The 288,358-nt window shown below is 35.5% G+C and overlaps 20 protein-coding genes, 7 long non-coding RNA genes, 2 other non-coding genes and 1 pseudogene across 95 annotated transcripts in view; 15 read left to right on the forward strand and 15 right to left on the reverse strand.

Moving 5' to 3' along the window:
- The first annotated feature begins 4,001 nt into the window (after positions 1-4,001).
- LOC147514026 (pentatricopeptide repeat-containing protein At3g49170, chloroplastic-like) lies at positions 4,002-7,036 on the forward strand. Its single transcript, XM_086597426.1, is given in 2 exon segments — positions 4,002-5,359; positions 5,362-7,036. Coding segments are annotated over 2 exon segments (2,505 nt in total). The 5' UTR covers positions 4,002-4,293; the 3' UTR covers positions 6,801-7,036.
- Positions 7,037-15,952: 8,916 nt separating this feature from the next.
- Positions 15,953-19,432, forward strand: LOC147514027 (protein phosphatase 2C 51-like). The gene is made up of 3 exons (XM_086597427.1): positions 15,953-16,835; positions 18,767-18,872; positions 18,975-19,432. Exons 1-3 carry the CDS (start codon positions 16,434-16,436, stop codon positions 19,271-19,273), a joined length of 807 nt encoding a protein of 268 aa, XP_086453553.1. The 5' UTR covers positions 15,953-16,433; the 3' UTR covers positions 19,274-19,432.
- Positions 19,433-28,441: 9,009 nt separating this feature from the next.
- On the forward strand, positions 28,442-37,300 carry SPDS3 (spermidine synthase 3). Of its 7 annotated transcripts, none has more exons than XM_086597430.1 (12): positions 28,537-28,676; positions 30,277-30,500; positions 30,616-30,657; positions 31,847-31,923; positions 32,037-32,159; positions 33,582-33,686; positions 33,785-33,857; positions 33,959-34,030; positions 34,579-34,772; positions 34,874-35,005; positions 35,117-35,161; positions 35,539-35,814. In XM_086597430.1, the coding sequence occupies exons 2-12, from the start codon at positions 30,308-30,310 to the stop codon at positions 35,662-35,664; spliced, it is 1,182 nt and encodes a 393-aa protein (XP_086453556.1). In that variant the 5' UTR covers positions 28,537-28,676; positions 30,277-30,307; the 3' UTR covers positions 35,665-35,814. The 7 variants fall into 7 exon arrangements, 4 of the variants coding, with proteins under 4 accessions (XP_086453556.1, XP_086453555.1, XP_086453557.1 ...); XR_015215814.1 differs by lacking the exon at positions 28,537-28,676 and adding an exon at positions 29,636-29,775 and having other exon boundaries at positions 34,579-34,775; positions 34,876-35,005; positions 35,539-37,300; XM_086597429.1 differs by lacking the exon at positions 28,537-28,676 and adding an exon at positions 29,636-29,775.
- Positions 36,740-39,034, reverse strand: LOC147514029 (endoglucanase 6-like; annotated as a pseudogene). The gene is made up of 4 exons (XR_015216122.1): positions 38,878-39,034; positions 38,565-38,729; positions 37,352-37,639; positions 36,740-37,183 (listed from the first exon to the last, which is right to left on the reverse strand). The product of XR_015216122.1 is annotated as an endoglucanase 6-like (transcript).
- A 1,725-nt stretch (positions 39,035-40,759) lies between these two features.
- On the forward strand, positions 40,760-42,880 carry LOC147514030 (uncharacterized). Its single transcript, XR_015217444.1, has 2 exons — positions 40,760-41,892; positions 42,350-42,880. It is a non-coding gene; the product is annotated as an uncharacterized LOC147514030 (long non-coding RNA).
- Positions 42,881-43,778: 898 nt separating this feature from the next.
- LOC147514031 (cyclic nucleotide-gated ion channel 1-like) lies at positions 43,779-49,570 on the reverse strand. Its single transcript, XM_086597428.1, has 8 exons — positions 49,388-49,570; positions 49,249-49,313; positions 48,278-48,854; positions 47,168-47,380; positions 46,482-46,765; positions 45,950-46,061; positions 45,011-45,247; positions 43,779-44,668 (listed from the first exon to the last, which is right to left on the reverse strand). Exons 2-8 carry the CDS (start codon positions 49,275-49,277, stop codon positions 43,970-43,972), a joined length of 2,151 nt encoding a protein of 716 aa, XP_086453554.1. The 5' UTR covers positions 49,278-49,313; positions 49,388-49,570; the 3' UTR covers positions 43,779-43,969.
- Positions 49,571-51,243: 1,673 nt separating this feature from the next.
- On the reverse strand, positions 51,244-58,823 carry LOC147514032 (uncharacterized). 7 transcript variants are annotated; one of them, XR_015215821.1, is made up of 6 exons: positions 58,705-58,823; positions 57,300-57,491; positions 56,983-57,192; positions 52,792-53,111; positions 52,565-52,696; positions 51,244-51,642 (listed from the first exon to the last, which is right to left on the reverse strand). It is a non-coding gene; the product is annotated as an uncharacterized LOC147514032 (long non-coding RNA). The 7 variants fall into 7 exon arrangements; XR_015215820.1 differs by lacking the exon at positions 58,705-58,823 and adding an exon at positions 57,772-57,991; XR_015215816.1 differs by lacking the exon at positions 58,705-58,823 and adding an exon at positions 57,610-57,991.
- Positions 58,824-59,814: 991 nt separating this feature from the next.
- LOC147514033 (transcription factor IIIA-like) lies at positions 59,815-62,817 on the reverse strand. Its single transcript, XM_086597434.1, has 6 exons — positions 62,576-62,817; positions 62,361-62,498; positions 61,259-61,550; positions 60,871-61,106; positions 60,364-60,507; positions 59,815-60,258 (listed from the first exon to the last, which is right to left on the reverse strand). The coding sequence occupies exons 1-6, from the start codon at positions 62,708-62,710 to the stop codon at positions 60,079-60,081; spliced, it is 1,125 nt and encodes a 374-aa protein (XP_086453560.1). The 5' UTR covers positions 62,711-62,817; the 3' UTR covers positions 59,815-60,078.
- Positions 62,818-72,195: 9,378 nt separating this feature from the next.
- Positions 72,196-73,071, forward strand: LOC147514034 (heavy metal-associated isoprenylated plant protein 47-like). Its single transcript, XM_086597435.1, has 2 exons — positions 72,196-72,450; positions 72,550-73,071. Exons 1-2 carry the CDS (start codon positions 72,445-72,447, stop codon positions 72,901-72,903), a joined length of 360 nt encoding a protein of 119 aa, XP_086453561.1. The 5' UTR covers positions 72,196-72,444; the 3' UTR covers positions 72,904-73,071.
- Positions 73,072-75,405: 2,334 nt separating this feature from the next.
- Positions 75,406-110,829, reverse strand: LOC147514035 (uncharacterized). Of its 34 annotated transcripts, none has more exons than XR_015215830.1 (13): positions 110,633-110,829; positions 110,470-110,523; positions 110,270-110,391; positions 109,222-109,693; positions 108,443-108,836; positions 105,535-108,357; positions 81,800-81,917; positions 81,497-81,627; positions 81,268-81,420; positions 80,299-80,443; positions 76,504-76,647; positions 75,844-75,901; positions 75,406-75,711 (listed from the first exon to the last, which is right to left on the reverse strand). It is a non-coding gene; the product is annotated as an uncharacterized LOC147514035 (long non-coding RNA). The 34 variants fall into 34 exon arrangements; XR_015215832.1 differs by having other exon boundaries at positions 110,470-110,545; XR_015215847.1 differs by lacking the exons at positions 80,299-80,443; positions 81,268-81,420; positions 81,497-81,627; positions 81,800-81,917; positions 110,633-110,829 and adding exons at positions 77,493-77,610; positions 78,921-80,043; positions 103,568-103,965; ... (1 more) ...; positions 105,042-105,154; positions 105,327-105,440 and having other exon boundaries at positions 110,270-110,626.
- LOC147514036 (uncharacterized) lies at positions 84,656-91,901 on the reverse strand. Of its 3 annotated transcripts, XR_015215865.1 has the most exons (5): positions 91,730-91,901; positions 91,131-91,367; positions 90,762-91,019; positions 85,441-85,535; positions 85,199-85,320 (listed from the first exon to the last, which is right to left on the reverse strand). It is a non-coding gene; the product is annotated as an uncharacterized LOC147514036 (long non-coding RNA). The 3 variants fall into 3 exon arrangements; XR_015215862.1 differs by lacking the exons at positions 85,199-85,320; positions 85,441-85,535 and adding an exon at positions 84,656-85,192; XR_015215864.1 differs by lacking the exon at positions 85,199-85,320 and having other exon boundaries at positions 85,342-85,535.
- On the forward strand, positions 94,727-99,269 carry LOC147514037 (uncharacterized). The gene is made up of 3 exons (XM_086597437.1): positions 94,727-95,061; positions 96,282-97,258; positions 97,906-99,269. The coding sequence occupies exons 2-3, from the start codon at positions 96,314-96,316 to the stop codon at positions 99,061-99,063; spliced, it is 2,103 nt and encodes a 700-aa protein (XP_086453563.1). The 5' UTR covers positions 94,727-95,061; positions 96,282-96,313; the 3' UTR covers positions 99,064-99,269.
- An 11,674-nt stretch (positions 110,830-122,503) lies between the features above and the next one.
- On the reverse strand, positions 122,504-128,819 carry LOC147514038 (2-isopropylmalate synthase A-like). Its single transcript, XM_086597439.1, is given in 13 exon segments — positions 122,504-122,914; positions 123,007-123,152; positions 123,935-124,069; positions 124,167-124,250; positions 124,537-124,611; positions 124,691-124,724; positions 125,935-126,035; positions 126,170-126,193; positions 126,195-126,249; positions 126,322-126,419; positions 127,438-127,518; positions 127,600-127,813; positions 127,897-128,819. Coding segments are annotated over 13 exon segments (1,821 nt in total). The 5' UTR covers positions 128,544-128,819; the 3' UTR covers positions 122,504-122,787.
- Positions 128,820-128,948: 129 nt separating this feature from the next.
- Positions 128,949-135,208, forward strand: LOC147514039 (membrin-11-like). 6 transcript variants are annotated; one of them, XR_015215870.1, is made up of 7 exons: positions 128,949-129,080; positions 129,155-129,275; positions 129,477-129,626; positions 130,389-130,568; positions 131,905-132,037; positions 133,819-134,267; positions 134,913-135,208. XR_015215870.1 is itself a non-coding variant. In XM_086597438.1 (5 exons), exons 2-4 carry the CDS (start codon positions 129,234-129,236, stop codon positions 130,548-130,550), a joined length of 354 nt encoding a protein of 117 aa, XP_086453564.1. In that variant the 5' UTR covers positions 128,949-129,080; positions 129,155-129,233; the 3' UTR covers positions 130,551-130,568; positions 134,913-135,208. The 6 variants fall into 6 exon arrangements, 1 of the variants encoding a protein (XP_086453564.1); XR_015215869.1 differs by lacking the exon at positions 133,819-134,267 and having other exon boundaries at positions 131,812-132,037; XR_015215868.1 differs by lacking the exon at positions 133,819-134,267.
- A 769-nt stretch (positions 135,209-135,977) lies between these two features.
- LOC147514040 (small nucleolar RNA U3) lies at positions 135,978-136,191 on the reverse strand. The gene has a single exon (XR_015219729.1). It is a non-coding gene; the product is annotated as a small nucleolar RNA U3 (small nucleolar RNA).
- A 9,508-nt stretch (positions 136,192-145,699) lies between these two features.
- Positions 145,700-149,483, reverse strand: LOC147514041 (patatin-like protein 2). Its single transcript, XM_086597441.1, has 6 exons — positions 149,322-149,483; positions 149,037-149,218; positions 147,926-148,082; positions 147,636-147,797; positions 146,574-146,876; positions 145,700-146,150 (listed from the first exon to the last, which is right to left on the reverse strand). Exons 1-6 carry the CDS (start codon positions 149,481-149,483, stop codon positions 145,914-145,916), a joined length of 1,203 nt encoding a protein of 400 aa, XP_086453567.1. The 3' UTR covers positions 145,700-145,913.
- LOC147514042 (uncharacterized) lies at positions 146,883-149,539 on the forward strand. The gene is made up of 2 exons (XR_015215873.1): positions 146,883-147,317; positions 148,251-149,539. It is a non-coding gene; the product is annotated as an uncharacterized LOC147514042 (long non-coding RNA).
- Positions 149,540-152,192: 2,653 nt separating this feature from the next.
- Positions 152,193-152,775, reverse strand: LOC147514043 (uncharacterized). The gene has a single exon (XM_086597442.1). The coding sequence runs from the start codon at positions 152,620-152,622 to the stop codon at positions 152,401-152,403; it is 222 nt and encodes a 73-aa protein (XP_086453568.1). The 5' UTR covers positions 152,623-152,775; the 3' UTR covers positions 152,193-152,400.
- A 10,146-nt stretch (positions 152,776-162,921) lies between these two features.
- Positions 162,922-163,446, reverse strand: LOC147514044 (uncharacterized). The gene has a single exon (XM_086599590.1). The coding sequence runs from the start codon at positions 163,339-163,341 to the stop codon at positions 163,069-163,071; it is 273 nt and encodes a 90-aa protein (XP_086455716.1). The 5' UTR covers positions 163,342-163,446; the 3' UTR covers positions 162,922-163,068.
- Positions 163,447-168,618: 5,172 nt separating this feature from the next.
- Positions 168,619-173,882, forward strand: LOC147514045 (SPFH/Band 7/PHB domain-containing membrane-associated protein family). The gene is made up of 5 exons (XM_086597446.1): positions 168,619-168,902; positions 168,988-169,108; positions 169,191-169,282; positions 169,947-170,043; positions 173,251-173,882. Exons 1-5 carry the CDS (start codon positions 168,711-168,713, stop codon positions 173,619-173,621), a joined length of 873 nt encoding a protein of 290 aa, XP_086453572.1. The 5' UTR covers positions 168,619-168,710; the 3' UTR covers positions 173,622-173,882.
- A 655-nt stretch (positions 173,883-174,537) lies between these two features.
- On the reverse strand, positions 174,538-178,383 carry PHR1 (photolyase 1). Its single transcript, XM_086597445.1, has 9 exons — positions 178,010-178,383; positions 177,407-177,747; positions 177,081-177,321; positions 176,729-176,886; positions 176,587-176,623; positions 176,242-176,300; positions 175,356-175,437; positions 175,187-175,258; positions 174,538-175,075 (listed from the first exon to the last, which is right to left on the reverse strand). Exons 1-9 carry the CDS (start codon positions 178,316-178,318, stop codon positions 174,902-174,904), a joined length of 1,473 nt encoding a protein of 490 aa, XP_086453571.1. The 5' UTR covers positions 178,319-178,383; the 3' UTR covers positions 174,538-174,901.
- A 2,477-nt stretch (positions 178,384-180,860) lies between these two features.
- LOC147514047 (very-long-chain aldehyde decarbonylase GL1-4-like) lies at positions 180,861-185,492 on the forward strand. Its single transcript, XM_086597448.1, has 10 exons — positions 180,861-181,262; positions 181,563-181,786; positions 181,867-182,099; positions 182,311-182,530; positions 182,672-183,047; positions 183,756-183,863; positions 183,969-184,169; positions 184,366-184,464; positions 184,788-184,964; positions 185,201-185,492. The coding sequence occupies exons 1-10, from the start codon at positions 181,203-181,205 to the stop codon at positions 185,360-185,362; spliced, it is 1,860 nt and encodes a 619-aa protein (XP_086453574.1). The 5' UTR covers positions 180,861-181,202; the 3' UTR covers positions 185,363-185,492.
- An 865-nt stretch (positions 185,493-186,357) lies between these two features.
- On the reverse strand, positions 186,358-191,260 carry LOC147514048 (uncharacterized). The gene is made up of 11 exons (XM_086597449.1): positions 190,946-191,260; positions 190,494-190,853; positions 190,241-190,330; positions 189,855-190,091; positions 188,957-189,178; positions 187,922-188,285; positions 187,627-187,811; positions 187,464-187,537; positions 187,292-187,377; positions 187,039-187,094; positions 186,358-186,942 (listed from the first exon to the last, which is right to left on the reverse strand). Exons 2-11 carry the CDS (start codon positions 190,830-190,832, stop codon positions 186,874-186,876), a joined length of 1,722 nt encoding a protein of 573 aa, XP_086453575.1. The 5' UTR covers positions 190,833-190,853; positions 190,946-191,260; the 3' UTR covers positions 186,358-186,873.
- Positions 191,261-191,990: 730 nt separating this feature from the next.
- On the forward strand, positions 191,991-201,255 carry LOC147514049 (Transducin/WD40 repeat-like superfamily protein). Its single transcript, XM_086597451.1, has 10 exons — positions 191,991-192,322; positions 192,420-192,525; positions 193,429-193,489; positions 193,587-193,882; positions 195,516-195,655; positions 196,444-196,518; positions 197,256-197,346; positions 199,126-199,329; positions 200,045-200,089; positions 200,734-201,255. Exons 1-10 carry the CDS (start codon positions 192,095-192,097, stop codon positions 200,817-200,819), a joined length of 1,332 nt encoding a protein of 443 aa, XP_086453577.1. The 5' UTR covers positions 191,991-192,094; the 3' UTR covers positions 200,820-201,255.
- A 10,967-nt stretch (positions 201,256-212,222) lies between these two features.
- On the reverse strand, positions 212,223-216,817 carry LOC147514050 (uncharacterized). 3 transcript variants are annotated; one of them, XM_086597456.1, is made up of 2 exons: positions 214,194-216,817; positions 212,223-213,034 (listed from the first exon to the last, which is right to left on the reverse strand). In XM_086597456.1, the coding sequence occupies exons 1-2, from the start codon at positions 216,471-216,473 to the stop codon at positions 213,020-213,022; spliced, it is 2,295 nt and encodes a 764-aa protein (XP_086453582.1). In that variant the 5' UTR covers positions 216,474-216,817; the 3' UTR covers positions 212,223-213,019. The 3 variants fall into 3 exon arrangements, with proteins under 3 accessions (XP_086453582.1, XP_086453580.1, XP_086453581.1); XM_086597454.1 differs by having other exon boundaries at positions 214,171-216,817; XM_086597455.1 differs by lacking the exon at positions 212,223-213,034 and having other exon boundaries at positions 213,795-216,816.
- A 35,169-nt stretch (positions 216,818-251,986) lies between these two features.
- On the reverse strand, positions 251,987-256,128 carry LOC147514051 (methylsterol monooxygenase 1-2-like). Of its 2 annotated transcripts, XR_015215878.1 has the most exons (6): positions 255,501-256,010; positions 255,092-255,414; positions 253,767-253,914; positions 253,623-253,655; positions 252,481-252,694; positions 251,987-252,390 (listed from the first exon to the last, which is right to left on the reverse strand). XR_015215878.1 is itself a non-coding variant. In XM_086597457.1 (5 exons), the coding sequence occupies exons 1-5, from the start codon at positions 255,828-255,830 to the stop codon at positions 252,316-252,318; spliced, it is 909 nt and encodes a 302-aa protein (XP_086453583.1). In that variant the 5' UTR covers positions 255,831-256,128; the 3' UTR covers positions 251,987-252,315. The 2 variants fall into 2 exon arrangements, 1 of the variants encoding a protein (XP_086453583.1); XM_086597457.1 differs by lacking the exon at positions 252,481-252,694 and having other exon boundaries at positions 255,501-256,128.
- A 16,617-nt stretch (positions 256,129-272,745) lies between these two features.
- On the forward strand, positions 272,746-273,920 carry LOC147514052 (uncharacterized). The gene is made up of 4 exons (XR_015215880.1): positions 272,746-272,878; positions 272,976-273,034; positions 273,165-273,385; positions 273,486-273,920. It is a non-coding gene; the product is annotated as an uncharacterized LOC147514052 (long non-coding RNA).
- A 3,846-nt stretch (positions 273,921-277,766) lies between these two features.
- On the forward strand, positions 277,767-279,736 carry LOC147514053 (uncharacterized). The gene is made up of 2 exons (XR_015217445.1): positions 277,767-278,057; positions 279,014-279,736. It is a non-coding gene; the product is annotated as an uncharacterized LOC147514053 (long non-coding RNA).
- Positions 279,737-285,871: 6,135 nt separating this feature from the next.
- Positions 285,872-285,945, forward strand: TRNAI-AAU (transfer RNA isoleucine (anticodon AAU)). Its single transcript has one exon. It is a non-coding gene; the product is annotated as a tRNA-Ile (tRNA).
- LOC147514055 (uncharacterized) overlaps positions 285,886-288,358 on the forward strand; it is a 6,016-nt gene continuing 3,543 nt past the window's right edge. For 10 of the 11 annotated variants that reach the window (XM_086597462.1, XM_086597465.1, XM_086597466.1 and 7 more), the window contains exons 1-4: positions 285,901-286,071; positions 286,160-286,540; positions 287,115-288,237; positions 288,325-288,358. The exon at positions 288,325-288,358 is cut by the window's right edge. In XM_086597462.1, coding sequence (XP_086453588.1) covers positions 286,160-286,540; positions 287,115-288,237; positions 288,325-288,358 — 1,538 coding nt within the window. In that variant the 5' untranslated portion in view covers positions 285,901-286,071. Of the gene's footprint in view, positions 286,072-286,159; positions 286,541-287,114; positions 288,238-288,324 lie in introns of all 11 variants that reach the window. The other variant, XM_086597463.1, reaches the window with a different exon arrangement.

The following is a 288,358-nucleotide window of genomic DNA, read 5'->3' on the forward strand; positions in this document are numbered from 1 at the left end:
AATGAACCCTTGAACCATGTTAATTTAATTTGATCCATTTTGTGTATATATTTTCATAGTTCATACACAAAGGTCACAGATTTCAATGAACGGGTGAGTCTACATTGAAAAAACTAACCTTTCTCACCCAAGCAAAGAGTCTACAATTCATTCTTCGATAAGCATTAATAATCCAAATTGAGATTCATGAGGCAACAAAAGCACAAAGACAATAAAAAGTACACAATATATAGACAAACAATAAAAAAAAAAAAGGCGTAATCGGTGAAATTTTAAAATTTAGGTATAAAGCCAAAATGTGAACATCATCATGAAGATTATATGTATTAGGCCCACAATATGGTTAGCGTTGAAGCCCAACTAGAACCCAAATTATATCACTGATTTTGGATAATGTCTATTTCACCATGCAGCCAAATAATGTCTATTTCACCATGCAGCCAAACCAACTTAATATAGAGCGAAGATAATGCATGATTTATCCAGAAAAGTGAAGGAAAACACAATGCCTATTGTTCATAATTTTCATGTGTGTGCTCATACTAATGTTGGTTCTCATCTTCATCTTCTTTGAAAGAAAGAAAGAAAGAGAAGGCAAAGATAATCGAGATGAGATGGTAACTTATTTACACCTAAATATAAAATAGGGGCATCTATTAGAATTCGAATTGGGTTTCAAATTCGAATTAGCAATCCTTAAGTAAATCCCAGACAGAAATTGAACCATCTGATATTACTGCCAAATTGCCTATAAAAATTGCGATCAACTCAATAGTTCACCCTCCTAACATGAATTTAATATAAAATTGAGAATTCGGTATGAAAATGTCTTCTTCCGAACACAAACGAAAAAGCTTACCTGCTATGTAGTTCTCTGAGTTGGTTTTCGATTGGGTGAATCTGATCAATGAAACTTAGTTTTCGTGTAATGGCGCGGTTTTCATCTAAGGCAAGGTATGGGTGGTAAGTGAAAGTCTTGTATCATTTGATTTGAGGTGTGGTCTGTAGCTTGATTTGAATAGAAGTTGCAATACAAATACCCGCTTAAAACATATCTTATAAAATTTGATGGGCCCTAGGCCCAATAGTACATGTAGAAGTTTCAAAACACAATAACTTCTAGATAATTGAAAAAAAAAATCTAATTTAAGATATCCGATAAGATATATACAAAACTAAACTAAAATCCAACGAAAAGTAGTAAAACCTAATCTATTAACCTAAAAAAACCTATATATGTACAAAAAAAAAACAATTGCACTACACATATCGAAAAACCAGGTAGCCTACTTTCTTCCTCTTCTCCATTATTTACAATTATTTTCTGACTTCATTTCATATTGATTAAGTCTTTTTTTTTTTGTTATATTAAAGAGTATTGGATAAAGAACTAGGTAGCCTACTTTCTTCCTCTTCTCCATTATTTACAATTATTTTCTGACTTCATTTCATATTGATTGAGTATTTATTTTTTTTTTGTTATATTAAAGAGTATTGGATAAAGAATTTATAAATTTTATTATGTATATTGCAGATAATGGCGTATGAAAATTACAGCTTATGTAAAAAAAAAATTGCTAAAGGAAATTCTAGAAGCAGAACTTAACGTTCAACAAGATCAGTCTACAACACAGAATTAGAGAACGGACGATTCAAAAGCACTGTAACATTAAAGGTACCAAAAGACTTATTCTTTAACAATGAAGGCGTCGTAGTTAAAGAAATTGATGGAAGCACTACATATTCTGTTGCAAAAGCAGAGGATTCAACAGCTTTTCACGCAATACAGTTTATAAATGATGGACGTGATATAGAAATTGAAGACTTCAATTTCAAAGAACTTATGAAGAAAATAAAAGAGGTTGAAGAGAAACAGAATCAACTCGACGTACTCAGAAATATTATGTTAGATTGGTTGGTTGATGATAAACACAACAAAGATAAGATATATTGTCTCGAATAAAAAATTAAAGAAATGAAGGACATGGAGAAAAACCAAAACAAGGACAAAAGCAACAAATAGGAAAAGAACGGTTTCATAATAAAGAAAAGAAAACCATGAGAATTAGTACTTGAATACCAAAATTTTATTATGTTGATCAAATAGTATTTTTTTATGTCGAACCCTTATTTTAAACTTTATATATGCATTAATTTCATTTATTTACTTCATTTGTAGCAAAATAATGCTGTTTTGAAAGAAGAATGTAGTCTGAACTTTTGAAAGAAGAATGTATAGCATTGCCAAATATGTAGACAATCGTTAAAGTGATTCTACATTCTCTATAAAACTGTGTTTCTCCTGTCCTGCCGTGTAATAAAATGATATATCTCTAGCTATGAATCCCTTTGCGGATACAGCTGTAAGCAAATATTTAGTTACTTTCTTTTAAATTCTTTTCAAAATTGCTTTGGAAGTCTCTCATTTCATGTCATAAGCAATTTGACTATAATACCTATATTACATAATTACTACTTAATTGCTAGAAAACAGGGGAAAAGAAGTCATTCCTAACTTACCAAAGGTAGCAGACCTAACTGTGGTCCAACCGTCCAACCATCAACAAAATTCTGGTTCGTCCATTCCATCTCCAATCATCATCGATTCCATTTCTTCTTCTTATCGGTGGAACCAATGAAAAGTAACTCTTCAACAGGATCAACATCATATGTGTTGTCATCGAAGTTCAACCCCGATGAGGTATGCAATTGGGAATCAACAACTACTACAATTATCGCTGAAAAACGAACCAACAATCTAACGAACCGGCAAAGGGTCAACGTCAACACCCAAGCTCATTACATACCTTACAATCAAATATGATATATTGTACTAGCTAGCTAGAGCTAATGTATTTGAATATGGTAATGCAGTAGTTGTTAATCTGGAAACATATAGACAATTCTTTGTTCAACTGACAAAAGAAACACATGCAATCCTAAAGACTTGCAACAAAAGTTTCTAAAGTGATATTCCATTTTCAACATAAAAAAAAACTGCTCCTGACATATTCACAGTTCTTTGCTAAGAGAGAAAAAGGACAGGAAACATTACATTGTGATCACCATAAGCTATAAAACAATTTAACTACCCGAAACACACAAACTTGCAAAGTATCAAGACATATTATAATTCAAAACATAAAAAAATGCCCTCCAAAAACACAAAAACTAACAAAACAGTAGTTGGTATTTCTTAACAATATCCACAGCTAGTGATAATGAAATTTAGCAAACACCATCATTATTAATTGATTGCGAGCCACTTAGCCTATCCGGAATATTGGAGCATTCCCAATGCAATTCGTTATTTTTCTCCTCTTTTCCACCGTTTTGGTGAAAAACAAAGTGAAGCTGTCCAATGCAAATGTGAATATTAATTTCAGATTCTGTCTAGACATAAAAATCGAAAAAACGATCCGAACAGAATGAAATATCCCGTTTTAAATTAAAAAATGAAAAACACAAAAAAAAAAAAAAAAAAAGAAAAATCATGCGAGACGGACTCCGTCTGAAAAAAAAACTCATTTTTAAAAAAAAAACACACACACACAAGACGAAATCTAACATTCCGTCCGAAGTTCACAACTCAGCTACTATCTCGGTTGAAGGTTTCACCTTCGTTTTGACTTGGAAAAATAGTCACCTTAGTATTCACCTTTAGCCAAAGGTTTTGAACCATTTAGAGGTGAATAAAGTCACAAACCCACTATAAGAGAATCCAATACAAGTTAATATTTTCCCCCTCCTCTTATCACCTCAAAGTACGCAGTATTTTCCCCTCTTATTACCATTTTGGTGAAAAACAAGGTGAAACTGCCCAATACAAAGGTGAATATTAATCTCAGACGGAATGTTAGATTCTGTCTAGACGTAAAAATCGAAAAAACGCTCCAAACGGAATTAAACATCCCGTCAAAAACCGAAAAATAATCATGAGACAGAATGAAACATTCAGTCCGAAAAAAAAAAAACCCATTTTTTAAAAAAAAAAACACACAAATTCAATATCCGGTCCGAAGTTCACAATCGGTTGAAGATTTCATTCTGAGAATGACTTGGAAAAATAGCCACCATCCTTTTCACCTCTGCACTGGGCACTGGTTTTGCACCAAAAAGAAGTGAAAATTTTCACACCCCCCTCCTTTTGGGATTGCTATAATGACTTGCATTTGCATCGGGAGTGCTCTTCCATGTACGTTGTTTTTCCTTGTACTGTTTCTTCATTAAACTGGTTTTTTATACAGTGCTCTCGCCCAAGTTGTTGCTCGTTACCAATTAACTGACGTCATCATGTTAAGTTCCTGCATTTCCATTCCAGCATCACCACCTCATTTCAAAACCCACCAAAAATTCTCACCCTTGAAACACCGTTTAATCAATGAATTAAAAATAGGCCATCTCGATTCAGCATTTTCAACTCTCAATTTAATGACCCAACCAGATTTAGTTTCATATTCACTTGTCCTCAAATCTTGTATCCGGTCGTTTAATTTCGACCGTGGCAAACTTGTTCATTCTCTTTTAATTGAATCAGGACTTAAATTGGATAATGTTGTTAAAAACTCTCTAATTAGTTTATACTCAAAATGTGGTGATTGGGAAACTGCTAATTTAATATTTGAGGCAATGGAAAAAGATAGAGACTTGGTTTCTTGGAGTGCTATGATATCTTGTTTTGCTAATAATCATCGTAAATTTGAGGCTATAACTCTTTTTTATGATATGCTTGAATCGGGGCATTACCCGAATGAGTTTTGTTTCACGGCAGTGATTCGAGCGTGTAGGGATTATGATAATGCTTGGATAGGAAGAGTGGTTTTTGGGTCTGTGTTAAAGAGTGGGTATTTTGAGTCTAATTTATGTGTTGGGTGTGAGTTGATTGAGTTGTTTACAAAAGGTATGGGTGATTTGGATTCTGCCAGAAAGGTGTTTGATCGTATGCCTGAAAGGAATGCTGTTTCTTGGACATTGATGATAACTAGATATGCCCAATGTGGGTTGGCGAAAGATGCAGTTGATTTGTTTCTTGAGATGGAATTGAGTGAGTTTGTTCCAGATAGCTTCACTCTTAGTTCGGTTATTTCGGCTTGTGCTGAACTGGAATCTTTTCAGCTTGGTCAGCAATTGCATTCTCGAGTAATTCGATCTGGATTAGCTTTGGATGTCTGTGTTGGATGTAGTATGGTGGACATGTATGCCAAGTGTGCAACAGGTGGATCGTTTGATGAGTCGAGGAAAGTTTTCGATCGGATGCCTAACCACAATGTTATGTCTTGGACTGCAATTATAACAGGATATGTGCAGTGCGGTGGGCATGACTATGAAGCAATTTATCTCTTCTGTGAGATGATACATGGTCCGTTCGGCCAAATCATTTCACTTTTTCTAGTGTACTAAAAGCATGTGCAAACCTCTCGGATTCCAAAAGGGGAGAACAGGTTTATGCTCATGTTGTTAAATCGGGTTTTGCATCAGTTAATTGTGTTGGCAATTCTCTGATCAGCATGTTTGCTCAATCGGGTAAAATGGAAGATGCCAGGAAAGCTTTTGATGTTCTGTTTGAGAAAAATCTTATTTCCTTTAATACCATTGTTGATGGGTATTCCAAGAACTTGAATTCAGATGAAGCATTTGAAATTTTTCACCGAATTGAGAGCACAGGTGTTGGAGTCAGCGCTTTCACATTTGCAAGTCTCCTGAGCGGAGCTGCAAGTATTGGCGCATTGAGCAAGGGTGAGCAGCTTCATGCTCGATTGTTGAAAGAAGGACTAGATTCGGACCAATGCGTTGGCAATGCTCTAATATCCATGTACTCTCGGTGTGGCAATATAGAAGCTGCTTACCAAGTTTTTATTGAGATGGATGATAGGAATGTAATCTCGTGGACGTCAATGATAACGGGATTTGCTAAGCATGGATATGCAGGGAGAGCTTTGGAAACGTTTCATGAAATGAGAAAGGCAGGAATAAAGCCAAATGAGGTCACTTTTGTGGCAATCATATCAGCTTGTAGCCATGTTGGCTTGGTTTCAGAAGGTTGGGAGCACTTCAATTCCATGCAGAAGGTACACAACATTGTCCCTAGAATGGAGCACTATGCATGCATGGTTGATTTGCTTGGCCGATCGGGCCTTCTCAAGGAAGCACTTGAATTCATCAATTCAATGCCTTTCAAGGCTGCTGCTCTGGTATGGCGAACACTCCTTGGTGCTTGTCGAGTTCAAGGAAATATGGAGCTTGGGAAACTGGTAGCTAAACATATTTTAGACCTTGACCCACATGATCCTGCGGCTTACATCCTACTGTCAAACTTGTATGCTTCTACGGGCCAATGGGATGATGGGTTGAAAATCAGGAAGACCATGAAAGAGAGGAAATTGAGAAAAGAAGCCGGTTGTAGTTGGATAGAAATGGAAAGCATTGTGCACAAGTTCTACGTAGGAGACACTTCACACCCACGATCACATGAGATCTTCAACAAACTTAATCAGTTGGCTGGTGAAATAAAGAACTTGGGCTATGTTCCAAATACAGATTTTGTCCTTCATGATGTGGCAGATGAACAGAAAGAGCAATATCTGTTTCAACACAGCGAGAAGATTGCCTTGGCTTTTGGACTTATAAGCTCCTCTGACTCGAAACCTATTCGGATATTTAAGAACCTCCGTATTTGTGGGGACTGTCACAGTGCGATGAAGTTCATTTCAGTCTCGTCGAAAAGAGAAATAGTAGTGAGGGACACAAATCGCTTCCATCATATTAAAGATGGTCTGTGTTCCTGCAATGATTACTGGTGAGTTGCAAGGATCCCTGCCTTCATTGCACGCGAAGCCTTTGAAGTAGTTTCTGTTTTCCACGAACACCTTAATCTGATTATGCTGTGTTATTCTGGTCCCATGGGTCCGCATAGCGACCCTGTTATTTTGTTGTACTATAAAATATAGATTGGCTATTCAAGTCAAAAGGAAAACTGCACTGTATTTTTTCTGTTGTGTAAGCGAACCTCAAAGAATATGGTTTCTTGTTAGTTTCATCGATCACATCTTTCCTGCAGTTAGTTTGATTATTTAACAATGTTGAATTGGTGATTTTCCAAAGGAGAAAAGAAATTTGAAATGACGAAAGAGAATTCACATTGTGATAATAGGTGTCTGATGCTCTGATCATTATCGGATTTAGAACATGAGGATCTCCACAATCAAAACAACTTCGTCTTCTCAGTCATAGCTTTCTATAAAATCATAAAATGTTACACAGTCCACATATAAAACGTTGGGAAATCTATTATTTGTGTGAGAGTGTATTCTCCAGCCAAACACCGAAGCCCAAATTTAGCCGATACCCCCGCCCTTTTCCTGGTAAACACTCCAAATACACTGAAGGTTCTGCTCTTCTTAAGTTTCAAATGATAACAATTTGACATAATGTAGCATTGTAGCATGCCTTTAAGTCGGAGCCACTCGAAACTAGCTAGGATCAGAGATCTTATTTGATCAGTCGTCGATGGTTGGATATGATGTGCTATGCGATAAGTACCTACGAATAATGCCGTGACCACGTATGTTGGTACAGTGATATGAGAATATTCTAAAGGTCACATGAAAAAATGAATCTCCACCACCAATCAGCTTTGCGCATTTGCTACTGTTCCCCATACTATCATCTCGTGTCTGCAACTCCTTAGTGTTGCAGTTAAGTCATAAGTTGGCAATTACGAAGGCAGATATTTTACATTGATCAGAATAAGTTCGGGGACAGTTAACTTGGGAATATGATATGCACATTACCTTCAAACTTTAGATATTTTTCTTCCCCAGAAACAAAGATCTTATTCAATGAAGTGAATGTGAGTACTGACCATAACAGAAGTCACATGCAGCGCAGCTAATCTTAAAAAAAGAGTTTGATTGGACATCGAAATCATAACAATTTGGTGATACTTGTAGCTTTAGTTTAATTCCACGTGTCACATTTTCTTCCCTTGATCCAAAGTCATTTTGACCCACTCTTGTCAGTGACGATACATACTGATAATCAAAAGAAAAATAATAAGCAAGAAGAACCTAGCTAGAAAAAGGCAAAAATCATCAGTTTTGAGCATTGAATTCTAACCGTTTCAAGTCACGAAGTTTGGCCTGTTCTAAGCCCTAGGTTGAAAACATTTGTAATGGCAACTTGCTGAGTAGATTAATAGTGTTTAGTTATGAATTCTAGCTAGGTATAAACAATGAATGTTTATATGAAGTGATTGTTCATATTTATGTTCAGATATAAATAATAATTGTTCATATTCTAATTGTTCATACTCTAAATAGATATGAACAATGATTGTTTATAATTCACGTTAAAGTATATTGTACTCCCAAATAAATTGATTCCATTTTACCTATCCGGCCCATTTCAGACACCAGATTGTTGATGTTATATATCATCATGATATATGACATGTATCACTTTTTTATACGATGATACAAGACATGTATCATCTGCTACATCACTATGTCGGATAAATGGAATAGGCCAGATAGGTAAAATGGAATTTCATTACAAATTTAAAATGGTTTGTGCTCTAAAAAAAGTAGGGTAAAAAAGTATACAGAGTGAAGTGGAATATTCTAACAAGTTCATAGGCTTAAGTGGTATTATTGCCTTTATTTTTCCAATATTGGGGATTTGTATATGATGATTATTTATGAAGAGGAAATGAAACCTATCATTTTAAGACATTGTATTTGGTATGTAATTTGGCATGCTCTGTTCATTGCATACATCAAGTTCCAACCACACTTGGTTGTTGAATTTTGTTTACGTTTAGGATCTGCTGATCAGTAATTTTTTGTTCACAAATTCTCTTTCAAATTTATATCTTTTGAAAGGTTTATAAATTTCTAGGTGTCTCCAAAATTCTGAAAACTGATAAAAGATTTCAACAAAATTTTATACTGGATACGTGGTACATATCATTAGCCTACTATCAGAAGCTCGAAGGTGGTGTCACACGCCGATTCATGCGTGCCGGAGGGTACGGGCAAGCCCTAGTATTCTAACAAGTTAATAGGGTTAAGTGGTATTATTGCCTTTATTTTTCTAATATTTTGGATAATTCACTTATATTATATTTTATAAAAAGCATTGGTGGGTTAGAAATTAGAATGTTAGACTAGATTTTGGACCCGGGCATACGCCCGGGATCTATTAAATATTTTGTGTCCAGAAACGGCTTTACAAAATGTCTCACACAAATTTTTGAATCAGAATATATTTTTATTAAAAATAAACCGAAATACGTTAATGAGCAGCGATTATAATGCATAAGTACTTGGAAACTAAGGGATCAAATTAAGATAGCCTCTTCACTTTGTGGTTTAGGATATTAATCCATAAATTTCAAATATAATTATCTTAAACTCGATTTAGCTTGTATAATAGTTTTCTTAGATTTATAGTGATTTAGCAGGAAATTTTTGAACCAAAATATATTTTTATTATAAATAAATTGAAATACGTTAATGAGCAAAATTATGGTGGATAAGTACTTGGAAACTAAGGGATCAAATTGAGATAGCATTTTCACTTTTTGGTTTAGGATATTAATCTGTAATTTTCAAATGGAATTATCTTAAACTCGATCTAGTTTGTATAATAGTTTTATTAGATTTATGGTGATAAAGCTGTAAATCATCACCGCTCAGCTTATGTACTAATGTGTACAAATCACTAAAACAGATTGATTGTTTCTATATCCTCAAAGAATATACTACTCCCACTTGAAAATATTTATCACATGAATGTGTTCTACGAACGGGAGCCGTTATATTAAATTATTCTAAAAAATATTAGCAACTATGCATAGGTATGAGATATGAAAATTATATTAATTACTCATTTAAATTTCTTGCACCACTCTCTATAAAAAGAAAGCATCAAACTTTGATAAAACTCATCAACTTCTTTTTTTTGTTAGGTTTAACAATAGAAGTTTGATTGAAATTTTGTGAAAATGCCCATGTGGCAAAAATAATATTGAAGCTACTTAAATAGCAAAACATTTTCAATCACAAGAAAAGAATTATGATAAACACTACTTAAAATGCAAAACTATATTTGTCGAGACATTTATTCCCCCTACATATAATACAAATATGTTTTAGGGTTATTAGTTCAATGCATTTGCATCAAGTTTATGATTTTCTATTAATTATTTTTTGAGGTTAGTTTAATATAGTATGTTGCATCCAGTTTCCAAATTCTCATAAATTATTGTTTGAGGTTAGTTCAATGCAGTTGCATCAAGTTTCCGATTTTCTGTTAATTATCATTTGAGGTTAGTTCAGTGCAATTGCATTCACTTTATGATTTCCCGTTAATTATTCATTAAAATGTTAATTCAGTATAGTTGCATCTAGTTTTCGATGTTTCGTTAATTAGTGTTTGAGATTAGTTCATTGCATTTGCATCTAGGTTCCAATCTCCCATTAATTACTCTTTGAGGTTAGTTCAATACATCTGCATCCAATTTCTGATTTCCCGTTAATTATTTTTCTAGGTTAGTTCGATAGTTTACAATTTCTATACAGTTTGCATATATGTAAGAGCTTGTTTTTATAAACTCACTCTTGTTTTGGGTTCCTAATTACTCATGTGAGGAGGCTAAAAAAGTGAACATTTATGCTTTGAGGTCAGTGCAATGCAGTTACATCCGACTTTCGATTTCTAGTTAACTATTTTTTTAGGTTATTTCAATGCATTTGCATCCAATTTTGGATTTCTTGCTAGTTAATCTCTAATTTTAGTTTAATGCAGTTGCATCCAATTTTTAGTTTTCCGTTAATTATTCTTTGAGATTAGTTCAATGCAGTTGCATCCAATTTTCGATTTTATGTTAATTGTTCTTTGAGGTTAGTTCAATGCATTTGCATCAAGTTTCTGATTTTCCATTAATTATTTTTTGAGGTTAGTTCAATGCATTTACATCAAATTTATAATTTCCCGTTAATTATTCATTTAGGTTAGTTCAGTACAGTTTCATCCATTTTTTAATGTTTCGTTAATTAGTCTATGAGATTAGTTTATTGCATTTGGATCCAGTTTCCAATTTTCTATTAATAACTCTTTAAGGTTAGTTCAATACATCTGCATCTAGTTTTTTATTATTTATGCTTTTAGGTTAGTTCGATACAATTATATCCAGTTTCTGATGTCCCGTTAACTATTCTTTGAGGTTATTTCAATGCATTTGCACTTAGTTTCCAATTTCCCACCAATTATTCTATGAGGTTAGTTTAATGCAGTTGCATTCAATTTTTGATTTTCTGTTAATTATTTTTTGAGTTAAGTTCAATGCATTTGCATCCAGTTTCCGGTTTTCCATTAATTATTATTTGAGGTTTCTTTGATGTTTTTGCATATCGTTTCCGATTTTCCATTAGATATTTTTCAAGGATTTGCATCCAATTTCTAATTTCCCGTTAGTTACTCTCTGTCGTTAGTTTAATGCAATTTGCATAAAGTTTCTAATTTCCCATTGATTACTCTTTGAGCTCGATTATGTATTTGAATCCAGTTTGATTTCCTTATAATTATCTAATGTGGTGTATAATACCAACTTCTATTGATCCATATGTAGTGTCCTTACAAACATGATATAAAAAGTAAATTATGCTTAATTTACTATGTGCATGGGATCATCGAAGATTATTCAGTTCCCGATTTCTCGTTAATTATTTTTTAAATTATGCATGACTCACTACGTGGAATCTTCAAATATTATCTACGAATGGGTGTTGTTATATTAATTATTCTGAAAAATATTTGCAAATATGCATAACTATTATATATTAATATTATATTAATTACTCAACCAAATTTCTTATAACGTGAAAATCTCACTCTCCATTAAAAAAAAAACTCACCTTTGATAAAATCCTTCAACTTCATTTTGTTGTTTAATAATAGAAATTTGATTGAAGTTTTGTGAGATTGCCTAATAAGGCGAAGTTCATATATATTGAAACTACTTGAATAGCAAGGAGTTCACAATCATACGAAAAGAGATAAGATAAATACCATTTTAAATGCAAAACTATACTTATCGAGACATTCCCACAACATATAACCCAACTATGTTTTGAGGTTAGTTCAATGCATTTGCATTCAGTTTGATTTTCTCATTATTTATATTTTTGAGGTTAGTTCAATGCGGTTGCATCCAATTTCCAATTCCCGTTATTTATTTTTTGAGATCAGTTCAATGCAGTTGCATCTAGTTTCTGATTTCTTGTTAATTATTCTTTTTCGGTTAGTTCAATACATTTGCATCCAATTTCCAATTTTTTGTTGTTAATTGTTATATTATTTGAGGTCAATTCAATACATTTGCATCTAGTTTCTGATTTCCCATTAATTATTTTGTAAGATTAGTTTAATGCATTTGCATCCATTTTTCGATTTCTCATTTATTATTTAATAAAGTTGCATTTTCATCTAGTTTTCGATTTTCCGTTAATTATTGTTTGAAGTTAGTTCAATGAGTTTGCATTCAGTTTCTGATTTTCCGTTAATTATTTCTGGAGGTTTTGCGTCCAATTTATTTTTTTAGATTAGTTCAGTGCAGTTGCATCCGGTTTTCGATTTCCCGTTAATTATTTTTTAAGATTAGTTCCACGCATTTGCATTATGTTTCCAATTTATAATTAATTTTTTTTTGAAGTTAGTTCAATGCAGCTGCGTCTAGTTTCTGATTCTCTGTTAATTTAATCTTTGAGGGTTAGCTCAATGCATTTGCATCCAATTTCCGATTTTCTGACAATTATTTTTTGATGTTAGTTTGATATATTTGCATCCAAGTTTTAATTTTCCGTTAATTATTCTTTGAGGTTAGTTTAATGCGGTTCTATCCATATTCCGATTTTCTATTATTTACTTTTTTTAGATTAGTTTAATGCTTGCATTTGCATCCGATTTCGATTTCTGTTAAATATTAGTTCACGTTGAGGTTAGTTCGATGCATTTGCATCCAGGTTTTCATTCCCCATTAATTGTTTTTTTTTTTTTTTTACATTAGTTTCAATCAATATTATATATATTTTAAAATATTTGTCATTATTGTTTTGTCGTTATTTTTTTTTTCATTTTCTATTATATATTTTGTGATGTTATTTTTTGTATAATTGTTTTTAACTATGTTTTGAGCCATGTTAAGGATATATTTGAAATAAGTTAGGTGTTTTATCATAGACACTAAAATTGTATGATTTGTAATAGGAATTAGTTTTATAAATCACTTATTTTTGCAATTTTTTTATTTGATCAAATATATAATAATTGGAACACTAAAAGTGTTTGATTAAGTAATAGGAAATTACTTTCTACACATCACCTATTTTTTAGCAATTTTTTTTTTTTTTTTGATCAAATATATAAGAATTGGAAATACACTAAAACTTTCTAAATACAAGAATTAGAAATACACTCAAACTGTATAAAGAGGTTCAATATACGTGGGATTATAGGCTATTAGAAAATATTATATTTCATACTAAAGTGCCACATAGGATAGAGAAAAAGCTAACTCTCATATTAGAGTGCCACATAGGAGAGAGAAAATTATCCTTTAAAGGTCTCTGCTTTAGTATATAGATAGTAGATTTCTATTTCCAAACCTCATATTGGACTAGTATAGAAAAAGCCAGAAAATCATCAACACAACTAAAAACTTTGTAATGCCACGTGGCTTCTTCTCCCAGTTAGAATTGGTAGGCCTGATCCCACCCTCACCGTACCGATACGAACGATCTTGTTTCTAGACCTATAAAATCTGTGAGATGCTGAGATCTTCTCTACTTCTTTAATATGCGACCCAAAACCTAATGAATATGCATGAGATAAATATCCTTTTCGTTCATTCTCTCTCTCTTTTTAAATTCAACTAGAATTTGCGATTTATAAAATTTGAGATGTCATCCATGAAAACCTTGTTTTTAAAAGGAGTTACACCGCGATTCTTCTTGAAGTAGCACCTGCACCTCAACACGTTCTCTATGCGGCTATGGCACCTATGCATGAAGTTAAGCATGCTACTACATCACCAAGCCTCATTCGGTGTGTCAATTATTTTACATTGCCAATTTTTTTTTACCGTTAGTTATAATTAAAGAGAAACAAGTAATGCTGGGGTAGGTCCAAAATCCGATTGAATCCGAACTAATAATATTATTTTGATTTCTATAAAAATATTTTTAGGTGGTGGTAGTATATTTTCAAATTTAAAAAAAAAATTTGGAAAATCTGATCACAAATTTCGACTAATTCTAAGTGGTCACAAATTCTATTAACAAAAAACAATTCACGCGACAGTTAAAGTGTCGTATGTACAATTCTAAAACAACCCACACGACATTACCAATATCAATCCGCATCCGCATCCAAATTACTAAATTTATGAACAAAAATGCAAACAAACAAGTAATGCAATCGAATTTGAAACTACCTAAAAATGAAATTAAGATAAATTTTGTAGTTTTTTTTCAAATTTGAAGAATTTAACCGGTTATACTACCAAGATGCTCTGACTGTTTTTCTTTTTAATCTTTGTATACGTATTACGTACCTATGCAAACTCTTGGATGAGCGGCTTACAAGCATTTTTCGTTTAAATTACGTATCTTCAATGATTACCATAAGGAGAGCCATGCTTCAACCTGTAACACGAGACACGTGTGGGACAGCGTACCGGAGAATCAAATGAGTCAAACATTCTTTGTCAAAGAAAAAGGCTCCTGTAATCCTGTTTTTCTCCACGCGCTAACGCTACAACAACCTAGTCAGCCACGTATCACTTTCTAGAGATCTAATTTTATGGACATTGGACCCTACACCCCAGAATATCTAACAACAAAAACACCAGTTATATATATCATGATTTATTAGTAGAGTAGCTTATCTAGCTCCCACCTTTTTATTGTAAAAAGTATATTAATTTCTACCCTAATACATTTTTATTTCTAACCATATTATTAAGAGGAGCTAACAATAGATTAGGTGTAAATTTTATTGTATCTTAACAACTTCTGACATCATTTGTAACGCCTTTTGTAGTTTCGGAGTTTTTTTTTTTTTTAGAGATGTGAAAGACACTCGTCTTAGGCTCTTAGAGCATTTTTAAGAGTGATACTTTTCTAGCATTAAACACTAAATTTATAACAATTTGGTGTTTTTTTTAATTTTCATGAGAGTTATATGTTAATGAAAACACCAAACTAAATACCAAATCGGTCAAAATTTGGTTCTAGTTTTGATGCTGTATCAAATCTCTCATGCGGTTTTTTAAAAATTGCACGGTTTTTCTAACAGTGCGTGGGCTTTGGCTTCTAAGTGAGCTTCTATGGCACGTTTTTGCCAAAATCGCGTGAGAGATTTGGAAAGAAAATAAATAAAAAAATTAATCTGCGACACATCGGGTTTTTCCAAAATTGCGTGTGCTTGGACTTTTAAGATGGGTTTCAGTGCGCAGTGTTGAGAAAACCACGTAGGTTATATGACGCAATTTATCTAAAATCGCATCATTTAATGTCAAAAATTTGATATTACTCCTAAAATTGGTTGGTATTTTTTTAGTTTGGTTAAAAATTAGATGTTTTTTTTGTTTCTCTTCTAAAAATGCTTTTAATTAGCTGATTTGCCTTCTTTCATCTTTAATTAACAGATCTTATTAAAATAAAACATTTACTGATCACCTAAAGCAGAAGAATATTCAAAATATTCAGTCAATCCGAAAGGACGGCAATTATGAATTTTGCTAATCGAAGTGCAGAGAATAATTACATCTCCCGCCAAAGAAACGAGCGGCAACAAAGAAAACGTGGCGTTCGAGTAATCTAACGGGTCCACGTCTCTCTTTTAGTATAATGGTCATCAGTGAAAAACTTCCTTACAGAAACACAGGTGGCGAGATCCAATTAACTCGACAATCTAACGATCCACACAGCCATCACTTCAACCTTAAGTATTTGAATGAATCCAACACATTTTGTTACGTGCAATATGAAAAACTGAAGCGAGAAAGAGAAAGAAATCAAAAAAGCAATAGTAACAGCAGCAGCAATGGACGGTGTTCTAATGAATGATCCACCAGGTCAGAAAATGGACGGAGTTCGTATAATGAAAGGTAATAGAAATGATCAAAGAAATAGACAACTTGAAATCAATAAACGTTTGAAATCAAGAGAATGTCTTTTATCAGATGGTAATATTAATACTGATGATTTCAAGAAGAAAAAAAGAACAACAATTTTTTGTGATGACGATTCCACACCGTCTGATTCAGTAGGTAAACCAGTAGGTATATTAGTTTCAACAAGTACTGCTGAAGATAATAAAAATTTCCAAGTTTATCACATGGGTCAGTTTCTTTATGTGGAAGAAGAAGAACAATGGAAGACACAGTAACTATAGCGCCGGGGTTATTAACATCAAAAAATGAAGTGGTTTTCGATTTTTTTGCCGTGTATGATGGACATGGAGGTTCAGGAGTATCCCATGTGTGTAGAGATCGTTTACATCGGGTTTTAGCTAGGGGGTTCGAGGAAGAAATGGATGAGATAGAAGTGAGCTGGAGTGAGATTGATTGGAAGAAAAAAATGGAAGATTGTTTCTTGAAAATGGATGATGAAGTTGATGAAAAAGGGATTGAAGTGCAAAATATTAAGTCGGTTGGATCCACGGCATTGGTAGCTTTGGTTAGTACTAATAAGCTCGTTGTTGCGAATTGTGGCGATTCGAGAGGTGTGTTATCGCGTGGTGGTGTTGCAGTGCCGCTCTCCCATGATCATAAGGTATTCAAAAATATAATTTTACTTGTCCATCTCATTTTATTTATTCATTACAAAAAATAATAAATTCTCTAGCGATAGCAAGCTTATTTCTTATTGTTCCAATTCTTCAATGTTCAGTAGTTCTTGCTCCTTGTAAATTATTTTGCCTCTGAGATGAGAATACATTACTTTTTAAGCAGAGTTCAAAGGATTAGCAACTTTTGTCGAAAAAAGAGAGGATTACCAACCTTTTTCTTTGCTAACCGGGTGTCCTGGCCCAGCTTAAGCTGCAGCTCGACTAAGCCCGGGACCTGGTTAGAAATTTGATCGGTAGCCTTGCCAATGGCCTTGAGGGGAATCAAACTAGTGGCCAGGGGAGCAAACCCAAGGCTATGCTACCCTCAAAAAAAAAAAGATTAGCAACCACTTTAACTTGGGTAGGAAAAATACGGTGACATTACATGGAAGCAAGGAAGGATAATTAAGTTAATTTTTTTGATATTTCGAAGAAATTTTTAGTTAAGATCTAGGAATGTTTGGAGGAAATGGTTTTAGTGAGGAATCAGGATTCATTCTTAAGTATTGTTTTATAAACAATAAATTCTTTTGGATGTTTAGATGCTTTTGTAGTTAGTTTTGTTTTAACTTTCTAATTCCTAATCTTATATTTGTTTTATGTTTTTTGTTCATCTCTTCTTTGATCAATCTATCTTTGGTGTTCACTGTTCCGCCAAATCTTTATTAGTAGGACATGCATGCATCTAGTGTTTTGTGATCTTTGCTAAATAAGAGATGAGTGTATTTAATTGTAAAGTAAATAATGTGGGACCATTTGATTTTGATCCGCGCACCTAAACAATAGCCTCTAAACATTATCACCACGTACAATGAGCTACGAATGAATCTCATTCACTTGTTAGTGCGTGGATTAGGGCGACTGATTTTTGCTCCCAGCAATATTTTCTTGAAGAGCTCCAAACCCAATCAAAAAACAACACAGCAACACGTGTTTATAATATTTTGAAATCCAACCATTAATAATTGTTTTTTTTAGACTTACTAATTTATCCTCATTAAAATTAAATATACAATCTAAAATATTTGCTGAAAAAAAAAGAAATAATATTTCACATGTTTTTTTTTTTTTCTATCGACTCGACTCATGAATAAAGTGATTCTCTACAAATCTCTTTTTTATTGGGGCTCAGATAATAATTATTGAATTTTTTGATTAGATAAAAAAACTAAATAAGAAATTGTTTACCGTTCTAAAGATAAAATCGAAAGTGCAAATCTAAAAAATATGTTGCTAACTGGAGCTCTAATATAGTTGACACGTGTTGTTTCTTGATTGGGTGGAGTCTTTGGAGGGAATATCGCTGGGAACCAAAAAATCACTGGCTGAAGGCAACATCAGCAGGTTTTGGCTGAGGGTTGCTCTCAGACAAACCAGCAATCCATCATTCCAACATCTGGAGATATACTTTTGGGTGAAATGTTTGAGGTGCACAATCCAAAACTGGTCCACACTTGGCACGAATGACTTTCAATCTCAGATTGCGAGCTCTGTTGCACAAACAAATATCGTACAACTGTACATCACTTGTTGCATTGGGACCATCGGGCCCTAAGTATCTGTGGCACAAATATTGTATTACGAGTGCGGGGTTTTATATGAGCCTTTATACTATTAGAAGGAATAAATGCATGCTAGCTTCTCACGATCGATGCATCCAATGCTCTAATTATAACCATCCCAGTAAATCAGATTCTATCTCCTTCACGATCGATGCATCTGATGCTAGCTTCTGATAATGCATCGTGATTCTATTGTGGACCATTAGATTTTGATGCATCATGTAAAAAATTTCACTTTGAAAATAAAATGTGTGTTTATTTTGTAAACTATTTACAAGTTTTTAACTCCAAACATGGGAAATACCTTTCTGCAGCCTGATAGACCAGATGAAATGGAAAGAGTAGAAGCCGCTGGTGGAAGAGTCATAAATTGGAATGGCTATAGAGTACTAGGAGTGCTTGCTACTTCTCGATCCATAGGTATGCTCAATGATTTATCCTGTAAGAAATGGAATTAGTCTTACTTCCTGCTGTTTTTGCTATCTTATGAACGTAATTAAGATCTAAATATGATGAATGTAGGTGATCAATACCTTAAACCGTATGTGATTTCTGTACCGGAGGTCAGCATAACAGAGCGAACGGAGAAAGACGAGTTTGTCATATTAGCAAGCGACGGTTTATGGGATGTTATGTCAAATGAGATGGCTTGCCAGGTTGTAAGGCGTTGTCTAAATGGTCAAATTGGGAGAACATTTGCAAATTCCACCAAAGGAAGTGATGCTGCTGAAGCAGCAGCAATTCTAGCTGAGTTGGCAATGGCTCGGGGTAGTAAGGACAACATTAGTGTAGTAGTAATTGAGTTGAGCAAATCAAGTTGAAGATATGTAAGCATTTTTGTTCTGTTCTGTCCATATAGAGGTTGAAGTTTTAGTTTTCCATTGTAGTTTTATAATTTTATTATGCTTGAGTTTTGAAGTTTCAATTTTAAAAAACAAATTGTACATTGATACTTTCCATATGTATTTGATTGGCGACTAGCTTTCTTTGGAGGTAGATCCAAAGGAAATGTGGAATATTTAATTTGCTGAATATAGCGGCGGAAACTCCATATTTAGTAAATTAAAGATTCCAAATTTCCTGAATATGGTGAATATTTTGCAATTTGCTGAATATGTTGAGTATGGAATGTTCCAAAATGTATATAAGGTGTATTTTTCGGAAAGAAAAATGTCATAAGGTGCGCTTGAGGTAAAAATCATTGGTTGGTAAGGGGTCCGTGACTCCACTCCATGGGCAGATGAGTGGTCAAGGCTGTCATGGGTTTTGATAACCCAATAATTGATCCGAATCAAACCGATAAAAACGGTTTGGGTTTTGGAAATTTAGTTTGTTTTCTACCCAATTAAACCGATAAAATATTGATTTGGTTTCGGATTTGTTTTCCACCAAACCGATATAAACCCGAACTAATAAGATGCCATTTTAGTAATATTTATAATTAATTTTGTGTAGATTTTATTAATTGTGTGTCTAAAATTAATTGATTTGATTTAGTATTTAATTGATTTTATAGTTTTCGATTTGGGTCGGTTTAGTTCGGTTTGTAATATATTTTTTCGGTTTGATTTCAGATAAAATATAATATTTTCAATTTTGTTCAGTTTCGGGTATCCAATTATATTATCTTATCGGTTTTGGATTTTCTATAATCCGACCCAAACCGATCAATTGACAAACCTAATCACTAGTTGGTGCCTAGATAGAAAGCGAAATTGATGGATATGTTTTATTTGAGGCCCAACACAACATGAGGTTTGGATTTCTAATTGATATTGGCCCATCAACATCTTTCCTTATTGAAGCTTTGGCAATGAGACTAGGTCTCTATCTAGCTATCTACTATAGCATCACATATATACACATCCAAAGTGACTCGAAGGCCTTGATAAGTTGCATTAAGAGAGATGACAATAAGAGTCTATTATGGGAGGCAGCTGGAATAATAGAGGATATTTGATAACTCTTATCCTTGTTCGAAAATATATCCCTCAATCACATCTACAGAGAAGGCAACTCCACAGCAGACACTGGCACCTAGGGCTATCAATAGATCGGTTTGGGTTGGATTTTGAAAAATCCCAATCCGAACCGATAAGAAAATTGGAAATCCGAAACCAAATCGAACCGATAATATTATGTTTAATCCGAAATCGAACTAAACCGAACCGATAAGATATATTGCAAACCAAACCCGAACCGACTCGAACTGAAAACTATAAAATCAATTAAATTTTAAAATTAAATTAATTAATTTTAACCACACAATTGATAAACATATACAAAATTAATAATAAATATTACTAAAATGCTATCTTATCGGTTCGGTGGAGTGCAAACCCAAATCAAACCAATATCTTATCGGTTTGGTTCGATTTCGAGTCGATAGAGAGCAAACTAAATTATCAAAACCCAAACCGTTTTTTATTGATTTGGTTCGGATCGGTTATCGGGTTATCGAAACCTATTGACAGCCCTACTGGCATTACACAACATGACATTACTTTAGCTATATACATGTGTTGGTATGGTAGACCACCTAATATCATATGTAAAAAACTATGTATGGGTGTTTCGACTCCCATATTAGTATAAATAATATGCAAATATTTTAGGAACAAAAAAAATCAACAAAGCATGGGCTTCTCCCAATGTAGATCGACAAAACACACTATAATATTATAGATTAGTTGATGTTAGCCTATGATGGATAATTATTTTATTTTATTTAAGGGTAACGGTTTTGGACACGACCTGCTAACTCGACACAACAATCACGGGTTTGGGTTGGCCATAATTTGTTAAGGGTTGTTGACCCGCAAGATGTTCGGGTTCAAGAAGTTAACCTGACTAACCCGACAACTATACCCAGTCATGTGGGTTGTGTCATCAACCTGACTACCTGCATGTATAGCATGTTTAGTTGCATATCATAAGTATTTTGAACTTCAATTTATTTTTCTTTGCCTCAAGAGGTTCCAATTCTTTTGTATGTTGGAATTATCTTGCTTTAGAGTTTGAAAAACAATTACTATTATTTTTTTTTTCTATTGGTGAATATAATTATATTACAAAATATAAAATTATAGGTAGTTTAGGTAAAAATCAAATAGCTCAAAAGTACATGCCTTAGAGCTTCATAAACAATTATATATCATGATTCAATTTTTATTGAAGTGTAATTGAGTAATTGAATTATGGATGGTTTTTAAGACTCGATAAATGTTTTTTGTTAAACCTATTTTAAAGAAAATTGTAAGAGCATCTTTAGCAGTGCAAAAAAAATAAACACCAAAATTTTGAACAAAAAAAATACAAAACCAAAAAAACACCAAGCAACTTCAGGAGTAACATCAAAAAAACACCAAGCAACTACGCGGTTTTGCTAAAACCATATAGGTTTTGGCAAATCTATGAAAACCGACAGGGCCCCATTGGTTTTGCCAAAACCGCCATTATCGTCACATAAAAAATTTCTTTTTTTTCCAATCCTAAAGCAGTTTTGTGAAAACCGTGCCATATAAGCCTAATTAGAAGCCCAAGTCCACGCGGTGTTTGAAAACCGCGTTTGATTTTGATACAAAGATCAAACCTAGAACCAAATATTGGTCGATTTGGTATTTGGTTTGGTGTTTTTTTGTTTTCATCAATATGTAGCATCTTTGACCAAATTCTTGATCTTAAAGTTGATATCACTGCTAAAGATGCTCTAATATAGTATAAATTTTGCATACATATGGGTTATATGTGAGCCCAATCCAAAATTGACATGTTGGTTTAGCGGGTCACCTAACCCATTATGTGGGTGGGTCGGGTTTGGTTTGCTCTTATGATACGTGTAGGGCAGGGAATTGGGTTGGGTTTGACCCGAATCCGACCGACTCGAATCCGAATAGTTCAGGTTCGGGTCAATTTTCATATCCGTTTATTTATTCAGGTCGGGTTCGGATTCGGATATATTTTTTGGGGTTTTTTTGTATTTTTAGTATTATCTGATCGGGTTGGTTCGATTCGGATATAAGATTTCGGTTTTATTCGGATTCGGGTTCAGATATTGTCAAACAGTCAAACTATTCATATTCGAATATAGTCATATCCAACCCGAACCTGACCCATTCCCTGCCCTAGATACGTGACTTGAATTAACACGACACGAACCCGACCCTAAGTGGTATGTGGTTCATTTTATTTTTTAGGAGGTGACGAGATGGTAAAGAAATATAAATGACTAAATGAGTCTAAATTAAATGAGTAAGGCCCTTAAATTAGAATTGTCCCTAAAGCGGTCTTGTACTACATGTATACAGCAGTACAACTATACGCCTATACTGCTATAAACATGATTCTAGGTTTTGATCCGTTGAGCATTTTTTTCACCAAAAAGGTCGATTGAACATTTCTCCATGATGGCGAGTTTCCATCGCAGGTGTTATCATTAAGGAATTGGCTTCCCATGATTACACGTAAATCAAATAAATGGAGGGGATGAAGACGGTTGGAATCTCTAGTTTTGCGTAGGGGATGTGTTTGCTCTACATAAATTAAGAACTTTGTGGACTGCCTTCTTTAATCTCCGCTTTATTCACAAATCACAACAGAGTGAACAAACACATTGAGTAACAATGCAACCACATCAAAGGTGTTGTAACTTGGAAGTGTATTAATTCGGGATCGAGGATAATACCACTAACCACAATCGTGTATTAATTGGTCTGTTGATTGTAGTTGAAACTTGAAAGTCTAAAGATAGAGAGCTTTGAAATATAAATATGTTATGAGATAAGCCATAATAAAAGTGAGTTATATGAAATTTCAAGCACAAAGTTTACCAATGCATGTGGTTTGTTGGTTTTTTGATTGGCAAGCCTGAGATCAGTAACTCTTTTAGAGGGTTAAAGTAGACCCACACCGGTTACATTAAAATACCTGTCACAACCCGAATTTCTAAACAATAACAAAGTGAATATTTAAAATATAAAAAAAATCTCAAACATCACTAAGTTCATTTGTTTAAAAACCCAGACTATGACAGGGGATACTACACATACAAAACCCTAACAGCCATATCATAAAAGAATCAACTTAAATTACAATAATCCCAATAATTATCCGCCATTGATTTATTAAGATAACATCCTTCCAAATAAAACATCAAACAAACTCTCAGAATAAAATTCATCACTACCATGTTCTCATGCCATGAAAAAGGTAAACTACGTTATTACATCCTTCCAATAGAAATCCGACCTAAAAGAAAACTAACGGATCGCTCCAGTACGAAATCCCAATCACACCCGGCGGTTTCACGCCTTCCACCTATGTTCCCAAGAACACACCCACGTTGCCAAAACAAAGCAAACATGGGTCAACAAAATGGAATTTGCTGGTATGAGTAGACTAACCACATATAAACATTTCCAAACTTTACTTATCCAACTAACACTTTAAATCTATCATAACCTAATCATTCTCAGCTTGGAAGACAGGTAGTTCCGTCATCTCAACCGGCATAGTTTCTTCCCAAGCAAAACTTCCATTTTATTAACTCATTCGAATAACTCGTTTTAATATCTAAATAATTGAAGTACAACTTACCGATATCCGTTGCTGTATAAGGGTAGGGCCGCGTCCCTGCACAAAATATTATTAAGTCCTACCCTCCTGCAAAAGAAAGTTAGAACTTGTATATAACATATGTAGATATCCTCTATGTATTCAAAAGTAAGCCCAAACACACTCGCATAATCAAATCAATTTCTCTTATCACTTAATCAATTACTTTTCTTATACACCCACCCTTTAGTACCTACTCCACGATTTGCACTCCACACATTTGCCAAATCACACATTCTGTATGCCTCTCTCCCAATCGAATACCACAATATCATAGCCATCTCGGGCTTTCATACACATATTTCACGCCTCTTTGGGCACAAAAAACTCGTGTCATTCATGGCACATTCAATGAATACCTTAGGTCATTCCCCGCCACATTCAGGAATACCTATCATATCACTAACGGGCCATTCATGGCACATTCAATGAATGCCCCGGTCATTCCCGACACATTCAAGGAATACCCAATCCTACATTCCCGCATTACACTCAAGGAATACAACTAACCCGAAGGTGAATACCTTAGTTCATCTTTAGAGGCGATCAAACCATCCGGTCATTCATGGCACATTCAATGAATACCGGTCATTCATGACACATTCAATGAATACCCTTATATAACGCTTAACGGGCCATTTATGGCACATTCAATAAATGCCCACCTAACATATGACATCATCGGTCATAACTCAATTCCAAAACTTGAGGTGGAGTTCTAAAAAATAAAGTTTTCTTTACGCATTATTGAAATTTATTGTATATATTATTTCAGAGAACGAAGGAATATCTTGATTCAAGTATTTTTTTGGTTTACGCGTTATTAATTTCATGGATGTATAAGTGTCATAACGTTGTGTATCGTAAAAGACTGAAAAATCACAAAGCAGTAAATACACGTACACAAGTATATTTAGAAAGGTCCTAGCCTAAGTCAAATACGTTAATAGTCCTAGACTTATCCTATTAGACCGAATCATAATTTTAGATAAAAGTCAAATTTTGGGTCAACTGGTCAAAGTCAACCCTTGTCAAAGTCAAAGTCATAGTCCACTCTGGTCAACAGTCAAAGTCAGAGTCCACTCTTCTAACCCAAAGCCCAAAGCCTAAAGCCCATAGTCTAACTTAAGCCAAAAAAAATAAAACCCAAACAAAACATATAAGCCCATCACGATTTGGCCCAAGCCCAAATCATGATTCACTGTTCATCTCCTTCCTCATCCAACTTCCGGACCACCACACAACCTGACCATCACCGCCACCTTTAAACAAAAGAACCCAAATGTTTTCATCCCCACAAAACCCCTACCGACCTATACCATCAAATCATGATTCTATTATCTTCAGTAAAAATTGAATCGACGCCATTAGTGCTCTATCTGACTCAATCGTCCCTCTCCAAAGACCCACTCCACCATAACAAAACCTCACAACAAAACAATCAAACCCGACAACGGTTAAACAACAACAAACACTAATCCAAACAAAACCTAACGCGATGACGATTGGATTTTGGTGTTTGAGTAAATCCATTGAAGCTCCTCGAGATCAAAGAACCCACCCTCGGGCACCCATCTATCACCAACACATCCTAACAGTTCCCCTCACAACCACAATAGTCTAGCTCACAAAAACATATAATCATAACGATTTCTTGATTTAACTTAAGCGCCATTGATGCTATGTTAGAAGTTCCTAAGTAGATTCAATTTAGAGTTCAGTTATTAACCAATTCCCTATGCTAACATATAACCAAATTCCATAGCTAAACAAGAGGAGAGAAAGATAGAATAACGGCAGAAAAACGAAACTGTATCAAAACACAGTATGAACACAGCCCATTTATTTTTTTGTATCTAACAAATAACGAGAAATTTATATAAAAAAAACATAAAGTATCTACTCACTGTTATAAACCGAACAGCTCCCCGAGAGCGAAACTCCGAAAGCCCAACGTCTATTGTCGCGCGAAACTGGACGATCTTTCTTGTTCAAACCCTTTTTTTTTCTCTCAGTAAAACTCATTTTTTTTTTCTAAAACTCCCGTTTTGTTTTTCCCTAAAAACTCTACGTGAGAAACCCCTATTTTCTAGTTTTTAAAACCTCCCCGTAAAACAAGGGTTTTAAACCTATCTACTTACTTACGGGCTTTTATCCGAACTACTGGATATCCTATTTCTGTTTTATCTATTTACATTATTATTATTATTAATATTAATATTATTATAGGAAAAGCAAATAAAAGTCGGGGTGTTATAATACCCTAGCCCGAAGGTTTACATTGTCCGAAGGCTTATAAATCCCGAAGGGTTTCGCCGATGCGCTATTTTGAGTAGACCCAACCGCCTCCACCTCGTTCATGAAGACTTGTTTTTGCTTCTCGGTGCACCTATCGTAGCAGCACTTTGTCTCTAGTTCGAAGGCTCGCTTGGCCCAAAAACCCATCACATAATTACACAAAAAATAAATCTCAACCAATACGTGTGAGATTCGAACTTGCAACCTCTCCCATGAGAAAAGGAGTACACAATAGGGGTGGGCAATGGGCCGGGTCGGGCAAGCCTGACCCTAAACATTTAAAGCCCTTCAAAATTATTAGGGAAGATTCCTAACCCTAAAGTCGACATAGGGTCGGGTCGGCCTGGGATCACAAGTCTAAACCTCAAGCCACTTACCCTACCCTAAGCCCTCTTTTTAAAGGCTTTGGGCGGCCTATATATTTTCTTTTTTTTTTTACTACATCGGTTTTAAAACTCATTTATATTACAAAATGTACAATAATCTACAAACTCAAAGTCCAACCAATCTAGTAATAATTCTCAGATAAGTCAAAAATTTAAAATACACATCCACAATCTAATGGATCAAGTACACCGAGAGTTCAAATTTGTTCTTCCTCAGACTCAAACCTCACTAAAATTACATTTTAAATTGAAATACATAGACAAATAATTATATTATCATTTTAAAGGAATAAGTAATAGATATAAAGAAAAAACATAATAGTTTTGGTTAAAGGGTCATGGAAGTTGTTAAACTATTTGTAATATCATAAATTATTTCTATAATAGATTCAAACAAATATAATATTATCTTTCTTCTAATTTAAAAAAGTGATTCAAGCTTTGTATATGGAAATGAAAATATTGGCTTTTGAACAAGTGATGGAAAAAGGTTTGAGATTACAAATGTCATTTTTCCTGACAAAGGTTGTTTTTGGTTTCTATGTTTCAAATGTCCTGCTCAGTATTTTTTTTTTAATGGTGTGGAAAAGAAATATTTAGTTTTAGACTTGGCTTGGATGTGAATAAAAATATAATTTATAAGAATAAAGTGAGAAAAGAAATTGAGAATAATAAGTTATGGACTTTGACTTAATGATTAAAGGAATAAAGTCTTATTTTTTATTAAATTTAGTGCTTTCGTTGTTCACATATAAGTTAATGAGTTTTGTTATATAAGACAAGTTATTGGAAGCATTTGGGTGTAAGTGATAAATTACAAAAGACAATGTTATTTTAATTGAAAATATTTAACAAAGAGTTTGACAATTATGGTATGTGTATTTATAGTGAAAGTGTGAAACATGGCCGGTTAGGGCTTGGTTAGAGTCGGCCTATGTTTTAGAATCTTAGCCACATACCTACTAGAAGGCATTAGGGCGGCCTTAAAATCTAAACTCGATAGTTGTGAGGGCTTTATAAAGCTTAGGGTTGGGTCGGTCAGGGCCGGGTTAAAGTCGTTAGGGCCAAATTCCCACCCCTAGTACACAACCAATTGAACTAAAAGTTCTTGTGTTTTATTGAGATTGTACCTCGCTCTTTCCGTGAGGACGTTAAGAAAATTGTGTACGAAAATGCTATAGTCAAAATATATGCAAAAGAGTTCGTCTACCCCAAGGATATCCTCATAGGACAGCCGAGACCGTTGGATCTCGGATCCAACGGTCCGAAAATAAAAAACAAACCCATATTCTCTCTCTTTCTTTTTGTTTTTTATTTTCGCACCGTTGAATCCGAGATCCAACGGTCTCGGAACACTCATCCTTATAGGGATATCCTCGTGGTAGCCCAGATCATATGCAAAAATGTAATTGTTTCTTTTTAATGCATGAGTGTAACAACCCAAAAAAACGAAAAATGCATTAAAACCTGGCATTTAAATTTGGTTTCCAAAAAATAAGCTTTGAAACCAGCAAGTTGTGAAAGTAAAGAACGTTGTCGGACACTTGTCATCTTAGATATGGTGTGATAGGAATAGTTGCAAATCACATCATTGGTCGGTCTCTATCTTGCAAGAATGTAAAACGTGGAAAGAGACGAGAACATATTTTTCTTTGAAGATTTCACATGGATCATGGGCCCAAATTAATTTTTATGGTTGAAAACTTTCGTTCATGTCACGTTATCTTTATAGTCTCATTCCGATTTGACAAGAAAACGGACGTTAGGTGACAATCAATCAAAAGTAAGTCATTCCGAAGAAGCCAACCCCTGTCACCGACTGTTGCTAGCTAGTTTCAGCAGCCTTGTTTTTTTTGCGCCATGAAAGCAACCTTGTGTACACAATCAGTTTCACAGACGTGCAGTGGTGTTGACAAGATTTGATTCGGTAAGTAGTCCAGCCCGAAATTTAAATTTTCTAGCATATGTTGGCTGTACCGGTACGTAGGCTTAAAATATCGATATCAATGAATATATTGGTGTACTAAAAAATCGAGATATATCGGATATATCAAATTTTTTTGGTGATCAATCCAAACTATTTAAAATATCAGAAATATATTGAAAATATCAGATTTATATTAAAAAATGGTCAAAAAGTAAACTGATATATATATATATCGATGATATAAAGTTTTATATCGAAAATTTTGATATATATCGGAAAAAAAGGTTCTATATTCAGTGGATATATGTCGGAAATATCAATGGTGTACTAAAATACTAATATATATCAGCGATATATCGGATATATCGGTGATATTTTGGTCAATGTGTAGGGCTAGGAGAATTTAGATCCAGTACCTTGCCATGCAATACACTCTCACATTTTGCTAGTGGAGGGCCCAGATGGCCAGGGCGTACGCATAACTACTCTAGATTTTGTCTAAACTAGCAGCATGTGTCCTGTACTACGCATCAGTTCGTCAAGTTGTAAAAAACTAAAATGAAAATTGTTAAAAAAACTAAAGAGAAACAATTTTTTGTGAATCTTTTACTAAGAAAAGATAAACAATTTTCTAAAAATGGGGAAGATATACAATTCCTATACATAAATTTTAGCTTTTAAATTAATAAGACTATCCTAAAATTATTGAAGAAGGAGGTAGTTCAATTTTAATAGAGATTAGGGAGCCAATTGTAATTAATAAATAGAAGAGATGTAATTTAAATAAACCTAGAGAGGTGGCTCTAAAATCTTAAAATTGAGATATTAGAAATACACTGTTCGGTTGAGAAGTGTGGTTCCTACAAACCCGGCTATCATATAGTGTAGAGATTATAAATCAAACAGGCCACTGAAACTTTTCTATGGTGCATGGGTCCAAGCCCAACAACTTGTACAAAGACATAATCAGTAAATTTTAACAGCTTACCAATTATATAACTCAACTGAACGAGAATAAAATAGGATTAGTTGGAAGAAGAGTTTACCAAACGCTTGCACTCTCTTAATCTTTCCCGCTGCGACCCGTCGTTAAAACCAGGTAACAAAGTAACAAACACCTTCTAAGTGTCATCTTTTTTGTCCATGTCTTTGTTTTGTTGGGAGTTTATGTTGTTTTAGTGTGTTGTTTCGTGTTTACAGTCCTTGTTTGTTAAACTCTACTAGTTTTGGTTACTTGAAAACACAAAGGAGAGAATTTGAGTAGTATTGTTGCTTTATTAAAGTTATGTTTCTTTATTTTAGTTAAAGCAAGTGAACTTGTTTTAGAAAGATTATGCTTATAATAACTTTAGAGCCATAGAGTATAGTAGAGTATATGTATCAGTATGTGATGTTCTGTTTGGCCCAAAAAGATTATTTCTTTATTTCTATTTTTTTTTTTACTAGTACTGGTATGTTTTTATTTTCTTTCTAATATTCCCAAATTATGAAGAGGGAAAGATTTTGCAGTTAAAGTTGAGTCAAGCTATACTTACTTGAATAAAACAAGGGTGGTAATTGAAGTGTGTGTGTGTGAGTGTATTTGTTTTTTGTTGATTAGAGACTGGAGACTGCGAAGAGAAAGAGAATTTATGGAGGGCGATGCAGGAAAAGGTTTGGGATGCCAGAAGATTACGGATGGGAAGGTGATTAGTGAGAATAATGATTCAGTGAGGGCTATTCCTCCTTGTTGCATCAAGGCAATGGCTTCGGCTCCTGAGCTCGACGCAAAGTGCCATTCGACGGTTGTTTCCGGATGGTTCTCGGAATCTCGGTCGTCCTCTGGTCGTTATCTACGTTTAAGTTTTCTTCCTAAGAAGTTCTTTCTGCTTAGTTGTATTGGTTTATTTGTATTATGTGAAATACTGACTATTTTCTTTTTGATCTTGGGTATCAACAGATGGCAGTCGCAGAAGTTACTATAACAACCCTATGTGGCCTGGTAAGTGCTATTAGAAACTTTGTTTTCGATTAATTTCCTCTATAGTGAATCTCAATGATACTTTGCAAAGTTATGATAGATTGTAGTATGTCGACGTATAAATGCTTAAGCAAATAATAACAATGTTGTGCCAGTAGTTCTCAGTTCTAGAAAAAGTACAGGTTTGTGATACCTACATGTGTCTTTCTCCTACCGTAGTTGCACATTGACAACATACATTGTTAAAAAGGAAAGAAAAGCCTTCAGAGCCTATTGTGCACTCCCACTCTCTAATGTTATGCATGTAAAGCTTACTTCTGATTTTCTATTCAAAGCAGCCATTTGTGAGACTGTGAAATTCTATTACTCGCATCAAATTTGGCATTGCAAATAGTATTTTCAGGAGTTCCTCTGCTTCGATACCCTATGGAAAATTTATGAAGTTATAATAAGGCCCTTCCAGAATAGAATTAGCGCATAGTTAACTTCGTCATATGCATGGATTTCTTGACCCCATATGAAGAAAGAACAGAAATTTTGATGGCTAAAGTCATAGGAATGTAGTACTTGAAAACATTGTGAGGATTGAGGACGCATTCGTTTTGGTTGGTGTATTTCTTTTTTTTGAAAAATTAAGCTGGGGTTAAGGCAGACCCCCACTTGTTATTATTGCAAATAGTTAAACTTTACAAAGCCTCCCTAAGAGTAGATCATTAAAAAGAGGTACACAAAGACGCAACAATCACGATAGACTTCAAACCTAACATACTTAAGATAGCACACTGACCATGCTACATTTGAACCTAAGAAAGTAGAGATAGTAATCCTACTTCCTAGTCATGATGTCCTTAACAATCTTAGGATGGTCCTTCCTAAGATGAGTCTGTGCTTTCTCATAGTTACAAAATAATCCTTTGCAAGCACAATACACATAAGTGAGTCCCAAAGTATCATCCCAATACTCTTTAGTGTAGTCCTTAAGACATCTCATCTTAATGTTTTTTGTTAGCAACTTTATCTATTTCTTCTAACAGAACTGAATGATGTAATTGGGTTTATTTTCCTATTTTGCATTTCTAGAATGCATAGTAATGGTGTCTTTTATTTTATTTATTATTATTTTTTTATGTGAACATAATGGTGGAATGGAAATGATAACAATGCATTATTTTGTGTATGCTAATTTTATCATTGAGCTTTACTTGCTTAGGGGAAGCACATTCACTACAAGCAGAGAAGATTTTATTCAAGGAAAAGTCGGAATACCAAGAAATATTGGTTTTTGAGGTCTGACATTCTCTATTTCAGTACTGTTGAGCTATTTCTGATCTCATTTGCAGCCTCCTGTTTGTAGTTTTTTTTCCTCATCAGATTTGCTAATACCAATTCTCTAATTGCAGTCAGTGACGTATGGAAAAGTGCTTGTCCTTGATGGCATTGTTCAATTGACAGAGAAAGATGAATGTGCATATCAGGAGATGATAGTCCACCTCCCTCTTTGTTCAATTTCTTCTCCGAAAAATGTATGTTCCCAGTTATAGCATCTTTCATTTGATCTACTGTCCTTATTTCTCTTCCAATAGGTTTAATTATGGCTAGCTAATTTATCATCCGTAACTACTCGAGTCTACATTTGAGAGAGGGTTTTAAGCCTCTGTTTAGACTTTAGAACTACTGGTATACAACTATACATTCTTCTCAAATGAAAACCTTATTACATGGAGTAGAGCTAAGACTGATTCATGTTTTTCAGAGACAAAGGAAGCCTGTTCACATAACAATCGTTAGTTTGGTCTTTCTAGGGTTATAGATCATAACAAGCATAGGCAATCCTTCACGGATTTAATAATCATTATTCGACTTATCTACTGATTATTGAACCACCTGTGACATCAAAATTAAGGCCCCTTTGTATCTTCTTTACTTTCACTCCCCCATAAAGATCTGGAATGTGGGATTTAGATGTCCTCAGTCCCCCTACACAACCAATTGTAATAACATATGTTTTGTGCTCAAAAGATGAACGCATGGCCTGAAGATTTGTAGAATCTGGTATGTCATCAAGTGTTCTGCTTATTCGTGCCATGGAATGTCAGAGTAAATATGTTAGGTCAGAAGTGAACAAGTCTACACAGAATTCACACTAATTTTTGGTAGATTTAATATATGTATACAGTAGAACCTCGATAATTTAGTACGCAGTAAATTAATTATCGCGCTTAAATAATAAAATTTGCTTGTCCTGACTTGGGCCAGTGGACTAAATTAATAATTTTGCTAAATTTATAAGATAATAGATTTCAAAACAACCCCTGTGGAGTTTAGTGGAGCCCATTTATTACATAAATTAATAAAAAATACAAATGAGGCGAAATATTATGCTTTCTTAAAATATGAGTCCAGTGTTGCTTGTCTTGTGGTGAAATTTAAGTCAAGTTGGATCTTATCTCTAATCTTGTGGTCATATATAATAGCACCTTAATAAGTATTTCCTTGTACATATTAGAAAAAATAATATAAATGACAAGGGTCATGTAAGATCACTTTGATACATAGCTATTTCCTAAAACATTAAAACATAAGAGAACGAGTTCTTAAAGTATAATAAAATATACATGAAGATAATATAATATGATCTTTAACACCATAGGAAATATTTCTAGAATAAACTTTGAAAATTCATAAATATTTGGATAAATTAATAACTACCGATTAATTAATATTACTATTAATTTACCGATTAATGAAAACCCACTTAATTAATAGATTTTACCTAGTCCCAAGGGTATTAAATTTTCGAGGTTCTACTGTATATATGTATATAACTATTTGTAATCTAAAAAGGAAATTATCTTGAGCAGTCATAGCCATCTTTAACAAACATTATAAATTATCAATGCAAGGTGATGAGGGAATTATTAATACATAGCCTGATTTTAATGCAGGTTCTAGTTGTAGGCGGTGGAGATGGTGGGGTTCTGAGGGAAATATCGCGTCATCGCTCTGTAGAGTGTATCGATATTTGTGAGATAGATAAGATGGTTATAGATGTAAGTTCGGTGTGATAGGGAAATTTATAGTTTGCAGTTTGTTATGCAATATTTATTTTTCGACGGCATATTAACCACTAGTGTGATTTCTCTATTAGGTGTCTAAGAAGTTCTTTCCTAATTTATCTGTTGGCTTTGAGGATCCCCGTGTGCGACTTCATGTTGGTGATGGTATACTGGGATAGTCCATATTCATTTTATTTTCATTTACTCTCTGCCCACTCCCTTCAAAATATTGTTTTCCTCTGCTCATGTGCTAATGACTTTGGCAGCTGTTGAGTTTCTAAGAAATGCTCCTGAAGGGATGTATGATGCAATCATTGTGGACTCTTCAGATCCTGTTGGTAAGCTTCACCGTCTTCTGACCTGTTATAATATTTGTTGGGACTTGATGATGATTGTTGACTTTAATGTAAAGATGTATATGCAACAACTTTTTTTTTCCTCTCATCTAGAAAACAATAAATATATAAAAATTCTGCTCCTTCTATTGAAGGGTTATATATAATGAACACTCATGGCAACAATTGGTGTTATATTTGTTTGCACAACGTAAAAATATTACTCAATGAGTTGGGATGAAGAGTCTTGCTTGATATGGATAAACTTGGAAGTATTGTACTTGACCAATAGGCAGTCATTGTATACAGCATTTATTATCTTTCTGAGATTTAACTTGCCACTTTATTGCTTGTCTCTCTGACTCTCTGTTCACAGTTTTTAGCATGTCTGCTCCTAAACATTTATGCTGTTGGTGTCAATAATTATATCATGCTTTGTCATTTAAAGTAAGATGAATAGATTAGAAAACAGAGTTACCAATATATATATATATATATATTAGAAAACAGATAGAACACTGGACATAATATTAATATCTTCCCCGGTGCAGGTCCTGCACAAGAACTTGTTGAAAGGCCATTTTTTGAGATGATTGCAAGGGCATTAAGGCCAGGTGGTGTTCTTTGTAACATGGCGGAAAGTATGTGGCTCCATACGCATCTTATCCAGGACATGATCTTGATTTGTCGTCAAACTTTTAAAGGTTCTGTCCATTATGCTTGGACGAACGTTCCCACATATCCGAAGGTAATGTTGCAGTATTTCCCTAAATAGTCATATTCTTTCTTGTGTTCAGTTTCAGTGATCCGTTTTTTCATATACACTAACTCATTTCCTGGGCTTGCAGTGGTGTGATAGGTTTTTTGATATGTTCAACTGCTGGACCGCCTGTTGATTTCTTGAATCCTATCAATCCTATTGAGAAGATAGAAGGAGCACTCAAGTTCAATAGGGAACTCAGGTTCTACAATTCCGAGGTAGTTCTCGTTCTGTAGTTATGTACTTGCGGAGTGCTATTTGATGTTTACAACTGTACATGTAATTTGTTTGTTCAGTAAGTTGATTGGCTGTTATTTTCTGACTAACAGATGCATGCAGCAGCCTTTGCACTGCCATCATTCTTGCGGAGGGAGGTTAGCATTCTTCGTGATTCTCCAACTCAGTAGGGAGGATATTCATATAATCATTAAAATGTTAGCATTATTCCCCATTTGTTTTGATATAAATGGAAGTATTGCCGCTCTGATATCAGAAATTAGAGTAGTGTAATCACTGTTTGGCATTTAGCTATTTGTAGTAGGAAAAGGATGTCGATTAAATTATGTGATTGGGAATTTTAAAGTACTATGACATTTAACTCGTAATATATCTTAATGATCTGTTTTCTCTCTAGATTTATAATCTTGTTTTGGGATGTTCAGAACTCAAATATTTTGAATCCATATTCTAGGTTTGAAAAATCAAAGAATCTTGTATAAATGTGAGTTTTCATCCATTGGTACTTTTGTAGGTTTGGACCCATGGTTCTGGCATTGTTTGTTTAGTGCGACGAGAAAACTACTTTAATCATGCTCATTCGGAAAGTGTCTTCTCCTTCATCCAAAGTTCTCATCCAAATATGTGTAGGGGCTTTTAATCAAGTTGTGTCATAGCTGCTCTGAGTAAACAACAAACTTGTTTCAAAGTTCCGTTAAGAGTAAACACAAAACTTGAACAATTATTTAAATACAATTTGAAAAAATAAAAATCCTGGGAAGTCAAAGCTCATTCCCTACTCGTCTGTTTCTCCTTGTCTCTCAATCTGACTCTGTATAAATAAATGAAGTGAAAGAAGAAAGAGGATGAGCACTCTGAATCTGTCTCTTCTCTGCTTTCTCCTTTGTACAGTGTTCACTCTTGCACAATTTCATCTAAACTAGAATAATCTCCCTGAACTGCACACTGCAACTGCTCAATGCTATCGAGTCTCCCCCATTCGTCATACTACCTTCATCCTTTCGTCAAACTAAATTGTAGCTAGAGACTGAGATATCAGCTGGAGAGGCCGAATGAACATAAACAAACTCTAGACTCTTCCCAGCAGCTAAAGAATCAAGCCAGGCAGGAAATCCGTAGGACCCAGCTGACTTTGTGAGTCCCCCAGAGCGGGTCATAGAGATTATGGAGCATGAGCGAAATTATGAGCCTCTTCAATGTTTTAGAGGACTTACTAGTTACCATTGGAGTATTTGTAGTAAGTGCTGCCTTTGTAAATCCACTTTTTGCTCGACAGTGATTGGAACAAAAGATTCAGCTGTAAAATACAAAAGCCGCCATAAGATGCCCTAGAACTGAACTGAAATCTTAATTTGGGGAACTACCATATATTCAGCACTATCCTAATCTTAAATGCTTGGCCAGTCACTGAACTTATTATTTACCATCACGCTACTGAGTGTATTCAATAGTTAGTACTTACTAGATACGATTGAGATATACCTGGAGCTGAAGCGGGAGTTGGTTTGAGCTGTGGCATGGGATTGTGCTGGAGTGCTCCTTCTGTACAGACACATAATCATGTCAAAATTATAAAAAGACTGCTGTTTATGTAGTACTAAAGGCCACGGAGCAAGGACCTTGACGAGACATGAGCAAAATTCACTGATCCAGTGAAGCGTGTATTACAAAATTTACAATACAGTTGAAATGTTTATTGCAATATTGAAATACAATTAGCAGTGTACTGAATGGGGATTCTGGTCCACACAACAGAAGGAGATCAAGAAGTGAAAATTCAGAATACTGAAACAACTTACTGTACCTGGAAGTGAAAGGAACTGATCATAAGCAGTATGGGGACTGTTAAGACTTGCCAATAAACCAAGAAGTGGGGCATTGTTGTAGGTTGCAGGCTCAGTCTGCTCATAATTGTCTCCGTGGTCGCCAAAGTTATTGTAAGCATCAGGTCCACAGACAATGGCAGCAGTGAGGAGATTTGGATCACTTGCTTTACGACTAAACCAAGTAGCATATCCTCCTCGACAACTCACAAATGATGAATCAACCTTGATGGAGACTATGGAGGATCCACGGTGATGGACTTGTTGGGGATAGATTTTTCCGTAATCCACCATGTAACTCGTCACTCTAGGATTGTCTCCAAGAATGTAATCGACCTGCAAAGGTTCAGGTATGGCATTGGATTCTCAAAAACAAGAACTGTGTTACGAATACTACATATGACTCGAACATTTTCCTTTAACAAGTTCGTAAAAACGTTGAATCTTCAGGTATATGTTGTACTTCATTGGAGATATTTTGCATTCATTGTATATATACTTTACCTGCGACTTAGCAAACGTACATTAGAAGGTCATTAGCTGAGGTTGTTCCAGCAGCAGAGTTTAAACTTTCGCAAGTGGAGGATAGATATTCAGCGTAGACAGTCAGTAGAAAAGACGAGCTTGTAACAAATTGCAAGTTGTTCCATCTCTGACGGTCCGCGATCCTCCTGGTGTCCTCTGTACATTACGACTGCCTTTGCCAATGCATGAGCACATGAAGTAACCTGCCTTCTCCTTGTATCTTTCAAACACTTCCGGGTTATGCGCTGCCTTTCCTTGCATCAGAAACTACATGCACAAGAACACCCCCACAAACAGAGTATGAGATGATTGTAGCTTAAATTGTCGATGAACTTCATTTGAGTGGGATGCTAAGTAGAAGTCAAATTCCTGTTTAGGAACTATTATTTCTTAAGAATAAATTGCGCAAAAAACTGTTGTGTGTTTTAAAGCGTGAAAGTGCGCCGACGTGACGCGGAGGTAAGCCTGAATGCGTAAGGCGTAAGCCACAAGTGCATGTCAATTTTTCCAATTCCACATGATTCCTATTATATAAATATGAAGTTCTAAGCGATTCAAATTCATAGTAACCCAAAAACCATCAATAAAGTGAAGTGAACGATGTCATACAACATTATACACAATAACTCATTGATAATAAAGTTGACATTTGTTCATAGTTTCGTATTAATAGTTACACACGACAAGAAAGAATTATAAATAAGAAATGTTAAAAAGTTGAAGCACTTACAAAATTTTACGAAATGATAAAAGATGGGTTAGATTGGATTCGACTTTCCAGTAACCGGTTCGTTACAACTCACCGTTGATTTAGATCCGAGATCTGTATGTGTGCCGAGATCCGTAACCAAGACAATCCAACGACAACTTGTAATGGTTGCTGGATTTGATCCCAGTAATCGGTTACTGGTTTGTGTAGCCGGACTCGGTTAGATTACTTATTGTTGATGTCTACTTGAAAAAAATTCAGAAGAAAATATGTATGGCCTAAAGTCTGCGATGGAGGCGTACGCAGCCTGACAACTGAGGGGTACCCCTCAACGCCTCGGGAATGCCTCACACACTGAAGCGTACGCTTCCTATGCATATACGCCTTACTCAACTCAACGCTTTTAGGGCGGCGTTTTAGGTATGCCTCCCCTCGAGGAACGCCTCAGCCCTCAAGACGTATGCCTTAACGCTCTGTATATACCTTGGCAGCAAGAACTTGCGCCCCGGCATACTTTACATCCCATCCAAACTCAGTCATAGCCCAACCAGTTCCACCCATGGAATCGCCATTACTTCCTAGATAATCCAGATAATATTGCTCCTTTGTTGCCTGATGCATCCATGCTGAATCCCACAACATTTCGTCCTGCAAAACACACAGCAGAACTCAATGACCATAGCATGTTATCTTCAACGTCTCCTGGAAATGACTCTAGAATGTTAGCATTTCAATGATTAGAAATGGGAAATTTTTTCTGCTCTTAGATGCAATAAAAACTAAGGATGTCAATCACTATTTCTTGCACCGCTATACGACAAGTGGCGTAGTGAGTGGGGCGGACCATAATGGATTATTGTATTTCAATGAAGTACCGACTACCGAGTACAATGAGATATATCTCATCCAGAATTGCAATGTGAGAAACAAACTCGAGGGTAACGATAGTCTAGAGACATAGAGATTCCAAACCGTATTTTTTTTTGTGTGTATTTGGAGTGATACTCTAATTTCCCGTTAGTGGGGGGAAATACTAATTGGCTCATCTTAATGGGGGTAATACTTTGTTAACCCATGAAATAATCAGTTAATTGCAACAAGTAACCGCCACCAGATTGGCTATATACTAATTAGGGGTGGGCAATGGGCCGGGTCGGGCTAGCCCGGCCCTAAACATTTAAAAGCCCTTTAGATATTAAGGCCAGGTCGGCCCGACTCTAAAGTTAGTATAGGGTTGGGTCGGGCCGGGTCACAAGTCTAAATCTCAAGCCCTGACCCTACCCTAAGCCCTCTTTAAAGGCTTTAGAATTTTGGGTTTTAAGTCGGGTTTAGGCCGGGCCTATATATTTTCTTCGTTTTACAAATACCATTTTTTCGACAAAAGTTGTTTTTTTCGGTTTTGTGTTACAAATGTCCGCTCAGTATTTCGCTTTAATGGTGTGAATGAAATCTTTAGTTTGACTTTGACTCGGATGTGAATAAAAATATAATTTATAAGAAGTAAGTAGGAAAATAAATTGAGAATAATAAGTTCTGTGACTTTGATTTGATGATCAAAGGAATAAAGTCTTATTTTTTATTTAGTGCTTCATTGTTCTTCATGGTTTAGATAGGTTGACAAGTTTTTGTTATATAAGACAAGTTATTGGACCTCTTGGGTGTAAGTGATAAATTACAAAAGGACAATGTTATTTTAATTAAAATATTTAACAAAGAGTTGGACAATTATAGACGTGTATTTATAGTAAAAATGTAAAACTATAACTAGGGCTTGGTTAAGGCTGAATTAGGGTCGGCCTATGTTTCAGAACCTTAGCCCTAGCCTTGCCCTAGAAGGCCTTAGGGTCGGGTCGGCCCTACCCTAAACTCTGTGAGGGCTTTAGTTGTGAGGGCTTTATAGGGCTTAGGGTCGGGTCGATCAGGACCGGGTTAAGGTCGTTAGGGCCAAATTCCCACCCCTATTACTAATGATAAACAAGAATCTTTAAAAACACAGAAGTTGACAAACTAATATCCAATTTTTTTACCTACCACGCGAAACGTTCTTAACGTTACTTTCTGGTATGTTAAGACCAACATTTTTATGAAATTTCAAATTTTCTGACCAAATATGTCTAACAAAGTAGCCCATGATTTGGAACAACACAAGAGCACACTTAACTATATATGCACACTGAACTATTTCTGTTACAAGATTATCTCTAAGTTGCTCGCTAATAGATTAAAGGCTTTATATAAATAAAATTGTTTCTCCTTTTCAATGAGGTTTTTTTCAATGAGTTTTCGTTAAAGGTAGAAGTATAGGTGATAACATTGGACTAGCTAGTGAGATTTTTTATAATATGAAATACATAAGAACTAAACATGGTTTATGGCTCTTAAGATGGATATGGCTAAAACATATGATAGAGTAGAATGATTTTTATAGATAATATTTTTATTAGACTTGGTTTAGCGAGAAGTGGAGAAACCTCATCTCACAATGCTTATCTACTGTTTATTTGTAAAGTTCTTCTTAATGGGTCCCTTTGGAACAAATCATTTCTAAAAGGGGACTCAGGCAGGGACACCCCTTCACCTCCTATCTTTTTATTCTTGTCTCCAAAGCTCTTTTTAGAATGATTGCCAAAGCTGAGAGCAATGGTGGCATACATGGTATTAAGATTAGCAAGAATGCTCCTCCTATAACCCATTTTTTATATGAAAATGATCTTATCCTCTTTACTAAGGCTAACCTGGAAGAGAATGGTAATTTAAAGATTATTCTAAGTGACTATTGTGCTATTTCAGGACAAAAAATTAATTTTGACAAATCTAGTATTTTTTGTAATAAAAATGTTCATAATAGACACAAAAGAATTTTAAAAAGATTTTGGAAGATGAAACTTTTTGATAAAAGAGACAAGTACTTAGGGGTTCCTATTGTGTTGTCCAGAAAAAAAGTGAAGATTTTGACTTTTTGGTTGACAAGATACATGGCAAGATCAAAGGATGGAGAGCAAAACTTTTGTCCTAAACTAGTAGAACTACTCTCATCAAGTTGGTAGAACTATTCTCATCCAATCTGTGGCCCAAGCCACACCTCTTTTTGCTGTGGCTATTTATCTACTTCATATGTAAGCCAAAAGCCTTGGGTGGCCTAGGTTTAGGAAGGCTGGTAATATGAATAAAGCCACATTCGCTAAACTTCCTTGGAAAGCTATGACTGATAAGGAGTCTATATGGTCAAAAACCTTTAGAGCTGTGTATGGAAGGTACTGGTTTGATGTAAATGAAAATCCTCCACCACATGTTTCTTGGTTCTGGAAAAGAGTACATAAGGTGGCAAAGTGTATATCCACAGGTCTTGTATGGAGTATTGGTAAGGGCAAGGATGTCAGAGCTATGCATCAGCCATGGCTTATTCTCAATGAGAAACCTGTGATTCTGAAGGACCTAGTTCCAATGAATATGGAACTGGAAAATCTGATAGTTGAGGATCTCATGTTAGCTAATGAAAGTGGGTGGGATTCAAATAGGCTTGATCAACTATTCCCACCTGCTATCAGCTTGATCGTTAAACAAGTGGTTGTCAGACCACAAAATGGAGAGGGTGATAGGCTAAGATGGGTGGGAACCAGAAATGGTAGCCTATCTGTCAAGTCTGCCTATTAGATGATGAATGAAGAGGGATGGATTGGGCAACCTTCATCCTTCAATTGCAAATCTATCAAAGCAATTTGGAGGACAAACACATCTGCTGCAAATCAGTTTTTTCTCTGGAAATTGTATATGACCAGTCTTCCGACTGGAGATTTGATTGCTAGGAGGGGTATGGAGGGAGATTTCTTATGTCCTTTCTGTTGGACTGAACAGGAGGATCCCTTACATATTTTTTTCAAATGCGACTGGATTAAAAATGTTTGGTTTACATCAAATCTAAAAATCAAAATTGATGATGAGCCAAATAATACTGTAAGAGATTGGTTGGACACTTTGCTTTCTTGGAGTAGAAACAAAGATCTTGGGCTGGCTGAGAAAGGTGTTCTAGCTTATATCTTGATGCAGGAAATATGGGTTGTGAGGAATAAGGCCAAGTTTGAAGGAATTGTTGCAAATAGAGAAAGTTTGCTTAGGAGAGTCAGAGCCATATGGATTAGATGCCTTATGGGTTTTTACCCGGAACAAGAAGATAGAAATCCAACTCAACAAATGATGAATATATTTTCAGTTTCCCTATTATTGAGAATGATACTATAGTCATACGTTTTGATGTTGCTTTTTTTTAGGGAAACAAAGTATGGTGCAGCTGCTGCTCTAGCATGGAATAGTGAAGGTCTGTTGGTAGGAGATGTATACCGAAGATTCATGGCAAGTGACCCAGAGGAAACTAAAATGAAAGCTGTAGAGGTTGCAGTTCTGCTGGCTAGAAGTTTAAGAGATACCTCCTTGTTGTTTGAAGGGCAGTAGGCTAGTAGGCTGGTTATCCAATCTTTAGGGAGTCCTAAGGAGATGAACTCTTTTAACTCGAAATTAGAACCGATTAGGCTGTCTATTTCAGCTCTATGTAATGTGTTTTCTTTTTGTAAGTTTCACTGGATCTGCAAATCTTCAAATGAGGCTAATGAATTGGCGAAATGGGCAATCCATAACCAAGACATGACCCATCTACATGAGAATTTGTGGATATGCAACTATGTTTCTGTTATTTCTACACTATATGATAACCGGATCTTTAGGAGGAAAATTTATCAACCGAACTGTGTATTTGTAATCTCTCTATTTTATGATTTTAGAACCACCTCCCTTAATTATTCTAATCAGCTCTCCCTTTTTTAAACAATTTATCAAAAACTCTCTCACTTTATTGAAATTAGAATTAGCTTCATATTATTTAAAATAATTTAGAAAACCTCATTCACGTCACTCAAATTATATTCAGCCCCTCCTAATGTTTTTATATTATTTTTTAGATTATAACTAGAATTCAAAAATCATACTATCGAGAGATGTTAGAGCTTAAGTTTTAAAGATTTGAAAAAACACCGATGCGTAGCACGGTTCGCATACTCGTGATTTAATTAATATATAAGACATGTTATTAGCGGGGGGAAAAATAATAAATAAATGCACCAAAAATGTAATATTTAATTAGGTTGATCACAATCATCCATCTAAACTTGGTTTAATAATTCAATCTATCCACCAAATTTGATCTGTCGCATAGAATTTGAAATTCTGAACTTACTAAATTTTCAGTCAAGATAGCCGGCAAGCTTGAAACTGCATACCAAAATATACATATGCTGGACAATGGACATTGATATCTCCAGTAGACACATGTCTAAAGATGGAGTTTGATTAATTGGGTATATTACCCACCCGCAGATGGAAAACACACCTGAGTTAACCATGATGATGGTTCTAACCTCGAAAATCCTTGGTCTTGAATTTAAATTTTTTGGTCCAGATGGAGTTCTGTTTGAGTGCTCAAGTATCATTTTATTCTCATTTCTCTCTTCTCCAAGATTGCAACTCTAAAACTCCCTACGAACTAGCCTTGCAAATGTTAACACGAAAATGTACATGAGGGTCTCACCTTGCTCACAGAATCGTAGTTCGTTTTGGAGTCCGTGTATAAAATACACTAGCAAAGAAGAAAAACAGGTTCAGGAAAAGGGCAATAAGTTCCCCCAAAAGAAGGCATTTAAAACCGAATAAAAAATAAAAAATAATAGGTGAATATAAATCAAACGGAAAAAGGAGAGTTCCTTGATCACACAGTATAATACTATACACAGATAGGATACATTTTCGAACAACATGAGCATTTTGGACAGCTCGTCCAATCTCTCACTCAGTATGTATCAGAACCAAAACACGAGCCACTGGAGATTAAGTTTACCTCACTAATGACTTTCACTGGTAAAATCAGGCTCTGCTGGCTTCTGAAGCAACATTTGAGGTAGTCTCTCCTGAAACCTAGCTTTTCGTGTGCCATTCCGCCGTAAAGCTCTCAGAGCATTAGCAGCAAACCTTGAGGCATAAATGGTTGCACCAAGGCTTGGAGAGCTCCCACCTCCCTTGGCCAATGCATCCTGCAACCTATCTTCCTCCTCACGCAGAGACTCTTCCAGCTTCTTCTTACAGTACCGGCGCCACGCTGCTTGAATGAAACAAGCTGCCCATGTCCTCCATTGCTGCGAGTAGAACCTAAAAGTATGCCGCAGCTGCTTGCTGTGAAGTCTTCGAAACTGAGAGGCCACGAACTTCAAGTCGTCGGCCATGAGAGCAAAACCTTCAACCTCTGTTATAGCCCGCACTGTTCTGGTCGAAATTGGAAGGTTGGAGGAAGAGTGGGGGTCAAGGGCCCAAGTGAGCAGCTCTTCTCCACAGAAGTCGCCAGCTTTGAGATATTCAGAATTTAAAAAGCCAGTTCTACCACCATTTGTGGTCACAGTCAGTAGCTTGCCACGCATGATGAAGAGCATCTCATCAACTGGGTCTCCTTCACGGACAATATAGCTTTCTTTAGTGTAGAGCGCAGGCTTGAGACGATCACACATTGCATCCAATAACTGCTCATCCATTTTTTCAAACATTGGCACCTAAAAGAAAGGAAAAACCAGTGAGTATTTAACGAATTCCTCATCTTTAATGGATGAAGGTGTTTCATAGCACACACGACACAGAACCGAAACTGACATCAAGCAAACGCACTAAACAGACTACTCTGTTTAAGATTAAGAATTGTACTCAATTTGGTCAAAACACAAGTTCTCCCTACAATACTAGATGCCGTATGAGTTGCCTTAGTCTTGAAATACCAACTGTCTTTTTTGGAATTACATAGCTCATCCAAAGCCAGAGAATAGTTGAGTTAACACCCCAATTCAGGTTTGTTGTCAAATAAGAAAGGAAGAACAAGAAAAAATTACGAAAGTACTCACTCTCATGAGTAGATCTAGGCACAGATGGCGTTTGATGTCCCTCCTTAGGTCCTTGGGAAGGTTACGAACCAGAAACTCTTCGTCCACCCCCCTTGTTTCTTGCCATTTGTATTGTTCATACCGCCTGATCCGCTCTCTCAGGTTCTCAGGGAGTAGACGGTGTGACATCCACTGTTCTGCATCTCGCCGTTTCACTCTCATCTCTTCTAGTCTAACAGTGTTGGATTGCAGATACGTCTATAACAAAAGGACAACATTCAGATCACTATACAATATGGACCAAAAATGGCAGTACTATAATTATTAAAAGGTCGTGTGCCTTTTTTTTGTTAATTTAGCTAAATCTCTATCAGCAACCCCATTTGTTACAACTATGACTTTTATAATGGTAATATTAAGTCTAGTAAGGCCGTGAGACCTACAGATAGATACATTTACATAAATAACATTGAAAAAAGAAAGGGGAATTCAGATATATAAATTCTATATTAATAAACAAAAGAGAAAAAAAGCAAATTTTTTAAAAATATTAAAATGATTGAGCCAACCAAACCATATAATGAACATCAATCTTTATTATATCAATTATCAAAGAATAGTTCTTAAATACATTTATGACAAACACTGTCAAGGTTTTTTTTTTCTTGTTCTTTTCTTTTTCCAAGTAATCTCAGGTTTGTCTTATTTTGCAGTTCAAATCTTAAAATGGCCCCAGTAATTATTCTAATCTACTCGTAACAAGGTTAAAGACCATCAATTAAACCATCATGGTAGGTCCACCATTTATACCAACTACAAGAAATATCCAAGAAACAAAATCCATTCTTTGAAGAGGAGTAAATTTTGGTAAAGGGTGTAAACATGAATATTGATACATGGTATAAACACCAAAACTTGCAAAACATGGTAAGGAGCCAGAGTATATGGGCTTAGAATAACCTGCATATTGCCGATAAGAAGTGCAAATAAAACCAAGCCAGAAATGGAGATAGAGACTGCGAAGGCGATTTCCCCAACATAAGTACTTGTCGCCAGGTTTTGACCAAGAGAGCTGCAAACCATACATGTAGCCATAATTTATTTCCAACAGTTCAAAGTCATCATAATTGACAGCCTACAGCATCTTGATTCTACATCATCTGTAGCGTATACATTAAATGTAGTAATCCTAGGCCCATGCATAACACTTTCGCTTCTGTGGTCCCCTAAATGAATTTAAAGAGCAGAGATACACCCCATGCTTGTGTAATATGCATGAATGCAAAAGATGGTCTACGAATGGCATGGAAGTGCATCTCATATATGTAGTGTACAAATCTCACAATCCAATTACTTTCACGCTTTCAGTAATCTGATAATGAAACACTTAACTGGAAAGAAAAAAAAAAATGCAAACATCTTTGTACTTGCATAGAGGAAATTAATCCATAATAGATCATTTAAAAAATGGGAAGTACATCATTGCACAAACCTCAAACTTCGCAGGCCCCACCAAAAGCAGTAAAACAATTTCTGTGGAAAATCTCTGGATTCCACCACACCAGACTGAAGAGCATCAAGGTACACTCCAAAATTAAAAGGTGGATCATCCGGGACCAAAGGGCAAGAAATATTAAGAAATGAATTGCCTCCTATAGTATTGCTTTCCCCACAATACAAAGTGCTAGTATTGCAGTCACCCTTATTCAAACAAGCACGTCGCCAGCACGTATCTTTTCTTTCGATTGAAAAGAGGTACCATAGCGCTCCAAATATCTAGAAAGGTAGACAGTCAGACAATCAGTCATAGAAGCTACGAGCATATAAAGAAAGAAAATAAGGAATCTTTTATCTTGTTGTAATCTTATTCTAATGGACACACGCAAACAGGGTTGTCTAGCAAAGCACAAGGTACAACAAACAATGTTCAAATATTTTCCCTTTCAACTGACGAATAATCGAACTTTAAAGAATATAAAAGTTTCTATATATAACTTTAATGGCCTGGAGTTTATGTTCAAATGGGGTCTTTGATGGGGATTTCTTAGCGAGTTTTAGTATACTTGTTTTGTCCTTAAGTTGCTTTTGTATTTTCTCTGGTAGAATATATCATCCCACTACTTTATATCCATTATGATTATGGTAGAAAAAAGGAGAACGTGTACTATCAAAACTCACATGACTTGCAAGCATGTACAGAAAGAGATTAAATGCAGCTCCTGCCCATGCCGTTTCGGTGAGTATGCCAGAAGTTTTTGTGACTTCCTTATACAGTGGCTGTATCCTAAGAAACCTTGGAATATATTGGAAAAGAACAATGAACCGCAACCAATTTTTTGTATTCAATGCCGTCGAGCCTCTCAACTTGGGGATGACAACCAAAATTACCACCTGAAATGTTTATATGAAGCATTTCACTTAGTAAGAAATATAGAGATATTCAAAATTTATTTTGGCATGATTACTAATAACCAAAAAAGATCCATGGCTATTTTTCAACTTTCTTAATGCATCATTAAAGTAGTACATAATGGCTCTTGAGAGTTGAGGCATCACTTCTGCGGATAAGTAATTACATAAGAGTTCTTGCCAGTGTGCTATAAAACAAACACATCTGTGACGTATCATAAATTGCAGATTTCAATTCGTAAGAGACACCTAGTCTTACAAAAAAAGCTTCTACGGCTTTTTTTTAAAAAAAATACATCACATAAAAACACACAGCATTTAAAGATTCCAACTACAATTTGAACAAAGCAGTTTTGCTTTCTGCAATAAGATTTAGTTCACCATAAAATGTAGAAGCTGTCCTCCTAGCAAGAAATCACCTTGCCCACAAGCATGGCACATGTGAGGATGCATAGACTAAAACATTCTGATTTACTTAATGATCCAGAGTTCCCATCAAGTCAGGAACCAGTTCAGCAGACAAACCAACCAGATCACTAGAAGAACCAAAGGAATATGAATTGTCTATAAATGACACTACGGACCAACACATGTTTATCAGAAAAATAACCTACATGGCCCTACCTTTATAAATCCCTTTCTTTTTAGGTTGTGCACAGGGTGGATCCTAGAGCTTAACAACGCACATTACAAAGCAACAGTTCTTTCTAAAGAGGATATGAATTAAGCATAATCACGTATCAATCTGGTGGTAATGCTAAATGTACTCTTACAAATGGATGGAATACTCAAGCAAGGAAGACATCAAATCAGGTCATCAAAGAATATAAATAAGGAAAAAATTAAGACATTATATTAACTGGAGAAAGGGCCCTGTACCTGTGGAAGGGGAAGAACTGCAAGAATATCAATAAGGAAATAAGAAGACAAGTATCGTTTTGCTATTGCCACAGAATCTTCAACCAAAACACCCCTTCCAAATACTCTAGAAGATGGAGCTATAAAACCAGTCCTGAATTGAAAAATTATATGAAGTATATAAAAGATATCGGTGAAGAAACGCAGAACGCAAGCTGTAGTCTCTAACTTCTTATCCAGACTAAGGCAATTCTTATCTTTATCTAACACTGGGATGTAAAAGAACAAAGGGTCCATGGAAACTGCAACCACACATGATATTACAAATATTTTATTCCATTTTTGAAGAAACGGACCCTGCGGGTCAAGTACTTTCCTACTAGGCTTCTTCGAGTCTGACACTTCCGACTCACTCAAAGAACGCAAATGAAATGATTTTCTAATGCTTCTAATCCCTTCAGAACCCCATGCAAAGCCTCTCCTGATCCTTTCAGAAACAGAGCTTATTGTCGATCTAAACCTCCCCGACTCTGATTCATCCCCTGTGGAAAATTGCCTCTCAGAAATCAAAGATTTATCCGAACTCCAATCCTGAAACCTGACCAAAAGATTAAAAAAAAAAAAAAAATTTCAACAATCTAAGTTACTGAGTCCAATTCCAGTTAATTTTCACTTTTAAAAGATATCCAAGACTGGGCAAGAGCGCAAGCAAATATATCTAATCACTATTGATGCAAAACCGTCACACGAACAGGCCTCACTGTCAAAAAATGGTCAAACAAACATGTAGTCATTCTAGTACATTCCATTTCCACAATGGTGATAAATAACCCATTAAACAGTCAGAGACTCAAACATCAGATAAGAAATTTAAAGGATCAAATATCTTGTTTGCTTGAAAAATTTAATGGATCAAATTAAAAGTAAATGCTTCTGAATATTATGAATGGGCAGAACACTTGGTGTTAACATACATAGTCAACAATACTAACCTCACAAACTTCTCATCCTTGCAACTCATGATTTTCAATAAATATACATAAATTCAATCCAGCACCTGAAAAAGATTGAAACTTTCAATCATCACTATAAACAGAAACAAGAATGAATATTCAAAACCATAAAACTTACCCAATCTATTGACTTTATAAAAAAAAAAAAGAAAAAAGAGTTGGGATTTGATGAGAATCTCGTGAAGTAGTAGAAGTAGTAGTAGACTAGAAAGAAAGAAAGAGAGAGGCAAGGAGTTTTTATTGGAGAGACAAGGAAACTTCAAGGAAACGTTCCTTCTTGGTAGGGTCACTGACTATGTCTAATGTCTTAGTAATAAGTGAAACTTGTTTTTTTTGCAAGTAGAATGAAACTAAAACAGTTAATTAGTTTTTTGTTTTTTTTAACGCAAATCTAGGACAGTTACTCCCTAGTGCCGTTTCTGATTTTCTTTTACACTATAGCATTCCCAATTAATTGAAAATAATTCCTCTCTTATCACCTCCACCTTTTTTTTTTTTGGTTGGCAAGCCTGTTTTAAATGAGATCAGTAACTCTTTGATGCTGGGTTCGAGCCCCAGACCTCTAAGTATCATCACCTCCACCTCAACACTTATTCACTCTTTTTTCATCGTTTTGGTGAAAAATAAGGTGAAGCTGTGCAATGCAAAAGTGAATAAAATATATCGGATGGGATGTTAGATTTTCGGCTTTGAGTTTTTTATCCGCATCGAATGTAATATCCCGTCCGTCATTTTGTCCGGGTTAAAAAAAAAACCGAAAAAACATAAAAAAAAAACGGAAAAAACATGAAAAATAATCCAACATCCCGTCCCGAAATTAACAAGTCGGTAGCAATTATCTCCGGTGAAAGATTTCACCTTTGAAATCAACTGGGGACTAAAGTTACCAGTTTTTCACCTCTGGATTGCACAACCATTTTCCAACAAAACTGGTGACAAACCCCCTTATTCATCTGCATTATAAATGCTCTAAATAGTAAAGTTGAATTTTACTCGAAAATTTTACACTTACAGTGATGAAAAAAGGTTAAATGTGTACATTTACTAGTATACTGCTATACAGTGGGGCGTGAGCGTGGAGAGGAGAGAGATGAAAAGAAGAGACGAAGAATACATAAACCAACCAAATGAATTTTTTACAATATACCCTCCATTTGGCCAGAATGTTCACTCCACTCACACGAATATTTTGTATTTGTGAGTAGGGTTTAAGTTAACAATAAGAAGCAAAAAAAAAAATTCAAAGTAAAGAAACTGTTCAAAACTTAGTAACGTCGAGTAAATGAAATGACTGTATTGAGTGTATTCCAATGTTTTTTACCTTGAAAATAGCATATTCTATTTTCTGTTTTTCCACCAATATGAGACTTTAGCTTAAGTATTCCCCGTCTATGGTTCATTGGAAAGGGGTGATGGGTTAGACTTGGACCCACTACAGATTCACGGAAACTGCTGTAGTATGGACTCTTGTTCAACAAGTCAAACATTAGGAATTTAGGAGACAGTTGCGAATACATCAAAAAAAGGTATACTATGCCGTCCTTGGAATAAATAATACTCCCTTTTCAAGTAAATCAACTCACAGGGTCCTTTTAATATCACCACCCTAAGTCACTAGAGGGACAACTTCAACAATCAACCACATATTTACACCAAAACATCACTGGTAACTTGATTATTGGAAGAAAAAGAAGAATAAGCATAGGTGACTTGAGTGATCGGTTCCAAACAGATTAGATTCAATTGCATTTGTACCATTGATGCAAACATTAATATGCATGCAAATTGGTGAATTGCAACCTTAATATAACTTTTATTACAATACAAACAGTGGAATTTGATAGGAATAACTTTATCCTATTTTACTCCATAAACAGCATCTGCCAGCTATAAACTGCCAAAACTCTCTAGAACCCCAAGGAAGATCTGCTGGAACTTTTGACGCTATACAAACAAATGGCAAAACTCACTATGAAAGAAAATAATGGTCATTAGCAAACAGCTCAATCATCTAAGTCACTCTAGGAAGTACAAACAGTACAAGACCAAACATAAAATAAATGCTCATACTTCACAATGTATAACCAAAATTCAGAATATAATATAAACTATTACAAAAGCAAAGGGTTTAGAAAGACAAAGACAATGTACTCCATCCTATAAACATGTCTTAGGAAGCCAAACTTCACGTTGCATGGAGGATTTTGTTTCGGTCTGCATAAACAACGAATCATCACATCTCTAAGCAATTACTTGAGAACATTCTGGAGAGACCTTGGATGTTCTTGAGAAATCAAACATCTTCTTAAGCGCACTAACATAAGCTCGGATGCTGGAGACAGCAATATCCATTCCTTCCCCAGTCCAGTCCCACTGTCGAGAACAAAAAATTATATAAATAGGGGGAAGGCTATTAACATACACGACAAAAAACATAGAAATACATCAACTTTCCACATAGAAATACAGTAACAACAATGGTAACAACGTGTATTTGATTGCTAAATTCCGACAAGAAGGCTGAGCAAACCTACAAAAACTGAAAAGTTTTCCAACATCCCTAACTTAACCCCATGAAAATGCTCCATCAAATTGGTTGCATATTTTTTAAATATGACCCTTAATTAAGTATCTTCACAGAAGTGATAGGAATTTCATCAAAACAGCCTCTAGCAAACCTAACCGGCCTAACCCTAAATATATTCGAGTAGGCTTTAGATCAACTATTTGGGATCTTTTTCTGTAATGTAATAGCCTTCTAGTAAAGTGCACTGACAATTATACGCGGGCATTCATGGTAGGGGAAGGATATGATAGAACAACATCCTTTTTGCACACCAAATGTAAAACTCGGTCTTTTTATGTTAGTATATTATTAGTATTTAGTAACGAAGTTTGTTAAGCATAATAGATTTAGGTAACTCAGAAACACAAAACAAGAGAAATAGAATAGCAGGTCCAACAAAGCAAACACCCCGAAAATCTTACCCACACAATACAATCCACCATTTAGCAACAAAGTGCAAAAAATTGAATTTTCAAAAGCTTTAGCTAAATACACTCATCTTGAAACAAGTATCAAGGGGTTTTCAGTTTCCTTTTTCTCTTTTGTGTGTGTGCATGTGCATGTGCATATACATGTATTTCTTCAATCATCATCGATATGGTTTTCATATGTATGCACAGTTGCACTTATCCTGCCTGTATTTATTACAAGTGACTACTTTGAGTCACTACTCTGGACTAATATTAGTGGATTAGAAGAAACTTTTTACTTTTTGAAAATTACACATACCTTAACAATCTAAAATATGGCTTTGTAAGCTGCATCGACAGGACCTGTCCCAATTGAACAAGCAATATGCTTCACTCCATCTATACCAATAAGTTTCACAGTTTCTGCAGAAAGACCAAAGTTTCACAGGACCTGGTGCTGTGACTCATTACTATTACATGTAAAAATGTTTAAAAGGCTATCCAGCAAGAAGCAGGAACTAGAAAGACAGGAACAATGTGGAATACCTGCAGATCATCAAGAGACCATATTGCTTGTGGCTGGAAAATTTCATCTGATATCAGTGCTTCTATGTTGCCATCAGAAACATTTCTTCTCTTATGCACCAGGCCCACGATACAATATCTGAGCAAATGGCCAGTCACAAGGTCTCAAGTAGAGGCCATTATACAACTGAACATCTGAGGATCACAAAAACTAGTCAGTGATACCATTCCTCTTTCGGTTGTTCTAATCCTCCCTCTGACGCCTTCCCCTTCTTAAAATAAGGTTCCAAATCACACCGCTACCACGTGTGGGCCCTTTGTGCAAATCCTTATCCAACATTCTGAAATAGGGCATTTATCGCGTTATATTAGTAACACAAAGTCAGCATAAAACCCAAAACAAAAATATATATATATTTATGTATATATATGAATTTATCTAGAGAGAGAGAGAGAGAACTCATTAAAACTCCGTCAAATTAGTAAAACTTAGACAAAAAGATAGGAAATAAATCACAACAAAAGAAATGTTACAAACAAACGAACATATAGATTCTACTAACATGAAACACACAGAACACAATAAAAACAGCCAATTGTGTTAATGAGAGGCTGACAACACAGGGATAATGCTAGATCAGGTTGTATAGAGTTTCAAACGATGCCGAAGTAAAGTGGTAACCTTACTTCTCAAGGCACCAGGCACAACTGAAGCCATATCAACAAGATTTGTGGAAATCGCAACAATCACCAGACAAGTTGTAAAGAAGTAGTGGCACCACAGTGCACAACATTAGATGAATTCACATACGTTGATTTCCTTCTCTTTTGGGTACTTATCCTCTTCTTGGCACCTTTATTCATATTCAAGTTAGGTACTTGATCTTCCCCCAACCATGTACAGGCCTTTTGTACAAGTCTTTAACCAGCGATCCAGAAAGGACATTTATCACCTTATATAAGCAATTAATACAAAGGAAGCATGACTACTAAGAGTCTCCATCTAAAAAATGTAGGTTTATATACAAAAGAAATAAAACAAACAAAAAATATTAAGAACAACGAGTCTAAGATCAAAAAGTTTCCAAAAAATTTGCAAAACACAAAGAAAATGACAATAATAAGTCAAAAAGGGAAAATACGTCGCAAGATGGGATAGCACACACATTAAGCGGGTAATACTAGATCATATTGCGTAGACTAAGTTGACGCGGAAGAACAGTCACCATGCTTCCCAAGCACCAGGCCCATGGCTAAAATACCAGAACCAAGGAAAGGGGCACGATTATAAGGCCTGAAGAAGTGGCCATTATGAAAAGACAATGCACTAATTCCATTCCTTTCAAGTTATTATCCTCTCTTCGGCACCTTTCTTCTTCAGGTCTAATTCTTAACATACCCCCACCTGTGTTGGCCTTTTGTACAAGTCTTATCCAGCGTTCTCAGAAGAATTTTAGCACCTTAAAGACGTAATCAATACAAAAAAAAGTATGAAAACCAATACCAAAAATAACAAAAATAATAATTAAATAAAAAATGTACGTCTTAATTATGAACAGGGTCCAGGAAAAAACTTAAAACCACAAATAAATCAAAGTTGCAAAAACTTTAAGAAGACTATAGAAGCTTGTGAAAACTCAAAAGAAAAGATGGGAAATAAATTGAAACAAGAAAGTTGCAAATAGCATAATAGGTATAGAAGAGATACATATCAATCTCATAAAGAAAAAACTAAATAAAAAAGACATTAGATTGGTGAGAGGCTTAAGAACACATAAGAGGTGTCATGCTAGATTCCAATACAGCCAATGGTAGTAACTTTGCTTCTTTCTGCACCTGGCCCAAGCCATAGGGTAAATATCTAAGAAATGGCCACAATCACAAGGTCTGAAGATGTGCTCATAGTACTGAGGAGTCACATAGATAATTCATTGATTTCCTTCTTTTTAAGGTCTTTATTCTCTTTAGCACCCATCCCTTCTTCAAGAAGTGCTCTAAATCTTCCCACACAACCTAAAGGCCTTCATACTAGACTACTAGTCCTTATTCCCAAAAGGAAACTTAATCCTGTTTACTAATGAGAAATTAAAAGCATTACAGAAAAGAAGGAAAAACAAAGGAATGAAACTACTTTAGAATTGAGGTTTAAACACAAAAACAAGAAAAGCAAAAAAAAACAAAAACAAAAGATAAAGTGATGAACTTATGGAAACTCCAAAAGATAAAGAAGTAAGGGTACCCAAGAAGTAATTAGTTTATAAAACAAAATGTGGTGTTTAGCTTAAAGTCGAACTAATTTGACTATATAGAAGTAGATGAAGTGAAAAGAATTTGTGGAATAAAACATAACCAAAGTGTGAGAGTACTGGGAAATGTTTGCATGATAGAATCTGAACCTGAAGGTACTAGAATTCATGCTTGTAGTGATTGATACAATAAGCATCAAATGATATCGAAGTTTTGCATTCACCAAACTCAGGAAGGCTAAATCAGTTGGTAATCAGAGAAGTGAAGTTAGACAAGTTCTTTGTGACACCATTTAGAATGGTGTGATAGGAAGTAAATACAAGCACAAACTAAGAGGAAACAAAGAACTCGCTGCCCTATGGAAATCCACCAAAGGGATAAGAGTTGTGTTACTAGAACTCGCCACTCTATGGAATCCACCAAAGAGATGAGAGTTGTTTCACCAAGAAGAACCACTTCTTCTCAATAAAAGTACTATATCTTCATTCAAATAATGCTCTACTTCCTACAAGTCTTAGAGAATTTATAGCTAAAAACAAACTTCGGATATGAAGAGACAAGCATTAAAACTATTCCTGATTTTCTTCTTCAAAGTCAAACTTGAATCTGAACAGGACGTTTCTCATACATAACACACACCACTAGAAAGCTCATGAAGTCTAGTTTCCAACCAAATTTACGGTTCGCAAAACAAAGGTTTCTAGAGAAAGTTATGATCATTTTGTCGTATGTTGTCAAACTGGACTGCCAATCCAAATTAGACTTATTTGGGCTATATCTTGGACTTTCGATTGAATGTTTTGTCATCACTTTGGCTTATCGTGAGGAGTCAATCCTGCTGCTTGGGCATACTTCCTTCTCAGGAACGGTGAATAAGGCTAGGTACTACGAGTACAACAAACCCTTATGTGAACTAATGACCATTCATTGTCCTGAATCAAGCCAAAGCGTCTGTGCTTTATATACAACCAATATACTTAGATGCTTATTGTGTTTCAATTAACCGATCGGCACCAATACATAGTAAATCGAACACTTCAACGTTAGATAAACTCTCAAAGGTAACTAACCAGAAGTTACTACTCTTCAAATTCTCATCAGATTACTAGTTTATGGGACCGATCTCAGTCAACTAAATTAAATCTTTAAGTTGTACAAAGTCACAAACCTTATTCCGAAATATTTCTCAAAAAGCTAACCGAATCCAAAGTCTAAATCTTCCAACAAAGATGTGATCAAGAGAAATGTAGAAACGATACCAAATTCAACAAAGAGTTCATACAGATCGATCAAAGGTGAAAAGATGACAAGACACCACTTGAGCACTAATTCGACATCACATATATTATTTATTTGGGATATTTTCAGTAATGTAGGGTAGCATTCTAGCAAAGCGCACTGACAGTTATAGGCTGACATTCATGGCAGAGGAAGGATATCATAGAACAACATCCTTTTCACACACCAAATGTAAACACTCATTCTTTTATGTTAGTACATTATTAGTAAAGAAAACGTTTGTTAAGCAAAGTAAATTTAGGTAACTCACACATAGAGAACAAGAGAAATCCAATAGCAGATCCAACTAAGCAAACACCCCAAAAATCTTATCCACACAATACAATCTTGATACATAATATCCCACTATTTAGCAACAAAGTGCAGAAAATTGAGTTTTCCAAAGCTGTAGCTAAATACACTAATTAATAGAACAGTTATTCAGTTTCCTTTTTCTCTTTTGTGTGTGTATGTGTCAGTCCATGTATTTCTTCTATCATCTTCGATATAGTTTTCATATGTATGCATAGTTGCACTTGTCCTGCTTGTATTTACTAAAAATAACTACTTGAGTCACTACTCTGGACTAATATATTGATGGATTGAAATCAACTTTTTACTTTTTGTATTAGATTTAAAATGCTTAAAAGGCCATCCAGCAAGAAAGACAGTAACAATGTGGAATACCTGCAGATCACCAAGAGACCAGATAACTTGTGTCTGGAAAATTTCATCTGAGATCACTGCTTCTATGTCGCCATCAGAAAGATGCTGCAGAAACAAATTACTCTTATGATAATGATGTCCAGAAAAGGATGTTCCCAGCCGACAAGTGCCAGGAAGCGATGATGCCTGTGGTTTGCTTTAGGTGACAATTATGAGAAAGGTCCAGATTACCTGGGAAATAAGGCATGTTAAAGAAGAAATATCTTGAATTGGTGAACTACCTCCTAATCGCACAAGTGTCAAATAAGCTTAAACTCGTGAAGGTGTCAACCACTTACCTCCAATGGGCTACAGTTGTTCTAACATTTGTGTTTCTCCTGGCCTTATGCATAGACAATTTTTGAATAGGGTGTAATATGACATTTTAGTTGGGGGTTGCCACCAACTCAAAGTCCACTTTTCATTCAGGTTCTTTGATGCTCAAGTAGGTCATCAAATGTGCAGCAACCAAGATCCAAAATGACAGCAGTCTGAACAAACAATAACTCATGACTACTCTTCAAACTACTCAGATTGCCAAACACAAGAAAAACATCAACAGATAGCATGATACACGTATAGAGACACAGAGTCAGAAACTCAGATTACCATCATCAACATAATTACATAAGACCTCAAAGTTTTGGGAGATGTAGATGACATTGAAAACACCATAATAGGGTCTGGGATAATTAACATTCATATTACCATAATCATCATAACCATAAAGAAATGACAGACAGGAAGGATTTTAACTACAACAACATTTACATTAAGGGGCAAATGCTAGATCAAGGTACCGAAAGGCGTTTAATGATGTATCGAGGCAACAAAAGATTTTCTAGTTTCTTACAGATTTCTTATCCAGGAGATTTCTGTTTTCTAGATGGATTAACATGTATAATTTAGAAGAGTCTATCAGTTTCAATTTGAGTTTGTATTTCATCTAAAGAGTCTAAATATTTCTTTTCCATATTCTATTTTGTCAAGTTATTTCCATTTTTTTTTAGGTAATCCTGTTTTAAATGAGATCAGTAACTCTTTGATACTGGCGGGACCTCTAGTATCATCACCCAAAAATTTTACCGACTTTACTAGTCGGCACCATCAACCCTTCCACTTCATCATTCAAACACTACTCAAGTAGTAATGTGGGAGGCTTACATCTTAGGCAGCAGGCTCAGGCCGAAATACAACATCCAAGAGAGTGAGGATCATGGTTTTTCTGGGCCATAGAGTAAAAGTTTGAGATAACCTTACTTCTCTTATGCACCAGATCCATGATACTATTGGAGAAAATGGCCACAGTCGCAAGGTCTCAAGAAGAGGCCATTATACAACATCTGAGGATCACAAAGACAATTCATGGATACAATTTCTCTTTATCCCACCAACTATTAACAGCCCATTCTAGGCCCAAATTATGCAAACTATTAAGTCGTTATTGATCTCAAGCCCACCATAATCGCCCCAAGGGCCAATATATTCTTTGCTCGTGAATAGACAAAATTTGTTTTGAATGTCGCTCTCCGTTGCTTATTTCAAATTTAAACCATATAAGCAGCGGCCTAAACAGATGTACACATTTACTGAATTCGTTTCCAACTTTAGAGTTTCTATGACAGTGAGAACAAAGGGATCTAAACCACATTCAGATCTAATTAAGTGATAATCAGAATTCAGAAAGGACGAAATAGTAAGTACCTAAGAATACATCTAGTAGAACGATACATTAGTCATAGCAGCGAGGCAGTATATCTCAAGAAAATCAGACCCCGCCTGTTATGAATTATGATTGGGCTGTGCCTTATGAAACGCGGAGTAGTCTTTCTTAACAAGTATTACGGTCTGCAAATTAGATCGTTTGTCAATAACAAACTAACCAAAAAATGGAAATAGAAGTACAGAGATTCGGTATGGGAAACAGGCGAGTTGGGGCTTAACAAACATTGCTAGCTATTGAAGATTTTTTTCTCTCCCTCAAAATACAGTAGCCACAGATTTTTCTTATTGTAGGGCTTGGCAATGCTACTATCATGGGCTTCTGAGGAAATTCGAAGAATCACTGGCGATGATATTGTACAGACGATTTTAGAACACATAATATGCACTTTAAAAAAGTACCTGCAACTCTCTGCATATTACATTTACAGACTTCAATAACATAATTACAATTTTCTGAAGAACGTAGACGAATAAAACATACTTTTTACATGGCATCACAAGGAAGTCCTTGCAACTTTTTGCATACTGCATTCACAAAATTCGACAACATAATTACTATCTCCTGATCCCTAGTGTCAAGCTCAGGCACATTGTTTCTACCAGTCATTCTCACTGATTAAAATTGGAGAATCAGTAAGGGTAAGAACACTACTAGGAGAAATCATCCTATTCTGAAGTTTATAGGTTGGAAAAACTTTCCAGATAACTAACGGGTATTACCAAGAATAATGTATGGATATATCCTCGATCCTACATGCAAATGATAACGCCTCCATACATCGCCAAGCCAATATCCTGTCTTCCAGCTCACTGTAACAATATCGACCTAACACTAACAGTTAAACGCATACCAATATGCACCGCCATGACTACAATATAAGGAGATCTAATTTAAAGACTTCAAATCCATGAGTACAATATGAACCGTCATCTACGTAATTGATTAACTTACTAATTTGCAACAAATCACCAGCCGGAACCATGAGATACTTCTTTATACTTATAAAATTCTCATTCGGTGGTTTTGCTATTTCCAAAAGCTTGGGATGAGCATGATTTACATCACAGGCAAAAACTGCTCCAAAGAAGTTGACAGCATAAAACTGCTCTTTATAGTATATCATGTCTTCCATAACCGAGTAATTAGGTTCTAGGGGAGTCCAGATCATATCGCATCTCATCATATACTTCATTATACAGTTTCTTACTAATTTCAAGACCTTGAGACTTGCTTCTTACAACATTTTGTAGAGCTGTTGCCTATATATGTGGAGCCAAACAAGCTCTTTTCTGCAGCTAATATACATTGAAAAGTTTGTTTTACATCATGACTACAACGAGCATACCTTACTATTACTCATCAGCTGCAGAAAGCAGCCAAGCAAGATACTCGGATCCGTGACTCCAAGCAGAATCTTCCTGACCAGGTGGTTTGACCCTCTTCCTGAGTAATGTTTCTACTGTCGGGCATTTTCTTTTCCGTCCACCCCTTGGCCTTGACCGGAATTGCTCATCAGCTTCCTCGAAATCACCCTGACGAGCCAAGAGATCAGTTTTGTTTCCAGAAGTAGAAGCAGGTCGAGCGTCTTTTTATACATTGGATGTTATTGACATTATTATGATCATGTAATAACTTACTTGGGTATAAACATGCTCCCTAGTTTTCTCATGATTGTCCCTGACGTGCTTAAATGGGAATTTCTTTCCACACCCAGTAAAACGACAGGTATATGGGCACAGCTCGAGGTGCACAGCCTTGATGTGCTGATTGAGATTTGATTTCTGCAAGAGTAAACAATACACAGTTAGATGCAACCCATAACAAAAGACACATGCTATGTTGACCTATGGGATCAGATAATATTACTATACCTAATTACAATAAACTATGCCATCAAACTTAACAAAACCAAACATATCAAATAAAGGAAAAGCTACCATTGCAACTGCATTGCTTGGAATTTCAATATTACCAAATAACAAGACTGCCTTGCTTGGAATTAAGTTTATCATGCCACCTCCAATTAAGAATATAAAATACATTCAATTTGATTTTCCTAGTGATCTACTCAAGTAGTTGGAATTTCAGAAAGTGAGACCAAGTTCCATCAAAAGTAAACACAAGTTGAACAAAGTGATCCTTACACTAGTAAATGTGTGACAACAATCATCAATATGGCACTTGAATTGCTCCAATGTACGTCCAGCTTCATGTGTCCTCATATGCCGCTTGATATTTTTCCTAAGCTGCTGGGTCCCACAAACCTCACATTGAAAATGCCGATGGCAAGATTGGAGGTGGGCCTTAAGGCAATCAACATTTGAGAACGATTTCATACAACCAAGCTCGGAACAGATTGCTTCAACCGAATCCAGTTTATCTACAAATAATGAACTCCACTTAAAAAATTGTCATATTCTAACCAAGCCCTGAAGTACACACACACTTATGTGTATTTCTTGCACTCTTCATAACTTTCAGTTTGCGAGATGGTAGAAAAACTAGATCACATAAAGGAATATAAAATTTTACCATGGGTCTCTTCATGTTTCTTCAACCTCGATGGATGTCTAAACGCCTTTCCACAGCCAACTTCCTGGCAAACATACTGTTTTGGACAGCCAATGTCACAAGAGGTAGATTCTGCTTCATCATGGAGTTCTTCCACATGCCTCTTAATATTACCCTGGTAAGCAAATCTATGGTTGCATCCTTCAACAGGACAAGAGAAAAGTTTCCCTTCGTGCTTTAACAAGTGTCTCGTGAGGTGATCTTTCCGTCTATAGCTTGACTTGCAATCGTCAACAGGGCATGCAAATGATCTCTGAAAGATTTTGCATAATAAGACACAGAGCCTAAAGATATGAAAACCCTTAAACAAACAGAAACCGAACCGCAAAACTCACAATGATGGAAAGCGCGTGAAAGAGGCTGCCTTGAAGGAGCTTCACAGGAGGTCCCCCAACCTGTTACTAGTCCAATCAAGGATAATCATACCACCTCTTCGCATTTTGGAGTTCTTTTGATGGGATCCAATGCTTCACGCCATAAAAAAACAGTTTTCAAATTTTGAAAACCCATATATCTGCAATATCATTCTCATTCAAAACATACATACCCATGGACAAATATACATAGCTAGTACCAAAAAATTAGTCTTTAATGTGCATTTAGCTCATACTACATAAATACATAGTACAAAATATCCCGATATATCACGATATTTGGGGATATCTATCCAAATTTCAAAAAAAGATATATAAATATCACCATATGTTCTTCAAGATATATCACGACTTTGTTCCTTCTTTATATTTTTGATATTTCACAAGATATTTTGGGATATTTTGCGATATTTGGAGATATTTTGTATATATAACAATTTTATTTAATATTTACCAACTTATATTTCAAATAAATATAAATAATGTTCATGATATATCATGAAATATCCACACATATCTACAATATTTGTTTATTTTGGATATATTCACAGTATATTTGCACAAAAAACCGTCTTAATGTCAAATATCCTCGTTGACCGGGAGATATATCTTCACGATACATATCCGCTAGGGTTTTGAATATCGATAAATACCCATATCCTGATATTTTGTACTATGCATAAATATACCTCATTCGAGTGGGTTCTGATATGTTCCTTCAAATAAGCAGGTTTACGAAAACTAGCACCACACTCTTCACATGTATTCGACTTTGTTCCTTCTTTATCCACTTCCTCAAATTCCAATTTTTCCCTCTCCATCTCTTCCTGAATTATTATTATAATAAAAAACAAAATCAGCCAACTAATAAGTTAAAGAGAAAGAGAGAGAAATGAGGGTTGACCTTGTGATTGGAGAGAAGGTGAGAAGTTAGGAGACACTTTTTAGATCGGGAAATGCCACAGTAGTCACAGTAATACCGTCTTATGTCTCTGAATATTACTGGCGTTGGCCGGGTTTTATTTTCTTCTATTTCCATTGCTGCTGCTGCTGCTGCTAGGGTTTTTGAGCTCTTAGCTTCAACGATTTCACTTTTCCAGGTTTTTATTATGTGTGGATTTTGTCGTCGATAGGACCCATGGATTTAGATGTGTAATATTGAACAAGCAATTGGCTCACAAGCCCTCAATACAGGCCCATTATTTGAATGCCAATTTTTTTTTTTTTTTTTTTTGTAATCTTATTCGAATGCCATAACTGCACCAGTTATGCACCACGTAGAAACCATTTAGAGCATCTCTAGGTGGTAGTATCATCTGTCAAAAATTTTAAATTTGAAGAAAAAATTTGGAATTTTTCGGAATTCTAACTCTAGGTGGTAGTATATTCGGTCGCATTACCTGTCCGTTTGCATTTTTGTTCGCAAATTTGGCAATTTGGATGCAGATGTGGAGCGACATTGCAAATGTCGATTTTTTTTATTTTTTTTTTTTTTTTTTTTTTTTTTTTTATCACCCACGCGCCAAAATAAAAATAAATAAATACCACTACTAATGTCGCAATTGAGTTATTTTTTTTTATTCCTTCAATTTTTGTGCAAATTTTTATAATGTCGAGTGAGTTTTTTTTTCAACTTCGGGGCTGGCGAGTGGTAATGTCGCGAACTCAATAATCTTGGCCAATTGCTACCATTGGCTTGTGATAGAACTACAACCTTTTTTTATCGATATTTACGACCAGTTAGAATTGGTCAAAATTTGCTACAACTTTCTCCAAATTTCTTATTCAAATTTAAAGAATATACTACCACCACCTAAAGATACTCTTATTATTTTAAAAATTCTGACCTCCCACCTACTAGTAATTTAATATTAAAAAATATTTAATTCTTGGTCACCTTTTTTTTACTGTTTTACTTTTATAATTAAAAATATCTATAAATTTATCCCTACACCCAAAGCAAAATAAAAATAAATAAATACTACCTACAAAAAAAAAAAAAAAATTGACTTATTTAATTTGTTTCAATTTTTATAGATTATTTTATAGAATGGGCGCTCAGCTGCATCAGACTAGTATTAATAACTTCGAACTCCAATGCCTACCAATTGCTAGTTGGAGACTTGAGTCAACCTTTGATATCTTCAACATTCACCGTGACAGTTGCCAGTTCAAATTAATGGAATAACTTTTGAGCTTCCCAACATGCACGCGTACCATTCCATGCATCCTATAAGAGGAAGTGAAAGTAGTGAAACTTTTTCATCATCCAAATTAAAATATTACACTCGAGTTTGGGAGAAACCAGCAATGGCTTCTACTGATAATACAAATGGTTTCTTTCAGTATCCGATGAAGTTAATTGTTTTCTCAAACTTGGCATCAGGTAAAAAAAAGTATGGGAGAACGTTATTCAACCATGTATTTCTCGCTTGCATAATCAAATTGAAATGTTCTTGAATTGAAAGACTTGTTGAAGAAAACCGCCCCAAGGGCCAATATATTCTTTGCTCGTGAATAGCGCCAAAATTTGTTTTGAATGTCGCTCTCCGTTGCTTATTTCAAAGTTAAATCATATAAGCAGCGGTCTAAACAGATGTACACATTTCCGATAAGGGTAAGACGGTACTGAATTCGTTTCCAACTTTAGATCTATTCCTCACAGTGAGAACAAAGGGTTCTACAGCTGAACTGATAAAGACTCCCTAAACAAGCTAGACCTGAAGCAATTTAACTAATTAAGTGATACAAGAAAATAGTCCAGAAGACCAATTTGGGGAAAAAGTAATTCTAGAAGACACTGTCTTTTGTAAGTAATTCACAAGAACAAATTTTGGAGAAAAGTAATTCACGAATCCACTATTTCAAAATTAGGAACCCTTAAAGACAAAATAAGTTGGCTAGACACTTCTACTTTTTTTAAATGTCAGTTATACTTTTCCGTGAAAATAACCCTCAACGACAAATGACCCGGATTTAAAATAAATATTTTCCAATTTTACCATTTCTGTCATTTTACTATGAATAATGAGTGTTCATACATTTTGCTGGTGTATGATCAATGATTGTTCATATCCAAATAGGTGAATGTACCTTATACAATGTTCATACCCAAAAGACTATGAACATTAAATGTTCATACCCAATCAATGTTCATAGCCAAAGAACTATGAGCATTCAATGTTCATACCAAAAGACTATCACACCAACTTGTATGTTCTCTAATCTTCTGGTTTCTGAAATGTCAAGTGATATGAGGTTAACCAATCTTTCCATACCCTGAGGCAGTACAGTTCTTTAATAGACGTTCCACGTAGGTTAAAAACTCGTAGTTTGTTGAACTTTTCTACGGACGGTTTTTTTCCAACGTTAGACAATATTGTAGAAACATAAAATTGAGGTTGGCCAGTTCAGAAATGATGGTGGCAACTCTTTAATCTCAATATAAGAGATGTCAAGAATTTGAAGAGCAGGCACAGGGTAAATAGAGAACCCGCTGGTTGTGTATGAGATAGGATTGTTCTGCAATAACATCGTTTTGAGATTGTAACAGTTTGAGTTAATGGGAACTAGAGTTTTTATTTCATTTCTTACCAAAGAAACTATTTTTCCGTCCCATTCTAAATTGTGTGGTATGGACGTTAAGCACAATCCATCTTTAACCATGAAGCCAGGGTCCGGTCTAAGAATTGAGATAGCTAATTCTCTGAACAGATTATGCATTTTTAACCTCTCCTCTCCACTTTCCACTAGCACCTCAACATTCTAGCACCAGTCAGTTCTCTTATTATATTAAATCCTTTGTCTATTTCTTTTAACAAGTCCCCCTCATCCTGTATTAAACTCTCGGCCATCCAAAATCCAATAATTTCAGGTTTAAAAAGATAATTTTGAGGGAAAAATGCACAGTACACGAAGCAACTTTTTACTGTACAATTTTTTAAATGATGATATTACTAAATCCTAGTGTCATACCTCAAATTTTTAGAAAATTTAAAATAGGGAATTATCCAAGATATAATTATCTCAATCCTCACCCTATTCAATAATATGAAAACCCAAGATGAAACGAAACCCTAATAACCCATTATCAAACACGACATGAAAATCTAAGATCAAATTAAAACAAAAAATAAACAATCCTTCAATCTTGCTTTCAAGAATTACTAACCAACTCTATTACATCTATTTCAAATCAAAACTTTACACTTCAGAAAACTTAAACCAATAAGGCTTCAAAAGCGAATCCAAATCAAACATCTTCATCCAATGCATTCTACTATCTATGTTTACAAGAATACACCCACGTTGCAAAATAAAACAAACATGGGTCAACAAATTGAATTTGCTGATATGATCGAGTAAGACTAAAATAAATTAATATAGCAGTAAGTTCAATTTTTCAAGTCAAGAAATATACTATTATAATAATTTCAACTTGGAAAACAATTTAGTTCCGTTTTCTCAAAATGACATGTAGTTTATTCCCAAGTAAGATTTAAATCCTAATATATACATTTCCAATAAATCTCATATAACAGTACTTGTAAGGGGGATTTTCCGTCATTGGATAGATGACACGTGTATGAGAAATAACCTAAGACTATAAATGTCCATAATGAAACGAGGACAATCGGATCAATTTTATGAATAAGTGATATCGCGCTTAGCATGAGTGTTTAGTGGACATGTGCTAGGCACGTGGCTAACCGCCTCTAAGTATAACAGTTCTCCAAGTCGTTAGAAACTGATATAGACAGTTCCTGAACAGAAAGAAACTGACGATGGGGATCTCTGATGATAAGAAAGGAATCGTGATGACATATCTTAGGAGTTACCTTTTAGATATAATCTTCTCATACACGATGAGACATTATGATCAACAAGGAAACTTACCTCTCATAAGATATGGTTTAGATTCAGACTTCTATAAAGAGATAAATCCTAATAGGAAGGCAGAATTCCAAAGATGGAAGGGAACTCACAAGCAGTGAGGACAGTCATCCTATGACTCTCGCATCTCTTCCTATATAAACCATAGGAATTCGCTCTTAGGAACTACGCAAAATAGAATTTGATTCTTCTAAATAAACAAGAAGATACGTAGGCAGCCGCCAGGAGGTTCAACCCTGAACTCACAATCATCTCATCTCTTCTCTACTCAATCAAAGCTTCTAGATCATAAGGCACAGAGGAAGATCAGGGGATACTCGAAAACTCCCCTACATCTTGTGGCGCCGTCTGTGAGGATGAAAGCAGGTAAACATTCGTTCAAACGACTGATTTAGTTTAAAAACTCTTACCATTGTGATGATTGGAGCAAAGAAAACAAAGGGTGGTGCTACCACGCGCAGCGTCGCCGTGAGAGAAGAAGAGCACGAGATACCTGAAGGGGGGAGAACGCGGGTCACCATGACGCGAATAACCCCCTCCAAAGACCTATGACCAGCACCTACGGACCAGCTGTTCCCGGTGTAGGCCCCAAGAATAACGCTCAAGAGGAGCGTCAAGATGGTGAGAATGATGTCCTCACCAACCCAGAGTCTGTTCAGGCCAGTCAGGCAGTATAGGCTCTGGAACAACAAAGAAGCAATCTTGAACGAGAAGTACAGCTGCTGAGGTATTTGTATCAATCTAACACAGGAAATGAGCCACTCATTGATCTTGATGATGAAGACCTTCTAGAAGGTGGTCGTGTAAGGAACCCAAGGCATGGGGGTCCAGTTCGGCATGTGACATCTGAGTCGGAATACAGTAACTCAGATGAGGACTCGGATACAGCATCTGAACCAGTGTCAACTGACTAGGATCGTGATGTCGACCCTCGACACCGAAAAAGAGCTCAGATCAATAAGCATTCTACCAAAGAAACGGCATGAGAGTCTGAGAAGAATGACCTGATCCGTCAGACGCATCGAATGAAAGACAAGGAGAGAAAAATACAAGACTCCCTTGTTCAATCAACCAATTACGTCAAGAGTCTCATCAGCTGGAATTCAACTAAATTCAGATTTTATCGATAATTGGAAGTCCTAAAGTGTGCTATATGGCTTGTAATTAAACATAAAAGCGCAGAAACGTGTAGAACTCCAATGACGAAACCCATCCCAAGTACATGCAAAAGAAATCTGCAATAGAAAGATAACAGAGAGCACAATATATTGCTTATTTATGCTTAATTCCATTGCACAAGCCACTCGGAAGAATTTCTAAAACCGTGTACAACAATTACCATACAATAATCAAGTCAGGACCTCATGAATCAGGATACGTACAAGATTCACATACATGCCTAGAAAAGCAGCACAAGACACAGCACAACTGATCATCCGAACGAGTGAGTAGCTTTTGCCCCTAAACATCTCAACTAACCACACGGTCAAGTATTATAAACAAGTGAACAACGTTCCTTCTACGCGTATTGACTGGACTTCAGTCTAGACAAAAATCTTGAATACAACTAGTCACCAAAGACTTGGAAAATAACTTAATCAATGTCTACGAATTCTTCTAATCTTTCTACTACCAACTATGAGAGGGGAACCTCCTTTACGACGCCTGAAAAAAAGAGGACTAGAGATTGTGACTCCTTGTATCCTTGTAAATCCGGCCATTTTATTTTTTTAAATGTCAATTATACCCTTCCGTGAAAATAACTCTGAAAGACAAATGACCCGGATTTAAAATAAATATTTTCCAATTTTACCATTTTTGTCATTTTTACTATGAACAATGAGTGTTCATACATTCTGTTGGTGTATGAACAATGATTGTTCATATCAAAATAGGTGAATGTACCTTATACAATATATTGATGTATGAACATTGAATGTTCATACCCAAAGACTATGAACATCGAATATTCATACCCAAGAACATCGAATGTTCATACCCAAGGATTATAAACAAAAGACTATGAACATTGAATGTTCATACATCTTAACTTCTCCCCATTATAAAGTTCTATGCAAAAATCTGGTTCCACTGGAAATAAACTTTCCAATATATGATCCACTGAACAAAAACAAACAAGACAAAAGAACATTTTAATATTATTTGATTGAAAACCTAAAAATATAATTGATTAACTATTCTAATATACCCCACATTAACAAATAACAAACTAAAACGTACACTTTAATATTATTTTACTGATAACCTACATAACTAATTGATTGACTATTGTAATAGACTTCACATTATTATTCAAATGAGCATTGAAAACAAATAAGCTAATTTTCTATTATTATAGAGTGGGAATCGAGAAGCTTTACGATAAATAACACAAAATCAACTATTATTCTACTGAAACCCTAGAAAATTGCACAAACCACAAAAAAAAATTACTCGATAGAAGTAACACATTTGATTCTCCAACGAAATCACATTCCAATTGAATATTAATTGTCCTTCTCTTCGAATCGTCCCCCAACGTGCACTAGGGGTGGGAATTTGGCCCTAACGACCTGAACCCGGCCCTGACCGACCCGACCCTAAGCCCTATAAAGCCCTCACAACTAAAGCCCTCACGGAGTTTAGGGCAGGGCCAACCCGACCCTAAGGCCTTCTAGGGTAGGGCTAGGGTTAAGGTTCTGAAACATAGGCCCGACCCTAATTCAGCCCTAACCAAGCCCTAGTTATAGTTTCACATTTTCACTATAAATACACGTACCATAATTGTCCAACCCTTTGTTAAATATTTTAAATTAAAATAACATTGTCCTTTGTAATTTATCACTTACACCCAAGAGTACTTTCAATAACTTGTTTTATATAACAAAAACTTGTCAACCTATCTAGCAGCCATGAAGAACAATGAGCATTAGCCTAATAAAAAAATAAGACTTTATTCCTTTGATCATCAAATCAAAGTCTATAACTTATTATTCTCAATTTATTTTCCCACTTACTTCTTATAAATTATATTTTTATTCACATCCAAGCCAAGTCTAGAACTAAAGGTTTTCGTCCACACCATTAAAGCGAAATACAGAGCAGAAATTTGTAACACAGAAACCAAAAAAACAACCTTTGTCTGAAAAATGGCATTTGTAAAACGAATAAAATATATAGGCCCGGCCCTAAAACCTTTAAAGAGGGCTTAGAGTAGGGTCAGGGCTTAAGATTTAGACTTGTGACCCGGCCCGACCCGACCCTATGCTGACTTTAGGGCCGGGCCAACCCGACCTTAATATCTAAAGGGCTTTTAAATGTTTAGTGCCGGGCTAGCCCGACCTGACCCATTGCCCACCCCTAACTTACACCAAAGGGTACTTTCAATAACTTGTCTTATATAACAAAAACTTGTCAACCTATCTAGCAGCCATGAAGAACAATGAGCACTAGCCTAATAAAAAAAATAAGATTTTATTCCTTTGATCATCAAATCAAAGTCTAGAACTTATTATTCTCAATTTATTTTCCCACTTACTTCTTATAAATTATATTTTTATTCACATCCAAGCCAAGTCTAGAACTAAAGGTTTCCATCCACACCATTAAAACGAAATACAGAGCAGAAATTTGTAACACAGAAACAAAAAAAACAACCTTTGTCTGAAAAATGGCATTTGTAAAACGAAGAAAATATATAGGCCCGGCCCTAAAACCTTTAAAGAGGGCTTAGGGTAGGGTCAGGGCTTGAGATTTAGACTTGTGACCCGGCCCGACCCGACCCTATTTGACTTTTTAGGGCGGGCCGACCTTTAATAATATCTAAAAGGCATTTAAATGTTTAGGGCCGGGCCAGCCCGACCCGGCCCATTGCCCACCCCTAACGTGCACAATTTGATTTTTATTTGGAAATCTCTCAAACTAGGGTTTTGTTTCACACTCAGACAGAAATTGAGATTTTTTTTCATGCTTAGATAGAAGTAGTCAAGTTGTGTTTCGGGTTTTGTTTCGTGTTGGCGTACCACATATCAAGTTAACATAGCCACATTGGAAAATAAGGCCATGTAATTAGAGACAAATAAGAAAAGTGTGACACGTATGAAATAAATAGACAGGAGTATAACAGAACCAAACGTTGCAAAACGTGGTAGACATAGATACCCAAACTTGCTAAAAAAAAAGTTTAAACCCCAATATTTGATTAAGGGTATAGTTCATTACTCATCTATGCATTTTTTTCTATTTTGAAATCAAACTACCAATAACCGCCCTTTTCTTAGACTTACCAATTTTCCCTCCTCAAAATTTAAAGAAAAATTTAAAAATACAGGAAATGATCTTTCAAATGTGTTTTTTTCATCTTCTGTGTCAACTCATGAATAGTGTGATTTCCCATAAAACTCTTTTTTATTGGGGCTCAAATAATAATTATTGAATTTTTTGATTAAATAAAAAAATTAAAAAATGAATTGTTGACCAATATTCTAAGGGTTAAATCGGAAATGCAAATCTAAAGAAATATGTTGCTAGCTGAATTTCAAGGGTAACGTTGTAAGAGAGAAAGTAAATATTTGGATAGCAGAGAGAAAAAAGATTAAAATGCTGACGTGACAGTAGAGATTCGTTATTCTCTACTTCAAATTTGACCGATTACATTCAGAACAAAAAATTATCAAATATATATATCCAAACCCAACTCTAGTTAGTTGGATACCGATCTGAATAAAGGCAGTGGAAAGTTCTAAAAGTTCTAATCATTTTCTTAGTTGGTCAAGAGCAAACAGAGTTGGTTACTTCTGCCGTTTACCTCGTCAAGTTATAATTCTTGCACCACGAGTTTAGCATGCCCATGGAATGGAATATGGTACTAAATATTTGATGACCGGTAACACCTAATTAAAGCGCGGCATAGTTGATCTTCACCATCATAAGAACGTGTTTCAAATAAAAGGACAAAGACTTTGAGATGACTTAATTAGAGCATTTTTAATTGTAGGTCAAATAAAAGGACAAAGACTTTGAGATGACTTAATTTTTTAATGGTAGGTCAAATAAAAGGACAAAGACTTTAGAGCATTTTTAATAGGGGTAAACCGTATAAAGTGGAAAGTTTACATCCCAAGTATAAAAAAATTCTATCCAATGGTGGTGCTAAACCGTAGGTAAGACTATTAGTTGATAGACGGGGTGGAAAATTTCTCATCTCGCTATCAGTTGATAAATAGCCCAGGCGACACTTGAACACACGTTTGAACAAAGACGGAGTGGAAAATTTCTCATCTCGCTATCAGTTGATAAATAGCCCGGGCGACACTTGAACACACGTTTGAACAAAAGAATCGTTAAAACGCTACTTTGAGTGACGACCCTATCTATTTCTAAAGTCACAATTTAAAAAATTTAAACTCGGATGACATTTGAAGTGACGTCCCTGTTTAATTTGTAAGAGGGACGTCACTTTAAGTGTTATCTGAGTTTAAAATCAAATTTTTTTACATTTTTCGGTTGGAAACAATAGATAATGGATATTTATTGGCTATACAATAATTTGCAATTGGAGTTGTAAAATCCTAATGACAACTAGGTAGAGCCTACTACACCTCCATTGGAAATGCCCTTGTTAGCTTAACTAGTTAAAGATGTTAATTAACTAAAGTCATTGCCTTGGTCTTTCCTTTAAATCATCTCATGTCCAAGAATGACGTAACCTACCGTTCATGACACCTATAAATATGTGGATCAGAGACTATCCGATTCATCAACTAAAATTACTCGAACTCATTTCGAGAGGTGTTTGCTTGTGTGGTATATAGAAGACTCAAAACCCTCTAGTGCAATCACGCCCAAATTCAAGCTATCTTTTATTTGATCAACTCAACGATGGCGGTAAGTTTTTCGAAAACCTAACATGTATGCAAATATGATTTGAAAGTTAATTTTTTGGTGAGTTATTGCAACTTCTAATTGATTTGTAAACGTTTACAGCAAAAGGTAGTGATCAAAATTATTTCAATGAACGGTGCCAAGTCCAGGACTAAAGCCATGAAGATTGCTGTCTGTGCAGCAGGAGTTGTCTCAGTAGAACTACAAGGTGATCAAATCGTGGTTACTGGCGAAGGAATCGATTCACCTGAACTTACATGTTTACTGAGGAAGAAATTTGGTTACGCTGACCTTGTTAGTGTTGCCGAAATTAAAAAAGAGGAGAAGATCCCAGAGAAGAAGGAACCAACTAGTGCACCACCATTTATATGGACGCCTCATTATCAATATGGCACACCACCATTTTATGTGTCGGAGATTCGAGAAAACAATCAAGACCCTTGCAGTATCATGTAACCGTCTCTTACTTGTATCTCTGTATGCTCATTTTCTTCAACCTGAGGTGATGGATCCTGAGATTGTACAACAAATTATAATTGACTATAATATAATCTTTTCAATGCTGGTCAGAAACGTCTAATGTACATGTACAAACTACAACTACAACCAATAATTTTCCTTAAACTTTGTTTGTAGCTTTTAGAATATTCAAATTTTGTTGATGTAACAGCAATTACATAATCAACCAGTTACGTCAAGAGTCTCATCAGCTGGAATTCAACTAAATTCAGATTTTATCGATAAGGCTTGACGAACCCCATTATCCCAAGTACATGCAAAAGAAATCTGCAATAGATAGATAACAGAGGGCACAATATATTGCTTATTTATGCTTAATTCCATTGCACAAGCCACTCGGAAGAATTTCTGAAACCGTGCACAACAATTACCATACAAGAATCAAGTCAGGACCTCAGGAATCAGGATACGTACAAGATCCACATACATGACTAGAAAAGCAGCACAAGACGCAGCACAACTGATCATCCGAACGAGTGAGTAGCTTTTGCCCCTAAACATCTCAACTAACCACACGGTCAAGTAGTATGAACAAGTAAACAACAGTCCTTCTACGCGTATTGACTGGACTTCAGTCTAGACAAAAATCTTAAATACAACTAGTCAACAAAGACTTGGAAAATAACTTAATCAATGTCTACGAATTCTTCTAATCTTTCTACTACTCGAGTCCAACTATGAGAGGGGACCTCTACGACGTCTGAAAAAAAGAGGACTAGAGATTGTGACTCCTTGTATTCTTCAAAATCGTTTTGGAGAGTTCTTGTTGACCTTTTACTACAGAACAATTCAACGACCTAGTGCAACTACCCCAATTCGCGTACCATGAATGAACTGTCTCAATTTTGCCTTGGATCCATTAGACAATGAAGACACATATAGAAGTACAGGTTCAAGTAGTCTTACAGAAGTATAATGATTACTCAAATTACACTCATCTGACAATAGATAATTGGTAATTTGTACACCAAAGTGTTGGGATCGAAATATTAACAAATGGTGCCAGTTTACCTGATACATCACTTATTTATTTTTTTAGTTGTTTCTTGACTATTATTAGTAAGTAAATCAACTTGTCATAAGAAAGCCAAAACTAGCCTAGCCTAGCCTAGCCAATAGTTCACTCCTACTTGTATGAGGGGCTCTGTAGGTGTTGTATCGGTAGAACTACAAGTCAATAATAAGAACCAAATTGTGGTTACCAGCTAGGGATTTGATTCGAGATACCTTTCAGTGTTGATATGGAAGTGACTTCACCAAACTAGTTGGTGTCACCCCAGTTATTTAGAGAGCAAACGAAGGACAAAAAGGAACAAGAAAATAGTCCAGATGACCAGTTTGGAGAAAAAGTAACTCTAGAGGACACTGTTTTTTGTGAATAACTCACAAGCACAAATTTTGGAGAAAAATAACTCATGACCCATTATTTCAAAATTAGTAACCCTCAAAGACAAAATAAGTTGGCCCGGCCCTCTTCCGTGAAAATAACCCTCAAGTACAAATAACCCGAATTTAAAATAAATATTTTCCAATTTTACCATTTTTGTCATTTTACTATGAACAATGAGTGTTCATACTTTCTGCTGGTATATGAATAATGATTGTTCATATCCAAATAGGTGAATGTACCTTATACAATATATTGATGTATGAACATTGAATGTTCATACCCAAAGGACTATGAACATCAAATGTTCATACCAATCAATGTTCATACCCAAGAACTATGAACATTGAATGTTCATACCCAATTAATGTTCATAATGTTCATACCCAATTGATATTCATACCCAAAGACTGAACACTGAATGTTAATGTATAGATATTGAATGTTCATACCCAAAAGACTGAATATTGAATATTTATACACAATCAATGTTCATACTCAAAGACTATAAATATTCAATGTTCATATTAAATACACTGGGTCGTTTCGTCTGGGCTGGACTGTTAATTATTTCGCGTCAGAGATATACTTGACATTTCATCTACCCGATCCGTTTTTTATTTCGCGTCAAGAGTATACTTGACCTTTCATCTACCCATCATTATGAGTTACGAAAAAAAAATGTCTTTGAAAGTCACTCCCTGTAAGTGATAATCAGAATTAAGAAAGGACGAAATAGTAAGTACCTAAGAATACATCTAGTAGAACGATTAATCCATGTCAGAACAATATGAGAGAACAATACATTAGTCATAGCAGCCAGGCAGTATATCTCAAGAAAATCAGACAGCCTGTTATGAATTATGATTGGGTTGTGCCTTAAGAAACGCCGGCCAAAGGAGTCGTCTTTCTTACCAAGTATTACGGTCTGCTAATTAGATCGTTTGTCAATAACAACTAACCAAAAAATGGAAATAGAAGTAAAGAGATTCCGTATGGGAGCAAGTACTTATATCTGACAGGCGAGTTGGGGCTTAACAAACATTGCTACCTATTGAAGAATTTTTTCTCTCCCTCAAAATCCAGTAGCCACAGAGATTTTTCTTATTGTAGGGCTTGGCAATGCTACTATCATGGCCTTCAGAGGAAATTCGAAGAATCACAAGGAGCACTGGCGATGATTTTGTACAGACGACTTCAGAACACATAATATACACTTCAAAAAAGTACTTGCAACTCTTTGCATATTACATTTACAGACTTCAATAACATAATTACAATTTTCTGAAGAACGTAGACAAATAAAACATACTTTTTACATGGCATCACTAAGAAGAAAAGCACCAAACCCTCAGCACCTGGAATCGAATACATCACAACATTGTGATGGTTAATGATATGTATAAAACATAGAACATTACCAAGTGCAGCCCATAGCAATGCACGTTGGTTAGTGATATGTATAAAACACAGTAGCGATAGAACATTACCAAGTGCAGCCCATAGCAATGCATATGGTGCAACTAATAGAACCGGCTGCTCCTAGACCTATCATGATTCACGACATGAATGTACCTTATTAGCATCATCATACTTAATTTTAAATTTTCTTCATTAGATCTACATCTTATTTGCCACCAAAAACATACACTAAGTTGAACCAAATAGTCGCTATGTGATTTATTCAAAATAAAAAGCAGGAAATCCCAACATCATACTTAAAAACTTAGAATTCTCCTAGACACTATCATGACATGAATGTATCTTATTGGCAACAATCATACTTAAAATTTCAAATTTTCTTCATTTAAACCGATTATAAACATCTTGGAAATTGCTGCTCCTAGAACTTCTACCATGACCTGAATGTACCCTATTAGCTTGTTTTGGAATGTAACCTATTAGCAACATCATACTTCAAATTTCAAATCCTCTCCGAGTCTTCATTTAAACCTTTTAGAGACATCTGATTTTTTATACAAAGCATACATTAAGTTTAGCCAGATAGACGCTCTGTGATTAGTTCAACAATAAAAGCAGGATATAGCAGACCTTGTCCTCAACCTTTGAAGGGATCTTTAGTAGCATTCAAAGAAGCATTTTCGCAAGATCAATGTATTAAGCAGAAAACGAGGGGAACATACGTGTACCTGCCTAGCAACCTAGAGCTCTGCCCCCATTGGTGCAAGAATGGCTTTGGTTCTTGAATTTCAATCATACTATCATCTGTGCCAGAAGACATATACCAAAACACCTATCATCGAGCTTGTCCCTTCAAGTGGAAGATTCCCGCCCTGAAAGCCAAACACAAGCTACATCACTGACCAGTCAAAGATGGTTTCCCTAGCCCAGACTGCGAATTAGGGAGCACTTTTCGATTGTCTCGTTATAATGTACCTAGGTACTCTGAATCCCTGAGTCATGTCAAGTTACAGGCCAAAATAATCACGCCTCTGCAAAGTTAAACATCATACAAAGAGGGATGGGCTGAGCATGAGTAGCTCTATCGTCTACGTCATCCCCAGTGCTCTATCCTAAGACCTTGTGCACCCTAGTTACACTTCTACAAGTACTGTTAAGACAGACCTTCTCACCTAGAACATAGTCAAAATCGAGATTACTGACATTTCACATTTTCGCATGAAGTCTTAAGAGTATATTACAAAGAATACTAACAACGGAAAATAGAGAATTGACCTCATTCCTTTGCAGCAGAAGTATAGGCTCCACCACCAAATTCAAGGACTAAACATTGTTTTGTTCAGGCTGTTTACTGTTTTATTAAGTACTTAACGACAAGAAGCTAAACGTTTAACTAAATAAAAAGCAATACAAGTGATGTTTTCCCCCACAAGGAGCACATGCGATATTTTGTAGAGACAATCACCAAAGATCACCAAACACACAATTATATGCACTTTGAAGAAGTCCTTGCAACTTTTTGCATACTGCATTCACAAACTTCGACAACATAATTACTATCTCCTGATCCCTAGTGTCAAGCTCAGGAACATTGTTTCTACCAGTCATTCTCACTGATTGAAATTGGAGAATCAGTAAAAGAACACTACTAGGAGAAATCATCTTATTCTGAAGTTTACAAGTTGGAAAAACTTTCCAGATAACTAACGGGTATTACCGAGAATGATGTATGGATATATCCTCAATCCTACATGCAAATGATAACGCCTCCATACATCGCCAAGCCAATATCCCGTCTTCCAGCTCACTGTAGCAAGCACTTAATCGACCTAACACTAACAGTTAACACATACCAATAAACAAAAAGAAAAGAAACACATCCTATTACCCCTGTAAGACGGTGCATATAAATCAAATATATACACAAGAAAGATGTCCTACCACCCCCAGTAAGATGGAGCATAAGAATCAAACATTCACAACTTGAACAAAGCAATAAAAGTAGAATGGGGGCAATGACGTCCAGAACAAACCCAACTAATCCTTACAACAAAAACACGTCATCAAATAATCAATATAGTAAGGATCTAATAACTCAGTCCAAGGTAAACAACCCTAAAACAGCCATGACTCCAGCCATTAATCCACTTCTAAGTTGTAACCAACTATAAGTACTCCATCAACAATTTTTAACTTTATAACGCTAAGAATATTTTGGAAACTGAAAGAGTCTTATCAATTGACATGTTTTAATTCCTTTAAAGCTATAAGATCCTTCATTTTGTAAAATCTGAACACACATAGAAAATCAAAATGAATATCAAAGACATGCCAATGAAAGCAATCTTAGAACACACTGAATGCAAACGGAACTAGCATTCAACTAAAATAAACGTAACTTATTATACTCAGCCCATGCTGTTGCAGTGTCAAACAATATTTGGAAAGTCAAGGAAACCCAAATATAGATCAGCACGATGGAAGCCTACTAGCCTAGAATACACACAATTAGTAACAGACACAACAGATCCTATAAGGGAACAGGCACCAGATTTCGTCTCCCATTGTCAAAGGGGGACCAAGGCGGCCTAGGTCAGACAAATGGGCAACTTTTAGTACAACAAAGAGACATAACGTTCAATCTATGCTATTTACTTTGGAGACATAATGCTCACACCTTTCCTCGCCAATCACAACATACACAACAGAGGAAATGAGAAGTACCTCTGCATGCAAGGTAACAACTAGGGTGTACATTATCGTCCCACAAAATCTTAGGATCTCCCAGACCCCCCGCCAAGAAAACCATCTTTCATAAAATTCTTTAAAAAAACACTACGAACTCTAGAAGAGAGAATCTGAGAATGTTGGCATAGAGAGAATTTTAAAAAGTAAGTCACACTTGAGACAAAAGAACAACTTTGAGACAAAGAACTACTTTGAAGTAAGTAGTAACAACATTGATTGCCGAGTGAAACTTCTCCACACCCCTCACAAGATGAACTGTTCCTTAGAAAAATTCACAAGCGGGGAGAACAACTTAGCAAACAAATGTAAAAAGTATGAACCAAAAAAGATTGAAAATTTAAGAATTTGGGTGCAGAGAGAATTAATAAAAGTCACACACATGAGATAAAAGAAATACCTTGTCATAGACTCATAGTAACAATATTGTTTGCCGAGTGAAATTCCTCCACACCATATGGATTAACTCTTACGAAAATTCACAAGCGGGGAGAATACCATGGAAAATTATTGTAGGAAGTACGAACCAAAAAAGGTTTAGAATTTAGGTGTAAAGAGACTAATAAAGAGTAAGTCACAATTGCAACAAGAAACTCCTTAAAACAGTAACAATGGTGATTGCCGAGAGAAATTTCTCTACGTACCTCACACGATGAACTCTTTCTTAGAAAAATTCATAGGCATGGAAAATACCTTAGCAAACAACAATAGGAAGTAGGAACTAGAAAAGGTTGATAATGTTGGAGTAGAAAGAATTTAAATTTAAATGGATTTCAATTTAAATGGATTTTTAAAGAGTTAGTCACACTTGAGAGAAAAACTTCTTTGACGTTGTTGCACAAATTTGATTGGCAAGTGAAATTCCTCCACACTCCACGCGTGAACTCTTCCTTGAAAAAATTCACAAGCGTGGAGAATACCTAGGTAAACAAAATTAGGAAGTACGAACCAAAAAAGTTGTGAATTTAGGTTTAGAGAGATTTTTAAAGAGTAAGTCACACTTGAGAAAACAAATGCTTTGACGTTGTTGCACAATGTTGATAGCCAATTGAAATTTCTCCACACCCCTCACGCGTCAACCCTTCTTTGGAAAAATTCACAAGCGTTGGAAAATACATTGACAAACAACAGTAGGAAATGGGAACCAAAAAAGTTAAGAATTTTGGTTTAGAGGGATTCTTAGAGAGTAAGTCACACTGGAGAAAATAAATTCTTTGACGTGGTTTGACAAAGTTGATTGCCAAGTGAAATTTCTCCACACCCCTCACGCGATGAACTCTTCCTTAGAAAAATTCACAAGCGTGGAGAATACCATGGCAAAGAACAGTAGGATATAGGAACCAAAAAAGTTGATAAATTTAGTTTAGATGAATTTTTAAAGAGTTAGTCACACTTTGAGAAAAAAAAAATTGACGTTGTTGTACAAAGTTGATTGCCAAGTGACATTCCTCCACACCCCTCATGCGTGAACTATTCCTTGAAAAAATTCACAAGTACCCTATTAGCTTGTTTTGGAATGTAACCTATTATAGCAACATCATACTGCAAATTTCAAATCCTCTCCAAGTCTTCATTTAAACCTTTTAGAGACATCTAATTTTTTTCTAAAAAGCATACATTAAGTTTAGCCAGATTGACGCTCTGTGATTAGTTCAACAATAAAAGCAGGATATAGCAGACCTTGTCCTCAAGCTTTGAAGGGATCTTTAGTAGCATTCAAAGAAGCATTTTTGCAAGATCAATGTATTAAGCAGAAAATGAGGGGAACATACGTGTACCTGCCTAGCAAGCTAGAGCTCTGCCCCCATTGGTGCAAGAATGGCTTTGGTTCTAGATTTTCAGTTATACTATCATCTGTGCCAGAAGACATATACCAAACAACCTATCATCGAGCTTGTTCCCTTAAAGTGGAAGATTCCAGCCCTGAAAGCCAAACACAAGCGACATCACTGACCAGTCAAAGATGGTTTCCCTGGCCCAGACTGCGAATTAGGGGGCACTTTTCAACTGTCTCTTTATAATGTGCCTAGGTACTCTGAAACCGTTAGTCATGTCAAGTTACAGGCCAAAATAATCACGCCTTTGCAAAGTTAAACATCATACAAAGAGGGATGGGCTGAGCATGAGTGGCTCTATCGTCTATTCCTTGTATAATAAAGTAGCCAACTATGCACAGCACGACCCTGACCAAGTACAGCCAGTATGCTAACCTATACCTAGGTGCTCAAAATTCTTGATATACACGACAAGTTGCAGGCCAAAATAACCACGTCTGCAAGTGTAATGAGCTGGATGGACATATCACACGATGTTCACTTAATGAAATATACGATATATCTTTTAATGTCTTGTCAATTATTTGATAAGATTAGTTTTGTCTTCTTCTCAGGCATTGATATTTGACCTAGACTTAGAATTCAGAGAATTCCAAACCCTAAACAGATATATTGAAAAAAACAGTTTGCACAATAAATTTACCCGAGAATCCAATCCTACATCTACTCAACACATAAATATCTGCTGCATAAAAGTTTATAACAGATAAAAATTAACTATGCATCATCACTAAAATATTGTTTACCTGATCAAAAGAATCACAGAACAACATATCATACATGTACCACCAAAAACAAATCAACACATGCTTGCATGCGTTAAGTGTTGTTGTATGGATCAAATACACATTTTCGAGTTAATACTGTATCTTGTTAGCACTGTTCAAAGACTTGCCAGTTCAAAACACCTACCTTCTTCCTCTGTCAAAGTTGCAAAAATAGCTCAATATATACTCAGGACTTCACGGCCTTGCAATCACAATGGACAATAGCTCTTACGCCTCGCATCATGGACTTTGCATTTTAAAGCATTGGCTAGGAAATCAGAAGCCTTCACCTATATCCCTGGCCATTAAATTATATTAAAAAATTAATAAAAACTACAACTAAAGCAAAAATTCTTACCCTAAAATAAGCATACCATGCAAGAACCATGAGTGCCAATGATCCAGTTTAGGCAATATGCACATAGCGTGCACAAGCATTGGCCAAACCAATATGCACATCCCCTCATTAAATGGTTTGATTTTCCATAAAATAGAATCCAGATTCCTGAGATCTCAAGTTCCTACGTTAGATCACTGAAGCTAGATACTCACAATCCTTAGTGTCCACAAGTAAACATCAGTCAAAGAGTGAATACAACATAAGACATTAACACTGACATTGTGTATCTAGAATTATCCAGTACCAAATAGTAATACCAGTATGGTTTTACACATACCTCGCTAGTTCAATTGAGAACAGCTTGTACGCCTTTCCAACTACCTAATAGCTTATAAGTTCTGTCATGAAGAAACCCTTCATTACTTTTGTTAGTTTCCCCATCTTCTTCGCTAAATCTGTAACACAAACATTTGCAACCTAGAGTTATGATATAGACTGAATCTAAAATAAATGAATAGATTGCATGACTTTTTCTAAAGTTATTTACTCTATTGCAGCATGTCACCCACCCAGCAATCATGACGCAGTCCACATCTATGTTATCTTCAGTAGAAAAATTGAGTCAATAGTATGAGACTGCTCCATTTAAGAGAAAACTACACCAGTCTATTTGACCTTGAACCTCCATCAAATGGCCTCAACACTCGTTTCACTAATGTACTACTAAGAAGTAGTTGAAGGACTCTACTAAGAGGACAGTGCAACCTTCATCAGAAAGACCAGAGGTTTATTTTCGCAATGCTTTGCTCCCCAGGGACTAGCAACGTGATCATCAAGTTACATCATCCAGTCGGAAGTAGAAATCTTTCCATTCAGCTGTTACCATCAAAGCGACTCGAGCATGACCTTGTACAAGCAAATTCAATTGCCTAAGATTTTCCTCACATCCTATGAGAACACTTTGAAAAAAATTATTAAAATAATAAATAATAACGAATAGAATTAATAAATATAATAGCAGTAATAGTAAATTAATACTAGTATACTGCTAAGCAGTGGGGTGAGCGGAGTGGAAGAGGAAGATGGAGGAGTGGAGATTTATAGTGTCTGGAGAGGGAGAGGAAAAGGAAGAGTGAAAGAGACGAAGAGAAAAAACAGAAGAAAAGAGATGAGGACAGACAAACAGAAACCAACCAAGTTGGTTTTGTTCGCGTAACCGCTTTCTCCCAAAATGTTCGCTCCGTTCACGGATTAGCAAAAACTAGTTATAACCTGATCTGGATGCTAAACCATTTCGCAGATAAAATCTGCGCATAGCCTGTTGGTCTGCATTGTTGTCATAATAACCTATACCTCTATGGCTACTTGAGCTTGAGATGGACTCGAGTCAGGAAAGTCTTCCAGGAAATTCATTAAGGCCTCAAAACATATATCACAAATGTGTAAACAAAACAGAGGATTAGAAATGAAATTTAGGTGGTGCACGTGACTTTACTTAAGTCGGCACGTGATTTCACTTGTGTTTTTTCTGGTCTAATTTCACATGTTATAAAGAAGGGTTAAGATTAGGGGTGTTCATGGGTCGGTTCTGGGTCTATTTTTAGCGGTTTCTATCGGGTTCGGTTCTTTCGGGTTTTTTCTTATATTTTGAAAACCCAAATCTATACCCATTAATTAAGTCGGTTCCGGTTCTTTATCGGGTTATATATTTTTATTGCTAAAATTATTATTTTTAGTTATATAACTGATATAAAAGTTGGTTTAAGACGACTATAACACTTGTCATCGATATTTTTGTCCTCTCATAAGAAGTAATGGTCCTAAATTCAATAATAATATTTGAAAGTTATCTAAAAATTTTAAATACATTCTCATACATTATATGTATGCGTATATTTTAAATCGAACATATGTATATTATACTATACGTAATGCGTCATATATAGAGTACGTAATGCGTCATATATAGAATAAATACCACATGTACTACAATTGTTAATTAGCATTACACGTATTCGTTATCTAATATATATACATGTAATATATCAAAACGCATTACGTTCATGCATTAGTTAATATAGGCGATTATTAAGTTAATTAATAGTATCGACTATCATTATAGGCGTTTTAAATATTATTATTAATATTTATAATACACATATTTAATGTAATATTATAAAAGATGCATTTAATAACACACATTCACTATTATGCTAAATGTTATATATATTTAGTATAATTTTACACCTAACAAATATAGACTATATATAATACTATATAAATAATAATGTTTGGGTTTGTTTTTATTTAGTGTAATATAATACTAAATTCTATATATCAAAATCAAACTAATCGGTTCGGTTTGGGTTAGGGTACCCATCGGTCTTTTACTATTGGTTCTAACCATTTTTCTTGAAGACCCATTTTAAATGGGTCTAACATTTTAGGACCCAGACCTGCTATAATGGTTCCGGTTCCGGTTCGAGTTCGGGTAATTGGGTACCCATGCACACCCCTAGTTAAGATAGAGTTTTCGCTGCTCTTTATTGCCCTAAAAAAACTGATGTGGCCCTCCAAAAAGATGATGTGGGCCTGGGTTTTAAAGCTCTGCATTGGTGATGCCTTAACCCGTTAGCACCCTCTGTTTTTTTACCGCGACAAAGTATATTTCTGTGTGATCTGAACTCTGACCAAGCTCTTTCACTCAATGCCCAAAATATCGCCGATATATCCGATATATCACCGATATATTTCAGTAAATTGGTACACCGATATCGATATTTCCGATATATATCTACCGAATATTGAATCCCTTTTTTCTGATATATATCGGAATTTCCGATATGAAACTTTATATCACCGATATAATCGATATATATCGGTTGACTTTTTGACCATTTTTTAATATAAATCCGATATTTTCAATATATTTCTGATATGTTTATGATATTTCCGATATTATATATCCGATATTTTCAATATTTTAAATAGTTTGGACTGGTCACCAAAATAATTATATCCGATATATCTGATATATATCGGTTTTTTAGTACACCGATATATAAACCAATATCGAAATTTTGGGCCTTGCTTTCACTACTTCTCAATTCTCATCTTCCAATTTGCAGGCTCACCATACAGCAGTTAACACGGAACTTATGGGAAAGCGTTTGTATTTGTTCAACTCTTCTAATAAATTCTAAAAAATCGTAAAAGATTTATTACGAACATCCCCTCGCCTCTACCAACCTCTTCTCCGATATGGCTTTGCTTTAGTTATATTTGCTTACTTTACCATGATGACAACTATATACTAGAATTTTCACCTGCTACTGCAGTCGCTCCACACGCACCAAGTTAAACCCTTCGACCTAAGTACCTAACAATGTCAGGGCAAAACCAAATTTGGCCCTTTTTCATATATAGTAGATATTTCTTCAAGTTATTGGAACCCTTTTGTGTCGCCAACAGTATGTAACTTACTTCCAACCAGAACTTCATCCACAAAAATGATATATACATAATGGGACTGCTCCCAGAAATAGCTCTTCACTCCAAGGATCGGATCAAGATGAGAGCTCAGGATTCTCTTTCTATCAAGACATTTTGTGCACTGTTTCATCTCTCTTGGAGGTGTCAACTGATTCCAAAAGCATTTCCTTTGTCCGATCCTTCTTCCCCAAAACCATTATGCTGCCTTGGTGCTTACTGCAGAGCATCAGCTGCACTCCTGCAACAACCATAGTTTGGCCTCTCAAAAAACTTAGAACAAATTATCTAATAATACATGTAGCTCACTGCATCAAAAGAGTTTCGAGGCATTGAGCAGAACAACCACGCAGGCCCACTCAATAAAACCTAGATGAGAGAACTTCCATATTAATTTAATAAGAGGAAATTATAGGAGAACCTAGAGCAAGAAAATCAGATTCACAAGTTATAATGGGCGTAGTGAGTGCATATTAAGGTTAAACATACCAGATTCAATGTGTCCAACAAGCAGTTGTACATAGAAGATTAAACGATCGCTGATGCCCCTAGGCCACATCATTCATATTCCCATCATTCATATTCTTGGGTCGGAAATAAAATGGTAAAAATACAGACGAGTCACTTGTTTAGTTCTTCAGATAGATGGAAGGTCATCTTAGAATATATTTTTCTCATTACTCAAAACAATCTTGATTACACCTTTATATAGCTGACATGAGTTAGTTAGTTACAACAGAATGTTCTAGAACTATCTTTGATGAGCTGGCTCTTTGTCTGAAGCTTCATTCTTTTGCTCAATTCCCTCCCTCAAGCTGAAGGGATTAGAAATCACTGAAAGCTTGCTGGTAAGAAAATGAAATCGTTGAGAAGATAGAGCTTTAGTAAGGACATCGGCAATCTGATCCTTGGTGTTGAGATACTGAACATCAAGAAGTTTACTAGTGACCAATTCTCTGACATAATGATAGTCAATTTCCACATGTTTTGTTCTCGTGAAATACAGGATTGTGAGCTAAAGAAATTGCACTAATGTTATCACAGTGAACCAATGGAGCTGAAGGTAGAAAATCCTGAGATCCTTTAGAAGTACACATATCCAATAGATCTCACCAGCAGTTTGAGCGAGAGCACGATATTCTGCTTCAGTTGGCGATCGAGCAACAGTCTTTTGTTTCTTAGCAGACCAAGATAAAGGATTATGCCCAATGTAAATACAGAACCCCAATTGACCTTACATCCATTGGACAACCTGCCCAATCTGCATCACTATATGCTTGTATTCTGAGATTGCTCTTTGTAAACCATATGCCATGATGTATAGTCCCTTTTAAGTACCGAGAATTCTTTTACTGCTGATAAATGAGGAGCTCTTGGGCTTTGCATAAACCCGACAAACCATATTAACTGCAAATGAAATGTCGGTCTGCACCATGTTAAATATTGTAAACCACCTACAAGTGATCGTATTCCATGGGATCGGGTAGAAGTTCTCAGTGTGATTGTCAAGTTTGCAATTGGTTGCAAGAGGAGTAGCAATAGGCTTAGCATCTAACATCTTTGCTTTTGTCAACAAATCAAAGGTATACTTTGTTTGAGATAGAAACAATCTGTAGAGTTTCTTTTAGCCTCTAGACCCAAAAAAATAATGAAGGGAGCCAAGATCTTTCAATGCAAAACAATTGCCGAAACATGAGAAATAATCTTTTGATATACACTTGCAGAACTGCCAATGTCGAGAATGTCATCAACATATACGAGAATATAAGTAATGGATCTTTGAGTCTTTCTTGATGAATAAGGAGTGATCGGCATGTGAGGTAGAGAATCCAAGAGATAACAAATGAAATAACTCTTCATACCAAGCCCTCCGGGGCTTGTTTTAAACTCATATAAAGATTTCAACAATTTGCAAACATGAGCAGGGTCTAGTAGGATCAACAAAACCTTTTGGTGAGTCATGAACACATCCTCCTTGAGATGACCATGCAAAAAGGCATTTGAGACATCTAATTGCTTGATATCCCAATTATAGTAAACTGCTAGAGATATAATAAGTCCGATAGTTGGAGGTTTTGTAAACGGGCTAAAGGTTTCATCATAATCAAAACCATGTTTTTGATGAAAGCCTTTAGCTACCAGCCTCATTATACTTATCAAGGGAGCCATCTGCTTTACGTTTTGGTCGAAAAACCCACTTGTTATCAACAAGATTTTGTGAAGGAGAAGAAGGTACAAGAATCCAAGTACCATTTTTTATTAGAGCATTAAATTCAAAGACCATTCTTTGCTCTCCGGTTTGGATCTTTGTCGAAGTGAAAAAGTAGGTGTACTAGGCAGAGAAGAAAGAGTAGTTTGAAGAGCATGAGGAATAGGATGTTTAGTGGTGAGGAGATATTTTTGGTTTGAAAATGCCATTTTGGCTCTTGTGGTCATAGAATGAGTTGAAGAAGAAGTGTCTACAGGTAGTCACGATGGGTGATAAAAAGTAATAACTTCATAGAATCGAGAAGATGGTGGAGTAGAAGTATGAGAAGAAGAAGGGAAAACGATATCATTGCAAAAGGATGAAAGAAGAAATTCAGGGAGACATTGAATTTGAATGTAGAGTTGTGTTTTTGAATGGAAATTCAGACTCATTGAATACAACATGCCTAGATATGTAGATCGACCAGTTTGTATATCCATGCACTTGTAACCTTTGTGATTTAAACTATAACCAAGAAAAAAATAAGATTTAGACCTTAAATCAAGCTTATTAGTTGTATAAGGTCTTAACCAAAGAAAACATGTGCATCCATAAGCTTTGAGATTGGAATAATTAGGTTGGACATGAAACAACTTTTCAAGAGGAGAAATATTGTGAAGTGAAACTGAAGGAAGTCGATTAATGAGATAAACAGGGTAGAAAAATGTCACACCAATATTTAGGTGGCATCCAAGACGAGAAATGAGGGTTACGGCCATATCTAATATATGCGGGTGCTTTAAGCTCTACAATACCATTTTGTTCCCAAGGTATGAGGGCAAGTGAATTGATGACCGATACCATGGGAGATAAGAAAATTTTTAAATTGAGTCTTGATGAACTCACCACCATTGTCGATTCGACACATTGTATTTTACCACCAAAAGATTCTCAACTAGAGACTTGAAAGATTGAAACACAGAGCAAAAAATCAGATTTATTACAAAGAGGAAATATCCAACAATATCTAGAATGATCATCCACAATACTTGCATAATATCTAAAACCATTAATTGAAACAATGGGAGATGGACCCCAAAGATCAATATCAGAATTGTAAAGGTTTTACTGATTTTACAAAATGAAGAACCAAAAGTAAGTTTAGTGCTTTTGCCCATGGCACAATCGACACACAAATTAAATTGTTTTGAACCTTGAAGATCAATCTTGTTGGTTTGAAGAAGTTTGTGAATAAGCTGCAGCCGGATGGATGCCCAAGTCTTACGTGCCAAGTTGCAGCAGGGAGCTTTATTGGTGATGGCGAGGAAGGAAATAGGACTTTACTTGACGAAGTGGAGATGAATGGGATCTGAGACCATGCTCAGTTGGACCTTTGAAAAGAGTCCTCCATGTTGCAATGTCCTTTACATAGAAAGCATTTGGAGCAAATATGAGTACCACGGTTATTATCATTGACAAATCGATGGACACTAAGAAGATTGTGTTGTATTTGGGGAACATGTAAAATGTCTTTCATATGAAAGTTATGCAAGGAATTATGTGGTTTAACAGGCCTTGAGCCGCGATTATGAAGAATGGACAAACCTTGGCCATTTCCTACAAGGACTTTGTCGACTCCTTTGTAGTCTTTTATGGAGAGATTGGAAAGATCATTAGTGAGATGATTTGAAGCTCTGTATCGACATACCGGTAGGGATTCCTTTGATGAACTAGGACCCGGGATAATTGTTAGATCCATTGTAGTAGAAGGAGAGCCCGGCATATTGTGAAGTAGAACCATCGTCTTGTGAACCGAGAACCATGATATTGAGAACCATGAGGCTGAGGTATAGCATCATTGATATTGGCAAGCATAGCTAGTTTAGTAGGTGGAATTAATTCCTACATAGGAGTGGTTCATGCGATTGTGACAATCAATTGCCAAGTGGCCAAATTTAGTACTGAATCGACATTGAGGGCGACCTTGTGAGACATTATTGTAACCATTAGAGGTCTTTGCCATTGTTGTAGCTAAATCCATTTCCTCTTGTTGTTACTATTAGTGAAATTATTTCCTCTGCCTCTATAGTTTCCTCTGGCATTGCCTCTATAAAAACCTCGACCGGTTCCTCTGTTCTTCTGGAAATTATTGAACCCTCTTCCTCTGCCAAAACTATTTGATTGATTTTGATTTTGATTAAAAGCCCAAAAAGCTTTACCTTGGATCGACTTGAATATTGCCTCTAAGATCTTGTATTGAAAGTTCCTCACTAATAAGACTATGCAATTCATCAACTTATCTTTGGATCATTGTTAGACCTAGTCCTTATGGAAGTAGCAAAAAAGCAACATACTCCTCTGAAGACCTCTCGATGTATGAAAAACCATATCGACGCCTCGAAACTTGTTCACGAGATCGACAAGGCTATCGACAAGAAATTTAAGCTTAGCGCCATAGTAAGATTCCCTTTCTTTAAAGATTGAAGTTGTGCCTTGAGTTGATTAATATGAGACCTTGAAAGAGTAGATAGCCTCTTTTCGGTTGTAACCACAATTGCCTTGATGAAGTGACACCAACAACATAAGGAAGTATTTCATTTGGCGAGTAAATCGGATCATTAACATCTGATCTCTTTTTGAGCCATGTAGTGAAATTAGGATTGATCTTGTTTGTGGGATTTCCACATTCATCAATAATAAAAAGCGAGAAGGGCAAATATCATATCTATATGTCCTAATAAATCGAACCCGATGAAAACCGCATGATGATAAGCCGCTTTTCCATAGTAAGTAATTCTCCTATTAAGCTTGAGTGACTAGATTTGTAATGTTAGAAAAAGAATATGATGTATTACCGGTGGAACGCCATTGGAATAGAAGTTAAGCTGAATTCAAACCTTGATCATCGATTGTTGAATGACTACGATCTTGATATAGAAATTGATTTCTCTGATCTGGAATTTGTTGATCTTGAATTGGATCACTTTGATCATTTGATTGACGATTAAGTTCATGTTGAGCTATTTGATCCATTGTTTGTTGAATAAGCACCGCATCAGTATAAGAAGAAGGTTGTTGATTTTGATTGGTTCGAACCATTTTTCTTGATGATTTCTTGATATTGAGACATAGAAACACAGAAACTATAAGAGGAGGTGAATCTCGATGACGATGAATCTAAATGAAGACGAATGATTGAATGATTACTTAAAATTGACTGAAGAAATCAATTTGAGACAAAGCTTCAAATTAGCTTTAATGGTGGATCAAATCGCACTGGGCGTAATGGCTCTGATACCATCTTAGAATATATTTTTCTCATTACTCAAAACAATCTTGATTACACCTTTATATAGCTGACATGAGTTAGTTAGTTACAACAGAATGTTCTAGAACTATCTTTGATGAGCTGGCTCTTTGTCTGAAGCTTCATTCTTTTGCTCAATTGGTCAGTGGCTCAAAAAATTAACTAGTGGATCTCATTTACAGACAATATATGACTATATGTGCTAGGTTTAAAGTCAGATCTCCTGATCTGAGCAGTTAAAAATGTTACCAATGAAGAGTTGCATACACACAAGTACTCGAGAAGAAGCATTGTAAATAAGAGTTTGTTCCATACCTCTTATGCTGTGCATGCATCTGTGTGGTCCAATGCAAAGAGAGAAGTAAACAACACCGAAAACCGTGATTTATCTTCCCCAAAGAGCACCACCAACTGGATACATGCTGCTTGCACTGGCACTTGTGGCCACAATGAGAGAGACGACATCAGATGTGTTGCCAGCGCAAACAATCAAATGATGTAAACAGTTTAACTTTTCACCGTTCCAACAGACAGTGCCTAACAAGCTCACCAAATGCTTCAATAACGTCGACTCTAGAAACGACCATGTTAGTAACTTAATAGGATAGGTGAGTAGTCAATATGTGGGATACATATAAATAGTCAGGCCTTAAATAAAAATTAATTTATATAAAAATATCTTACTTTCCCGCAGTGTCGTGAGTAGTTCTTGAGCTATTTCCAGCCTTCAGAGCCCATAGAGCAGGGTGCATGCATGTCCCCTAACATAAAAAAAGATCAGCCCTTTAGAAGCCCAGTCTGCTGTTGTTGATACCCTACCCAAGGTTGCATTTTCTGTAAAGTCTCGTCAGCGGTTCTTAAAGAGTTACTTGTAGCCATCCCTGGTACAGGATGTTGTTGTTCTTCGTCCGTCTTCATACCCTGAAGCCATTAACCAGAATGAAATCATGATCAAAGACTACTTCGTAAGATGATAAGCACACTTGACGTAAGATACTATTACCATTTTTATGGAGAGAAGAATGAAAAACCTGGTTTGTTACAAGTACGGGTCATTAAGGATATCTACACTAGTAGTAGATGCAATACCATCATCAGAAGCTTTAAATTTGAGTATTGAAAAGCAAGGTTGGATAATAAATTTGTAAACATATTATGACATAGTTGACACTTGACAATACCCAAAATTCTGGTCTTGAACATCGGTAGTGTTGCAGTTTTCATATTTTAGCTAGTTCACACTCTGCATATATAAAGTAAACTGAAAAATAGGACAATAATACCTCCATTGCAGGGTAAACTGAAAAATACAAGTTGTACGAAACGGTTTAATAAGAACCATCAATTTGCGACTCGATCTTTTTAGTGAACATTGATCAAGTTCATGGAAATTTGTGACTCAATCTCATTTAATTTTGGCCCGGAAATTTTAGCCAATACTAAGATTTGCTCTACTATTAGAATCTAATTAATAGCAACCCTTACCAAGGATAACTAATCACACAAACACACATTTAATAAGGTTATAGAATCTTCACCCAAAAAAAATACAGTTATAGACTTATAGCATCACAAACCTTTTACTTGCACTAAAATGATTACAAATATAGTATCAGATATATGCCCTTTTGTCTCGATTGAAAATCTATATGTTACATAACCATTCAAGATTTTCTAGCACTACTTTTATATGTGGAAATCATATAGTGTTTGATTTGATCCGAAATCAACCTTTAGTTGGAATGACTTCTAAATTTGACAGGCCTTAAGAGCTTGGGAAGAAGTGATCCTTTCAATGAAGATCAGCAAGAACATAGATAAGAAGTGAACCTTTCTATTAATATCAGCAGGAGTAGAAAACCAATGATTTATAAACCATCGAAAAAAAGAGTATATATATAGCTTACGTTGTACAACTAATACGAAAAAACTTGTAACTTTTGTTTCCGTTCTCAAAATTGTTTCAATCGAATATAGGATCAAAAACCAAAAAATATCATTTGTTTTGGATATTTCTTGATATATTGATATATTATTTTTATTTGAAATATAATGAAATATTATATAAAATTATTATATACAAAAATATCTCCCAAATATAGGAAAATATTCCAAATATCAAATGTAAAATCGGCTTTAAATATCAGAGAGAGATATATATCTCTTAACATATAGATATTAGATATGCCCACAAAAATGAATTTATCATTTAATATAATAGGATATGTGATAGTAGTACAACTAATAGTTGTAACTTTTGTTTCCGTTCTCAAAATTGTTTCAATCGAATAGGGAAACAACCAAAAAAGTACCATTTGTTTTGAACTTCTAATTGTTCTTTTAAGTGATCCATGTGGCAGAACCAAAGTATTGAGAAAGTGCCACATAGGAATTTCCAATTCCACCTCAGATGTAATCGGCTTTAATATAGAGAGAGATGCTAGAGAGAGGATAGAGAATGCCCACATAAAATGTTTTATCATTTAATATAATAGAGAGATGTGATAGTAGATAGCAGTGTAGGTGCTGACTAGCAAAGTCGGTAAAACTTTTGGGTGATGATACTCAGAGGTTTGGGGCTTGAACCCCGCTAGCATAAAAGAGTTACTGATCTCATTTAAAACATGCTTGCCAATAAAAATAAAAAAATAATAGATAGTAGCCAAAATATCTAAAAGATCTCATGTGTATGCCAGGGCCGTGTTCAAAATTTGGTACAACACTCCCTAAATGGCACCCTAAGACATTATTAAAGGGCCGCGGTATTGACACCCCCATAAATGGGACTAGCACCCCTTTGACCAATTCAAAGATACTAGCACCCCTCCATTAATCACACAAAAAATACTGACGGCAAGCAATTGCCGTGAAAACGCACAATCCATGATAACGGGTTGCCGTGAGATCTCATATCCCATGGAAAGTGGTTGTCTTGGGTCCTTTTTTCTTTTAATTTTATTTTAATAGCCACCATAAAAAAAAAAAAAATTTGCCGCGAGATGATTGTGTTTACTAAAATAGAGTCTTTGTTTATGTTAATTATCAAAACTCTTCTTCATTAATTTGATTACAAAATTTTCTTATAGCATATGAAAATATTTGTCGCGAGATAGCAAAATTATGGTTCGACTGTACATTTTTTTTGTCATGATTTTGGTGTTGTTCTTGGAGTGTATAAAGAAACTTTAAAGAAAAAAAAATAAGGTATTCATATGTCGTGTGTGTTCAATACGCAAAATTTGAAGTAAAAAAAAAAAACAAAAAAACACAAAAAAAATATGTCGCGGCAACTGCCTGCCGTGGGATATAGGATCTCACGGCAACCCGATGTCGTGGATTATGCGATCTCGCAGCAATTGTCTACTGTGAGATATGAGATCTCGCGGCAACCCGATACGGTTGAACTATGGGCATATGGGGTGTAAAAGGACATATAAATAACAACCATTATTATTTTAGTTTTGACAAAGGTTGCTAGTCCCATATTTATTCAAGAAATGAGGCTCAGCCCCTTGGTTCTAATTCGGTTGAGTATAAACTCTATCCCATCCACCTATATCACATAACCTCCTTATTATTTATGTCTCGTTAAATAACCTATCTGTTTTCCAAAAAATAGATAAAATCTGCTCTGTTTTTATTTCCCATTTTATCTTATTTTCTTTTTTACCCTTTTAGGATTGAAAATTTTCCGACTATATATATATATATAAAACTATATTTGCATAGTCATTGGAGCTATAAAAGTTTAAATTTACATAGTAATTTTTGGGATTGAAAATTTTTCGACACCTGACAGAATATATGTAAATGTATTTTTACATAGTCATATATATGTAAAACTATATTTATATAGTCATTGGAGCTATAAAAACTTAAATTTACATAGTAACTTTTGGGATTGAAAATTTTTCCGACAACACCAGATAGAATATAAATTTAAATTTTCTTATGAAAAAAAAAAATTATATAAAAATTTAAATTTAAATAGGTTAAGAAGACTGTGTAATTTTATATTGTCATATGTAAATACAAATTTACATAGGATGACATCAGCCCGGTTTGTTTTTAAGCCGAAATTATAAGTAAAGATTGATGATATCAGCCCGGATTTTAGGGGATATTTTGGTCTGTTTTGGCTTTGATGTTATGTTTTAAATAATAGAAAAGTTTTATGTATTTGTTCAGTTACAGGGGTTTTTTTACAACCATTTAAGTAATAGGGAGATTAAACCCATTGTTGCATATTTATTGGGTGCCAATACCGTGCCCCTTATTAAAAACAAGTCTAAGAAATAACAATTGCGGAATTGCCTATTACCAAAAGACATAAGCAGTCAAACAGGTAGCTGGAAACCTTGTACGATTTATATACGGAGTAGACTTTAGATCCCAATTTGGTAAAGGGACTGAGTATATAAAAGAAGAGTGGCCCAGATTTCATAGCATACGACTTAGCACATAGATTTAGCCATAAAAGAAACCTTTTCCCTGTTGCCACAAACGGAAACTTGTTCGTTCCCTTTCCATCTGACTATCCTAATATCCATATACCACCAGTAGTGCAATTTGGAAGAAAAACGCGCAGGTCTTTGTCTCACAGATCTAATTCAAGGTACTGGTCTGAACTAAAAACTCCATTGACTTGAAATTATATTATATTACTTTATTCGGAACATTCTGGTGTTCTGTCGCGTTCAAAAAAGTATGATCTAAATTATACACAACTTTGATATACTCTTATAGCAAAAAACTTTGATCTAAATTCTGATGCCAGATATTGATTCATGGTTTATATTATCGAACTAAAAAAAATCACGCATGGTTTGGTTTCTACCTGGGGACCTATATTTTTGTACAACACCGCCCACTTTGTATTGTAGTGATATACTGATAGGGACTAGCGAACAGCGTGTATTCTCCAAAGAAGAATCATGTATAATTCACTTTTACTAAACTGTATTTTATAAGAATTTTTTTCCATCTTAGTCATTGATCAAAGGAGGCAAAAAGGGTGAAGGAGAATCTCACCATGACACCATACACGTAGATATTAGAGAGAGAAAATAAAATAAATAATAAAAACAAGAAAAGAAACCTAGAGAGCACCAACATTCTAATACAGGTCGGTCAGCCTAACTCATTATCTGTTTTTAAAAACAAAAAAAAACAACTAAGATAAGGAAAAACAAGATTTTTTTTTCATTGTAATTTATATGAATAAAACTTTGTTAATATGAAGATTGGGCCAGGGACGGAGCCTGGAAAGGGGGGGGGGGGGGGGAAGAATATGCTGACTGTAGTGTAATTTCATGGTTTTTAACACAAGACTACGAGAGAATACTAATTTCTAACATCGATTCTCATAAAACATCCACACATAGAGACACACATCAATGAGGACGTAAACAATGGGCACAGTGCGAGTTGCGAATGTTTCAATTTTAAGTGGTGTGGTTCTTTATCACACCGAAAAGATATTTGTGTTGTGATGTGATTTGCGTATCCTACAAGAATGGTGTGGCATCGAAAAAGGGTTAGCAAAGAAGGCCATTGTTCCATTGGATGGACCTGCCAATCTCTATTATTCATACATGTTTGTATTATGGATGTTTAAATCCTTTCTCTTATATAATTTCTTGTCAAAACAGTAGAATGTGAATTGTGTTAAAAACCATGAAATTGAATTCTCATATAGTAATGACATGTGAAATCCCTATGGCTTTCTTTGAATATGTTTTTCTCTTACATTTCTACTACTATTATTTTTTTCATTTATATACATTTGTATTATATACCAATTAATATTGTTATTATTTTTGTTTTGCTTATTAGATTCGGTAAAGAAGAGCCATATAAAGGTTTCTATGGAAAAACCGTTGCGCTTAGTTCCTCCTACTTATGCTCCTTCTCTAGTCTTCTGTCATGGTAAGAAATTTCGTAATCAGACTTTCTGCACCATATGTGATGGAAGTTATCATGTTAGAAGTGTTCCAGAGATGCGTCAAATGAGCTGCGTGGCATCATGTTGTGGTTGGTTGATATTGAAGAGTTATTACTCAATACAATGCTATCTTTTCAATCCTGTATCTTTAAAAAAAATTATTCTACCCCCACTGATAGATAATACGTTTGATGTTGGTATTCTTACATATCCCCCAAGTGATCCCAATTGTGTTGTGATGCTTGTTAGCCAGAAGAGACGTTTGTGTACTTTTTGTCGGATTGGTGATACCAAGTGGATTGAACAGGAGTTGGTTAGAAAATTTAAGTCAAAAAAGAGAATTGGTATGCCCAAAAAATATATTAGCAGTGTCGTAAGTTGCAAAGGAAAGGTATACCTATTTTTCTTCGGTGGAGTAACTGTTGTCAATTTTTATGATAGTTGTGCTTCTATAAAAACAAGTGAAATGAAATGGAACAAATGTTCAATACCAGGGGCAATTCGCACGACACATTTCTATGTGGAGTCTTGTGGAGAGATCTTTCAAGTAAATCAGATTCACTTAATGTTGTCAAGAGAAATATTTCTAACATTTGACATTTTCAAATTGGATTTGTCTACAATGGATTGGGTGAAGGTTGAAAGCCTAGGTGACCGGATCTTCTTGTTAAGTTCAAGTTCTACTATGTCACTCTCTGGGGCTGAACTTGGAGTGAAAGGAAATTGTGTGTATTACTCTATTCCAAATTATGCACACTTATACAGATTTGACATGGATGATGGAGCTATAACAGTTACATTACCTCTTCCAAATGTGTTAAATTATTGGAAAGGACCTTTTTGGATGGTGCCAGATTGCAAATTGCAGGTAATTCCTTGTTTTCTAACATTTGTATTTTTTTCCTCACTTTTATTTGATTTTTGTTGCTTTTGAGGTTGCCCTTGGTTTTATGCAAATAGAAAAAAAAAATCTTAATTATATTTATAAAAAAAAATTAAGGCATTTAAAACTATATAACCAAAAAATTAAGGCATAAACACCTATTTACAATGCTAACTAAAACGGACTAAATAGCTAATTGGGTAGAAACAGACACAAATAGTAGAAACAATAAGTGGAGCATTCCTGGCTGAGAGGAGCACATAGGAGGTGCAAGTTTTCTTGCGTAGCATGGGTACTTAATCCTCCATCAGAAAATGCCCTTGGGAGGTGAACAATAAAGAAAATTGCTGCTAATAGATCAAGCTAAAATACAAATAAGTAAATAACAAAGTTGAAGTAAAGAGCATGGCAAAAAACAAAATAATTTATACATATTGACCTAGAAAATAAAGTTTCTTGTTTATTCTTAAACCTTCTTAGGCAACGTTTAGAATGTGATTGTACTTCCAACAAACTCTCTTAACATATACGATACCTATCTATCAGGACTATCACGATTCTTAAACTAAGTTCTTTCCTCCTCTTTTGCTCATGGTATTGTTGTATTGAGCTACCATGTTCCTCGTGTCCAGGTGAAGAAGGAGCTTGCAAAAGTGGAAGAAGCCAAAAGTGTAGTAATTGAAGAGAGAAATAATTGGAAAGAACTTCAGACAGAGCTGTTGGAGCTGATCTTTTCACGACTATATTTAGGTGATTGCATTCGCTTCCGTCTTACATGCAAAGCCTGGATATCCACCACCCAGCTAATCCGAACACACCCTTGTCTTACACAACCCGATTCTAGATGTCAAGAGATACCATGGTTGCTTTCTTTTCAGAGAAACAACAAGGGTATATGCAATTTCTGCCACCCAATTTACAATGACGCGTATGTGATGAACATCCCTGAGCTAGCAGGCGCAATTGTTCGCCATGCAAAGCATGGTTGGTTGTTAGTGTCGCAAGGGGATCATTCCATTTTCTTCTTCAACCCAGTTACAAAAGATATCATTAAGCTTCCTGATCTTCCTCGTTCTAGTTACAGTTTCACGAACATATCCTTTTCAACTCCACCAACTACCTCAGATTGCGTGGTATTTGGACATAAGGAGTCTCATGAAGTGTTTGTTGAAATGTTAATTTACTCCAAAGAAATTGACATAGATACTTGGTCTGAATTCGACATCGATAGTAAGGTACCATACGAGTTCATAGCTTCTTACTGCAACCCAATTTTCTATGATGGTGTTTTCTATTGTCTGAGCAAAGATGGGAAATTGGGCATTTTACGTCCATTGGAGAGAGAGGATAATGAACTTATGTGGAAGGTCCTCCCTGTACCGGCAGTTATTTCATATTCAGACATGGAAATTTATGAGACCCCCATTAGCAGCTACATAGTGGAGTGTGATGGTGAAATTTTATCAGTATTCATGGGTATTGTGGGTAAGCCTGTTTCTGTTTTCAAGTTGGATGTGTCAAAGATGAAATGGGTCACGCTAGCAACTTTGGGTGACAAAGTAATCTTTCTTAGCCATGCTACGTCCCTGCTCGTACCTGCCGGATTGAAAGGAACAGAGGATAGAATATATCTCCCGAAATTCCGTGGGAATGACATCGTATTCTATTCTTTAAGGACAGGAAATTACCATTCTTTTGGGGACAATTCAGACAAAGATTCTCGTGCAGATTGGATCAATACTCGTGAGCACTGGAATTGCACGTGGATTCAGTCGAATATGGAGAACTAATATTATGGTCGATGCTCCCATCTGATTGGCAAAGATGGGACTGTAAATTGTTCTCAGTTCCATACTGCGTTTTGTGCCTTTTGTCTAATGTGTGCCAGATTTCAAGGGTATAAGTAATGTGATTTCCCTGTAATGCTCAAAGCCGACAAAAAAAACATTCTTCGTGGACTCTTGGTAATACAATTTTATAATTTTCAGAGATACCACATAGATGAGTCTGTTTGTTTGTGTTTTTTTATTGTGTTTTTTTTTTTTTTTAGCAAAAGAGAGTTAACCCTTAGAAAGAGGTGATTCCCTATGATTACGAGATTACAGACTCAACTAAGGACCGTGCTGAAATAGAGTCCAAACAAGAGTATGGAGTGACCCGTCTATCTCTAAAAACTAAACTATGGCGACAAAATTTAGGGTCCTACGAACATAGTAAATTTTACACTCAATTAATTGAAATAATAATGAGTATATATCATTAGCTATAGAAGTTGTTCCCCAAAAAAACATTGTTCCTCTACATTCCAAAGTAGCAACAAGGGTTTGACAGTTTGACAATATTACCACTTTATTAATTTGCAAATAATGTGCTAATTTCAATCCTTCAAGGATAGTTATGGTTTCGGCCTCTTATGCGTCCCCAGATCTCCTGCACCAATGCATATACTATTAGAGTTCTATAAGGCAAAACTCTTGTTATAATGGAAATTCTATTGGAAAAAAAAAAAAAAAAAACACTCCTAATTAAAACGAGAATCTTTCTCATATTGGAAATTGCTGCTCCTAGAACTTCTACCATGACCTGAATGTACCCTATTAGCTTGTTTTGGAATGTAACCTATTAGCAACATCATACTTCAAATTTCAAATCCTCTCCGAGTCTTCATTTAAACCTTTTAGAGACATCTGATTTTTTATACAAAGCATACATTAAGTTTAGCCAGATAGACGCTCTGTGATTAGTTCAACAATAAAAGCAGGATATAGCAGACCTTGTCCTCAACCTTTGAAGGGATCTTTAGTAGCATTCAAAGAAGCATTTTTGCAAGATCAATGTATTAAGCAGAAAACGAGGGGAACATACGTGTACCTGCCTAGCAACCTAGAGCTCTGCCCCCATTGGTGCAAGAATGGCTTTGGTTCTTGAATTTCAATCATACTATCATCTGTGCCAGAAGACATATACCAAAACACCTATCATCGAGCTTGTCCCTTCAAGTGGAAGATTCCCGCCCTGAAAGCCAAACACAAGCTACATCACTGACCAGTCAAAGATGGTTTCCCTAGCCCAGACTGTGAATTAGGGAGCACTTTTCGATTGTCTCGTTATAACGTACCTAGGTACTCTGAATCCCTGAGTCATGTCAAGTTACAGGCCAAAATAATCACGCCTCTGCAAAGTTAAACATCATACAAAGAGGGATGGGCTGAGCATAAGTAGTTCTAACGTCTACGTCATCCCCAGTGCTCTATCCTAAGACCTTATGCACCCTAGTTACACTTCTACAAGTACTGTTAAGACAGACCTTCTCACCTAGAACATAGTCAAAATCGAGATTACTGACATTTCGCATAAAGTCTTAAGAGTATATTACAAAGAATACTAACAACGGAAAATAGAGAATTGACCTCATTCCTTTGCAGCAGAAGTATGGGCTCCACCACCAAATTCAAGGACTAAACATTGTTTTGTTCAAGCTGTACTGTTTTATTAAGTACTTAACGACAGGAAGCTAAACGTTTAACTAAATAAAAAGCAATACGAGTGATGTTTTCCCCCACAAGGAGCACATGCGATATTTTGTAGAGACAATCACCAAAGATCACCAAACACACAATTATATGCACTTCGAAGAAGTCCTTGCAACTTTTTGCATACTGCATTCACAAACTTCGACAACATAATTACTATCTCCTGAGCCCTAGTGTCAAGCTCAGGAACATTGTTTCCACCAGTCATTCTCACTGATTGAAATTGGAGAATCAGTAAAAGAACACTACTAGGAGAAATCCTCTTATTCTGAAGTTTATAAGTTGGAAAAACTTTCCAGATAACTAACGGGTATTACCGAGAATGATGTATGGATATATCCTCAATCCTACATGCAAATGATAATGCCTCCATACATCGCCAAGCCAATATCCCGTCTTCCAGCTCACTGTAACAAGCACTCAATCGACCTAACACTAACAGTTAACACATACCAATAAACAAAAAGAAAAGAAACACATCCTATTACCCCTGTAAGACGGTGCATATAAATCAAATATATACACAAGAAAGATGTCCTACCACCCCCAGTAAGATGGAGCATAAGAATCAAATAGTCACAACTTGAACAAAGCAATAAAAGTAGAATGGGGGCAATGACGTCCAGAACAAACCCAACTAATCCTTACAACAAAAACACGTCATCAAATAATCAATATAGTAAGGATCTAATAACTCAGTCCAAGGTAAACAACCCTAAAACAGCCATGACTCCAGCCATTAATCCACTTCTAAGTTGTAACCAACTATAAGTACTCCATCAACAATTTTTAACTTTATAACGCTAAGAATATTTTGGAAACTGAAAGAGTCTTATCAATTGACACGTTTTAATTCCTTTAAAGCTATAAGATCCTTCATTTTGTAAAATCTGAACACACATAGAAAATCAAAATGAATATCAAAGACATGCCAATGAAAGCAATCTTAGAACACACTGAATGCAAACGGAACTAGCATTCAACTAAAATAAATGTAACTTATTATACTCAGCCCATGCTGTTGCAGTGTCAAACAATATTTGGAAAGTCAAGGAAACCCAAATATAGATCAGAACGATGAAAGCCTACTAGCCTAGAATGCACACAATTGGTAACAGACACAACAGATCCTATAAGGGAACAGGCACCAGATTTCGTCTCCCATTGTCAAAGGGGGACCAAGGCGGCCTAGGTCAGACAAATGGGCAACTTTTGGTACAACAAAGAGACATAACGCTATTTACTTTGGAGACATAATGCTCACACCTTTCCTCACCAATCACAACATACACAACAGAGGAAATGAGTAGTACCTCTGCATGCAAGGTAACAACTAGGATGTACATTAGCGTCCCACAAAATCTTAGGATCTCCCAGACCCCCTGCTGCCAAGAAAACCATCTTTCATAAGATTCTTTAAAAAAACACTACGAACTCTAGAAGAGAGAATGTTGGCGTAGAGAGAATTTTAAAAAGTAGGTCACACTTGAGACAAAAGAACAACTTTGAGACAAAGAACTACTTTGAAGTAAGTAGTAACAACATTGATTGCCGAGTGAAAATTCTCCACACCCCTCACAAGATGAACTGTTCCTTAGAAAAATTCACAAGCGGGGAGAACAACTTAGCAAACAAATGTAAAAAGTATGAACCAAAAAAGATTGAAAATTTAAGAATTTGGGTGCAGAGAGAATTAATAAAAGTAAGTCACACACATGAGATAAAAGAAATACCTTGTCATAGACTCATAGTAACAATATTGTTTGCCAAGTGAAATTCCTCCACACCATATGGATTAACTCTTACGAAAATTCACAAGCGGGGAGAATACCATGGAAAATTATTGTAGGAAGTACGAACCCAAAAAGGTTTAGAATTTAGGTGTAAAGAGACTAATAAAGAGTAAGTCACAATTGCAACAAGAAACTCCTTAAAACAGTAACAATGGTGATTCTCACACGATGAACTCTTTCTTAGAAAAATTCATAGGCATGGAAAATACCTTGGCAAACAACAATAGGAAGTAGGAACTAGAAAAGGTTGATAATGTTGGAGTAGAAAGAATTTCAATTTAAATGGATTTCAATTTAAATGGATTTTTAAAGAGTTAGTCACACTTGAGAGAAAAACTTCTTTGACGTTGTCGCACAAAGTTGATTGGCAAGAACACTCCACGTGAACTCTTCCTTGAAAAAATTCACAAGCCTCACCTAGGTAAACAAAATTAGAAGAACCAAAAAAGTTTGAATTTAGGTTTAGAGATTTTTATAGAGTAAGTCACACTTGAGAAAACAAATGCTTTGACGTTGTTGCACAATGTTGATAGCCAATTGAAATTTCTCCACACCCCTCACAAGATCAACCCTTCTTTAGAAAAATTCACAAGTGTTGGAAAATACATTGACAAAAACAACAGTAGGAAATGGGAACCAAAAAGAATTTTGGTTTAGAGGGATTCTTAGAGAGTAAGTCAATTCTTTGATGTCGTTTGACAAAGTTGATTGCCAAGTGAAATTTCTCCAAATGAACTCTTCCTTAGAAAAATTCACAAGCCTGGCAAAGAACAGTAGGATATAGGAACCAAAAAGTTGATAAATTTAGTTTAGATGAATTTTTAAAGTTCGTCACACTTTGAGGAAAAAAAAAAATTGACGTTGTTGTACAAAGTTGATTGCCAAGTGACATTCCTCCACACCCCTCATCGTGAACTATTCGTTGAAAAAATTCACAAGTACACTATTAGCTTGTTTTGGAATGTAACCTATTAGCAACATCATACTGCAAATTTCAAATCCTCTCCAAGTCTTCATTTAAACCTTTTAGAGACATCTGATTTTTTTCTAAAAAGCATACATTAAGTTTAGCCAGATTGACGCTCCGTGATTAGTTCAACAATAAAAGCAGGACATAGCAGACCTTGCCCTCAAGCTTTGAAGGGATCTTTAGTAGCATTCAAAGAAGCATTTTTGCAAGATCAATGTATTAAGCAGAAAACGAGGGGAACATATGTGTACCTGCCTAGCAAGCTAGAGCTCTGCCCCCATCGGTGCAAGAATGGTTTTGGTTCTAGATTTTCAGTTATACTATCATCTGTGCCAGAAGACATATACCAAACAACCTATCATCGAGCTTGTTCCCTTAAAGTGGAAGATTCCAGCCCTGAAAGCCAAACACAAGTGACATCACTGACCAGTCAAAGATGGTTTCCCTGGCCCAGACTGCGAATTAGGGAGCACTTTTCAACTGTCTCTTTATAATGTGCCTAGGTACTCTGAAACCGTTAGTCATGTCAAGTTACAGGCCAAAATAATCACGCCTTTGCAAAGTTAAACATCATACAAAGGGATGGGCTGAGCATGAGTGGCTCTATTGTCTATTCCTTGTATAATAAAGTAGCCAACTATGCACAGCACGACCCTGACCAAGTACATCCAGTATGCTAACCTATACCTAGGTGCTCAAAATTCTTGATATACACGACAAGTTGCAGGCCAAAATAACCACGTCTGCAAGTGTAATGAGCTGGATGGACATATCACACGATGTTCACTTAATGAAATATACGATATATCTTTTAATGTCTTGTCAATTATTTGATAAGATTAGTTTTGTCTTCTTCTCAGGCATCGATATTTGACCTAGACCTATAATTCAGAGAATTCCAAACCCTAAACAGATATATTGAAAAAAACAGTTTGCACAATAAATTTACCCGAGAATCCAATCCTACATCTACTCAACACATAAATATCTGCTGCATAAAAGTTTATAACAGATAAAAATTAACCATGCATCATCACTAAAATATTGTTTACCTGATCAAAAGAATCACAGAACAACATATCATACATGTACCACCAAAAACAAATCAACACATGCTTGCATGCGTTAAGTGTTGTTGTATGGATCAAATACACATTTTCGAGTTAATACTGTATCTTGTTAGCACTGTTCAAAGACTTGCCAGTTTAAAACACCTACCTTCTTCCTCTGTCAAAGTTGCAAAAATAGCTCAATATATAGTCAGGACTTTTCGGCCTTGCAATCACAATGGACAATAGCTCTTACGCCTCGCATCATGGGCTGGGCAAACACCTCACATCATGGACTTCGCATTTTAAAGCATTGGCTAGGAAATCAGAAGCCTTCACCTATATCCCTGGCCATTAAATTATATTAAAAAATTAATAAAAACTACAACTAAAGCAAAAATTCTTACCCTAAAATAATCATACCGTGCAAGAACCATGAAGGCAATATGCACATAGCGTGCACAAGCATTGGCCAAACCAATATGCACATCCCCTCATTAAATGGTTTGATTTTCCATAAAATAGAATCCAGATTCCTGAGATCTCAAGTTCCTACGTTAGATCACTGAAGCTAGATACTCACAATCCTTAGTGTCCACAAGTAAACATCAGTCAAAGAGTGAATACAACATAAGACATTAACACTTACATTGTGTATCTAGAATTATCCAGTACCAAATAGTAATACCAGTATGGTTTTACACATACCTCGCTAGTTCAATTGAGAACAGCTTGTACGCCTTTCCAACTACCTAATAGCTTATAAGTTCTGTCATGAACCCTTCATTACTTTTGTTAGTTTCCCCATCTTCTTCGCTAAATCTGTAACACAAACATTTGCAACCTATAGAGTTATGACATAGACTGAATCTAAAATAAATGAATAGATTGCATGACTTTTTCTAAAGTTATTTACTCTATTGCAGCATGTCACCCACCCAGCAATCATGACGCAGTCCACATCAGGCACCAGTTTGAATTTTCCAGTCACCCCATCTATGTTATCTTCAGTAGAAAAATTGAGTCAATAGTATGAGACTGCTCCATTTAAGAGAAAACTACACCAGTCTATTTGACCTTGAACCTCCATCAAATGGCCTCAACACTCGTTTCACTAATGTACTACTAAGAAGTAGTTGAAGGACTCTACTAAGAGGACAGTGCAACCTTCATCAGAAAGACCAGAGGTTTATTTTCGCAATGCTTTGCTCCCCAGGGACTAGCAACGTGATCATCAAGTTACATCATCCAGTCAGAAGTACAAGCAATTTCAATTGCCTAAGATTTTCCTCACATCCTATGAGAACACTTTGAAAAAAATTATTAAAATAATAAATAATAACGAATAGAATTAATAAATATAATAACAGTAATCGTAAATTAATATTAGCAAAAACTAGTTATAACCTGATCTGGATGCTAAACCATTCACAGATAAAATCTGCACATAGCCTGTTTGGTCTGCATTGTTGTCATAATAACCTATACCTCTATGGCTACTTGAGCTTGAGATGGACTCAAGTCAGGAAAGTCTTCCAGGAAATTTCATTAAGGCCTCAAAACATATATCACAAATGTGTAAACAAAACAGAGGCTTAGAAATGAGAAAAATTACAATAGTATAGATTCTGAGATTCCAAATTTAGCCAGAAAGAAAAGTTCAAATATTATTTGGCAATCAGTAAATGAGGTCTTAAACCTTAACCTTGTGCCATTATACGTCCCCAATCAAATAAAGATGACACAAAGTCTAAAAGAAGGTCTAAACCACCTGGAAAGGCCAATGTCCACTTCCCTTGAAATTGAACAATCCGAGGGAAAAAACAAACGTAATCAGTCAAATAAGATTGAATTTTAAATAAACCATGAAGTTAAATGATTAATCAGATGTATAAAGTTATCAATTTTGGCTTCAGACCCTCTTCTTTTTGCCTTTCTTCCACAGTATGTCTCCATTTTACCGACGTCTTTGCTCCATCTAGCAGTTATATTCTATAAAAACCAAAGCGTATCGTGAATGCAGTTTTGATATAGGAAGAAAAAACAGTTTTGATAAATTGAAGAAATCACCAAAAATAAAATAAGTTATAAATGGAATGTCATAATCTAGCATTCCCACAGACATTCATCGCAGTAAAAATGTAACACCATTGCAACACAATCACAAAAAAAAAAAAAAAAACCAAATGTCACAATGACATTGTTTACAGATTTTTTTTGAAAACCATTAGAGAAAAACCAAAGTACATAATAAATCTGTTTCTAGAACAAATTAGATTTTGGTATAAAACAAGTTTTTTGTTATCATAAAATAGTACTGATAAGAAAACAGCATCAAGGATAAATGTCATAATCCAGCGTTCCCAAGAAGACACTTATCACTTAAAACGATATGAAAAGAGGAATAGAACTTTTTAAGAAATAAAATGAAACATAAACAGGGACATGTTATATAGAAAAGCTTTTACTGATTTTGTAAGAACACATTTATATAGGGGAAAATAATATGATTTAAGCTAAACCAAGTTTGAAAACCCAATTTGAAAACCAAGTCTCAGGAGGAAAGTGCATACAGATTCAAATATATGATTCAAGTTTGACCTTGTTTTTTTCGGCTTCAGAGCACTTTGTCTCGAGTCTTGAATCTTGATCACTTTCTGTTGTTCCCTCCACACCTTGTATTTATAAGTAACCTCGCGTCAATTTAAAAGCCCAAAACTCAAGGGTACCCTTCTAAAATCTATGCTGCGAACAATTTAAGTTCCATCCTTCCAATAGAGACGAGGCAATCACCAATTTTAGAATCGATGTTGTTCATGATTCTCCATAAGGCAATAACGGTTGAACCCATTTTAGAACTGAAATTTGTCTGGCAAACCCGCTGCCACAATTCATTAGGTAGCAGTAGTCCAATTCTAGATGCTTTTTATTGTTTGTCCCATTGTAGACTCTTCAAAGTCTCTTCTGTTTTTCCCTTGCACATATATAAAGCAATTTGAATGTTTTGTGATCATTTCTCTCCCCGCAAAGCCAAATAGCCACCTCTAGGCTTAGGCACGCGTAGGCAACCATCTTGATTTAAAAAAAGCACTCCCCCATTTTCACATTGTATGAAAATAAAGAGAAACAAGTAGACATCTAAAGACGTTTATAGAAGAAAAAAGTAAGGCAAATATCATCATTGGAACTTGCTTCCATTCGGAGCATGAATAAGGTCTTGGCACATTGCTCCACACACCCAAGCTTGGGTTTTCTATCAGCCTTTTCAGTAAAACAAACGGAAAAAGATAAAGAGAGCTCAAAAAAGAGTACCGTTTCTTGAGCTACAAACCTAGAACAATATGATCTGATTCTTCCATATAATATAGTTGTGAATCCTGACTCTGATATCTGGGCAGGGGCATAAGATCTGAAGTTTAATCAGTAGACCATGCTGAATACAAAAACGATAATATGTTCAATCTATTTGCCAAACTGAACAAAAATTATGCAACTTTTATCATGTGGTATTGTAGTAATACCGCGTAAGCGTGACGTTACACAAACCTTGCTGGGAGCCATTGAGAAATGTTCTTAGGCCCCTTTTAAAATACCAAGCCACTTACTCTACATTTATGTTCTCTTCTTCACGCATATGAAAGTGGTCTCCTTTTCCCTAGCACCTACTACCCTTCCATCACATCTTCTAAGCTTTAGCCTCCATTGCTTGTGTTAGTGTCTCTGCCTTCTGTGCCAACATCTGTAACAAATGAGTTGCAAACTCACGTTAGGTCATAGGCAGAATATATAAACAAGAAATTAGAAGATTGCATTAGAATATTGACCTCGATAGGATAATGGGTTGATCTAATCTATGCCCAGCATGTTTAGAAACAATAACCTGTTTTCATCACAAATGATACAGAAATCCTGACAGACAATCCTTTCTCCACAATGGGATTCCTTTTCACAGCTCGCCAGCTCCAGTGCGTTCAGAAGACGCATTACATGAATGTTAGTAACTTCTCCCTTTAAGAGAACATTACCCGTTAAATGGCCTTGAACATCCACCAATGATTTCGCCACCTCTTTGGCATGCTTTGAGATTGTATAACTACTAGATGGAATTGAAGATCTCGACAGAGAGGATGGCGTTATCTTTGACGGAAAGACATTGGAGGTTGATTTCGCAAACTATCTGCTCGGGAGTGAAACTGTAGTTGCTTACACTTCTCCCTTCTGAAAAAGAAAAAACGAAATCAAACACTGTTAATATCCCATTACTTGACAAACAACAAAACATAGTTATTCTTTGTACCAACCATACGAAATATACACAAATACAAAGTTATAATGGAACTCTCAACATTATTGATTGACCTTTGAAGTTTATTGAGATACATGTGGCACCAATATTACACTAATCATCTCAGGAAGAAAAAACATTCGAACTACCACGACCATAATCAATGAGAGTTTAGTATCAACAACTTAAAGTTGTGAGCTCATGCTAGATCATGTTGACTAGGTTCAGTGGTGTTGTACGACACCAAGAGATATGGCTTTGCTTTAGTTATATTTCCTTACTTTTACCATGATGACAACTATAAACTAGAATTTTCACCTGCTACTGCAGTCACTCCACACGCAGTAGATATTTCTTCAAGTTATAGGGCCCATTTGTGTCACCAAATTTGGCCCTTCGACTTAACAATGTCAGGGCAAAACCAAATTTGGCCCTTTTTCATATATAGTAGATATTTCTTCAAGTTATAGGGCCCTTTTGTGTCACCAACAGTATGTAACTTACTTCCAACCAGAACTTCATCCAACCAGAACTTCATCCACAAAATGATATATATCCACAAAAATGATATATACTATACATAATAGGACTGCTCCCAGAAATAGCTCTTCACTCCAAGCATCGGATCAAGATGAGAGCTCAGGATTCTCTTTCTATCAAGACATATTGTGCACTGGTTCATCTCTCTTGGAGATGTCAACTGATTCCAACAGGATTTCCTTTGTCCGATCCTTCTTCCCCAAAACCATTATGCTGCCTTGGTGCTTATTGCAGAGCATAAGCTGCACTCCTGCAACAACCATAGTTTGGCCTCTCAAAAAACTTAGAACAAATTATCTAATAATATGCATCAAAAGAGATTCGAGGCATTGAGCAGAACAACCACACAGGCCCACTCAATAAAACCTAGATGAGAGAACTTCCATATTAATTTAATAAGAGGAGATTATAGGAGAACCTAGAGCAAGAAAATCAAGATTCACAAGTTATAATGGGTGTAGTGAGTGCATATTAAGGTTAAACAAGCCAGATTCAATGTGCCCAACAAGCAGCTGTACGTGGAAGATTAAATGATCACTGATGCCCCTAGGCCAACATCATTCATATTCCCATCATTCATATTCTTGGGTCGGAAAGAAAATGGTAAAAACACAGACGAGTCACTTGTTTAGTTCTTCAGATAGATGGAAGGTCAGTGGCTCGAAAAATTAACTAGTGGATCTCATTTACAGACAAGTATATGACTATATGTGCTAGGTTTAAAGTCAGATCTCCTGATCTGAGCAGTTAAAAATGTTACCAATGAAGAGCTGCACACACACAAGTACTCGAGAAGAAGACTGGTAAATAAGAGTTCATTACATACCTCTTATGCTGTGCATCTGTGGGGTCCAATGCAAAGAGAGAAGTAAACAACACCGAAAACCGTGATTTAGCTTCCCGAAAGAGCACCACCAACTGGATGCTTACTACTTGCACTGGCACTTTCTGCGACAATGAGAGAGACGACATCAGATGTGTTGCCAGTGCAAACAATCAAATGATGTAAACAGTTTAACTTTTCACCGTTCCAACAGACAGTGCCTAGCAAGCTCAGCAAATGCTTCAATAACGTCAACTCTAGAAATGACAATGTTGGTAACTTAATAGGATAGGTGAGTAGTCAATATGGGATACATATAAATAGTCAGGCCTTAAATAAAAATTAATTTATATAAAAATATCTTACTTTCCCGCATTGAGCTATTTCCAGCCTTCAGAGCCCATAGAGCAGGGTGCATGCATGCCCCTTAACATAAAAAAGACCATCCCTTTAGAAGCCCAGTCTTCTGTTGTTGATACCCTACCCAAGGTTGCATTTTCTGTAAAGTCTCGTCAGCGGTTCTTAAAGAGTTACTTGTAGCCATCCTGGTACAGGATGTGGTGTTGTTCCCCGCCTTCATCCTGGTACATGGACCGCCATATTTTGGATGTGGTCCACGTCCGTGGTGGACACATATTGCATGTAATTTACCCTCGAATTTTGATATTTTGTCCGACAATTCTTCATACCCAATGTAACCTATCCCTGAAGCCATTAACCAGAATGAAATCATGACCAAAGACTACTTCGTAAGATACTATTACCATTTTTATGGAGAGAAGAATGAAAAACCTGGTTTGTTACAAGTACGGGTCATTAAGGATATCTACACAAGTAGTAGATGCAATACCATCATCAGAAGCTTTAAATTTGAGTATTGAAAAGTAAGGTTGGATAATAAACTTGTAAACATATTATGACATAGTTGACACTTAACAGTACCCAAAATTCTGGTCTTGAACATCGGTAGTGTTGCAGTTTTCATATTTTAGCTAGTTCACACTGCATACATATAGTAAACTGAAAAATAGGACAATAATACCTCCATTGCAGGGTAAACTGAAAAATACGAGTTGTACGAAACGGTCTAATAAGAACCATCAGTATAAATGCCTACATCACTACTTCATGAACAATTAAAACTGGATGATTTTACTACAAGTAATAGAATAATTGTCAACAAGACAGCCTCAATTCAGTGAAGGATAGTATCAATCTTATTGTGCATCTTAACATATTCCTAGCTTAAGTTCCTTCAATTAAGTAAAGTCTGCAAGAGTATTAATTAGTAAAAATTACTAGGTCACGTTTCAGGAGAAAAATCTAGAAAAGCCTCCCTTGAGAAACCGAGGCATAGTATATGTCACCATAGTAGTGAGAGGGTCGGTCGGTGCTCTTTTTGTGTGATGTTGGGCTGTAATGTGTTGGGTAATTGTGGTTTGATTTCTATCAGTTCAAATTCTGTATTTTGCCAATGAAAACAACCAATAGAGAATCCGAGATTACATACAACCAATTTACATATAAAAACAATAGTAATCTACCACATTATTCTATAAGGAGAATAAGGCACACACATATACCACTATGGTAGTGAGACGAAAGGATTCGTTGATGTCAACACAATACCATAGTCTTAGCAGTCCATCGACATATCTGAGGGTCTTAGACTGCCTCTGATCTTCGGAGCCGTCACAAGAATAACTAAGCCGTTGTTGGACATCTCTTTTATGTCATCTCTGTTACCAAATAGAAAGGATCTGGACCCAGATAGGTTGCCATTAACTACTGGAAATATATATATATATAACGCAAGGACAATGGAGTGATATTTTAGAAAACAGAAATATTAACAAATAAAACAGTGATTTCAAAACTGAGAGCGTCAAAATGAAAAAATCTGGAATGAGTTCAGAACAAACCCTACAATTACTAACTTTCTTCTGAAAACAAAGTAGTTTCTAGACAGTAAAAAAAACATGAAATTAATTCAAAACAAACCCTAAAATTACAAATTTTCTTTTAAAAACAAAGTATTTTCTATACAATGAAAACAATAATAATAATAATTGCAATAGTAGAGAAGAATGAATTTAGAAATCAAACCATCCTGATCTTACGTTGCAACTTGCGAGAGCTTGAACCCTAGACCTTCGCCATCTCCTCACTCCCACTTCGTACCCTAGAATTACTAATATTCTGTGCATACAATTCAGCTAAAAAAAATACCAAAGTTTTAAAATCCAAAACCGAAGTTTTGTGGTAAAAATCTCAGTTGGTAGCAAATAAATATTGTGAAATAGGAAAGCCTACTACTTTGATTTGCACCAGCCAAATCAAATATTTCCCATGCCCCTCCCTCACTTTCCCTCCGTTTATTCTCTCCGAAAAAAATTTCAAGGGTGGAAAATAGATTACCGAAGCTTTCATGAAAATTTACCACAACAAACTGAGTTGTGTACCATAGATTCACTTGTGCAAAAAACAAAACATAATTTTGGTCAGAATATATTTTTTCACAAAAATATTTGCGATAAAGAAAGAGGGTAGACTTTCCATAAAAAGATTTTATTTCTTGAAAGAAAAATGAATTTCTAGGAAAATTGAGCAAATACATATAGTTTTAACTAGAAAAGAAAAAGGGATCTTTCAAGTCACCAGTGTAATGAGCGCTAAAGAACTACAATGGTATTGATGGGGTGTTGATTTAACAGTAGGAAATTCCAAGGGTTTTCCGGGTACAAATATGTCTATTCAAAATGTAAGATAATATATGCATTACCCATCATCTGGTCCACGTGGAAGCAGTAGGTAATGGAACAATAAAGGAGTTCAGCCAATACAATACACTTAGTACAAGGTATGGCGTGGAGGTGTCTGCGGGACAATTTTGCTATGACAGAAGTATCAAACATTGATTATTTTTCACGAAATACTATTGAAAAAAAAAGTCTTTTAGCAACATATTATACACGCGAAAGGTTTTCAAACAAGAAGCACAATACTGTAACTGAGAAAGGTAAGCTAGAACTTTGAAAATATAGGAGACATACGATTAAAGAGAAGCAATTTGTAAAATGTTTAAATAGTGACAGAACATAAATGTTGCAGAACCAAAATACTTCGCAATCACAACTAGAAAATTTTCCGGAAAAATTTGAGATCAGGGAAATTTTATTTCTAAGGCTGTGCTTATTATCTCTGCAAATTTGGGAACTTTTACAACTCCAAAATTGAACTAGAAGGGCCTAAATCAGGAACTTGGTACGTGTTTCCACAGTTCTACCACCTAAATCCAATCAAAAAATGTGAAAAGATGGAAAACCTTGGCAATTCTAAAATGGCAGCAAACTTTTACCAATAGATGTTGGTAGTCTACCAAACCATTTTTTCAACCCTAGCTCACCTGCCTAATCCCATGATTCATCCTCTGTTCAACACAAATTTGGTCGTGTAAAAGTTCCAATATTACGGGTTAAACAAGCACAACCTGGAGTGGTGAATTTTAACATGAAGTGTTGTCTCAAAAACCAGATAAACAGATTTGGGTAGAGAAAACAATTATGACATCAGATTCTCTCTCAAAAATATTTAGGGTGTAAGAACAAGCTAAAAAACAAAAACAATGTGTTTCTTCTTTTTAATTAAAAAAAAAATTGCTTTAAAACAAATTCAAGGGAAAACAATTTGGGGAAAAAAAAGGTTTTCAACTATGAGTTGAGCATATCTGATGTTGCTTAGAAATTGTAACATGCGTCGTCGATCGAATAAAGAAAATGCCGAAAGGGATATGGTTTAGTGTTTAGAAGAATAAAACATATAAACTAGGGTTTCCAAGGTACTAAATAGGAACACATATGACTCAAATCTTATACAATTGGAACTGTATAAGTGGGGATCAAGCAGAGATGTTTTCGACAACTTTGAAAAACAGGTCATCCTACATACCGAATTACTATACCATACCAAATCAATTTAATTAGAGAACGAAAACTAAAACCAGTAGAAAATAAAAAAAACAAAGCAAAACCTACCAGGGTGGAATAAGACACATACCCCCAGTTATCTGCTTGTAGAGTCTTATCTTATAATTATATAATACAATCAAACTCCTAAGGAGTCGTTCTAACAGCAAAGTCTATAAGAATTACATCTCCTGGTTTCTCCCCTTCTCTAACAAGAACCACTAGTCTACACTCTTCTCATCCCACAAGGAAAAACCACAACAAACAGAAGTAATAGAACTAGCATCAGTTTTGATTGGAACTTGGAAGTAAAAGGTATATGGCTAATTCTGTGTGCTTTTGAGGCTAGGGTTTTCAAGGCACTAAATAACAAATATGAGTCAAATTGAATCACATTTCATGGCACTAAAGTTGGGGTTTGAGGTTTCTTAGGTTTAGAAACAAAAAATATAACAAATATTGAGCTAACAATCTAATTAGATTACTCGAAAATCAGTATATGCAGATAAGAAAGTTAAAAAGTAAGGATTTTGAATAATTTTACCCCAAAACTCAAACGATGATATTCCACACTCCTCAAAGGTTTAGGGGAGCGTCTAATGCTCGAAGCACACCTGACTACGGGAGAGTTAAAAGGAGTTGGAGATTTGAAAAACTGACAACGGGACTGGCTTGATGGACTGGGCTTAAAAACTACGCAAGGTGTACAGCTAAGCACACATTGGGTATCAAGTTTTGGTGAAAACAATATGATATTCTTGGAGGCTTCATATTCAAGGAGGTTCAAAAATATTAGATGAAAAATATATCACATGTTACTATTTTTGGTTGTAGATGCATAAAAGGTGCGTGCAACAGTCTACATACCTTCATTTCCATTTCATACATTGATCACACTATGACTTATTCTGTTCTACTGTTTCATAATTCAATTTGAATTGCAAAATGCACTTCAAAATATTCCAACACACAACCAGTCGTGTATATATATATATATATATATATATATATATAGATAGAGAGAGAGAGAGAGAGAGAGAGAGACCTCGATCCTTCACTCTACAGTTGTCGCCAATAGGAAGAGTTTTAAGTGGAAACTACAACAGACAACATCAAATTTCAGAACAAAATCCAACCTTGAACTGAAATAAAAAGGAAAACACAATGGGTTTGATAATTTAGTAGGTGTCTTTCCTGGAATCACCAATAATAGTGTATTTCAATAGGGTAGCTCAAGCCTGACCTTATTATGAACCTTCTACCCACTGTTTCCTCTATATCGCCATAAAATTAAAAGGGACAAGACTGTTCACATTTAAACATTGAGATTTAAACAGATAATTTATAGAAGCAAAAAATTTACAGTTGTGCACCATGGATTTTCTCTCGTGCAAAAAAAAAAAACATAATTTTGATAGAAATATATTTGCTATAATAGAGAAGAAGGAATTTAAAAATGAAACCCATCCTGATCTTATGCTGTTGTGACTAGCGAGAGCTCGAAACCCTATCTTATTCCCGATTCGTACAGAGAAAAATAGATACAGAAATAAAACTACTGGACTTATTTATAGGTTGTGTGTGCTTATCTTGTACGCGTAGGAGATAAGCTAACTAATAAACTTCCAGCTGGCATCCATCAACACCGTTTAAACACGGAATAGGTAATTACCACGTGTACCATCTTACTAAAAAGAAAAAATATCCTTCTAAATGTCCTAAATACCCCTGGAGTTACCCTACTTATCAAAGTGGTCCTCCCATATGTAGCTGATATTATATAGGTCTACAGCAGATTAGCAGTACACTTTTTTTTTTTTTTTTTTAATTATCATATAATTAACAAACAAAAAAATGATAATTATCATATAATTATCATATATATATATTAATTAGATAGGAAAATTTACATTGTTTCTGTCACTGCTCATAATGTCCCAAAGCCACAATGGCGGGGTTATTAACCATTCTTGAGGAATAGGAGAGGAAATTCCATGGCAAGCTAACATATAGGCCACTTTGTTTCCAGATATGTTTATCCACAGAGTACAAAAGTGTTCCTTAGTAGCTAATAGGGCCAGAGTCTCATTAAGATATAGCTGAGAATACCAGCCTATATTTACAATCTTCTTATTTCCCAAAAAGTTACTGACAGTTTGGGAGTCAGTTTCCACTTCCATCTTCCTATGATTGGAGTACTCTTTCTGCTTCTTCTGCTCTTTGTGTTATATTTTCCTTGTTCAGTTCCTGCAGCCAAGAAAAGGCCATATGAGTTCCTAAGCACATAGCCATATGTTGTGTTCTTTCCTTTTGTGAAAGAAACATCAACATTTAGTTTAACACAATTTTTGTGGGGTGGTTTCCAGAAGATATGATGAACAGTTTTAACTCTTTGTTCCTGCAAGATTAAGATGCTCTCATTACAGATAAAGAACTTTTGCATAGATAAAGACAATTTGAACATGTTTGGTCTTCTACGATCATGGTAAACCGAGCATCTCTCCGACCATAAAGTCCAATATAAGTGTAAACAGAATTTGGTCCAGAGCTTACGATTGATTGGCCAATTGGGTGGCGGATTATACCAATAATCAATCCATTGTTTCACATGTAGGTGTGCAAAGTGTATTAATCTTAGATTCCATGGTGTTAAGAACCATAGAGCTTTAGTAAAGTGGCATGTCAGAAGAAGGTGGTGGATAGTTTCCTGTTGCTGCCCACATAACAGACAAGATTTGTCAGGTATATAGAACAGCTTGGCAAGGTGATCACGAGCTGGACAAGATTTAGCAGTACACTAGCTTGTACTTCGACATATTTTATAAAGACGCATTTTCTTCAAAATTTCATAGCAGCACCAGCCATCGCAGATTAATAAGTTCAAAACGATGATCAATCTCAATTCGTATTAAATTTATTAACTCATTCATTCTAGGGCCTTATGAGTTATGATTGCACCACATTATTTATCCAGCCCATGGAAATTATTATTCTCACATAATAATGCTCTTTTTTGCCTACTCGCAAAAACAAATCTTCTACGAATATAGATTTTCATAGTGTTCTTTTTCTTTTGAAAAATGACTAAAAATGGTATCAAACTTTACACTTTTTGACATTACGATGACCAATTTTTTTTTCCAGACAGTTTGGGGACTTTTCTTTAGGTGTAAAAGTCTACTAAATATATAAAGATATGTAGCATAATAGTGAATGTATGTTATTAAATGCATGTTTTGTAACATTACATTGAACATGTGTATTATAAATTAATATTAATAATAATGTCAACGACTATACACACGTATATTATAAATTAATTAATACGCCGTATATAATAACTAATAAACGTGTACATGATAATATTTATATAAGTGCACGTGTTTGATATATTACACATGTATATATATAATAATGAATGCATGCAATGTTAACAATTGTAGACTTGTAGTACATGTACAGAAATAAACTACTGGAACCTAGGATTGATTGAACATGGGAGATTATGAAAGGTGAAATGAAGAAGATGAAAAAAATCGACCATTTGCCAGTTGGAACTCCAAATCAGATAGACTCGTAGACATGTCATAGAAATCTTTTATAGAGATGGGGCAATCTAATCTGCACCGTTGAATGATTGGCCTGATGCCCCGATGGATTGGTCCATCAGGCTAACCTTTCTATATATGCGTAACATACTGAAGAAAAAATAGAATACCCATTTGGGCCCTCTGACCTGGTCCTCCATAATGGGCTGAAAGTGCGGCCAAGGGCTTGATAGTTGATACGTTCTCTATTGACCTGTCTTGGCCCCCTTTGCATTATTAAGTCTAGTATTACACGAATACATGACAAATATTTTGTACAAATATCATATTGGAAAATATTGATCAGACTCTAAATGTGTGTTTTTATCCCCTTATATTACTGCATTACACCATTTTTACACATATAATAAATAGACAACTCATAGCTTTTACTATCATTTGCAGGTTATAAGCCATTTCAGACTACTTATCGTAAAAGATACACTTTAGCACTAAAAGGAGTTCTATTAACGATGCTTAGGAAGACTCGATATTATATGAGAAAGTGTTGAAAAGTCAAAGTCAAAGCCAACGGTCAAGGACTCAAACCCAAAAGTCTGAAGATTCTATCCTTAGCTCAAAAGACTGAAGATTCTGTCCTTATCGTCTTAGTTTGCTCTTGTTTGCCCTAGTTTGCTCAAGAAGAAAAGATAAAACATAAAGCAAAAAAAAAAAAATACAAAGCAAACACCATGAGTTGTCCTACATCTAAAGAAGTCAAATATGTAAATGTAAAAGTAGGGGTATATAAAAAAAAATATAGAGATAAATCATTATCCAATTCTTGGCTAGACAAACCAAGGATTGAGATCATTACTCATGTTTTTATTTATTTTATTTAAAGTATTTTTATTTGTTTTATTTTATTTTCCATTATTGTTCTTCAACTTCTTCTTCAATTAAGTCTTTTCAATCAAGTTAATTTATCTTACAAGTCTCCATCAAATTGTTTTTATCTACATGTTATTCCAATCACATGTTATCTACATGTTAGATTGTGTTTGTTTAATATAAATGCTTACCTATAATAGAGAATAATGTTTAACTGGAATAGGAAATGTTGCTAAGTAGTTGGTGGGTATAATATTTATACCTTCGAAACCACTCCCAGAATATGCAAATATGAGTAAAAGTTTAAAATTTACATTGTTTTGCATTTGTTTTTGTTGTATTATAAAGGTATAACCACCGCTCAACAACTTAAACACCGTCTATTTCAGTTTAAGTTTTACGTAAAAAGATTTATAGATAAACAATAACATCTTTAATGGTATTAAAAGTTTGGACTGCCAGACATTTTGATTGACATCAAATACTACAAAATATCATTATTCTCAAATGGCGCCGTTGCCGGGGATCTAATATAAATAAATGAAATTGATCACATCAAAGACATTTTAATTATAAACTTTTAGTTTTCTATTCCTTAAATTCCCAGCTTCCAATTTTTTCAAGATTACCATAAAATTGTTTTTTTTTTCGATAATAAAATTGTTTAATCTAATTAAAAACTAATGAAAAAATACAATTCTCTTGGGCTTGCGAGTTTACTTCTCCTCTCAATATCTATCCCTCTCCCAATCAACGACCAATTAAATCTATTTAGTCACGATTTATGTAGCAAGACTATTAGCAAATTATATTAAATGAGCATAAAACATATCAAAAATATCACATAATAAAGTATTTTCCTTTTAACCGTCTTTTTACATGACCAGATCCATTGTTTTAGATTTAAATATCATTGTATTATAGCCTTCTTCAATCTCCTGTAACATAACAAATGAAATGAATACATCATCATCTATGTATGAGATCTAAGTCATATCTCTCAAACCAAACATAGCGACATATATTAAAATAGCAAGAAAAAGTGAAGGGAGATTTCGTTACCAAAATCCCTAGCCCTTCCTCGCACCAAATCAACTCTTTCTTGTTCTAACGTTCCAGATCCATTCGAAAGGTAATATCAACAAATTTTTATATATGAATATTCATGAATGTTTATTGTTTAGTTTTTTCCTTGCGTTTGTTTATTTCTCTTTCCAGGTGTCATCGAACTCCACGTCAACAATGAATTCTAAGAATTGCAATATTACCTACAGTAGTCTCACACTCTACAGCGAGCACAAACCAATATGTGTGAAGATCATTGAATTGAAGAAGGTGGCAAAAGATAAACGAGCAAATGTTACAAAGTGCAAGGGTGCGAAAAAGGGAACACCAAAATCTATGTAAGGTGTTATGATTACGTATGTGGCCGGCAGTATCTGGTTGACATATTTTACTATGTGTGTGGTATCTTGAATCTCTATGACCGGTGATTTTGAATTCTTGATATGACTTGTATAAAGTAAAAATTGTTAGTGAGGTAAAAATTATTTTGTTTAATTTAATTGTGAATGTAGTTTGTAAGAATGCTTGTTATATGTCTAAGAAATGCTTGTATGTCTGATAATAATTATGGTTCATCCTCCATTTGAGGGTAATCTGATAGGTTCCAGAGTGCAAAATGAAGGCACTTTCGGCAAAATATGTTTTTATAAAAAGTGTTAACTGAAGTGTTAAAGTGCTCGAAATTGAAGGTTAACTGGGGATGAAATTTTACCCTGGCCATGGGTTGACTTATTATTCATATTAGACTATCAATATTTGTGTTTTATTCAATTATGAATGTATGTTGTTAGTTTTTCTAATATATATACTTGAAAAATTGTCGCGTTGAGTGACGATAAACTATGGTTGATCCCTCATTGGAGTTGTGAGTCGGATGGTTTCCAAAAGTGTTGTGTTGAGCCCCAACAAAACAGGATTAGATTGTGCTTGCTTAATGTAAATGTTTATAAGTAGACTTATCTATAATAAATAATGATGTTTAACTGGAATAGGGAATGTTGCTAAGTAGTTAGTGGGTATAATATTTATATTTTCGAAATCACTCATAGAATATGCAAATAGGAGTAAAAGTTCAAAATTTACATTGAATTTGCATATGTTTTGTTGTATTATAAAAGGTATAGCCACCGCTCAACAACTTAAGCATCGTCTATTTCAGTTTGAGCTTTACATAAAAAGATTTACAGTTAAACAGGAACATCCTTAATGGTATTAAAAGTTTGGACTGTCAGACATTTTGATTGACATCAAATACTATAAAATCTCATTATTTTCAAATGGCGCCGCTACCGGGGATCCAATAGAAACAAATGAAATTGACCATATCAAAGACATTTTAATTAGAAACTTTTAGTTTTCTATTCCTTAAATTCCCAGTTTCCAATTTTTTCAAGATGACCATAAAATTGTTTTTTTTTTCGATAATAAAATTGTTGAATCTAATTAGAAACTATTGAAAAAATACAATTCTCTTGGGCTTGCAAGTTTACGTTTCCTTTCAATATCTATCCTTCTGCCAATCAACGACCAATCAAATTTGTATAGCCATGATTTATGTATAACCACGATTTATGTAGCAACGCTATTAGTAAATTATATTAAATGGGCATCAAACATATCAAAAGATATCATATAAGAAAGTATTTACCTTTAATCGTCTAATTGTTTTGGTATCTGTTTACAAATTTTGCATTCTTTTTGATAACAATGATGAATTTTTATCTCTGTCTCTATGTTTATATTTCTCATATTGATGTTGGTTTTGTTGTTTTAGCAGCAAAGAATAATATTGAAATTTGTAGGTGTAGTAAGAGGTAACCGTGTTTGTGTTCCTCCACCCCCTTCCTCCCACCACACGACACCTCACCACTGCACAGATGGATTGCTTGTTAGTTCAGTAAGTGGTTATAACCGTGTTTGTGTTGAGAGCCAGCATATCGGATTTTTACCAGCAGAGTCGAACTCCATGAACAGAACTCTGCCATCTTAGGTTTCGTTTGCAGCACCTCGTGGCCTACTTGAGCATTGGCAAACCCGTAACACCCAAATAAAATGCCATGGTTCAGTGGTTCACCCTATTCAGAAATATATCTATGAAGATTTTATCCAAAAAAAAACCCTATTCAGAGATCACCAGCAGCTTTAGAAGCCGTGGTATCTTCCTGTGAATTTCAAATGCAAGTGCATACCGACTGAGATGCTTACCGAAAAGGGTCTTTGTTGGAGAGAGTTGCAGTTCTCTTCATCATGACTCGAAAATTGAGTGTGCATACATTGTCATCAGAATAATTGCATGCTTAGGCAAAATAGTTAGTTTCAATGTAATGGGTTCCATGTATACTGCAGTTCTCTTCATCGTGGCTCAAAAACCAAAATGTTTCAGGTGTGCAACCAACTTTATTCCTGGTATGCTCCAGGAATAAATGACGCTCCTTTTTCAACGGAATCAAGGCAGAGAGTCCATTACACAACAACACCATTATTATTAGAGGACAACCTCAACCATCGACCACATATTTAAATTCAGAAACGTCAAGTAAAATTGCACCAAAGTGATCATTTCCAAAAGAATAAGATCCAAATACATTTGTACCATCAACGCAAACATCGATGTTCATGCAAACATTAATAGGACATCATAAGTTATAACAATACAAACCTGAGAATAGGAATAACTTTTTCCTATTTTATTCGGCAAACAGCGCCAACTATGAATGAGAAAATTAACTAGACCCCCAAAGAAAGCTGCTGTAACTTTTGACGCTATACGAGTTTACAAATGCGAAAACTTACTAAAAAAAAGTGGTGTTATTAGTAAAACAGTAACAGCTCAATCATCTACGCCACTCTAGGAAGTACAAACAGTAAAAGACCAAACAGAAAAGCTATGTTCATACTTCACAAGATATAACTAAAATTTGGAATACATTACAATTACAAAAGCAAAGGGACTAAGGAGGACAAAGACAATGATAGACTCTGTACTTTTAACATGTCTTCAAAGCCAAGCTGCATGTTGCCTGGAGGATGTTGTTTCGGTAAGCAAAACAATGAATCATGAGTCATGACATCTCTAAGCAGTTACTTCAGAACTCTCTGGAGAGACCTTGGATGTTCTTGAGAAACCAAACATCTTGTTAAGCGCACTAACATAGGCTCGAACGCTGGAGACAACAATATCCATTCCTGCCCCAGTTCCACTGTCGAGGACAAACAATTATATAAATGGGAGGAAAATGCTATTACCTTAACATAAATGATAAAAACAGAGAAAGACATCAATATTCCGCACCTGAACGTCCGATTAACGGTTTGTCCAGTAATAGCATGAGTAGATGTATGGCTATTCTCTCCAACAATTACAACCCTTGTGGAGGCTATTGCATCAATGCCTTCCGTGACTGAGTTCATGGAGCACTCAAGAAGAGACACCGATACCTACAAGGGGAACAACGCGTATTTGATTGCTAAATTCAGACAAGCTACACAACTGGTAAGAGCTAAAACAAAATTTTCCAAATGAAAAGGAGCCAAGAAGGCTGAGCAAACCAACTAAAACAGAAAAGTTCTCAACAGCCCTAACTTAACCCCATGAAAATGCTCCATCTAAATGGGTGTTCACTTTTCAAATACGACCATTCCTGATGAATAACTCCACTAAGGCAATAGAAAATTCTTCAAATATAGCCTCTGGCAAAGCTAAATGTAATTGTATTAGACTAGGCTTCAGATCAAGTATTTGGGAATTTTTCAGTAGTGTCGGGTAGCCTTCGGGTATAGCACAATGACAGTTATACGCTGGCATTAATGGTAGCGGAAGGATATGATAGAACTGCATCCTTTTTGTACAACAAATGAAAATGAAAAACTAGCTTTTTAATGGTAGTATATATTATTTGTAAAGAAAAAGTTTGTTAAGCATAGTAGATTTAATATAAAAATGCAGAAAATGGAGTCCCCTAAACTCCTTAAAAGCTTTGGAGAAGTAATTAATGCAATTTTCAGTTTCCTTTTTCTCTTTTGTGTGCGTGTGTGTGTATTTTTTCTATCATCTTCGATATAATATTCATATGAATGCACAGTGGACTTGTCCTGCTTGTATTTACTACGAGTGACTACTCTCAACTAACATATTAATGTTATTTACTACGAGTAACTTCTCTGGACTAATATAAAAATGGACTAAAAGAAACCTTTTACTTTTTCAAAATTACACAAACCTTGACAATCTGATCTATGGCTTTGTAAGCTGCATCGACTGGACCTGTTCCAACTGAACAAGCAATATGCTCCACTCCATCTATACCAATAAGTTTCACAGTTGCTGTAGAAAGACCAAGAGTCGCACATGTAACCTGTGTTGTGACTTGTGAGTATTAGATGTAAAAAAATTTAAAAAGGCTATCCAGAAAGAAGCAGGAACTAGAAAGACAGTAAAACAATGTGGAATACCTGCAGATCACCAAGAGACCAAATGGCCTGTGGCTGGAAAATTTCATCTGATATCAATGCTTCTATGTCGCCATCAGAAAGATGCTGCAAACATCAACTTTTCTTAGGATAGTAATGTCCAGTAACGGTAGTGCCAACCCACAAGTGCCAGGAGGCAATGATGCATGCGGTTTGCAGTTTGCACTAAACCCTTAACTACATCCTGGGAGGAGATTGTAAAGTAAACACCAACTTCTTATCAGAGACAATGCTCCAAACTTTCCCCGATTTAGGACTAGCGCCAAATCCACATAGTATTACACTATTACACAGGCAAAGTTTACAAACGGATGCAAACAAATAACCGAATTGTATCAAGACATCTACTCACTTTTTTCTTCTCAGCCACTGCTTTGAAACGCCAAAAGATGTCATCAAGATCCTTGCCATCTAATTCATAACCAAGCTGGAAAACAAAAAAAACACAAAATTGGAGAAAGGAACCTCAAAAATTGTCAATGGAGAAAGTATAGGAATAATCATACCTCCAAGAGTCGAGATCTTAGAGCATGCCGTCCACTATACCAAAAAGGAACAACAATATGTTACGTTACAGTTTACCTCTTTTTTATTTTGGGTTAATTAGACCCCAATTATATACTAGTTTAGGCTAAACCCCCTATTGTTTAAATAATTAGACTTAAGTACCAGTCTTGGAAATAATTGAAATGCCAACCATTTTATTGCATAGTGGTTGGCATTTCAATTATTTCCAAGACTGCCCTTATTTGACCCTTCCATCTTCTTCCCCAATCACTCGACCTCCCAAACCCCAACTTGATTCCACAAAACAATCACAACCGAAATCCCATAACCCCAACACCAGTAACATACTAAACCTTAGGTAAACCCAAGGACACTCAATTTCAACCTTCAAATACTCAATTCTTCTAAACCTTAGTCCAGAACAAATTGGATTGAGTGGGTTTGACTAAAAATTAAAACCTTCTGTTCCAAGAGAGCTCACAATATAGTTTCAACATTTTACCAAGTAGGTATCGTTTCAAATTCTTGGTACTAGGGTTATAATTTTGTATAGATATGGCAGTGGTAATGTAGCAAAAATGGAGTAGAAGAGTGATTGAGAAAAAACATAATGGGGGGAAGTTCTGGAATTAAATGAAACATCAACCAACATGGGTATTTAAGTCTAATGATTTAAATAATAGGGGATTTAATCTAAATTGGTACATATTTTAGAGAGTTTAGTCTAATTAACCCAATTATTTTTATCGTTAAGGCATTTTAGTAATGTTAATCCCAAAACCCCCTGCCCTGGTGAAGGTGGGAATTGAACCCAAGACCTTGGAGCCCAACTCCCAATGCTTGACCAGTGGCTACTGGCCACATCCAAAATGAATATGGTTCAGCTATAGAACTCCCCTTCTCAAAGGAAGATGTAAACATGGTTGTTCATATCTAAAATCCCACACCTTCAAAGTTCAAAACAAGCAAAACAAATAAAAGGTATTACAGGGTCATGCTTAAGGTTGTTCAGATCGTATATCTTACACCTTCAAAGTTCAAAACAAGCAACCCAAATAAAAAGGTATTACAGGGTCATGCTTACATGATTTATATTCAGAATATTCCAAAAATGTTGCAAATTGACAGAAGTGTTTTAATTCATATAATTTTAAGTCCAAATATTTGATTATGGGCTTATGGTGAAAATACAATTTCAATCAGCCAAGGAAGCACATAAGATGAAAAACTAAAAGGTGCATACCTAAGTTTTCCAAGGACAATGCCAGAGTCATTAGATCGTGATAACCCAATATCTTCAGGAGACATGATTTCGTAAGTACCTTTGAATTTTAGCATTCCGTCCTACAAAATAATGGACATATACAATTTAATATAAAGTTTAAGTGGGATTAAAGCACTAATTATGAATTAAGAAGAGCAGAACATAAGGACTTGAGCATCAAGTAAATAGTAATAAATATAGATAAAATAACAACCTGATGAATACCACTTTCATGGGCTTAAAGCATTCGCTCCAACAATGTCATGCCTTTGTGCTCCCTGTGAACTCAGCAACCTGGAAACAAAAATCATCTAATGAGAAAATCAGATAGCCACAAATAACAAAGGTAACCGAAGATGAATAGACAATACCATCTTGCTGGCCATAACAATATGTCTAGTGTTAACCCCAGTGTGAAGCCCTCCAAGTAGTTCCTTCCCACGACATCTTATAGCCATCACAACCTACACAAAACAGTAAGAGAACCTTCAATTTTTCGGCAGTAAAAGAAAAAGTCCTAATTACTTATTAAACTGAAACGAAAAACCATAGAGAGAAAAAGTTTGAAAAGCTTAATAGCTCGTTGAAAATCTAAGAAAATAACAATTACCCTTGTAGGTTCTATAGCATATTTTAAATGGATTGTGTACTTAACAATTAACTTGGAATTGGTGTCTCAAAAATAAAATAAAAATAAAAATAACTTGGAAGAACTTTAAGAGCCAAATACAATGTCTCAACATCTACGACATAAAGGGATTGATGGCATGAATGGATGAACAAGAGTTTCACCATTAATTGCTGCCTACGTACCTTGACAAACAGGGATCAAGGCTTTGATAGTTTCTCAAATAACAAGTTAACAGGTTATCTACGAAACACGCTAACCAGTTTATAAAGATCGTGCATGAACGGAAGAATTCCGATCTAATTGTGGACTCCCTATGTGTCACGGATTTCAAGATAAATCATATACCAGGTATGACAGGCTTGTCACACTCTAGTTGGATGTCAATATATCAGATAGCTGTGAAAAGTAAGAATGATTTTCTTGGTGTTTGCTATTTATCTTAATTCTAATTAGCCTTAATAGTTTTGTGTTGGGTCTCCTCAGCCATTGAAACTTTGTTGACTTTTTTCTACAAAACTCATATTCGTGCTTAACTTATCAATTTGCACTTACACATTTGTTCCTTAGCAGATGCATATACTATTTTTGTCATTCGATGTATGTAAATGTTAATTTATAACAACATAAAAAACAATGTGGCACACGGAAGAATTTATAGTGACAAGCAAGTAAACTTATATAAGTAATGTTTCTAACAATACAAAATGATGTGAACAAGAGATAGCCAATACCTTTACAAAACTACTACCACTAAACCAGCATATCATATTCAAATTTAAAGTTATTTTATGACCTATCATATTTCTTGATATACAGCTCGTACCACAAGCATAAGAAAAAGAACTTCATACCTCCTCCAAAGAAGCATTTCCCGCTCTCTCTCCAATCCCATTGATAGTTACTTCTAACTGCCTTGCACCTGCATATGCCCCCTAAATTAAGATGACCCAATAAGTAAGTTCACTTCAATTTTTCTTATCAAACACTACTTCTCACAACAAATAATAACATACCGCAATCGTATTGGCAGTGGAAAGTCCAAGGTCGTTCTGACAATGTGTCGATATTATCACATTATCTATTCCAGGGGTATTCAACTTAATATCAGCAATCAATTTCCCAAATTCAGTAGGTAAAGTATAACCAACTGTATCAGGAATGTTAAGAGTGGTCTCCCCTGCCTTAATAACTGCCTCAAGAACCTCATAAAGGTACTCTCTATCAGACCTTATACAACAATGAAATCCACATATACACATCACTGGTCACTAAATAGTAAAATATCAGTAAATAATAATTAAAAATCGAACCTTCCGGCATCTTCAGGACTAAATTCGACATCATTACAACCCAAACTCCCAGCATATCCAACCATCTCCTTAGCAATAGCAATAACTTCCTCTCTAGACTTCCTCAACTTATACTTCAAATGAATCTCACTAGTCGCAATAAAAGTATGAATCCTAGGCCTCTTGGCATACTTAACAGCTTCCCAAGCAGCATCAATATCAGCTTTATTACATCTAGCAAGACCACAAATAACAGGAACATGCCCATCATCATCAATAGCATTACCAACCTCTTTGGCAATAATCTTAACAGCTTCAAGATCATCATTCGATGAAGCAGGAAAACCAGCTTCAATTATATCAACCCCGAGTTTCGAAAGCTGCCGTGCCACATCTAGTTTTTCTTTACTAGTCATTGTTGCTCCCGGGGATTGTTCACCGTCACGTAATGTTGTGTCGAAGATTCTGACATAGTTTGGGTCGGGTATTTTGTTTGGAATGTATTCGGGTCGGGTTTGAGAGAGAGAACATTTTATGGATTTGTTATAGGAGAAGTTTGATGATTTGGAGAATAATAAAAGTGGGTTGGTTGGGTTTAAGGAAGTTGGTATTTTTGATGATGGGGTTGTAGGAGAGAAAGTAGGGTGGTTTAAGAAGAGAGTGGCCATTTTAGATGGAAAAAACGAGGAAACAACTTTGGTAGTATTCAGTACACAAGTGGGATTTGCTGACTGTGTTGTCTAATCCAACTTCCGCTATGAAATTCATTTGAATAGAATTCACAACCATGGAGAACATATTAGCAAATGCTTCCTGTCACATGAAACTTGTATACTTCCATGTGAGATGTACACGTTAATATCCTCCATTCAACCATATGCACCCTATAGACTGTAGAATTCAACAACCAGCTATGGAGACAGGAAGCTACTGAATGAGGGCGGATAGCCTGGTTGATATCAATTCCCACCGGGGTGTAGGATGGTTTGCCACACCTCTTTACTGAAACTGCAGTGTAACATAAGGTGGTCTGCAGTTTCATCAACTTGAGTGCAAAGCACACACTCTGCTGCCACATCTTTACCTCGTGCATGCTGTTGATCCGTTGTCAAAAAATTTCCTTGTAGTAAACACCAAAAGAAGAACTGCACTTTAGGAGGGACACCACTGGACCAAGTCATGACCAATTAAGATCTTCCACGAGGGTAATCTTTTTGACGCACAACTTCTGCAAATTTATAGTGTATTTACCTTTTCTCTTTGTGATTACTGTTTACAGGAAAATAGAAAATGTAGCTCAAGACGTCGAACAATTGAAGAAAAGCTTGGAGAATTATACAGAGCGCAATAACAAACGAATGATGGAAGCTAGGCAAAGGGCAGAACTACTTGAAAGAGTTGTATGTGGTCCATTTCCTTACAACACTTTCTTATTGTCCTCGATACTACCTAGAATAGTGTATTGCTGTTTCATCTATCTTTACTCATGGGAATGAAACTTGTCTAAGAGTCCTATTATTCTTCTTGTTCATTTTACACATTTTCCTTTTCAAAATTTGCATTGGGATTTTAAAACATTTGTCATATTCTTGTAATTTCAGAATGAAGAGTCTTCTCATGTCTTGAGAATAGTCGACGATGAAGCACAAGCTATGCAATCGGCGCGTAACTCGTCTAAAATGCTGGAGGAAGCTCTTGATACTGGCGTTGCTATTCTTTCCAAATATGCTGGACAGCGGGAAGTGTTGAAAGTATGTACTACTACATGATTAATTGAGTTTTTTTTTTACAGATAACAAAAGAGGCTGAGATGATTTAATTATATCTCTAGGGTACATGTATTTATTATCCCCTTCGCTTTGCTTTTCGGTCTCCCCCTGTGACAGTCATTAACCGAAACAACTGCGAAATTAGAATCACATGCATGACTGCATTTGCTGTTTAGTTAATTTCCTTATTAGAGCTTGAATTATGCTTGAAGACTGAGTTAATGGACCAATTGGTACTGATGTGAGGCTAAGTTGTTAAAGAATTGCACGCTACCTTAACAACTTATTTTGATCGTTAAGACATGAAAATATGATGTTTAAACTCACACACAAACAAAAACCATAATATGCTCGATTTTTTTAGTTTTGTACTAAAGAGGTTCTTGATTGATTGGCTGTTCTTGACATGGATCATTGTTATCGCATGCTGTGAGCTATCGATTGCACCTTTTTGTGGTGTGATATCTTTATTGTATAGTGGTTCTTACTCAATGGTGAGGTCGCATTACGTAATAGCTCGTTTTTAATTAGTTATGTTTGGGAAATCTATATAGTATTTCAGTAACAGTTGCCTGCTTCTTAGTACTTTGATAGAAATTTTTGGGTTTGACTTGTCATCTATATCGTTTTGTCGCGGTTATCCTCTTTCAGCTCTGGGTTTTTCACTGTTTCCACAATTGGTAATTCAGCACATGATCAGCGTCTATGGATTTCTTGTTTAATCAATTATCGTTTTCTGTGCAGAGGGCACAACGTAAAGCGCTGGACACCCTTAACACGATTGGGCTCTCAAACTCTGTCTTGAAACTTATTGAAAGGCGGCATCGTGTTGACAAGTGGGTTGCATACACAGGCATGGCCGTGACTATCATCTTAGTGTACGCTTTTTGGAGACTTACTCACTAACAGCAGCAGTGATGACTGGTATGTGCTTGCTGCATTGTCTAGATGTCTCTTGCTTTTTGGTTTTATGTTTATTGGATGGTTACTGTGTTTTTTTGCTGAACTGCTAGCTGTTAACGATTGTCATATTTTAGCTATAAAAATTGGTAGTTAAATTAGAGTTTGCTTTGGCTTGATTCACACTTGGGTAATTGTGATGTTAGGACTATGGGTTACTAGTTGTCCTCTTCAAGATGTGAAGAGAACTTTTAGCACGTCCTGTCCATATTTCAGGTCATTCCTACACCAGTGACGATATAAAAAATATTGATAGTTATTAAAATTTCAACCATTGAAGCATTGTTTGCATTAGAAAATATATACAATAAAACAGCAAGTTATTTTCTATAAAAATATATATATATATATTAACAATGAAAATAAGAATCGAGAGGAAGTAGTCAATGCCTGAAGTTCAAAGTTGGACATATAGATGATTTTTTGTTCAGAGTCCGATTTACTTTCTCTGTGAATGTCATAGTAAATAGCATGTAAATCAAGTATGTGAAGGCCCTTGCAACTTGCGATACTCTCTAACCAGCTAAGTGTCTAACTGCCATAAAATTTGACTAGGCACATTTTTAAAAATTTGCACTCCTAGAAAACACCTGAGAAGATCTTTGATATAAGACTGATTGCAATGCACACTTAAATGCTGTGTTGGACATGGTTGTTGATCCATATGAAAAAAAGTGTCAACACATTTCTTTCATCAGGTTTAGAGCGTCAGTGAGTCTGATACTTCGTACCCATCATATCTTTACCACAAACTTTTTGTACATCAGATGAAAGTAGCAGCCTAATGACAGACTCGATCTTGCTGTTTCCATGCTTTAATGGTCTTGCACTAATAAAAGGACATCAGCTGACTATTGTGCTTGCTTTCTCACTTCAGTACGTCCTGTAAAGTCCAAACTAGTATGCTGGGCTTGTTGTTGGTCATCCATTATTTCCTCACAAATACTTAACCATTAATGACATTTAGAAGGTAAACTAATCTCTAAATATACTATAGTCTCAGTTTGATGGGATAACATAAATTCCCAGTTAATCTACACAACAAAGTAAAAATAGTGCATACGCGTCCACTTTTCCTTTTGCAAAAGTTGCATTATGCATCTCTAGGTAGATTCGTGCCTCGCGCCTTTCCAGATCTCTAGCTCGTTCCTCAAGTTCCTTTCTCTGACATTCTACATCACGCTTTAACTTTTTGTTCTCTTGGTAGAGCCTAAAGGAATGATCGTACTCAATGGATTGCATCTTCCTCATTTCTGAAGAAACACAATACTTACAATAAATATCCCATCTCAAATCACAGATGCATGGTTCATGTAAAGCCTAAGAGAAAGGTCACATGCAATATGCTGCTGCTGCTTCATTTCTGAGGACACATAATAACCGTAGAGGACAACCCGTGTCAAACAACAGAGATATATGATTGGTAGCATCAGGTGATTTGAATATATTATGACTTGAAACGTTGGAGAGCATCTTTTGTACCATTTGTTCTTGTTTCTATGCTAGCATCTTGAAAAGTTGCCACATGGAATTTGCTAGTATTAGTTGTATTGCAATTTTCAAGACAAGCTTCCAGAAAATCGAAGAGGTCCTCAACCAAGGATCTGTGGCGTCGGTCATCAGCAGTATGGGAATGTGCTCTTTTTTATGTCTTTTTCAGTTGTTAAGGATGTTTGCTCTACTGTTTTGACATTTAGCTGTAGCCTGCAGGTCACTTGTCTGCTTCCCCATGTCTTTCAAGTCTTTCCTTATTAGTTCCCTCCTTGTAGGTTGCGGAGTGGTCTAATTTGGTTAAAACAGTTCTGCTTGTTTATGACTGCCATTCGTAGATTATTACCAAGTGAATTTAGTTTTCCTACGTCCTGCTAAGCAACATTGTAGTCGATATAGGGAACATCATCAAACACATTTAAGCAACAGCTGGCCTTGGCTAAGCAGCGAAAACGAGGCAATTACAGCTGGTTGCGAATCTGTCTATCATACATAAATTGTTTGGTAGGTAAAATCTTATTTAACACCTTTCATATAAAAGTTTTAATTCTAGCAGGTGACTTAATCTTCCAGAAAGCTTTGCATTTAGCTTTAGAAGCAGTTGATTGTGTGTGAGTTCATTATTTATTTTTACTAGAGGCCGACTGTTTTTCTTTGCTGAGTTGCTAACAACTAACAATTGTCATATCTTGGTAGTCAAATTAGAGTTTTCTTTGATTCGCTCGTAGGTAATTGTGATTAGGTCTGTTGTAGAAATATTTGATTGCTTACTGTTTTTCTTTGGCATTGATAGTCTTGAAGAATTAGCATATGTTGGATACCAAAAATTGAATAGTTATCACTCTTTGCTTAAGAAGTTATTGTTTACCCTGGTTAGATGGAGACTTGTTGGATAATTGCAATTTTTTGGACCATTGTGAGAATAATGCAGATTTCCTTTTTATTTAAGCTGTTAGATCTTAGATTTTTGGGGGAGAGTAGGAACCTTTGCTTTCTATTCACATACAAGGTGTGCACGAGTTTTGCTAATTTAACTACAAATTGGTTCATATGGTCATACCTTGCCCACTTCTGTTTGTTAAGATCACCAGGACTGCATACGGTTGCTTACATGCTTGTGTGTTTTAAGATTACAAAAAATTGCTCGTTGTAATAATGGTGTTGTTCAAGATGACTAATAGAGATGTCTAATTAGCTGAGAATGAGAAACTCAATGCTGCCTGTCTTTAGTGTGTCTAAATTCCGCTGTGAGATTCTTATCTGTCCAAGCATGAAAGGTATCCCTAGTTGTTTCAAAAAGGTCAATGTTTACTTATTTCCTCGAAGTCCCGAAGCTTTTATGAATTTCTAATGTATGGCATACTAGGGATGTGAATAAGTGATCTGTGAACCGTGATGGTAGCCTCTCTTCCAATAGTGAATGACTTTTCCATGTTATCCCATTGATAAGAAACATGTACAGGATGGTTCCTCTTGGACATTTGTTTTTTTACTGTCTCTTGCCTTAATTTTCAATAAACCACAAAACTCTATTCATACTAGGAATTGATGCAAGTCGTTAATGCTTTTCACTTGGTAGTTAGAGAATTTATTAGTTTTACCTTTGATAGTGATATCACACTATCATATTGTGGTATCTTCTACAAGTTTTGCAATGTGGTAGTCTTGCCAAAGATTTCAGTGTTTGATGTAAGTGATTCGGTGGTGATCTTTTCGTACACAGGCATCTTCTCGGATTGTTATTGAAGTGGATTTCTGTTGCATGAGCCTACTGCATTTAATTTGATGAAGAGCGGCCCAAAGATTTTGCTGTGAAGATCTTTTAGTTTTCAATGTTAAATTTCTGGAAGACTGCAGTTTTATTTTGGTTTTGTAGTTCTGGCTGTTGAAACTATTTCTGTATTTTGCCCTTCAAATACTATACAGTTTCCTTTATTTGGGGCAAGGTTTTCTGGATAACAATGTACTTAAGTGGGTAATGAGTATTAACCTGGGTTAGATTCTAATCCATGACTTTATAAGTATTAACTTTGTACTTGAGGACTGCAAGCTGACAAAAATTGAGAGCTGTGTATTTAGACAAACGGGGCCATAGAAGAAAAAGGGAATTTCCCATGTGGTGTCTGTAGTTTCGTTGACATGCAAGATCCATGAGGTTTTGGTCATACACAGGTTGCTAGTTTGTTTCACATGTTGCGAATAGGTTGTTTAGTATGAGTTTCACCATTTCTAGTGATGCATTACCTTTCTAGTTGTGCCAGTTAATGAGAAAACTAGCAGGTGCCGCGGAAACAAAAAAGGGAAGAGCATAGAGTGGAGTTCCACTTCATGTGGAATGTAAGATTGATCCATTAGGTTTTTGTCATACACAGCTCTTCTCAGTTTGCTTAAAATGTTGCAAATAGGTTGTTTAGTCGAGTTTCACCATTTCAATTGATGCATCTCATTTCTAGTTAGAGCTAGCAGCTAGAGAGGAGCCGCAGAAATAAAAAAGAGATGACCATAGAGTGGAGTTTTATCTCCTCTCTGCTTGTCTCTCCGTAGCCTGCTTCTTGTTGTCCTACACGCATTCTTTGGATGGTCCGAGTTTCAGAAGCTGCGTTGTATTTGGAGTAGAAGCTTCTTTTTACACTCTGGTCAACCTAGCTTTTTATCTTTCTTGTGCCAAAGTTATGTTTATATGATTTCATATATATGAGAGTATCCATCTGTTGTGATGTTTTCCCCCATTACTTTCAAGTTGTAGTTTAATGTTTTACTCTTAATTTCATGTCATTCGTATGCTTAACGAGGGACTGTTGTTTTTCAATGTGACAGGAACCACCGTGGTCTTCGACACTACTGGGGTCTTCGCGTACGTGGCCAGCATACAAAGACTACTGGACGCAGGGGAAAGACAGTTGGTGTGTCCAAGAAGAGATAAATTGTGTCCTAGATATGTTCTTGTTTGGTATTTGGTTTTGATATGGCTGTTGTCCTTTTCTGGGAGTTCTGTTTTGAGTTGAGGATTTTATATAGTTCGAACTAGAAGACTCAAAGAATCATTCATTGTGGGTTCATTGGAAACCGTCTAATTTAAATTCCTAAACTAGTACCAGTACTTTTACTTCTCAGTTACATTGTTTTGATAGCATTTCATACATTAGTTATTATGTAGCTGTTGCATGTGTATGTTCTTGAGTTCTAGTCTGCATTATACCCCCAGCGGGCCCAATGAAGGTGTTAGTTAATTGGTTTGCTACAGCAATGCAATTGTGGATCAATGTGGATACTTGCGTTGATTAGTTCAAGTTTCAACCTACTGTTCTTCAACATTATTACTGATGTGCAAGATTTCAGACTGGCGTGTATAACTCCGTACATAGTCATATAAGATTACGGGAAGACAATTGCTACACTCAAAACTATCCTAATTATAAGCTTTCATTCAATAGCATCAATCAAAAATATTTGTGCCTTCGGAGCAAGTCCAATGGACAAGCTGCTAAAAGAGTGCCACATAGGATTTTTTGATGTGCTCTTAGGGTATGTTCTAAATAATGTGAAAAGAGACGACTGTCTGAAAAAAAAGTCCCCAGCGCCGATACGCTCTCTTTAAACCAATTATTGTCAATTCTATTTCCATAGTTCCAAGCAATTTGGTCCTCCTTCATAGAGATTGGATAATTGCATTCCAGATCTTTCTTCTTTTATAGGCGGGAAAGGCCGGGAAGTATGATTAGGCTACTTGGTTGTGCATTTAGTTTACAGTTTTATCATCCAATTGTCGAGGCAAATGTAGGTACATGCTATTAAAACAGATCCTGTCCAAGTATAGTTCGTGCCCATCATTTCCACAGAAGCCTTTAAATACTTCCCACAAGTGTTTTAAAAAGGGTTGAAGGCTTGTCAGACAACCGCACGACCACCCCGGAAGCCCGAAGGCTGCCGAGAACGATCCTCTATAGCAAAGTGAGCCCATCAGGATCACCAGCCATTAATCACGCTCTGGTCGCCCGGTCCTGTTTCATCTACCAAGCTTTGGTTACCGTCTCTTGATTACTCAAGGAAACAGAGGTACTTCCCTATAGAACAGATCCTGTTCAAGTAAGGTCGTGACTATCACTTCCACAGAAGAGTTTAAATACTTCGTACACGGGCATCTCTGACTGGTGTGGGACTAAAGACTAACGTTTTTGCGCTTACTAAAGCTACTTTGTACAATCACTTCCACGTAAGAGGTTAAGTAAACGCGATCGATGAAGGATGGAGTACTATAACACATCTAATCAGTTGGCTTTATCACCATTACTTCTTTTTTGTGTAACAGATGTATTTTGAAGAGTACTTCAAAAGTTTAATTGTTGTACTTTTATTCACTGACCTTCACAGAAGATTGTTCGAATAGAAATTTGATTGTGATGATTGCTCATGGTCAGCACTACTGTGCCTGATAACATTACAATCATTGTAACCAACATGATAGTAACCCTTAATCACTTGCCTGATAACACACATACTTTTATTTGTTTTTTGCTAAGTAGGATTGAAATTCATTAATGAGAAAAACAAAAAAGAAAAGAACTGTACAGTGTTGGATAGTAAGGAGTGTTAGCCTCCTACATCACCAGTGCACACTCAAGCAAACCTATAGTAGATTTCGTCTGGTACCTCCCATTTACCCATAGGGGTCTACCACCACATCTGTAACTGTTACTGGTCCCTAATTCTACTCCAAAATTTGCAGCTTTATCAGCAGTAAAATTCACCTCTCGCTAGGTAGTGATAGTACAAAGGGTCAATTTGGTATGCAATTCTCTCCATCTTTGTTTCAACTGCCATGGAATTTTGCCAGAATTGAATGCCGTTACTGCTGCCCTTGAGTCGGATTCAACCCAAATGGATGCTCCACCTTTACTTGACCGCAACCTCCATGCCTTCAAGTATAGCAAAGATGCGGCTCAACCATATAGTTTGTTGCAATGCCAATGTTTCTCATCAGAGACAAAGACAAACTCACCATTTGAGTTTCTACCAACAGCACCAACACCAGCTTCTCTAGGATTGTTCTTTGCAGCTCCATATGTATTGACCTTAGTCACATTTGCATTAGGCAAATTCCATCTACATGGCATAATGCGTGGAGCATTTCTTGTTTTACCATCTACGTACACACAAAATACTGACTCTTTGAGTCTGTTGCACAATTACACAACCACCTCAATAACCTGAACTAAATAGTCTCCTCTCATCAGTACGTGCTATTATTTTGTGTAAAACCTACAGTGTATTTCAGCAACACTGAAACTCAACTAAAACACATCCTATCCTACCTACATTAATATCGGTTATTCCAAGATGCTCACTGTGAGTCACGTAAGGGCATCTCCAATGGAGAGTGTATATATACACCTCCACATAAGTGTCACATAGGTGCCACTAGGATTTTATGATTTACCGTCAATTATTCTATGAGGTTAGTTCAATGCAGTTGCATTTGGTTTTTGATTTCCTGTTAATTATATTTTGAGGTTAGTTCAATGCATTTGCATCCAGTTTCTGATTCATCGTTAATTATTATTTGAGGTTTGTTTGATGCATTTTTGCATACCGTTTCCGATTTAATGTTAAATATTTTTCAAGTATTTGCATCCAATTTCTAATTTCTCATTAGTTATTCTTTGACGTTAGTTTAATACCGTTGCATCCAGTTTTCGATTTCTAATTAATTACTTTTTGACTTTAGTTTATTGCATTTGCATAAAGTTCTAAAGTTTGTAATTTCCCGTTAATTACTCTTTCAGCTCAGTTCAATGTATTTGAATCTAGTTTTTGATTTTCTTTTAATTATCCAATGTGGTGTGTAATACCAACTTTCTACTTATCTATATGTAGTGTCCTTGCAAACATGACATAAAAATAAATTATGCTTGATTTACTATATTGGATCATCAAACATTATTCAGTTTCCGATTTTCCGTTAATTATTATTTAAATTATATACCTAACTCACTATGTGGGATCTTCAAAGATTATCTACGAATGGGTCCTGTCATATTAATTATTTTGAAAAATATATTCAACTGTATATGGATAACTATTATATACAAATATTATATTGCTCACTCATCCAAATTTCTTATAACATGAAAACCTCACGTACTCTCTATTAAAAAAAAATAACTCGCCATTGATAAAATCCTTCAACTTCATTTGTTGTTTAATAATAGAAGTTTGATTGAAGTTTTATGAAATTGTCTAATAAGATAAAGTTCATATTGAAACTACTTGAATAGCAAGGTGTTCCCAATTATACAAAAAAAGATTAGATAAACACTGTTTTAAATGCAAAACTATACTTATCGAGACATTCCCACATACATATAACACAACTATATTTTGAGGTTAGTTCAATGCATTTGCATCTAATTTCTGATTTTCTTTATTTATTTTTGAGGTTAATTCAATGTAGTTGCATCTAGTTTCCGATTTCTTGTTAATTATTCTTTCTTTGTAGTTTAATGCATTTGCATCCAATTTCTAATTCTATCGCTAATTATTCTTTGAGTTCGATTAAATGCATTTGCATCTAAGCTTTTCAATTTTCCGTTAATCATTTTTTTAGATTAGTTTAATACATTTGCATCCAGCCAGTTTCCGATTTCTCGTTTATTATTCGATGAGGTTGTATTTGCATATAGTTTTTGATTTCCCGTTAATTATTGTTTGAGGTTAGTTCAATGAATTTGCATCCAATTCCTGATTTTCCGTTAATTATTTCTTGAGGTTAGTTCAATGCATTTGCATCAAATTTATTTTTTGAAATTAGTTTAGTGTAATTGCATCCAGTTTCCGATTTCCCGTTAATTATTTGTAAATATTAGTTTCACGCATTTGCATCCTGTTTCCAATTTATAGTTATTTTTTTAGGTTAGTTCAATACAGTTGCATCCAGTTTCCGATTTCCCGGTAATTTAATCTTTGAGGGTTAGTTCAATGCATTTGCATCCAGTTTCCGATTTCCCGATAATTATTTGTTAGTGTTAGTTTGATGTATGTGCATTCAAGTTTTGATTTCCTGTTATTTATTCTTTGAGGTTAGTTTAATGCAGTTGTATCAATATTCTAATTGTCCATTAATTAATTTTTAAGATTAGTTTAATGCTTACATGTGCATCCAATTTCTGGTTTCCTGTTAAATATTATTTGAGGTTAGTTCGATGTATTTGCACCTAGTTTTCTATTTCTCATTAATTGTTCTTTGACGTTAGTTTCATGCAGTATTATATATATTTGAAAATATTTGTTATTATTGGGGTTTTTTTTTTCAAGTTGCTATTATATATTTTGTGATGTTCTTTTTTGAATAATTTAATTTTCCATATGTAATTTGTTTTGGTTTGGTTTGGTATATAATTTATTTAAGCCCAACGTCTACTTTAACTAAATCAAATCAATAGTTATATAATTTATTTAAGCCAACGTCCGTTTTAACTGAATCTCGTTATTCCGCTAAAATTGGAAATTATAAAATCCATAAATTTAATTAGAATATGTCGTAATTATTGTGGCCTGTGGTTTTTGAAATCCTTAACTATGACTAAATTTTACACCTCAAATTGATTCAACTTTATTTGTTAAACCCATATATATAGTGCATACAATACAATTTTATTTGTTTTTGGTGTACACTATTACTTATTTTATGATTAATTAGTTTACTTTTTTTTTTTTCCTTTTTTCCCACTCACATGTGTGGTTAACAAATGCATAAAGTAAATGTTCAAGTTACTTAATTCATTTTTTTCATTTGTTCTTTCGTAGTTTCATTATCATTTTCTAGAAAGAAACTTTGTTATGTTAAACTTCACCTGAGATTAGTGTGGAAACTATTCTTTGTGGCGTAAGGGTTTTAGGAAAATCGTTTTTGGTTGAAAATATTGTTTTTTGCAATTTAGTTATTTTTTTTAGGTTAGTTCAATACAGTTGCATCCAATTTTCGATTTCCCGGTAATTTAATCTCTGGGGGTTAGTTCAATGCATTTGGATCCAGTTTCCGATTTCCCGACAATTATTTGTTGGTGTTAGTTTGATGTATTTGCATCCAAGTTTTGATTTTCCGTTAATTATTTTTTGAGGTTAGTTTAATGCAGTTGTATCAATATTCTGATTGTCCATTAATTAATTTTTAAGATTAGTTTATTAGTTTAATATTTGCATGTGCATCCAATTTTTGATTTCCTGTTAAATATTATTTTAAGTCAGTTCAATGCATTTGCATCTAGTTTTATGTTTATCGGTAATTGTTCTTTGACGTTGGTTTCATGCAGTATTATATATTTTTGAAAATATTTGTTATTATTGGGGGTTTTTTTTTTCCAATTGCTATTATATATTTTGTAATGTTATTTTTTATATATTTAATTTTCCACATGTAATTTGTTTTGGTTTGGTTTGGTTTGGTTTGGTATATAATTTATTTAAGCCCAACGTCTATTTTAACTAAATCAATAGTTATATAATTTATTTAAGCCAATGTCCGTTTTAACTGAATCTCGTTATTCCGCTAAAATTGGAAATTATAAAATTCATAAATTTAATTAGAATATATCGTAATTATTGTGGCATGTGGTTTTTGAAATCCTTAACTATGACTAAATTTTACACCTCAAATTGATTCAACTTTATTTTGTTATGCCCATGTATATATTTGCATACAATACAATTTTATTTGTTTTGGTGTACACTATTACTTATTTTATGATTAGTTTATTTTTTTCCCTTTTTTCAATTACATTTCACGTGTGGTTAACAAATCATAAAGTAAATGTTCAAGAACTCAATTCATTTTTTTCCTTTCGTTCTTTCATTGTTTCATTAGCATTTTCTAGAAAGAAACTTTGTTATGTTAAACTTCATCCGAGATTAGTGTGGAAACTATTCTTTGTGCATGTAAGGATTTATACATAAAAGCCCATTGGCAAAAATAGAAAAATCGTTTTTAGTTGAAAATATTATTTTTGCAATTTAGTTTCTTTTTCCGTAATTAGCTATATGTTTTAGAAAAAGTTGGACATTCTCAAATGTCAAGTGAAACTTTAGATGAGATTATTTATTTATTTATATTATACTTTTTATAATTAGTAATAGAGTTTATAAAAATTGGAGTCTTCTAAAGTGCTCCAAAAATATATTTGGATTTTTTTTTTTTTTATTAGAGTTTTTTTTTAAAAAGTGGAAGAGTTTATAAAGTTGGAAAAAATAAAAACAAATGTCCATAACTATAATATATATCTAAAACCGGAAGGCTTTTTAAATGTTTAGAAAATTTCCATGGGCTATTCTGCCCACCCCCTTTTGGGATCAAAAATGTTTGGTTGGTTTCGGGCTGTCTGTCCTAATCTCTTCTATTCTCTTCGTCCTTCTCCCTCTCCACACACTTTTAATATTTTCCTCTTCCTCTCCACTCACGCCCCCACTACTTAACAAACTCCGCGTAGTAGGAGATTAGTAACGAGTAGCTTAACAAAGACGGTACACCTTATATTTTTACTCGGTTAAATAACCCGCGTAAAACTTACACTAGCTTACGAAAAACGCAAAGTCCATGAGCTGGATGGGCTTTAAAATAAGGTCCAATCCCTAGTTCTACTGTTGCTTAGTACCCACGCGGTAAACAAAACCGACTTTGGCTAACCGCTAACCTATAAAAACAACAACGTTCTCCCTCTCACTTGTTTCCTCCCAATTAAATTTTACTCTAATCTCCATCTCAGAGTTTTCGTTTGAAGGAAAGGAGATTTAGGATTTGGACGCTGGGTATGCACAACATAAAACACGGCATGTTTTCACCTGTTAGATTAATTTAATTTTTTTTATCTGTTTGATATGTATAGTTATCTACTTTGCTAAATTCCAGTTAATTTCGATTGTTATCCCTATATAAAAAATTGTTTAGTGAGCACACAATACACAATTATCAAGTTATTCTGATCATTGCCACCACTAGCTTCATCGCACTCCATATCACTAAACATAAACACTTTCGTTATCATCTGGTCTTTACCTAAGTTCCCCTCAGTAGCAACTTTTAAACTCATGTCCAACACTTAATGAAAATTTGTGTTCAACCCGCTTTCCATGCCTTCAAGAGATTCCTTCTTGGAGCAAAAGTCGTCTCCCTGTAAAAATGAAGCTGGCACTGAATTTTACGACCTTGACATTCCAAGGATTTTCACACAACTCTCTGAAAGCAACAGACCAAGTGCAATGCAGACCTTTGGGGGCTTATCATCATCGATATCTTGCATTCTTTCATTAATATACCATGTCATGCTTTCAGAAACATCACAAATTGCAATACAATTTTTCAATTTCCCCTTTTTGGACAGATCTTCAACCATTCTTTTCCACTACAGCTCAGCAACTTGACCATAATCTCGGTGCCCATCGTCTAAGTGAATTATAATGTCATCAGGAAACAAGGCGACAGCAGCAATTTAAGCTTCTCCACACGTAACCTTGCCCAAGAACTCTTTGAACCGCTTCTCACCATGTTTTTGAGAAATGTTTCTTGTAACTCGTAATTGCAACAGAGACAACTCTATCATATGGAAGCGACTCACACTTCTTTTTACTCATGTAAACCTCAGGTACTTCTAGAATTCGACGAAGGGGAACAAGAACTTCCTTCCTAAGACGATCCCGGATTCTGGGTACGGATGACGCGGAAACACCTTCCTAGGAATGCTTTCACAAAGTAAAGTAGCCTTATCGAAAGATGATTCTAAGGACGGGCACCACTTGGCTGCCAAACTAGTATTACCCAACTCACCAGATTTCATATATTTTAAATCAGAAATGAAATAATCAGCAAAAACCTGAGAAATCTGGTCTTGCGAGAATCTAAAATCTGGATTGTGAGCACCTCTCAATAGCTTTTCTTGCTTTCCTGATATCTTTCTCCTTCCTCAATTCACTAGTTGTCTTCTTTTGAATCTAAACTTTCTTCATCTCTATAACAAGTCTCTCTCTAGACAATATTCCCTTTCTTTTCCCCTACTCATTCTTATTCCTTGATCTCATATCACGTCTAGAATTACTGTTAAGCCTCCTTCCTTTTTCATAATCTCATATTCGATTAACAAGTGTTAATCTTGGAGCTCTAGGCTTCTTTTTCATAATAAACTCTTGTTTTGCAACTTTATGTACATCAGAACCTTCAAGATGCCTAAAAAGATTCTTAGGCAAATATTTAAAATACTCAAAATCCGTTATAGACTTCACATTGCAAGTAAGAGTTTTCAGGTAATGTTTATGTAGCCATAAAGCCGAAGTGGTTTGGGAAAATGTTTATTTATTCTATAATTATGTTATCTGATTTCGAAACAACTTGTTGTGATTCGTTTCTTCAATTAGTTTCGAAATTCTCTTTTTTCTCTCTTTCCAAAAAGAAATCTCTCCTTTGTATCAAAATTTTAAATCCTCTATGCTTTTAATCAATGTTTTTGCACTTCTATCTTTAAAAAAATAAACATTTTCATGGGACGTTTTATATGGCAGTAGAGAAACTCCATGTAGTAGTACATATTGTTAGCCACGGTATTCTCCATGCTTGTGAATTTTCTAAGGAAGAGTTCATTGCGTGAGGGGCGTGGAATAGTTTCACTTGGCAATCAACGTTGGTACTACGTCAGTGAAGTTTTCGTCTCAAATCTCAAGTGTTACTTATTCTTTAAAATTTTGTTTACACCAAAATTCTAAACCTTTTCTAGCTCCTAGTACCTACAATTGTTTGCCAAAGTATTCTCCATGCCTATGAATTTTTTTAAGGAAGAGTTCATTGTGTGAGGGCGTGGAGTAATTTCAAATCAACATTGTTACTATGTCAATGAAGTTCTCTTGTCTCAATTGTTAGTTACTCTTTAAAATTTTCTCTTCACCAAAATTCTAAACTTTTTTTAGTTCCTACCTACAGTTGTTTGCCAAGGTATTCTCTATGCTTGTGAATTTTTCTCAGGAAAAGTTCATCGTGTAAGGGGCGTGGAGTAATTTCACTTGGCAATTAACGTTGTTACTACACGTCAATGAAGTTTTCTTGTTTGAGGTCTTAAGTGTTATTTTCTCTTTAAAATTCTCTACACCAAAATTCCAAACTTTTTTAAGTTCCTGCTATCTACAGTTATTTGTCAAGGTGTTCTCCATGCTTGTGAAATTTTCTGAGGAAGATTTCATCGCATGAGGGGCGTGGAGAATTTAACTTGACAATCAACGTTGTTATGTTAAGGAAGTTCTTGTCTCAGTCCCAAGTGTAACTACTCTTTAGAATTTTCTCTACACCAAAATTCTAAACCTTTTTTAGTTCGTAGTACCTAGTTGTTTGTCAAGGTATTCTCCATGTTTGTGAATTTTTTTAAAGAAGAGTTCATCGCGTGAGGGATGTGGAGTAATTTCACTTGGCTATCAATGTTTTACTGCATCATTGAAGTTCTCTTGTTTCAAGTGTTACTTTCTCTTTAAAATTCTCAACATATTTTGGTTCCTAGTACCTACAGTTGTTTGCCAAGGTATTTTCTACGCTTGTGAATCTTTCTAAAAAAGAGTTCAACGCGTGAGAGGTGTGGACAAATTTCACTGGGCAATCAACAACGTTGTTATTACGTCAAGGAAGTTCTTTTGTCTCAATTGTTACTTACTCTTTAAAATTCTTTTTACACCAAAATTCTCAATCTTTTTTGGTTCCTACTTCCTACAGTTGTTTACCTAGGTATTCTCAACGCTTAGAACTTTTCCAAGGAAGAGTTCATCGCGTGAGGGGTGGAGAAATTTCACTAGACAATCAATTTTGTACAACAATGTCAAAGAAGTTATTTTGTCTCAAGTGTGACTTACTCTTTTTGAAAATCTCTCTCAACCGAAATTTTCAATTTTTTTGGTTCCTACTTCTTACAGATGTCTGCAATTGTATTCTCCAACGCTTGTGAACTATTCTATGGAAGAGTTTATTGAGGGGCGTAAAGAAATTTCACTTCGCAATCGACCATGTACAACAACGTCAAAAAAAAAAAAATTTGTCAAGTTTTATTTACTTTTTAAGTATTTCTCTAAATTGAAACTCTAAACTTTTTTGTTTCCTACTATGTACATGTTTTACAAGGTATTCTCCACGCTTGTGAATTTTTTTAAGAGTTCATTTGAGAGGCGTGGAGAAATTTCCCTTGGCAATCAATTTCGTACAACGTCAAAAAAGTTTTTATTCTCAAGTGTGAGTGTGTGACTTATTACTCTTTAAATATTTCTCTAAACTGAAATTCTCAACTTTTTTTGTACTACTTTCATATAGTTGTTTGCCAAGGTATTTTCCACGTTTGTGAATTTTTCTACGGAATATAGAAGAGTTAATGGCGTGAGGGGCGTGAAGTTTTCACTTGGCAATCAATTTTGTACAACAACGTCAAAGAAGTTCTTTTGCCTCAAGTGTGACTTACTATTTAAATATCTCTTTAAACTGAATTTCTTAACTTTTTTGGTTTCTACTTCCTATAGTTGTTTCCCAAGGTATTTTCCACGCTTGAGAATTTTTCCAATGAAGAGTTCATCATGTGAGGGGTGTGGAGAAATCTTACTTGGCGATCAACTTTGTACAATAACGTCAAAATAGTTTTTTTTGTCATGTGTTACATACATATTCTAAATTTCTTTGAACCGAAATATTCAACATTTTTGGTTCCTACTTCCTTCCTGCTGTCAAGGAAGACTACCTTGTGGACAAGCTTGTTGACATGAAAACCCACCAATATGCAAAAGCTCTTCATTTCTTGTATGCATCAATTACACTTGCTAATGTGCATTAACATTGGATCTTCGTAGTTTGCGTTCATCACTTAGCAAGTTAGCAAAGTGAGCAAGGGCTTCTTCGTTGGTGCCCTCTCCTCTGCACGCCTCATACTTTCCTGTCAACAGATTTATCCTTGACACTGGCGCTTTAAGTAAATCCTTCCCTATTTTGACTAGATTTTGTAGATTCTCCTTGGTCGCAAGGTCCAATGTTGCTGCATCACCCGTTAATGTATCAATCTGGTAATCACAGCACAAGGAATTCAGTCATTCAAGCAAACTTTGCAATCTAAAGACAACGATTATGATACTTGTGGTCTATATTTCATGTTGAAGGTTACAAGTTTGATAATTTAATGTGAATGGTTCTTATAAACAGGTTTTGGCAGGTCTGTGTTGGTAAAAAGCGGGCCGTGTTGTGGTGGGAAAAGAGGCGGAGGGGGTCTTTTGGCTCTAGTGCTCTGAAATTGGGTGTAATACGCTGAAAATAATAATTACACTTTTCAAATTACAGTAGTTGTCAATACACCTCTCTCTAGGATGATTTTAAAACTCAAAATATTTGAAGATTTAGGTTAAGTGGAACACCTGCATGGCCATATTTGTACGAACTAAGCTAAGTGCTTAAGTGGAGCTTGTTATCTTCAAAGCACTTGTAGTTACCTGAATGCGAAGGTAGTTCGCTTTGGCATTGTTGGATTGGAACAGAACTGATGTGTGAATGTCCACCATATCAGCGCTTGCATTGCTGTAGAAGTCGATCAACGGTGTTGTGCCATTACTAAACAACCAATCGTTCGTACTCCATTCTGAGACCATATTAGCACTATATCTTGCTTCCCACTTAGCACTCCCTGTCCCTAGTGAAATTATCAGAATACGGGTGCAGTCCATTGGCTTGATATGGGAGAAATCTGGGTTTTGCCCCATAATCTCCTCAGTGACTAGGCTCATGGCCAAGAGCGTCTGCAGGTTAGCAACAGAGTGGGTTTATAATAACTATTATCATATTATGTCACGGATTTTTTACCATGATTTTATTTATTCTTTCTAGCTGTTGTTTGACAAAGACTGGATAATTGTATACCCACTCCATAGCATTCCCCATATGTTATGTAAATTAACAATTATAAAAATGCTGGTGTCCAAAGTGTCTGAGTTGATGACTTTATTCTGACGAGAAATACTTTTTAAGAATATATTTTATGAGATTTTTTTTGTTTCTAGCTAGCATGTTATTTGACTGAGACTGGATATAGATACCCACCTCATACTATTCCATATATGTTATATTGTCTTCTAAATGTAGCAACTATATCAATATCGATGCCAGGAGACAGTGCTTGGTTGCTTCAAATGAAGTTCAAGTTCATATCCTCGAACATCTGATTTGAGTCAAATTCAAATGTAAGTTTCTAAGTTTTTTTTTCTTTGTATTTTTAAGCATGATTTGGACTTGATACATGCATATATTTTATCAGAATATATAATTCCTCGTGACACCTTCAATTGCATACCAACTTCATCATTCAGATTTCCAGTTGTATCCCTGGTGCAGTTAGTGGCTAGTCATTTAGTTCAGATTGTTAATACAAATTGATTGTACATGAGTTCTATATAATCAGTGTGACCTAGTAATCAGTTTGAGATAGTATATAGAGATTCAGCGTGAACTGAACTTTTGAAACTACAGGTATTAGAAACATCATATTTTGTGTTACATACCGGGTTACTTGCCGCAACCCCTCCATCGACAAGATTGAATGTCTGAATGTCGCCATTAGAGTCTTTGGTCTCAAAATAATGTCCAGGAAGATATGTTGGAGCCGCAGAGGTTCCAAGGCAGATATCGGATAACTTGGTATTTCTCGAAACATCAAAATTTGCCTGTAATGTAGAAGTTTAAGTCGAGCTGAAATTGAGTAATATAATTGAAGGTGACTAATTGAGTGTCTGTGTATATAATTGAAGGTGACTAATTGAGTAATTAGGAAAACATCACTATGCTATCTTACCTCTAAGTTCGTAAAAATGGTTGGCTGAATATATTTGACATCAAATGCTGGGATGATAACGTTTGTCAGGTATTGATCAATACTGGAGTTCCCAAGCATATTCTGCAGTAGTGTCTTCAAATACTTTCCATCGTACTTCGGCCCCGTGGTACTGATCCTGTTTATGGAACAATACAGACTGATTATTTTCCGTTGAGGGCTGCGCTTGGCATACATGCAATCTAGCAGAAGTCTGCTAGGCTCAGAATATAAGTAAAACTGTAAAACTAAGGTACTTGAGTACTTTCAGGGATTCTTCTTAACTTCTCTCTGTCTCTTTGGGTAGGAGGTCTGACTACCATTGCTTTGTTACCATCTCTATACCGCGCCAATAATTTGTTGGAATATGGAACCTGGTCGAGTGAGATTTATACCAGGTTACTACCATATATAGTACCATACTAACCCCTGAAAGCCTTATTTCCTTTCTTTTAAAGTTGGTATACGGTTTGCCATTTATAGAACATTTTCTGCTTTCTATCTTGTTTCTTGTATAGGGTTTGATCTCACTTCACTCCACGCTCTCATCTGAGTACACCATCAATAGTGGACCAGATCAAGCTGTCAGGCCATATGGTACATCCTATTTGTTTATTTATTTTATCTCTGCACTTTTTAGCTTAATTTGCTTTCTGTGGCTTTCTCCACTTGTTGGAAAGAGGTATAAAAGACGAACAAAAAAGGAGGGAAAAGAGTACATCCTCTTTGTAATGGAAACCCCAGGAATCTTGAATCGCAAACCATGGTTTATTTGGTTTGTTTGACTGTTAGAAATGCCAGGAAGGTGATGCAATGCATGACATGAGGAATCCATGACTTGCTTTCCAATCAAAACCTTTTTTTTGGGGGGTTGGGAATCCAGATCGGAGGGAATGGGTGAGAAAATAATCGTGGTTTGGCCGACCGAACCATCAAAATCAAGAGACCCATTTCCTTGGAAATCTGGGTGGCTCCCAAACAAACCATAGAATTCATAGACTTACTATTACCATTTCCAGCCATTCCATTTATATATCTATCCTTCCGGAAATACTTCTAACCTGTCTCAGCTCTATGTAGTTTGTTAACTCACTCATTTTGAGGAAAAATTAGTGGCGCCTGCTCCACATAAAAATCATTGATATCCTTTGCAGCGTAAAGGGGACGATTGTCGTTATTTGGAGCTGTAAGCATAGTAGCAACCAGCCCCCCTGTGCTTGTACCAGCAACAATGTCAAAGTAGTCTACAAGCCTCACATCTGGTCCATCTAGTACCTGTAATCAATAAACATGCATGAAGCCATGAACTGTGCAAGACACCGAAGTTATGACATCAGTGTGGTTTAGGCTTGACATATTTTTTAAGTGCAGTATGTACCTGAAGTTTTGATTCCAGAAAGGCGAGCATGGTTCCTGGAATTATACCTTTGATCCCGCCTCCATCGATACTCAACACTGTAACCATCTTACCTGCTGAAGGCGGGGGATTTGCATTTCGAGTTGCGTTAATACGAGCATTGGAGCGATCATGAGATGCCATTGATAGATTACTTTTATGGCAATAGTAAACTTGGAATTTTTGCCTCGGACGCTTGTAGTCGTATCATTTGTAGGTGTTCATTTATATAGTAGTTTATGGCCTATGCTTTTAGTTCCGACTTCTAAATACCAAGTGAGTTAATTTTCACGTCAAATGAGGTTTTAGTTTAGTTATTAGAAAATAAAAACAGAACTGTTGAAAGGTTAGTCATCAAGCACGCTCACGAGTCATGACCATTTTCATTTTTCATCCTCAGCTTGATCTTGTGCGACCCCCAGCTTGCTAACCAATACGATGTGTTCAGTGAATTGATCGGTCCTCTAAAAATTAGATTGCCCTTGCCCTTATCCAGCTGATTGTATAAACATGATTGTCAACATTAAACCTTGCTTGCAATCTGATTGCCGTGGAAGTGTGGAACAAAGAACAATTCAAAAGTTCAAACTTTTATTTGTTTGTTTGAAGACAAGTTCGTGTCACTACTTTTAGTATCTAATTTATGTCCTTGTTTAGGAGTTCCGACATTTGCACAAAAAAAAACCGGAACTCCTCAAATTCTAAAAATTAGATACAGACTACCTGGTAAACGATCACTTTCCTCAAAATCAATTCAAAGTTATCTGTGGATTCTATAATCGATGTTGTTGAGATTTAGTTTGGATTAATGAAATTAGCTATACACGTTTGCAAGGTGTTACCTTACCTGGTCATTTTAGCAATTTGCTGAAGGAACCTCAAAGTCTCAAACTTAAATTAACCTTTTTTTTTTTTGTTTTATTTTCCGCCCTCTTAATAAAATATTACATATTTACATACGACCATGTAACAGAACTTTTGAGAGGGAGGTGGCAACCTGGCAGGTTACCCAAAAAACAGAAAGAGAGGGAGGTGGCAACTAAAGAGCCCACATACTACTAGTTCAGCACTTCACCATATAATTAAGATAGCGGAGGGAACGTTATTGGCAGAAATGGGTATGCGGACAATTAGCAAACCCATAATTATGTGTAAGTGTTGATTTGAAGAACGCTTGCGCCCTTCCTTTGATATCTGTTTTATTTATCATATTGTCCCAATTTATTATACTTGGATCTTCTTATAACTCATGGAAAGCTAAATGAAATAAAATTTATTTTTTCTTAAACTAACACGAATTCTTAAGCTAATGGAAAGTGAAATAATTTTAAATCCTATTTTTCCATTTTTTTAAAACTGGGAAAGGAAATGCTAAAAGATCTAATTTTTGTGCAATTCAAAATATATTTCCAATTTTGTTTTGTTTCAAAAGTTATGGAAATGAATTATTTATTGTTGGGTCATGGGTGTATTATTTTAGTAAGTCCCTATCTATCTATTTTTTTCCTTTTTCCACAAAATTTTCGTAGTCCACAACACCAAATAAACACAAAAATATTTTCCATTTTTCATTCAAACAAGTGATTTTGTTTCCATTTTTTTGTTGAGGTGGATAAACAAATGTTTTAAAATTTTAAAAAATTGAAGTGTGGTCCTCAAATGAATAATAGATTCACTTTATTTTCCTTTTCTTTTGGCCATTGGAAGTGTTTAAGTTTTTTCAATCAAACACATCCTTAAACTCGAAATGAAGGATTTAGAAGTAAAAACTATTAAATGAACGGGAGGATGTTCTTGTAAAAGTATAGATATAATATATATTTCCACCATCAGAAACTTGCATGGAGATTGGTGGAATTACAAGGGGATGGGCTGCACAAGATTTAATGAGGCATGCTAAAATCAAGTCAGAAATTCCTTTCAGAGGATCATAAACAACAATATTGTGCGAGGACTATCGAGTGTGAATTTAGATTCTCTACTTGGACGTATAGGCCCACTCACTAGATTCTTCTGTTTAGTTTTAGTCTCTGGGCTGGATTCTAAGTGGGCTAGCTTCTAAGAGAGTACTTGGCTTGCAAGCAACGCTATAAACTGTTAAACCGCGTTAATACTAACAGCTAATACGCTTATGCGCAGTTTGCTTAGCTTCAAAGAAACTCTGGCCATGCTAACAGGGTTGCTAACAGGACATTCAAAAGAAAGGGTTGCTCTGGCATCTCTTCAATGGATGGTGGGGGTGGACCAAAGTTTACACTCCCATATTATCAAAAAACTCTTTCCAATCCACAAATGTTTAGATTCTTATCTTAGATAATAAACTAATAAAAGTTAATAAAAAAAAAAAAAATGGGGTCGTGGGAAATTCCTCTAAAAACTTTTTTATAAATTGTTAAAAGCTAATAGCTAATAGAGCGAGTGGGAAATTCCTCACTTGAATATAAGCTGTTAAAAAGCTGCTCGAATTTAAAATATGTTCGGACACCACTCCAAATAACGTCCATTTGTAATTCTAAAATGACAAATTGTAATTTTTAAACTTGGACGTAAGTTGGAGAGATGTCTTACTTAAAATTAAATAGGGACATGGTTTAAAATCCAATTTGTTTCACTTATCTATTGGGGAATATAAAAATGGAAAATATAGAAAATGGATATTTATTGTCTATACAATATTTTGCAATTGAAATTGTCAAATCATAATGGCACCTAGGTGTAGGTGTAATTTTACACCGGAGATGTCCTAAAATAGTTTCACTTTTATAATTATAAATAATGAAACAAGGAGTTGAATTGATTCCTCAAATACAAATAAGTGGAAACTGAGTTTGGAAAAGAGTAAAAGACCATAGATCGGGAATAATCTTTACATTTCTCTTCCTTTCTCTAACAAAGAAGAGTGCATCTTAAAATTACAAGTTCTCTTTAGATTTCCCTCCTCAAATTTTACTCGAATTGCTGCAGCAAGCTAAGAGAACTAAATTGCAGGAGAGAATATTCATTTGATAGCGCTTGATACTAAAATTAATAATAGATCATAATACACAACTTTTACATGAATTCAAATGGGGATGGCCCTTGAAACCTTCGGATAAACAACACGGGCAGGATGACCCATAATTCTACGCCCCTTCATGTGGCGAAAGATATAAACCACTGCCCCAATAGGCCATTCAACAACTGCCGCGACGACAAAGGCCACAAATCCAAGTGTTGGCCCAACCACCTTGCATCGACATGGGTTGCTACGAGTTCCACATTGAATGCAACTGGGAAATGACATAATTGCTACAATTTGAATGTGGCTAATCTATGAAGAACTCAAATGAAGCTTTAAAAAACTTAAAAGTATTTGGAGAAATCTCAATGAGGGCAGAAACAATTTAATTGGTGGAAGATAGAAGTTTCTGTGAGCTGGTGTAAGATGATTATTGAATGCAATGGCGCTGCTTCTATTTTATAGGCAAGATTTTGAGGAGTGATTTTTTTGCTCCCAGCGAGTTTTGCTCCCAAGCCAAATTTGGACCACACACGTGTCCCCAAATTCCATCAAAATAGAGTGCGACAGCTTGCACATTTTCTTCGCAATTTGTTAAATACTATATTACCCTCACTAGAAATCAAAGAATGAAGGGAACCTTTCACACACGTTTCAGATTTTCACTTATGCCCAGTTTATTAGATTTGGCTTTCGTGTCTCTCCATTGTGCACGAACATCTGATCTTTGAAATGAAATGAACCTTGCATCTAATATTACCCCAAGTCAATGTGATGAATTCAGTTTAGTAGTGTTGCTCCGGAACAAACTCAACTTTTATCAACTGAAACTTTACACCAAAAACAATAAGAGACAACTGACTGTGCACTATTTCCTGGTCGTTAACAATCAATTAAACTTTCAAGAAATCGGTTCAACTAGAAAATCGTTCGCTTAAAGTGAGAGAGTAGAGAAATACTGGTGAAAGAAATCACAAGTAGCAAACGGGCTCTTCATTTTTTTTCAAGCTCTTTGAGTTTTATATCTTTGGAAATTGGAACGAGGAAGACACAATCTTATAAACTCCCAAAATTTGATGGGCGTGGTATTGACATCTTATTTTATGGGATTAACACCTCTTTGGTAAAAAATATAACAATAATGATTATTCTTTTTATGTCTTTTTACACTCCACATGCCGATATGTTTTCACGATTTCATATCCCACGGTATGAATTCCATATCTCATTTTTATGAAATTGTGTGTGTGTGATTTGTGTGTGTGTGTGTGTGTTTTTTTTTTTTTTTTTTTTTTTTTGGATATATAATTTTTTTTTAGAGTTTTTTATATATTTCCAAGAACAACACCAAAACTATGGGAAAAAAAAAATACAATCAAGATATAATTTTGCTATCTCGCAGTAAATATTTTCATATGTTATAAGAAAAATTTGTGATCAAATTAATAAAGAAGAATTTTGATAATTAACACAAATAAATATTCTATTTTAGTGAACACAACCATCTCGTAGCAACTAAATTTTTTTACTATAGCTATTAAAAAAAAATTTAAACAAAAAAAAAACTCACGACAATAATTTTCCGTGAAATATGAGATCTCACAGCAACTCAATACCGTAGATTATGCGATTTCATGGCAACTTTTTACCGTTGGTGTTTTTTTTTATTTGATTAATAGAAGACTGCCAATATTTTGGAATTGGTCAAAAGAGTGTCAATCCCATAAAATGAAATGGTCAATACTGCAACCCAAATTTGACGCCCCGTGAATTTGAAAGCGTTTCTGATTTCAGTAGAGGGCAATTGCGTAAGGGAGAATTTGTGACAGTTTTCACTCCTGTTTTGTAGGAATTTAGTGTAAACGTGTGTGGTCCAAATTTCGCTTGGAAAACTCGCAAAACTCGCTCGATTTTGAGCATATAAAATGTTGCAATTTGGCGTTTGGAAGATATTATAATATGCAACGTGGCAGCTGGAGAAAAAGTTGAACACCGTTGGTACTGTCGGTAACTTATTCTACAGAATAAATTAGACAGGTGGTGCCTTCTAAGTCTAAAGGAGTATAAAGTATAAAGTACCCACCAGTACTCAAATCTCAATATTCCAACAAATCTGGTGATCGACAAAACTCAGTTGGATCCTGTTGAGAGTCGGTGAAGTCAAAATCATCAAAATATTTTACCGCGTCTATGTCTCTTTCCTCCCTCCGTATACAAACACAGAGAAATCCACAATATTCACACCTCTAAGGTACAAATGTACAATGCCTTGCACAGTTGGGACTTGGGAGACAAGGATCATCCCATCCATCAACTAAAAAAATGATATACGGCATATTCAAGCTTCTAAATTCAGAAATTCGTACTTTGCGCCAAACCCATATCCTCGAGAATTCTGTAATACTGTGCATTCTAGTCATGAAAATCTCTAGACCGGAGGGCATGAGTAGTACCTTCTGTAGCATCAACAAATGCAGATGCAAAGTCACATGTTGGATACAATTTCTATTTCTCTCCAGTGCAATGGTGAGGAACCAGATTGCAACAGTAATCCACTGGATTTTGAAGTTCCATATTTCGTTCCCGCGCGTCCAGCTTACCACGAAGTCAGAGTTACGACCACGCTCCCCTCCCCCCTCTAATTCCATATATTAGGAATAAGTTTGGTACACTACTATTCCTACATTTTGATTCAATCTCATCCATCCTTTCTTTTTAGCATTTCCTACCTAGGTTGTTGCATTTTTCAGTATGTAATAGTACTATATCACTCCAAATTTTTATAAAATTTAAAATAGAGAATTATCCAAGATATAATTATCTTAATCACCACCTTATTCAATAATCTGAAAACTTTATTACATTTGTTTCAAATCAAACCTTTATACTTCAGAAAAATTAAACCAATAAGACTCCAAGAACGAATCCAAATCAAACGTCGTCATCCATTGCATTCTACCATCTATGTTTCCAATAACACCCTCACGTTGCAAAACAAAGCAAACATGGGTTAACAAATTGAATTTGTAGGTACAAGTAAGACTAAATATAAAATATAAAATACTACATTCAATCTTTAAAATATATATATATATATATATATATATATATATATATATATATATATATATATATACTACAATCATTTCAACTTAGAATACAACATAGTTTCGTTTTCTCAAAACAGCGTGTAGTTTCGTCCCAAGTAAAATTTCAATCCCAATATTTAGTAAATTAATTTAATTAAAATCTTATCTATAACTGCTTACGTGTTAGGGTAGGACAATGTCCTTGCATAAAATGTTAATAAGTTTTATCCTCCTGCAAAATAAAATTAGGTTTCCCAAACATAAACATTTAAATCATATATCTACTTCGCTCTCATAACAATCGTGAGAATACACAGTCTAGCATAATACATCATCAATATTAGCATTCATGTCCCACCACCATATCCACCATATCACGCTAACTACATTCACATTCCTTCATATGAAATTATATGAATCATATCATAATATATCACCAATCATATCCAACAACTGCTCATAGATAAAACCAATATTTTACTTAAACACCACTCGTCTATTTATGAGAACGAATAAAATATATTACAACTAGGGAGTACATTTATCCCTCGTGATTATCAACTCACACAAACCACGTATATATTTATTGTAAGAAATCATGTACATCATAATACATAAATATTTATATACAATAACTCACTCATATGTAAAATCAATATTTTACTTTGCTTATTAATTATCTCATTGACTCATTTATTAATAAACACTGTCCAACCTTTAGTTCCTACTCTATAATTTGCACTTCACACATTTGCCAAATCACACATACCCGTGTGCCTCACTCACACCGAGTACCACTACAAGACATATGTCCCAAGCGGAGATATCGCCTCAATGAACATATTTTCATCTTATAAACTCGTAACTTGTGAGTCACAACCATCTCTAGGCTTTCTATACGCATAATCACAACCTCTTTGGGTATAAAATCTCAGGTCATTCATGGCACATTAATTCAATGAATACCTTGGGTCATTCCCGCAACATTTAAGGAATACCCATCATAACACTAGCAAGTCATTCATGTCACATTCAATGAATATCTTGGATCATTCTCGCCACATTCAAGGAATACCCGGTCATCATAACAATAACAAGTCATTCATGACACATTCAATGAATACCTTATGTCATTTTCGCCACAATCAAGGAATACTCAGACCTATATTCCTGTACACTCAAGGAATACATCCAACCCATAAGGCAAATGTCTTAGTTCCTATCTAAGGCGGCTTTTCACATGACATCATTAGTCATAAACATTTCATTTATTTTCTTTTCATCAATGAGGCGTTGAGAGATCTAAAGATGTGGGTGACACATTAAACTTTCACAACACTTTTTAACACCCAAGAGTTATCATTTATTATAATACTTTTATTATAAAATAAACATCGTCTCAATTAAGCAATAAAATCATTAATAAAAATTTCAAACACAATAGTCATTCAACTCGCCTCAATATTGAATATATAAATTATATATATCAAAATTCTCAATTATGAGTAACGCATTAATTAAATGCCTCGTGAATTAAAATACACTCCCAATCGAGGAGCAACACTCTGTAAGAGCACAATCAAGTTCCACATACCGTTTATCACAAAAACTAATATATAATATAGTGACTACACTTTTGCTCAAAGCTGCCTACGTATCCACATCTTTCAAGATTCGAATCAACCATTCATAGTTCTTATTAGCCACATAGTCAAAGTCAAAGAACAATATATAAGAAATCATGTCATAAAGTTGCACACTTTATTTCCCTTTAATTCCTCAATTATATATACTAAACTCAAACTTTATTGTAACATATCACGTGTTAACATTTAGGGTTTGTGCTAAAATTGTACATATGTGAAATTAAGCAATCAAGACATCTATATACCTAAGTACAATAATTTATCTCATTATAAAAAGAAAAGTTAACTAGAGCTCACCTAAAAGAAAATATGGTAGGTTATCTAGCTAACTTGTCAACGCAATAACTTTTTTCTACAGTCATCCAAATGATACACCACTTGATTATTTGAAAACTAAGATAAGTATACTTACTTTTTCATGTAGAACTCGAAGTCCCAATCTCAGCCCATCTAGAAGAAAACTTAGGTCGAAAACGGTAAAAATTATAATTTTCAGCAAACTAGATTTCTGACGGACTATATTCCGAATGACTCATCTCTTTCCACAGGTGTCCAAACGTGACAAGACTTTTTGCGTTGAAAAGAAGACTCTCAGAACTTACTCATTTATATTTCACAAAAATTATAACTCTCACTCTAACTATATTAAAACTGGACTTGAACACAGTGCGCAAAAACTTATTTCTGACGCACTGTTTTCTGTCAACCAAACTTCCAGACATTATATCTACCTCCACAGAACTCAGAATGTGACGAGACCAATTGAGTTAGAAAGAAGACTCATAAAACTCATCTTTTCATGTTTTACAAAAACTCTAACTTTCCCCCTATCTTTATGAAATTTGTGATCAAATCCTATGTAGAAAACTGTTTTCTGACGAATAGAATTTTTTACGCATAGAATTGTTGAGGTCATATCTTTTCCATCACTCATCCAAATTAAGTGAGGCTCATTGCGTCAGATAAAAGACTCTCTAAGGTTTCATTAGGTTTTGGTTTCGCACAAATCTACAAAGTATAGTGTCCTATACACTTCCTACAATGCAACATGTCTAGGATATGTTCACAAACAGTCATCATATATTGAAGTCAATTTTCATAATTTTAAATACGAGTATGAACTCGGGTCAAAATATGAGGTTGTACCTCTATAAGTCTAGATTCTAATGGTTTTGGAATCAACACAAAAGAGTAATTTTTTTATTTTATTTTATAAGATTTTATTACTACAGACTGCCCAGTTTTTGCGTCAGACTTCAACTTCAATTTCAGTATGCAAAACGACTAGATATGAAATTTTACAAAAACACGAAAGTTGTAGATATGCGTGTCTATAGTAAACAGGCGTTGGATTCATATAAAAAAGATATATAAAAAAAAATCTTTTATGCTTAAATTACCGAGAACAATTCTGAAATTATGATAATCAAAACCCTATAACATGAATCCAATAACTTCACATCATTCAAAATGGTTGCAGGCCTATATAATACTACCAATTAATCAATAAACACATGGTTTACTCACTACCGTATACAAATACTCCTCAACACGACAACACCTATATATCAAAGCTAAACTTTTGGTGCCAGTAACTCAGTATATTGAAAGTCTCTGATTAAACAAATAATTTCAATCTCAAAGTTCCATTATAGATAATTAAATACACAACTAATTTAAACCATAGTAATAAATCAATTATATAAAAATAAAGTTTAGATTACTCACTCAAAGTTAATCGAAAAACGAAAACATTAGTGAAAGTGAAATAACCAGCGAACTTGTCTTCTTCCGCCCCTTTTTCTTTCAAGCACTCTCAAGCAATAATTATCTTTCTCTCTATTTTTTTATTGTACGTTTCTCTCTGTTGTTGTTGTTTTTTTTTTTTTTTTTTTTAAAAAACCCATAAAAATAGGAAAAGAGGGAGCAAAAGAGGGTTTGATTGTAACCCCTTCTCTCTTCCCACGTTTTGTCTCTCTTTTATCTTTATCCTCTTTTATTATTATTATTTAATTTTATATATATTTAAATAAAAAAAAAAAAAAATAAAAATAGGGGTGTTATACCAAGGGTTTGAGTATCTTTTAGTATATTGCTCACAAACTCATTGTGAATTATCTCATCAATGCTAATTATCAAACGACCTCGGTATCTTTGAGCAAAGTAACGGTTCACAAGGGCAGCTTTTGCGTGTCCAATTTGAAAAAAAAAACAGTGGGATCTATTGCGAACTGCAAACATACCTCTCCAATCTCTGCATTAGGAAGGTTAAATCTACTATTTGGCCTCCGGCCTTTGATTTCCTCAAACACACATCGCAGACTCACATACCTTCTTATTGCAATTCTCATTCCTACTTGTTGAAACTATCTGGTCTCCGACCTTTGATTTGATCGCTGTTGGATTTCTAATCCCGCTGTGTCCAGCAGAGGTGGTTGCCATTTCAATTAATCTTGGTTTGTCCTGACAATTTGATTTGATTACTGTTGGTCCGGTTATTGCCGAAATCGAATCGAACAAGCAAACCAAATTTTGCTGTTTCTTGGAATCCCTCAAATTTTTCCATCTCTTGCCATTGCCTGTAGAAGTACACAAAAACTTCAATAACCATATTAAACTTTTACCTTAGCAGCATCATGTGCGATAGCATCAAATATTTTTATGTCTGCAACTGACAAGCTATCATGAACTAAGAAAGTCAGCGGACAGAAAATCATTCAAGTAGCTGCATGGGTTCTCAAATCTCTACACTATATGATAGCCGGATCTTTAGGAGGAAAATTTTTCAACCGAACTGTGTATTTGTAATCTCTCTATTTTATGATTTTAGAACCACCTCCCTTAATTATTCTAATCAGCTCCCTCCTTTTTAAACAATTTACCAAAAACTCTTTCACTTTATTGAAATTAGAATTAGCTTCATATTATTTAAAATAATTTAGAAAACCTCATTCACGTCACTCAAATTATATTCAACCCCTCTTAATGTTTTTATATTATTTTTTAAATTATAACTGACAGGTTTAAAGATTTGAAAAAACACCGATGCGTAGCACGGTTCGCATACTCGTAAATAACAATCTCAGAAGACATGCGCATTTTTCAGCCACACATCAACCCGAAAACAGTTTACCACTGGAAATTTGGATTTTGGAACATATCAAAAGAGTTCAGCAACTATTTTGTAATGCAGAAAGAACCTAGCTAGATGCCATCCAACTAGTCCCATACATGGAAACTGGGAGTTGATTCCTCAAATACGTGTTGTTCTGTTATGAAAAAAATAATGGAAAAGAGAGATCGGGAATCTTTACATTTCATTTCCTTTTTTTAATTTTTATTACATACATCTCTCTTTAGCTCTTACTCCTTAACAACTTATTGAAACAAAAATCCAATTTTCAAATTTGAAAAGGTATTAGGCACCACACACCTAGAGGCTATTTCTAGTTTTCTACTACGTTGCTAATTATAAGGCTAAGTGTAGGCAATTATGGTGTTGACATTACTGAATTTCCAACAAAAGAGTATGTAGAAATGTAAAGATGGAACAAAAAATAATGCGGAATGGATAAAAAGGTCAAGATATTTAACATCAACTCTAACTTGTGTTGAAATGAAATGAAATTAGAACCCATATAAATAAAGTCTGTAAATCTAAGGCAGTGAAAGAGGAAATATCAATCATTGTAAATATGTAATTAACAGGTTGGAGAGAAAAACTTTTACCATAGGTTTGATTGATTTAATAATCGGAGACAGGTAGGTTTGAGAGCTAGCTAGGGTTCTTGGACAACAAGTTTCATTTTCCTAAATAACCTTTCCCTAAGCTTTCGTTCGGCTGTACGGGTTTCTTTTTTATAGAGTGATTTTTCGCGAATAGCTCCAAGTGAAACAGGAACCAACCACGTGTCCACTAAAAAGAGATTGACAGTTATCAAATTCCTTTTTTAGAACAAACTTTCTGATTTGCCCCCACTAAAAATAAAAATAAATAAAAAGAAAAAAAATTAAAAAAATATCATTGTAAAATATATAGGAGTTCTTCCCATCTTTAGCTAAAGATTTTTTTTTTTTTTTTTTTTTTAGTTTGAAAAAAGTGTCACTAGTTCAGCACTTCAAGTTTTTTATTCATTTTTTTTTTCCCAACAATTAAGACCAAAAACTAGATTTTGTAACTGGTTAATTTTTTTTCTTTTGTTTTTTTAAGGTTAGGGATAAATCAAGAAACATAGAAACATACTAGCTTGTAGGCCCGTGCATATGCACCGGCTCTTTTGAAAACATGTAGATTTTTTTTAGAAAATTGGGACTACCGTTTTAGTCGTTAACCCATTTTAATTTTCTAACAAATTATTTTTAGTGAAATTTTAATTAAATTTTAAAAACCTGTTTTTTCAATTGGGAGAGACATTCTGTTTTAATAGGAGAAAGATTCCTGCTTTAATTAAAAGTGTTAGAATTTGTTTTAATAGGAGAATAATTCCCGTTATAATTGGAGAGAAATTCCCATTGTAAAAAAAGATTTCCGTTTTCAAATATGAGAGAAACTTATGTTTTAATAGGAGATGACGTGGAATTTTAATAGAGCTCAAAAAATACACCTTGTGAGAGCTTTAATATTAAGACTAGCTTGTATACCCGTGCATACGCACCGGCTCTTTTGAAAACATTTATATTTTTTTTTAGAAAATTGGGACTACCGTTTTAGTCGCTAACCCGTTTTAATTTTCTAACAAATTATTTTAAATTAAATTTTAAAAACCCGTTTTTTTCAATTGGGAGAGAGATTCTGTTTTAATAGGAGAATGATTCTCATTTTAATTAGATACTCTAGATTTTTCGCTTAATTTTCAATAGGGGAGAAATTCTCATTTTAATAGGAGAAGGATTCCCGCTTTAATTAAAAGTGTTAGAATTTGTTTTAATAGGAGAAAAATTCTCGTTATAATAGAAGAGAAATTCTCATTTTTCAAATAGGAGAGAAATTCTCGTTTTAATAGGAGATGACGTGGAATTTTAATAGAGCTCGAAAAATACCCCTTGTGAGAGCTTTAATATTAAGACTATAAAGTAGGCCCGTGCATACGTACCGGCTCTTTTGAAAACATGTTCAACAATCATAACTATATACATATGGAAATTTTCTAACAAATCGTGATTCCCGTTTTAGTCGCTAATCTATTATAATCTCATAACAAATCGTTTTAATTAAGTTTTAAAAATCTGTTTTAATTTTCTAACAAATTGTTTTAATTAAGTTTTTATAAACCCATTTTTTAACCCCGTTTTAATAGTTGACTTAATTTAGAAATATGATTTCCGTTTTAATAGGAGAAAGATTTTCGTTTTAATTATAAGTGTTAGAATTTCTTTTTTCTAATAGAGGAGAAATTTATGTTTTAATAGGAAATTGATTCCCGTTTTAATTAGAAGTGTCTAATAAATAGGAAAAGAATTCTCGTTTCAATAAGAGATGATGATGTGGAATTTTAATAGAGCTCGAAAAATACCCTTTGCGGGAGCTTTAATATTAAGAGATATAGATATTAAAGTTATTAAAGTGGAAATTTGATAACTGTTGACTCCTTTTCAGTGGACACTTGGTTGCCTTGGAGCTCTTTGAAATATTGGGCCTAAATCCATGGTTTCAATTCTATTTGAAATAAGCCCATACTCTTCATAAATGTGATTAAGTCATTAAACTGTACCGTTTACGCCACGTGTTTTCGGGTATCCAGCAAAACTGGTCGCTGTTTATGGTTCGACTCGATTTGCTTGTGCTCAATTTTCCTCAAAGGTTATTCGAATTGCAAGAGCTAGAGAACTCAGGAGATAGAAAGAAAGCATACGGAAAAAAAGTATTCATTTGATAGTGCTTGATGCTAAAAGTAATACAACAATGTCACAGAATTTTTTTTTGAAAGCATATCATAGAAATAACAATACAGAATGACCACACAAATTTTTACATGAAATATCAATGGGATCCCAAATCAAATGGGGATGGCCCTTGAAACCTTAGGATAAACAACACGGACAGGATGACCCATAATTCTACGCCCCTTTGCGTGGCGAAAGAGATAAACCACTGCCCCAATAGGCCATTCAACCACCGCCGCGACGGCAAACGCCACAAATCCAAGTGTTGGCCCAAACACCTTGCATCGACATGGGTTGCTACGAGTTCCGCATTGAATGCAACTCGGAAATTTTGATCCAGTTGTCCTTCTTCTTTGATGCACTACTCCAGTTGCCATTTTTGTCATAATTCCTACAATTTTAGTGGTGCTAGTCTATGGAAAACTCTGAAGAAATCTCAAATGAGGTAATTGGTGTAAGAAAAAGTTTAAAGTGAGCTGGTATAAGACGATTGTTGAATGCAAAGGTGCTGCTTCTAATTTATAGGCAGATCCTGATGAGTTTTGGTGGTACGTGGCATTTGGAAGATATTATGAAATGCAACGTGTCAGCTGGAGAAGAATTCGAACGTCGGTATCTTATTTCTAAGGAATAAATTAGACAAAGGATAAAGTAGCCAACAAACTTTGGCGATCGACATAGCGAACAAGGGCTCTTAAGAGCATCATCAACGCGTTGCTATTTTTGATTTTCAATGTGACAGTTGACAATGTTTATAGCAATTTTAATCACCAATGCGTTGTCAAATTATCGTTTCTATAATAAGAATTGTCAAAATTGGAGTCAAATTGGAGTCAAATTGGTTAAGAAAATAGAAATGGTGTGCACGGGAAAACTTGACCCGTCCCAAGAGTGGGACGGGACTACTTTAGCCGTCCAAATTTTTTTTGTTTTTTTTTATTAAAAAATTCAAACAGTTCGATTTTGTACCTTTGGGCTTTATTAACATTGGGCTTTTTCACTGTTGGGCTGAACGATTTTAGAAGATTTACAAAAATTATCTTTGTTGGGCTTTTGTACCGTTGGGTTGGGCCCGAACGATTTGAGAAGATTTGCAAAAATTGTACCGTGTCGCTTTTTGTACCGTTGGGCTGAACATGTATTTGGGTGGTATTAGATTATGTTTTAAATAAGTCTTAATTTATTTAAATTTTATGTTGTAATCTATTTTTATTGTTTTACGTGTATGTTTTCTTTAAAATAAAATTGTATTTTGTTTTAATGAAAAGTATATTTTCTTGAAAAAAAAATGTGTTTGTTTATAAGTTGAAATTAAAAACAAATCAACTCAACTAAAATGAAAAACATTACAACTTAATTTGAAATAAAACACAAAACATCTTATAAAATTCTACCACTTAAAACACATGCAAAAACAATTAAAGACAATACACTAGGGAATTAAACAAAATACAAATATTACATTGAAGGATTGCATTGATCGCACAAGCCACACCTAGGGCGAAATCTCACTGCTTTCTTGCAAAAATGACATACGGTATGTCAACCTTTTTGAATGATAGATGTTGATATTTGAGGGACAATCATCAACATCACACTTTAGAAGTTTGTCTTCCAATGTTCCATCATCATTGATAGTTATGACCACTCATCATCATGCCGTTGATTCGTGGTTTGGGCATTTGATGTTAATGTATGGACATGAAGTAATGAATGACCAACTTCCTTACACCAATCGACAAATCTCAAGTGTAGAAATGTGGACAATATTTGATCCGCCCATATTGGTAGTTGAAGTTGAGAAAGATTAGAGAATGAAAATGAGAAGCTGAAGTGAGGAATGAAAATGACTTTGAATATATATGCAAAGGCCCAACGGATAGAAATATATCCGTTGGGAATAAATGCCAACGGATATAAATTGATCCCCCCTTGGAAATAATGCCAACGGATATAAATTGATTGGAAGAATAATAAATTGAGGCCCATGGGCTTATTAGTCACGTTCACATGGGCTTGATTGTTCACATGAGAATTTCTTTGTCTACATAATAAAAAGCATGTATAGATTCTAAGTAATAATTAACGTAATGTCTTGAATTTAAATTAACGTAATGTAATAATTAATTTAATGCATAAAAAAATTGGACATAGCCTCCTTTGTTTAATCAACATAATTCATATACCTAAACCTGTTAAGATTCTCAAAACCGTTCAAACCCTAAAAATAACAACAACCAACAACCAACAACAAAACAATGACATAACTAAATTATTACAAAATAGTGCAATATAACACTATGGAGCACTGCCCGCCTTTGACCGCTCCTCCCTCTCGTTTAAGCCCTCTCTTATTAGAGCATTTGTTTTGTTGCATGATATCGATAGCAATTCTCAAAACATCAACACAATGCAATTAAAATATAAAATTGAATATATATTAAAAAAATGAAAATGTAAAACATATAATAAAATTACCAAGGCTTCCAATTCGCTTGTCATCTCACCATCCTCCACGGCGTTTGCTCTTTGCTTTCGTTCTTCGCCTAAATAGCCATAATATCTTGTTGAGTGTGCTCAATTAAACTAGCTCGAAGCCCCCGGGTTGATTTGCCTTTCATCCGTTTCCTGCATTGTGTCAATATTGTATATAAGTTAAATATACATAGTGTGTTTAAATTAACATAATGAAATATAAATATACCTCATTAAACCTGTTGTAGATCGGTACAAGCACCGGACGCTCCAAGTGAAATGTGGTCTCCATTCCCCGAGAACTAACAACGCTGTATGACCATGGGTCATATGGATCACTAGGTGGGGTGTATAACCATGATATATTCCGGATGTTCTTGTGGAACTTGCGGTTCTCGGGAATTGGACGCCTCGCCTAAAACTCGACTAGTTTCGACATCCATGTTTGCACCTCTATACAAAGATGGACCCATGCAGATAGGCTTCCCCTAGAAACTTTCCGCCAATAAGTCTCATAATCAAGACCGGAGTTCACATCAACATAATCTGTAAAACACGCCACGCGCACTCTCAACGCGATACCGCTCAATCAAATTCTCTCAAACATCCATGGCACGATATCCGTGGGTGGGGAGCGAGAATATATGTATATCCAATGGTTTGCATAGTCACCCTATCTCCAAGGAACCAAGCACGATATCGTGGGCTTGCAATATGAATCTTTTAATGACATTAGAGTACTATGTCGACAGATATGCATATTCTCAAATTGAGAACCTTGCCACGGACTCCAAACAATAGATTTCATACTTTTCGCCTCTATTTGGATCCTAGCGGCTTGAAGATCATTATGGACCTCATCTTTTAATCTAGCATGACCAAAAACAGCCCATCCCCGAAGTATGCAGGCCATAAGTCCTTAACCCAATCCTCTTTCAAGATAGGGTTTAAGCAAGCCAAATACTCATACCACCAAGATCTTGAAATAATCAAATGAAAGTGTATCTAATTAATTTAAATTATATAATATTTAACTAACAAAATAAAACTTATATCTTAAAAGTTAAATCCTATTGAATTACCTGTAGTATCCAAGTAATTCCGTTGCATTGCTTCCCCATTTGATTTGTTTGTACAAACAAATCAAGCCCTGTATATAAATGTGCCATGAAAGCACCTCCCCAATCAAAATCTTCCAAGCTATCAAGGTCTACCAAAGATGCTAACCAACCAGCCCGAACCCCAGATTTTCCCCGTTGTAAAACCAACTTGGCCCAAAAAATATAACAAAAATATCCTGATAAACTCATCCTCCTCCGCAGAGTTTGGGTCCAAATATAGGGCGTCAACTTCATGTTCTAAATAATATTCAATACTCAATCGGTGCATGAATTTTTCTCTGATGTACAGGTTCAAAATGTATCTGCCATCCATATTCTCTGAAACAAGTCTACCTTCAACATCAAACAACGAAGGCAGTAGAGTCTTCAACCTTTCAAAATCATCTTCGATACTTGAATCAAACAAAACTGGCTTCTTCTCGCCCACACTTAAACCCGTTAGCATTGTAAAGTCAAGTGGTGTGATACCAATCTCACCACATGGAAGGTGAAAAGTGTGCGTGGTGTGCCACCATCGTTCCGCCAATGCAAATATCAGTGGACGATCAGTTCGAATGCTTACACGATATCAATGGACCAAAAGGTGTTCCCAAAATTCGAGCTCTTCGTGCTCCATTTCCTCCCCTCTTTCCACTAGATGACTCCGAAGTCTTTAATACTTTCGGCATTGCGCATCTCCATCTCGTCGAACTCATTTTCTATACATTGAGGCATTTAATCAAACGGTTAGTATATCGTTAAATTTTAAACACGATTTTAAATCAAAATCAATTGAACAACGCTCATAAACTCATACTTACTCGGCCGGTGTTATATAAACACGAAACATGCATGTCCGGATCGAGAGCCAATGTCGGATGATCAACAATACTCAATCTCGTGGAAAATTGAAATCATTTTCCTGCGAGTTCACTCTCATTTTCCCGGAGGATTTGAACTCCCCGAGCCACGATAATAGTCTTCTTACGTCCCAAAATTTCGGCGGCGTTGATCCATTGCAAAAAACAGAAACAAATTTGGTTGAAAATCGAATTTTTATTGGGTGATTGAAGGTTTGGATTTTGAGATGTTGGTGAGTTCTTGCGGGGCAAATGTTACTGGAACATTGTTCGCGCGTTTTCAAATAAAATGGCTAATAGAGTGCACGGGACAACTACTCCCGTTTCAAAAAAAAATTGGAGTGGGACGGGACAACTTGACCCGTTCAAATTTTTTTAACAAAATTTAACCAATCCGCGTTGTTTCAACCATTCGTTTTAGAAATTTTTGATTGCTAAAAATGATGATGTGTCACAACCAAATTAAAAAACGCGTTGATGATGCTCTAAATGTGCTCTAAAATGAAGAAGGCCCATATTGTTAAGTTGAGTCGGTGAAGTAAAAAACAAGATCACATACCACTAGGGGTGTAAAAATGGCCTTCAAACCCTTAGCCTGCCCGTCCATGGGCCGAAAAAACCCTCAAAATGAGGCCTTCACACATTCATGGATTAGGCCTATCCGGCCCTCAAGCCTTTGAGGGGAGGGTAAGAGCCTAGACTTTGAAACTTAAGCCCTCCTTTAAGCCCGGCTCTCATTAGGCCCTCAACATTTATTACATATATTTTTACAATATATTTCATTTTAGCATTAATATGCTAAAAATCACTTAAAATAACGTTTATTTATTAAGTTTGCCAATCTTATATTTTCACTATAAATATTTTATGAAATGAATTTAACTGATCTTAATTGATTAATATAATTTTAACAAGTTTTTTTAGTAGTTTGAAAGTTTAATTGTAAAGTGCAATTTTATCATTTTTAACTAATATTTCTAAATTTATTTTGTAAATCAAATATATAACATAGTATCCGGTCCTCACGTTTGGTCCTCAAGCCCGGCTCTTCAAACCCTCGAGAGGGTTGAGGGGCGGATAAAAGCTTCAAAATTTAAGCATTGGCCTGACCCGACCCGGCCCTCGAGGTAAATGAGGGTAGAACTGGCCCGGCCCTCTGAGACGAGGGCTTCATTGTTTGAGGGCCGGGCCAGCCCGGCCTGACCCATTTGACACCACTAATTCACATTAAATATATTTGCCGCGTCTCTGACTATTTTCTCCCTCCAATGCATAAAATACACAAACAAGAGAAGAAAGAGTCGTAAGAAAAAAAAAAGGATGGGTTTTTTCTGTCTGTTCTGTGGGTGTGTTGATCAAGCAGGCGTAGGAATAGTTGAAAAATTCGGACGTTTCTACAAACTAGCAAATCCGGGTTTCCATTTTTTCAACCCGTTTGCTGGTGAATGTCTTGCTGGTGTTCTTTCTACTCGTATCAATTCTCTCGATGTCAAGATCGAAACTAAAACCAAGGTATATATATTTAGAAATGGGTTTTGATCATGTGGTTCTTTATTTATTGTTTATTTTGTAATTTTTTTTTTTTTTTAAATGGCAGGATAATGTGTTTGTTCAACTGTTATGTTCGATTCAATATCGAGTGATCAAACAACGTGCTGATGATGCATTTTATGAGTTGCAGAATCCTAAAGAACAGATTCAGGCTTATGTGTTTGATGGTATTCGATCATTTGTTTATTTAAGTCTTGATTGTTATTATTGGTTTTTTTTTAGTGTTATAATATTTGTTCGATTCGTCAGTGGTACGAGCTCAGGTGCCAAGAATGACATTGGATGATCTTTTTGAACAAAAAGGTGAAGTTGCTAAAGCTGTTTTGGAGGAACTTGAGAAGGTAAACTATCTATCTTGTCTTAGTTATAATTACCAAAGAAGATATTTAATGTGCTGTTTTAATCTCGAGTAGGAACTGTTGGTTATTTGTAGTCAGTTTAAGGTTAGATTTTAGCATTCCTTTTATGGAATCAATGGGTAGTCAACTAGTGTTTATTTAGGATGATTTCTTAGATGAAGGGACAGTGAAATGGTTTATGGAATAAGAAATTGTTGTGACATTTATATAAGAATTTATAACGGTGCATTTGGAAATTTGTGATAAGGTTAGAGAGGGCTGCACACCATTACACAGTAGATGATGTGAATATTGTATTTCAGTTATGTAGGGGTCAACATGGCATCCTCTGACACGTGTCTGTCTGTTTATTTCATATATTAGAAAGCATCGGCTATTCCAATACTAGCCTTGGAGTACCGTTCTACTTCTGTCTTGACTCCCTTATTATGCTTTAATATGCTTGCATTGTGTAACCATTTGATTCTTCAGCTATGTTTTAACGTCAGAAGGAAAATATAGATTAATAACTAGATATATAGGTTTATGTGAAATAGTAATCATGCTTGTCATTTGAACCTTATTTTCTTATTTAATGCTAGTATAATTTAACCTGGAGATCCCTGTTTAGTCTTTAGTTGTATGACATCTTTAAATCATGAATCAGGTGATGGGGGAGTATGGATTTAACATAGAGCACATACTGATGGTTGACATTATACCTGATCCATCGGTGCGCAAAGCAATGAATGAAATTAATGCAGGTACAGACCTCTTATCTTTAGTTTATATAGTGGCTGTTTTATGGATTCATTTTTGAACATCTATATAGAATGGTATAGGTGTTGAGCCTTTTGGTTTATGCACTCTATGTAAGTAGTAAAGTATTACTGGTTTCAGTTGTAACTTTAGATAGAAAACAAATAAAACGTATAGAATGGTTTCATGAAGTTTAAATTGAGAACTAATCCTCTTTTTCAAAGGCTGTTCTAGGAGTACTTTTTAGGGTAGGCATTATATAAGTAACACAATTTTATACTCTATCGAACATTAAGGAAATAGTTGTTAATATTATATAATATACAAAAATTACTAGTTTTTATGCCTGGAACTTAAAACGTTTTGTTTGATGGAGAAAATACTTAGTTTCTTGCGTCATTGTGAAGCTGGGCTCATAAATTATCTTAGCATGACTGATTGTAACCTAATGAACCAATCAGAAATGTACGAAACACACCACAATAAAAATTGTTTATAGTTTGATGTGCTAAAGAATTTGTATTAAACAATATATCAATATCCATTTCGTAATAGTATAAATGAACATGCATATCTGAAGAAATACAGATATCACCCAACATAGATACAGCAATAGTTATATAGCAGTCCTATTTTAAATGTGACGTAGAAAATTGATACTCATTTTGTCATTTTTGTGCATTATGTTTACTGAAATTTAGTTGCAACATTGTTACCGCTTATTACTGTTGAATTCAACTTAGGTATTTAAGTTATCAAAGCTCGATCTTTTGCAAGTAATATGTTTGTTGTATTATGGAGTGCTTGAATATTCCTGTTGAAGAACATTGTAATTGCAGTCGGTAAATAGCGTTATGCGTTTTTTGCAGTTGATTGCTCTGAATCAATTTTCCTTGGTGCTTTGTCCCCAAGAATTCTTTGTATATGGTTTTGAATATAGTCACCTAAGTCTCTACCCATACCCATACTTCAAGGTGGTGGTTGTTATTTAGCTTTGCTCCATATGTTTCCTGAGGAGTATGGAGCATGTAAAGTGTTTTAATTGTGATGAAAATGGCCAACCAGTTTCATTCAAGACCATACTCGTACAGTACAAGTACACTCCACAAACTGTACTTCTCAAGCACCATTTGGAGCAACACTACATAGCAGCCGTCAATTTGAAGCATGAGTAGAGTTTGAGGTGGACCACATGTGAAACTCATATACAATGAATTTTCGAGGACAAAGCATCGAGGATAATCGATTCGGAACAGTCAGCGTCAAAAAGTGAATTCAGACATTTACAAGAACTCTGCAACTTTCAAATAGTTGACTGCAATTACACGTGAGAATATTTAAGGACTTCATAACACAATCAATGTATTACTTGCAATAAGTCAAGCTTCGAGAGCCTAAGATGCCTGAATTGAATCCGATAGACATAAACAATGAGAATGTCGCAACTAAAGATTTTAGCGAGCATGCCTACATCACCAGTAAGGAATTATCAATTTATGAGGAGAGTGTGGCTTCGAAATGTGTATCAGTTTTCCAAGTCACATGTCAAAATTAGTCCATGATATATATTTATATATGTCAAAACTTATAAAAAAATATATATTTATTGTTATATCTTAGTTAGGTGACAAGTGAGTTTCTTCGGATGTTTATGTTATATAGTAATTACCTTGAAGAAGTGGAGATTGAATTTCAGTTCAATAAAAGTTTCATTAGCATCTTAAAAAAAGTTATTTTAAAATGGTGGTATTTGTTTCTTTTCTGATTGGTTTATTATGTTACAGTTGGTCGTGCCAAAACAGTATATGATCTCAGCTATAAAATAAGCATGAACTCAAGTATTCTTCATCAAACAACATATTAAAACTTTCCTTGAACACATTGTGAGTTTGTGTCACCAAATACTTGATCTGGAAAACTCACTTTGTGTCCACATCCTCGTAACCCGTGCTTTTACCTTGCAACATCTTTTTTCTTGTTTTACATTAAGGAACTAGTTGTGAGTATTATAGGATATACAAAGAATATAAGGTAAAGTATCCAGATTTCAAAAATGTGCATGGAATTCCTGTGTTGATTTCCGTTTATCTGCCTATACTGACGTGATGAGCAGTCCAATGTTCAATACCGTAGGTGACTTGAATTTGCTTAGTTAGTTGGAAAGGGTGAACCTAATTGAATGTGTTTGATACATTTCTGGACTGATGGAAACAAATATGATGGTGCTCTGATAAGGGGAAGGGGTGATAAAAGATTCATAATGTTGTTCACAATTGAGAGAAGATTTAAAGGTGTGTCATGTGTGGTAATTGTGAAAATGAGTACCTTGTGAAAGTCCACCTAGGTGAGTTGGTGAAGTCTGCTAGTGATCAAACTAGGTGAGTTGGTGGAGTTCGCTAGTGTTGTCAATGCCACAGGACTAGGATTGACTATGGTTATTATGATTCAGTAATGCCCCGTTGAAGGCTTTGTTCAGTGGTCAGTTCATGCCAGTGTGATGCTAAGATTGTTGACTACTTCGGAACTTTGTTTAGTTGAGGAATGTGCCATGTAAAGTTTCTCATGGGTCTGAGAAACTTTGTAATTAAATCTTCATATTTGTGTACTCTCATAAGGTACCTAGTCCCGTGATCCTAAATACATCAACACACATAGTTACACGCACAAACACCACTTATGATGAGCGTCGTAATGAAACCTACAAATGTGGACAAAGGTTCATTTATTGCTGAAGATGAACTCAAGATCATCCTTGGAAGAAGTGGGCCCATTCTAATGGTTTAAGTTTAGGAAAGAAGATGAACGCATGTGTCTGTGTGTGTCTGTTTGTCTGTTCGTCTATGTTTATTTTATTTCCTTTAAAATAAATGAACAATGCATCATGCATATGTTGATATGCATTTTACTTGATGTTGTTGTATTTTTACCGATGATCAACAATTAAAGGTAGATATCAGCTAATATTGCATGACATTTGCTCTGCAACTCAACAATATTCTAATTGCCGGTAAATGAGGTTGTTACATTGTTTAGGTTTAGGGTGTGCTAATGTCATTGAATCGCAAGGCCATGTAAAAAATAATGAGATTAAGATCACCATAATTATAACACCTTAATACATTATACTGGTTTTGGTCATTGTCTTCTTACAATGCTGTCTGTTCAACTACTATTAAGCTAAATATTTTCCATGTTTGTTTTTTGGTTTGTAGCTCAACGGCTTCAACTTGCTAGTGCATACAAAGGGGAAGCCGATAAGATACTCCAAGTGAAGAGAGCTGAGGCTGAAGCTGAGTCCAAGTACCTTGGTGGGGTTGGTGTGGCCAGACAAAGGCAAGCAATTACTGATGGTTTGAGAGAGAATATTTTGAACTTTTCTGGTAAAGTAGAGGGAACCTCAGCTAAGGAGGTGATGGACCTGATTATGGTTACTCAGTACTTTGACACAATTAAAGACCTTGGAAACTCGTCGAAAAACACAACTGTGTTCCTTCCCCATGGCCCTGGTCATATTAGAGATATCAGTGACCAGATACGCAATGGCATGATGGAGGCAAGCGCTTCTCAGGTAAACTCGGAGTGATAGTCTGTTGATTTAACTGGAGGAGTTGTTGGCTCAGAAATTTTACTGATATCTTGCAGTTAGTTACACCACTCTACTCTTCATGAGTTTTCCTTTGTGTTCGGCAATAAAAGAATATCAGACTGAAAATAGAGTTTCTATAGGAAAGCATACTCTGAAAATAATTGCTACAGTCTCCATAGTAGCCAGTAGTACATATATGGTTTTTAAGTGAATATTAAAGTTGTTTGAATATATTTGGAAAGTAAATTTGTTTGCGTATATTTTGAAACAAAGTTTTCTGTACCTGAAACTTGCGCAGAAGGGATGAAGGAACCCTCATGTAATGGGCGTAATGCTAAAGGTTTCGGTTTTTTGCTTATCTAACTGTCAAGTGGGGATTTGGTATATATGCCAATTTCAAATGACATAGCTCTGCACTGGAGGCACCCTCTGTCTCATTACCTTTTTCTCGTTTCCTAGAAACACTTTTATCTCTGGAATATACAAGATGCGTTGAGAGTTTTGGTGGATTAAAAAGAAGGCAGAATGTAGCAAACATCCCTACATTATATGCTTTTCCTTCTTCATCTCAACAGGATCTCTAAAATATACAATTCTAGGGCACATGCCAATTGGCAGCGTCATTCACTACAACTGTCGATGCCGGAACTCGAGGAGCAGAACTCTTTGCGCTAAGAACATGGTTGCAAAACGTGTTGCAAGCGGGAATTTAAAGCAACTCTTGTGATTGCAGAAACACTGTGCACATGCAAAAAGATTTTGTATGTTTATAACGAAGGAAGATTAGTCCATCAAAATTTTATGAATGGATTTTGCACCAAGGACACAAGGAGCCTGTAGTCGCGAGCAAAGACGAGGAATCATTGCACTTCTGATCCGTTGAATGAAATAGGTTCTGATCAAAATGTTAGCATTACTACAAATAGACAAACTTTTACAGCACATCAGAATTACATTGTGAATTAATAGGTGACAACTCTCAAGAAACTGACTATAAATGAGTTTTTGTCTTGCCAAAAGCAAATTGAGTAAATCTCCAAGAAACGGTTTACACGACATGCAGATAAAATGACCAAAAAGTTGGTTGTCGGCAACCAAACAACAGAACCATGCATGATTGACAAACCTATATTACAAGCTCTCAAGTGATCAACAGGAGAGTAGGACAACCAAGCTCATTTGACCTCCTACAAATTCTTGTTTCAGCCTGGCATTACAACAAAATGTAAATTGGGAGTATCATGTTGGACAAGAGGTGGAGCACCAGAGCACCTGCTCTAAGTTTTAGCTTCCTTCAGCCTCTGACTAACCAAGCTTTCCGCTTTCCTTTTCTTTGTTCCGACCACTAGCCTCTTGACATATTGGATATAACCTTCAACATCAAATTTTCTTTTGCATCCTGCATAATTCATGTAGCGTATTTTCCCAAAAACAGGTCGCTCTTGCCAACCCTGGAGACCCCGTTTGAGAAGTCAACTACTTGTATTACTATAAATTTTGGGTTTTATAAAATCATGTGTCTGCCAAATATTATAAGATTAGAGATGAGAGAGGATGCAAACCTGATCATGAACACCACAAATAGACCACATACAGCCAACATAACCATTTGGGTCCCTACCATCTATGTGATACTGCAGAAAAAAACTTTCTTGAGGTCAAATGATTGACATAGCAGAATCAAAATTGAGAAGCTTAAATTGATATATATCTTCAATACATAGATATCACCTTATCATTAAGATATAGTGCTATAGCAAGAGCTTCTTCTGGTCCATTTGTCCATTCAAGAATCTTCTTTCCCCAGTACATCCTGCTAAGAGAAGGCAACAAGACCATAAGCAAAAAATAAGAAGAAAGCCAACAAATACCAATAACGTCGTGAAAAAAAAAAAAAAAAAAACTTTCTGGCCATGACAGGTGGTGATGGTAAGGCTAGCGCATCTCACTTGTATATTTTCTTGCAGTAAGTGTCCCTTAAATTTTGATGAAAAGTGGGATCATATAACCAAACTATTGGGTATGCTCTGGATGATCACTTTCAGGATTCATATGTGTGCAAAAAAAAACTTTCATGATTCATAAAATTTGAGTTGAAATCAGTTATAGTTTCTGAAAGAAGAACGAGAAAGCAAAACCTTGCACATGTACCAAAAAGTCACAACAGTGAAAAGGTGCCCTGTTTCACACTTTCACCTTCCAAGAGAAAATTCCTCCTATAATTTCAGGAATGACTTGCCGACATCTATTCAGAAAAACTAGCAGTCTTTTGGGAATTTGATAATAGATCATATGACTAAGGAGTTCGGTTTCCCTCCAAAAAGGGAAAGTCTCCTCTATAACATGGATGGGAATATAAACAAAATCACCTTATAGCCCTGAAATTACACTCAATAGCATATAGAGAATAAACCATGTACATCTGTTAAATTATCATACAAGACGTATATAGAGTAGAAAGTTTTGCGTAAGACACTTACGGAAGTGGTTTTTATAACAACAGTATACGGATTCATTTTCATAAACAAATTACTTTACGTTCATGCATTTTTAAACTATTTCATTTAATGAAAACTTTTTATAAAAACATCTAAATGTCCAATGCAAATCAACTTGCCTCAGGAAACCATGCAACTTTCCATAATGAACCATCTCCAATTGTGATGCATTCCACAGCTGAAAAATGCCACTAGTAACTGTTGAGATGAAGATATCATAACTGGCATATAAATCAATAAACAATGAAATTACACGTGCATACTAAAAGCATTTCAACCATACCAAAGATCAGAAAATGCAGAGAGAGGAAATGGAAAGTAGAAAAGTTTATTCTGAGATGATGTGTTTCTTCACCAGAGTAAACAATTCCGTCAGCTTGAATTTGGGGTAAGACAAGTGTTGTAAATTAAACTTAAAAAGTTAAAATTAAAAAGTAAAATAGTTAACAAATAAAACATCTTACAGGATCGGCCGTATTTGCCTTCTCCAACTGTTCCTTCCTGCAATTTCAGAGCTATATCAGATACTGCAAAAACAAGAAATTCCTAACAAACAGAAACAGTCAAATTTCAGTCTCCAACCCAGTGCAGATCAAATTTGCTCACGTGTAAATAAGTTCACGTTTATCAGCAGCATGGTCCATCAGGGATTTTCTAGCCCATTCCCAAGCACCAAGTAATGAGTCGTAATGAGGTTGGTAAAAGCAGAAGTTATCTGCAAGTTCCCTTCGCACAATTAACTCCTCCAAGAATGAATCGACTGGCTTCATAATGTGGATAAAGAAAGAGGAAAGTTCTCCCAGATCAGATAATGAAGAAAAAGATTGACTTAACTGACTAGTACACTACTACACTTCATTAAGTGGCTCCACTATGTACTTATAGCTAAAACCAAATAACAATTTAAGTCTCTATGGAAAGCTATCTGCATCTATACCAATCACTTTACACCACAAACCTGAGGATGGAGGTTCCTGACCTTCCGTGCCTCCAGAGCACACCGCTGTGCTGATATTTGCCCAAAATGTAGGTAAGGAGATAGGCCTGAAAGTGCTTTAGGCTTTAACGGGTTATTACGATCGGTGGAGTAGTTCTTTAACCTCTTTGTCAAGAACCCGTCTTTGCTTCCCATTAGCACTTCTATCGCAGCAACTTCACCAGGCTCACACCATTCGAGTTCTGGGACCTCTGCTCCTTTCCTAATTCAATCAATTCAGATTACTAATACAAAATCATTCAGCAAGTAACAATTCATTTCTTTTAAAACAGTAGCTCTGAACCAACCTCAAAACATCGGCAATGATACTATCCCAATCTATCGTTCGATCCTCGCCATCCCATCTCCTAGTTGGAGCTTGAAGATTTGGATACTCAATAAGATACTCAGGAAGCAACTTATTGATTTTACCTCTTAAAGTCCTTGCACTATATTCCAACTTACTAGAAGCTACCCATAATGGCACTACATTATGCGCGTCGACTTCATGAACTTCCACTGAATCACTCACTCCCAAACAAATTTCCTCTTTCCATTTTCGAACTTCACGCAACGGCGAGAAGTCCATAACCAATAGTGAAGCTCCACATTCCTTCAAAAAACTAGGAATTGTTTCCACTGCTTCTCCCTAATTAACCAAAGCACAAAACATTCTCAGAGCCCAAACCACAATCACAAAAGCATAGTGTATATAATGCTTAGGCCCCACTTGGGAATTTGGCACAATCACTTATATGTGTTTGGTACCATTATAGTAACTTAGCACTTATATAAACACTTGTAAATGATTGGCTCCATTAAGATAAATGAGTTTTTAACACCTGCTTTTATATAAGCAAAAAAAACCAACTTTTCCACATTAAAAAAATGATACATCAACTAACACTTACCTGAAACAAGAAGAATGGGATATGGAGGGTTTCTTGTAAACTAGTGTGAAGATGACGTAAACCTTTTAGCATGAACCCAAGTTGCCTAGCTTTCGCGCCTAAAAACTGATCAAATAAATTAAACGCAACAACAACTGGTACATTTGCTTTGTTGGCTTGTTCTACAGCATGTATTAAAGCCCAGTTGTCTTTCAACCGTTGATCTCTAAACATCCAATATACTACAGGCCCACCACCACTTTCTTGTAACAACAACGGTTTACATCCTTCTTTCAGTATACGAAATCTTCCTGGTTGAATGAGTGCCATGGAAACAAAAGTGTGGTGTTTTTCCTATTGTTTTTGTGTTTTGAGGTGACGGAATTCTAAAGGTTGAAAATTGTCGAAGTCGTGGTTACACTTTGACCTTTTATCTTCCTCGGACTTTTTTTGATTCAGGACCATCTATTTGGGCTTGTAAAAGGGCCAGGCCTAGTGGCGTAAAGCCCTCAAGATTTATCTGCTGGGCCTAAACACGGCCCAAAAATAGGATATTATTATTAGGATCACTGCGAATTGGAGAGTAGTTGCTTTCCATTATGGTCCTGCACAGTTTTTATGACAATGCAACGATGCTGTACAGAAAGAGTTGATGAAATTTTATAATTTTGTTGAGCCATTAAATGTTTGGGGATCAGAGGGATTTAATTTTCCCAGTCAGTTAGGTCTAGGCTCATTCGTCCATTATGATCTATCTTTCTAGAGTTACTGTTTTGTTTTGTACGTTCATACTTCATTCTGTTCGCCTAAAATGTGTACTGGCATTAGGATTTAGGGCAGAAATGATTGATCCCAAACAATATTTTGGACATCTAATTTTTCAATATATATATGAACTCCACTTAAAGTGATTCTAAAGTTAATTAGAAACTGATTTTTTATGGAGATGTTTTCTACACAATCGAGATCATCTTCACAAAAAGTCAGTTCATTCGAAAATGTACATGTACAGCTGTGTCAAAAATCATTTAGAATATTACGAAATTATTCACCGACCCAAATTTTTTTAACCTTCATAACTGATAAGGGGAAGGGGTGATAAAAGATTCATAATGTTGTTCACAATTGAGAGAAGATTTAAAGGTGTGTCATGTGTGGTAGTTGTGAAAATAAGTACCTTGTGGAGGTCCAACTTGGTGAAATCGATATTGGACCTCTAATTTTCCCATATATATATATATATTAACTCCATTTAAAGTGACTCAAAAGTTACTCCACCACTAAATACAATGAATTAGAAACTGATTTTGGGTGGAAATGTTCTCCACACAATCGAGATCATCAATCCTTACAAAAAATTAGTTCATATAACCATCCCCATAAATAGAGAGAGATTGAGATAACACCCTCACAAAAAAAAAAACTCAATTGAATACGTTTAACATTGTCAAAAGTTGTACCAAAATTAAAAGAATAGGAGTCGTTGATATTATAAACGATTTTTTACGATGTTGTACATTTTCAAGTGAATTGATTTTTTGTGAAGATGATCTCTATTGTGTGCAATGGAGAGAACGTCCATACCAAAAATTAGCTTCTAATTCATTGTATTTAGTGGTGGAATTTTTCGGAGTCATTTTAAGTTGAGTTAATATATATATAGGGAAGGATAGAGGCACATTCTTATGTGCACATTATAGCCACATTTTCGACATACAAAAGAATTAAGACATGATTTTTTATAGAGATGATCTCCCCACCATGAAGATTATTGTCACAAAAGATTATAATATTTGGATATGTCTAACCATGTAAACATTAGTGTTCATTTTTAAACTTTTCATCTAACAGTCCAAATGTTTTGTGAACATGTTCTAAAGTTAAATTTCTTTGAATGAGCTGAATTTTTATGAGCATGTTCTCTATGGCGGGGAAATTGTATATATAGAAATTCAACCTTTCATTCAACTTTTAAGTCCACAATTTTGTTTGGATTCGTTTACAATGTGGCTAAAATGTGGCTATAGTGATAGGGTAGGGATAGAGCCACACTCTTATCTTGTAAAATGTACATTGTAGGTATGATGATTAAGGCCTAGTTTTTTTGGGATAAATCCACCTACTTCATTCTCACAAAAAATCATAATATTATATGTCTAACCATGTAAAAATTTGTGTTCATTTGTGTTCATATTTTTATATATATAAAAGTTTTGTGAGCATGTTATGGAGAGGCAGTCAAGGATTCCCCATACCCACCCCACCTACGTATTGGATTCTTCATACCTGCCCCACTCCCCATTAACCACTTAGAAAACAAAATCTTATTTATACTCATCTAAATTAACTATTTTTCGTCTATATATTAAAGACATTTTATGAATTTGGCCTAGTGGAAAAATGGTCATGGTTTCAAGAATGAGGTCGTGAGTTTGAATTTTACTCTCGCTACATTTTAACAAATATATAATACGTACATGCATACAGGGGGGGTTACGAGACCCCATCCCCACTTGGAAGGAGTTGGTGAGTGGGTGAGGTACGAGACCTCATTCCCCCTACCTGCTCCATCCCTTGGAAGGAGTCAGGGATTCCCCATACCAGCCCATCTCTATCCCCATTTAGCACCCTCCATACCTGCCCCATTAGGGCTGAGTCTCTATGGAGCCCCATCCTCAAGAGTATTTTTTATATCCCTAGACAGATGTATTATGCCAACGGAATTTTTAAAATGAAAAATGTTGATGATATCATCACATCACACCACTTATCTTCAGAGACACCACAATAAATCTACCATGCTTGTAGTGGCCGGCCTCATTAAGTTAAACTTTCCCATATTATAGGAAACAAACTTTATTCACAAGTTCCCAAACTTCACAAAATCATTCACCACTTTATGCATTGTTACACCATATTTCTTTCTGTGGCTTTCTTCCAATTAAAATTAAATTTGTGACTATAGCTTCAACCTGCAGTACTATTAATTAGATGGAACGTGGAAGAACTCGGGAAAAAATAGTATTAGTTAGAAGACATTTATATGTTCCAACAACAAAAATTATGGTGAAATGTGCATATAACTGCTTAACACTATTAACTCCCTTAAATCCCATATAACTGATTCATATCTTATATTTTTTTCAAAGAGTAGCTCATTTAGTAGTATATATTCGTACTTTGAAGTAGTAGGCACAACAAGCTCAAAGGAAGTATGGCTTCCAGACCAGGTCCCTTAACTGAGTGGCCATGGAAGAAGCTTGGAAACTTTAAAGTAATTACCATTACATATTTTCCCCTTGTGTTTCTACATTTTCTTACTTCATGTTGTGTTACATATATAGTGTACATCATTTCTCCAAGTGAACTCTGAAACTTAGTTCAGATTATTTGGGCTCAATGTAGCAGAAATAAAACCTTGAAATGAGAAATTTATGCATAATATCCTATCCTATAGCGCGCTAATAGTAGATCTTATACATAAAATTGAAAAATATTAGCTACTAGTTCACTGAACCAAGCTGGTTGATGTTAACTTTCTTCTATGTTATTGTTTTGTGTTGTGTTGTTAAAGTACATGGTGTTGGCACCTGGCCTGGCTTACAGTATATATTCATTCTTAAGCAACAAAGAAGGTGAAAGGGATAGAACAGGTATGTTACTGCTACCATATTTGCTATCGAGGATAATCCACCATCAAGCTTGGATAAGTTTAGCTCGTTTCAAAACTGTTCAAAGCAAGCACAGGATACTTGACAAGGGTATTGAATTTGAACAAGTCGATCGAGAACGGAACTGGTTAGTGCCTTTCTCTTCTTCTCATTCTTGTTCATCTTTTGCTCGTTATACGTGATGTTTATAAGAAAGGTGTAATGCAGGGATGATCTGATTGTTCTGAATGGTATCATATTCTACGCCGCTCTTATAGTCATTCCTGAGATTAAAAACATGCCATGGTGGAGAACAGATGGAGCAGTTCTCACTATACTCCTTCATATTGGTCCTGTTGAGTTTCTTTACTACTGGCTTCACAGGGCATTGCACCATCACTTCCTATACTCCCGTTACCATTCTCACCACCATTCCTCAATCGTAACAGAGCCTATATCAGGTAAATCAAATTTATACCGGGTATATATACAAGAATATAACGATAACATTCATGGTGAAGTCATTTGTAACTCATATCTCTGCTGGGATCCAACTCCTTTTCCTTAATTCTTATTGACATACTTTTCTTGCTTCTTTATTTGTACATGATGACTCTGTAGTCTGTACAGACTGTAATACACCTCTCTTACTTTATTTTATATTTGCTGCAGCTGTTGTCCATCCATTCGCAGAACATATTATGTATTTCACACTGTTCGCAATACCCGTTTTATTCCCAGTGTTGAATGGGACTACTTCTCTGTTGCAACAATTCGGGTACATTACTTGTGTAGATTTCCTGAATAGCATGGGTCACTGCAACTTTGAGGTTGTTCCAAAATGGATCTTCGACACTCTTCCATTTCTCAAGTACATCGTATATACTCCATCGTAAGTCTTCAAACGCATGAAGTACTGAAAGAAGTGGTCTTAGACTCTTAGTACTTGGTCATGATTGTGCAAAGCAGAAAATTGGTTTAGGAAAATCCTACCGAACACAAAAGTACTAATGTTTTGTTCTGGTCTGAACAGGTTTCATTCTCTTCATCACACACAATTCAGAACCAACCTGTCACTCTTCATGCCTTTTTATGACTACCTATATGGTACAATGGACAATGCAACAGACTCATTATATGAAACATCACTGAAAGGGAAGACAGAGAAACCAGATGTCATTCACCTAACTCATCCAACTACACTTGAATCCATCTATCATCTAAGGCCAGGTTTTCCTTCCTTGGCTTCTGGACCTTATGGTGAAAAGTGGTATTTCTGGATGTTATGGCCAGTAACATATGGATGCATGCTAACGAGTTGGATCTATGATTCCGTTTTTACTGTGGAGAGACATATTTACAATGATCTCAAGATGCAAACATGGGCAGTTCCAAGATACAGTTTCCAAGTAAGCAGCAATGTAGCTAGTTGTTAACTCAGTTCATCTGTAAGTTCACATATCGGTTTTCCCATTTCTGTGGTAATAAAAATATACAAGTATTCGGAACATATTGATTTTACCTATCGTATTACAAACATATATATAGGGGGTAGGTTCCGTTTACAACACTTTTTATACAATACCTATATTGGACCCTTCAAGATGGTTTAAGGGCTAATTTGTTATAGATAAAATGTTCTCACCATGGATATGACCTCCACAAAAAATCGGGTCCTTTGAACATTTCTAAGTTTACTAAAAAAAACGGTTACAAAATTGATATTTATGGACTGTTGATAAAAATTCATAGGTTGAGATCAATTTTTCTCATGGTTAGGAGTTTTCAAATGAGCTGAATTTTTGTAAAGATGATCTCCATAGTGTGATATCTACAAAGAATCAAGACTTAATTCATATTTTCAAAGGATAAGTGTGTGTAGTGGGGGTAGGTAATATTCGTTAACCCTTAAAACTAAAACTATGACACTAAAACTACAAAAGCCCTTGACTTTTATGAGCACATTTCCCTGTCTGCCTAAATTTAAGCATGGACACTTAATTCCTTAATGCTGTGATAGCAAACTTGAGGCATTTAATAACAAACAGGCAAATAGCTGTAAGATCCCAAATCCCAAAAAGGTTCAACGGTCTTACGCCCCTTTTCGTGTGTCACAGTACTTCTTACCATGGCAAAAAGAGAAAATTAATCGTATGATTGAGAAGGCTATACTAGATGCTGAGGAAAAAGGTGCAAAGGTGTTCAGTCTCGGCCTTCTTAATCAGGTAAAGTCTACACTGACAAAACAATATGTATTTGTGTAAGTTTGAATAGCTAGGAAGCTTTTATAGGTTATTCTCTAAATTCCTCACATATTTTATGTGTGATAGGGGGAGGAATTGAACGGAAATGGTGAACTTTACCTACGCAAGAACCCGAGTCTTAAAATCAGAATTTCAGACGGAAGTACCTTAACAGTTGCAGTTGTGCTTAATAGCATTCCCCAAGGCACAAAGCAAGTGGCCCTTGCAGGAAAACTCACAAAGATTGCTTGCGGTATTGCAGAAGGTTTATGTCAGAAAGAAGTCCAGGTACTTTTACATTGCGATAAAAAGTATTGAAACTCTCCCAACTTAATTAACAAAATGAAGACTACTATGCCATACCATGTGGTAAAGAGATCAAAGAGTAGAAGCTAAAGCTAAAACTAAGTGTCATACCATGTACAGTGAAATAATAATAGTATATGGGACTTATTAGGTTCTAACCATCTGTAACTTGCAACAGGTAGCTGTGGTATCCAAGGATGATCTTGAGAAGCTAAAGCTACAACTTCCTAAAGATTTATGGAGCAACCTAGTCCTGTCAACCAATTACACTCAGAAGGTGAGTAAAACACTATAAAAAGCTTCACATGATACCAATTAACTATATGTCAAAAGTAGGCATAATCAGTACGTACCTGAGTTTGCACGTACATTTACATACTTATTTGCTACCTTTCTTAGTTATCATCTAGTCATCTAGATAAGTTCAAGGGTAAGGTAACATCTATGAAGGACGTTTAGCCTATAGGACTCTGATCCTCTTAGCACTGTGAATCTCAAATTATTGACGCTGCTACTAGGATAGCTTAGTTTTTCACAAATGGTTTGGGGAAATGAGGAGACGAACCTTGGGTAATTATTTTAACTTCTATTTTATTATAGGTATGGTTGGTGGACGGTGGAACTTTGACAAAGGAGGAACAAAAGCAGGCACCTTGTGGAACACATTTCATTCCATTCTCACAACTCCCGCTTAAAGGATTGCGCAAGGACTGTGTTTACTATAGTACTCCTGCTTTCGTTATACCCAAGGCTCTTGAAAATGTGCATGCCTGTGAGGTTAGTTAGCTCGTTCTCCATCAATTTCATATATTAACATAATATGTTGATATTTAATGCATGGTACTTCGTAGTGCTAGTACTTGCAAAATTAATTTGATGCAAGATCTGAAGGAATAAAAACGCTGAAGAAGGGATATTACACTTATAACATACACTTTCGTATAACTTAGCATTAATTTGTTGAAGTTATTTCATTATCCATAACAAATGCACATCGTGTAATTGTTTTACAGAATTGGTTGCCAAGAAGGGTGATGAGTGCATGGCATGTATCCGGAATTGTGCATGCACTAGAAGGATGGGAAGAGCATGAATGTGGAGAAAAGTTCCTCGACAAAGATCGAGTATGGAAAGCTACTCTTCGTCATGGATTCCTTCCTTTCATTCCTACTTGATATACCACAATGTTATTCTTATTAAGACTATACCAGCAATTGAAAATGTAGCTGAAGTAGTGTGGTATTTCGATCATTGCTTATGTATAATTTAGCATCCAGTCCAATTTATGATGTTTCCTTTGTAAAATGTTAGGATATCAAATCATTGCGTTAAATCGATTGAGGAGAAAGAAACACAGAAACAACGGTAGATTAAGCAACCGGAATACTATTACTCATCATTTTCAAGTGAGGCATGGGAGTCATAGTTCTCTGACCAATGCTCAGCGGCCCTCAGTCTCGCTTGAGAATGCCGAATATTCTCATCATTTTCAAACGAGGAGGCATGGGATAGAATCATAGTTCCCTCAATTGACCAATGCTCAGCGGCCCTCAGTCTCGCTTGAGAATGCCGAATATTCTACCCATTGCGTTGCCTTCAGTAAAGAAGCCTTTTGTCTCCCAAAACATAACTGAGCTCACTTCAGTCAGAACGAGGATACATGCCAAAATCACGTACTTAGCCTTGGGGATAGAATCACAAAACAAGAGTGATAGAGTCCATAAACTTGCCTCAATTGTTAACTAACAAAAGGGTTAACTAGTATTAAGTTATTAACCACCACACCAGCACAAAAGGTTAACAGCAGCACAAAGGAACTCCCAACGTTGCATTGCCAATTGAAACCATTATAAAGGATCTAGTCAAGTACTCAAGTCAGTAACCTAGACCATAATACCACTTTTTGGTGCTTCACTCTGGCGCAATACCCAGTTGAATCATTAAAACTTAAAAATTGATTATAAGCATTCTTAGTAAAACTAATATTTCTTTCAGTAAGAGAAACAAGAAACTGTGGTGGTTCTAAATACTATAAGCACTGAAGCATGGAACCTGTAAAAATGCACAACAGCCTTTTAGCAGTAATAAACCACCAGAAAGATGGTCATCCATAAAACAATTTACAAGTGTAGCTTTCAGTCATACAAAAAAAACTGGGGATATGATGAAATGGTACAATGAAGAATGATCATTCTGTAAATCTAAAACAGAGTTGTATATTTTACAGGAAAAATTGATTGAAAACTAAAAAACTCTGTGCTGCAGAATCAATAATAATATGTTAAAAACACAAAACATCAACAAGTTACAAAGAAATGTGACAAGATTCATCAGGTAATCACCATGTGAACTTCAGAAGACACCATTACATGCAAGGGTCTTAATAGAAGTTGGACAACAAATTATATCAAGCTTGAGTTGTCACATGTTGTCTGGCTGTGGGTTTGAGTAAGCTCTTACTGAAAATCATATAGGGTCAACTCCCAATTGAAAATATTTGAACCCTGCAATGTCTCATGGTAGATCAAAACCAAAGAGCTAACAAAATCTGAGTAGGCTCTTGCTGAGAATCCAATATGGTTAACTCCCACGTCAATGTCTCATGGTAGACCAGAAACCAAGAGAGTTAACACTATCTTCCTCTCTTGATACATGGTAGAGGTTTGTACTACTTGATCTCAGTATCTTAGTAATATGGCCGTTGATATACGTAAGGTCCGCTGCTCGGATACACATGACCTCCAGCACTACCACTCTGAGCACAAACAGCAAGCCACATAAAAATTAAGATGCAATAACACACACGTAAAGAGACACCCACACCCACCCAGAGAGAGAGAGAGAGAGAGACCTCATATGCAGCATAACGTGAGTAACCAGGAGCATAGGAATGTGGGAGCACGGATCCTGTAGTACAACACAATCAGAATAGAAAAGGCAGAGTGTAAAAAAGTCTCATGCTCCAGAAAATGGACAAAACTGCTTTAAATCAGGATGTTGGGGACACTCAAGATCTCACATCATTAAGACAACCCTTAGCAATTCAAGAGCGAAAAAACAAAATCCCGTAACATAATGTCCACCTAATTATCTGATGAGCTTACCTCCAACATAAGAAGTGGCACCTCTCCCTGGAGTACCATATCCAACATAAGTGGCACCTCTCCCTTGAGTACCATATCCATCAGCTCTATAGGCCAATGAAAACATTCATATCAGCTAAATAAATTTTGAAATTCAAATTATCAGTGTGAAACCTAAGGCAAAGTGGCTCACCTTCTTAACTCGTAATCGTGCAGATATCGCCCATGACTCACACTGGCAGGTCTTAGATAGCCAGCATGCGGTTCCTTGAATAGTTTATACACTGATCAGATCAATCAGAAGCTCACAACTGGGACGAAAAAAAAATATGTAATATGAAATAGAAAATAATTACCATATCAGCAACTGCACCATAAACATGATCCTGGTGACTCGACCCAGAAGTAGTGTAACCCCGTGCATATGGATCTGAATGCACAGCAGGAGTCCTGCCATACGAGTGTGCCTGCCTTCCCTGTCTAGAGTGAAAGCTCTTCGCTTGACTTCGAAGACCATTGGTTGGTCTACCACGCACATGGCCTACAGTGGACAAGAATATTATTTCTAAGCTTCCTAGACAACACAACCTATAAGGATGAACCAAAAAAGTGCAATAACTGATCGATATACAGAAACCAGAGTGCTAATACCGCGTGGTTTCTTTGATGGTCTTTCACTGGGACCGGAATTTCTGCTTTTCCCATTACACTTCCTACCTTGGGCAGGGTGTCCTTTTTCTCCAGAGGCAGCAGTAGCACCTTGACGTTCAACAATGCTGCCTTGGGGTTTCTTGCCCCCTCCAGCACTTCTCAACTCAATGGAAGCCTTACCCTTACCCTTACCCTTACCCTTACCCTTACCCTTACCTTTAGCCCCTTTAGAAACGGTACCATCTTTGGCCTTAGCTTTTCCATTTTCTTCTATCTTTTCACCATCCTTCTGAACCCTGTATCCACCTCGAGCAGACTTTCCAAGCCGACCCTTGTACTGAGGCTTTGCCAGGTTAGCTCTGACCTAAACAGAGAAAGAGCTACTCATGATGCTTCGAATTCTAGTTGGCAAGTATAACTAATCAGAACAGGAAAGAATTGAGCATAACTATGGAATTACTATCAAAATAAGTTAGAAAAAACTCAGGATATAAGAATGTGAAATAATACAATAATGATAATCTAACATATGTTTATCAAAAAGAGACTAACAGTTTATTATTCCTATCATTTTTATGGCATCTTTCCAATTTTATGGAAAGATCACAGAAGAATTGTCGAATAGCATGTCAAATAGTTCAACCATATGAAGCTTCAATTGTTCTCTCATACTGTAACATTTATCGCAAAATCTGACTGCAAATTAGATTTTCAAATGGGAATCTGCCTACGAAACTTTCAACTGCAATTAATTATCTACAATTGAAACATACAGTAACATAATCTAACATATGTTTATCAAAAAGAGACTAACAGTTTATTATTCCTATCATTTTTATGGCATCTTTCCAATTTTATGGAAAGATCACAGAAGAATTGTCGAATAGCATGTCAAATAGTTCAACCATATGAAGCTTCAATTTTTCTCTCATATTGTAACATTTATCGCAAAATCTGACTGCAAATTAGATTTTCAAATGGGAATCTGCCTACGAAACTTTCAACTGCAATTAATTATCTACAATTGAAACATACCGTAACATCGCCATCTTCAACTTGAGCATTGTTAATTCCAGCCACACAAGCTAGTGCGTTTTCTCGCGAGGTGAATGAAACAAACCCAAAGTCTTCCCTTCTTACATTAACAAGATCCCGAGATAGCTGGACTTTCTCAACTTGACCATATTGTTCGCACAACTGTTTTAACTTCCCTTCATTCCAAGAATCAGTAAGGCCTTCAACATAGACAGTCTTAACCTACAAGAAAACAAGGGAAATGTTGTTTTATGCATATAGTGCATCTCAGCTTCGCACTCTTCCAATAGTTGACAGGCTACCATATGCTAAGCGAATATTCATGGATCAAGTCTTTTCTTCTTTTAAATTAGCTAAAAGGTAAACAATTATGACTTGTGCGCTCCACATCCCACAGCTCATGCAGACTTACAACGATTCTAAATGGAAATAGATAAAAAAAAAAAAGCACTAGTCCTATAGAGCTAGATAATTGATCTTCATTTATGGGCAATGTGCATGTGTTCCTTGATAGTGACTTTGCATACGCATTCTTATTTTTCCCCTCATTCGTTAAAAGAGGAACTCATACCAGATTTCTATAATAAGCACCATCTGTTTAAATTTTTAGAGATTTTTTTTTTTGTTTTTTGAAGGGATAGACAAGTTTCCAACAGTTTATAATGGCAAAGGTGGGTTCATTTTTCATTTGATCAAATATATACAAATACAATTTATATTTTAGATTAAAGTATTTGAACGACAAAGAACTGTTATCTTTTTACATCATAAGGCAATGACTTCAACAACTCCATTGACCACTAAATAATAAGGCTACATTAAAGAAAAGACTTAAAAAGTAACTCAAAAAAGTTATATGCATCGCCAGATAACCAAACAAGGTAGAACTATTCCAAACCTGTGATAGAGCTTCCTCGCTCGGATGCATTGACGGCACAAAAGCGACTTTAGCACTTCTATTACGACCAAATACAGCATCTGGCTTTCTAAGCCGCTGAAATGCAGCCATTGCATCAGAGTGGGCACCAAATTCCATATAGGCAAACCCTCTAATCTTCCCTTCACTCTTCGGATCCTCAGGTAAAAAAATATCCTCAATTTGTTCAATTCCATAGCCTTTTAATGTCTCAAGTACCTTATAAAAAGGAAACAGTAATAAGAAAGGAGAATAAGAGCTGCACTTTTGCGGTAAAAAACAAATGTGAACAGCTGAAGCCTGAAGTCACAATATTACAGGCTCCACGAAAAAAGTTATAAAGCAAGTCACAAACTTCGAATCTCTACCTGCTCTTTGGTCCATGACTTGCATATGTTGCCCATATATATTGTATCACTGTCCTGACTGGCTGATATACCGGCATGCTTGCCCTTCACCTGACAAACATAAAGCCCAGATAATATATTAAGAAAGAACTCAAAACATGTCGAAGGCACCCGTCCAGAACAGCTGACCAGTTTATATAGGCTTCACTCCTATGGATAAATGGTTGATAAACATAATGAAAAAGTATAAATAATTGAAAATAAGTTGTACAACCTCTACTCCATCCTTCAATTCTGCCAAAACCTTCTTTGCTTGCTCACTAGTAGCAAAACTAATAAATGCATAGCCTTTGCTTTTACGCGTTATCGGATGTTTTACTATCCTTGCTGCCTTGATTTCACCAAATGCTCCAAATACTTTGATCAGGTCTTCTTCAACAGCCTTTCTATCTAACCCTCCAACAAAAATTTCAATGCCACTCTGTTTCTTCTTGTCCTTATGTGGTTCCATCTGCATGTACATGGAAAAATCGGCATTCTCATCCTCATTATCATAATCACTCCCACTCTCATTCCCCTCTTCTTCGCTATTCCCCACTTTCATTCTTTCCATCAACCACGCCCTTTATCTCATCTGAAACAAATAGTTCAAGATGGTTACTCAAAATTAATAATATATCACAATTTCAACATCTAAAAAATATATATATCCTGTTTGGAGAGTACCTTCTTCTTCCTCTGTCTCCATCTCTTCCACATTATCCTCCAATTCAACATCTTTTTCTTTACCTTCCGACGATATTTCAACTTCTTGTTTCTTCTCAGTTTCGACAATTTCGGTTTCTTCTACAGTTGCAGCTACTGTTTCTTCATCAGACATTTGTTTAGATTGTTGACCTCTTTTTTACCCTTTTCGAGGTGGCATTTACCGATAATAATAAACCTAATTATGAATGTCTACAGTTTCTTCACCAAGGAGTAGGGGTGGGTTGGGAAAAAAAGCTTTTGGGTCATTTAAGGATTTGAACCGCCGAACCCGTCAAATAAATGAGTTGGGTTAGGATCACACATGTTAACCCGTTACTAAATCCAATTAATTTTCGGGTTTAATCGGTCGGGTCATCAACTCGTGACCTGTATAACCTACTTTAAGATAAGTTTCATTATTTTTTAAAATCTCATTATCATAATAACCTAAAATAAACGACTAAAAATAAAAAGATTAGCCATCATATTGATTCTTTTGATAAATATATGTTTCGTTATTCAATTTTCATTGATATATAATTGGATTATGGATTGTTTTTGAGAATTAATATATATATATATTAATTCTCAAAAACAGATTGTGAAATATATATATATATACATATATTATGGATTGTTTTTGAGAATTAATATACTAATATATATATATATATATATAAATAAAATTGTGAAATACTAAATATTTTGCATACAGATAGATTGTCTATGAATCCGATCGGAAAATTATCTAAAATTAACCCACTGGCTTAGCATGTCACCCATTGGATAACCTGTTATATAGGCGGATTGGGTTTGGGTTTGACAAACTCGACACGATTAGTAATTGGGTTGGGTTTGGGTTTGCTCTCCTAACACGTGACTCGAATATGACACCGACCCATTACCACCCCTATCAAAAGAAAGAAAAAAAAATTCAACACTGGGCTTGGCCCATGGACCGACTTTGGGCTTGGGCTCTGCACGTGCGTATTTTCCTAGTCGGAGTGACACGTGGCACTGTACCAGGGCCCACGGGAGGGGAAAAACAGGCACCTGGACGAAAAAAGCTTTTTGCAGTCGATCTATAAAACAGCGTTTCATTCACAATTAATAGAAGAGAATGACTGAATGAGAATAAAAAAAATATATATAAAAATGGGAATAGTAGAAGTTTTAGTTATTTCGATTCTACTCGGATCCATAATAGCTCTTGTCTTGTTTTCCGATTACTTCCGTAAGAAAAAATCGATTGTTAAACCAGACACTGGAAATGAGGCGGTTCAGAAATCAAAGAAAGGTTCTCAGTTTAACTCAAAGAAAACTCACTTCAAACCTCACTCACACGGTTCTGATAAGGTTTGTTTGTTGATTTATGGATTAGTTAGTTAGTTAGTTAGTTAGTTAGAGATTGTGAAATTTAAATTGTTGATTTTTTTTTTTTTTTTTTTTGCAGGATCAAGTTAAGAGACATCATCCATTGGATGTAAATACATTGAAAGGACACGGTGATTCTGTCACTGCTCTTTCTTTCTCTTCTGATGCTTGTAATTTGGCTACAGGTATAAAAACAAATCTACACTTGAATAATGAGTCATTTTAATACATTTATACATTGTATTTTGATAAATTGTTTTCATAGGAATCAGATCCCACTTGGTTCGATTGTGATTTTTAAGTTACATTGACACGGATACAAATGTGGATACGTATCCGACACGGATTATTTTTGAAATATGGCACAGACATATTATTATAGTACTACTTGAGTAAAAGGCTTAGCTAAGAGCAAGGCCCAAAATATCGATATCGATGAATATATCGGTGTACCCAAAAACCGATATATATCGGATATATTGGAAATATCAGATATATCCATTTTTTTGTGACTAGTCAAAATTTTGTTTTGTATGTCGATATATCGGAAATATAGTCGATTATATCGGAAATATCGACAATATATCGTCAAAGTCAACAATATTTGGTCAAAGTCAACAATTTATATAGTATATATATCGTATATATCGGTTGATATATATCGTTATATTGGAAATTCCGATATATATCGAGATAAAAATGGTTCTATATTCGGTGGATATATATCGGAAATATCGATGTCGGTGTACCAAAATACCGATATATATCAGATATATCGGTGATATTTTGGTCCATGGCTAAGAGAACCGTAGACATGGTTTTATGAGTAGTAGTACGAATGCTTCTTCTTCTTCTAATGGTTTTATGAGTAGTAGTGGATACGTATCAGGTCTATAGTGTTGTTCTCAGCCAACCCCATGACTAAATACTTGCGTAGAAACACTCTCTTAAACCTCAATTTCTCCAACAGAAATGCCAAATGGTCTTCTAAAGTGCCTGAGCCCGGACAAGTTGAGTGAAGTGAGTCAGATCCATGTTACATAGAGTTTTTCTTATTTGTGGATATCAGGTTTTATGTTTGTCTACAGCTTGTGCAGATGGAGTGGTCAGAGTGTTTAAGTTGGATGATGCTTCAAGTAAAAGCTTTAAGTATGTATCGTTAACCACTTTTTTATTGCGATTGTTTTTTCAACGATGGTTCCTGAATTATTTTTTTATGAATGCACCATGTATGATGTATATGCAGGTTTCTAAGAATCAATTTACCAGCTGGTAGCCATCCGACAGCAATTTCCTTCTCTGATGAAAAAACATCTCTGGTTGTGGCTGCGCATGGCCTCTCTGGTTCTTCTTTATATATGTATGGAGAAGGAAATGCTAAAACTGACAATGAACCCAAGGAACAAACCAAGCTTCCTCTACCAGAAATCAAATGGGAACAGCACAAAGTCCATGACAAAAGGGCCATCCTTAACCTAGTTGGAACAACTGCAAGTTATGGAACTGCTGATGGAAGTACGATTATAGCTTCCTGTTCAGAAGGTACGGCTACTAGTACTACTCAACCATTATCAGCCCTTATCTTGCCACTCCAAAATAAAAGAAAATAAAACTTGATTCAACTTAATAATGAGATCAATTTTTGAAATATTATGTTAGTATTCTTTATGTATGCTAGTTGCAACTGTACAGCATTTTGTTTTTCTCAGTATTGGGACTAGCAGTCTAGTGGAAGTATATGAACAATAAAATGGAGACATTCTCTCTTTTAAATTTTCAAAATAGGTTTTTTTTTAAAGGGGTAAGGCATGTCTGATACAGGCAATGCAAATGCTTTTAGCTTATTTTTCAAACTTAAAAAAATTCTATAACATATATGGAACATTTACAGCGCATATGATGTTTAACATACTGCAGATTGGGCATTGCAAATTTTGTAGTGGATATTCATTTGAATTTTTACTCTCAAGACAATACTGGGCCCTTAGCAAAAGCCCAAAAGTGGCCTTTCAACTTTATCATTAGAAAATTGAAAGTCATACCCAACTTCAGAAATGGAGAACACAGCCCACAGAATCAAAGATTATTGTAAAATAACATAAGGGTTGGCTTTTTCCTTTTCTCGGAGAACACGTAGGAAATAAAGACTTTTAATAGTTTATTAAATGACCATTAATGAGTAAATGATCATATTAAAATTTAAGGGGTATGTAAGGACAGACTCTGAAATATGATTGGGCTCACAGAAATGTGAGAATAAAAAGTCTAAAATTAGGCCTAGTGGGCTCAACAGACTCTAGAAATACACCAAAAGGTATATAAGGCTTTACATCAATGAGGCCCCCTATAGGGTGAGGCCCTCACCAGCTGCTTCACCAGCCTATAGGGTGAGCCAGCCCTGGTGAACAGTAAATTGCTGAACCATTTATATCTGTGGGAAATGTACATGTACACATCATGCGTTTTTAATTTTCTGCTTGTTACAGAATCTATTTATTGCGATTTCGAAAGACGATTACGATATATGCACATAGACATCCACTGCACATATACTTTTGGTTGCTAAATGTGCTGCTACAAGCATGTAATGTCAAGGATCTTCTACTCTGTAATAGATTATGATGGATTTTCCTGTTCTTTTTAAGTTATTTATTAATTTATGCAACTTTCTATTCACTTTTTGTGCATTAATCCTTTTTATTGGATGTTTAGTGTTTGAAACACCACTAGTGCGGTGGTGGGTAGATGAAGATACTGGATTCTCGAGCCTTATAGTAAACCTCGTACTTCCTTAATAGATTGGGAGCCTGTGTCTTGGGACTCCTCCTCACACATATTCCTGCTTATATTATCAATTGCCGGCATTAGTGTATTACTCTTGATGTGAATTTACTTCAAATTATTCACGCATTTGCCTCCTCCTTTTCTGTTATTTTATTTTTAGCAGTGGTGTTGGTGTATCTGTAATCTAGTTTAGGTGGGTAATTTCGGGTGGATAGGGGCTATGGGTCTTTGGACTTTAGTCTCTTCGTAATGTCTTAAGGTTGGTGTAATCTTTTTGGTTACATGAATAAATACATTTTATATTTCAACAAGAAAAATCATTTTATGCTTGACTTGTAGTGTGCAGATTTTGATTCCATATGTGCTCATTTTTCTGTCTACTATGTCTCAGGTACTGATATTATTCTTTTGCATGGAAAAAGCGGGAAGATCTTGGGGAATGTGGACACAAATCAGCTCAAAAACCACATGGCCACAGTCTCCCGAAACGGCCGTTTCCTTGCGGCTGCAGCTTTCACTGCAGATGTGAAGGTGTGTTTTCTCTTAAATGTTTGTCTGCACATCCACAATAATAAGACAAAACAAAACAATCGTTTCATGTTTATACATGACGAATACAACTTGAGGCACACTTGCACATGCAATCATGCAGTTTTTTTTATTTGTTCTTCCTTGGAGCCAGCAAGCATCCTTGTGCACAATAGGATGGATCTGCATAGATAGTGCAATTCATTAGAGGAATAATCAGATAAAAGAGAAAGGGCAGAAACGAAGGTGTTCATCAACTGGCCAAGTGGTCAAAGGTGTAGCAGACTAAGAGAGTCGATTAAAACGAATTGGTCCGTTGCCCCATGGGCTTTTGGGAAAAAAGAGAGGAAAATTAGAGTGGACTTTTACTGAGGTAGTTAATATGCTTATAAAATATGGGTTCAAGGAAACTGATTGGAGGAAGATGGTTTTTTGAGTCAACCTAGATGATTATGGATATGACTGGTTTCTTTCTATTTTGAAGGTTAAATGCTTAAATGAACTGATTGTTAGTGAAAAGAGAACAAAGGGGGAGGGTGGGAGCCCAGATAAAAATGAGTGATGGCGGGATGGGAATTTACATCCCTTTTTTTCATTAGTAGTGCGGTTTTTGGTCACACAAACTGAACTTAGCTTTCAGCACTTCCCTTTTGTGCACAGTCCTGAAACAACACATTAGGAATTTTACACTTTGAGGCTTATTTGTAAATCTTCGGAGTTGATGTACTTGGTGCTATTTTTTTTCTCAACTGACAGTGGGGCTCTGCCTTGGTTCTTATATAATTTGGTAGGTATGGGAAATAGTATATTCCAAGGATGGTTCTGTTAAGGAGGTTACAAAAGCCATGCAACTTAAGGGGCACAAGGTTAGATCCATATTTTAAACAAGATGATTTTTCTTAATGTGCATGTCTCAGTATATCTTTTGCTATAGTTTTAAAGCATGGTGTGTTTTACTGGATGCACAGCGTGTGAAGTTTTAATAGCTCCTTATTTATGCGTTGTGTTCTGAACTTATCAACATAATGTATTGAATCAGAAAATGACCATAAAATAATGTGTTTATACCTATGTTAGATGGACACGCCATATTTTGAAAAAATATCGTGTCGGATACGTATCCACTTATCCGTGTCGGACACATATGGGACATATATTACATGTGATTTACCTCAATTTTCAATATTTTGCCGTGTCAGAGACTTCCTATCAGTGTTGGATACAGACACACCTATCCGTGGGAATGTAACTTACGTTTATACACTAAAAATCATAACAGTATATGTATTCTTCTTCTTCTTCAATAATCTGTAAGAACCTGAGTATTAGGGTAATGTATGTTTTGTGACCATAAGGTTTTCTTATTTGCCTCAAATGAGTCATTTATCAGTTTAATGCGTAGAACCAAATTACTATTGGCCTCTGATTTTTGGTTTCACTAGTTCAGATATTGGTGTTCATTTCATTGACTTCTGAAGTTCTAATATTTTTTCTCCTGCAACTCTTTGCTATCCAAAGTTGTAGTTGTCAACCCCAAAACAATATTGTTTATGGAGTATTCTAAACTGCTTCTCTTATTCCGTTGTCTTGCTTTAATGCTCAGAGTGCAGTGACTTGGTTATGCTTTACTCCAAGTTCAGAGCAAATTATTACAGCGTCCAAGGATGGTTCTATAAGGATTTGGAACATTAATGGTATGCCAGTTTCCATTGTTTCTTTCTGTTACTATTTTATTCATTCAAATATGGATCTGAGCTAAGGTCTTTTTTTTTTTTTGAATGTTACTCTCTGTTCCCTTGTAATCTTTTATTTGTTGTGCAAGAGTAACTGCTATTCAAGCTTCTTCTTGAAATTGAAGCAAATATTAAGCTAAGTCATAATGTGAAGTTACTATAATATTAATTCTTTCATAATAACATTTATCAGCAGCAGTTTTACTTTGTAATGTCCAATTATCTCTGACAAGGTATAATCTAGCCATTGCAAGTACCACAACAGTCTAAACGGTGTATCCTGCCATTACCTTCCTCCACCTGAGGCAAGAATATTCACTTTACTTTCTTTGAAATAGTAACCTTAGGAGTGTTTTGAGGGATTCTTTGGAGTTATACACCACACAATTTTTTTTTTTGGTAAAAAAAAGGTAGTAGATGCTAAAATCTCATGCATGGACCCTAGCCCAATTCTCTCTCCCCATCCTTTGGCACGTATATTTTCAAAATGGAAAGATTACTATTAAGGGTTATGTTATATATCTTTTATATGTTAGCTGTGCTCTGTCTTTTGGAGTAAGAGCATCTCCAATAGGGGGAGTAAACCGTATAGAGTGTAAAGTTTACACCCCAAGTGTCAAAAAATCCTTTCCAGTGGTGGTGGTATACCATAGGTAATAGACTATTAGTTGATAGAGGGGCTGGGGAATTCCCCATCTTGCGACACTCAAACACACGTCCGAATAAAAAATATTTTGAATGTCACTTGGAGTGATGTTTCAACCACACACGAACCAAACTCAGAAACAGAGAGATATGCAAAGAATGGCAGCGTTTCTTTGTCTCTCGACACCACCTACTTCAGCTTTTTAGGACTCAAGGATTTTTCCAGAAAAGAGAAAGCATAGGAAGTGTGTTTCGGTCTACTGGACTGTTCAGCTTTCAATTGCTCAATCTTCAATCCCATAGCATTCTGCGCCACTCCTTTTCCCTTCTCCGACAATTCCTCCAACAACCCATTAAACAAATCCAACACTTCTTTCACTGCTTCTCTAGCAACTTCTGACTCTTCATCGAAATAAACGGTCTCTTTCGACTCCATGGCTGACTCTATCTCTTCTCTAGCTTCTGCAAATTTCAGATTAATTTCACCTATTTCTTTACTCCAATCAACACTTGGGTCTGATTCTCCACAAAATTTCCTCAAACTTTGACTGTTTATGAAATGGGGTTTTGGATTTGAGGTGAATGAGTGGAAATTTGTTATGTGGTTGGTGAATTTTATTGGGTTTGTGTTCGAAATGGATTTTGAGAGGAATGAAGAATTGTGTATTGTTGATTGATGTAGTCTGTCTCAAAATTGAGAATTGCATGATTGAAAATTTTGTTTTTGATGAATTTTGATTTTTTTTTTTTTTTTGCAAACAAGAGAAACGTTACTCCAAGAAACACATTAAAAGTGGGACACCACTTAAAGTGACGTTTCAATCTATTAATCTCTCAAACGTCCCTCCGGCCAATGTCCGTCTTTTGGAATACACATTTCTTAATTTTCCCCATTGGAAACTACCAAGTGTGTATATTTTGCTTGAATATAACAGAGTGGAGTGGGGGTGTAAAATCCTAGTGGCACCTATGTGGAGCCTATGTGGGAGTGTAAAATTACACCTCCCATTGGAGATGCCCTAAGGAGGCTATTATTTTATGAGTTACGCATATCTTATTTTCGTCACTGATATACATTTTTTTTCGTTTTGGAAGTTCGATACCAACTTGACGAGGACCCAAAGACTTTGAAGGTGTTTCCAATTCCGCTATGTGATTCGAAGGGATCTCCTATGCACTATGATCGCCTTAGTATTTCACCTGATGGAAAAGTATTAGCAGCCACCCATGGTTCAACACTGCAATGGTTATGTGCGGAAACTGGAAAAGTTTTGGATACTGCAGATAAAGCACATGAGGGTAAGCATGGCTTTAGCTATACCGTTTTACATACTGCAGATAGATGGCTTTTCGCATTTTATATTTCAATAATTTGTTTGCGCTTTGCGAAGCATGATATGTAGCTGTAAACCTGTAAATACGCACTTAAGAATAGTAGGTATATTGAGTGACTTTTATTGAGCTTTTGAAAATCCAACACAGCCTTCTGGTTCAAACTCCATTACGGGTAAAGTTTCTCAACACATTTGTTTTCCCTGGGGCTAGTTCAGATGCCATCCATGTTTTGACCATCATAGCAGCCAAAGGTTAACTTTTGAAAATTTGCAAAACTTGTATGACTTATCTTTATCGTTTTGAGAGCCAAAATCTACTGGCCTCCAGAAAGTTGAATTTGATGTTTAATCTGGTCTTGCAAATACTCATATTGATTTCAAACAATAGGGAAACCTGTACACTACATATATGCCAAGAACATGCTCTTTTATCTACCCAATTGTAACTTTTAGTGCATAATATGGTGTTACTATTAAGTATCCACAAAAGACAAATAAAAGAAAAAAAATAAAGTTTTGGGTTTGTCATTTGAGTCACGATGGTTCCTCAATTGTCTCACTCTGAGATATATGGTGTGCCTTCCCTTGCTTCAGGGTTTGCACTTTGCACCTTGACTATATTTTTGGAGGACACAGATATTCAGTGCAACTGTTGTAATGATCTCCATATTCTCGTGCAGGTGAGATTACAGGCATTGCTTGGGCATCAAGGAGTATACCTTTGGGTAAGTTATTAATATTGTTTTGGGGTATACATCTTGCTTTTGGATCCTATAGATTATTTACACATACCACTTTTAGAACCTATAATGCCTTTGAAACTTTGATTGGGTCTCGTAAGAGTCTATCTCAAAGACTGCTTAAATGGTGTAGGCCTATTATAATCTAAAAGCATTTATGCCTCCATATGTGGTTAAAAACCAGCCCAAATGGGGGTACCCTATTGAAGGTTTTATCTAGTGCGTATTGAAGGTTTTATCTATATTGAACTTCTGGTCAGATACCACTCTGAGACCACCCTAGGAGATCTTGCATGCAATCTGCAAATCAGATTATTATAGCTCTTGAAGTTCATTCACTTACCATATAGATTTATTCTTTGTCATTTCCATGCTGGTTCTCAATCCTGGTATTTTGTCCATTTCAGTGATATGTTGTTTGTAAAGCAACATTCCATTTTGATTTGTACCATGAAAATCATTAGGACACCAGTTTTGTGGACCAGAACCAGTCTTTAGTGCTCAGTTGGGCACTACCCAGTTATACCTTTTCTTTTCTTTCTTTGCGAAGGAAAAAAAAAAGGTTTTTGTTCATCTCTTCTGCTATTTTACCTCAAATTTGATCCTAACATGTTTACATTATCCCATAGGAGGAGCACTTGCTATGGTCTTAGCAACATCTAGTGTTGACAAGAAAGTGAAGCTGTGGGTGGCTCCAGTCATTCATCCATCATAGTATCATATTTTCTTTGGAAGTATCTTCTTACTCAGATCCTTGGATTTTGCTCTAAATTCTCAAGTTGGTATTCTCCTTTTCCGATACTGGGACTATGGGCTCTACTTATGACACAACCAAAACGTAGATGTGGAGGGCAGAAAGATCTTACTTTTCAGCCGCCTGGTTAGGTCCATCCAAATACTTTAGAACTACTGAAATTTTCATGACAAATGTGGATTTTGATCCCTCGTTAGAGATAGTACACACAGAACGGGCTCTACTGATTTACTGAATCTCTTCTAGGGCAGGTATGCCTGTATTATCCCAGTTTTATAAATTTCAGATATCATGTCACGAAAACATTTAGTTTGAAATGTCTGGTATGACTTACCGTAGAGTGGAGTTATAAGATTTATAAATAGGTCTGTATGAGGTCATGGACCTGTTCGTTCAAGCATACATGTTATTTGGCAAGCGACTCTTCATTTTGTGCGTTCTGAGCAATTTAGGATTGTCGTACGGTAATAATGACACTATGTCAGGTCAAAATCTCCATTGAAAGATAATAGTTGCTCAGTTTGATCGTAGTGCAGCGGAATAAGTGTGCTTATCTTTATGAGATATGAGTTTATAATCTCATTCTTTGCATATATTGCGAAGCTGTATCATTATCATATGAAGTTATGCATTACCCCTAACAGGCTAACACATCGGTTCTGAATTTCTGATCAAATAAAATGGTGGTGAAGAGTTCAAACCTGTGGACATAGGAAATATGATGCAACTATGAATTGTACTGACTAGGGAGTTACTGTGTGCACAACAGAATAGTCATCATATGCTCGTGTTAATTCAGTATAGAGTCCTAATGGTTTAATGTTTATTAACAAATATGATTGCGTGCCATGTCAGAATTTGCATTTGATGCTGTTGAATCCAAGGTTGCTATAAGCAACTTAAACAAGGGCTTTTACCCAATTAAACAATTTACCCTCCTGCTATCTGTCGTCGTATTTTCATTCCACTTGCATATGTGTCACATTTTGCACATGCTGCCTAATCAAAACATATTAATACGAACAATACTCATACCTTCAAGTGGGTACCAGCTTGTGAATTTGTGATACACTAGTAATAAACTTGTCAAATTTCTAACTTGTCCGTATAGTATGAGTGTGACTAATTTAGCTTATCAAAAATCATAATTTTCAAATTCGCAATATTAATCATGACTACTAATACAACTATTTAATAGGTCATAATCACCCTTTGAAATCATCATTTATATATATATATATATATGCAATGTAATGATACCAAGTTACCAACACTATTACCTGAAAAATAACTCCACTGAGCCGGGGCTTACACGAATTTCATATAATACTGTTGATTAATCTGAATGAAGTTTTAATCATTTTAGCTCTAGGAATGCTGGGACACGCACTGGCAATCAATTATGTGGACTGTAAAGCATGGATACCAAAATAGACAGTAAATTATAGATTGCTTGCATATATAGGATTAGTTTACTTGGTTCTCAAATTTAAGCGGAACAAAAGATCGTTATTAATGGACGAGTGCAATCACCATTCTATATTGTTATCATTATATACAACTTGATTTAAGATACTTTGACGTAATTAGTGAGATAAAGTAGCAATTACAAGGAATAATCTAGAGTCAAGGTGAAATGAAAGAATAATAAGACTAGTTACAATAATATATAAGTACGAAAAATAGTAGTAATGATTTTAGTTCGTTGGGAAGTGAAAGATTGGTATCAACTGAATGATTTAAAAGGAAATGAAAGAACGTGAGAGTGGAAATGAGATTCACTCACCATAACAACCCCCACCAACATCCGCCAATCGAGTTCTGTTGTTACTGAAGATCCCAACTACTCCTCTGTCTTGGAATGAGTATCCCGTTAATTGCCAAGTGTCGTCCACGCATTACTTAAGCCAGTGACAACAAAGCATGGTGAAATTGTCACGAATATTTTTTACTGAAAAATCATAGCATGGCACGTTAGGCACTCAAGTAATCAAGTACATATTTGTTTGTTTGTTTATCTTGTTTTGTTTTTCTAAAAGCATTCCCGATATCAGGTGAGTTTGAGGGGAAATAGTAAAACAATGGTCCAATATGGTCCAATCCAAGGTGACTATAGAAGTAGCTCTTCACTGGTAACAATGAGAGTAGTAGTTGCTATCGAAATTGTCACTGAATTGTGAACTTCGGATGAAATATTTTATTCTGTCTTGTGTGTTTTTTCGTTTTGTAAACTTCAGATGGAATCTTTTGGACAGGATCTTTCATTCTGTCTTATGTGTTTTTTCAACTTTTTTTTTTTTTTTTTCTTTCAAACGGGATGTTTCATTCCGTCCGATGTATTTTTTTTTTATATTTTTTCGTTTTTTATATTCAAATAGAATAAAAACATTACGTCCGAGTTTTAAAGTCACATTTACATTGACCAACTTCTAGTAGCTTCTCACTATGAAAGTTATTGTGAGGTAAAATAGTCTCTATATGACGCCTATGTAGAAGTAATAAGTTGTTGCTTGCATTGGAAATGTTCTAATTATAAAAGAGTTGCCATTACAAAATAGAAAACCCAACTTACTTTGTCCAAGCTTGCCTTTTGCCTTTTGCTCGTTATATGAACTATATCTTATATAAGCTCCAAATTAACTCCATCACCAAAAGTGAATTTATAAGATGAATTGGGGGCTGATTTTTTGTGAAGATAGTTTTCTCATAATAGAGAATCTTTCTATAAAAAATCACCCAAACGAAAATATTTAACCTTGCCAAAAATTGTTTTGAAATTCGAAAAATCTGGACTGTTAGATAATTTTATAATATTGTAAGCAAAATTTGATACGTCTAGACATTTTCAAATATACTATTTTTTTTTTCTAAAGATGATCTATATTGTTGGGAGAATATCGCCATGGAAAATCAGCTTCTAATCTATTGTTTTTTTTTCTGTGGAGTTTTTTTAGAGTTCGTATAAATAGAGTTCATATAACGGGCCGGGAGTTCTAATCTAATAAGCAATTAGTACCTTACTTCTAAATAAAGATAGCTTCTTGTTTCACATTTTTTTTCTATAAAACTTTTTACCAGCAATATGATACGAATGATCCTAAATTTAATTCCCAAATTAATATACGAAAAGACTTGGACATAATTATCTTTTGAGAAAAATAATTTGTGTTGACAAAAACGATACAGTCATACATTAAAATCTTGATAAAAGTAGATACTCTGAAAAAAGTAAAAAACAGTCGCTTTATATCTTTCTGTACAATTCTCCCCTCCTCCCTTTACACCCTTTCGTTATAGTATCCTGTATCCCTACCATTAGTCAAGGCTCAAAGAGTCAAGATCACTAGCGAGGTACACTACCTTTTGTGAAGAAAGTTACCAAACTATGTTAATTGGGAATTCACTAAAAAATGTGGTCCACGAAGAAAAAATGTCAGGATTGATGACGAGGTAAGGTCATCCATTGTCCCCAATGCTATAAGAGACCTACGTTTCGTGATGTAGGCAAAGCGTAGTACACTATATGTTGTATGTATTAAAAGTAGACAAAACACAATCGAATATCAAGATACTCTTAGATTAGGTTTTCCAAGATGGTGATTAGTACTTCGTAGTAGTGTGGTCCACTGGTCCCATTGTACAGGACAGACTATTCTACTCTACTATGCGTGATGTTTCAAACATGAATCATGCTTATTTGTTTTTCTTCTTATTTAGCCTCTTTGATTGCTTGCTAAAGAGGTTGTTTTGCTTCATAAACTGTACTTGAGAATTGAGATTAGGCTTCATGAATTGTATCAAGCAGTGCTTGCTTGGCTGCTTGCCATCGGAAACTCTTCCACCAAGAACTTTACCTAGAAGAGAAAATAGTTTTTTCTTTTTTCTTTTTCTTTTTTTTCGATAATGACAGAGAATAGTCTAGTAACTAGTGAGCTATTCGATTTGTTGATGATATCAGAGTTCAAGTAATCCATTTGCAACATTAACATAAAGATACACAGAGATGACTATATGATATGATTCACTTAATTGTTAACTGTTTGGTCCATCCTAAAATTGCGATGGAACAATACTGTGGTTTTTTATTTGGCTTCTGTAAAAGAAACATTAATGAGGAATAGCACCGGTAAGAGAATGAATTTTTTTCAGCCCAACTTAAAAATGATGAACTAGTCCATTGCTGCTGTCGTATGGATGTAAACGTCACTCTTAAGACACCATGCCTGCATATATGGGTCAGATCATCTTAAATATTTGTGTATGGTGAGTTTTTAATGCGCTGACTCGGTGAAGAATTCTTCGTCAGATGCTTGCAAATTGCAATCAGTTAAGTATATACTTCAATAAATAGTACAAAATATCACGCTATGCCAATATATCGATCACTGAAATCTCAGCATATATCATCGATATATCTCTCTTTGTAGATATTTAACACATGGTGATATGTAAAAATCATCAATATCTATGCGATATTGTAATGTTGATATTTTTACGATATTTTCAAGAGAAATATGAAAAAATAAAATATTGAATGTAGTGAATCTTCAAAGATAATTAATTCAAAAGAAAAGATTATACGAGAGGAAGAGGTGAGAAAAAATTTGCATTTATTCATTGGAAAATAAAGCAAAAACTTAGCAAAAATATACATCATTCTATCAAAAAAAACCAAACCAAAACTTGTATCCCATTTTCAAATTGTCATTTCAGCTCCTACTATACATTGTCATTTCAAGCACATGATTTACATATTATTACTATTATAGAAAAATATGGGATCGAGTGAACAGTAAATTATACGTCTGCTCTAGTGGCATTTTCATAATTTTTTAATTGTTTTTCGTCTTTTTAGGGGCAAAACTGTAATTGCACAATTTCAAATTTTGTTTTCTATCAAATGCATCGGCGTGGTGCTGAGAAAAAGGTTTGCCCATAAGAGTTAAGTAGTAAATTCACTTTTATAGTAAATTTTAAAAAATAATAAAAATAAATAGTAATGGGGCTCAACCACGTTGAGATTGTTCCACGTGCCTAGGCTGATATATATATATATTTTTTTTTTTTGATAAAACCTTCATACATTATATTAAAATAGGTAAAATATCCCTAGGACAGTACAAATAAAACTGTTTCGAACCATCAGAACTAGCCCACTCTGCTAGCTTTATAGCCCAATTATTCCCTGTTACAGAAGTGTACCTAAACGAAAATTCTATCATATCTGTCAGCTTCATGTTCATCTCTTCTCTGGCCCGGCTATTATGATCCCTATTTGAGCTCCTTGATGGATTAGTTATGATTTTGATCACTTGTTGATCAGTTCCTTCAAAGATCGCATTCACCACTCTTTTTTGTCTGACGAGATCAACCGCAAATTCTACGGCAAGAAGGCTAGCTTCAGTGTGAGAGAGGGACCGCATGTGTTGGGTTGCAGCGGCAACACACACTCCATTCCAGTCTCTTATAATTGCTGCAGAGACAGTAGAGAGCTTAGATTTCATAAACAAACCATAGTAGTTCACTTTGAACTGACCAAAAGGAGGAGCAATCCATTCCCCCTCACTTTCAGAAAGTTCCATCTGTTGTGAAAAGATAGCCAAGGGGCTATCCACGATGAATCCATTCACCTTGTCGGCTAAAGCCTTGGCAAGAACTTGTTCATGGTTAGGTCGAACAAACCTAAACCGACAATCATTTCTATGCCACCAAAGGTGGTACAACAAAGCAAAAGCATATAGGGAAACATTCTCAGAAGGACTATCTCTGCCTTGAAAAAAGTTAAACCATCTTTGAGACATAAAAGCTCCACTCTCCACTCTGAGCCCTAGCCAAGAAGAAAACCAAAGTCTTTTGCTCCAAGTGCATTCAAAGAACAAATGATCCAAATTTTCCGGTCGATCATTGCAAAAAATGCACAAATTCTCTACATTGATGTGATGTTCCACCAAAGCACTACCAGTGGGCAGTAATTTTTTTGCCAGTTTCCATAAGAAAAGTTTCACTCTTGCTGGAATTTTGAGCTTCCATATTCCCATCAAATCCTTATTTTGTAGATTAGTTGAGCATTGACCTTCTGACATGTTTAGAGAGCAAATAAAATCATAGGCAGACTTTACTGTAAAATTTCCATTTGGAGCCGGATTCCACAACAGCTTATCATAAGAAGATGGACGAGCTTGCACACTCTTGATAGAATTAAGAACCATAGGAGGAACCAGAGAAGAGAGGCGCACACAATTCTCAAGAGCCATCAGGATTTATAAAATCATCCACTGTACTACTTATAAACGGCATGGGCACGTTAGCCGAATAAACTGTTTATATGTTATGCGGTTCTACTTTGCATAATTTCGTGACACGTGTTTATTTGAGCCGTTTTTTTTTTTTTTTTTTCCCATCAGGGGGAAAAAAAAGTATGAGAGAGAGAGCATATTGATCATATTATTGTAGCAACTGAAATATTTTTTATAAAAAAAAAATTAATCAGATTATAAAGTTGTGAAGCAAAAACAGAGGGATATGGATAGATGGAAGGGTGAGAGAAAGAAAAAAAAAATAGCAATGATATATGATTTCAATATGTATAGTCTATAAACCATCTCAAAAAAGGCAATGTAAAATAAAACATTAATACGTATTCGTCCATAATATAACTTGATTACTAAAAGATAACTTGAGAGAGAGCGTAAAAGAAGAGAGAGATAGGCGTTTCCGTTTTTGTATAAGAGAGAGAGAGAGAAGAGAGAGAGAGAGTAAAAGATGAGAGAGACAGAGGCGATGTGGGAACTATGTGCCAGAAACTATTCACTGTCCACAAAACTTCAGCTGGTGATTGGTGGAGTGGCTGTCCGAAAATACTATTTTACTGTCCAAAAAAACTGTTAAATTGTCTGAAAATAGTTTTGACCAATAGAAAAGTGTTGTTTAATCGGACTCAAAATAAATTACTATCATTAAATCATTAATTGCTTTATCAGGTTTCATAAAATTAACTTCTCTTTCATTCTAAAAGTCAATTTCTCTTTCTATGTATTGTAAAATATCATGGATAGTTTCACTTTATAAAGTTATAATGAATTTATTGCAATATATCATGATAAATCAAATATATTTACAATTGAAAATGCCCATCTCATATCTTCAATAATATCATATCCTTTTGCAAACTCTCAATAATAATAACAATATATTGCGATATTTTGTACTATGCTATGCTTAAATATAGGTACTAGAATATCATCCTAATTCATGAAAGAACTGTGAAGCCTGTACTGTTATAATGCCCAAAAAAATTAGTATGTTGGTCTTTTTTCTGGTAAAGATATGTGGACATGTGGGTTCAATAAGAATTTGCCACATGTCCATATAAATTAACTATAGCTAAACTAGAGTTTTGGCTTTAATAGGAAACTAAATATATTCTTGCTGTCCTATTGGGTTTTAGGATATAAAGGGGGAAAAAAGAATAAAAATAATTATGAAAAAATAAAACAACAAAGAAAAGCATTGAATGCTAAAATTCATACCATTTTCAAACTTCTTTAGTTCGTCAAAAGTGAGAATTACTCTTGAATAGATTATCGATTAAATTGGTTGTTTGGAGATTTATTTTTATTGGGTGATCTTGGACACACCCATAAAAACACTCTTGTACCCCAACTTTAAAATAATTAAATAAAATTATTTTATACATATATTTATATATATATATATATATATATATATATATATATATATATATATATTAAGTGTACCCAAGACAAACCAAGTCAATTACTTATTCTCATTTCTTTCAACAAAAAAAAATGCCCTTGAATTCTTCTCCAATAATTTACCTCACTCTCTAGCAACATTTGTCTCACCAATAAACATGAACATGAATCAACTATACTAAAGTAATAAGGATGAAGAAACAAACAAAAAAAATCAAAATTGAAGAAAAAAAAATTAAATTTTGACGAACGGGAGAACTCAAAAAATTATTATATTTTGAATTACTACAATGGACAAGTACAAATATTTGCGTTTTTTGTTCAGCCTAAATCTCAATCAACAACTAATGATTTTGAATTCTGAAGTGCAAGATTACAAGGTCGGTGTGTGTGTGTGTGTGTGTGTGTTTTTTTTTTTTTTTGCCTCTATTGGAAATACCCCAAATACCGCTGAGAATATATCCAAGATCTCTAGCTTATCCAGACATAGAAGGTTCGTGAATAGTTTTATGGGTGTGTCCAAAGATCACTATTTTTATTTTAAGTCACTTAAATTACTTATAGTATTTTGAAATTTAATTTCTATCAAAAAGAAAAGATGGAAGACGAATGGAGGTATTAGAAGAATTAAATTACCTTAATTGATTAAGTTTTGATTGGCAATTATAATTGACATTTTTTTACTAACCTTTCCTAAATTATAGGAATCTGATAACTAAATCTCCTACACTCTACTTAACCTTGATTAGAATCTTGTAATATATCGGAATATCTCATTTGACCCACACACCCACATACAAAAAGACCAACATACTAAATTTTATGTTATAATGCATGCTCAATTGAAAAATGGTGCCTAATAAGAGAGAAGAATGGGTTTGTTCTCCCAGTTTTGATCTCCATAATTGTAGCCACACGTATGAAATTGGAATAATGTGCTTCATCTGATGACATGATCAAATCTTTCTCAAAGAAATCTGAATGAAAATGAATAATGTGTTTCTTATAAAAGCTACAATTAGTTGAATTTGATACTTTCAGGTAAATATTATTTTTTGTCTTTTAGTAAACATTAGGGAAAAGGGAAATAATCTATATATGGCAACATTTCTGATTTCTCAAGTATCAACGAACTTAATAAGGGTTTGTGCAGAATTTTCATCCGTAGAAGTTAGTTTATGATCATTAAATAATTGTACTGTATAATGCATGAGTGGTAATTATGACTTATGACAGATCAAACCCTCAAACAGTACCTGTGAATTGAACCCTTGCACATTTGCACGTAATTTCCATAGATCTCAACGTCTTGGTGCCATTTTTCGTTTTCTAGTAAAATAGGAACCAGAGGAAAGTATGGTATATATATATCTCATATCTTTCAAAGTTAAGCATCCTAACCTAATTTTTACAAGTATTATATCAAATTTTTATTGTTTGATAGACCAGGAACTGCTTGACATGTTCATACCAAGGTATGACCACACCGTGAAGCCCTCAGAACCCAATATCTAAGCGTATCCACGGTAAATTTGTTTCACTTTACACCCAGAACATTAATTTGTGTCCAATGACCGTTATTGTTTGTTAATACTTTTTCGTTTATGTAATTATGTTACTTTATAATAAGATTTCGGTTGATAGCCACAAAACATGCAGAGTCGGAAAACATCACGACGGCAAATTTTATATGTCTATTTCTTTCAGTGTGTGCCTTCAACATTGGCTTTCAAAATTAAGCCAAGTACACGTATGAACTTTTCTTCTTTTAGGTGAAACTTTTGTGAACTTTCATTTTCAAACTTGAACCTGAGGTCACAAAAATAATATCATGCATAGAGAACAAAAAATCACATAATGTATAGGATTCTCTGTCTCTCTCTTTCTTATGAACTTTGAAATTCAAAGGAAATCTAACTATATATGTTGGTGGGAGAAAGTGAAGAAAGAAAAAAGGTGAATTAAGGGAGCGTTGAAGGAGGGAAGATTCTTGTGGAAAGAAGGGGTGTCGTCCTATACTAATCATTATATATCTCTTTGCTCTTTTATTAAGAACATATATGAGTGGAGTGAAGCATAGCAGCATATATGAATATATGATACACAAGCCAAGTGAAAAAGCTTTTAACCTCTATAAAAAGAGCTTAAAAAGAGAGAAATCAAGAACCCACCTCACCCCACTAGTTGTTGAGCAGTCAGCATTACTAACCTCTGCCGACAGGAAAACTGTTGTCTCTCAATCAAGTGAGTAATAAGGCAACAGAGAAAAAAAAAAGTACACCAAAGCCAAATAATACTCTCTACCAAGTCTACTCCACTCATTTGGTTCTACTCTATATACTTAACTTTACACTAAAAAGTTAGTGAAAGAAATTATTTGATTCCCTTTGTTTAATCACTATATCCGCTAGTGTTTAGTTTTCACTTTTTAAGTATATTATATACAACCATCAATTTATTTTTTCACTTTTTACTGTCGGTCAGTGATAGAGTTGGTGAGTATATCTAAAAGCCATCAAAGAGAATGAGGAGTGGCAGTTCTAAAGCTCATATTGTGTCTTTTCAAGGTTCTCGATCATGATAAGGAAGAATGATGACCATGGTTTCTTGTAAACTCTTTTGTGATTACTATTTCTTTTCCCCGTTATTAGAAGGCAGTGACTTACTTGAGAGTTGAGACTTTGAGAGGATGACGTCAAGCAATGAACTCAAATAATGTGTTTGCCTTGGTTAATTTTGGAAATATAGTATGATGAGTTCTCAAAATTGGAAGCATTGGCCAGCTACTATTTTTTTTGTTTGGGTAAAAACGAAACTTTTATTTTTTAACTAGTCTATTTGTACACATACTAAAACTTAGTCAACCAATGATCCAATGCATGTGTTGTTCTTTTGGATATATACATTTCAAAGAGTTTCACCTTTTTCTTGCATTTTCCTTATTCCTTTGTTCATTTGAAAAAACACTTTTCTTCTTGAAACTTCTGTTTGGTAGGCACGAAAAGAACGAATAAACTTACTTTCCTAAAAACACGTTGTTGCAAATTGAGTGACTTAAAAAAGTGATAATTAAGAGTTGTGCTAATGCAAGCTGGACAGCTATTTTCGTGACACTTACTGTAATATATCTTCTCGATTTACTGCAGAAATGAGGAGCTAAACATGTGTGGGATAATTTCAGGCACTTACGGTAGAGATCGGAGGTATTTGGCCCCCGAAAGGGATTGGAGTTATATATCCTAGGCCCTATTCCCAATCCCAAGCATGCAGAGGCATGTTGGAAGAATAGTTACATTAATAAGTTTTCTATTGTGAAGTAAAGAAGCAAGAAGTGCTTGTGGATCTTTAACTTTGTAAACTTTTTTCTTTTTTTGAAATAACTGACTTGCCCGGCCGGCTGCGAGAGTATATGAAATTTACGTTACATCTGTGTACGTCTGTATGTGACCAGTAACGCATTCCTATAATGCCAGCTATATACTAAAACATCACCAACAGCAGCAGCAGCAAATATTACCGTCATACAAAAAAACCTGCAATATATATCTGTTTGATATTGTATATTGTGCTACAATTTCTTGCAACATCGCCCAAGCTTCCTTAGTTATAGTGCTTTGAGCCTTTGACAATCATAGCTTAATGTCGTGAATGATTCTGAACTCTACTTTAACCTTGTGATAAAAGTAGAAATGACCTCGTTCAAGGTCTAGTAATTAACAGCTCTTGAATGTTTAAACGACAAGCTACCAAAAGAAAATGACATTGCAGGGCCCTCTCAGGCCACTCTTTTCCCTGACCACGACAGCCAAAAGACCAAGAAAGACGTCCACTGCTTTCATGGTGGGTCTCTACGCTTAAAAGACAGACCCCAGGTAGATATGAATCAAACATAACAGTCGGACGTTATTCTCCGACTACAAAGATCTGTTTAAGTCCTTCCTAGGTTGACCCACAAAATGACCAAACTGGTTAGCCATCAATCCAACCAGCTTGAGCAAACCCCATTCTGTTGGTAAAGATGCTTTCACTTAAGAACTACTAAACGGGGCAATTCTTCTGTCCTTTTGCAGTTCTCCCTTTTTCAAGCTCACTCATTGAGTAACTACAAACATCCATGTCTCTTATGGTACGGTGGCCTCACTGGTAGTCTGGTACTGTGGTCTACCAATATCTTTGTCGCTTGCTTCTGTCATCAAAAGAGCTGCTAAAAGAAATAAGCACATCTTTTTCCTTCACAAGCCCGCCAGTGTTGCGCTTTTCAGAATCCATTTTTTGATACCGAGTCCAGATGAAGGAGGTGTGTTACGTCAGGTTGAAAGCCAGTGTAGAGCTTTCCCATATCTTACCAATAATCCTGATAACGATCACGACAATAACTTTTACCCTCCATTTTGAAGTGACTGCATATCATTTCCAGTCTTCAAACGATGGTTCTCTAGTACATATTCAAATCCTACATTTCTAGATAACAAAAAAGGAGCATATCAAGAATTATAGCACCAAGGATGATTATTACGGTTAGGAAAATAGACAGCATAACATTTTAGTATAAGAAACACGGAACATAAAACCCAGATGCGGATTTCTTCTTCAGAAATAACTCTGAGAATCGTAATGGGAGCCACCAGCTGAAAAGCATCTCAATCATTTCAATTAGGCAACCCGGGGAGATAGTGATTTGAAAATTGTATTTTTTATCAACTCAAATCCAATCCTATATCACAACAAAAATGACATACTGCAGCAGAAAACTAACTGATGATACTAAACCATAAAAGTTCCGATTAGTTGTCTTAAGAATGTTGTACAATGAGTAGGATTTGGGGGTTTAGATCCCTTAGCATTGAAAATAATGAAGAGCTTAACATTACTTGATGCAGAACAATTTGACATTATCAGTCAGCATTTCAGCAAAGAGTTGCTAACTTTTGGAGTTGCATTGACACAAATAAATTGTATATGCTTCTCTAACAGAGTGCAACTTCTCCAGCCTCACTAGGTCATGAGATTTTAAATGCTGTATGGAGATGAAAATTTTCTCCCTACATGGACCTTGGGCAGCTGATTGCATTACAAGCTAAAGAACCAAACAATAGACAATTTCAAAATCTAGTCAAGGAATTAACAACAATAATACAACAATACAAAATTCTAAATGAAATCCGCAAAAATCAACTCCTCAACTAGTAAATGTGCAAGGAAAATAAAGTTAGAGCTCAGATTCTGAAAAAACCTTTCTTGTTATATATATATTATTAATTCGTGTTACTCTAGAAACCAAATTGTTACAACATTCTTCCCGTTCTATTCCCACTAAAATTCCCTATCTTTATAAACAAGAAGACATATCTTCTTTCTACAAATCCAAAAACTCCAAATCATGGCAGGCAGGAGATGGCTGATGCATCGGAATCAATAGGCTTGTGCAGGAGTAATACATAATCCATGCCCCTCTCATTGTCCTTCCAAACCCCACCCTACGTTCTAAAACTTCTCTCAGACGAGCAAGTAAATAATAAGGACCAAGAGAATAGAGTAGTAGAAAGAATTAAAAAAATCCTACAATTGCAGAATTCTACAAGAGTAAAAAATGTTACACTGACGATGCGTCGAGGAAGACCTTGTTGAGAGCATCATCCTCACCATTTGCCATTGCAAACAGCTCTGCATCCTTGTCTTCTTCACTGGAAAAATCCCGTCTCTCAAGCTTGGCATGTGCTGCGATGAAAATCATCTTCTGAGCTCTGTCCATTCCGGTTCTTGAATGCCCATGGGCAGACACCCACCTTAAGAATGACCAATTGCACTTGAACCCGCAAGATGTTGCGTGAAGGAAGATGAGCCTCACTGCCACTTTCCCCAACAACTTGAACTCACTCAAGCAAGTCTCCCACACTAGTCTACTACTCTGGGGATTTGCTATTTTCATCTTTCCTGTCATTGGGTCTCGCTGCTTCACCTGCACTGCTTGAGCATAAAGTGGGTCCATTCCATCCGATCTCCACTTCATTAGCTCCATTAAAGCAATATGCGCCTCCTCCCTCGACACTAACCGGGTTATGAGCTTGTCCACATCCTTCTCTTGCTCTGGTGTCAAATACTTGAATGGTGGAAGGTACTTCCCACTCGTATCCCTCGTCAAATAAACTGGATCGAGTATGAAAGCAGCTGACCAAGCTGGGTGATAATTCTTTCTGAACCTCTTCTCAATCACCTTCTCCACAGGACCCTCATCAATGTTGAACTTGACACACCAGTCCTTCACCTTCACCCGTAAATCCTCCCAGAGAGGTAAGCATTGCCCAACCAATGGTCTCTCTGCCTCAATATCCTGTGTCATTTCCTTGATCAACTTCACCAAACAATGTGCTGCCTCTAGTTCACTCCAAAACCCCATATCGCGGATCATCTCTTCCACTTCCCTTGCAGCTGGGTCTTCTACGCAAACCACCTTATAAGAATCATCCAACACTACCATTTGAAGTGCCCGGGCTGAACTCCAGATATCCTCCAACATGCAATACACAGGCAGATAGTTCTTCGTGCTTTCAAAATCAATAGGGGGCACTCTAAGCGGTTCAGCATGGTCAAGCTCTTGCAGTTGGTACTTGTGGAAGCTGATTTGGACTTGGGGATTAGTACTGAAAAAATTCACGAGCTTCAGGCAGTTATGAGTGACAGTCTTAAAGAGTTCAAGGTCCTTGCTAAAATCCTTCAACAAACTAGTAAACCCCTGAAGCTGGCAAGTTAGGTTAACCATCCAATGATTCTGAATCTCCAAATTTCTCAATGCCTTGGCCTTAAATTTGTCCGCAACAATTCCTACGCATCGCTGCGAGACACTCCCACTGATTCCTGTAATAGTTTCCCATAAGATATCTTCTGCACACTTAGACGGAACGGGACCACTCGTAAACACGGCCTTGTGAAACACACTAGTCCCATTTGGGAGATTTACAGTCAAATTAACCAGCTTCTCTCCTCCAACAAGACCAAAATTCTTAGTCTTCCAGCCATCAGAAGCAATTTGAAAGAACATTGCGTCTCTAATTCTAGCTTCAGACTCATTTTTCACCTCGTTGAACTTGACATCCAATCTCGAACCTGCTAATTCTTTCCTTGAGATAGTTGGCAAACCAACCTGACTAAGAAAAGCTTTGAACTTGGGGTTCTCTACACTTGAAAAAGAAACTCCCCCACAAGACTCATAGAGCCAATCAGTGAGTAAATTAAGTGCAGAATCAATTTGGGTCTGGCTCAAAGTTGGACCAGGTGAGGTTTTAGGACTCTTAAGTTTCTTAACACTGTCTTCAAGCATAGCCAATGCACCTAAATCTTCTTTCCCACCTGATAACATCAAAGGTGGACTAACAACAGTAGGTACTGTAGTAGTAGTAGTGACCACTGAACTATAAACAAGCTCAGCACAGTACCTAGAAGGGTCAACCAAGGCAAGGGCCGAAGACGATGACGGGCCAGACGCGCTCCGCTTGCGATGATTCGGCGTGGGCGTTGGAAGCGAAGAAGATAGAGGGGTAGGTGGTGGTAATATGGATGAAATGGGTTTAGGAAGAGAGCTAAAATTGGGGCAAGTACCTCTTTTGAGATGTTCAGAAGCAGTTCTAGATGGGTTCGAAGCTGAAAACACAGCATCACAAAGTGAACATCTAAGTTTAACAGCTTTAGCTAGTCCAGTATCAGAATTATGAACTAATAATGGTTCAAGGTGTGCCCAATACCAAGCCCCTTTACCTTTAATGGCTTTAGTTCTAACTGTAACTAGTCCATCATACCTTTTGTGTACTGCTTTTGCGTTTATCTCATCACTTGTGCTAACTCCTCCACCTCCTGTACCAGTAGCACTTGACTCTACTGCTGTTGCTGTGTGTGTTGTTGCCATTGTGTTTAAGCTTACACCTCAAAACGCGATAATTTCCTTTTTAGATAGACTACTTTTTCTTGCATTTTTTAGCCGGAAAATTTTCGTGTTTGCCGGACTTCCATGTCGGAATTCCGGCGATCTTATGGTGGGGAAAGATGGGTTACTTAGAAAAGATTAGAAAGAAGTGTTTTTTTCTTTTTTTTGGTTTTAAGTTGCCTTGTGAATGAGTAGTGACTTTGTTTTTGTGTTCAAGTGGAGTTGTTAAGTTGCAGAGAAAGAAAGAGAAGAGAGAGAGTGAGTGAAAAAGAGACTCACTTGGGGAAACAAAGACATTTTTTTCTCATTTTCTTCTCTCTCTTCACTTTTCTGAGTTTTTTTTTTTAAAAAATTCAAAGACAAATTATGCCATTTTGATTTATTTTCTTCTACTCTTTCAAGTGCTATTAATATTTTGTCTTTTTAAAAGTTTTTTTTTTTATTATATATATATATATATATATATGATTTTTATAACCTATTTGTGCCTTGTTGATCATGTGGGTATATTGACAATGTAGAGAGAAAAGAAAGGGCAAGAATTTAATGACATGTACTAAAAAGTGCTGTAGTCTTTGGGCAGGGTTGACCAAGCATAGACAAAGGAGTACCTTCTAAAGTTTGTGAAATGTATCTGCAAAATTAGCATGTACATGACCACTCCATAACCCCCAAAAATAAAGAGTGAAAGCATTCGAAAAAATAGGTTCTTAGGAATTAGGATTCACAATTTCACATGGTTCCCTCTTCCAAAATGGACTTGTTTAAAAGCACCACCTGCACCCAAAATTTCATTCCAGAGTCGAGAGCCCTTGACACCATGCTGTACATAGGACCAAATCAATGACATTTATTTTTCACTTTAATGAAAGTGGGTATTTTTAGTTTAATAATGATCATCCTTGCCAATATACGCTGTTTTGTCGACAAGTATAGGTCATTTATTCACAAAATTTCTAATTAGTAGCTTTTAGTAAAAGGTGTTATTATAATGCAGCATTACAGTCAATAGTTGTTAGTGTTGAAAATCAGAATTCCTATTTCCTAGCAGTAGTTTACCTTCCCATATTTGGATATATTAATAACCTGTGGTGGACATTTAAACTTTTATTTGAATATTGAATCAAAACTTCATTTACAAGTGACACAGGTGGCTAACTACATGAAAGTGATAATTAAGTCACAATTAAAATTTGGTGTAGTGGTCATAGTTCCAGATTTCAAAACTCTCAAAATTCCAAATTGTTGAAAATTTGGAATTCCGCACGGAATTCCAGTATATTCCAACCATATTTCAAAATGAACACTTTTCGACCCTATATTGACATTTCGATTCTGTTTTGTTTTTTCCAAAAACCGAAATATCTGGTGAAATTTTGAGATTCCGTTTGAAATCGTGAACCTTGTTTATGTGGATTATTTTGATGGGGGACCAATAAGCTATACTCTATAGCTCCAACAAAAGAGGGAAAAGGAACCTTACGAGCTTTTTGGTTCTGGTTAATTCAAAGTGATTGAAATAGCAATAAACTTGTCATCTATATGGCTGGTATTTAGTGACATGTTTTCTTAAAATGTTTACTTGGAACCTTTGTCCCTTGTTGCTCTCCATGCTCTTTTCTAGTGTAACATTTTTCATAATCTCCAACATTAGTCCTAATTAGCTATTGTTAAGTTTCTTCTTTGGCCCTTTTGTTATTGAATAAGTTTTTGTAAAAACTTTCTATTTTCAAATAAATATATGGATATATTGACCAAAAGTACTTTCGTATTACTAAAAAAGTAATAGTAAATAAAATAAATTAGCAGCATGGTTTATTTCATTGGACATATTGTGGATTCTGATCTCATCCAAATTGGTTGATCTCCAACTGAATCCACAACTGGAAACACAAGAAAAGTATCCATCCTGTAATAGTTGAATTTACTGTTTTATTTATTCAAAATTGCTAAGTAGAATGACTTAATTATTATTTTGTATGCTTAGCTCAGTTGATTTTTCATATTTCTTTTACATTTCTGAAACGAAATCTACAGGCTAATTCGACTGTACGAGTTGATTTGTTTTGTTCTGCTGTTAATTATGGACAGTGTTGTCCAAAGCAACACAAATGTTCGTAATAGGCCCCCGTCAAAAGTCCAGTCTCACCTGGGTGGACTGAAACAAGCAGCCCAATCTATTTAAATTCGGGCTTCACATCAGCTTTCCCCAGCAATTTAAGACACCAATCAAACTTCATATGTTGCACATGAAACGGTGACAATGGAACGACCACAAAAGTTTAAATCTCAAATTTGATTCTAACATTGTAACATTGAATTTGGATATAATGTGTTGGGAGCATATTTGGCTTTAGAGTCATTGTATTCTTGTCTTCCAATCATAAAGCCTAGGTGATTCAGCAATTAACTGATTGAAAGTGCCTTTTAATAATAGGTTGGACGGGTCGTGACCAGAATCAGTGATATGCCGAATGGGTTTAAAGGGATTTTTGTATCAGAGATGCTGTGTTAGTGTTACTCAATACTCATCAACGCTAGGGAACAAAGATGAAATTAGCACAGAGCTCCCCCTTGATTGGTGGTGGTTGTCGTAATTGCTATTTGCTACTTTGCTAGTAGGTACAGTGGCACGGTCGTACACTCACACGGGTCACATTCATCACTTGAAGGGAGTCTCAAACCCAGATGAATGCAAAAGCAGCAATCTGACCCAAATTCAATCCAACTAAGTCGGGCTTTAATACTTTGGAGTCCAAATCAATCCAACAACCAAATATTGATGGATGATTGAGTGTGCTTTTACAGTTTTACTGACCAAAATTCAGAAAATAGTTGGTAGTAGCAAGTAGCAACTAGCTTGTAGCCTTACTTTTGCTTCATTTTTGTTTACCCAAACAAAAATAAAATACGTCTTAATTATTACAATAACACATGGCGGCATGGTACGAATGTTTTTGTTTCGAGATGGTTATACTTTTATACAGTATTTAGATTTAAAAAAGGCAAATATTATAACCAAATGACAAGCCAAATATCTGAACATGATTGATAGAAACACCTTGAACACAATATAACATAGTCTAAAACATGCGAAACTTGAGGTGCAATTCAGCTGATTCGCCACCAAACCGAAGCCAAGAACTCCAATGGAGTAGATAGGTTTCGGCAGTCGGTATCTATCAATTTCTTCTTTTTCCTTACTTTTAATTTTTTTGACAACTTTTTTACTTTATCTTTAAGCTAATGTTTTCTGACCTTGGATTTTTTTTTTTTAATTTCTTCCCTCAATAATCTCTGACCTTGGGATGTTCTCTCTCCGCAAGATCTAAAAGTTGCAATTCCAGCTTCATCAAGTGAGATCATCATTTTCTCTTAATTAAAGCAGGTGTAGCAATATAGGTCCCCATGATTACGGCCACAAAATATTGCCACGTGGACCGGATGTACACTACAAGAGTAGAGTGAGGACCACATTATGGTCTCAAGCCTCAATCCACTGTTACCTAAAAAAGTAAAAGTAACACGAAATAGGAAAAATTAAAGGCCTTTTAAAGGGGTCCGACGTAATAATGAAAAAGTTTGTTGTACGATTTTTTTTCTTTAAAAGAAAGATCGAGACCCAATAGTCAATGAGAAAATTAAATTTCACTTTCGTCTTTATACTACTGGCCCATTTGTACAAATCTGTTGCTTGACTTTTTGTCTACATGCACCAAATATAAAGGGACTTCGTACAACGCTCCACATGCACAAATGTATACACATTCAAGCACATAATCGCAACAAAAAAATAAAATTTAAATATTTACATACTAATAGAGGATTGACACGCCATAATCCGATTGAGGAACGGGGCAGACAATACATTTGTACACGCCATTGACGCCACTCACCAAAAATATAAATTGTTTATCTTGACTCTTGAGACTGTAAAATGTACTTGATTGTAAAAATGCAAACGTTGTATATTTTCGGTGAGTGTGGTGTTATTTGTTAGCAATGCTCCGAATTATTAGTAAATAATTTACAAATTGAATTTTTGAAAAACAATACCTATAATATTTCCGAATGTTTTAAAGATTTGGAACGATTTGTGATTTTTTGTTTTGAAACGAATAATTTGATTTTTGGTTAATTTTTTAAAAATCTGGCTAAAAAATCCGGCTCCAAAATAATAATAATAATAAATAATAATAAAAATAAAAATTCAGTTGCGCTTTTGTTATTTTTTTATGTATTTTATATCATCACTCTTACTTTAAGTGCCCCACTTTTACATTTTAATTGATAAATTAATCCAAAAACTTTGATTTTATATTTTTTGGACAATATTTAAATTGTTATGTCATGGTGTGTGTATTTTGAAGTTTGAACTGTAATTTCAAACCATCCAATAACAAATAAATGAAAATACCTATATAGACTATTCAATTGGTTTTAATGTTTTCGTAGCTAAATTGTTTGGATATGTTTGTTATGTTGTTTATTATTAATATTTACTAACATAATATTACGAATTTTTGATTTCTGAATTTTTGTAACAAAACGTTTAAAACGCGTATTAATTAAACACTGCATCATTACCGTATTGCGATTTTTTGATCGTACTATTTTTTTGGGTCACCGAATAATTCTTGAATTATTCTCGTACTGAATTTTTGCCGCATCCCAACTTATTAACAAGAGTCGTGTTTGCAAGTACGGATCTTTCTTTGCTAGTTAGCAGTTAGCAGTCTTTTAGCACCTTGCATTCAAATATTAAGATATAAAAATTCATAAGATTTATTTTGTAAGATGTTGCAAATATTTGTCAATTCAGATTAAAAACTAGACATACCATAAATTTCAACATTGCATTTATTTTTCTATTCATTATAACATTATATTATGAAAGGTTAGAAGAGTGGTGTGTTACACTGTTACGTTGCCTTATGCCTGCTGTTATTTTTCTTCGAATAAATGCTTCACTATTTTCCTCCACGGGGTTGAAAAAACAAAGAACAACGAATTTAGGATAAATAAAGACATTACCAGCTATCAGACTGTGTGTACTTTTGGGAGGGGTTTTAGGGACATATATTGCAAAAACACGTAAATAAACTCATGATTGTTACACCATTTATAAGTTTTATAGATTTGACTAATTTTTTGTACACATGATATTCCAACTATTTTAAACATTGTCACAAAAAATTATTCAAATTTGAAATTTGTAACCTCATCAAAATCAACAAATTAAGAAATTTGGCTAATTGTAGACCGATCATTTTCACGATTTTTGATATTATATCTTACAAGTTTATAAAATTTTGATTATTTGTGATAATGTTTAGAATATTATATTTTACAATATTTAGAAAATAGTTAGAGGCATATATTACAAAAACACGTAAACAAACTCATGATTGTTACAACATTTCTAAGTTTTAGATTTGACTAATTTTTTGTATATATGATATTCCAACTCTTCTAAACATTGTCAAAAAAAGTAATTCAAATTCGAAATTTGTAATCTCATCGAATGTAGTCAACAAATTAAGAAATATAACTAATTGTAGACCGTTCATTTCACGATTTTTGATACTATATGCGACAATTTTAGAAAATTTTGATTATTTGTGAACAATATTTAGAATAGTTAGGAGATCATATCTATAAAAAAAATAACCTTTTCTAAAACTTATAAGTGTCTTAACGATTTTGAGTTTGTTTAATACTCACAATATTAGTTAGGATGTGCACAAAACCATTCAAACTGTCTAAATTAAATCGACCGAACCACATTAGTTCAATCGATTATCCATTTTCAATTGGTTTGGTTTGGTTCGGTTTAAATAATTAGAAAACGGACAGGCCATGTCGGTCCGGTTAACGGTTTTTAGAATTAAAAATTAAATATAACCTAACCAAACCATATTATTACCAAAGTTATTAAATTATATATTTTTACTTACAATCTATTCAACTATTCTTCAATCATCTTCGGTTCGGTTACGGTTAAAGTCGGTTAACTGACAAATTAGTGGTTTGGCTTGCAGTTTTTTAGAAATAGGTCAGTTAGGTTTTGGGTCAGTTAACCATAAAGAGATTGGTCGGTTCGGTTTTCATAACACCTAAACCGACAATAGCCAGTTTGAAAATCGGTTTTGGCCTTAAACTGAACCGAACAGACCGATGCGCACTCCTTGTACAAGTTCCCTTATTTGGAGTTTCGAACATCAGAGAACAAATCTTGCACATAACTGAGATCTCATAATAAAAAAAAATTAATAGTCTCATAATATGGGAGACATGATGTGGGTATCCCACATTCACCCCTATCTTTTCCAATTTAATTCCTCGGCCACGTAGCTTTCGCAAGGGATGTCCAAACGGGTACCCGAAACCAGGTATCACATTCACCATTCCTATCTTTTCCAATTTAATTCCTCGAGGCAAACGTATTCGTTGTCCTCTACTAGTCTACTTCCATACTTTCGCAAGTACCTAACTCAAGTCATTTGCAGAATGGGTAGTAAAAACTGACGATTGACTTCATTACAAACCCCGCACACGCCTAAGTTGTACAGTGTAGACCCATAATAAATGAAAATATAGTTGTTCAACCCTTTTAACGGGTTTAGGGCCAAATTATCGGGTTGGGTTCGGTCAACTTTAGATAGTGTGATAGTACTTTTAGGCAGTACATCCCTAAATAATTTGGTACACAAAAAGATATTAGTAAAGGGGTGCCTGAATCAGCAATGATAAAACACATTGTGCTCCAACCGGTCATGCCTTTTAATTTTGACATTTTCAACGGGTTTTTGACTTTTTTGCCCTTCCTTACAACACTCTTTTTACTCTTGCCACACTTTCTCTCCTCTCCAGCACACTCTCTCTCCTCTTGTACTTTTGATATTGACATGCACAGTAATATTTATCCGTTAAATTCTCTTAGCGATACGTACTAACGAATTAATGACCATTGGATTTCAACCCAGTAAAAATGAAAACGGACATTAGCTATTGTGGGAATCAGGAACCAACAACTTATGGACCTACTATCAGCAATTTCTGGGTTGTTTTTGTTGTACGGACATGAAACAACGTTGACCTCGATTTTTGTGCCAAACTATAAAAGTGTTTACAAACCTCCAAAGCTTTCAGTTTTTTTACTTCGTCTTCTTAGTTATCATCTCTTTTGTGATTTTGGCAGGTTTTTGATGGAGGACAAGAACACAAATCTTGAAAATAGATTTTTTTAAGATTAATCTTCTTGATTATCCTCTCCCTCTACGGTTCTCATTGTTTATTGATATGTTTTGAACTTTGGTTTGTTGTCTTCAGTGTTGGTTTCTTTCTAGGTCGTCTTGGGTTTGTTTTTACGTAGTAGTGTATAGAGTTTTTTAAGGTTTCTATAGTTGTGTTTACTATTTCCATGTTGATTTTGTTCTTGTTGCATGGAGTAAAGAAGTATGTAACAGGTGAGGTGAAATTAAGAGTGTTTGATGTGTATATTTTCTTAAAAGGATTCATATGTCTTGTGAAAGGTTTGTCTAAGCGCATGAAATTGAGTTTTTGTATGATGTATGGTACTTGATGAACAAGTCCCTTTTTAGATCGATGGAAAAATTGATATTTGAATATGATTCAAAAGCAGAAGAAGACAACTAAGCAGTCATTGTGGTGAGCTTGGATTGCCTTTTTCAGTCGCAGTTCCGCCAGGTTTTATCAATGAAGACTTTGTAGATGCCACCATAAGCGACACTTATATGTACCGTCAGCAACTTGGGTTTCTTTGGAAATTCCACTTCCACTTCACAGATCACCTTATGGAGTTTTGGAAGTATGTTTCACTATAAAGGTTTGGGCATTAATCAATGTAATTGTATTTTGTGGTTTGTGAAACGGCGCCGGTTTATTGTGCTTGAGTGTCAGCACAGTAACTGTTAATATTCATATATTTTGTTTGTGATTATATCAGGGGTACCCTTATATCACTGTTGTTGTTTATAAGGAGATAATGAGAAAGAAATCTGTAAGGAAACTCAATAAGAAAATATGTATTTAGCATTCACAAAACTGGGCTGGACATGCTATTCTAAATGGAGGTAACCGGCAGCGTATTATGTATGATACATCAGCAACTGAAGTCATAAACAAGAACACAATTAAGACTATCAGGTTGACTTTAATATACACCTATAACTTATGTATAAAATAGTATTATCCAATCACAAGTTAAAAAAAAGTTAACTTTGATAAGTTTATTCAATATCAAATAAAGCAAAGTGTAGCATTTAATAACACATACTGAAGTTGAGAAGTAGTAACTAGCATCTCAGTGCCATATTTCACCATTGTTCCCACCCAACTCAGTTACAAGCATGTCCGTTGTTCAATATTTAAAAAGTTTTTATACAAATAGCCAAAATGTTTGGAAGTCCCACCCTTTGTAAAATGACTAGACTCAGAAGTTGCTGATGGTTAGTACATTCGAATATGTTTGTACTTAGATAAACTAGTGAGATGAAGAATCTAGTTTGGGTGGAAAAAATCTTTGCCACATGTTAGGAACGATACGGTAGCATTAATTATTCGCCGAACTATTGAAGAAATGATGGTTTTGTAACCTTTAACTGGCACGTGTCGGTAGTAATATGTGTGAGCTATAAGGACTGTTCAGTGTTCATTTTCGGACAAAAAAACCCCCCAAATTGAATACCTTGAATCCCTAATTTTCTGACCATTTCCAATCTTTCAAAAGTGAGAAAGCTTAATTTGACTGTTCTTATGTCACTCGATAAAATACATAAATTGTTCTAGACATTCACTACTGAGAATTTTTTAAGCATTAACGAGAGAATGCACACCACTACTACGCTAGTGTATGCTATTTTGGGACACCAAGTAGGTAAACTTTGCTACCGAATTGGTAAGAAGGATTTGGTGTTTAAAAAAAGTTATGTTGTTCTTATAATGGGTCTTAGTGTGAAGCCGATTTCTAATTCATTCTACAGGGCAGACATCAAGATCCCATCCCAATTTCGTGCAAGGTTTTTTAAAAGAACCACGGTTTCTGAAACAGAAATATTGGAAGCTAGAAACTTGGCAAAATCAAGTGTTGGTAAAGAAAGTTAGAATGATGTGTTTATGCTGAATAGGTTGTATATACTGTTGCATGTTATGCTTCCATGATCTGCTAAGACAGTTGATAGGAGGTATATTGATCTGGCCGAGAATTTAAATGCATTTGACAGCTTTCCTTGGGGCACACCTCTGTTTGAAATGTTGGAAGAGTCTTTGGAAGACATGTCTAACCTGGTGAGTGTTGGAAATGATTATTTCACAATTTATGGTTGTTTAATTTGTTTTGTTATTTGGGTATATCTTCACATCCCATCTCTTGGGGCTCGGAGACAAATTGATGGAGGTTCCCCAAAATACTAGATTGGGTAGACTTGCCTTCTAGAAACATACATCTACATACTTATAAGAAAAAGCTTCAGCCTCTTAAGGGGAAGGCAGTGGTGTTGGAAAGTCTAGATCTTTCTGAAGGAGAACTGAATGAAGAAGTGCTAAAGGATGCTTTGGCGCAACAGCTTATGCAAAGTGGCGCAGCAGTTTCAGGGAAATACGATAATGATGAACTTTTTCAAAGACAAACAAAAGTAATTAAAGACCTTGTAAGTAACTTGTTTCCTTTACTGTATTCAACAATGTTGCATGTTGTATCCCAGAATGATAATAGGATACCCATGATAATATATGGATAACCAGTTTTTGACATTTGAAAATACTCATATAATCTTATAATGTTATAGAAGTTGTAATATGATATTGGTACCCTATTATATAGTCTTGAATTTGAATTGCAAATGTTGTTAGGACCTATGTTGTTATATGAAGCACTGATAATGTGTTGTTATGGAACTGCATGTTGCAGCGTTGTTTCATATATGAGGCAGTAATATGTGATAGTACCATGAGTGAGCTATTGTTAAACAAGATATGTCAGCAACTATAATGTATATGTTGTGGTTTACAAATAGTGAAGTGGGATCTTGCATGTTGATCCCAGAATGATAATAGGGTACCCATAATAACATATGGATAACTAGTTTTTGACATTTTAAGTACTCATATAATCTTATAATGTTATAGAAGTTGTAATATGATATAGGTACCCTATTATATAGTATTGAATTAGAATTGCAAATGTTGTTAGGACCCATATTGTTATATGAAGCACTGATAATGTGTTGTTATGGAACTGCATGTTGTAGCATTGTTTCATATATGATGCAGTAATATGTTATGGTACCATGAGTGAGCTATTGTTAAACATGATATGTCAGCAACAACAATGTATCTGTTGTGGTTTACAAATAGTGAAGTGGGATCTTGCATGTTGATCCCATAATGATAATAGGGTACCCATGACAATATATGGGTAACCAGATTTTGACATTTGAAGTACTCATATAATCTTATAGTGTTATAGAAGTTGTAATATGATATGGGTACCCTATTATATAGTCTTGAATTAGAATTGCAAATGTTGTTAGGACCCATGTTGTTATATGAAGCACTGATAATGTGTTGTCATTGAACTGCATGTTGCAGCATTGTTTCATATATGAGTCAGTAATATGTTGTGGTACCATGAGTGAGCTATTGTTAAACAAGATATGTCAGCAACAACAATGTATCTGTTGTGGTTTACAAATAGTGAAGTGGGATCTTCCTTATATTCTTTGTTATGTGCTCTGATTAATCTAAAACAAGTCAGTAAGGAGGTTAGGGTTGTTGGGGATATACTCCAGAGTGAAATAAGGAGTGGCATGGAAACAATAATTCAAGAGATTGTTCATGGTGGGTTGAAAGGTGGTATGGAAAGTTCAGAGGTTGAGGTTGTGAAAGGCCTAGTAGAACAAGGAGTAGAAGTTTGGAGGTTGAGGTTATGAAAGGAGCTACAACTAGAAGCCCAAAGTAGCCAAGCAATGTAGGTGTTGATGTTATACTGAAAACACCAACAAGGTCTTCTCAGAAAAAGGTTCACTCAGAACCTAAGAAAGGGAGTTCATCTGCTTCTAAGAAAGTTACCTTTGAGGTTTCTCCTAGTTCCTCATATAAAAGAAAAAGAGCATTAGACAAGGATCAAAGCCTTGAAGTTCTGGGAGATACTTCAATACACCTTTCAAGATATGAAGTAAAGAAAATGAAAGTGGTCAAAGTTTGTGGTACTCAAGTTCAAACAAAGTTGAGGCTATAAAGGCTAGTGAGAGGCAAAACTTGAAGAAAAAATATCAAATCAGTGAGAGAACAAAGGAACGGGAGATGAAGCTTAAGGAAGTAAAGACACCCAAACAGAGAAGAAAGTTGATCCAGGTTGAGTCTGATGAAGATGAAGATGTTGAACAACAACAAAGAGGGCAAAATGAGTTGGAGTCAGTTGCTGCAAGTGCTTTGCAAAAGATTAGTGAGGCCATACCAAAGGGGACATACCAAGAACATAATGTGGAGTTGGAGGAGGACATGGTGGGGGTAGGGGTGTAAAACAGGACGGGCTGGATCAACCGCGGGTCAAATAGTAATGGGTTAGGGCGGGGCGGGTCTAGGGGATACAAATCCATTGGTTCCCGACAGGGCAGGGTGGGGGGGGGTTAAAGTGTCATGTCTTAGTACCATCACCCGACCTGTTGGGTCAGGTTACGGGGCGGGTTTTGGGAGGGTCATCCAAGTCAGGTGGAAATTATCATTTTAAGCTAATTTCACCCAAAAAAACTTTCTAATTCTACAAGTAATATATTTCCAATTCACAACATAGAGAAAAAAAAAATGGAATCAATCAATAAAAAATAAACAAAAATAAAAAAACTTTAACTTAAACCCAAAACCATATCTGCAAATTTGAAACTTCTTTCTCGTGATTTACTATTTATAAATTGATTATTTTCATAGCATGATAAAATGAAGATGGGAGCGAGGATCTATGGTACAAAACAATAAAATATAAACTAAAAGAATTTAAAATTAATACAAGGATAAATAATTCATCTTCTCTAAAATTCAAAAGTTGAATTTGAACTTTTGATATTTGCCTAATGTTCAAACTTGAATATTTGAAATTGATATTGAACTCATAAGTTTGTGTTCATATCTCCCAAATTCCTACAAAAGTTAAAAAAAAATATAAACAAAATACAAAAATATTAGAGTTAGAGTCTTGAAATTGTGTGGGTCAATGGGCTTAGGTCAATGACTTTTGACACGGTACGGGTCAGACGGCTTGTCGGTCGGGTTTGAGCATAGAACCTACACCCATAGCCCGACCGCATAAAAATGGTGGCGGGGCGGGTTGGGTTTGGGTGGCGGGTGAAGACTGCGTACCCTACCAGATGATGGGTCAACGGTTTTTTTTTACACTCCTAGGTGGGGGTACAGACTGCTATATTACCTTATGCTGAATCTGCAATGCTTGACCATGTTCCCTTTTACTCTTCTTTGGCTTGTGCTTTAGTGCTTCCTCTTGGTGATCTTGATGGGGAAGTAGTCCTGAACAAAGAAATGGAAAAAATTAGTTTTGCTTCACTATTGGCTGGAAGTGCAGAGCTCCCTGACATACCTGAATTGCTAGACCTATTACCATCTGAAGGAGCGAGCACTGAACATGTTGTGGCATCTGTAGATGATGATCAGAATAATGTGGGTCAACATGATGCTACTGATTTGGAGGAACCTAATGTGGTCCTCATTCACACTCAGATGGAGATGGAAATGGATGAGAAAACTGAAAATAGTGGCCGTAGAAGAAGGAGGAGGGAAAAAAGACTGGGAAAAGAAAGTACTGGTTTATGGGAAGAGAAAATGGGAAAGGAATGTGACTTATTAATCAAGATTGCTCTGTCATCAACCTTTTACAAGAAAACAACTACCACAGGTGAGGTAAATGTTGTCAATTATTACTGGAAAAAGTTCAGTAGGAAGATGGATCAACAGAGCTCTCCATATATTAGAGTTTTTGGGTACGATCAAGTTATTTCAGTGCATAATTTTCATTCGTTTCATGGAAGACAATGGGTGGATGGTGAGGTAATGAATCTACTATTAGTAATTAGCTCTAAAACTATCAGTAACTTGGTATTGCCTATGCAAAGTAAACTACTACAGAAAGTTAATTTTTAATAATTACTATATAATTCTTTTCTAGGTTCTCAGCTTATATGTCAAGCTATTGATAAGGTGGTATAAGCAGCACTGTAAGGAACATGCCATTCCAGATGAGGAAGTGTATACTGTTGTGGAGGATGTTTACTTTGCTATGAGTTCTCTAAACTTTAATACTAAGTTTCTGTTGAAGCTTACTGACTTAAGTTTGATAAGCTTCATCATCACTTTGTGGATATAAAAATTCATCATAAGAGAGGATGAGATATTCAAGAAAAAACTACAAGACCCAAGTTTTTGAGCTGCAAGCCCAAGAGGAGAGAGTGGGGTAATGGTTTGTACCATGCATATGAAATTGTGAAAGAGTATTTGGACCCCTTTGAAGGAAGGATAAGAAATCAACCCCACCCAGTACAGGGTAAGGGAGTAATTGTACCTCTTCAAGTTCATGGTAGTCACTGGATTGTTGATATCTTTAACTGTAAATAGATGAAAGTGTGCACATATGATTCTCTTGGTGGAAAGCAAATTTCTGATGAACAATTAGCTTTGGAGAGAATGATTTCTTATGTGCTCAGGTGTGTTGATCCATGCTCCACTGTTGATTTGAACACATCATGGGCTCGTGAATTTGTTAGTGTCACACAACAACTAGATTCCAACAGTTGTGGGTTATATTGCCTTGCTTTTATTGATAGTCTTTTTAGAGGTGTTCCTGAGAGGGTAAACCATATTGACATGCAACCATTTAGAATGCGACTGAGGATTGGAATGGACATTATATCTTGTGGATTAAATCCAGATAAAGTTGCTAAGAAGAGAAAAGCATTTGAAGAGAGGTTGACAGAAGGAAGTCTGCAAGTAGAGAACCAAGTGTCCAGGATGTAGCAGCTACTGAGAAAAAGGCACTGAAGCAAGTTGACATTGGCATAGAGCTACAGAGTGAAGCAGATTCAGTTGGACTTGATAAAGAGTCTAAGGATGCTAAAGCAGCTACTGAGAACCAAGTGGACATTGACCAATGCCAACAGAGTCAAGTGAACAAGGATGTTGAAGCTGGAAGTGACCAAGTGAACAAGGATGTTGAAGTTGGAAGTGACCAAGTAAACAAGGATGTTGACCCTGCTATTGAGAACCAAGTGGAGACTGACCAATGCCAACAGAGTCAAGCAAATGCAGCTGGAAGTGACCAAGTGAATGAGGATGCTAAAGCTTCTACTGAAGACCAACTCAACATTGACCAAGATGAACAGAGTCAAGCAGATGCAGCTGTAAGTGAGCAAGTGAACGAGGATGTCGAAGTTGCTACTGAGGACCAACTCAACATTGACCAAGATGAATAGAGTCCTAATGATGCAGCTGGAAGACAGGTACAGCTGAAGGATGCAGAAAACAACAAAGGTAAGGATGTTGAAAATGATGAAGATGGGTCTGCTGACCAGCAGGAGAACATAGCTGAAAACAAGAATTAGGGGACATCGAAATGCTGCCTCATTTTCAGATGTTTGTTATTATTTTGGAAGTTATGTGTCTCATTTTGCAGTGCTCCATTTTGATAAACATAATATTTTGATGTCAGTGGTTTGTTTAGATATCGTCTCTCATTTTCAAGTTACAATCCTAAGTTTTTCAATTGTGGCGTTAATTTTATAGTATTTTTTATAGTATTTGTTTTTTTGCTACCTTACATATTGATAACTTCAATAGACAAAACACCTGCCACTTTATAAACAACAAAATACCATTACATTGATTCCCAAATAACTTACATAGTCATTAAAATGCCAAAGAAAATCCAAATAACATTACAAGCGTAGTGGCTAACAGTTCTTTTATATGTCGTTGATGGTTGACTCAATTAAAGTCTTCATTGGTAAACTTAGCCGGAACCCTAGCTAAAAAGTCAATCCAAGCAGCATCATCTGTCGCATTAGGGCAGGTTGCTCTGTTGTGTCCAAGGGCACCACAACGGTTGCACCTTCTTTGCACTGGCACACCCTCCCCTTTAGAACGCTTTCTCTTTTTTTGGGGCCTACCAGGCATTACCTCATCTGTGGGAGGACGAACCATGATGCTATAACTTCCCCAATGCTACTGTTCTTTGCCCTTCATCGGTGTCCAATTCTCTTGATAGGTATCCATCATCGTTTCCTTTGAGTAGCACGGCAGACAGAAGTCATATACACATAACCGACCATTGTCAATGTCATTGCATGGCTACAAGGAATACTAACTTGTTGAAAAAATCCACATGCACAACATTTATTGAGTAGGTCAACTGTATTCGTGCGCCCTACGTTGGTAACCGAGTATACATACTCACTAGCCCTTATTGTAGTGAACGGCCGACTAACATAATGAGAGGAAATGATTACATCCTCAGCTGATTTCGTCAGCTTTGTCTTCAACTTCAAAGCCATAACCCGATAGTCATAAAAGTGCCTCATAATGTTCATTCGAATACCATTTAGCAGAGATGTAATTGGCATAGCTCACTCAGACATAATCATCTTATTCCAACTCTCGATATGATTTGTATAACAAATTCTATACCTTCTCATTTCAGCATAGGCAAATGACCACTGCTCCTTAGGAATCTTTATTATTTTTGTGTAACCTTTACTATCGCTACACCAAATGCGACATGACCTTGCCTCTTTTTGTGTGTGTAGATGTGGTATATGGATGATGTAGATAGATGATGGTCGTTGAACAAAAAGAAGCGTATCAAAACCTAATTATCCCTCAATAAGTAAATGATGAGTAGGGGTATCGTTCCACTTTTAAGTGTATGTTTATATGAAGGACGGGACTTTGAAAAGGGGTTTGAGGGATTAAAACTATGATTATAGATATTGTAGATTCTAATGCTAAACTAAACTAAACTAAACTAAGTAACTTATACTAAAGCTAAGAATTGGAAATAAGAGAGAATATATGAGAGATAGATTCAAGAGATTCAAATCCACCAATGCTTTTGATTCAATGACTTTTTTGCTTCATGTTGTTCTCCAAGTAGACTACTGATCGAAGCAATCGAGCGAGTGCCAATGCCTTTTGGGTGAAACATCGTTAAACAATTAACTCTACTTAAGGTTGTTCCTATATTCATGTTACTAGTATCTTCTTTCCTTTTATGTGAGCTTGGCTGACTATTCAATGAATCACCATCTAAGGCAAACACAAGGAATACTCCCTACTCTAAAACACTACACAATTAGAAGAAGAGTAGAGAATAATAGTATAATATTCAATAACAATAAATAAAACTCTATTCTAGCATTATATTCAATTGCAATAAATAAAAGCATATTACTAGCAAATATTCAATTGCAATAAATAAAACCCTAAACTAGCATGATATTCAATTGTAATAAATAAAACCTTAATCTATACTTCCATCCCCCTGGTGTGGGTAATGGAACTAACAACTAAAAACATAAAGAACTAACCTCGATTGAAGAACACCATAAACCCGTAAGAATCATTAAACCTTAAGCAAAAGGCTTCATCTCCTCCCTTGAAGGAGAAGATTAGCCTTCTATATAGAAGGAAAAACACGAAGAACGAGAAGAAGAAGAGTTGAAGAACATAAGACTAGAAAGACTAATTTATTAAGACTCAGCTAGTTAAAACCGATCTTTTATTATTAATCTCTCTCTGCCTCAAGTTCTGGAGACAAGAATATAAGTGAATTGGCAAATTACATGAGGCACTTAGGTCCTCTATTTATAGGGGTTACAATGAGCTCTAGAAGCATTCCAAACCGTCATTTGTTTCCTAATACAAATAGACTTCTTTCAGAGTCCAACTTCGTCTCCAAAACTGAGAAGGAATTGGCTCTGATTAATCGATTCATGCGTCCGGACTCATTATCCATCGTCTCGGACTCAAGTAATGCGTCCGGACTCACAATCTATGTTCATCGTGGAGCATTGAGTCCGGACTCACGATCCATGAGTCTCGGACTTCGGAAGTCTATTTTTCCTCTTTTGCTCCATCCTTCTATCCTCTTTTTAAGCTTTGGTCCAAGCAACGAATCCTTTGGCCTTGGGCTTCCAAATAGGCTTTAAAATAGGTCCAAGTCACATCTTTAATAGCTCCAATTCCTTGGCCTTCTCCATGATTGTCCACGGGCTTCCCATGTGATCCTTAATGCTCGAATTGCTCCTCCGTTTTACCCCATTTTCTCTAATATTCTACAAAACTCTCTTTTTACGTAGAATCTTAAAACACAACTTATAAACACTATTAGTCCACTAAGATGGCTAAACAAGAGGCATAATCGAGGGTTAAATAGCACTTTTTGAGCACTTATCACAACTCCTAACTAGCCATTTGCTAGTCTCTTAGCAAATAAGATAAAAATAGATAAGTGATCAAAATCACATCCTAATAACAAAAATAAAATCCTAACTCATTTTAAGCGGGCATCGCGATTGCATTTATCATATGCAACAAGGCTTTAAACCTTTAAATTCCCAAAAAGGCCGAGTTATAGTCTCGTGAGGGTTTTCGGTTGATATACCCACAAAAATCAATCAATAGCATGTTCAAGAATGATAGTATTTTTTCGGAGAGAGAAATTCCTTACCCACTTAGTGCTTACTCCAATAGACGGTCTCCATTTGCTAACTACATTCATTGCAAAGACTCATAGATTATGATGGGAGATAGTAAAATTGACAAAATTCTCAATCAAGGCTTATGTTTGTACTTAGTCAATCTCCTATACTCTCCTATCCAAGAAACGAATCCCTAATTTACCATGGTAGATAATCTCGACTTTCAATTCTCACCGGTCATACTCTAAAAAGAATCTCTCAAGATGGTCTACTATTTTACCTCATGTATGTGGGGAAAAGAATAATGCATCTGAACATCCCATATACTACCTTGAAAAACAGGACTTCACGAATAAAAGTAGTCTCATGGAAAGAATGTCAATCACATATGAAGTGTCGGTCCTTGACTTTAGCATCCTCTCACCTATTCTAGACTTAGTACCATCTTGTAGTGATAAGTCATGGGTTGTAACTTGGCTTGGGTATTGGTTTATGAAGGAAAGGTAAAAAGGATTCTAAGGTTGTTTACAAAAAAACTAAGGGTTTTGCTTCTTTCTTTGGAAGATTTCTTCAAATTCTGTATTGCGAGAAAAATTCTTCCTTTGTCTTAGCTTTTCCATCCATTCTTTTTTTTTTTTTTTTTTTTTTTTTAAGACTTCGATTGGTATATCCTTGATTAGTCTTGGATATGCTTGTTTTCCACTAAGTTTCACTTTGAAACGAATGATGGTCTTCATTGTATCTCTCCGATATTTCCTTGTAATCTTCCTTTTGTGGTCTTTCTTCCTCCTTGTGCCCCTCATTATTCTCGAAACATATGGGTATGGATGATAAAGATTTTGGCTATACTCTTGTCGGGTTGGGTAAAGGGTAGGGGTTTTATGAAAGAAAATGGCTTATTGTAAAGGCGCTAAAAGGAGGTTTAACATGATGGTCCTACTAGGTAGGATAAAAAATTTGAATGGGTTCACTACTTGGCTTATCGGTATGATGATACTGTTTTGAATAGACTACAAGACCTAATGGCTATCTCCCCAGTTGATGTCACTTCGTGATTAGCCAAATCAAAAATAATGAGACTATATTACATGATATAAAAAATCGATGTTGAGTCACTAAAGACTTCGGATTTTTCGTAAGAACTCTCCAAAAGAATGGGTATAAAGCTCAAGTCTCATGGGCTAAGTCTAAATATTCTACTTCCAAGTTTACTAGGGGTTTAAATCTCTCTTCTAGCAAAAGTATACAAACTCCCGATCAAGTATTATGGTGGTGCCTTAATAAAGAATTCTATCAACAAGAACTATGTCAAAGCATAATAGATAGTCTAAGCGGTAATGAAATCAATAATATCAACTATCTATCAAACTCAACACTAAGCGTTATAGAATATATATCCCTCATCATTAAAATTCATTTTTCTCATGCAACCGATATAGAAACAAAAATATTTTTGTTTTTGAAAACTAATTTTCAAATTCATTTCTCGAAGTACTTCTCAAGTACACCCCCCTACTTATGCATGCATTGACCTCAATGTATAAAGAAGTAAATGAAATGGATGAGAAAAAGGTAGGATATTACCATTGATGCAAAATATCGAATTAGTTCAAGAAACAAATTTTTAGGGTCTTTTTTACCGATCCCAAGGCGTAATGTGAGTCTTTTAAAGTCAGATTCTCAAGAATTTATATCATGCATTATCAATTTGGAGTGAAGAGATCAGATTTTCTCACCCAAATCGGCGAATGTTTGGAGGGGCGAGGAGGTCTCACCTTGTGGGTCATCAAAAATACTCCTTGATATCTTTGGAAAGATTGTTGGTGAAGTTGCTTCTCTACCTTGAATTATTTTAGGTCCGCGATTGTTTTGATAGGCCTTGTGGTTCCTCTCCGTGTAGAAGATTGATGAAAATCTTTCTTTCTAACGGGATAATAGTATCGATGTGTCCTTTACCACCACAAGAATGATAATGGATGTCCGTTTGATCTCGAGGTGGCGGTAAAATTTGGTTTATATACTTCTCTTGTTCGACAATGATGGTGTAGAAGAAGCTTCCAACATTGCAATTCTCCTTATCAATATGGTTCACTTTTTTAAAGACTCATTTCAGTTTCTAGATTACATTGTTTTTCCAAAATTTCTTTAAGCTGATTTTCTAGTAACTGATTTTTTAATCCGTTGTTCATCCCGAAATGTAGAGTTCATCTTCTCAAGATATGATACTCTCTCTGTCAATTTTCCATTCTCGCTCACTTAAATTATGAATTTTCTCTGAGATTCCAAGAACATAGCTAGCAACGCCTCGTGGTGGGGTTCCGGGGTTCAATCCACGGTTTTTCGTAGATTGAGCACTTTCAATTGTATCTTGAATGGGATGAATTCTTGTATCATACTATCAAAAAACACACCTCTCCACCTTCGACTTCATCACAATCCTTATACAAACGTGAAAGATATTTATGTCCATGGACATCTTACCAAAGTTGATCTTCATTTCACCCGTTGTAACAATTTATCAAAGCTTTTAAGCGGTAGCAAGAAAGGTCGACCTAGAATAATTGGAATTTTATCAAAGGCTTCTGGGGTGTCTATCACAATGAAATCCATCGGATAGTAGAAATCGGCTACTTGAACAAGAACATCCTCAACTATGCCTCGGGAATCTTGGTAGAACGATTGACTAACTTTAATTTGACTTTTGTAGGCTTTAGGTTCTCCGGGCGACGCTTGGTACACATGATATGGCAAGAGATTAACACTAGCACCAAGGTCTAAAAGAGCATTACCCGTGAATTTTTCTCCTATCTGCATGATATTGTAAGACTTCACGGATCTTTGAGCTTGGAGCTTCCGATGGATAATAGATGTTGTTTGTCCATAGAAACGCCGCTTTGGAACATGAGTACTTCTCTTTATGTTGCATGCATCCTTCAAAATTTGGCATATGATGGCAAGGTTGATCGCTTTGAAAAGTGGATATTGATGTTATCTTTCTCAAATGCCTCCTTCATCTCTAAAATTGCTTGTCCTTTTTGCTTTGAGCAAAAAAATAGGAAAAGGTGCCTTTGGTACAAACACATCAGCATGTGTTTGCTTCTTCTCTCTTTGGTCTTCTTGCATATCTTGTCTTGGTCATCTTGACAAATGGGAAACAAAAGGATTTCCCCACTTCCTTTTGAAATTCATTTGAAATCTTGACCCATTGCTTTGTAGCAATGTCATCATGAAAAGTAAGGTAAGTGACCTTGTTGTCTATCTTCAATCGAGGATCTAGTAATGGCGAAGTGACATGATCATGGAGGTGATCGATGATCCCAATATGGCATACATCTTCACTCTTACGATATTGGTTCCAATAAGCTAGGTTGAGTGGCTTGTGTCTTCTGGACAAAGCGTTAGTGAGTTAGCCGACCTTAGCCTCTAGAGACTCCATTCTAGAACATTGACTTACGAGATTGCTGGAGATTGAAATTTGAGGCGCGTGCAATAAGCTCTAGAACACTTTCAAACTTCTAATTTTTCTGTGATAGCAAAGTAATTGCATTCTCTAGGTTAGCGAGTCGACATAATTTCTCCTAGGATCGGTGAATAACTCTCTACTTGTATTGGAATTTTGTTGAGAGTATAATTGTTGTTGAGGGACCAACTATGAAACTTGACTTGTCGTGGAATATAACTTTGATCTTGAGAACACAGGGGTCCGGCATTACATCTCCAATAATAATTACCTTGAAAGTTATTACCACCTTGGTTGGGCCTCAAAATGAGTTTATATTGTACTCTCCAAGTGATGCATGTTGATAGTAACTAGGACATTCTAGAGTTGCATGAGAAGTGTCCAGAACAGACTTCGGATTATGGCTTGCATGGTAGAGATTTAGCTTGAGACTTGTTAAACTTGGAGGGATTCATAGAAGGCTGATTAAATTTCTTACTCGGAGTTTCAATCTTTTGGTGGCGGCGGCGCCAATGTAAACTTCAGTTCTTGAATTGTTCATGTGCTTTGTAGCCAAATTGCTTTGGCTCCCCCTCCATGCTAACGACATCCTCGTTGCTAGTAGTCAACTGTTGTGTTTTCTTGAAGTTCTCGAGAAAGTTGTAAGCTTCCTCTCCATCCATCGATGTAAACTTGCCTTTTAAATTGGATTGTATCATCATTGTTCATCATCGAGAGTCCTCGATAGAAAAAATGAGCAAGTGTGCTCTTATCATTATCCATGATGTGGACATGAGACTAGCAGTTATTAAATTTCTCCCGGCTTTGATGATATTCTTGATCCACCTTCCCTTTGAAATTGTTGATGGCTTCTTCTGGCGTGGCATCTGTCAGGGTGGGTAGAACTTGTTCATAAACTTTGTTCTCAACTTCTCCCCAATTGTCTATTGAATTGATGTCCGTAATGCGGTTAACCATTCGGATGCTTTACGCCGGTGAGAGTGGGAACGAATGATTTTGATACTCTCATCCCCGATATTCAGTTCTTGAAAGTTCGGGTGATAGAAATTGTTCATGTGAACATAAGGTTGAACATTATGCGAATCATTGAACTTTGGAAGCATAAAGGATTCTTGATTTCAAAAGGGTTAGTGTACGTTTTACGGAAAAACAAATACTCTTGGGTGGGTCTCAATGATTGGCGAATAAAATGCTTTTCTTCCTGTTGTCTTGCGTGGGTGGGATAACCGGGATTATTGGTGTCCAAAACACCTCCATCATTGCTATTGTTTCAATCTCGTCCGATATTCTTGTGAGTCGGTTGTTAAACCTTGTCCACCGTTGTGTTCTTCTTGGGCGATGATATGACGGCGTGGCATACACTAAAAATGCTATCTAAAAAATGACAAAAACTATCCTTATGCTTGAATGCAATTAAACTAATATCAACTATTCTAAATTATACTAATATGCAAAACTACTTTCCTTCAACTGGGTTGGGCTTTGCAACTAGTATCTATGTTGTCTAAAAGGTCTCTTCTAGGGTTATGGTGAATCACTTGGATTGCTTAAGTACCCATCCGTCCTGAACTAATTACAAAGATTTAAACACTAGAGTTTGATTTTTATTTGTGTTGGCTTACAACTTCAATTGTTGAAAAGATCCTAAATGCAATTATACTAGAAAGTAATAAAACTAAACTAATTATGATGTAACTAAACTAAGAATGAAATAAAAAGAATGAAGATTCTACTAACCGGATGGTAGATCTTGTCTTGAGATGTCCTTCAAGCTTCTCTTTTCTCGAAAGGATGGATGATCGAATTTAAAATTACCTTAAAGATCCAAACTTCTAATCTTGAAAGAAAATGTCAAACATAAACAACTTAAAGCGGCGGCTAAAATGACAATTACTTTTTGTGTGTGTAGATGTGGTATATGGATGATGTAGATAGATGATGGTCGTTGAACAAAAAGCGTATCAAAACCTAATTATCCCTCATAAGTAAATGATGAGTAGGATTATCGTTCCACTTTTTAAGTGTATGTTTATATGAAGGACGGAGGAATCGAGGGATTAAAACTATGATTATAGATATTGTAGATTCTAATGCTAAACTAAACTAAACTAAACTAAGTAACTTATACTAAAGCTAAGAATTGGAAATAAGGAGAGAATATGAGAGATAGATTCAAGAGATTCAAATCCACTGATGCTTTTGATTCATGACTTTTTGCTTCATGTTGTTCTCCCAAGTAGACTTCAATGTCACCCAATGCCTTTTAGGTGAAACATTAACAATTAACTTCTACTTAAGGTTGTTCCTATATTCATGTTACTAGTATCTTCTTTCCTTTTATGTGAGCTTGGGCAGCTATTCATGAATCACCATCTAAAAGCAAACCACAAGGAATACTTCCACTTACTCTAAAACACTACACAATTAGAAGAAGAGTAGAGAATAATAGTATAATATTCAATAACAATAAATAAAACTCTATTCTAGCATTATATTCAATTGCAATAAATAAAAGCATATTACTAGCAAATATTCAATTGCAATAAATAAAACCCTAAACTAGCATGATATTCAATTGTAATAAATAAAAACCTTAATCTATACTTCCATCCCCTCAAAAGGGTAATGGAACTAACAACTAAAACATAAAAACTAACTTTGATTGAAGAACACCATAAACCCGGAAGAATCATTAAACCTTAAGCACCGGCTTCATCTCCTCCCTTGAAGGAGAAGATTAGCCTTCTATATAGAAGGAAAAACACGAAGAGCGAGAAGAAGAAGAGTTGAAGAACATAAGACTAGAAAGACTAATTTATTAAGACTCGATTTAGTTAAAACCGATCTTTTATTATTAATCTCTCTCGCCTCAGTTAAAGACAAGAATATAAGTGAATTGGCAAATTACATGAGGCACATTAGGTCATCTATTTATAGGGGGTTACAATGAGCTCTAGAAGCATTCCAAACCGTCATTTGTTTCCTAATACAAATAGACTTCTTTCGGAGTCCAACCGTCTTCTCCAAAGCGAAATTGGCTTCTGTCGATTCATGCGTCGGACTCATTATCCATCGTCTCGGACTCAGTAATGCGTCACGGACTCACAATCTATCGTCCCGGGCGAGCATTGATCGGGCTCACGATCCATGAGTCATTCGAAGTCTATTTTCCCTCTTTTTTCTCCATCCTTCTATCCTCTTTTGTGGGCTTTGGTCCAAACAACGAATCCTTTGGCCTTGGGCTTCCAAATAGGCTTTAAAATAGGTCCAAGTCACATCTTTAATAGCTCGATTCCTTGGCCTTCTCCATGATTGTCCACGGGCTTCCCATGTGATCCTTAATGCTCAGAATTGCTCGTTTTACCCAATTTTCTCTAATATTCTACAAAACTCTCTTTTTACTGTAGAATCTTAAAACCTGAACTTATAAACACTATAAGTCCATAAGATGGCTAAACAAAGAGGCATAATCGAAAATAGCACTTTTTGAAAGCACTTATCGACCTTCTCACAAAGGCAACTTTATCATAAGTTTCTCAAAAATCTTCTTTGTCGACATTGTTAGAGATATGTTGTGCACAAAAGCAATGGTACACATTTGGAAGGATTTTTGGCATTGCCTGGAGAATGCTTATATGCCTATCTGATAATAGAACAAACTTATCTGTAGGACCAACTACATCATCTCTGAGTTTTTGAAGAAACCAATCCCAATGTTCATTATTCTCTTTTTGGACTACACCAACTGCAATTGGAAAGCAATGACTATCTCCATAAACAGAAAAAGAAGTTAGGATGACAGACTTGTATCTACCCTTCATAAAAGTTCCATTGATCTTAATCAACGGATGAAGGCACCTTCTGTAGGCACGAACAGTTACGCCATAGCTCAGAAACAAACGCTCAAACATGTGCTCGCTTGTTGTTATTATATCAGTGTGGCAGTCTGGATCAATTTTCTTTAGTTCTTTAAAATAAATTGGCATCATCTGGTATGATTGACTGAAGCTGCCCCTTATCTACATCGAAACAAAATACATCATCTCAGGTTACATATGCCTAACAGTTACTTATTTAGTGGATGACAGTTACACGTCAGTTAGCTTTCCTAACAGTTACACGCCATGATAGATACAAGTTAATCGAAAAGATGATATATGTTCTTCATAGCATACTATAAAGAATAATTCGGTGTACAACTAGATGTTAGTTCTTCATAGTATACCCTAAACCCAGAATTGTATTAAGACGTTACATATTGCTACTAGTTATCCTCATAGTTTCTGACAGTTCGAATAGTACTCTGACATTTTCTAACCCAATTTCTCTGGCCATCCACGCAACTTTATATGTCACATCAGTTAGTTGTGCCTGTTTCACCTCCAACTGAAGGTTCTTTGCAGTCAATTCTTCATTGTCCTTAAGTTTGGACATAACAATTTCTGAAACCCACTTTGCGTCTGCTTGTGAATTTTTTGAAACAGCCTTATCTTGTGCACAAGTGTGTGCATCTCTAAAAGTTATAACCACCCACATATCAGACCCAGTTGCAGGTTTTGCATACAAATGAAATGGATAGTTAGTTGTCTTACACTTGATTACCAACTTTTGGGAGGTAGTATTGCAATGACATAAATCAAACATGTGTGCAATTGCATAAGATTTCATGTCTTTCACAAGATCATCTCGAGTGGCGTGAGTCTTTGACCTACTTTAGGGGTACAAACTTCAACCCCTCATTACAAGGATTTACAGCCTCACTTTGGTTCATAGGGGTTTTTGGACTACGAGAACCACAGAAAGGATCATATCCTTGACGTAGGTCTTCAGAATTCATATCTTTAGCACCAAAAACCCTAGCATCAACCATTCCCTCCAATTCGAAATCAATCTCACATTCCCCATCGCCATCATTCACAACTGTCATAGGTGTGTCCCCCCACAAATACTCTTGGCTTCAATTCGGAGTCGACCATATATCACCATCATCATGATCGTATTCTTCAACTTGATCATCATCATCATTTTCAACTACCACAACTTCACCCGCAACAATATCTTCATATTCATTTTGAAATTCAACGTCATCATTACTTCGAGAACTGCTGATTATGTTTTTTTGAGGAATGTCAGCTCTATCAACTAAATCATTTAGTATTTGAACTTTATCTTCATTTTGAAATTCAACATCCTCATTACTTCGAGGACTGACAATTATGTATTCTTGAGGAATGTCAGCCGTATCAACTAAATTATTTAGTATTTGAACTTCATCTTCATTTTGAAATTCACCCTCCTCATTACTTCGAGGACTGGCAATTATGTATTCTTCAGGAATGTCAGCTGTATCTCCATATGGATTTTGCGAATCAAACTCTTCATAGTCTGGTTGATCAACATCTTCAACACCAGTGGGATCATCCTCTACATCACCATAGGTCAGCCATTAGTGTACGGACTATCAGTGACTCAAACTATAATTATCCCCCTCGTAATGTTTATCTTTCTCACCTTCAATGACAATTGCAAGAGGTATCCTTTCGCCTATTGATTTTCAACTACCAATAAGACTTGAGCTTCCCTTTGGGAACAAATCTAAAACGGTTATTAAATGTGAGTAATTTAACAGGGATATATCAATAACTAACATATTTACAGGTGTACTACATGTTCGCCATCCCTCACCTGTCATGACCTTTTCAAACGCCTCCAAGCTGTGTGGGACATTTTCAACGACATTTTCATTTTCCACATCTTGCAATTGACGAGTCATAGTTGAAGGTTGTTCTAGCAGACTGTCTGGGGAACACAACGTTTATAACTATTAGCAACCAAACCATGTACTGGAACTAAGAATAACTAAAATAAAATTATTGATTTACCTATTGGTTCGTTCACAAGTTTAAATTGATTGAAAGAATATTTCTGTCGAGCTAGCACTTTTTCTTTTGAAAAAGATTGTTTTCTTGGAGAATTAGTTATTGGAATTTCTTCATTGAGTTTCTTTTTCATACAATGTTCTCCACCACTTGATCCAGGACAAGCACTCTTTGGCAGAGAAGGTTTAAACGGCTCACTACAAACTTGTTTATTCTTCGTACTAGGAATTCCATAACTTGATCCAGAACTTGCATTTCTAACCATTTCTTGTTTATATAGCTCACTACCAACCGGTTTATTCTACACTCTAGGTTGTCCACCACCTTTCTAGGAGTAACACTATCTACTTTAAAAAAATTTCAATACTTAACTTTTTTTTTTCTTCACATTAGGTTGTCTAGGACTTGATCTTCTAATTTGTCCTGCTCCCATACCACATGGTGTGATGACGATTGCTTCATTGACAACCCAAACTTTCATTGCTTTCGTTGGAGTCTTCTTCTGCTTCTTAATCATGTTCAAGTAGTCGGTTTCTTCATCGATTCTACGAGGGGACTTGTTCATCAAATACCTAACAGAAAAACCCAATCTCATGCGCGATGACACAGCTTTAACAAGACACATGAATCCTTCAAAGGGAGTATCCACATCAAACACTCTCAATTTCACCCAGTGTAGTAAAGGCGTTAAAGCGCACCTAAGGCGCAACACCTTCCTCGTACTTTAGGCTAAGGCGCGATGGCTGATCGGCTGAGGCACGTAGTAATAAAAAAATAAATATATCAAATAAAAAAATAAAATAAATATTAAATATGACATGAATTATTACTGATTTGCTTAGCCAAACTTTAAAATTAATTTTATGTGATTGTAAACATAAAACCATTGTAGTCATTTAAAAGAAAAATCTTAAGCAATAAGTAAAGAGCAAAATAAAACTCGTATCTCTCAATACAATTTAGCTCAACTTCAATAAACTAAAATAATGAACTGATAAAATTGAGTCAAATGAGTTTTTCATAAAATAGAACACGTGATTCAATTTTAGAATCCCGTAAAACTTCATTTAAAATTTAATCCATCTTTGTGTTTTCTCTCAATCCATACAATTTAACATAAACTAGTCAAAATTAAGTTTAAAGTGTACTCCACAATGAAACTTACTAAATTTGTACAATTTCTTATATCATACAACAATTGGATCGAGTGTAAATGTGTCACGTATAGCAAAAATTGTAAAAAAACTAAAAAAAATCAGAAAATTGATAAGGCGCCACTTTGACAAAAAGCAAAAAAGCGCAAAAAGCATCGCCTTTATATTACCTCTCACTAAAAGTGTAAAAGTGTGCTTTGCTTTAAAGCGCCACTTTGACTGACTACACTGATTTCACCTCACCCCCTAGATACTTTATCACACCATGTTTGTCAGATTTCATCTCGCCATCATAATAAATGAGCATATCGAATGAATCTGCAAAAATACAAAGTTAGCACAATAAAAAGTATGAGTTTTTAATAAAACGATAATAAAGTTCTTTCATTTATTGTTCTACATTTATGACATTGTATAAATGCCATAACTATGACAACAAAATCAACATGGAAATGGTAAACAACCATGGAAACCTTATAAAAAAACACTCACACTTCTACGTAAAACCACAAAGAAGCAAACCTAAACATAAACCTACGTAGAAACAAACCAACACTAAAGACAACTAAACAAACATCAAAACTGACCATTATTGAGGTTTGAATTGTTTTCATCCATCAAAATCCTTAGAAAAATTGAAAAGGAGAAGACAGAGTAGATGAACAAAAAAGAAGAACCAGAGAAAAAAGTGTAGCATTGGAAAAACTTTTTGATGTTGGCACAAAAAACGAGATAAATATTGTCTCGTTTTTGAATTACAAAAACAACGAAAGAGTTGCTGATAGTAGATCCATAAGTTGCTAGTTCCTGATTCCCACAATTAGCTAAAGTCCGTTTTCAATTTTGCTGGGTTGAAATCCAACGGTAATTAATCGCTAGTACGTATCGCTAAGAGAATCTAACGGATAAATATTACTATGCATGTCAACATTAGAAGTACAAGAGGAGAGAGAGTGTGTTGCCTTCTAGTTTAGTTGGTAAAACCTTTGGGTGATGATACCAGAGGTCTGGGATTTGAACCCCACTCCACACTATTGAGTTACTGATCTCTTTAAAAACATGCTTGCCTACACATTTTAGTAAGTGCCTTCTAGCTAAGTTGGTAAAACCTTTGGGTGATGATACCAGAGGTCTGGGGTTCGAACCCCGCTCCCACACATTTTGCAGGTGTCGACTAGCAAAGTCGGTAAAACCTTTGGGTGATGATACCAGAGGTCTGGGGCTCGAACCCCACTAATATCAAAGAGTTACTGATCTCATTTTCTCATTTAAAACAAGCTTACCAATTAAAAAAAAATGTATTGCAGAGGAGAGAGACTGTGGCAGGAGGAGAGAGAGTGTTGTACGAAAGGGCAAAAAGCCCGTTGAAAAGGTCAAAATTAAAAAGGCATGGCCAGTTGGAGTACAATGTGCTTTTATCATGGCCGATTCAGGCAATTACCCTTGAAGAGTCGGGTTCTAGAGACATATATATTTGACATACAAAATCACTCACCTGAATAACCACATGATCTTAAAAGTTTAAAAGGGCTGAAAGATTACCACATCAAGCCAAAATGGTGGATCTAGTGCTTTCTAATTCATCTCGAGCCAAGCCAAGTGATATAAATCCACACACCTAGGGCGGGGCCAGGCCCGAAACTCGATTGAATCTAAACCGATAAAATAGAGACTTAAGACTTAAATATTGTCCGATAAGACTATTTGGCCAGTTCTGGACATACTCCTGTCCTGTCCGATAATGGCCCGGCTCCGAAAACTAATGTAGTTTTGTTAATGTTTTAATTAAATATAAGTAAATATTTAACTATTAGAATATTTAAAAGATTGGATGCTTGGTGGATAAGTGATATAGTGCCACACATAGGGTATGAGTTTGAGTTTGGTTACACTCCATTTCAAAAAAAAATGGGTTAACGAGTATTACCCCCTCTCCCCATAACACGGTCATCCCGATTTGATTTTTTTTTTGTATTGGGGGGGGGGGGGCGCTCGTTAACCCAATTTTTTTTAGAGAAATAACAAAAAGGTAAACTATTTCCATGTAATTTTATAGGACCTAGTCTAGACCCGAATCAGATCAAGTTTAATGGGCCTAGGATGGGCTTGGACCTTCTAAATATAAATATGCTTTGGGCCATGACCTAGACATTTGTGAGTCCTATTCAAGTCCGGCCCATTGATAACCCTACACACACCTATCCCACCACTCACTTTGGTACTAAAGTCTTTCTTCCTTCCTCTTCCCAGATTTCATAAACTCAAATTGAATAGATTCTTCCAATCTTCTCAACATTCTTATCTCTTACAAAAATTAAATAGGTAGCCCATTTGTCTTCTTCACTACACAACAAAAATTCGGTCACTTCAAAGCCATGTCAAGCAACCTCACCACCACCCACGCTCCCACGGAAGAAAACCATATACCCATCTCTATTTTTCTCATAGCGATTGGATTTTTTTATATTGACTGATGGCCCCCTCTTTTCATAAGTTATTTATCTTATTCTTTTGAGTTTCCATGAGATTGTGATGAAGGGTTGTGTTTATACTTTATATAGGACTAACAAAAAAATTGTGGTGCTCGAAATCAATAAAAAGATGAAAATAAAAGGGTGATTGAGTAACTGTAATTAGAGTTTGATGATTTCTTTGTACAATCTAGCTATTAATATTGATGACATAAAAAAAATGAGTTGTGGAACTTCTTTGTGATATATGATTTTGGTTGTGCTGCTTGCATTGCCATTTTTTTAAGTGAGAAAGTGACAAGAAAAGAGAGAAGGAAGAAGAAGTACCAAACTGAGTGGTGGAACAGGTGTGTGGATTTATTACACTTGGCTTGCCTTGAGCTGAATTAGAAAACAAAGTATTCAACCATTTTGACTCGACACATGGCAATCGTTCAACCTTTAAACTTTCAAAATCCTGTGGTTGTCCGGGCGAGTGACTTTTCATATGAGTTCACTATTATGTTATGGCAAAATTACCTAACAATGCAAGGTATTTTGAATTTATTTTAAAAATAAACGAATTCTCAATTTTTTTACAATTGATGCAACCTTTTTGATTTCTGTAAAAACATGCAAAATTGAAATAACAATTAGTTGGGCACGACATCTTGGTCCAACTAAGCATGTGAGTACAAAGTCATTATTGCCCTCAAACAATCACACAATGTTAAACGGTAACACCAAATTTGCATTTGCTTTGACGGGAGTCAAAAACAGGTTGCATCAATTATAAAAAAATTGAAAGTTTGTTTATTTTTAGAATAAATTCAAATTACGTTGTATTAATTGTAAAAACAGCAAAGTACTTCGCATTTTTAGATAATTTTGCCATATATTAGTTGGTGTATGTCTAATGAAGAGTAACTCATTGTCTAGTCCACCCCCAACAGATGGTTCTTGTCTACTGATTGAAGAAAAAGGTCTAAAGTTTGCTGGGCAGTTCAGCGAAGCAAGCAGCGCCTATACAATCCTAGGCCCTAGTTCGTTATTACACAGCATCTATAGTATTGATCTTTAGAGTATCTCTAGGTGGTAGTATCACTTCTCAAATTCTCCAAATTTACTTCCAAAACTTGGAATTTTACGGAAATCCAACTCTAGGTGGAAGCAAATTCGGTCGCATCACCTGTCTAGTCGCATCCTTGGAAAGTAAATTTGGGATTTCGGATGCGAATGCAGAGCGACAGTGGTAATGTCGCGCCATTGCAAATGTCGCCCCAATTTTTTATTTTTTTTTAACTTTTACCAACACACCACGCCAATAGTACTGTCACGCGCCACTCCTAATGTCACGTGAGTGTTTTTTTTTTTTTTTGGCTTTTTCAATTTGGCATTAATATGGGAACGCCGCGTTTGTTTTTTTTTTTTTTTTCCAACTTCGGCGACAGTAATACTTGCGCGCGACTAGGGGTGGCAATGGGTCGTGTTGGGTCAGGTTCGTGTCGTGTCATACTCGGGTCACGTGTCAGAAGAGCAAACCCAAACCCAACCTAATTACTAATCGTGTCAAGTTTGTCAAACCCAAACCCAACCCGCATATGTAACGGGTTACCCAACGGGTGACCCACTAAGCTAGCGGGTCAATTTTGGATCGGGTTAACAGATTTTTTTTTTTTTTTTTTGGATAAAGAATATTTATTAATCTAAATAATAAAAGAACTTGCAAAAGTGCACATAATTGTTAAAGCACATGCATCTGCTGAACGCCTGAACCAAACAAGTGAAACAACATGTTAACCAAACAAAAAACATAACCAAACTAGAAACAACAACCATGCATGTCCAATTTGTCCACTTTACCACTTCGTGGGCAAACTTATTATTAAATAAATGCAAATATTATTGTGACTTTGACAGTTTCATTGTTCTCTTTATATAATTGAGACTAGAGTAAGGGTTCAATGTTAATGTACGTGATCATATATTTTATTGAATGAATCTATAATATTCTATATGCTGGATTGCCGGGCTGATCATTCTAAATCTAGTTGATCCTTTTCTATTTAGTATTTTATTTTAGGTAATTGGGATTATGAGATTTAATAAAATTCGGAAACATATATGTTTAAGGACTTAAAATAGGTCATACAGGTCACGGGTTGATGACCCAACTCATTGGACCTGGGAACTAATCGGGTATACTAACGGGTTACCCGGGTTAATATGTGTGACTCTAATCCAACCCATTTATTTGACGGGTTTGGCGGGTCAACCCTTAAATGACCCAAAAGTCTTTTTTCCCAACCCAAACTCGCTAATTTCATGTTGGGTTAGGTCATTCATTACAAACTCCGCCACCCCTACGCGACGACATTACCAATGGCACGTGTGGTAGACCCTACATTTAAATTTCATATCCCATATTTCATAATTTCTAGAAATGGTCAAAATTTATTCTTCAAATTTTGCCTTCAAATTTCGAGGTGATACTACCACCACTTAGAAATGCTCTTAGTTTTTTACTATATTGCACATATAGGCTGTAGCCAGAAGACGACATCGCCCGAACGACCACGGCTTGTAAGTTGTATGGCAGAGTTATTGTACGTCCCAACGATGAATATAAGAAACTATTTCGCCAAAGGCAGTATTAGCGACTAGCATATTCAAATTGAAAGTACAGTCACAGCAACCATCCTTTAATTGCACAAAAATTCGCAGTGGGAAATGTGGTTTCTATAGCAACGACAGATTTTGGAAAGGACAGACCACAATAAATCTAGAGATACTTCCTTTTCCGGGCTGTTTGTTCAGCATATAATTCAATAAAAATGAAGGCCTGGACTACTGGATTATTGCTGATTATGATTGTTCGTGGGGGCTGGGCTCATACACAATGGCCGAACCTGTACATATTTATCGAGTTGATCTAGCCTTCTGCTAAGGCGGTCCAGATAAAGCGATCAACTACACAAGAAGCTAAAGGAAATGAGCGACATGAACTAGAGTCTGAACCTTTTTTTTTGTGAGTATCCACCTCTCTTCTATGTAGTTATGTACTGCCGTAGTCCAATCCAATAGTTCCTGACGTCCTGATTTGATCAAATATTGTTGTTTTTTGTTCCATTAGTAGAGAAATGAAAACGAATCCCCATTGTTTTCTCCAGATGAGTATTCCCAATTGGGTCGGAAGAACCTGCTGAACTATTCTTCCATGCAACGGTCATTGAAAGTCACGGAGGTTGGAGCATTATTCACAAGGTCAGTGAACATGGCATATATAGAACGCCGAGATGATATGCTTTATGTTCAGACCAAATAACCGTGCCTAAGATAAACATGACAAACAAGCTAAAGCCTAAAGAAGAAACATATGTCCTCCCATAGATCCTGACCTCATAATCAATGGACAGATAAATGTTTTCCATATCCCTGGTTAAAACCAGCTTGATCATCTCTTGCCTGCGACTCTACGCCTTAATGATCTGGTTAAAAACAGGCTTACCAAAAAAAGAAAAAACAATAGTTTGCTAAGTTGATGGTTGCTGGTTAGGCCAACTGAACAGCGATATGTAATCGACTAATAAGGCATGGAATGTTGCTTGATCGGTATTTAAGACCAGCTAAACAACAGGAGTGATTAGTGTCACATCAAACCAACAAAGATCTGTATACTCTGCTTCAACATTATGTCTCTGTCGACTGTAGTCATGGTCTACTAGTTGAATATATCATAATAATGGCGAAAGGCTTTCTCATGCCCCATGGACTTCCAAACTACGGCAACTGACTGCCAATTCTTGTATATTGCATTTCAAATTTTCAACAATCAAAACACGAGTATTGAGTATTGACTACTGCATTCACTCCGAATCAAAGACATTCCAACAGCATTTATTTTTATTTCCTCAATCTGAAGCAGGCCCATTTCCTTGGATGGTCTCCTGTTAACATGTTAGGGACCAAGAGCAAGCGCTTTGCCATTATTGTGGGAATCCAACAAGAGTACCACACAGATGATAACAAACGGCAGGCACAGATGGTTGCTGCTCTGATTAATTCGTCGCTGATAGATGTGTCAACAGACGGTTGTTCACCTCTAGTAAGAAGTAATTTAGCTATTGGAAGTGCGATAATCTGTATATATATATATATATATACACACACACACCTTTTTAATCGATGTTATACTTGCATATCTCTGATTCGATTTCTGATTTTCAAACTCAAAGAGTTTGATGGTTGGAATAGGGGATAGTTTGATGGTTGGAACAGGGGATTGATTGTCATCAACCTGGCCAGAATTTGATGTTGTCCTATTTATTTACATGTTGTGTTGTATTTATATTTTAAGCTTGGCTGACCAAACTTGATGAACCTTTATGTTATGATGCGTGAGTTGTTTCATTTTAGGACTGTGTCCGTGTCATCTGAAATTCTGAATGTGAATGGAGTCACATCAAGTTTGTATCTGAATGCAGCTGTGTTAATTTAGCAAATTCAGTTCCAGAGATTTGTTTAAGCTACATACGAAATGGATGGTAGTACACTACCTTCAGGTTCGCGACTAGGTTATGAATTATGGAGCAACAATGCCACATTGACTGTTGGTATTTATCAGTTGTGAATGTCAGACCACTTCCAATTCAGTTCAGCTCATTGCTTTGAATGACACACAAGGAATCGAATGTCTTAGGAACATCAGTTAACCCTCCCACTAGCAGGTTATGCTAGAGGTGGTAGCTGGATAATCATATACCAGCCATCAGCTAGACAGTCTATAAAAGAGGTTCCTCCATGCCCTTTGAGTTTACTATAATTTCAGAAGATCCCTCAACTCACACATTATTTATCGAACAATGGATCTTGATCCCAAGACACCAATTCATACATTCTAGTTTAAACAATGTCAGTAGAGAAATTTTAGATCCTCGAAATCGGCTGCCTAAAAAATGGCTGCAACTTCCCTAAAGTACAATACAATGACAAAAGCACCTCATTTTGATCATCCTCCAGAACAGGAAAAGAACTGCACACGAAACGGAAAGGACAACCCATGATGCTAACAGGAAAATCTGAGGCTTGTCAATAGTTTCTGCTACCTTCTGAGTTCCTCTGGAGGATTAGGACCAACTTGAATTGTACCTGAAGTCCAAAGTTACTCAGCTTTGTGATCTTCAGTCTTCAGGTACATGTCCCCATTCTGCTCAATGCTGCTCCATTTCTCCCTCAACTAATCATAATAGACAAAATATTAGAAAGATTGAAAGAAAGAAAGAAAGAAAGAAGGAAAGTGTGGAAAAAAGCCAAATGTATTAATTACTATAGTGAAGCATGGGCCATTGAGTGACGGCCATAACAAGGACTACGGAGATGTACTCAAGACACACCCACTCAATTGGTGACGAAAGACATAAGGAGTGACGCCATAAAAGGTGAGGAGCCGAACATGTATTGTGGATTCATGGATACTGCCTCATTAATTTGAAGTATAGATGCATCAAGCCAGGAAGTGTGTACTAATCAAGCTTTATAACCTATAAAGCAATAAGCACAAATGACTAGTTTCAATTTAGGTGACCACTGTACGAAAGGAAACCCAACCAAATGACCTGAACGTGATGCAATGCTTAGTTACACAGAAAAGGTTAATTAGAACGATGACCTCCACTAGTTGCAAACAATAATAAATTGTGGAGTCTTTGCAATTTTGAGCTGTTTAAAAGGTGTGTTGCATTTGGACTCTGGCATGTTACAAAGAGTCAGGACACAAAATAAGATTCAGGGACACGGCTTATCTTTTACCAACTCATGTAGTCTTATTTGAAAGAATAACTACAAGTTCATATATAATCACTGAATGAGAACATTGAAGTCAATGTAGATGCCCAAAACATATTGATTCCATCCTAGATGCACCATGGAATCACTGTTTTACTACATAGTGCATACTAGACCCAAACCAACAGTGGATTATGGACCACAATCATGATTATAATAATCCTACTTTAAAAAGTGTTGTTGATCCACGGGATCAATACTTCTAACAACAGAGAATCACAGAGATAATTTTTTTCTATGGATTCTTCTTAAGCCTTCAAACACAACAAATCTCTGCTCTCATCATTCTTATCCAATCATCAATTCAAATAATGAATTGGACCCATGTAGTTATGGAGTATAGCAACACCGATAACATCTTAGTTTATTTTTTTATGTAATGAATGTATCTTTGGTGATCTAGGCCAGTTCTACATGCACACAACGCACTACCTCTTTAGGTGTACGAGTGTATCCACGCAAGAATGCAACACAGAGGCCAGTATAAAGAGATTGCTCCTACATGACTTCCCATATGGAAAGTATTGAACATATTTTTGCTTTAGAGAAAAACGGTAATTATGTGAAATTTGCAAAAACATGGAAGACTTCCAAAATTTTCCACAAAAAGGGCTTCAGGTATACCTTTCCAAGGTGCTCCTTCTGGTAACGATAGCCCTGTATAGTAGAGAAGGAAGCATAAATGCAAAATGTTAAATTTATTTCCTAACCACAGCACATTCCAAAGAACAGTAGTGAGATGAAGACTCGATGTTCTTGGTAACTAACCTTATCAGTTCCATAAATGTAATCACAGTAAGTGAAAACTGAAGCAAAGTTGCTCTGGCTTTGCCCGCCAACATAATGATGGTAATCATGGTATTCAGCTCCGCCATAGAAAGGAATGTATTTTGTGAGACTCCAAGGAAAATCATAGCTGTATAACAATGCGTTAGTTCAACACTGGACATGACATCCTTATTTTAAGGTAAACAGTGTTCTTATTATTATGCATGTGGTATGCAGTCTCTACACATGTTTCCATTAGGTAAAACGGATATGGTTCGGTGTGTTAAAAACCAAAACTAAATAGTAGATACTCTTGAGGAAAAATAGGCTTATATTCATAACATTTGCAAACAAAAATCTACTAATAAAAAAGTATCATTCAAATGGAACATAATCGTTTTGCTTCAAAGCTAAATCAATATATTAGGAACTGACGTAGCACGTGAAGTGTTGAACTGATTTAAATTACACTAATAGAATATTTTAGACCATTCTAAATATTTTTCTATACAAGACCAACACACACATTGATTTGAGCTAGCTAGAAACTGTCGAAGTTGAACATCTCGAAAAATCAAACAAATTGATTTCCTTGTGTACATATTATTTATTTCAGTTAATCAGTAGTGATGAGGATCCCTGGATGGGCAATTAAGCTATACAGCTGACGCTCGTCTGCATGCCTAAGCTATAGCCTCACGGCCTCACCCCTTGGACTATGAGCCTAGGGGCTCCAACGTTTGTCCAAGCAAGCTCCTAGCACTTGGGCTCCCGCACATTACCTACTCACCCTCTGCACCACTAGCTGCAGAGACTCAGAGGGTGTGGGACATATAAGAAAGATTACCAGTAAATAGAATGTCATAAGGCTACAATTAACAGCCCGCCAAACTTGGTAATTTAATGCTCAAAGAGGTGACCTTTTTGTCTCATCAAGTAACATATAACTGAAGGACACTTATATTTAAAAAATTAAATGAGGTTTCTTCTCTTGTTTTGTTCAAGAAACGAGGTTTAAAGTGAATAAGAATCCAGAGAATAAAACCGATTGGAATTTCGAATAGTATCTAAATGAGCTCAGTAGAACATATGCAATTCCCATCGCACACGCATCATAAGCATTCTAAACCCAATGTACCACCAGTCTAAATCGATGATTCAATTCCATATTATATATCACGCACGTTGCACCAAAGTAGTTCATAAATAGTTTATGATCTACCATAACTAGTTCATAAACTAGTATATGCTCAAATCCAAAGACTTTAAGATCTACTTCTAACAAAATAACCATATACAAATATCAACGTAACAAATTAACATACCCACTATGCGTATCGATGGCCTCGATTTGTCTCAAAACAATCCAAAACCAGAACGTAACCATATGACCAGGAGCAATAGCAGGGCCAAGAAAAGACGGTATCCCAAGGATCAAAACCTCAGCCCAATGTGCATAAGGTGCTGCAAATCCAATGGGTGCAGTAAACTCATGATGAATTTTATGTATCTTTTCATACCCCCATTTACAATGCAACAACCTATGTATCCAATAATTCCCATAATCTTCCACTATAAAATACACAAACAATTGCATCACTATCTCCCATCCTGTTGGTAACCTCAAATCTGTCCTTATCCCAACCCACTACAATAACAATAACAACAACAAACAAAATATCAATCAACAGAGAATCAATAAATAAAAATCGAGATTGTTGAAATATATTTTACCTTGATGGTGGGGTAAGAAACAAGTTGTAAAGGGCCAACGACTAAGAAAAACATAAGCATGACATCTTTATAACATTTAAGCATATCAGAATTGGGGATTCTGACTTTGGGTTGGATTTTATATTGTTGAATAGTTTTGGATTTTTTGAGTTCCAAGAGAAGTAATGGAAGTGGGACTAATGAAAAGACAAAGAATAAAAACATTATATTGTGACAGAATAAATAGTAATCTGATTTTTTGGCGGAGTAATTGAACCATAGTGTTTCTAGGTAGGTTAAGTTTCTGCCTAAGAAGAGTTCTGCTTCTTGTAAGGTTTGGAAGGGTAACATTGTTGTTGTTGCAGAAACAGAAGAAAGTTTTTGGATTTGTGAGAGTGAGGGTCAGAGAGAGAATGATAGATTTTTTTAGCTGTGAAAAGGGATGGTGGAAGTAAAAGGTCCCATGAAACCAGGCTGTAATGTGGCAACTTATGTTTTGTATGTTCTTCTCTGGTGCATGTGTCATGTGTGTGCAGTTTATATGTATATATATATATATAGAAAGAAAGATGGAGCTCTGTGGGGTAATGATGTTGTGCACCCACAAATTGGAGATAGATGTAGATGAGCCAGGTTTTTTTTTTTCTGATTCTTAAATTATTCACTGACTCATTGCTGGGACGGCCTTGACAAGACCATAATCATGATGGAAATTTAGATTTTTGAAATTGCGGTATGTACTATATATGCTGGCACTACAATTCTCAGCGTGATGATAGAAAGTTACTTATTATCTAATAAATTGGATTATCAGCGGAGAGATCAATGAATGGGAATATTTTCAGAGACGTCAGACGTCAGCACCTGTATCCGGGAAACTATGTACTTGATCATGTTGTACTTCACTAAACGACAAAGAAAGAACCGTGTAAAAAGTACAATGGAAATTCGGTGGCCTTCACGTGCAATCTTATGGGCTATAGACTGGACTCTTTTATATTCCTTTGTTTGCTGTCCAAGAACCCAATCAAGTTTACTTGATAAACTTGTTTTCGGCCCATAACAACACAAGCAAAATCCTGGTACATTTCGTACACATCCAAACGAAAATTCTCATATGTATGATTAAGTGCTGCCGTGCTGGTGTGCTACTAATCATGGAATCATGGATGACGGGTGACACTGTTATCTTTGTACTATTCACCTTTTACTGAAAACAAAGATGTAGTATTAAAGTGATCAAAGACAAAGATACGTATCAAATCTAGAATCCGCATATAATCTTCAAGTGAGCCCACCAATCAGATCAGTCTCATTAGTCATCACTCTTATGTGTTCAATGATCTGATCCTTTTAAATGATTTGATGCGTGGACTTTAGCAGTAGATAATCAGATTATTTCTTTATATCTTTTGTCGGGCGCCTTACATTGAGGTTAGTGGACTGTCGTCTTTTGGACCTTGACTACTTTTCCTTTAGGCTAAGTCCAAAATCTCTGTATCTGCAAAACTGGAAAAAAAAAATTATTTTAAAGATAATGGGTATGAAATTGGATACGCTAAATCCTAAATCCTAAATCCTAATGGTTTGGAATAGAAATTTTATACGCTTAGATCAAGTCAAACACTTTAAAGTTTAAACAATTTGGTTTTGTTCATTCAGCGCCAATTCAAATCAAGCATAATACATTTTTTTCATTCAGCGCCAATTCAAGTTGTGCAGAACGCAATTTATTCATTCAGCGCCAATTCAAGTTACACAGAATACACTCTCTACTCCTCACTATTACTCTCTATATATAGAGAATAAAATTGAGATATGGAGTCAAATCTGCCTGTTTGGACTCCACTTTTGCAGGAATAGAAAGCCATTGGACTCAAACTTAAAGGAGGTGATGCTTGCACGGTATTTTCATTATTAGCTTCGTCAGTAAATCTCTGTTTATCTTGCGAAAATGTACAAAGACGAAGTTAAATAAAAACACTTGCAAATTTAACGAGGTAGCATATTCTAATAATTAACCTCTATTTTAGATAAGATTTTACGTGTTGTTGGGGAAAACGATATCAATTGATCTCCACTTAAGATAATTTGTATTTGAATACTTTAATTTCCAATCGAAAAATCTAAATTTTTACTACAACCAACAACAACAAATTTAAGATATGGAATTAACCATCACAAACAAGTAATAATAATGTAGAGCAAAAAATATAACACAATGAAACACAAAATATAATGTGGTTCGGCCAAATGTCTATTTCCACAAGAGCAAATCATTTATAGGAGTAAAAAATAAAATTACAATCACTCCTCTTAAGTCTCTCAAATACTTACTAGATCTCTCTTCTACAATCTCTCTCCTAACAAACTTTTTCTCTTTGTAAGAATTTTATCTCAATTTTAGTTGTTCTCAAAATTGGTTTCTCTTTCTCTCTTGTTCTAGGTTAGAACCCCTAACTTCATATATAGTGCCTAAAATTTTGGGGAGATGACGAAATTTCGATTCATTCAGCAAACAAATGCTTAGATATCATGCTTATTGGTTCGGTAACTCGTTGTTACTGGAAAACCAAAGTACAGGTTACATTGTCAAATTCGGTACTGAGATACCGAATTAGCTTCAATCACTTTCTCGGTACCTAGTTGTTGGTCATGCCACCCATACTCGATATCAAGATGTTGTTTCCCTGAACATGGTGAGGGATCCTAACAATCTCCCCATCCCGAGCCATGAGGGAGGATACTCCTCGCATTCCCAAATCAATAGGAAAAGTGTGTCACCAATCCGGCGATGGCACAACAAACATCAAACTTGCCATTCGCTAAAACTTTGGTCATCATATCCGACCCATTCTTGTCAGTATGGATCTTCCCAATACATAATTATTTATCTTCGAGAACTTATCTAATCCAATGATAACACACATGTATGTGTTTTGATCTATAATAAAAACTCGAATTTTTGCTCAAATAGATGACGCTCTGACTATCACAAAGAACCACAAATTGTTTCTACTTTAGCCCTAGTTCATTGAAGAACTTCTTGATCTATAACATCTATTTGCAACACTTAGTGGCTACAATATACTTAGCTTCTGTAGTGGAGAGGGCAACACATTTTTACAACTTAGATTGTCAAGAAACTGCTCTCCCTGCAAATGTAAACAGATAACCGGAAGTAGATTTCATCGAGTTAACATCACCTGCCATATCTATATCTATGTAGCCTTCAAGTAAGATTTTACTCCCACCAAAATACAAACATGCCTTAGAAGTGCTCTTGAGATATCTCAATATCCACTTAACACCCTTTCAATGCTCTTTCCCCGGATTTGATAGAAATCAGCTTACAACATCCACGACGAAAGCAATATCCGATCTTGTATATATCATTGCATACATCAAGTTACCCACTGCGGATGCATATAATAAACCTTTTGCCTTTCTTTCTTCTCGTGCTCACCCTTCGGATACTTAGCTTTGGTCATGCAGAATTGGCTACCAAGCGGACAACTCACTGGTTTCGTTTGATCCATATTGAATCTCTTCAACACCTTCTCAATCTATCTTTCTTGAAAAAGACACAATTTCCTACTATTTCTGTCACGAGTAATCCGCATATAAAGTATTTACTTTGCTTGACCCAGATCCTTTATCTCAAAAGACTTACTCAAGTCTTTTTTCAACTTGCTATCTTGTTGATGTTTTTGCCAACAATTAACATATCATCCACATATAGCAAGAGCACTATGAAATCACCATCTATAAACTTCTGAACAAACACACAGTGATCGAAATTGAAGAAGACTTTTTGTAATCATACTTCACCATAAAGGACTTAAACTTCATGTATCACTGTCTCGGTGCCTGCTTCAAACCAGATAAACTCTTTCTCAGTTTACATACCAAATGTTCATTTTCTTTGACCTCAAAACCCTCTAGTTGGTTCATGTAAATATTTTCCTCAAGATCACCATGAAGAAAAGATGTCTTAACATCTAGTTGCTCAACCTCTAGATTCATACTTGTGGTTAAACCTAATATCACTCTAATAGAAGTCATTTTAACTATCGACCGGAGAGAAAATTTATTCAAAGTCAATATATTTCCTCTGACTAAATCCCTCTACAACAAGGTGAGTTTTGTGTTTTGGATGTGGATTACTCTCTTCATGCTTGATTTTGAACACCCATTTGTTATTGAGAACTTTTCTTCCTTTTGGGATCAACCAAGTCATAGGTGTGATTCTTATGTAAAGAACTCATCTCATCTTGCATGACCTTCAACCACTTCTCTTTGTCTGTATCTTCAAGATCTTTTTGATAGTATGTATATAGGTTTTTCACCATTGGATAGTAATATATAGGTATGTGGTGGGACCCTGGTTGAAACTTGTCTTTTTCTCTCAGATCTTCTCAACTCATCATCTGGTTGCTCAGGAGGACGCACTTCGATCTTCTTGCTCAGGTGATGGTTCATGCACATCTTCTGTATCTTCTATCTCAATAGGTCCAATCCCATCATGAACAATAGGATCATCATCATGAGCTTCAAACTCATGGTTCTCTGCATTCTTAATGTCTTATGCAACTCGTTCCATAGTAGGAACTTCTGGCTCTAAATCAACAAGATCGTCAACAAAAGCTTCTAGCTTTTCACCATTCTCAAAGTCCTACTTCTTTCAAGAACACAACATCTCAATTTCGGATTACCTTTATGTTAATCAGATCATAAAGCTTATAATCAAACTTATCATCTCTATAACCAAGAAAAATGCATTACTTGGCTTTGTCATCAAGCTTGGATGTAAAGTCCTGAATTATTATTAAGGGTATTTTTGTAAATTTCATATCAAATCCAGGGTTGTTATGTAATTTGGTCGTCGGGTTTATATTTCAAACGTACGTAACTGGATGAAACTTAACTCCGACTCATAAGTCACGTTAGGTAAGCGACCATAGGCGAAAAATTTGACCAAAAATGGCGGTTAGCGGTTTTCTGCGTGCGAAGCTGGCACGAGTTAACAGCTTACACGCTTGAGTGGGTTATTCTCATAGCCTGCGGTGAGATAGAATATAGGAGATTGAATTTAGCGGGATGGGCCGGAAAAATAATCACGACGCGAAGTCAAATGACTTAGCGGTTAAGAGTGAATTAAGACTTTAAGTCTAATTGGGCTTGGGCCTTAATAACCAAAAATCGGCCCAAACAACAATCGCACCAACCGAAATCGCGAAATCAGAATCGCACCTAACCTTTTCTTCCCCAATTCGCAATACTAAAAACCCTAAGAGAGAGAAACTCTAAATCGCCAAATCCAATCGATTCAAACAAGAAATTGAAACCCCCAAACCTTAGAAACCGTGAATTCGAAGGTGGAGATACAAAAATTACTGGAAGTTCGCCGGATCGCAGAGAAAGGTGAGTGCGATTTCGTCTCTAGGTGATAATTTGATTTAAATGTTGATGGAATTCGATACCTCGATTGTAACTGAGTGTATTGTGGGTGTTGAAGGTCGGCAGATAGCGATGGGCCGACGAGTGGAGTGGAAACAACAGGTGGATTCAAAAATTTAATTGAATTAAGCGTCGTGTTTTCTACTTAAAGGTGAGTAATTTGGTTTCAAACAATTAGTTTAAACTTCGTTTCAATGGATTGGATATGTTATCAAGACATTTGAATGGGGTGGTTGTAGAATTCGGCAAAGAGTTTGGAGAAGCTAGGGAATTTCGAAAGCATACCAAAGCTTAAATTGAAGTGAAAGGTGAGTGATTTCGCCTCCATCAAATAATTTAAACTCGATAGCGATAACTTGTGATGTATTTATGTAATTAATTGGGTTGGGGGTGATGTACCGCAGTGAGTAGCTTCGGTTGGCCAGAGAGTGGAGCAATTTTGGTGGAGTCATGAGCTAGGAGCGATTGTTGCTTCGTTTTCGGTAAGAATTTGATTATTCATTACAATTTCAAGAGATTTATGTCGATTTATAACTGTATAAGAGTTGATTGAGTAATGACCGAGGGATAAGGAACACCCACCGATTTTATTAATAGAATTAAGGTTAATTGAGAAGTGGAGAATGGGTTGTAGTTGAAATTTGGACTGGGAATTGGGATAGAATAGGATTGGCGTCGATATGAGGGCTTGCCCCGCCCGAAAACACCAGAGACCGTCGAGTTACGGTGCTTAAATGGCCCGAGCTCATTAGCGATAGTTAGATAAAAATTTACCCGAAACCAAATTGTGTAGTGTCGAGATTCTTCTCGACTTTACGCTATATAAGAATTTTGTTCGCTTCGATAACTTCTAATGGTCGACGATATATATATGATGTGTAGGAGTAAATACTGAGGGATTCGGTTAAAAAGCGGGCCCGATTCGGTTAAGTGGGCTTGAGGAGAACGGAGCTTGCTAAGGTAGGAACCTACATACCAATATATAGTCCGCTTATTTTCATGCATGATTTGAGTTGTTTAAAATGTTAAGAAATAGTTTCATGATCAACCATGCATGTATATATGATATTCATGTTTTTGCATTGTAGTTTTCCTCGATATGAATTAAGTATATGGATAGCTTTTCGCGTGAAATGGGTTTTTTGTAAAATCGGGGTAGCGAGGGATTGTTTTCTCGTTAAAAAAGTGAAAACTGGTTTTGGGGAAAGGTTCGTCTCTTGTCTCGATGGGGAGACAGAGAGATGGATTTTTGAAATCTTGCGGGTAAGAATTACCCGGTTGTTTGTAATTAGGTGCGGTGTTACGATTTTTCCTAATGGTTGTTGTTATTTACGATGATTCGCCGTTTAGGAATCATCGGTTGTTATTTACTATGATCGCCCGCTTTGGGAGTCATAGGTTGTTCTACTCGATTTCGGAAATCCATGAACTCACACCTATATAATCAACAGCTTTTAAAAGAAAAACTAGATATGTAACTAAGCGATTTGAAAATAATCGGTAATACGAGTATATATATATATATAGATATTACTATGTTTATCACGAGGAGATTTAGAAAAGGAACCGTGAATTCTATAAAGAAGGAACCGTTGTCGCATTTCCTGAGACGGCGGTTAAGCTCTTAGATTCCAACTGTGGTGTACACCTTTCGAGGTGGTGGGCCACTTTTAAAGGGATGCATCACCGGATGTAGTCCGGAATTCCTTTTCTACTTTTCTAGATAACCATGCTTGTAGTGTCACTTGTATGGTGATTAGCTTGAGTGGGGTTACATGTTACCTCGATGAGGTTTAGGCCGGGAGTGAGAGTTTAGTCCACCTGGATGTGTGTCGATCCCGAAAGGTCTGCGTCGTCGAACGGTTGACCACCATAAGTTAGGTGACAGCCCGTATGGGGTCGTGTCACAGGGCCCACCTTGAGCCCTAAAAGCTTTGGGGATTTTGTGTTGTCTGCGAAACAACAATTTCGGCTCCCTCACCGTAAAAATCGAAAAACAACGGTGCATGGTTCACACCGGAAGTATCTTGAACCGAGATTGCCTGCGGATCGACCTGGCCGAGTACCCGGTCGCACCCTCACCATTCTAATAGGATCGCAAATGCCACGATAGTTGTATGTCTTTGATTGTGAAAACTATATTTTGTATATCAATGAAGCATGCCGATATGATTTATGCTAGTTAGTGATGTATATATACATAGTCACAATATTTGAATACTATTATAGAAACCCCGCATGTTTTAAATGTTTTCTATAAGTAAACTATTATTGGTTATGTCGCTTCATCAAGGCATAGTTGTTTGCTCATCCTACCTAACATTTCGAGACGAGCGGCCATGGAGGAGGCTTTTCCTAACCCTAGCGAGGAGGGTTATTATGGGGATTTGGGAGGATTTCCCATGCTTGACGAGAGGCGAGTTAAGTTTATATTTTGGATCAGATAGAGATGACCTAGGTTATTCTTTTGTTTGTATATAATGAGCCTAGCTCTTTTCCTTTGGTTGTATAGAAAGAGACTAGTTTCTTTTGTTGTCAGATATATAGAGAGCTAGGTCATTTTGATGTAATAATCGTGATTGGCAAATCCGTTCTCCTTGTTTTGTAGTTATATCGCCATATCCCCTCGTAGTAGTTAGAGTTAAGTGTGGTATATATGGTTGTTGGATGTATGTATGGTTGGAGGAATGAATTATAAGATGTCCAGGGTTTATGACAGGTTATGACAGGTTTTTTAGGGTTTACGAACGTCGATCAAACAAAGGAAACTCTGCCGAAATTTCGGTAGAATCGGGATAGGTGTCTGCCTCGAGATTCATTCCACGTCCTCGGGATGTGTGTTGGGTCTCGGGGCGTGACATTGGACCTCTCATCCATGGGAATATAAACAAATGTTCTACACCCAAATACCTTCAAGTATCCATAATCAACATCTCAGCCTGACCATACTCTCTCTAGATAATCACTATTTAGAGACTTCAAATGCGATAGGTTAATCACATATACGGCTGTGTGCATTGCTTCTACCCAGCAACTCTTTGGTAGCTTAGAATGAGATAATATGCATCTCATCCTCTATACAATTGTATGGTTCATCCTCTTAGCTATACCATTGTGCTGCGGTATCTTGAACACTGTCTGCTCATGACGAATTCCATGACTCTTGCAATATTTTTCAAACGTCCCAATATACTCTCCCCCATTATCTGAATGAATACACTTCAAAGGCTTCCCGACCTCTCTTTCTAACATGCTATGGAAAGTCTTGAACACACCAATAACCTCATCCTTGGTCTTCAAACTATATGCCCATATTTTTCTTGACGCATCATCAATGAAAGTCAAAAAGTATAAAGCTCTCCTATGAGACTTCACTTTCATGGGACCACATAAATATGAGTGTACTAGCTTAAGGACATTCTCTTTTCGGTAAGAGAGGAATCTTTGGAAAGATAGCTTATGTTGATTTAATTTCCAACCAAACAACGAGTACATTTATTTAATTGCATACCTTTGATGTTTGGCAATGTCTTTTGCTTGGCAATAACTTCCATGTATTTCTCTCACATATGACACAATCTCTTATGTCATAGTTTGGTAGAAGCTTCTTCTCGTGCCACATTTAACTCTACTTTACACAAACTAGCTTGTGTTTTGTGCCACATTTAACTCTACTTTACACAAACTAGTTTGTATTTTGTAAAGCGAATAACACTTCTTCCCTTTGGCTACCACAAAAGAACATTTACTTAGTTTCCATACCCCATTACCAAATGAGCTATGTACACCATCATCATCTAACTTCCCAGCATAAATTAGGCTGCTTAGTCAAATGTCAGGGACATGTCTTACATCTTTGAGTGTCAAGGTGTAACCGACACTAGTTTCCACATAAACATCACCAATGCGTGTAATCTCTGAGACTCCACTGTTACCCATCTTCACCTCACCAAAATCACTGCATTTGTAGGTAGTAAAGAAACTCATGTGCAGTGTGACGTGATAGGATGCTCCGGTACGTATCTATCACACACTCTGTATCTTGGCATGAGGTACTAAACACAATCTGACACAATTCCCACTAGATCATCGTCTACTACTGTGGTAGTATCTCGGCTTGTAATTCCATTTCTCTTTACTACGTCTTTATGTACACAATTATTCTTCTCATCCCTCTTTAGTGTTCTACACTCGTATTTGAAGGGACTCTTAGTGGCACAATAGTAACATTGTCTCTCTTTCTTAGGAGTTCTAGATTCACCCCTAGATTTGCTTCTGTCATAAAAAATGAGGTGGTTTTCTACTCTGCTTACCTCTCCCCCATTTTTATTGTAACAAAGATCTCTGAGTGAGAGGAGCTACTCTATGAATCCTTTCTTGTCTCCTCATCCAGCAATGCACTGGTAGCCATTTCCATTGAAACGATTCTATCTTTAGCGACTCCGCCAAAAGAAACTGTCAAAGTCTCCCAACTATCGGGTAGATAGTTCAATAGTAACAAAACCTCAATTCCGTCACCCATATCAATCTTTATCAAATGCAACTAATTGATAATATTATGTACTTCATTAAGATGCTCAGACATTGAAGAACCTTCTTTGTACTTTGACTTAGCAAACTTCTTAATGAGTAATATTTTGTTTCCGGCAGACTTCCTCTAATAGAAGTCTTCGAGTTTCTTCCACAAGCTAAAAATAGTAGTCTCTTGAGATACATGGTGGAATATATTATCGTCAATCCATTATTGAATGTACTCAATAACGTTTCTATCAAACTTGCTCCACTCGGCCACGGATACTACATTTGGTTTTACTCCTCCATTCTCAATGGATTGTGCCAAGTCTTTGCAATAAAACAAATCTTCCATCTTGGCTTTCCAAATGGTGTAGTTACTTTTATTTAGACTAGTCATACGAGTGTTTATAGAATGATCCATATAAACAAACTATTTCAACTCAAACCTGCTCTTAGAAATTTAATCAAACACCTTTTTAGCAAAGTTTGGAACAATAACATTTGTGATTGATATAATCTGGCTCTGATATCACTTGTTAGGGAAAACAATTCCAATCAATCTCCACCTAAAATAATTTGTATTTGGACACTCTAAACTCTAATCGAAAAATTTTAAGTTTTTATTACAACCAACAACTACAAACCTAAGCTATGGAATTAACTATCACAAACAAACAATAATAACAATGTAGAGTAAAAAAACATAACACAATGAAACACAAAATATAACGTAGTTCGGCCAAATGCCTATTTTCACAAGAACAAATCATTTATAAGAGTGAGAAGAAAGATTACAATCAATTATCTCTTATCTCTTCAACACTTACTACAATCTCTCTTCTACAATCTTTTTCTTTACAAATTTTTTCTCTTTGCAATGTTTTTCTCTAAATTTTGGTTGTTCTCAAAATTGGATTTTTTTATCTCTCTCTCTCTTTTGTTCTAAGTTAAAAACCCTAACTTCATATATATAGTGTGTTTGAAATTTTAGGGAGATGGCGAAATTTCAATTCATTTAGCAAACATATGCTGAAACATGCTTGGTTCAGTAACTCGTTGCTACTCCAAAACCAAATTATAGATCCGGTACTGAGATACCGAATTGGCTTTACTTTCTCGATACCTAGCTGCTGGTCATGCCACCCATATTCGGTAGCAAGATGTTGTTTTCCTTAGGCTGAGTCCAATGGCTCCATATCCCTTTAAAAGTAGAGCTAAAGTCAACAGATTTTATATATAGAGAGTAAAATAGAGATAGAGAGTAAAATCTTTTGTATATATACATAGAAAAATAATGATAGAGAATAAAATATGTTGACTTTAACTCTATTTTATTGACTTTAGCTATACTTTATTGACTTTAACACTACTTTTAAAGGAATAGGGAGCCATTGGACTCAGCCTTAACAAGAGTTCCCAACACATGCATGGGAAAAAAATTAAAAATAAACCATTGGACACCACAAACGAGGGTGGTAACCGCCTAACCGGCCGCGAATGACCACTTAACCGGGAAAAAAAACTGCGAAGGAACAACGACTATTATAATCACAGACAACTTGTTTGTTATTTTCGTTTAACAAGCTAGAAATAAATGAACTTAATGAAGTACCCTCGGAGAATTTCATTAAAGATAAGAATGATGCATGATTTGATCATACGCAGCCAAAGTGGGCCACTACCCTTTTCATCATCAATTTTTTTTCAGGGACTCCCACCATCAAATCATTATACTTGACTATGCACTCTGGACTCGCAGAAAATGGAATGATAGGCATGATCATATTAGATATTATTGCAGTGTTCCAAGGACAGACCTCGGAAAAATACAGAATGAGGTTCACGTCGTCACTCTGGGAGTCTGGGATGACATGGCGTGCGTAAGTGCGTTTCAAATAAATTCTTTTAGCATGCCAAGTTGCCAACCATTACATCAGATGACGAGTGATTTTTAAGACTACACTGATGCACGCACGCTGTGCGTTTTGCTTCAAACAAAAAAAAGATAGTATCGGAATTTACATTAAAAAACAGGAACAAAAACATTTTAAAAAGTAGACAAGCGATTGAGAGTGTAAATAACTAAAAAATATAGGGGTAAAAACGTCATAAAAAATAGATAAGTGATTGAGAGATACATAAAAAACAGAAAAATAGTCCAGAGGACTAATTTGTGAAAAAAATAACTCCAGGGGACACTGTTTTTTGTGAGTAACTCACACGGACAAATTTCAAACCCACTATTTCAAAATTATGAACCATCAAGGACAAAATAAGTGGGCCCGACCCTTTTACTTTTTTTAAATGGCAATTATACCCTTCCGTGAAAATAACCCTCAAAGATAAATGATCCGGATTTAAAATAAATATTTTCCAATTTTACCATTTCTGTCATTTTACTATGAACAATGAGTGTTCATACCTTCTGCTGGTGTATGAACAATGATTGTTCATATCCAAATATGTGAATGTACCTTATACAATATATTGATGTATGAACATTGAATGTTATACCCAAAAGACTATGAACATCGAATATTCATACCCAATCAATGTTCATACCCAAGGACTATGAACATTGAATGTTCATCATGTATGAACATCAAATGTTCATACCCAATGACTATGAACATTCCCAAAGGACTATGAACATTGAATGTTTATACCCAAAGGATTATGAACATCGAATGTTTATACCCAATCAATGTTCATACCCAAAGACTATGAACATCGAATGTTCATACCCAAAGGACTATGAACATTGAATGTGCATGTATGGACATTGAATGCTCATACCAAGAACTATAAACATCGAATGTTCATACTAAATATACCGAGTCGTTTCATCTGGGCCGGACCGTTAATTATTTCGTGTCAGGGGTATACTTGATATTTAATTTATTCAATCCGTTTTTTATTTCGCGTCAAGGGTATACTTGACCTTTCATCTATCCAGTCATTGTGAGTTACGAAAAAAAAAGGTATCCTTTAGAGTTACTTTTTCGGCAATTTTGTCCTTGAGAGTCACTCTCTGTAAAAAAAATCTTAAAATACTATTGTGGGACTGTAGCTGAGGGGCGCGGATTTTAAAGTATTTAGATTCTTTTATAGGAGAAAAAAAATGGGAGTATTTTCATTTACTTTTGTCCATAAAAAAATTATAGGAGTCGCTACAGCTATATATATCACTCTGTTAGTGACTTAGTGTTATGGCATCCTGGAGGTCCAGCCCAATGGATTAGGGACATTAAAGAGGTCCACCAAGCCGATGGCACCGTAGAGACTAGAGAATCATGGAGTGAGAGGCAGAGGATTGGATAAAAGAAGTGGGCGGTGTAGTCTGTGGTAGAAAAGAAGGTCACGTGGTTGAAGGAAGAGAGAGAGATGGGCGAGAAAATCAATAGCTAGAGGGCCCGCAGTGGAAAATGTATAAAAGAGAAAAGTGAGAAAGAAGAAAGGAAGAAAAAAGGACTAACGAAAATTAGGTCACAACAATTAGCTAGAATGTTCTCATATATACCAATTATATTCATTCTCAATCTAGCAATGTTATCATTTAAATATGCTCCGGACTGGGCTTTATGTGCAAATCTTGAATGTGATCATAGTTTGTGATTTCAATTGGAATCTCGGAATTCCGTCTATTCGGTTTTTAGAAAAAATAGATATATACAAATTTTGAATTTTGCTATAAATATTTGAAATTATAGGTGGAATTTTAATTTTTTAAGATGTCAGAATTCTGGAATTCCAAAATCCCGAACTATGCATCAATGCATTGCATGTAACTTTTTGTTATGCGTTTTTGTTTAATTAAGTTGCACATGTTCCTCTTTGAACATATTGTATGAGCAGATCTAAGTTCACGACCATTTTTTTTTTTCTTTTTGTTTCATTTAATTTGGACCACATTGAGGTCTATACACATTACGTATGTACCCATACAAATTGGTAAAAGGGATTGAAACCAGTTAACTAGAAGGTTTAATAATGCGTTAATATGGGGTGGATAAATTTCTGTTTGAATAGATAATTTAATTTAGAAGTGTGATTCCTGTTTTAATAAGGGGGAATTCCTATTTTAATAGTTTAGAAGTGGGATTTTTGTTTTCAATAGGGAGAGGAATAATTCTCGTTTTAATAGGAGATGATATACATTAATGGTATGAGCTTTTGAATATATAATTTAATTTAGAAGTGCGATTTCCGTTTTAATAGTTAATTATGATAATCAATTTTATGATATATAATCTATTATGAATCACATTATTGTTTTTAAACTTAAAAAGAATTGTTTGGTAAAAAGTTATAGAACATTATCTCATCCTCAAAGTGAGATAATTCATTAAAACATAAACAAAAAGAAGTAGCTTAAAAAATGAGAAACAAAAATTATGGAGCTTTCCTCTATAAACGAGTTACCATATTTTAATTATTTTTGGTTTTTGGCAATTTATGTTTCTATTTTTGGTTTAGTCATAAAATAAGAAATTGATTTGTATTTGATTGTTTGGTATATCATTTATTCCATAAAAGATTATCTCAAAAATATTTAGGTTAGAACTAAGTTTAAAAACATAATTCTTTCTATTAATAATGGTGGCCAAACGGCTCCTAGAAACATTCGGACTTTCTGTTTTCAATAGAGAGAGGAATCCTCGTTTTAATATGATAAGACATGAATTTTTAATAGAGCTTGAAAAATACATTGGTGCGAGCTTTAATAAATTTATATACATACAAGTTTTTAGACCTAAACATATCCCAGACTATTTTCGATAGTTTGTGTAAATTAGGTAAGAGTTTAAGATATTTCTCGTATTTAAGAATCTAGAATCTTACTGAACTTAGAATTCAATGCTTACTCAAAATATTTTTTGTTTGTGAAGGATTCTTCATAGTTAACGTACGGTTCAAGTTGTAGATGTATTAGGAAATTAACTTTTGATAATTTAAGTGTCCACTTACGTGGCATATCTCTTTCTCAATAATGATATATATGCTTTAATATAGAGAGAGGATCGATGATAAATATAAGGAAAAAACACTTGGATATCAACTAAATAGGACAGGGCTAGGATTTCATCTAACGATGGATAAATTGAGGGTCACAATTCGCTGTGGTGCCTAAACGCAAGATTATAAATTAATTGGGACTCTTAATTTTGAAAAACTTTGAAACAGAGAAACCCATTTGTTTTCCAACTGTTATCTCTTCCATACGATTTAGAAATTAATTATTGAAAATCTTTCGAAAATTCAAAGAAGCCTTCCTTTTGTTTTCAATACAAAGTAAGCACCACAAAATAAGCACCAAACATTAATTCTCGGCAAAGAAGTTTGTGATAAATCCAATTTTTGGTCTTTCTATCTTGCTTCACCGGTCGGTTCAATTTTATAGGTAATAACGCCTCTAAGTTTATTCTTTTTCCTACTCAAATTGTCTTTATAAAAGAATGAGAATTATGCTTCGATCCTGTTTTGTAAGCTTTTCCATCTCTTTTCTTTTGTAGAACGAATTCAGTTGTTTATTCATACTTAATGAAGAATTCTTTTGTAAGCTTCCTCCTCAAATTTCTTATTTAAATTGTTCTCCTATAACTATCTGAATCTCCCTTAGAAACGAACCATTCACCATTTAATAGATAGAACAATCTTTGAATGGCCAAGTTAACCAAGTTAACCAATGGTTTTCTTCTTTTCAACTTGACTTCTTATGCTTAATCAATTTAAAGATTTCATTTATACATTTTAAATTGATCCTTGAGAGTTGGAATCAAGATTTTGAATTAATACACATTTAGCTACACTCGTCAGGTCCTTTGACATTCATGTATGGTCTGTATTTAAATTTTATTCAGCACATTTCCATCATATCACTTTGTTCAGGTTGCATGTACTCGATCATCCATTTTATATATACTTTTCATGCTATTTTATATGTTTGGGGAGGGATAGACCCACTCCCATTAGAGCCAATCCTGAGCCACTCCTAAAATGTACAAAGTCATATATGATCCTACCAGTTGAATTAAGAGCTCATATTTTGTAGATATGATCTTCCCACCATGAATAACATGCCCACCAAATTTTGGCTCATTCTCTAACCTAATCAAATGTTATTATGAAATCAGAAAATTATTGACCGTTAGATAAATGTTCAAAATTGAACACTAGTTTTCGCAAGGTTAGACATATCCAAATAGAATGAAATTTTGTGGGTATGCTATCCATTGTGAGAAGATCATATCCACAAAAAATAGAGTCTTAATTCAATTAGTAAGTCGATGAAGTGGCTCGGGAGTGGCTCTAATGGGAGTAGGGGTGTTCATGGGTCGGTTCTCGGTCGGTTATTATCGATTTCGGTTCTGGGTCTATTTTTAGCGGTTCCTATCAGGTTCGGTTCTTTCGGGTTTTTTCTTATATTTTGAAAACCCAGACCTATACCCATTAATTAAGTCGGTTCCGATTTCGGTTTCTTATCGGGTTATATATTTTTATTGCTATTTTTTTTTAATTATATAACCGAGATAAAAGTTGGTTTACGGCGACTATAACACTTATCATTGATATTTTTGTCCTATCATAAAAAGTAATGGTCCTAAATTCAATAATAATATTTGAAAGTTATCTAAAAATTTTAAATACATTCTTATACATTATACGCATGTGTATATTTTAAATCGAACATATGTATATTATACTATACGTAATGCGTCATATATAGAATAAATACCACATGTACCACAATTGTTAGTTAGCATTGCATGTATTCGTTATCTAATATATATACATGTAATATATCAAACGCATTAATGCGCTCATGCATTAGTTAATATAGACAAATTGCATTAGTTAATTCATAGTATACTGACTATAATGTAGACGTAGACACATAAACATTATTATTAATATTTATAATACACATATTTAATGTAATATTATAAAAGATGCATTTAATAACACACATTCACTATTATGCTAAATGTTATATATATTTAGTATAATTTTACACCTAACAAATATAGACTATATATAATAATAATGTTTGGGTTTGTCTTTATTTAGTGTAATATAATACTAAATTCTATATATCAAAATCAAACTAATCGGTTCCGGTATCCATCGGTTTTTTACTATTCGGTTCTAACGGTTTCGGTTCTTTATCGGGTCGGTTCTTGAAGACCCACTTTAAATGGGTCTAGCATTTTAGGACCCAGAACCTCTATAAATAGTTCGGGTTCGGGTAATTGGGTACCCATGCACACCCCTAAATGGGAGTGGGTCTATCCCTCCCTATTTTATATATATTCATCCATTTTATAACAATATTCACTTTTTCTTAGACTAAGCTTTGAAAGAAATCTTGGAAGAAGAAATGGGTGTAGTAAACTCATCCATTTCAAGCAGTGAATGAAACTGAGGTATGCAATTTTGGTTATTATTTTTTTGGGTGAATGAGCCTAAGGTATGTAATTTTCTTACCACATCCTTAGTGCAAAGATTTTTTTCTTTTTACAGGTGGATGTCAGGATGTGAGACCTCAGCGAGCAAGGGAGCCACAACAAGTTTGAGTTGACGTATGTGTATGAAATATTTTTCATACTATTTGCTCATAATTTTGTCATTTTTCTTCTCTATCATAAAATCTCATTTTATGTATTTTAAAGCTATCATTGAGTTTGTTTTGTCTATTTTTTCAATGTGCAGTCGAAATTCGATCATGGGGCAAGGATGCGTAAGAAAATTCAAACTCAAATGGTTAATACAACTGAGGTGTGTGTAATTTTCTTTAATGGCCAGGGAAAGTTCATATGTTGCAATGCTAGCACATCTTATTTATTAATTTTTTTTGGTAACAACAACCAATAATTGCTCAACGAGAAAGGCTGCCTTCGCAATGTCGAACTCAAACTGTGCATGAAACCCAGGTACGGCGTATAAATCTAAGGTCAGTATGTGCTTAAATGCCTCGATGACAACGTGAGTAGGATTAGGAATTAATTAGGAATCTTTTCTATCAATGTATAGATTATCATGGAACAACAAGTGGTGGCTGAATTTCATTGGGCAAGGGTATGAGAACAATTTTGATATCGAATTATGGATGATGCTCAGGTATGTATATTCTTCATACTATGTCAACGTTAAATTTTTTAGTTTGAAATCATATTTAGTCACTTGAATTAATAGAATATCTTTAGTTGATTTAGCGGGAAGAAATTGCGGAGGGTGCTCTTCTCCTGTATGGTCGTATGTAGGCAATTGAAAATCAGTAACATTGTTTATCTTCCATTGATCATAGATTCAATCATTTGAATTTATGAAACTTCTTTAGTAGGCATTTCTGTAGATTTCAACTGTCTCAATGAAAGCAATAACTTTCCTGTTCAAACATTATGTGGTCTCCATAAAGATCGAAGTTTCTAATAGTTTTCTGATATATAATATGGAATTTTCCTTTCCCTCAATTGATATTTCTATTAGTTTTTCACTATACACAACAAAGAAATGTAGATTAAGCATGTTGCCTATAAAATCATTCACCTGAAGTGTACATATATATGGAATTGGTTTAAAGTAGATAGTGATTCCAATGACTGCTATATTTAGTGTAGATTGCTTCGTGCTACCTTTATTTGGCTTTGTGTTTTTCTTTGTTTTTGTATTCCTACTTTAAATGGGTATTCTATCAGCATTATCATATACTTTTGGTTTGCTAATGTCTGCTTTGCTTTGCTTAACATACTTCAGCTAAATAGTGTGAAAATATAATGACATTTAGCACTTACTCAAACTTATGTCGGAATTGAAGGTATGCTCTTTTGTTTTACATATATTTTATAATGTAATCTTGAAACTGATCTTGTAGCAGAAGTAGTTAATGTGGATTTTCTTTATTGATATACTTCCAAAGTGAGAAAGTTGTATCTAAGGTTAGTTTGTAGCAACAACATTTGAAGCATAATTGGGGACGAAAATAGATGCCTTCTCATTCTTGTTTAAATTTGCATTGTGCGTTGGTTTTAGGTATTTTGTGTAGTTACTCTTCGTTTACGATGATTATTATTTTCCTACTTCATTCAAATGAAATAAATTCTTTACAAGCACTTTTTATTTGTGTTTTAGTTAGGTCATGGGTGAAATGTATAGGCTCTCATAAACTTTGTGCTGCATCTTAGGATGAGTTCTTATCATTATCCAAGTAATGACTAAATTGATTGATATTTGATGGTCGGGATGCGCTGAAAGAGATTAAGTAATTAATAAGAGGTCTTAATTGTGAAAATAAACAACAAACCTTTTGTTCTCTTTCTCAGTATTCTCATTCTAAGGACAGGTCTTAAACTAAAATGAAATGCGAGAAAAAAACAATTTGCAAATGTCAAACCCTTCGTTCTCCAAAGTTCTTCCCCTCCAAGTTCTCAATGCAAAAAAAGTAAAGCTTACTTCTCCCCATTCAAATATTGCGTGATACAATGGTGGATTTTGCATTCTCAACGAGGTATTCATCAATTGAGGTTCTTATTTTTATTTTCAATTTCCAGTTTCCAGTTTCCAACTTCAAATTGTTTATTTATTTATTCTTATTTTTCTCTCATCAATCTTGGGTTCCGTTAATTGTTTTTAATGGAAAGTTTAAGTTAATAAGTGATAATCTGATAATTTGTTTTTCTCTTTTGAACACGTATATCATTTAGGCAAAGCTTCATAGTGCTACCTTACTCACAACTCTATCTCCAATCTCTGGTGCGATGCGTAACTCACAAACATATGTTTTTGTTCACACACTAATTTATTTGTTTTTTTTGGGAATACTTTTCCAAAATTTTATTTCACAATCATTGTTATTTTTGGTTTTCATTGTTTTTTTTTTGTTCATAAATGGTTTGGAATGTTAAATTATTGTTGAATAATTTATATCAGTTCAACAAGAGTGGTGATTTACTATGTTTTTGTTTGGGGTTGAATTTGGTTTCAATGTTATGTTTTTGGGTGGTTTTCGAGTGCATTACCGACTTAAATGGAACTATGGGGTTGAATGTGTGAAGAAAAAAAAATACCTTCAATGGACACAAATTCATTCCCATAATCTATGTTCTGAACCATTGACGACTATCTTTTTCGTCTTTTTTGTAACGTTCAATCTATTTCATGTAGGCGGACTACAATACATTTTTCTAGAATTTCAAAGCCATTTATAGGACTTCCCATTAAACTTTATGTTCTTTGTAAGTCTTATGTTTTATAGTTTTATTTATTGTTAAGGCCGTATAGTAACATACAAGCAGAAGGGGAGCAATCTTTTAGACTTCATTTTCATTTTTTTTTTACGACATGAACATTGCCGTTCGATCCTTGCACTTTCTTTCTTGGTCTCTTTTATGCTTTTAAACCTTATTTCTTTTTCTTTCTTTTTTGTTTTTATGGAAGTATTTTTTGTAGTTCCGGGTCTCACATTCTTCGCTTCTTAGATGGAAGGCATAAAATTATCTTGGTTCTCTTGCTTTCGGAAAATATGGAATATTTATTTGACTAAAACAATATTTTCTTTTCCATTGTTAACTCAATCTATTTGCAGTTTATACATATTTCTATGTTGAGTGGTGAAGAAATGATAGAAAAAACAAACGAGAGTTTCATTGGTTGGTTTTAAGGGATCAGAAAGGTATAAGAAAGATATGTCACTCTAAAATAAGAACCAATGTGTTGAAAGGGAATAAAAAGTTGCCTCAACGGTCCTAGACAAAAATTGTTTGGCTGTTTGAGGCTTCATCTCAATCTCCCCAATGGGTTAGTGGCTGCATCTTTTATGATTAAAAGGATCTCCCAACTGTTTGCTAAATGTATTGCACCTTCACACGACTTTGGTATAGCAAAACAACTTTGGGTTCTATTGCGGTGCATATCTTGAGAATTATTCTACTTCAGGTTTGATGATTCGTTTTCTAATTTTTTTTTCCTCCCTTTTATGTGTCAAATGGGATGTGGAGAACATCTATTTATACTTTATACTTTTTAATTATTCCATACCTGAAAAGGACTTATGATAGGTCATTAACCAGTGTACTTCTTGAATTGATATAACAATATTTGAAGCTATTATTCCATCCCCTTCTCCATACATCCCATACATGTTCCCCTTCATATTGCATAAGTATTCTTTAACCAACATTCTTATTTGCCCAAATTCTTCATCTAACCAAAGTATATAAGGTTCACATGTTGATTAGGGACATTCTTTATTGGAATATATGAAACCAAATGCATTTAGAAACATTAACTTGACATATGTTTTTTTTTCCCATATAGCAACAGGGGGGGGGGTTGCTAGGGTGAAGGCACACCAAGACATCCATTTTGCATGTGTCTATCCCTACAAACTTCCTCTGTCATCACATATTGTACAGAATATGTATGCCTAATTTATGTCATGTTCTTACAATTAATTTATGGAAAGTTTTTTGTTCACCTCATGGTCATCCACACAAAAGTGGTGGAAACTTTTTTGTTCAACAAAAAAGAAATTGTGTTTTTAACTAATATGGGACTATGACGTGTGGTGATCATGTGATATTTATTTTGATGCTTGCTATATTAACTTGCAAAACAAAGGTCCTTGATGTAGTTAATATTGTTAAAGGAGCTTTTGTATATCTCTATCATAGTGAATGCTATGTGGTCAATCAATGGGTGGTGTCTAATTCATATTTACTTCACAATTGGTGGATCTTAATTAAGATGCGGGGGTATACTCAATTGATATACTTGACAGTTATTATACGCGTAGACATTTTTTGTTTTAATGTCTTGCTGCTATATGCATGTTTATGATTTGCACACACACACATATATATATATATATATATATATATATATATATATACGGTTTGTCTAGGGTGCCACTCTTAGAGTGACACCCTTATCTCACACTTCTTCTGGTCTCTCAGATCTGTTCATCAGATCACGGATCTAGTTCGAAATAAAATTGTGAAATTTCAAAATTTCAAACTAATTCAAAAACTGAAAAAACGAAAACACGAAATTCTCACTAAAACCCAATTCCATCGCTCCGGAGAGAGTTCTCTTGGCGCCATTAACGACCACTGAGCTCTCTTGACAACACTCAACCAACGACCAAACCCCACCAAATCGGTCGGTTTTAATCCCAAAAAACCCAACGCTATGGTATAGCCAAAACTCGATTTCCCCACTCTTCACAAATCGCGATTTGACTCCATTATCGCCTTTCAAAGCTTAGATGCGAACGTATCCATAATTATGGGCATCGTATATATTCGATACGGTGGACTTGCTTTATGGACTACTTATAGATGGAGAAAACTTCAGAACAATCGAAAACAGAGTCAGACTTCTTCAACAACGTCTTCGTTAACTTGTTGAAGCTGAAGAGCTTTCTTCTTCTTCTTCTTCAGCCACAATTGATAAACCCAAGGAATAGTTATTAGGTAATGTGTTTGAAGAAAATGTTAACCCCTCATTATATTTAGTTTTGTTTTTGGAATGTGGTTATGATTGTTTTTGGTGTTTTTTAGGTTGCCCGGCAAGGAAATGTGGAATTGGATCAGAATGGATAAATGGGTAGGAGTTATTTTTTGGCTTTTGAATTGATATTTTGGGAGTATTGATAAATTGATTAGGGTTTAGGGTTTTTGGTGAATGAAGGGTATTTTGGTTATTGTGATGAGTTTTACTGTAATGTGTTACGGTTTAAGATGTAGGTAGTGTGATATATTTGGTAGTTCACAAATGAATTCACATGTTTTATGGAATTCAGAAAATGCGCAAATGATAGTGTTTGTGATTTTTTGTAAAAGTTATATAATGTCTTTGAATGAATGCAGTTTCGAATAAGAATAAAAATTATTGCATTATGAACCATAGTTTTAGTATAGTTATTGAGGCCGTGACACAATAACTTCATATTTGATCCCTATGGTTTTACTTATGTACTGTTTCTGCCTATGTGTTTCCATTCTTAAGCAGTCATACACATAGGTATTTAAGATTGTTTGGCTATGTATGACAAGATGAGGCCTTCTTGTCGAAAGTAAGTCGTCGCCTCTAGCAAGGTATATGATCATTTATATAGTTCATATCATATATTCTACTACATTTTAGGGTTAGTGCATATTCATGACTCGAGTCTTTGGTACCAAGTCCTTTAGAATTGCTCACTAAAATTAGACTTTTATCGAAAGCAAAACCACTCAAATATGCATTGTGTTAGTAAAGTGAGATATGGGATTTTATAAAAGTGTAAATGAAAAACTGTTGCCACTTAGAAGTATGTTGTGGGCTATGAAACTTTTATGACTTTATATTTCTAGTGTTCTTACCTTCCATTTTTCTAGGAGCCGTAACTAAAACATTTCTTGAAGCTTTAAGTTTTCATATTAAATCTTTGTGGTGTTGTACTTTTTGTTTGTCTTTGTCATGTTTTAGTTCCACTAAGATTTCGTTTTATTGCAATTATCTTGCACTTATCCTTTAGTGACTTTATAAAGATTGAAATTCAGTTACTGTAAATCTTTCAGCTTTTGGAGCTTGATCATCAAATTGAAAAGAAAAGAAACACTATGAGTTTTTTGGAGGGCCGCAATTGTATTCTTAAAAGGTAGTTTAAGTATGTTATAAAACACTATGAGTTTTATAACATACTTAAAGTTGGAAAATCGGCTAAACTGCAGTTGGTTGATTGAATTTCAGAGTACACTTACACAACCAAGGTGAATGAAAAGATCGATGTATACAGTTTTGGGGTAGTACTCCTAGAATTGACTACGGGAAAGGAACCTAATGATGGAGATGAGCACATAAGTCTTGCCGAATGGGCATGGCGTCACTTTAATGAGGAAAAATCTATAACTAATGCCCTGGACGAGGAGATCAGGGATCCATGTTATTTGCATGAAATGAGTTTGGTCTTCAGACTAGGGATCATATGTACCTGTGCTTTACCTTCAAAGCGACCTTCAATGACGGAGGTATTGCAAGTCCTACTCCGATGTGGCCCTCAGCAAATCAACAGACAGAAGAAAACCGAGAACATGCATGACGTCGATCCCCTCGTAGATACAACTAGTAGCTACCTTCTTTGCTACAAGGATAGTCACTTGGGATCATTGAAGTACAATTCCAATTGTGCTTGATTATAAATAAGGTTGATGAGCTGAAGTTTTTCATGTATTTGTCTTGTGGCTGTACTTATTTATACTCGGGGAGGAGAAATAGAAATTTCATATATTATGAATTTCATGTATCAACTGTGCCTTTTCAAGATAAAACTATAAGTGGTACCGAACTATAAGTGGCTTATTTAGTTATTTTCACTCTTTTTGGCTTGTCTTCGGTGTTTGTGAGGCAACTCAATTTTAAGGGCAAAGTTGTGAGGCAAAAGGAATCAAAGAGTGTATAAATTGGTTCTAGCTATTGCTATCGCACCTTGAATCCTACCCTCGCTATTAATTACACTCCCTTCCACAAGACTTGGCATCCCCAGGAATAAATCGTTCAACATGATCGAAAACAAAGTTCTCTTTAACTATTTTAACTAACAAAATGCAAATAACAATCACAGCTAAGTCAAATATTTTGCAAAATGGAAGAAACCTAAAAAACTAATCGACCTTGGGGATAACTTATTTTCCCCTTGGAATGGATTCCAATAATTTGATTGCTCAATGTATGTTACAAAACTATCAAACACCTAACAATCAAATGTGTGCCGTTTTGGACTTTGTCCCAAACGGTGTGGCCATGCCGTTTGGCCTTAGTACCAAACGGTGTGGCCATGCAGTTTGGGACTAAGTCCAAACGGTGTGGACATGCCGCCGTTTGCCTTTAGTACCAAACGGTGTGGCCATGCAGTTTGGGGACTAAGTCCAACGGTGTGGCCATGCCGTTTGGGACAAAGTCCAAACAGACACGCCATTTTTGCAAGTTCAAATCCAAGCGATATGGCCACACCGTTTGGACTTAGTCCCAAACGGCATGGCCATACCGTTTGGCCACCAAACGGTATGGCCATGCCGTTTGGGACTAAGTCCAAACGGTGTGGCCATGCCGTTTGGGACTAAGTCAAACAGAACCGCGCCATATTTTTTGCAAGTTCAAAGTCCAAACGGCATGGCCACACCGTTTGGCCTTAGTCGCAAAGCGGTGTGGCCATGCCGTTTGGACTTTGAACTTGCAAAAAATGAAATCGTGTTTGGACTTTGTCCCAAACGGCATATTTGGCCACCGCTTTGGACTTAGTCCCAAACGGCATGGCCATACCGTTTGGTACTAAGGCCAAACGGTGTGGGCGGAAAGGACCAACGGGTAAAGAAAACTGAAGGGGAAGTGAAGAAATTGTACAATTTGTGAATATCCAAGATAAATAACATTGTCAACTAAGTTGGTCTCAAACGAAGTGTGCATATGGATTGTAAAAATACGTGTTTTCAACGGTCGAACTTGGCAAAATGCAATTTTTAGCATGGTTTCTCATCTCAGATCTCCGAAGTTTCAATCAAACGAAACATATAAAATGGCAGTTCCCCACGGAACTATATTCCTACAAATCAAACACATCCTAAGATTATTCAATTCGGACTTGGCTCAATGGGCATTCATGTACATCATTCAAATTTTTATTACACGCACTATTTGGTAGTTCGCGAAGTGTACACCGGAATCACAATCCTCTCGAACGTAAGTGGCCATCAATGACATTATATCACTTCGTCGGCAAAGTCTGTCAATTTGTATTTGCTTGGCTTAATGCGAACCGAAGAGCTTTAAGTTGACTAAATTTAAGTTAAGAATTATGGTTAGCTACTATATCACAATAGACAAATGTCATGTTAAAATCACCATTACATCCCAAAATGCGCAGTCCGTTTCAATATGCTCGGAGACAGAATGCTCCAATAGAATACATAATATGCCCGGAGACAGAATCCTTCAATAGAATACATAATATGCCCGGGGACAGAATGCTTCAATAGAGTACATAAACAACTGCGTCCTCGAATCCAAACCAATTTATTTTTCAAAGCTGAACAAAGGTAAGGTACAAATCTCCAACAAATGCACCCTAGTTACATTGATTTAGTCACCGCCAAAAAAGCTCTTGCAAAGACCTCGGGGGTTGGCGCCAATCGAGCTTGTTTTTCCATTGATCCGTCGGAAGAATCGTCTTAGTAAGGCAAAAAAAAAATCCATAATATCAACAGAAGGAAAATTTTCTTTTACTTCTTAGTGAGAATAATGATGAGACGGAGCACATACCACATAGTATGGAGCGCTGTTATGTGGTCGGAGTACTTCTCAAGTTCAACGTAAACCTTGAGATAACCACCAAGAAGAATGTCAGTTTAAAAAGAAAATAATAAGTGTAAATGTAAGAAAAACCTATTTGTTTATGGAGAATAGACCTCTTGGACTCCCTTATTATTAGTCATCAAGAAACTCCGGCGCTCCTTCTATTCCAACCTTTTTAGCGGCTTCTACAAGAAACTCCCCGCATCGCTTACAAAGAGTCACACTTGTTAATATTTCTAAAATAAAAACTGCAAACCATTGTCGCTATGATCACAGAATGAGCACTTGTCTCCTATATACTTCCCACAGGTGGGTGAAATAGCCGAGGTGCAACTCCTCCACAAGAGCATTTTGCTTATCGTAACCACGATGCCCCGCAAATGTTATGAGTCCGTGGTTATCTAAAGTGTTTCCCCTACATATTTAAGCATATCGGTCAATGTTAATTTAGCAGCAATTTCTTGATTCATCTATTTGTAACGATTGGAATTAAAGTTTGATTCAAGCTTACGTGAGCCCATCCACATCGTAGTCAAGACCATGACCACGGAACACCTACATGATTCAAAACCTCATTAACACCAAATGCATTGGACCAAAGAAACACACAATATATATAGATAAAAGAACGGAAGAAAAACCTCACCATTCGAGCTTTTATTCTTTTCAGATTGAGGTCCAAATTTCTCCCCTCAGAATGAACTTTCTTAACAACACCTTCTTTTGGAGCCGAAAGATTCAGGAAATAAGGGTGCCACCTGACCAGAAAATATAGTCTCGTTATCGTAGAAATGTAACTAACCAGTAAAATATAGTCTAGTTATCCATTGAAATGTAACTAAGTAAAATAGCAAGACAACAATGAGATCGAAGCAGTTGAAGGGAAGGAAACCTCAAAATCGAACCCGATCATTTGATGAGGCTATAGCCTTGTCTAGATTCTCGCCATCTTGCTAGTAAGCTAATGAACAAAGAGGACTTTATCAGCAAAGATAAGGCACTACACAAGTGTGAAGGAGGTCGCAAAGGACATGTACCAAGGGAGAAAGAATATATCGATTCTTGACTAAATAGTTAACTGGGCGCTTTGGCTAAAATCGGATTGAGTGTTCAAATTTATACATTAAAGGAAATTAAATGAATGAAATGCTAAAACTAAATTATGGTTCACAACTTTACATATTCATCATGATACAACATAAAAATAGAAGGAATTGAACCCTTAATGTGGACTTTGAACTTGCAAAAAATATGGCGGTCCCTCGCTCAACATATTGATAAGTAGAAAACTAGTAGCATTTGCGAAAGGGATTGCGTAACACCAAGCACTATGTGAAACTGAAATATTAGATCTAAACAACCCATAAACTACTAAGATTAGATCAGATCAAAGCATGATTATCATAAAAATGAAACAAACAATAATAATAAATCTTATGAAAATAAAAGAGTGAAAGAGATTTACAGTTGCGGTAAACGTTAGCATGCACCATGATTTTGGGTTTCGATTTTTGAAGAGGCAAATTTGTGAATCAAACTCGAAATCAATTCGTGAATCAATTTGTGGGTTTCGAAATTTTGGGTTTGATTTTGGATTATGAATGATAGCTATTGTTGATTTTGGGTTTCAATTTTTGAAGATTTTCTGTAGTGAGAGGAGAGAGAGAGAGAGAGAGAGAGAGAGAGAGAGAGAGAGAGAAGGCGTCGGTTTTGCTGGAGATTGAGAAACGAAATTTGGGAGAGAAACACTATAATTACCATTATACCCTTTATTTCAATTAGATTTGATGATCTCGAAACAGATCTAACGGACCAGAAGTGTGAGATAAGAGTGTCACTATAAGAGTGGCACTCTAGACAAACCGATATATATATATATATATATATATATATATATATATATATATATATATATATATATATATATATATATATATATATATTACATTCTGAAAGTACTAATAAGTTTCAGTAATCATTAATAACAGGTAAGTTAGTAGCGAAAGTTGAGTAGTTTGTTCAACATCTCGCTGAAGATTGCGGAAAAACACAATGCGGATACTCTAAGCAACGTCATAATAACTTCTTTTGTAACTTCTTTTATCAAAAAGGTCGTGTAACTCGATAGGTCATTTTTTTTTGTAAACGCAATGCAAGCTTTTCTCTTAGTAATTGCAACTGATGTTATTATTTGATAAATCTCATGGTCTACACATGTAAGACAATTGAAGCTTAGTTCATTTATAAATTTTCTTCTCATGAAGTCAATGCAAAGAACAAATTTAGAAATTATGTGCCAACAACTTAGTTTCAAGATTAATTCTGTAATTGTTATGTTATCAAATTACCTATGTTTTTCTTATTAAAAATGTTATACGTTAGTTACCTATTTCCACATGCTTTCAATGTTACAAAATTTTCAAAGAAAACTACTTTTCATCACTAAATAAGTTGTTATGTTTTTTAGCACACTACACTTTCGTTGTTGCCTACGAGATGCCCCTTTATAAAATCCATGTCGATGGCACGACCATTAACTAGTATGTTAATAGTATAAAACAACACTTTGATATCTATCTAATAAAAAGCGGGCTCCATCCGGCGGCTAGTATTGTATTTCACAAATTGTGACATGATAAATTCAAAGTCTTATAGGGTTTGTATAGTTTACAATGTTGATTTGAAATAGTACTGGGTCATCGTTGATTTGGTCAACAATGGCTGCTTTGTAAGCTGAGTTTTTATCATTATGTTAGTTGGGGTTCTTTTGGGCATAATTTGAAACAGTGGCGTGGGCACAGGCTATATACTGTATCCAAAGTATAATACAATCCTTGATAATTCTGTTTCAACAAATGGTTAGCCTGCTAACTTAGTTTATATCTATCTAATATAACAAAAACAAATAATGCTGCTCTAACTCTTACTCCTACTCCAATTAGTTATTTGAAGCATTCGCCAACAGGTATATATAGCTATGTATTCTCTTAATAATGCTCTATTTTTTTTTTGGTTTAACACTTCTTGTCTAGTGTTTACTTTTGTATTCACGTTAAATTACTTCTTCTCTCACAATTAATACTAAGTTATATAATGAACTAGTCACTTAATGACTATAATCGATTCCAATTACATTCGTCAGGCTTTGAACCCAAACATACCAAGTACTTACAATCACATTTGATTTTGTTAAGTTTTTAAAAGGGTTAACTAGTATTACCCTCTACTAGATGAGCCAATTAGGATTTTTCCCAACTAGATTTTTTTTTTTTGTGTATTTGGAGGAGACCCTAATTTCTCTATCTAGTTGAATCCTAATTGGCTCGTCTAGTGAGAGTGTAATACTAGTTAACCCTTTTTAAAATTTTAATCCTGTTCTTGATCTGGATCTTAATTTTTTTGTAGCAAAAACAAAAAAGATTTGGATTTATATAGCTAACAGATTATTGATGCCTCTTACTTGTACAATTTTGACAATTGAAGTGGATCTCCATACAAACTCAGGATTTGCAAAAAGAGATATGATGTATTGGACACTAGTGTCACGTACATCATGTACAGTTGATCGGATTAATTGGAGGACACGATTAACAAACAATGATTTCTATGCATGTTATCGTCCAGGATTGTGGTTATGACTTATGAGGGCTTTGAGTCTTCCATGCTTTTCTGAGAATACCTGTACCATACTAGCTTACATTCCTATCATATAAGATATGTAAGTTGCAATTTACATGTAAGTATGTAACTACAATGATTATTTTGCAAAATTTCACATCAAATGACAGCGAGTCACTAATTCAATGTAGTTTTTAATTTTTTATTGTATAGTATGGACAAAAACTCTTTTATAGAACTAGACCCATACTATCTAATAAGCAACTTAAAATAATAATGATAAAAACTAACTAGATAATTAAATGTATAAAATCTATTAATTATACGATGATTTAATTTGTTAATATTTATTGATAAATAACTTAATTCATATCACTTTATTATAGTGTATTGGGAGCTTAGTTCCATACACAACATGCAAAGCTTTCGTAAAGGACATCTACTCAGTCTGTGTAACATCTATTAAAATAGGCCTATTAGCTCAGTTGGTTAGAGCGTCGTGCTAATAACGCGAAGGTCGCAGGTTCGAGACCTGCATAGGCCATCCCAATCTTCTATCTTTATATTTTTTGATCTAGGAGAGTTGGAGCCCCTATATTCTCTCTCTCTCTCACTGTTTTTCATAGATACACAATATTTACATCCGGGCGTTTTTTACTTGTGACAAAAGGTATTATCATTATCTTCAATTGAAATAATAATTCTAGGGTTTATTTTTCTAACAGTATAGTGATAAATACACGTCATCTTTTTTGTAGATGGGCAATGATGCTAAGAGTAGTTTGATTCCTGTGGTCGGTATGTTATTTAATACAGATACAGACGCGTATAATTATTACAATAAATATGCAAAGAATGTTGGATTTAGTGTAAGGAAAAAAACCATGTACTCTGATTCTAAAGGTATAGTAAGAAGAAGAGATCTTTGTTGTTCTTGGGAAGGAAATTATCAAATGAAAGCGCAGCCGAAAAAGAGGAGGGAGGATAAGAGATGTGGGTGTCCAGCAATGCTGATGGTAAAGTTGAATGAAGATGGAAAGTATGTTGTTACTAGTTTTGTTGAAGAGCATAATCATTCTCTTGAGAATCCAAAGAATGCGCATAAGTTGAGGTCTCATCGACAGCTAGAACCTTCCCAGGTTGGTTATTTTTTTTTCTTTACACATAAGTATGTTTGCATATAGTTTGTGCCCATTTATAGTTTGTGCAGAGATGAATTTATGTACTGAGAAATCTATGGTCAATATATAATATCGTTTATATTGCCTTTGTTATAAAAAGTTAATTATTTAAGTGCACAAGGAATGGATCAAATGTCACGATCCTGCACGGCGATTTTTCAATAGTACTTTACTTGATTGAAGAATAGGATTTGGTATAACTGATAGGATGCCATGAGAAAAGTCTAGACATATAACCTGTAGTCAGTTGGATGACGTTCCTTCTGATGATAAAGGTGACATTTGTGTTCCTTGTTTCAATAAGACACGGTGTTCAATATTCTTTAGTTACTTATCTGATGTATAGTTAAGGAAAAGTTATTTATTGTAAATGATACTTCGGGATGTACTATTTTACTTTTGGGTACGGTTTGCGATATTGGTTGTTGGTTATCTATTGAAAATCAATTTATTGATATTCTTACTCTTTTATAGGCCAAGTAATAATGTGTATCTAAGAAATAACGGTGAATTAAATTCATTGGTTTTCTAGATGGCCAGCAAATCTCAATTGTCAAAAGAAGTTCAGGACTCACTGGATAATGATGCTAATGATGAATGTTTCAACATAACCAATTTAGTTCCTGTGGTTGGGATGGTATTTACTACAGATATGGAGGCATATAATTTTTATAATAGGTATGCAAAAAAGGCCGGGTTTAGTGTTCGGAAGAAAACCTCGTACTGTAATTCCAATGGTAAAGTGAAAAGGAGAGATCTTTGTTGTTCTTTGGAAGGAATTTGCCAAAAGAAATATAATGTGAAAAAGAAGAGGGTAGAGAAGAGATGTGGATGTGAGGCAATGCTTATTGTAAGATTGGATGAGAATGAAAAGTATGTCGTAACTAGTTTTGTGGAAGAACACAATCATCCACTTGAGAATCCAGAGAATGCACATAATTTAAGGTCTCATCGACAAACAAAACCTTCAGAGGTTGCTTTCTTGACAACCATGGATGCTATGACCAATCCTGTGCGTGATTCTTGTGGAGAATTAGTTTTCGTGGAGAATGCTCCTAAGTTGATCTCTCATGGGCAAACAGAGTCTTCAGAGGTTAGTGTCTTGACAACCAAGGGTGCTATAACCAATCCTGTACTAGATTCTCGTGGAGAATTAATACTCGTGCAGAATGCGCATAAGTTGAGGTCTCATGGACAAAGAGAACCTTCAGAGGTTGGTGTCATGACAACCTTGGATGCTATGAGCAATCCTGTGCATGATTCTCGTGGAGAATTAATTCAGACTGATTTGGATTCATCTTATTTTAAGAGGTATGGCGAATTATTCCACTATGCTCAAACTTTGGTAGCAAAAGGAGCAAGGACGAATGGGAAATTTGCTTTGGCCATGTCTGAAATGCTCCGCACAATATCAAAGTTGGATGCTGTCCCAGATTCTGAGGAACACGTTTGGACACTTGATAATAACAACTCAATGAATCATAAAGGCCTAGTTGAGGAGAGCATAGCGGGCCAGTTGGGTGCAGATTTGTTAATGCAAGACGGAATACGGAAGAAGTGTTCTGGTCAACCTGAGAGCTGCAAAGAAAGTGTGTTGGAGAAAGTGCCCAAAAGAAGAAAATGTTTTACTTCAGGGCAAGCAGAAGTAGTTGTTGGTAAGTCTGGTCTCCACTTACGTGAATAATATTTTATTGGTTAACCATCACATAGAATTGATAACAATGAAATACTCTCTTAACCAGGTCCCTCAGAGGCAATTCAGGAGAAAGATCAAAA

Source organism: Coptis chinensis, chromosome 3 (genome assembly GCF_015680905.1).
Source record: "Coptis chinensis isolate HL-2020 chromosome 3, ASM1568090v1, whole genome shotgun sequence".
NCBI lineage: Eukaryota > Viridiplantae > Streptophyta > Magnoliopsida > Ranunculales > Ranunculaceae > Coptis > Coptis chinensis.

Excerpts from the sequence above, each read along its gene's own strand:
- LOC147514027 (XM_086597427.1), top strand. The coding sequence starts at position 16,434 with ATGGAAGACACAGTAACTATAGCGCCGGGGTTATTAACATCAAAAAAT. Across the intron at positions 16,836-18,766 it reads CGCTCTCCCATGATCATAAG|CCTGATAGACCAGATGAAAT; the intron begins GTATTCAAAAAT and ends ACCTTTCTGCAG. Across the intron at positions 18,873-18,974 it reads TGCTACTTCTCGATCCATAG|GTGATCAATACCTTAAACCG; the intron begins GTATGCTCAATG and ends TGATGAATGTAG.
- SPDS3 (XM_086597430.1), top strand. The coding sequence starts at position 30,308 with ATGGAGGGCGATGCAGGAAAAGGTTTGGGATGCCAGAAGATTACGGAT. Across the intron at positions 31,924-32,036 it reads AAGAAATATTGGTTTTTGAG|TCAGTGACGTATGGAAAAGT; the intron begins GTCTGACATTCT and ends CTCTAATTGCAG. Across the intron at positions 35,162-35,538 it reads CATCATTCTTGCGGAGGGAG|GTTTGGACCCATGGTTCTGG; the intron begins GTTAGCATTCTT and ends GTACTTTTGTAG.
- LOC147514031 (XM_086597428.1), bottom strand. The coding sequence starts at position 49,277 with ATGAGTTGCAAGGATGAGAAGTTTGTGAG. Across the intron at positions 48,855-49,248 it reads AAGGATGAGAAGTTTGTGAG|GTTTCAGGATTGGAGTTCGG; the intron begins GTTAGTATTGTT and ends TCTTTTGGTCAG. Across the intron at positions 46,062-46,481 it reads TGGGGCCTGCGAAGTTTGAG|CTCTCTTGGTCAAAACCTGG; the intron begins GTTTGTGCAATG and ends TATGGTTTGCAG.
- LOC147514033 (XM_086597434.1), bottom strand. The coding sequence starts at position 62,710 with ATGGAAATAGAAGAAAATAAAACCCGGCCAACGCCAGTAATATTCAGA. Across the intron at positions 62,499-62,575 it reads ACCTTCTCTCCAATCACAAG|GAAGAGATGGAGAGGGAAAA; the intron begins GTCAACCCTCAT and ends ATAATAATTCAG. Across the intron at positions 61,107-61,258 it reads GAAACATGAAGAGACCCATG|ATAAACTGGATTCGGTTGAA; the intron begins GTAAAATTTTAT and ends CATTATTTGTAG.
- LOC147514037 (XM_086597437.1), top strand. The coding sequence starts at position 96,314 with ATGGAAAAACCGTTGCGCTTAGTTCCTCCTACTTATGCTCCTTCTCTA. Across the intron at positions 97,259-97,905 it reads TGCCAGATTGCAAATTGCAG|GTGAAGAAGGAGCTTGCAAA; the intron begins GTAATTCCTTGT and ends CCTCGTGTCCAG.
- LOC147514039 (XM_086597438.1), top strand. The coding sequence starts at position 129,234 with ATGATGGAAGCTAGGCAAAGGGCAGAACTACTTGAAAGAGTT. Across the intron at positions 129,276-129,476 it reads CAGAACTACTTGAAAGAGTT|AATGAAGAGTCTTCTCATGT; the intron begins GTATGTGGTCCA and ends TTGTAATTTCAG. Across the intron at positions 129,627-130,388 it reads GACAGCGGGAAGTGTTGAAA|AGGGCACAACGTAAAGCGCT; the intron begins GTATGTACTACT and ends TTTTCTGTGCAG.
- LOC147514041 (XM_086597441.1), bottom strand. The coding sequence starts at position 149,483 with ATGGCATCTCATGATCGCTCCAATGCTCGTATTAACGCAACTCGAAAT. Across the intron at positions 148,083-149,036 it reads CTAATTTTTCCTCAAAATGA|GATCAGTACCACGGGGCCGA; the intron begins GTGAGTTAACAA and ends TTCCATAAACAG. Across the intron at positions 146,877-147,635 it reads GGGTTGCGGCAAGTAACCCG|ACGCTCTTGGCCATGAGCCT; the intron begins GTATGTAACACA and ends GCTAACCTGCAG.
- LOC147514043 (XM_086597442.1), bottom strand. The coding sequence starts at position 152,622 with ATGTCATTTCCCAGTTGCATTCAATGTGGAACTCGTAGCAACCCATGT.
- LOC147514044 (XM_086599590.1), bottom strand. The coding sequence starts at position 163,341 with ATGACAAAAATGGCAACTGGAGTAGTGCATCAAAGAAGAAGGACAACT.
- LOC147514045 (XM_086597446.1), top strand. The coding sequence starts at position 168,711 with ATGGGTTTTTTCTGTCTGTTCTGTGGGTGTGTTGATCAAGCAGGCGTA. Across the intron at positions 169,109-169,190 it reads TCAGGCTTATGTGTTTGATG|TGGTACGAGCTCAGGTGCCA; the intron begins GTATTCGATCAT and ends TCGATTCGTCAG. Across the intron at positions 170,044-173,250 it reads AATGAATGAAATTAATGCAG|CTCAACGGCTTCAACTTGCT; the intron begins GTACAGACCTCT and ends TTTGGTTTGTAG.
- PHR1 (XM_086597445.1), bottom strand. The coding sequence starts at position 178,318 with ATGGCACTCATTCAACCAGGAAGATTTCGTATACTGAAAGAAGGATGT. Across the intron at positions 176,301-176,586 it reads AGGCAAATACGGCCGATCCT|CTGTGGAATGCATCACAATT; the intron begins GTAAGATGTTTT and ends GGCATTTTTCAG. Across the intron at positions 175,076-175,186 it reads TTTGTGGTGTTCATGATCAG|GGTTGGCAAGAGCGACCTGT; the intron begins GTTTGCATCCTC and ends CGGGGTCTCCAG.
- LOC147514047 (XM_086597448.1), top strand. The coding sequence starts at position 181,203 with ATGGCTTCCAGACCAGGTCCCTTAACTGAGTGGCCATGGAAGAAGCTT. Across the intron at positions 183,048-183,755 it reads TTCCAAGATACAGTTTCCAA|TACTTCTTACCATGGCAAAA; the intron begins GTAAGCAGCAAT and ends CGTGTGTCACAG. Across the intron at positions 184,465-184,787 it reads CAACCAATTACACTCAGAAG|GTATGGTTGGTGGACGGTGG; the intron begins GTGAGTAAAACA and ends ATTTTATTATAG.
- LOC147514048 (XM_086597449.1), bottom strand. The coding sequence starts at position 190,832 with ATGGAAAGAATGAAAGTGGGGAATAGCGAAGAAGAGGGGAATGAGAGT. Across the intron at positions 190,331-190,493 it reads AATTGAAGGATGGAGTAGAG|GTGAAGGGCAAGCATGCCGG; the intron begins GTTGTACAACTT and ends TATGTTTGTCAG. Across the intron at positions 188,286-188,956 it reads TTGAAGATGGCGATGTTACG|GTCAGAGCTAACCTGGCAAA; the intron begins GTATGTTTCAAT and ends TTCTCTGTTTAG.
- LOC147514049 (XM_086597451.1), top strand. The coding sequence starts at position 192,095 with ATGAGAATAAAAAAAATATATATAAAAATGGGAATAGTAGAAGTTTTA. Across the intron at positions 192,323-192,419 it reads ACTCACACGGTTCTGATAAG|GATCAAGTTAAGAGACATCA; the intron begins GTTTGTTTGTTG and ends TTTTTTTTGCAG. Across the intron at positions 197,347-199,125 it reads AAGGATTTGGAACATTAATG|TTCGATACCAACTTGACGAG; the intron begins GTATGCCAGTTT and ends TCGTTTTGGAAG.
- LOC147514050 (XM_086597454.1), bottom strand. The coding sequence starts at position 216,473 with ATGGCAACAACACACACAGCAACAGCAGTAGAGTCAAGTGCTACTGGT. Across the intron at positions 213,035-214,170 it reads TTCCTCGACGCATCGTCAGT|AAATGTAGGATTTGAATATG; the intron begins GTAACATTTTTT and ends TTTGTTATCTAG.
- LOC147514051 (XM_086597457.1), bottom strand. The coding sequence starts at position 255,830 with ATGTTACCCTTCCAAACCTTACAAGAAGCAGAACTCTTCTTAGGCAGA. Across the intron at positions 255,415-255,500 it reads TTTCTTACCCCACCATCAAG|TGGGTTGGGATAAGGACAGA; the intron begins GTAAAATATATT and ends TTGTTATTGTAG. Across the intron at positions 253,656-253,766 it reads ACATTTATGGAACTGATAAG|GGCTATCGTTACCAGAAGGA; the intron begins GTTAGTTACCAA and ends TCTACTATACAG.